Here is a 231,629-nt window from a genome sequence, read left to right as displayed (position 1 = left end):
GGGAGGTGTGGATGCAGGTTTTACACCTGTTTTGGCAGCAATCCAGGCCTTAAGCTACACTATTTCACGATTCCTGATGAAGGGCTTTTGCCCGAAACATCTATTTTCCTGTTACTTGGATACTGCCTGATCTACTGTGCTTTTCCAGCATCACTCTAATCTTGACTCTATCTCCAGCATCTGCAGTACCCACTTCCACCTACACTATTTCAAATGCCTATCCAAGCACATATTTAAATGTAATGAGGCTTTCTATATCTGCCACCTTCTGTAATGTGGTGATCAGAACTTTGTGGACTTCAACTTTGGCTTGCCAAATATTTTCTAATGTTCCAAAGTCACCTCTCTGTTTTTATGCCTTCTCTGAAATAGAAAAGTATCCTAAATACCTTTCCCGCCTTAAAAAAATTATAGAATTATGTTTCTTTTTTTTAAAAGGTTCAAATCTGACATTGTGAGGTTCAAACCAATTCTGTTGATTTCAATATTGTATTTGGTACTTTTGGGGTGCCTCAAATCAAACACAGCCTTACAATATTCATTTCATGTCAAACATAAAGCACAAAGAAATGTACAGCAAACTTTTTATTAACTGGCACCTATGGGACCAGGAGGGTGCAGGTTGAAAAAATATTGCAGCTGATCAAGCAGTCCACACAAATCAATGTAAAAATACACTAAGTAATGCAAAGGGTATACAGAGCACTGTTATACTTTATTTACAGCGTAAATCACTTAATAATGCAACTTTACCTTCAAGAACACTTAATGGCAGAGAGTATCCTTCTACCCTTTCAGCTGACAACTTGGACAATGTGGAGATTGTTAACAAATCACGTAATACCAGGTTATAGTCCATCAAGTTTATTTGGAAGTGCTAGCTTTCACAGCTCTTCATCAGGTAGTTGTGGAGCAGAACCATAAGACACAGAATTTATAGCAAAAGATTACAGTGTCATGCAACTGAAATGATATATTGAACAAGCCTAGATTGTTGTTAAGTCTTTCATCTTTTAGAATGGGTTGCAGGTTTTGATTCATTGTTATGTAAATCCCAGAACTTCTTTTAAGTCGCATTTTTGAGATAATGTAAAGCTTTATTAAAAAAGGGGACATCCCAGCTCAGACAATGCATGAAAGGTATGAATCTGTCTCTCTCCCAATCTTGAGTCAGACTGGTTCTATTTCCAAAGTGGAATGTACAAAATATTACATGGATTGACTGCCTGCAGATTGTGCATTTTTTTGAGCAAAATAGAATGTATCTGCAAATATAATTCAGCAAATACAGATTCACCCCATAGATTTATATGTGTGTGCGCATGTGAGAGAGAGAGAGAGAGAGAGAGTGTGTGTGCGTGCAATCTTGGTAAAGTGTGTGTGTGTGTATGAGAGAGGGTCTGCGTGAGTGTGTGAGTATGTAAGAGTGTGTGTGAGAGTGTATAGTGTGGGTTCATGTCACACTACAGGTGACCCCAAGGTCCTGGTTGAGGCCATCTTCATGGATCCCGAACTTGGCTATCAGCATCTGCTCTGCCACTTTGCATTGTTGTCTATCCTGAAGCCCGCTTTGGAGGCTGGTCACCCGAAGATCCGAGGCCAAATGTCCCTGACTGCTGAAGTGTTCCCTGACTGGGAGGGACCATACCTGTCTGGTGATTGTTGTGCACAGACCCGCACTCATACACATGGTCTCTCTCAGACACACTCCCATCACTCACACCCATGCATGTACCCTCTCACAGGCTTATACTCCATCACATTCACAAATACACACTCTCACATGCACTCACGCACTCACACATGCACAAACTCTTACACACGTAAACCCTCTTCATGCATATGCTCTCATACATACACACATACACCCTCCACACTCAACCATGTGCACACCCTCTCACAGGCTTATACTCCATCACACAGTTTACTAAGCTTGCACTCTTTCATGCGCACTCATGTGCACACACACTCACTTTCTCATGCATATGTAAACACATATAAGTCTATGGGGTGAATTTGTATTTGCAGATACATTCTATTTTGCTCAAAAAAATGCACAATCTGCAGGCAGTCAATCCATGTAATATTTTGTAAATTCCACTTTGGAAATAGAACCAGTCTGATTCAAGACAGGAATAGAGACAGACTCTAACTTCCCACCTTTAATGCATCATCTGAGCTGAGATGTCACCCTCTTTTATAAAACCTTCAGTTATCCAAAGAATGGGACTTAGAAGAAGTTCTGGGATTTACATATTAATGAATTGAAACCTGTAACCCATACTAAAAGATGAAAGACTTAACAACAGTCTAGGTTTGTTCAATATATCATTTCCATTGCATGGCACTGTAATCTTTTGCTATAAATTCTGTGTGTTATGGTCCTGCTGCACAACTACCTGATGAAGGAGCAGTGCTTAGAAGGCCAGTGCTTCCAAATAAACCTATTGGACTATAACCTGGTATTGTGGGATTTTTAACTTTGTCCACCCCTGTCCAACATCAGCTCCTCCACAATGTGGAGATCGTGATAATGCAGTAGATATCAGTTGTTGAGATACATAGTTTCTGCCGATTTATTGAGAGTGCTGGTTCATAAGATGCTACTTAAAACAAAATTTCCCATATTCAGTTACTCTAATTTGAGGGCCCCCTTTCCCATTGAGCCTACACAACCTGCTGCCCAAGCTTTCATATGTACTTCAGCACATCATGTAGGAACTTGTTATGTGCCAGTCTGCAACACTTGGTCATTGACAGCTCCTTGCAATATAATGCCAGCAAATTTTAGTCAGACCAAAGTGCAATTTCCCTAAGTTGATGGTCCCTCAACAGTAGTTGATAATACTTCAGCGACAATCCCTGGAAGCAGCCTATAGAAGAGGGTTTTTTCAAACTGAGTTGTGATCTGATTTTGGTGTCTTAACCTCCAAAGCAGAAATAATTGCCTTGGAGCTCACATTGATTCCTGACAGCTCCAAGGCCTTTTTAAAAAAGCTATTTTTATTTTGTACTGGAGGGAGTTGCCTAATTGACTGTTCCATGAAACCTGACTCCTGATATGAGAGCTTGTGTGAAAAGATTGGTGTTCATTCTGTGCCTTTTTATCAACTGTTGCACAAAGGAGATGGAGTGGGGCAGAGGTGAACTGAAGGAAGGTTGTAGGATGTGGTGAAGTGGAATGTAGTGAAGGAGGGGCAATTAGAGAAAGAGATAAAGGGGGAACCCTCAACTCCTTTCTATTTTTGCTTCTCCAACTGAACTTCTCCCCTACTCTGCTCAACAGTGGAAAATTCCCTCCTGCACTACTCAGTAACTCTTCTACCCTACCCAGGATCAGACCAACTCTGAAGCAATGGAAATGGTTCACACCAGTAAAATGCTCAGGAAGCACTGCCACCTAGAGGGATAATTGCTTGGGATGAAGGCCTACAAACATCATCACTCTCCTGGCTCCCTCTGCAATAGACAATTCCAAAAGGATCTCAATGATATCTTGAGGGTTACATGGGAAAGGGTTGAGCTCTGGAAAAAAACTAAGAATGTGTATTTTTATTGCTGTTTTGAAAGTTCCTGTGGTGTGGCAATGTGGAGAATGACTTTGACAATTTGCTCAGGGAACCATTCAACAGGGTCCACCGTTCCCTCTTCTCATAGGGCCTCATGGATGTTACTTGTATATAGGATGGGCGTGTCAAACAATGTGATTTTCTGCATAAATCTTTCCAAAGAGGACAGGTGGTGTAGCACGGGTCGACTGACTGGAATGTTCTTGTGGAAATGTGACCAAACCCATTATTTGCAACACTGACAACAGACGGAACATAGACATACACTGACATGTGATGTTTATCTAACAGGAATTTATGTGCATAGCCACATGCAAAGATGATCAATGACATATGGGTGACAATGAGTATGTATTTTCTTCTCTTGAAGAGTTGTGTATAGTGATTTATAGGACACTGAACATTGTTGATCTCCAAGTAATCGGGTGATGGCTTATTAATGAGGTGGAAGTGGGTACTGCAGATGCTGGAGATTAGAGTCAAGATTAGAGTGGTTCTGGAAAAGCACAGATCTGGCAGCATTCAAGGCACCAGAAAATTGATGTTTCGGGCAAAAGCCCTTCATCAGGAATGAGGGTTGAAGAGCTTCAGGGCAGAGGAGATGACCTGGGAGTTGCGGTGAGAGAGAGACTCGCTGAGATCCTTGTAGAGAGAGGGGGAGAACTTCTTCAAGGTACAAAGCTAAAAATCACAACACCAGGTTATAGTCTGCAGGACTATAACCTGGTGTTGAGTGATTTTTAACTTTGTACACCCCAGTCCAACACCGGCATCTCCAAATCATTCTTCAAGGGAGGCAGCCTTGGAAGAGGATTTCCAGTAAGGTTAAAATCAACTAGGCGAAAGTGGGTACTGCAGATGCTGGAGAAGCACAGCAGGTCAGGCTGCTTCCGAGGAGCAGATGAAAGGCTTTTGCCTGAAACGTCGATTCCCCTGCTCCTCGGAGGCTGCTCAGATCTACATTGTGTAAAGCAATATCAGGAATTCTTCATGTTTCTTGATCAGGGGTACTTACCCGTAACGCAACGTTTCCAATTGCCCCGTTTTTATTTTACCATATGTGAGCTCCTTCCATTTTTTTAAGTACTTATGGAAAATATCTCGTCTCCTCTGCCCCAGGTTGTCTATCTTTTTACACGAGGAATCCCATTTCATATTTTTTTCCCTCAGTCAAGAAGCCAATGATCAAAATCAGAAAGATTTGGCATTACATTAAACATGTATTCCATAATTGATGTTGAAAAAGGAAACATATTCTCCTGTCTGTTTATAGTTTCAGTGTTTGAGATAACACTTGATGGAGTGCTCCGTGTACCTCCGAAATGAAACCTTTCCTGCCTCTCGTTACAAAGTTGGTTCATGGCTCCCCCGTCTGCCTGAACCGAGTCATAGGCCTGGGGCGGACGGGCGGTGTCCCGAGATGCTTTGCAAGATTTGCATAAACTATTTGGTGTTTTTAAGTGCAAAATTTCTAAATACACGAAAGAACTGGAGAGTTTTCCAGGGGCTCCGTTGCTGTGGAATTTGTACTTCTGCAGTGCAAGGCGTCTTGTAAATGTTGGTGACCGATTGTCACTCTCACTGTGCAGCGTAGTACCGTCGGTCAGGTGTGGACCTGACTATTGTTTTAGTAAAAGGGTTTCTGCTGTGAATAGCACATAGATGAGGTCTTCGGGCTTTATCTGTGCGGAATCGATATCAAGAGATTTCGGAAGCACAATTTTTGTTACTTGGAGCTGCTGGTGATCGTTTGTCCTGGCGCTCCTTCGTTTCGCATTTATGACAGTAGAAGTGATCTTTATTTAGTTTGAGGTTTTGTAATTGTTTATGATTTGGAGATACCGATGTTGGGCTGGGGTGTACAAAATTAAAAATCACACAATCAGATAATGAACGAGCGACGTTCTGAAAGCTAGTGTGCTTCCAATTGAACTTGTTGGACTATAACCTAGTGTTGTGTGATTTATAATTGCTTAGAGCGACTCCTAGAGGTTTTGAGTAGGCATTGGCATTGTCTCTACGCAAGGAGCTTTCTCTCTAAGTATGAATATATTTAGTGCTGTTTGACACCTAACAGATTACTACTGCTATGACGGACTGGAGAGGCGCGTGTTCGCTGACTGAATTGCGTGATTCTGCATTTCGAATGTTAAGGAAAAATATGAATCACGTTAAGCGTACGGAAACCAGCTCTACAAAGGTTGGAACAAAAATAGAAGTTGCTGGAAAAGCTCAGCAGGTCTGGCAGCATCTGTGCAGAGAAATCAGAGTTAACTTCCTAAAAAGACTGGGTCAGGTGCCATACAGTTTTATTCAGTAAGAGTTCATGATGCTCACGAAGATAGACGATTAGTTGAATGCAGTGAGTTGGTATAAATGGGGAATTTTCGGGGTGGTAACTTGTAGGTAGTACGCCAGGGGCAAATTCCTGATGAAGGGCTTTTGCCCGAAACGTCGATTTTCCTGCTCCTCCGATACTGCCTAACCGGCTGTGCTTTTCCAGCACCACTCTAATGCAGACTCTGATTTCCAGCATCTGCAGTCCTCACTTTTGCCAGGGGCAAATGGCCTACTGCTGTTCCTATTTCCTATGTCTAATACGACATAAGATCAGTACTGGGTCCACAATTATTTACAAGATACATGACTTGTATAAGAAAAGTGAATGTGGTATAGTCATGTTTGTGATTGACATAAAAATAAGTGGGAAAGCAATTAGTGAGGATGACACAAATACAATACGAGATATACACAAATTAAACATGAGGGCAAAAAACTTGGCGGCTCATGTACATCAGTACAAAATATAAAGCAACAATCCTCAGCCAGGAGTGGCAAGTAGATAGAGTCATTGAGTCATAAGCCCTTCTTCAGGAATTTGCCCCTGCCGTACTACCTACAAGTTACCACCCTGAAAATTCCCCATTTATACCAACTCACTGCATTCATGCCTGTAACGTCGATTCTCCTGTTCCTTGGATGCTGCCTGACCTGCTGCGCTTTTCCAGCAACACATTTTCAGCTCTGATCTCCAGCATCTGCAGCCCTCACTTTCTCCTCGAAGAGTCATAGAGATGTACAGCATGGAAACAGACCCTTCGGTCCAACCCGTCCATGCCGACCAGATATCCCAACCCAATCGAGTCCCACCTGCCAGCACCCGGCCCATATCCTTCCAAACCCTTCCTATTCATATACCCATCCAAGTGCCTCTTAAATGTTGCAATTGTACCAGTCTCCACCTCTGGCAGCTCGTTCCATACACGTATCACCCTCTGCATGAAAAAGTTGCCCCTTAGGTCTCTTTTATATCTTTCCCCTCTCACCCTAAACCTATGCCCTCTAGTTCTGGACTCTCTGACCCCAAGGAAAAGACTTTGCCTATTTATCCTATCCATGCCCCTCATAATTTTGTAAACCTCTATAAGGTCACCCCTCAGCCTCCGACGCTCCAGGGAAAACAGCCCCAGCCTGTTCAGCCTCTTCCTGTAGCTCATATCCTCCAACCCAGGCAACATCCTTGTAAATCTTTTCTGAACCCTTTCAAGTTTCACAAAATCTTTCTGATAGGAAGGAGACCAGAATTGCACGCAATATTCCAACAGTGGTCTAACCAATGTGCTGTACAGCCGCAACATGATCTCCCAACCCCTGTACTCAATACTCTGACCAATAAAGGAAAGCATACCAAACGCCGCCTTCACTATCCTATCTACCTGCGACTCCATTTTCAAGGAGCTATGAACCTGCACTCCAAGGTCTCTTTGTTCAGCAACACTCCCTAGGATCTTACCATTAAGTATATAAGTCCTGCTAAGATTTGCTTTCTCAAAATGCAGCACCTCGCATTTATCTGAATTAAACTCCAAATGCCACTTCTCAGTCCTTTGGCCCATCTGGTCCAGATCCTGTTGTAATCTGAGGTAACCCTCTTCGTTGTCCACTACACCTCCAATTTTGGTGTCATCTGCAAACTTACTATGCAATAAAAGTCATTTCATATGATACTAAGTAAGTGTAAGCAATACCTTACACTTAGGTTTTGCTGAAAATGTGTTGCTGGAAAAGCGCAGCAGGTCAGGCAGCATCCAAGGAACAGGAGAATCGATGTTTCGGGCATAAGCCCTTCTTCAGGCCCGAAACGTCGATTCTCCTGTTCCTTGGCTGCTGCCTGACCTGCTGCGCTTTTCCAGCAACACATTTTCAGCTCTGATACTCCAGCATCTGCAGTCCTCACTTTTTCCACTTAGGATTTGCCCCTTTACTCCTGTGAACCAGCACTATCTATTTTCCAATGTTCACACAGGCCTAATCCATTCTAGCACTGGGATTGACATATGACAACAGTGTGTGATTGTGCTCTTACTAATTCTGGTGTCATCTGCAAACATACGAACTGTACCTCTTATGCTCGCATCCAAGTCATTTATGTAAATGACAAAAAGTAGAGGATCCAGGACCGATCCTTGTGGCACTCCACTGGTCACAGGCTTCCAGTCTGAAAAACAACTCTCCACCACCCTCTGTCACCACCACCTTTGAGCCAGTTCTGTATCCAAATGGCTAGTTCTCCCTGTATTCCATGAGATCTAACCTTGCTAATCAGTCTCCCATGGGGAACCTTGTCGAATGCCTTACTGAAGTCCATATAGATCACATCTACTGCTCTACCCTCATCAATCCGCTTTGTTACTTCTTCAAAAAACTCAACAAAGTTTGTGAGACATGATTTTCCACGCACAAAGCCATGTTGACTATCCCGAATCAGTCCTTGCCTTTCCAAATACATGTACATCCTGTCCCTCAGGATTCCCTCCATCAACTTGCCCACCACCGACGTCAGGCTCTCTGGTCTATAGTTTCCTGGCTTGTCTTTACCGCCCTTCTTAAACAGTGGCACCACATTTGCCAACCTCCAGTCTTCCGGCACCTCACCTGTGACTATTGATGATACAAATATCTCAGCAAGAGGCCCAGCAATCACTTCTCTAGCTTCCCACAGAGTTCTTGGGTAGATCTGATCAGGTCCTGGGGATTTATCCACTTTTAACCATCTCAAGACATCCAGCACTTCCTCCTCTGTAATCTGGACATTTTGCAAGATGTCACCATCTATTTCCCTACAGTCTATATCTTCCATATCCTTTTCCACAGTAAATACTGATGCAAAATATTCATTTAGTATCTCCCTCATTTTCTGTGTCTCCACAAAAAGGCCGCCCTTGCTGATCTTTGAGGGGCCCTATTCTCTCCCTAGTTACCCTTTTGTCCTTAATATATTTGTAAAAACCCTTGGGATTCTCCTTAATTCTATTTGCCAAAGCTATCTCATGTCCCTGTTTTGCCCTCCTGATTTCCCTCTTAAGTATACTCCTACTTTCTTTTTACTCTTCTCAGGATTCACTCGATCTATCCTGTCTATACCTGACATATGCTTCCTTCTTTTTCTTAACCAAACCCTCAATTTCTTTAGTCATCCAACATTCCCTATAACTACCAGCCTTCCCTTTCACCCTGACAGGAATATATTTTCTCTGGATTCTTGTTATCTCATTTCTGAACATCTGCCTCCAGTCAGCCATCAAAATTAGCCTTTCTCCAATTTAGAACATCAACTTTTAGATCTGGTCTATCCTTTTCCATCACTATTTTAAAAGGAATAGAATTATGGTCGCTGGCCCCAAAGTGCTCCCCCACTGACACCTCAGTCACCTGCCCTGCCGTATTTCCCAAGAGTAGGTCAAGTTTTGCACCTTCTCTAGTAGGTACATGCACATACTGAATCAGAACATTGTCTTGTACACACTTAAGAAATTCCTCTCCATCTAAACCTTTAACACTATGGCAGTCCCAGTCGATGTTTGGAAAGTTAAAATCCCCTACCATAACTACCCTATTATTAGATTAGATTACATTACATTACAGTGTGGAAACAGGCCCTTCGGCCCAACAAGTCCACACCGACCCGCCGAAGCGTAACCCACCCATACCCCTACATTTACCCCTTACCTAACACTATGGGCAATTTAGCATGGCCAATTCACCTGACCTGCACATCTTTGGACTGTGGGAGGAAACCGGAGCACCCGGAGGAAACCCACGCAGACACGGGGAGATAGCTGAGATCTCCTTACAAATTTGTTTCTCAATTTCCCTCTGACTATTGGGGGATCTATAATACAATCCCAATAAGGTGATCATCCCTTTCCTATTTGTCAGTTCCACCCAAATAACATCCCTGGATGTATTTCCAGGAATATCCTCCCTCAGCACAGCTGTGATGCTATCCCTTATCAAAAATACCACTCCCCCTCCTCTCTTGCCTCCCTTTCTATCCTTCCTGTAGCATTTGTATCCTGGAACATTAAGCTGCCAGTCCTGCCCATCCCTGAGCCATGTTTCCGTAATTGCTATGATATCCCAGTCCCATGTTCCTAACCATGCCCTGAGTTCATCTGCCTTCCCTGTTAGGACCCTTGCATTGAAATAAATGCATTTTAATTAATCCCTGGGTCCCACCCTCCCACCTTACTAGTTTAAATCCTCCCAAGCAGTTCTAGCAAATTTCCCTGCCAGTATATTAATCCCCTTCCAATTTAGGTGCAATCCGTCCTTCTTGTACAGGTCACTTCTACCCCAAAAGAGATTCCAATGATCCAAAAATGTGAATCCTTCTCCCATACATCAGCTCCTCAGCCATGTATTCATCTGCTCTATCCTCCTATTCCTGCCCTCACTAGCTCGTAGCACTGGGAGTAATCCAGATATTACTACCCTTGAGGACCTCCTTTTTAAATTTCTGCCAACTCTCTGTAATCTCCCTTCAGAGTCTCAACCTTTTCCCTTCCAGTGTCGTTGGTTCCAATGTGGACAATGACCTCCTGCTGGTCCCTCTCCCCCGTGAGAACATTCTGCACCCTCTCGGAGACATCCTTGATCCTGGCACCAGGGAAACAACACACCATTCTGCTTTTTCTCTGCTGGCCACAGAAACGTCTGTCTGTACCTCTGATGATGCTGATTTTCAGCCAAAACAAATCAGTCTTCCTGATTTCAAGAAACAGCTAGCAGCACTGATACTGCAGAGACTATGGGCTCTGGCAATATTCTGGAAATAATCCTGAAGACTTGTGCTTCAGAACTTGTCACACCGCTAACCAAATTTATCCAGTACAGCTGCAACACTGGCACCTCTCTGACAAAGAGAAATATTGGCCTGTTTTTGAACAGCAGAAGCAGGACAAATCCCACCTAACCAATTACTGCCTCCATCAGTCTATTCTTAATCATCAGTAGAGTGATGAATGGTATCATCAACAGTGCTACTAAGCAGCACTTGCTTAGCAACAATCCTGCTGAGGCTCAGATTGTGTTCTGCCAGTGGTTCTGAGCTGATCTATATTACCACTGACCAGAAAAGATCTGACTAGCTGTATAGAAACTGTTGCTACAGGAGCAGGTCAGACGTTAGTGAACCTGTAATGATCTTGCAATATACCTCCTGACTCCCTAAAGCCTATCCACCATTTACAAGGCACACTTCAGGAGAATGTTAGAATATTCCCCATTTACCTGGATGAGTGCAGCTCCAACAATACTTAAGAATCTTGACACCAAGAAGAAAGTGGCCCACCTAACTGGTACATTTACAAACACTCACTCCTTCCACCACCGGCACTCAGTAGCTGCAGTGTACCAGTTACAAGATGCACTGCAGAAACTCCCCAAGACTTCATAAGATTGCATATTCAAGCCTGTGTGCACTCACATTTAGAAGGCCAAAAAACAGCAAATACATTGGAACAGCACCATTTGCAAGTTTCCCTTCAAGCCACTCACCATCCTGACTTGGAAATGTATCATCACTCATTCACTGTCACTGGGTCAAAATCCTGGACAGGCCCTCAAAATGGCATTGCGAGTGTACCTACACCAAATAGCTTGCAGCTGTTCAAGAAGGCAGTTCACCACCACCTTCTCAATGACAACTAGGAGTGGTCAATAAATGTTAGCCCAGCCAAAATTGCTCACCTTCCTACGAATTTTAAAAAAGAGGAACCCAAGAAATCTAGCAGCATGCTTTGGTCCATATCACTCTGGTGATTTCAACAAAGTCAGCTGGACAAAATCACCTTCCATTTGTAGAATGGTCACTCTATCAACATTTTCAACAATTCCGCAGACATGAGTCTAAAGTGACAACGTTTGCTGGCTAGGCTGTTCACTAATATCGCGTGAAAGAATCCGCAGGTAGACTATGATCAATGGGAGAGCTGCGAAAGCATTCTAACAGATGAAAAGTAAGAAAGCCTGAGGCCCAATGATATTCCAGCCGAGGTGTTCAAAGCAGATGGTATTTGTTCGCATGTGTTTTCCCTGCACATTTGCAAGGAAAAGTAACTCCCTCCTGATTTCAGGAATGCAACAATTGTAACTATACAAATCATTGTTTGATAGTACAGTACTGTTATATTGATTTTTTTTAAAAAAGATATATTTTGTCAAAGCTGTTTACAAGCAAGGTACTGACCATTTCCAACCAGTCTGAACTTCCAAAACTCACAAGTTTTCAACATTTAGATGTGATTGTGCATGCAATTAGCCAACATTTGCAGGATAATTACACTGACACCTAATTTAGGATTGTCAGTTGGGCTCAGTACTTGTGTGCACTAGAAAGTGTATCTTATTACACAAGGCCCTATTTGTTGCAAGAGAAAGTACTCTACCTGGTTCAACTCAACAAGATAGCTGGCAACCATTTGCTGGTTCTTTTCACTTGGTAATACACTGACCAATGAGTCAACTTGCCTAAACAAAGCTTGGTAATACAGAATGTTTTATTCTACACAATTGTAATGAACTAATATAAAATACATTACACGCCAGGTAAATAGCCTGAGGGCAACATAATTCAAATTGGAAACTTCAGAAAGTCCAAGAAATACAACATTTTCTTCTCAACACTAAGTTCACTTTGGTAAAAACAATGATTGCAGATGCTGGAAACCAGATTCTGGATTAATGGTGCTGGAAAATGAGCAGTAAAATCGATGTTTCGGGCAAAAGCCCTTCATCAGGAATACAGGCAGAGTGCCTGAAGGGTGGAGAGATAAATGAGAGGAGGGTGGGGGTGGGGAGAAAGTAGTATAGAGTACGATAGGTGAGTGGGGGAGGGGATAAAAGTGATAGGTCAGGGAGGAGGGTGGAGTGGATAGGTGGAAATGAAGATAGGCAGGTAGGACAAGTCATGGGGACAGTGCTGAGCTGGAAGTTTAGAACTGGGGTGAGGTGGGGGAAGGGGAAATGAGGAAACTGTTGAAGTCCACATTGATGCCCTGAGGTTGAAGTGTTCCGAGGCAGAAGATGAGGCGTTCTTCCTCCAGGCGTCGGGTGGTGAGGGAGCGGCAGTGAAGGAGGCCCAGGACTTCCATGTCCTCGGTAGAGTGGGAGGGGGAGTTGAAATGTTGGGCCACAGAGTGGTGTGGTTGATTGGTGCAGGTGTCCCAGAGATGTTCCCTAAAGCGCTCTGCTAGGAGGCGTCCAGTCTCCCCAATGTAGAGGAGACTGCATCGGGAGCAACGGATACAATAAATGATATTGGTGGATGTGCAGGTAAAACTTTGATGGATGTGGAAGGCTCCTTTAGGGCAGACCCCACCCTTCCAATTGTAACAAGGACAGAGCGCCTCTGGTGCTCACCTTCGCATAAACCAAATCTATTCAGTTTTGAAAACTACTGCCAATCTCTTCAATTCAGCATGGCGTGGCCAGTTCCTGAATATTGCTGAAACAAAAACTTGTGTATCAGCCCAGACCTGTTAAGTCAAATATTTCACTCCTCATACATGTTCAAGACAGACTGAAAAATATGTTGGACACTTTATATATCTTTGCAACATGTTTTCTCAAAGATGTGATGATAAAGAACAAAGAAAATTTATAGCCCAGGAACAGGCCTTACAGCCCTTCAAGCCTGAACCAATCCAAATCCACAGTCTAAACCTATTGTCCAATTCCTAAGCATCTGTATCCCTTTGCTCCCCACCTACTCATGCATCTGTCCAGATGCACCTTAAATGAATCTACCATGCCTGCCTCTACTACCTCTGCTGGCAATGCGTTCCAAGCACCTACCACCCTCTGTGTAAACTACTTGTCACGTATAGTCCCCTTAAACATTTCACCTCTCACCTTGAATACGTGACCTCTCGTTATTGAATCCCTCACCCTGGGAAAAAGCTTATCTCTATCTACCCTGTCTACAACCTTCATGATTTTGTAGACCTCAATCAGGTCCCCCCTCAATTTTCTTTTTTCTAATGAAAATAATCCTAACCTACTCAACCTCTCTGCATAGCTAGCACCTTCCACACCAGGCAACATCCTCATAAACCTTCTCTGCACCCTCTCCAAAGCATCCACATCCTTTTGGTAATGTGGCGACCAGAACTGTACACAGTATTCTAAATGCGGCCAAACCAATGTCTTGTACAATTTTAACATGACCTGTCAGCTCTTATACTCAATATCCCATCAATGATAGGGCTTTAAAAGGTCTATTTTGTCCTGGCTTTTTAAAACAGAGGATTTAAAACAGAAGTGATAATCTGTCTATTTGGTAAACCAATAAAGTAAACAGCTTGTGAGGCCTTAGGGTATTTTTTAAAAGTTGGAACAATAGAAGCAGCCTGAATGGATGTGTTCAAGATCTCACAGAACCAGGATTTTTAGTTTCTATTTTCTCCGTAGTGGTTGTTGCTGGGTCTGCTGCTGCAGTACATCTCTCCCTGCTACACTCTGAGTTCTGATGGTTTTTCTCTTGTATTGCTGGAGCTGCATATGAGTGGATAATGAGTGGAGCTGGAAACAGCACAGCAGGTCAAGCAACATCGGGGAGGAGGGGAGTCGACATTTTAGGTCAGAACCTTCCCTTTCTCCTCTGATGCTGCTTGACTTGCTTTTCCCAGCTCCACTCTTTATCCTCTCTGATCTCCAGCATCTGCAGTTCTCACTATCTTGGAATTACATGTGAGACAATCTGTTTTCTGAATTTGCCCTTTTGGGATGTCACTATATTGGAACAGTTACTGTTTAGTAACTATTATTCTGTTACGTTTTCAAATAATGATCCAAGGTGATGGCAGTCTGAGTGGTCTGCTATGCTGGGCTCTGTGCCATACCCGCAGGCAAGGTGGCCCTTTAACCCCCCTCCCACTTTCAACCACCTTCAGGTGAATAAAAGTACTTACTGATCATTTGGAGCTGCTGAAATCGTGTGTGGCAACTTTAAGGCCATGATGAAATCGAATAAAGTAAACGGGCCTAAAGGAGCACAGCATTCAGGACACTCTCCTACTGCATCGGGGGGTGCCTGCAGCCAGTGCTCAAACTCCCATGGTGCCCCCTTTGGATTTAACAGGACAGTAGCATTTACTCTCGGAATTTGCCAAACTCCGAGAGTGGATCCAAGCAGCAGTAGAACTACTATCTGCCATGCTAAAAGAAGCATGAGCAGGAAATCCAACCTCTGCACTGAAGAATGGAGGCAGTGGAGGAGAGGACCGCGGCATCAGAGACCGTGGTGGAGGTCTTGGGGAGGAAGGATCCGAACGCTGGAAGACCAGGTTCGACGACCTAGAGAACAAAAATAAGAGAAAAAACTTACGGCGCGTGGGTCTTCAGGAATGCAAGGAAGGCGAGGACCTCGTCGGCTTTCTGGAGGGGTGGCTCCCGAAGTTCCTGGGGTTGGAGTTGGAGTTGGGCCTGGTGAGCGTGGAGCAGGCCCACCAGATCGCAATGTGCGCCCCCGCACGGTCCTAGTGCAGCTCCTGTATTATAAAGAAAAACAATTAATAGTTGAAACAGCAAGAAGGCGGGGAAATAAATTCACAGGATTTAATGTACAAAGGCTCAACGATAATGTTTTTTCAGGATTTTTCAGGAGCCCTAATTAAGAAGAGAAGGGCATTTGATGGAGTCAAGAAAGAATTAAGGGACCTGAACAGTCAATACTCCTTGAGGTACCCGGCCATGTTGTGTTTCGTCCATGGAGTTCGGTATATAACTTTGACTCCGCAGAAAAAGTGAAGGACTTTGTGAATTCTTTGAATTGAAGGACGTGAGTCGGGAGGGGAGGGGAGGAGACAGCATTGCGGACAACTGTATGGGTTTATTTTTATTGCCCTTTTTTTTACTTCTTCCCCTTTCTTTTTTGTGGTTATTGGCTTTGTAAGTATAGCCTTGTAAAAATTGAATTATTTTATATATCGGTCGGTTGGGTATTATGTAGGTCACTTTTCCTATTGCTGTCCTTTTGATTTTGTATTGGGGGTGGCTGAATCTGTGGTTAAGATGAATGGCGGGGGTGGGGGGAGGGGGGGGGGGTAGGTGATGGCATCCATTGTTAATTCTCATTTGTGAATTGCCTGGGCTAGGGCACAACCTCAGCTAGAGGGAGTTAAGCTAGTAGTGAAGATTGGAAGGTGTGCCCCCTATGGACAAGAGGGAAGATTTCGAGTGAATTGGTGGTTATTTGGCTGTTTGTTTCAGTTAAATGTAATGATTAGTTTTTTAGTTGTAGTACGTTTTATAGGATTAGGTTTTAGACTTTATAGTGTTAATGTCTTTATGGTTCAACACACCTCAGATAAGCTTCCTCCTCTTGGGAAACTATAGGCTGCCCTGGATGACCATGGTTAATGATTTGCTCAGGTGGTGCATCTGGAATACAAAAGGGTGCCTTCCCCTATAAATGAAAGAAGGTGTTGTCAAGCCTTAGGAAGGAAAGGGTGGACATCACCCTGCTGCAAGAGACACATCTAACTGATAAGGAGCATCTGAAACTGCAGCGGGGAGTTGTGACAGAGTATTCTTCTCCTCCTTCAGCTCTAAGGGTAGAGGAGTGGCTATATTGGTAAAAAGGAATTCCCTTTCCAGGTAATGGAGCAGATTAAGGATGAACATGGACGGTTTATCATTCTTAAAGCCCTAATACATGGAGAAGAGTATGGCGTCTTGAATGTATATTGTCCCCTGGCTCACCCTCTTAAATTTCTAATTAATGCAGTGGCTAAATTAATGAATCATGGGGTACGCTGCATGATCATAGGAGGGAATTTTAATCGCCTAATAGATCCCAAAGTTGACAGAGTAACAAGGGGCCCTGCAGGTATGCCCACACAATCTAAGCAGTTGGTGGACATGTGTGAAGAGTTGGGACTAATGAATGTGTGGAGGCATCTCCACCCTAATGGAAGAGACTTTATGTTCTACTCCAACCCACACAAGTGCCATATGTGAATTGACTTTTTTTTATGCCAACTGATGGTTTGGACAGAGCATTGGCATGCAAAATTGGGAATATAGCTGTCTCAGATCATGTGCCAGTATATTTAAATGTTAAAATCAGGGGTAGTGGAATGGATGCCCGGCACTGGCACATGGACCCATTTCTATTAAGGGATAGCAAATTTGTTGAATATATCAGAAGAGAGTTCAGGGCCTTCTGGGATATCAACTCAGATACGGCCAGCAATCTGGCTTTTTTGGGAGGCCACTAATGCATATTTATGAGGCCTGATCATTTCGTATTCTGCAATTAGAAGGAGGCAGAGGGATGAGCAACAATGGATGCCGGTGGCCCGGCTGCAGTTAGCTGAGGAAACATATTATAATAGGCCCTCTCTGGTCAAGTTGCAGCAGGCCATGGCCCACTGGGCGGCTCTCGATCATTGCACACACAAGTGGCTAAAAAAGAGGTCTCCTTTGCTCAACAAATACTGTTTGAATTTGGAGACAAGCTAGGTAGATATCTGGCATATTTGGCTAGGAAGAAAAAGTCTTCCCAATTTATTAAGTCTGTTAGGGAGAAGGCTGGTATGATTATCCGTGAGTTGAAGAAGATTAATGTTAGATTTAGGGAATACTTTGTAGAGTTCTCTTGGTTGGACGGAGGTAAACATGGTGCAGCAAGAATGCAGTCCTTTTTTGAGAATCTGGATCTCCCCAGTATAAACATGGAACAGGCTTCCCTATTGAATGCACCTATAACAGTACAGGAAGTGCAGGAAGCAATAAGGCATCTCCAGGATGGCAAAACACTTGGGCCAGATGGATTCCCAAGTGAGTTCTATAAGGAATTCATAAATGTGTTGGTGGAGCCACTTCTGGGGATGTATAGCTATTCATATGCACAGGATTGTCTGCCACCTTCTTTTAGGGAGGCTAATATCTCCCTCATTTTAAAGAAGGGGAAAGACCCCGGAGAATGTGCTTCATATAGTCCCATTTCACTGTTGAATGTAGATTTTAAAATTCTTTCCAAGATGCTCGATCTGAGGTTGGAGAAGGTCATATAATAAAAGAAGATCAGACGGGTTTTGTCAAGGGCCATAGCTCCTCCAACAATATCAGGAAGGTACTGGACATAGTGCAGGTATGCCAGCAAAGATTGATCCCAGGTTTGGTAGTCTCCCTAGAAGCAGAAAAGGCATTTGATTGGATATAATGGCTGTACCTGTTTGGGATCCTAGAGCGCTTTGGTATGGAAGGATCCTTTGCCAGATGGGTGGCAGTATTGTATAATGATCATAAGGCAGCAGTCATTACAAACGGTGCTAAGTCAGATAACTTTAACATTGGGAGAGGTAGTCGACAGGGGTGTCCTCTGTCACCACTGTTATTCACCTTGGCAATTGAGCCATTGGCTGAGGCTATCAAGAGGGATCCTGAAATAGTGGCGCCAAGGGTAGGAATGGGGGAGCATAAGATCACCTTAAATGCTAATATCTCCCTTTTGTTCTTGGCCTTTCTGGAGAATTCTGTTCTTCGACTGATTCTAACAATTAACTCAAGTGGTGGTTTTTCAGATTACAGGGTCAACTTTACAAAATCGGAAACCATGCCAGTAGGGGGTTAGTGGAGGTGCCTAATCTGGAGGATGGAATGCAGTTCCCATTTAGATGGTCGTCAAAACGTTTTTTGCATTTGGGAATTTTTACTACCCCTTCCTTCCACCACCTGTATAAAGCTAACTATGTACAACTATTGGAGAGGATAAAACAGGATTTGCTGCGGTGGGAGGGGTTACTGTCATCATGGTTGGACTGAGTGAAATGAATGTTCTCCCCTGCCTGTTGTACCCCATGAGAATGCTCCTGTTGTTGCTACCCAGACGAGTGTTATGGAGGCTCAATGGTTGCCTAGGGTCCTTCATTTGGTGTGACAGGTGATTTGAAGAAATATCAAATAAACGCTTTGTTAGCTGTTGTGGTTCTGTTCGCTGAGCTGGGAATTTGTGTTGCAGATGTTTCGTCCCCTGTCGAGGTGACATCCTCAGTGCTTGGGACCCTCCTGTGAAGCGCTTCTGTGATCTTTCCTCCGGCATTTGTGTGTGTGGCTACTAAGGATAGCTGGTCGTGTTGTTTCGTGGCTACTTGGTGTTTATGGATGCGGATCGTTAGCTGTCTTCCTGTTTGTCTTATGTAGTGTTTTGTACAGTCCTTGCATGGGACTTTGCACACTACATTGGTTTTGCTCATGCTGGGTATCGGGTCCTTCGTTCTGGTGAGTTGTTGTCTGAGAGTGGCTGTTGTATGCTGTTATGAGTCCTAGTGGTTGCAGTAGTCTGGCTGTCAGTTCGGAAATGCTCAGCATGAGCAAAACCAATGTAGTGTACAAAATCCTATGCAAGGACTGCACAAAACACTACATAGGACAAACAGGAAGACCGCTAACGATCCGCATCCATGAACACCAACTAGTCACGAAACGACACAACCAGCTATCCTTAGTAGCCACACACACAGATGACAAGCAACATGAATTCGACTGGGACAACACTACTATTATAGGACAAGCCAAACAGAGAACATCCAGGGAATTCATAGAGGCATGGCAATCATCCACAGATTCAATCAATAAGCACATCGACCTGGACCCAATATACCGACCACTGCAGCGGACAGCTGGAACTGACAACCGGAAGCGGCAGATTCAAACCACTACAAATGCCGGAGGAAAGATCACAGAAGCGCTTCACAGGAGGCTCCCAAGCACTGAGGATGTCACCTAGACAGGGGACGAAACGTCTGCAACACAAATTCCCAGCTCGGCAAACAGAACCACAACAACGAGCACCCGAGCTACAAATCTTCTCACAAACTTTGTTAGCATATGTTGGTGACTGGGTACGGGGGAATTTGGAGTTGATTTAGCTTGACATTGGAGCCTCGCAGTCGAGGTGCCCTCTAGTTAATTTATTATTTATGTATAAGATGAAATCCATGACCGAGCAGTGTAAGAATCCAATCATTTTAAATATGGTGAAAGCCTGGAGGATAATGAGACAAGACCAGGGCAATTGGTCGAAGACCTCGCCGTTTATCCCATTGGTAGGAGCCCAAGGATTTAAACCTGGGGCAATGGACTCCGGCTTTAAGCTATGGGAGAATAAGGGAATCTCATGCCTGGAAGATTTGTTTGAGGGGGAGGTCCTGATGTCATTTAGTCAATTAAGCTAGAAATATGAATTGTCCAATCGGGACCTTTTCTGGTACTTTCAGATAAGGGATTACAAAGGAAGACCACGCTCCTGGCTCAGTGTTACAAATCAGACTGGAGAAAGAGTAGGCTAAAGTGAGGACTGCAGATGATGGAGATCAGAGTCTAGATTTGAGTGGTGCTGGAAAAGCACAGCAAGGCAGGCAGCATCCAAGGAGCAGGAAAAGAGTACTCCAGTGCATGGGTGCTCTTTCAGTCAGTACTTTGTATCATTAATGGAGGATGTGGAAGGAATCTGTAGGATGTGGAATCAAGAGCTAGGAGAGGATATTTTATCAGAGGTATGGGAAAATATATGGGGAAATGTAAGGGCAATTTCAGTATGTAACAGAGCGCAGGCCATGCAATTGAAGATCTTTACACAGGGCGCCAGAGAGGCTAGCTAAGTTCAAGAGAAGAGTGTCATCAGGGTGTCCCAAATGTAAAATTAATGTATGCACTCTTACACACTGCTACTGGTCACGTTGTAAGATCCAGAGATACTGGAGTGCTATAGTAAGGGAGCTAAAGGACATCTTGGGGATTGAAATAACTCTGGATCCGGTATTTCTTCTTCTGGGGTTGTCAAATTTGCCCTCTCTGGGGGAGCATGGGAAGAGATTGTGTAACATTCTTACCCACTGTGCGAGGAAGAACATTCTAGTGAATTGGGTGTCGGAAAAACCACCAGGTCTTAAGGGGTAGTGTAGTCTGGTGATGGAGCATCTCCCCCAAGACTACCTCACAAATACGGTGCACCACAAAGCGGAGCAGTTTTACAAGACATGGGGGCCCTTTTCAAATTATATTGGCGCAGACTTATCAGCAATATTAATTAGGGCCGTGGTATAGCTGTCAGAATCAGGATCGGTGCCCGTTGGGCCCTGGAAGGAGGAGGCTGGGGAAAAAAGAATACAGGTGCTATAACTGGTGCTCCCAGGGATGGGAGCCTCAGTGGGATGAGTGAGATAGAATAATGAGATATAATTTAAGTTACTTGAATTTAGTTTAAGTTAATAGTTATTTAATGGTTTGTAGTTTAGTGTAGGTTAAGTACATACATTCGTTCTGGTAGTATAGTAGGTCATTTATTAATAATAGTATCGTGTTATGACTTTGATGTACTGTGTACTTTTCTGTTTTTTGGTGCTTTTTTTGCTATATAGATGTTTTGTAAAGGATTTTTAAAAGTCTCTAATAAAAAATATTTATTAAAAAAGTTTTTGAATAGATTTATAGGTAGGCCAATTGCCAGTTTTTCTATTTATTCTTTCTTTTGTTGCATTTTAACCATAGTGTATGAATAAATTGTATTTTACTTCAAATCTGGTAGTTTGACCGATCAAGTTACATCTGGAACTCAACACCTTACATTTACTTTTAAAATAAGAAAAACTTACTATCTAGACTACCTTTTTAATGTATGTTGGAAGGAGTCTGGTCTGGTCCATAACAATGATGAGTAGATTCAATGCTGGATCAGGTATGGTGTAATTTGTAGAAAGCTGAGTTGCAGTGAGTACTTGAGAAAAAAACAAGCTCACAAGTCAACAAAAGTCATTGTGTACAGAGTAGTTGTCTTCACCATACTCCTATACTTCAATGAGATGTGAACTGTGCACCGTATCAGTAAACTAATAAGAGTGCTTGAGAAATTCCACCAGCAGTGCTTTGTTGCAGTCTCTGGATTCAATGGCAGGAGCCTGAAACAAATTCTAGTCATGTTCTTGAAGACATCTCCTTAAACGTTCAGGCAAAACACCTGCAAACCCAATTATGGTGAACTGGATGTAATGGCTGGATGACTGAAAAGCGTCTCCCTCACCAGGTCCTCTTTTGTCAACTCTCAAATGGCTAGCATTTCAGCAGTCGGCCAAAAAGATACCACTGGTAAGATTCTCTGAAGCTCTTCTCAAAGTGCAGCAGTATTGACATTAAACATGGAGGACATTGGTACAAATCATTTAAAATTGTGACAACTTGTCCATCAAGTTGTATCAGGCTTTTTGTGTCCCAATATTTAATGATGAGGCATAGTGGCAGCAGAGAAGGAAAGAAAAGGAAGTAAATCCCATAATTCTAAGTCCACCTTCATGGACATCATACCCCATGTGCCCAAAGAGCTGCAGGTCAAGAATTGGTCTGTTCTGTCACAAGAAGACCCATGTCAAAAACTCACAAGTCTGGAGTAGATTTCATCCTTGAACAAAGACAACCCAACAAGGTCTTAGCAATGTCCGAACTCACTTCATAGCCTCATATACTTTTGAAATATATTGATTGCTATAATGAGATGTATACAATAGCAAACATGTGGTGCCATGAAAATCTTTTACAGCTAAGAAGGTAAATGACACTCATGTTCACATCTCATTTGTGAAATAGTACCTCTGACAATGCACCTCTGTATGGCACTGGAAAGGTCAGCTGAGATGTTTGTGTTCAAGCATCTGGTGTGGGATTTAAATCCACAGCCATCTTAATTACAGATGAGACAGGGTGACATTTAAAAAGACATTTGAGGTTTGAAAATCTTTATTGAAATTCTAATTAGAGATAATCACAATGCTATTTTTAACAAACTATACCTTCAGATCTACAACACAAAAAATACATTAAAATGAGGATTAAACATTGTTAAAGTGCTGGTTTAATAAAAAAAACTTCATAATCCAGAACACAAAGAAGGTAGCAGGTGTCACTTTTGTAATAATTGTTGACATCCATTGGGTATAGAACAGTATGGAGGAAACTCAGTCAGTGTCACTCCAGGTAACAGTTGTTAGCACCATAACTATAAGAAGGCACAGGTGAACACCATCATAGTGATTACTTGAAAACAGTGCTAAGGGGTCTCTTGTGACACAGCGGTAACGTCCTTATTTCTAAGCCAGGAGGCCCATGTTTGCATCCCACCTGCTCCAGAGGTGTGTAATAACAAGTCTGAATGGGTTGATTAGAAAACATATTTAAAAAGTCCTGATCACATAATTCCTTTGTGATTGGTACTTTGAAAAATGACTGCACAGCACTGCTTATAACTAATTCTAGGATCTCTTTCCAATTTTGGTTAATGAATGTTTGGGACACTCAGTATCTGAGCCTCAAATACTAAGGTTTTTGAACCATGTAGGTTCTGAGAGATGTTCACTTCTGTTTGACTTCTAACTAAACCAAAGGAGTGATTTTTCATTGCTGGGGAGGATGATGTTGAGAGTCTAGCCTGGGATATTGGGTCATGAGTGAGCGGTCGTCAATTTTGGATTTTTTTTGGGCAGCAGAACTTTAGATAATGGGTTCCAATGTGTAGAAACTTCAGAAACTTACCAATACAGGCAGAAATCTGATACTTCTAGCCCTGTACAAGGTACTTTAAGACTCTCCTTTATGCAGCCCAAACCATGCAAGAGCAGAGTTCAGACTATCTATAATAAACAGTGAAACTTTGAGATATGACAGTATTGGTCATTTACTATCACTTGGGTCAGAACTCAGCTTCAAAAAAAATGTTGCTTGAATTGAAAGTTGTTATTTTGATCCATGGCTTCATTTTATCCGATGATGTATTGATGTCCTGTTTGATGCATTTCACACATTGTCTGAAGTTCCTAACTATAATGAGGTTGGAATGGAGGGGTTTTCATACATAAAAACTCACTTACCGGTAGAATTCTACCTTATCTCATCCTACTGCAACAAATATCAGTAAATATAAGCTAAGACTATTCAAAACTGGAGACTGAGTGTTCCAGTGAACAGCAAAGATTTCATTGAATTACTTGCAAATAATTTAGCTAATGCCAGGCTGAGTTTACTTATCAATAACAAGTTTATAAAGTGAGTCTCAGATTTGGTTTTACGTGATGTAGAAAAGGAGAAACTGGTCCTGTTGTTGGAAGGATTGAGACCCAGAGGACACAAGTTTAAGGTGTTTGCCAAAAGAAGCAATGGGGACACAAGGAGAAAACCATTTTACACAGCAAGTAGTTAGGATCTGGACTACACACCTTAGAGTGTGGTAGAGGCACGTTAAATCGTGGTTTGCAAAGGCAATCGGAAATTGTATAAGTGCATAGCTACAGGAAAACAGCAGAGAGCAGGACTAGGTGAGAAGCTTTTGCAGAGAGTCGGCACTGACACAATGGACTGAATAATTACAACACAGAAGGCTATTCTGTTATTATATGCTATTTATAGCCATTGCAGATAGGAGCCATTATAGAATAATAGAAATGTACAGCATGGAACCAGATCCTTCAATCCAACTTGTTCATGCCGACCAGAAATCAGAAATAAATCTCATCCCATCTGCCAGCATTTGGCCTATATCCCTCTCACCCTTCCTATTGATATACCCATCCAGATGCCTTTTAAATGTTGTAATTGTACTAGTCTCCACTACTTCCTCTGGCAGCTCATTCCATACATACACTACCCTCTGTTTACTAAAGTTGTCCCTTAGGTCTCTTTTATATCTTTCCGTCTCACCTTAAACCTAAACCATTTAATTTTAGACTCCCTTACCCAGGGAAAAGACCCTTGTCAATTTACTCTATCCAGGCCCCTTATGATTTATAAACATCTGCAAGTTCACCCCTCAGCCTCTGATGCTCCAGGGAAAATAGCTTCAGCCTAAACAGCCTCTCCCTATCACTCATACTCTCCAAACCTGGCAACATCCTTGTAAATCCTATATGAACACTTTCAAGTTTCACCATATCTTTCCTATAGTAGGGATACTAGAATTGCACGCAGTATTCCAAAAATGGCCTGACCAATATATAGCTGCATCATGATCTCCTGTCTCCTATACTCAGTGCACTGACCAATAAAGGCAAGCGCTCAAAACGTCTTGTTCACTGTGCTATCTACCTACGGTTCCACTTTCAACAAACTATGAACCTGCACTCCAAGATCTCTTTGTTCAGCTTATAAGTCGTGCCCTGATTTCCCTCACATTTATCTAATCTATTTGGATATTTGATTTATTTGGCTCACTTGGAGGCAAGGTTACAATGTGTCTGTGATCTCTGTTACTGGTAGTAAGAAACAATACTTACACCATGATCATATTAGTGACAAATCTCCACTAGCATCAGGGATATTTACTAGTATCAAATCACTAATACTACTAAGATTAATATGACAAGCACAAAATCTCCACCAGCACTGGACGTATTGTAAATAGCAAGTGACAATCAGGAGATGAATTACCGTATATATCCATGTATATGCCGACCTCACATATAAGTTGACCTCTTATTTTAGCCAAACAAGATCTTGTATTTTCCATACATCTCATGAATAAGTCAACCCTAGTTCTTCACAGTTACAGATCAATATTTATCAGTCAGTGTGCCTGCTCACTGCACTCCGCTCCTGCTTTCCAGTCTGCTGGCCATATTGCTCCATTCCAGATCTTCCAGTCTGCCAGCCGTTCTGCTCCGCTCCAGTTTTTCAGAATAACTGTAATGGTATGACAGTACTGTACCATTCTATCATAGCAGGCAGAATGGAGGTAGTTAGTTAGTAAATAAATTTTCAATAAAGCCATTCTTCTTTATCCTTATGTTGTTTATCACTTAATGTATAGATCTGGCTCTTGTTTGTCCATGTTTGACTCACATCAAGCATGAATTTCATCCCCTCAAAAACAATATCTTGTCTATTAGTTGACCCCCTAATTTCACCTTAAAAAAAGTCTTCAAGATTCGACTTATACACAAGTATATACAGTAATTGCAATGTTGTCATTCACATCTCCTCTAGAACCATCCTTTGCTTCTTTACTAGTCTCTCTATCATCTCTTCTGCTTTGCGTCATCTTCTCTATCATCCCTGAGTTGCTCCTGCCTACCAAACTATCACAAACATTCCTTTTGTTCTTTCTCCTCCTATTATCCAGCCTCTGTACGAGCTTAAAGCCTGTTATAAATCCCTAACTTTTTTGTAGTTCTGATATGAAGCCATCATTTTAATATGTTTACTCTGTCTTTCCCTCCACATATGTTGCCTGACTTGCCAGTAACTCCTACATTTTCTGTTTTTAATTTCACATTTCTAGCTTCTTCAGTATTGTGCTTTTGTTTGTGTCACTATTTGTAATGATCCACAATTTCAGCATGGTTATTACTAAGAACAAACCACAATTAGCACTAGATCAAAATAGTAATAAGCTAGCATAAGGTCACTCATGCTATTGCTGAGGAAGGATGAGGATTCAACCCTGAATTAAGAGGGATCCAGTTTTTACTATAGGAACCTCGATCCCCAGGAAAGAATTAGGAAGTGAAGGTTTTAATGGGCATGTGGGACACCAGGGCAAGGTCACATGATTAATTTTGATGGCCACGTCTGCTTTGATCACTTTATAATTTTTATATTTGTCTTGGAACAAGTTAATTCAGCAAACGGTTGTATCCCCAGTCTGATATATCCACTAACATAACAAAAATAAGGTACTGCACCAGTGGCCAATTTCCAGGACAGTGCAGCATTTCAGTTACCAGTTGGAGAATTGAAGCCCTTGATTCCAGCAGGCTTCTGAACCAACCTAACTCCAGCAGAGTCTGGGCCTCTCAGACTTAGTGTTAATTTTCCTCTAGCTTTTTATTTCTAATGCATCATTCCACCCACCCAGATAGAATTCCCTATGTGTGCAGCTCCTGCACTTGTAAGTTCGAGGTTGAAACAGGAATTTATTTTGATTGGTGCTAATCAGGTCTTTCTTCTGAACCCAGCTGGAAACGAGCAAAGCTGAGGAACACTTGCTCAAGGGAGATCTGGTTGACTGAATAATCCTTGATATTGTATTTCTCCTTGGCCCTTTCTAGTGTGCCAAATATCTGCAAACAAGGGGAGGAAAATTGAAGTAATTTTCCATTTACAAGCAAGCATGACAATTAGAAACCTGAGCTACTAGTAATATTAGTTAACAATGAACAAAAGATTAGTATCAGCAAGCAATAAGAACTATCGATAGGTTAGTATCAGTGGTGAATTATCAAGAGTTTAGTTACATGAATTAAAAGTGAATACTATTGATGGATTAATATCAGCAATGAATACTATCAATAAGTTAGTAATTTCAGTTAATAGTGAAAACTGTTGGTGGATTAATAACTCAGTTAACAATGTACACAATGATGTGATAACAATATTAATTCACCTCTGTGTCTGTTAAAAAAGTAGTTAGCCTTCCAGGATCCTCGTTCCTCCATGCTCTGAACATGGTCCTTTGCTCCCTTTCTCCCAAACTAACCTCTGGTTATGGCAGCATTTTATTTAAATTCAACAGTGCCTTCACATTCTCAGCCTGGCCAACTTCCCCATCTGAATATAGCATGTCCATTAATTTTGGGAACAATTCTATGTTCCATGTACAGATACTTGCTCAGTTTCTTTAAATACTGTCCTCCACAGTACAGGAAATCGGGTAGGTGGGCAGAAAACGTTTGTGACACAGATAGATTAATGACCAAATTTCTGGCAAATGGAGTTCAAAGCAGGGAAATGTGGAATCATTCACTTTGAATATCACAAACACAAATCAGAATAGTTCTTATTGGTGAGGAACTAAATCTTTGAAATAATTTAGGTGTCCATGTACACATCAATAAAATTTAATAACAGAGTGATTCCCAGTGAGGTGCGGAGCCCAGGGTAAATCATATTGTGTGGACTCCCCTCTTCCCCTGGTATAAATCACACTGTGCAGATCCCACATCCCCAGGGTCATTCCCACAGTGTGGACTCCGCCCTCCCCCGGGGTAAATCTCACAGTGTGGACTCCACATTCCCCCAGGTAAATCACATTGTGTGAAATCCCACCTCCCTGGGGTAAATCACATTTTATAGGACCCCCATGCCTCCTCAGTGACTGGCTTACTTCCATTCCATAGGAAAATCTTAAATTGTTTTAAGGAGGTGTTTACCACAAATGATGCACCAGACTGCTTGACACCTCCACAATCATGTGGCAATCCTCATCGGCATTACAGGCTGGAATTCCATGAAGCTCTTTTGAGTTAATGATGCCTTGCCATGATCAAACTAAACCGGAAACTAAATGGAAGGTCACGTGATGCTACTGTCATCCATGCGCATATCGCTCCCATCCTGGGGGTACTAGGTCCTCCTAGGTGCCCATGCAGAGTGCCCCCAAAACAGAGGGTCTAGGGCTGTTGTCCCAATTTATTTTTCCCTGGGGACAGTTCTTCCTGGTGCACATGTGCATAAAGTAATCAAAAAGACTGATTGAAAATTGCATTTATCTCAAGAGAATTAGATTTACAGTGAGGAAATGAAGCTTGTGATACAGAGTCTTTGTTATATCTAATTTGGAGTAAATAGTTTCATTATGGGCAGTGCAAATCAGAAAGGATATTTTGGTCTTGGAATACAGTACAGATTCAACGCAATGATGCTAGACCTGAAAGGGTTTTCTTTAAAGGACAGGTTAGGATATTTTCATAAATATGGAAGATTACGAAATTGTCTCTAAGTTCAGTTAAAACATTGATAGCATAGAAAGAAAGAAAACAAACAATCTCAACTGGCATAACCTCAAAATTAAAACCACACTCTTCAGGGATGGTGTCAGGAAATATATTTTCAAACAAAGGGTTGTAAAAACCTGGGACATTCTCCCCCAAAGAGCTGTGGATGCAGGAACGATTGAGTGAATGCCATCAAAGGCCTGAGAGAAGTATAATTTCCCCTGTTCCTATGTAATGGATGGGGCCTGAATGGTCTCCTCTTGTTCAGAGGGTCAAATGGCTCCCCTCTTGTTTGTGAGTGCAGAATGACCCCTGCTTGTTCAGAGGGGCAGAATGTCCTCTGCTTGTCTTCTCTGTAAACTTCTGGTATAGTGAGTGTCACAAATCCTTCCTCACAGGGTCCTAGTCAAACAAAGAAACCTACCTGAGACCATGACAGGAGTTCGCTGGTTAAGTGGTAATGCACCATTCCATGATGCTCATCCTTTAAAATACTGCCTGTCATACAACAAAACAAGAGTAAGTTAGAGGCATAAATAAAAACAACATAATTTTAGATGGGCAAACATTAACCATCGACATGGATTTCTTGACTATTCCAAGTACATATGGCATACACAACTCTGAGTATGGAGCTCTGATACTTGGAAGGCTACCAGAGGAACCATGTTCAAATATCACCAGAAAAAAAATGTGCATTACATTCAACAAATCTGACCACTTGTGCAGATACCAACAATCTGACTCTGAAGTTCTCATGTTGCAAACAAGTCAAATGGTTACTACTGCCTACCTCAACCATTAGGCCCATACCCACATATGGTGTGGTCAACCCTTAAAGGCCTCAGCATTTCCAGGGATGGGACATATATGTGCCTTCCTGAGAATAAATGAAAAACAGACTTTTTTCACCAAATCACCGGTGATATGTCTCACCTATTATCCACCATCAATAAATCACCTGTGTTTCAATTAATCAAATTATGTGCAATAGCGAACAGGATTAAGGTCTGTGTTAGATCATTGAAATCAGCTGTCAGTGAACAAATGTTTTATGTTACAACATCCTTTCACTGACCGTGCTTTTCTCAGATCTCAACACCCTCCTTTGCATATTAAATATTGATAGACTATCCACCTGTAACGGGCATCGTAGAAAGCCATGAATCCTATTAGCCAATGCCCATGCTCTCAACAGAGATTACTGAAACACAAGCAGTAGAGTTCTTGAAGTATTCTCCCAATCTTTCCCCAATTGCACTGAGGCCAAATTTACCATCCTTTCTACTCCATAACTTTCTGACTTCAGCTGACACAGCACAGACCATCAATGTACAATAGGAAACAATACCATTCTGAGTGACGTCCTTATCCATTGACAAAAAGATTGTGAGAGGAAAAGGGTGAGACAGTGAGGTTGAGGTAATGAGAGGGAGGGACCAAGACAGGGGAAGCAAGAAAGTGAAAGAGGCAAGTAAACAGAGAAGAGAGAGGGAAATAGAGGCAAAGAAAGACACTGAACATGTGAAGTAGGGAGACAGAGGGAATGGGAGAGGGAGACTGTATAAGAGAGACAGAAAGAAACAAGAAGAGATGCAAAAATGAGCAGAGAGAGAGTAACAGAAAGTGTCTTGAGAATGAGGTGAATTGTGAAAGCCATTGTGTGATAGCAAGAGAATGTCATAGAGTCACAGAGATGGTCCAATTTGTCCATACTGACCAGCTGTCCTAAATTAGTCTGGTCCTATTTGTCAGCATTTGGTCTATATCCCTCTAACCCCTTCCTATTCATATACCCAACCAGATGTCTCTTAAATGTTGTAATTGTATCAGTCTTCACCCCTTCCTGTGGCAGCTTATTCCATACACATACCACCCTCTGTGTGAAAAAGTCGCCCCTTAGGTCCCTTTTAAATCTTTCACTTCTCACCTTCAACCTATGCCCTCTAGTTTTCACTCATACCGTGCGGAAAAGGCCTCTCCATGCCCCTTGTGATTTTATAAATTTCAATAAGGTCACCCCTCAGCCTCCGACGCTCCAGAAAAAATAGCCCCAGCCTATTAAGCCTCGCCCTATAGCTCAAACCCTTCAACCCTGGCAACATCCTTCTAAATCTTTTCTAATCCTTTCAAGTTTCATAACACCCTTTCTACAATAGGGAGACCAGAATTAAATGCAGTATTCCAACAGTGGCCTAATCAATGTCCTTGTACAGTCGCAACATGACCTCCCAACTCCTAAACACAATGCCCTGACCAATAAAGGAAAGCATACCAAACACTTTCTTCATGATCCTATCCAACTGCGACTCCACTTTTAAGGAACTATGAACCTGCACTCGAAGGTCTCTTTGTTTGGCAACAATCCCCAGGGCCTTACCGTTAAGTGTATAAGTCCTGCTCTGATTTGCCTTTCCAAAATGCAGCACCTTACATTTTTCTAAATTAAACTCCATCTTTCACTTGTTGGCCCATCTGATCAAACTGAAATGAGACAGTCTGTGAGACAAAGAGACAGAGAAGTAAATAGAGAAGACAGAGAGACTTGGACAGAGAGAAAGACAGACAATAAGTATATGACAAAGAAGGGAGTCATAGAGAGTAGGAGAGTGAGACAGAGTGAAAAATACAGCAAGTTAGATGGAGACATTTTTAGATTGACAGTAATGGGACAAAGAATGAAAAAGAGTGACTGAATATTAATGTATGAGAGGCAGAATGAAATTCCTGTTTAGTATGGGATTCAAGTGGAGGAATCCAGATGAAGTTAGTTCTTTACCTTCAAATGTAGTTTCAATAAAGTTCTTGAAAGGCTTGAGATCAGGTTTATCTCCATGGATTTTGACCAGTAATGTAAATCCGCTGCCAAATTTATTCTTGAGGTGCTGGGGACTCCCTAGGCACTTGAACTGACCATTGACCATCACAGCCAGCCTGGTGCAGAGTGCTTCACACTCTTCCATGCTGAAACATAGCGTACATACTTACTGAAGTCCAGAAATAAAATTTAAAAATACAGAAAATGAACAGAAAACAAATAGAAAATAGAAAACTTCAGCAGGTCTGGCAGCAACTGTGGAGAGAGAATTAGAGTTAATGCTTTGAGTTGAACAATTTTTCTTTGGGACTTCATCTTACAAAGGAATCATTCAATCTGAAACATTTCTTTTTTTCTCTCTTCAGAGATGCTGAAAGGTCTGCTGAGATTTTCCAGCACTTTGTTTTCATTTCAGATTTCCATCATTTGCCACATTTTGCATTTGAAAACCAGTATTAAGACTATAAATTATTATCACAAAATGCAGGAGCAGGAGTAAGCCATTCAGCCCATCAAGTCTAAACTACCATTAAATAAAATTATGGCTGATCTAAAAATCCTCAACTCCACTTGCCTAATTTTACCCCACAACCTTCAATTCCCATTAAAAAATTATCTATCTCAGCCTTGAATATACTGAACAGCCCAGCCTCAATAGCCCTCAGCAGTAAAGGATTTCACAGATTCATAAGCCTCAGTGAAGAAATTCCTCTCCACCTCTGAGTTAAATGTGCAACCCATTATTCTGAGATTATTCTAACCCTCTATTCCTAGACTATTTCCCGAGAGGAAGCAACATCTCTGCATCTACTCTGTCAAGTCCCCTCGGAATCTTTTATATTTCAAAAAGTCACCTCTTATTCATTTAAATTGCAATGAGTACATGCTCCATCCTTAAGGCGGCATGGTGACAAAGTGGTTAGCACTGCTGCCTCACAGCGTCAGAGACCCGGGTTCAATTTCCGCCTCGGGCAACTGTCTGTGTGGAGTTTGCATCTTCTTCCCCTGTCTGCGTGGATTTCCTTTGGGTGCTCCGGTTTCCTCCCACAGTCCAAAGATATGCAGGTTAGGTGAATTGGCCATGCTAAATTGCCTGTAGTGTTAGGTGAAGGGGAATGGGACTGGGTGGGTTGTTCTTCGGAGGGTCGGTGTGGACTTGTTGGGCTGAAGGGCCTGTTTCCACACTCTAAGTAATCTAATCTACTCAATCTCTCCTCAAGTCAGTCCCTTCTTACCTGGTATCATAGTGAACCTTCTCTGAAGTGCCTCCATTGTTGGTGTATTATTCCTTAGCTAAGGGTACCAAAACTATCACAGTATTCCAGCTGTGGACTGACTAGTGCATTGTGCAATTATGGCAAAACCTCCTTCCTTTTATACTCTTTTTGTGGTTCATGGATGAGGACTCTCAAATTCTTCTGTTCTGTAGCTTTCTGCAGTCTTTTCTCACTTAAATAATATTTACCTTCACTGTTCTTCCTGCCAAAGTACATGACCTCATATTTTCCCACAATATATTCCATCCGCCAAGATTTTGCTCACTCACTTAATCCGTCTATAGTTAATAATCACTTGAGGGACATGGCAGCTACTGGCTGGTCAACATTTATTGCCTGTCCCTGGTTGACCTTGAGAAGGTGGTAGTGAGCCTTCTTGAACCACTGCAGTCCCTGAGCTGTAGATGACCCACAATTCCCACAGGAAGGGAATACTCAGATTTTGATACAGTGACAGTGAAGGAATGGCAATAAATTTCCAACTCGGAGTGGTAAGTGGGTTGGAAGGGAACTTGCAGGTGGTGGTGTTCCAAAGTATCTGTTGCCCTTTTCCTTGATGGAAGTGGTCATGGGCTTGTTGTCCAAGGATCTTTGGCAAATTTCTACAGTGCATCTTATAGATAGTGCACCACTGAGCATCAGCTGTGAGGGATTGGCTCATGGATGTGGTGCCAAACAAGTGGGCTGCTTTGTCCTGAGTGTCATGCTTTTTCAGGGTTGTTGGAGCTGCACTCATCCAAGCAAGCGGGGAACATTCCACCACACTCCTGACTTGTGCCTTGTGGACAGGCTATGTGGAGTCAGCATGTGAGTTACACGTTGAAGTATTCCCATTCTCTGACCTGCTGAGGTAGCCACTGTACCTGTATGGCAAGTCCAACTGAGTTTCTCATCAATGGTAACGCCCAGTGGATTCAGTGATGGTAATGTTAAGGAGTGGTGGTTGGACTGTTTTTTTTTTGGAGATGGTCATTGCCTAGCATTTGTATGGTATGAATGTAACTGGCTATTTGTCAGCCCATATTTAGATATTGTCCATGTGTTGTTTCATTTGAACATGGGCTACTTTAGTATCTGAGGAATTGCGAATAGTCCTGGACATTGTGCAATCATAGGCAAACATCCCCACTTCTGACCTTATGATGGAGGAAAGGTCATTGAATAGCTGGAGATGAATTGGCCCAGGACACTACTTGATGAGCTCCTGCAGAGATATCCTGAAGCTGAGATGACTAACTTCTAACAACCACAACCATCTTCCCATCAGCCAGGTATGACTCCAACCAGTGCACAGTTTGCCCCCTGTTTCTCATTGATTCCAGTTTTGTTAGGGATCCTTGATGCCACACTCAGGCAAATGTGCCTTTGATGTCAAGTGCTTTAATTCTCACATTACCTATGGAATGCAACTCTTTTGTCCATGTTTGAACCAGCACTATACAAATGTCAGGAACTGAGTAGCCCTGGCGGAACCCAGTCTGGACATCCCTCCGAAGACTCTTTGTGTCAGCCTCACCATTTGCCTTCCCACCTAATTATATGCGATCTGAAAACTTGACTATAGTCCATTCACTTTCCTCATTCAAGTCACTAATATATACATCCTTGTGGGACACCATCCTGAAAATGGCTCCTTATCCTAGTCTTAGGTCAGTACAGTTGTGGATAGTGCTGAAGGATGTTGTAGGTTACAGAAGGACATAGATAAGCTGCAGAGCTGGTCTGAGAGGTGGCAAATGAAGTTTAATGCAGAAAAGTGTAAGGTGATTCACTTTGGGTGGATTAACAGGAATGCAGAGTACTGGGCGAATACTAAGATTCTTGGTAATGTAGAGGAGCAGAGCGATCTCGGTGTCCATGTACATAGATCCCTCAAAGTTGCCACCCAGGTCGATAGGGCTGTTAAGAAGGCATACGGTGTATTAGCTTTTATTAGTAGAGGGATTGAGTTTCGGAACCATGAGGTCATGTTGCAGGTGCGGCTGCACTTGGGAGTATTGCGTGCAGTTCTGGTCACCGCATTACAGGAAGGACGTGGAAGCTTTGGAAAGGGTTCAGAGGAGATTTAATAGGATGTTGCTTGGTATGGAGGGAAGGTCTTACGAGGAAAGGTTGAGGGAATTGAGCCTGTTTTCGTTAGAGAGAAGGTTGAGAGGTGACTTAATTGAGACATATAAAATAATCAGAGGGTTAGATCAGGTGGACAGCAAGATCCTTTTTCCGAGGATTGTGATGGATAGCACGAGGGGGCATAGCTTCAAATTGAGGGGTGATAGATACAGGACAAATGTCAGAGATAATTTCTTTACTCAGAGTGTAGTAGGGGAGTAGAACACTATCTGCAACAGTTGTAGAAGACTTGCCAAATTTATGGGCATTTAAATAGTCAATGGATAGGCATATGGAGGAGAATGGAATGGTGTAGGTTAGATGGACTTCAGATTGGTTTCACAGGGCAGCACAACATTGAGGGCCGAAGGGCATGTACTATGCTGCAATGTTATATGTTAGTTAGTCAATCCTCTATCCATGCTAATATACAACCTTCAACACCCATGGACTCTTATGAGCTATATAGCACAGAAACAGACCCTTTGGTCCAACCAGTCAATGCCAACCTTAATCCCAAACTAAATTAGTCCCACTTGCCTACACGTGGTCCTTATCACTCCAAACATTTATAGAGTCTTAGAGTTGTAAAGCACGGAAACAAACCTTTTGGTCCATCTGTCTATGCCAACCACACATCCTAAATTAACCTCGTCCCATTTGCCAGCATTTGGTCCATATCCCTCTAAACCCTTCTTATTCACATACCCATCCAGATGTCTTTTAATTGTTGTACCAGCCTCCACACTTCCTCTGGCAGTTCATTCCATACAAGCACCACCCTCTGCATGAAAACTTTGCATCTTTCCCTCTTCACCTTAAACCTATGCCCTCTAGTTTTGGACTCCCCTACCCTGGGAGAAAAGACCTTAGTTATTCACCCTATCCATGCCCCTCATGATTTTATAAACCTCTATAAGGTCACCCCTCAGCCTCTGATGCTCCAGGGAAAATAACCCAGGCTATTCAGTGTTTGTGTACAAGTATAAACAGATTCAAGAGCAGCTTCTTCCCCACTGTTAACAGACTTTTGAATGGACCTCTTTAATGATCATGTTGATCTCACTCCGCACCTTCTCGGCAGCTGTAAAATTGTATCCTATACTCTGTTCAGTTACCCTGATGTATTTGCATTGTACAATCTATCTGTAAAGCAAATAAGACAACACTTTTCACTGTATCTCAGTAAACATGACAGTAATAAATATATCAAATTATTCATTTACTTATCCTAATGTCTTTTAAACATTGCAACTGTACCCACATCCAGCACTTCCTCTGGGAAATTCATTCCACACATGAACCATTCTGTGGAAAAAAAATCCCCGCATGTCTTATTAAAATCTTTCTCCTCTAATCTTAAAAATATGCCCGCTAGACTTGAATTCCCCCACTCTAGGAAAAGACACTTTACATTCACCTTATCTATACACCTCATAATTTTGTACATCTCTATAACGCCACCCTTCAACCTCCTATGCTCCAGTGAAAAAAGTCTCAGCCTCTCCAGCCTCTCATTATAACTCAAACCCTCCATTCCTAGCAACATCCTGATAAGTCTCTTTGGAATGCTCTCCAGCTTAATAATGTCCTTCCTATAAAAGGTCTCACCACCATCCTGTACAACCTCAACATAATACTCCAACTCCAATACGCAAAGTCTGACCAATGAAAGCAACCATGCTAAATGCCTTCTTAACCACCTTATCATTATGTGGTGCAAACTTCAAAGAATTATGTACCTGTTCTACAACACTACCCAAGACCTTGGTTTTAATTGTATAATTATTTTGTACCCTTGCTTCTTTTACCAAAATTCAATATCTTACATTTATCCAAATTAAACTCCATCTGCCACTCTTCAGCCCATTGACCCAACTGATCAAGATGTCTTTGTAATGTTAGTTAACCTTCCTCACTGTATGCTTCCCATTTATCTATCCTGCTTGTTAGCTCCTCAAAGAATTCCAGTAGGTTTGTCAGCATGACTTCCCCTTCATGAAACCATCCTGACTCTGCTTAATTGCATTATGTATTTATAAATGGTATGCTATTATATCTTTTATAACATTTTCCTAATTAGAAAGATTAAGCTAACTGGTCTATAGTTACCTTGATTTTTGTCTCTCTCCCTTTCCAAATGAAGGTGTTACATTGAAAATTTCCCAATCCTCTACAACTTTTCTAGAATTTAAGGAACCTGGAAGATTACTACTGGTGCGTCAACTAACTCTGTAGGTAATTCCTTTAATATCCTAGCATGTATCTCAAGGTCTTATTGGTCTTTAGCCTCATTAGTTTCCTAGTACTTTTTCTTTAGTGATAATTATTGTATTTATTTCCTCTCCTCCTTTTGCCTGTTGAATATTTAATAATATTAGAATGCTATCAGTTTCCTCTACTGTGAAGATTGATGCAAAGTATTTATTCAACTCCTCTGCCATTTCTTGGTTCACCATTATTATCTATGTTCAATGTGCCTATGTTTATTTGGGCTTCTCACTCCCTTTTTTATATATTCAAAGAAGCTTCCTGTTGTCCATCTTGATATTGCTTGCAAATTTACCTTCAAAGTTTATTTTCTCCCTCTTTATATTTTTGGCTGTTTTTTGTTAGTCTTTAAAATTTCCCCAAACCTTCAGTTTACCATCTTTAAAACATAGTAGAGCATTCAATTCTGAGCAATACACCTCAAGAAAAATTTTGGAGGGGCTGCAGCTTAGATTTATCAGAATGGTATTAGGTCTAAAAGAGTTAAATTATAAAGCCATAGTGCGCAAACTGCTAGCTGTATATTAACTACATTGAATTGGATATTGATAGTAAACGTTAACTAGGGATTCACTTCTGTTCTCACAATGCGGTAACAGAATGGTTGCCTCAAAGGTGGGGGCAAGAAAACCAAAAGAAAATTCAGACAGCAAATTAAAATCCTCATGGCCATTGTGGAAAGTGATAGAAAGCAAGGAATAATAACACTTCCTTAAGATTTTATTGTCAAAGATGCTTTCAACCAATGTCAACTCTCATCCTTAACTTCCATGAGATGGGTGACAGTGAACTTCCTTCTTGAGCTGCTGTAGTTCTTGTGGTGTAGGTACCGCCCCCTCCCCCCCCCCCCCCCCCCCGCCCCCTTAAGGCTGTTAAGGTGGAGGTTCTAAAATTTTAATTCTGCAACAATGAAGGAATAGTGATGTAGTCCCATGTCAGGATAATGTATGATTTGGAGGGAAACTTGCAGTTGGTGGCTTTCCCATATATGAACTGCCTTTGTTCTTCAAAGCTGTAGCAGGCATGGGTCTCAAGATACTGTTGAAGGATCCTTAACAAGTTGTTGCAGTAAACTGGAGATGGTGGGGTAGTTATAACACCACAGGATTAATAATACAGAGGCTCAAGCTGATGCCTCGGAAACACAGTATTAAATTCCACAATGGAAGCAGAATTAAATTCAATTAAATGTAAAGTATTTGATAAAAATTATGAGAGCTAAATTCTATGATGGCAATTATAGAGTGTTATGAAAACCCAATGGGATCACTAGAATCTTTAAGGGAAGTAAATCTGTTGCTCCTGCATGGCATTCTGGACATACAGGAACATAGTTTATAGCCTTTAGAATTGGCTCAGCAAGTCACTCAGATGCATCAAATCGTTACGTAAAAATCAAAAAGGAACAAGACTTGGCAGACTATGTGGCATCTGCTGAGGCACAAGAAATGACAACAGCACACCCAGCTTAGTTGACTCCATAAAATCCACTTTGAGACTGAGCTTCTGGCAGGTTGTGAGGGAGCCACAAAGATAATTTTGTTTTTACTTGTCCTGGTCCTCACCAATCTACCAGTCACAGATGCATCTGTTCATGACTGTAGGAGTGGTCACTGCACAGTTCTTGTGAAGATGAAGTTGTGGCATTATCACTGTGCTGGGCAGGAAAGAACTAGCAGCTCAAAGCTGGGTGCCCATCAAGGGCTATGGGCCTTCAGCAGCAGCAGAATTGTATTCAACTACAATCAGTAGTAATCTTATCATCCAATAAATGCTCCACCTTGCCATTATCATCAAGCCAGCAGATCTCCTGGTTCAATAAAGAATGCAGGAGGAACAACACCAAGCACACCTAAAATATAATGTCAAAATGGTGAAGCCAGGTGAACTTACGTGCCAAATAACAAATACAGCAAGTATTAGACAGGGCTAAGCAATTCCACAAATGGAAGATTAAACCAAAGATACTCAGTCCTGCCATATCCAGTGGTGGCCAATGAAACAATTGGTTCTACTAATATCCTTAATGAGCCTACACAGTAGGGCCTCCTCTAACCTAATTAAGAATCCACAGACTCGTAGCAAAAAAAGGGGGTTGAGGGAAGTGTCTGGTGAGTAAAGTGCGAGTCTTTGGCTCAGGAGTCTTCGGCGAAAAGGCTGAGTGAGATTACGCTACAGTTGAAGAGGGTGAAGACATGACTGCCAAGCTGATTCAGTGTGTTGCATGCATGATGTGGGAGGTCAGGGACACTGATGGTGTCTGTGGCTCCTACAGCTGTGGAAAGTGTGTACACATAGAGCTTCTGAAGGAGCATGTTGCAACACTGAAGAAAGGGCAAGATGATCTCAGGCTCATCCGAGATATCAAGAATTTTCTGGACAGGACCTTCAGCGAGGTCATTACACCGAGCATATCAGAAGAGAAAAGGAAGATGATGATGAGGAAGGAAGAGATGATTCAAGTACAAGAGGCCCTGGGGAAGTACCTCTCATGAACAGGTTGAATCTCTTGGAAACTGTCGAGACAGACGACACTGTCAGTCCGAGAGGCGGACAGGTCTGCGAATCGAAAATTTGCGTGGAGACAGAGCCAAGGAGTCAGACATCATGCAGAGCTATGGTAATAAGGGACTCCGTAGTGAGAGGGACTGAAAGGGGTTTCTGCAGCAACAGGCGGGATTTGAGGATGGTGCGTTGCCTTCCTGGTGCCAGGATCCAGGACGTCACCAACAGAATGCAGGGAATCCTCAAGGGTGAAGGTGAAGAGCCAGAGGTGGTGGTGCATGACGGCACAAATGATGTTGGGAAGAAGAGGAGGGACATTCTACAGCCGGACTTCAGAGAACTCAAAAGAAGGCTGAAAAGCAGGACTTCTAGGCTGGTTATCTCCGGTTTGCTTCCAGTTCCTCGGGTTGGAGAGGGCAGGAATAGGGAGATAATGGACTTGAATGTGTGGCTGAGGAACTGGTGCAGGAAGCAAGGACTTAAATTCTTGGATCACTGGGGTATGTTTTGCAGTAAGGATAAATTATACAAGAGGGATAGGTTGCACCTTAATAGGTGGGGGACCAGCATTCTGGCAGACAGGTTTGCCACTGCAGCACAGGTGTGTTTAAATTAAGTAGTTGGAGGGAGGGGACAAACTAAAATTTAAGAAGGAAGTTAAAGGGAAAGTGAGAATAAGAGGAGTTAAGAAAGACAGCAGAATCAATGGAGCAGAAAACTTAAGAAGAGATCATACAGTATGGTCAAGTGAAATACGGATTGATAGGAAGAGTGAGGGGAGTTACAGATTAAAAATATTATATATGAATGCACGAAGCATAAGAAATAAGGTGGATGAGCTTGAGGCTCAGTTGGAAATTGGCAGGTACAATGTTGTGGGGATAACTGAGACGTGGCTTCAAGTGGACAGGGGCTGGGAAATGAATATTCAAGGCTATACATGCTATGGAAAGGACAGACTGATGGGCAGAGGGAGTGGGTAGCCCTGGAGGTGAGGAATGATATTCAGTCCCTTGAGAGGGGGGACAAAGAATCAGGAGATGTACAGTCAGTATGGATAGAGCTGAGAAATTCTCAGGGTAGAAAGACCCTAATGGGAGTCAACTACAGGCCCCTAAACAGTAGTCTGGATGTAGGGTGTAAGTTTAACCAGGAGTTAAAATTGGCCTGTTGCAAAGGTATTACTACAGTTGTTATGGAGGATTTCAACATGCAAATAAACTAAGAGAATCTGGACCCAAAAAGAGGGAGTTTGTGGAGTGCTCTGAGATGGATTCTGAGAACAGCTTGTACTGGAGCCCACCAGGGAGAAGGCAATTCTGGATCTGGTGTTGTGCAACGAACTGGATTTGATCAGGGACCTCGAAGTAAAGAAGCCATTAGGAGGTAGTGACCATAATATGATAAGTTTTAATCTGCAATTTGAGAGGGAGAAGGGAGAATCGGAAGTATTAGTATTGCAGTTGAACAAAGGGAACCATGGAGCTATGAGGAAGGAGCTGGCCAAAGTTCAATGGTTCAATACTATGGCAGGGATGGCAGTGGAACAACAATGACAGGTATTTGTGAATATAATGCAGAAGGTGCAGGATCAGTTCATTCCAAAGAGGAAGAAAGATCCTAAGGAGAGGCAGAGGTGGCCATGGCTGACAAGGGAAGTTAAGGACTGTATAAAAATAAAAGAGAAGTATAACATAGCAAAGATGAGCAGGAAGCCAGAGGACTGGGAATCTTTTAAAGAGCGACAGAGGATAACTAAAAAGCAATACACGGAGAGAAAATGAGATACAAAGGCAAATTGGCCAAAAATATAAAGGAGGACAGTAAAAGTTTTTTTAGGTGTGAAAAGAAAAAAATGTTAAGATTAAAATTGGGCCCTTGAAGACAGAAACGGGTGAATTTATTATGGGGAACAAGGAAATGGCAGAAGAGTTGAATAGGTACTTTGGATCTGTCTTCACTGGGGAAGACACAAGCAATCTCCCAGATGTAATAGTGGCTGAAGGACCTAGGGTAATGGATGAACTGAAAGGAATTTATATTAGGCAGGAAATGGTGTTTGATAGACTGTTAGGTCTGAAGGCTGATAAGTCCCCGGGACCTGATGGCTCTAGAAATCGTGGACACATTGGTAATCATTCTCCAATGTTCTATAGATTCAGGATCAGTTCCTGAGGGTGGCTAATGTTGTCCCACTTTTCAAGAAAGGAAGGAGAGAGAAAACAATGAATTATAGACCGGTAAGCCTGACGTCAGTGGTGGGAAAGATGCTGGAGTCAATTGCAAAAGATGAAATTACGACTCATTTGGATAGCAGTAACAGGATAGGTCAGAGTCAGCATGGATTTATGAAGGGGAAATCGTGCTTAACTAATCTTCTGGAATTTTTTGAGGATGTAACTATGGAGATGGACAAGGGAGAGTCAGTGGATGTCATGTACCTGGACTTTCAGAAAGCCTTTGATAAAGTCCCACATAGGAGATAAGTGAGCAAAATTAGGGCACATGGTATTGGGGGCAAAATACTGACTTGGATTGAAAATTGGCTGGCTGACAGGAAGCAAAGAGTAGTGATAAACGGGTCGCTTTCGAATGGCAGGCGGTGACCAGTGGGGTACCACAAGGTTCGGTGCTAAGACCACAGCTGTTTACAATATACATTAATGACATAGATGAAGACATTAAAAGTAATATTAGCAAATTTGCTGATGACAGAAAGCTGGGTGGCAGGGTGAAATGTGAGGAGGATGTTATGAGAATACAGGGTGACTTGGACAGGCTAGGTGAGTGGACGGATGCATGGCAGATGCAGTTTAATGTGGATAAATGTGTGGTTATCCACTTTGGTGGCAAGAACAGGAAGACAGAATACTATCTAAATGGAGTCAAGTTAGAGAAAGGGGAAGTACAACAAGATCTAGGTGTTCTTGTACATCAGTCAATGAAAACAAGCATGCATGTGAAGAAAGCTAATGGCATGCTGGCCTTCATAACAAGAGGAATTGAGTATAAGAGCAAACAGGTCTTTCTGCAGCTGTACAGGGCCCTGGTGAGACTGCACCTGGAGTATTGTTTGTAGTTTTGGTCTCCAAATTTGATGAAGGACATTCTGGCTATTGAGGGAGTGCAGCGTAGGTTCACGAGGTCGATTCCCAGAATGGCGGGACTATCATATGTTGAAAGATTGGAGCGGGTGGGCTTGTATACACTTGAGTTTAGAAAGATGAGAAGGGATCTGAGATGTATAAGATTATTAAAGGATTGGACGCTCTGGAGGCAGGAAGCATGTTTCCACTGATGGGTGAGTCCAGAACCAGAGGTCAGAGTTTAAAAATAAAAAGTAGGCAATTTAGAACAGAGTTGAGGAGAAACTTCTACACCCAGAGAGTAGTGGACATATGGAATGCTCAGCCCCAGAAGGCAGTGGAGGCTGAGTCTCTGGATACTTTCAAGAAAGAGATGGATAGAGCTCTTCAAGATAGCGGAATCAAGGGTTGTGGGGATAAGGCAGGAAGAGAATACTGATTATGGATGATCAGCCATGAACATAATAAATGGTGATGGTGGCTCGAACGGCCGAACGGCCTACTCCTGCACCAATTATCTATTGACCAGTTAACCTAGCACATTAGAGCAAACAACAAGGCTTAAGAATTTACATCTATCTTCAGCTAAAAGTGTTGAATGGATGATCCATCTCAGTGTCCTCTTGAATTCTCCAGCCAATTAGATACCCTTGCCAATTAGATTCATTCCATGTGATATTGAGAATGACTGAAGGCACTGTGTACTGGAAAGGCAATTGATCCTAACAACATCCCAGCAATAGTACTGAAGACCTGTACTTCAGAACTTACTGTGCCCTTAGACAAGCTATTCTAGTGTAGCTACAATGCTGGCATCTAGTCAACAATGGAGAGAATTGCAAAGATATTTTCATCTACAAGAAGCAGTACAATTCTAGCAATCTACTGAATCATGTGATGTGATAGAACAGTTATAAACAGTGCTACCTTACAATGCTTTCATAGCAATAACATGCTCATGAATACTCAGTTCAAGTTCCACGAGGGTCACGTGTGTCCTGAATTCATTACAAACCTGGCCTAATAATAAAAGATATGAACTCAAGATGTGAGTGAGTGACTGCCTTTGACATTCAGAGTTATAAATCTCAACACCAGGTTATAGTCCAACAGGTTTATCTGGAAGCATTAGCTTTTGGAGTGCTGCTCCTTCATCAGGCTCCAAATATTAATGCTTCCAAATAAATCTGTTGGACTATAATCTGGTGTTGTGAGATTTTTTAACTTTGTACACCCCAGTCCAACACCAGCATCTCCAAATTTTGACATTCAAGTAGCATCAAGGACACATAGAACTTAGAACATTACACGCAGTACAGGCCCTTAAGCCCTCGATGTTGCGCCGCCCTGTCATACTAATCTGAAGCCCAACCCACCTACACTATTCCATGTACGTCCATATGCCTGCCCAATGATGACTTAAATGCACATAAACTTGGCGAATCTACTACCGATGCAGGCAAAGCATTCCATACCTTTACTACTCTCTGAGTAAAGAAACTACCTCTGACATCTGTCTTATACCTATCTCCCCTCACTTTAAAGTCGTGTCCCCTCGTGTTTGCCGTCCCCATACTTGGAAAAAGGCTCTCCCTGTCCACCCTATCTATCCCTCTGATTATCTTGTATGTCTCTATTAAGTCACCTCTCAACCTTCTTCTCTCTAACAAGAACAGCCTCAAGGCCCTCAGCCATTCCTCGTAAGACATTCCTTCCATACCAGGCAATATCCTAGTAAATCTCCTCTGCATCCTTTCCAAAGCTTCCACATCCTTCTTATAATGCGGTGACCAGAACTGTACATAATACTCCAAGTGTGGCCACACCAGAGCTTTATACAGCTGCAGCATAACCTCCTGGTTCTGGAACTCAATCCCTCTATTAATAAAGGCCAAAACACTGTATGCCTTCTTAACAACCCTGTCAATCTGAGTGGCAACTTTCAGGGATCTGTGTACATGGACACCAAGATCTCGCTGCTCATCTGCACTCCCAAGAATCCTACCATTAGCCCAGTACTTTGTATTCCGATTACTCCGGCCAAAGTGAATCACCTCACACTTGTCCACATTAAGCTCCATTTGCCACCTCTCAGCCCAGCTCTGCATCCTATCTATGTCTCTCTGCAACCTACTACATCCTTCGTCACTATCCACAACTCCACAGACCTTAGTGTCGTCCGCAAATTTGCTAACCCACCCTTCTAAGCCCTCATCCAGGTCATTTATAAAAATGATGAACAGCAGTGGACTCAACACCGACCCTTGCGGTACGCTGCTAGTAACTGGACACCAAGATGAACAGGTTCCATCAACTACAACCCTCTGTTTTCTTTCAGCAAGCCAATTACTGATCCAAACTGCTATGTCTCCCACAATCCCTAGCAAAACTGGAGTCAATGGGACTTGGGGAAACTGTCCACTGGCTGGAGTCACACATAACACAAAGGAAGATGGTTTTGGTTGCAACAAGTCAATCATCTCAGTTTCAAACTTTGCTGCAAGAGTTCCTCAGAGTAGTGTCCTGGGCAGAACCATCTTCAGATCTTCAGCCATTTTCAGATCTTCATTGGTCTCCTTCCTTCTTTTATAAGGTCATAAGTGGAGATATTCACTGATGATTTCCAGGCTCCCTTTCCATGCACATCCTCCACTATTCTGACTTGGAATCACCATTCTTTGTTACTGGATCAAATCCTGGAATTTCCTTTCTAACACTACTGTAATTATGTGTATACCACAGACTTCACAGGTTGAAGATGGCTCACCTTTATCAAGGACAGCTAAGGATGGGAGAACAGCAACACCCAAACTCATGAAAGAATATTAGAAAAAAACTTTGCTGCTATTGTATACAGGTGATGGATTTGAATGGTGGAACAGGCTGAAGGGGCTGAATAGCCTCCTCCTGTTATGAACTAAAGTGTAACCTGATTGTAACAGAGAAACACACTGCATACCTGTGAGAAGTGATGACAATGGACTTTCCATCTTGTAGAGATCTGGTCACCGCATCCCATAATAGTCTCCTGGAAACAGGATCCATGCCAGTGGAAGGTTCATCCAGGAAGATGACAGCAGGGTTTCCAATCATCGCCACTGCAGTGCTCAACTTTCGCTTATTTCCACCACTAGGACAGGACAAAACCAGCAGCAACATGATGCTTGGGAAAGGGAGATAAGGACCAGGAATACAGATGTAGAAGGAGAAAGACTGGAATAGGGGCAGAGAGGAAGGATCGGAATTTCATAACAGGCAGTCAGTGACCAGGAATCCTGACAAACGAGATGAGGTGGGAATCTTGGAGTCTCAGTAAAGAGTGAGAAACTGGGAATTGCAGCACAGGCAGAGATTTGAAATCTTATAACAGGGTATTTTGGTGCAGGGAGTAACAGAGTTGGAATGTCAGCACAGCAAAAGAATTACAATCTTGGCAGTTGGTTTCCCAATCCATGGTGTTTCCTACCCTGAGGAATTTCATTGGTGTTGATGTGGTAAATTCCAGATAGCACAGTCTTAAAAGACTGCAGTCCTTCTCGCCTTCTGTATCACTAACCTACTAAACCAAAATATGCACTCTTCAGCCATATTATCACCTTTGCATATTTCACAACCGCTTGAACTATACTGTAAATGGAAGAGCCTTGGGAAAAGTTGATGAGCAGAGAGATCTGGGAGTTCAGGTCCATTGTACCCTGAAGGTGGCTGCACAGGTGGATAGAATGGTCAAGAAGACATATGGTATACTTGACTTCATCGGACAGGGTACTGTGTACAACAGCTGGCAAGTCATGTTAAAATTGTACAAGACTTTGGTTCAGCTGCATTTAGAATATTGTGCACAGTCTGGTCACCACATTACCAAAAGAATGTGGACACTTTAGAGACGGTGCAGAGAAGGTTTACGAAGATGTTGCCTGGTGTTGAAGGTGCTAGCTCTGAAAAGAAGTTGAGTAGGATAGGATTGCTTTCATTAGAAAAAAGGAGATTGAGGGGGAACCTGATTGAGGTCGATAAAATCATGAAGGATACGGACAGGGTGGATAGAGATAAGCTTTTTCCTATGGTGAGGGATTCAATAACGAGAGGTCACATGTTCAAAGTGAGAGGAGGAAAGTTTAAGAGGGATACACACAGAAAGTACTTACACAGAGGGTGGTGGGTGCCTGGAATTTGTTGCCAGCAGAGGTAGCAGAGGCAGGCACAGTAGACTCATTTAAGGTGCGGCTGGACAGATGCATGAGTAGGTGGGTAGCACAGGGATACAGATCCTTAGGAATCGGGTGATAGATTTAGACAGTTGATGTTGATCGACACAGGCTTGGAGGGCTGAAGGGCCTGCTCCTGAGCTGTAAATGTTCTTTGTTATTTGAAATCATGAAGGGCTTTGTTGTCCAGTGCATGATAGATTAAATAGCTTTTGTGTGCTGTGAACTTTATAGCCACTGAGAAGAGTTCTCTAACATCAATCCTTCTACTTAATAGATGAACAAGCAATAAAGAAAAGGCAAGGGGAAGGAGATACAATTAATGATCTGGATTTACTTACCTGTATGTCCGCACAAGCTTCTGGGCATGAGATTCAAGCAGGAAACTCTGCAGCTGATCATCCACACTCTGCTGGATCATGTGCTCGGGGATGCCCCGTAATCTTGCAAACAGATTCAGTGTTTCCCGCCCTGTCATATGACCAAGCAGAGCATCAAACTGGGGACAGTAACCAATCTTCTGGCGCACCTATCCAAGAATAGAAAGAAAATACCTTGGAAATAACAAAAACAGAGAGCTAAAGTTCAGGAACTACAGTGTTCCATCGACCCTACCACCTGTCTGTAAGATGGAAACATCTTTCTCCTGTAGGGTGGGAGCACTCCACTCCTCCTGGAAACAATCTACTCCTCCTACAATGTGGAGAATTCCCCCTTACACACTTCTGTGAGATAGGGAACTCTCCCACCTACTGCGGCATAGAAAACAGTGGAATGGGAATGGGAAACAACCATCTCCTCCTTCAGGATGGGAGATTCTCTCACTCCTCTGGGTTGGGGAATATCCCTTTTCTCTGGCCTACATGTGACTCCACATCCACAGCTATTTGGTTGACTCTTGATTCTCCTCTGAAATGGCTTAGTGAGCCACTCAGTTGTATCAAACTGCTTCAAAGTCTAAAGAAGGGAATGGAACAGGACGGAATATCAGGGATTGACCTAGACAACAGTAAACACAGCCCTGTTGACCATGCAAAGTCCTCCTTATTAATGTTGAGGCTCTGGTGCCAAAATTGGGTGAGCTGTCCCACAGACTAGTTAAGCAACAGCTTGACATTGTCTATGAAGTATAATTCTGCGAGTATGACTGTCCCAGACACCATCATCTGCATCACTGTATATGTTCTGTCTCATTAGTAAGACCCATCAGCAATGTTCCTTCTAAGCTGCACATGCACAGTCCAACTTCACACATGGGAATTGGTATGCAACATGGCTCACAGTACTGACTTGCGGTTCTGGAAACTGCATAGAAGAAAAACAAAACTGCCTGCCAGAGGTGGTGGCAAAGTAATATACAGTTAGGAGGAAGCTACCTTGGGTGTTCTCAACATTGACTTCTGACCCCATGAAGTTCATGGCAGGAAAACTTCCTGCTGATCACCACCACCCTACCTCAGCTAATGAATCAGTGCTCCTTCATGTTAAACATCACATAGAGGCAGCTCAAACCGTGGGAAGGCGCAGAATATACTGTGTGTCCATCACCAGAAGTAGCTTGGTAGCACAATTACTGACTGAGCTGGCTGAGTTCTACAGATGCCAGGCTGTGTCTGCAGTAAATGGTGAGGAAACCAACAAGGAGGCAAAACCTATTTGATTTTGTCCTCACCAATCTACCTGTCCCTGATATGTCTGTCCATGACAATATTGTGAGGAGACCTCACTCACTGCACAGTCTTTCTGAACACAAAGTTCTGTCCCCTGTATTGAGGATACTCTCCATTGTGTTGAGTACCACTTATACCAGGCTAAATCAGACAGACATCAAACAGATATAGCATCACAAAATTGGGAATCCATGTGGTGTAGTGGGCCATTAGCATCAGAACAATATTCAAACAATATCTGTAACCTCACACTTTGGTTTATCTCAACTCTAACATTACCATCAAGAAAGGGGATCAATCCTGATTCAATAAAGAGTACAGGAGGGTATCACAGCAGCAATACCAGGTATACCTAAAAATGAGATGTCAATCTGGTAAAGTAACAACTCGGAACTATGTGCTAAACAGTGGAAGCAGCATGCAATAGAAGGGTTGAACAATCTCACAACCTCAAATATAAGCTCTGCAGTCCTGTCACATGCAATCATGATCCCCATCCTCAACTATGTGGGAATCCAGCATATCAGTACAAGAGATCAAGCTGAATCAATTACATCCATCTTCAGCCAGAAGTATCGTGGTGATCCATTTTGCCTTCCTCCAACATCACTGATGTCAGTCTTTGGCCAATTCAATTCATGTTATGTGATATCAAGAAATGGCTGAAGGCACTGGATCTCAGAAAGACTATGGGTCCTGACAGCATTCCAGCGATAACAGGAAAGACTTGTGCTCCAGAACTATCCATGTTCCCAGTCATGCTGTTCCAGCTACAACCATGGCATTCACAATTTGGAAAAATGTCCAGGTATGTCCTGTCCTCAAAAAAGAGGATAAATCCAATCCAGCCAATTATTGCCCTATTGGTTTACTCTCAGTTATTAAAGTGATGGAAGCAGTTGCTAATAGTGATCAAGCAATGCTTGCAAAGAAATAATCTGCTCACTGATAGTTAGTTTGAGTTCTGCCAGTGCCACTCAGTTCCTGATAATAATCTGAGTTCAAACATGGACAATAGAACTAACTTCAGAGGAGACAGTACCTTTGACATCAAGACAGCATTTGACTGAATATAGCATCAAACTGTCATAACATAACTGGAGTCAATAAGAATTTGGGAGAAAGCTCTCCACTGGTTAGAGTCATACTTAATTCAAAGGAAGATATGGTCGTTGGAGGTCAACTATCTCAGTCAAAATACTTTAGTATAATACCTTCACTATTCCGCAATCTAGTGTCCGAGGCTCCACCATCTTAAGTTGCCTCATCAATGATTTTCGCTCTACCATGAGGTCAGAAGTGGGGATGATCACTGACATATTCAGCATATTCACCACCATTTATGACACCTCAGATGTTAGAGGTGTCTGTGCCAAAATGCAGCAACACTTGGACAATATTAGTTTCTGGTCAATAGTAACCTGCAGGAGATTGATAGTTTGTGATTTATCAATAGCCTGTTAACTATTAATGACTGTCAAAGGGAGATGGTTGAATTCTATTTTGTTAGGGATGGTCATTGCCTGGCATGAATGGTGCTTGCCAATTAATCCAATCTGGACATTGTCGAAATCTTGCTGCATATTAGTGCAGACACCTCTGATATCTGGGGTTTGGAGCTGGGAACCATTTAAACACTGTGGCCACAATTATAAGTGAGGAGCTAGGAATTTTAAGGCAGGTAACTTGCATTCTGTCTCCCCAATGATTGTCCACCATTTACAAGGTACAAGTCAGGACTGTAATAGGATACTCATCACTTGCCTGGTTGAGTGCAGCCCCAACAACACTCAAGAAGTTCAACACCACATAGGACAAAGCAGCCTGCTTGGTTGTCACCCTAACCACCACATTCAATATTCACTCTTTCTTCACAGTAGCAGCAGTTTGTACTGTCCGTGGAATGCACTGCACTAACTCACCAAGGTTCCTTCTACAGCACCTTCCAAGTACGCAGCCTCAACCACCTAGAGGGACAAGACAGCAGGTGCATAGGAAAATCATGTACTGCGATTATCTCTCCAAACCATACACCATCCTGACTTTGAAATATGCTGCAGTTCCTTCAGTGTTACTTGATCAAAATCCTAAAACACCCTTCCTAACAGCTCTATGGGTGTTCCTACATCCTAAGGGTTATAGTCTTTCAAAAAGCTCACTACCATCTACTCCACAGCAATTAGGGATGGTAAATAAATGCTGGTTTAGCGAGTGATGCTAACATTCCATGAACAAATTTTTAAAAACACTATGTACGATGAGTAGTCTGCAAGTGCTCACTTTATTTCTGCTTTTCAGAATGCTGTAACCTGCGATAAAGGCATCCCCTCCGCTCACTTTCTCGTCACCAGTCAACATCTTGAAGGTGGTTGTCTTTCCAGCTCCATTAAACCCAAGTAGTCCAAAGCATTCTCCTTTATTTACAGCTAAAAAAATCCTGTTAACAGCAAGAGTTGATTCATTGCGATAAATCTGAAAGACAAAATGTGAAGTCCAACTTTGAGATCAACGAGCGCTTTAACATAAATGCAATTGGGAGTTAATGTCAAGTAGTGACCACCTTGAACATGAGAAGGCCATTCCCTCACAATCCTCAACACCTCCCAACTCCAAACCCCACCTGAACATCAAAATCTTGAGTCACCCGAAATGAACCTTCTATGTCAAACCTTCTTGTTGCAGGGCAACCAGCAAAACTGTGGCTACAAAAATAGAGCAGAGGTGTTTATTCTATGATGTGTAAAAGAAAGAAATGAATTTCTATTGAGCCTTTTATAAGAACACTAACAAATATGATCAGGAGGAGACCATTTGGCCCTTGAGGCTGGTCCACCAATTAATATGATCACAGGTGACTTTTTGCCTTGACTTTTCTGCCCACTTCTGCCCATTCCCTGAGAGATCAAAAATTTATCTTGCCTTGAATATAATCAATGACAGAGCATCCATAACCTTTTGTGTCACACTTCTAATGCCAAATAACAACCCTCTGAGTGAAGAAATTGTTTACTTCAATCCTAAATGCTCATCCTTATCTTAAGGTCTGTGCTCTATGTTTTAGTTTCCTCAGCATTCCTTGTTAATGTGTCTTGTCGCACATAGAAACTATGCTCAAAGCTTCTTAGCAGCTGCATGGCCATACAGGTTTGAGGGAACAGTAGTGCAACTTTCTTATCCCTGGGACCAATGTACTGAACTTGTCACTGCAATGCTTCCAAGTATATCCTTCCAGAGAAAAGGGGATCAAAACTCATACTGTACCCTAGGTACGGTCTCATTAAAGCCCACTGCAATTGTATCAAGACTTTCTTGTTCTTCCATTTCAATCCACTTGCAAGATAAGAAGATGCCATCTTCCCTCCTAATTGTCTGCTGTGCCCAGGTGCTAACTTTTTGTATTCTATGTCCAAGTGCACAAGTCTCTGAACATCTGCTTTTCTATTCTCATGATGGAAAGCAAATAAATTCACATTTGCCCCCATATTTCTTCTTGTTGCCCAATCAGTTAAACCAACAGTATCCTATGCAGTCTCTTTGTATGCTCTTCATGCGTTATGTTCCCACCAAACATATCATAGAGGAATGGGGGTAGACAGCAGAGAAACAGGCCCTTTGGTCCAACTTATCCATGCCAACCAGGTTTCCTAAATTAAACTTATTCCATTTGCTTGCATTTGACCCATACCCCTCTAAACCTTGCTGATCCATATACCTGTCCAAATGTTTTTTAAATGTTGTAATTGTATTCACTTCTACTACTTCCTCCGGCAGCTCATTCCATACATGCTCCACCTTCTATGTCAAAAAATTCCCCCTCCTGTCCCTTTTAAATCTTACTCTTTCCACTTTAAACCTATACCATCTAGTTCTAAATTCTCCTATCTTGGGGAAAAGATCTTGGCTATTCACTTTACCTATGCCCCATTTGATTTTATAAACCTCTATTAGGTCTCCCCTCACGAAGTCCCAGTCTATTCAGCCTTTCCTTATAATTCAAACCTTCCAGTTTCAGTAACATCCTTGTAAATCTTTTTTGCACTCTTTCCAGTTCAATAACATCATTCTTGTTGCAGGGCAACCAGAATTGTGCATGGTACTCTAAATGTGGCATCTCCAATATCTTGTATGGCTGTAACATGATGTCCTAACTCCTGTACTCAGTATTCCACCTTGATGAAATCCTTCTTCACCATCCTGTCTACCTGTGATGCCACTTTCTAGGTGTACCTGCATCCTTAGATCTTTATGTTCGACAACACTCTTCAGGTTCCTACTATTAAGTGTGTAAGTCCTGCCCTGGTTTGCCTTACCAAAATGCAACACCTCGCTTTTATCTGCATTTAACTCCATCTGGCATTCCTCAGTCTATGACACAGTTGATCAAGATTCCGTTGTACTCTTAGATAAGCTTCTTCACTGCCCACTATAACAATTTTGATGTCATCCACAAATTTACTAACAATGCCTTCTATACTCTCAAACCAAATTGTCTATATAAATGACAAGCAACAGTGGACCCAATACCAATCTTTGCTGGTCATAGGCTGCCTGTCTGAAAAACAGCCCTCTACCACCACCCTCTCTCTCCTACCTTCAAGCCAATTTTGTATCCAATTGACTATATCCCTCTGGATCTCATGTGATCTAATCTTTGTAACCAGTCTAAAATGCAGCATCTTGTCAAAGGCCTTTCTAAAGCCTATGTAGATGTCTACTGCACTACCCTCATTTAGCTTCTTGGTCACCTCTTCAAAAATCCCAATCAAATTTGTAAGACACAATTTCCCATGTGAGAGGATTAAAGTACAGAAATACTGAAATCTTACTTCAATTGAGTAGAAGCTTTGTTAGACCAACATCTGGAGTACTCTGTGCAGTTTTGGTCTCTTTATCTTGAGAAAGATATTATTGTCATAGAGGGAGAGCAACAAATATTCACCAGATTTGTTCCTGGGATGGCAGGCTTGTCCTATCACGAGAGATTTGTAAAACTGGGCCGATAACATCAGAAATTTGGATTCAATACTCTGTCTATTTATCTAGGTCATTAATATTGATCATAAATCATAGAGGCTTCAGCACTGATTCTTCTGGAATTTCACTGGTTTTGGCTGCCAACTTGAAAAAGTTAAAAATTACACAACACCAGGTTATTGTCCAAAAGGTTTATTTGGAAGCACTAGCTTTCGAAGCGCTGCTTCTTCATCAAGTTTCTTCACCACCCGATAAAGAAGCAGCTCTTCGAAAGCTCATGCTTCCAAATAAACCTGTTCAACTATAAGCTGGTGTTGTGTGATGTTGAACTTTGTCCACCCCAGTCCAACAGTGGCACCTCTAAATCATAATTTGAAAAAGCACAATTTATGCCTCCTGTCCTTCCTGTCCATTAACCAATCCTACATCCATGCTTATATGTTACCCCCAAATCCACAAGCCTTTGTCTTCCTTAGTAATATTTTGTGTGCCACCTCTTTCCTGTCTTTTAGAAATCCATGTACACTACATTTCGTGGCCCTTTTATTTACTCTATCCATTACATTCTTAAAATCTCTTAATACATTTTTCATAAAAACTATGTTTACATGTCTGATTACACTATGATTTTCAACATCCATAATAGATTCCAGCATCTTGCCAATGATTGACATCATGCTGCCTGATCTGTAGTTCCCTTGATTTCTTTCTCCCCCTTTCTTCACATCCAATCCACCAGGACCAATCTAGAATGTAGGAACTTTGCAAAGTTAGAATCAGTGCATTTATTATCTCCATTGCTATCCTTTTTAGAATCCTAGAATGCAGGCCTTTGGCTCTGGGATTTGTTGGTTCTGAGTTCCTTAGGTTTTCCAATCATTTTTCTTCCCTCATACTAATTACTTTTAATTCCTCACTTATATTAGTTCCTTGATTGTCTCTATTTCAGGGATGTAATTGAGTCCTCCATAATAGACATAAAATATTTGTTCACTATTTCTGCCATTTCACAGGATTACATAGGATACCACAGAAACCCAATCAGTTCATGCTAGGGTTGGGTTATGAGCAAAGTTTTTGCAGGTTGGCTCCATACTCTTATGCAGAAGGATGTGAAGTGATCTTATTGAAATATACAAGATTCTAATAACCCAGATTTTCCCGACAGTGAACTATTCTGGCTGACTCGAATCACAGAAAAAGGTATCCACTTACCTGAAATTTTAGGCCAAACATCTGACGCTGTTCATTCCCTAGAGTCTCTATCCCAACAAAACACAGGATAGCCTCGATGCAAATAACGCTATGCACCAGCCCCACAGTGACAAAGAAGAATCTGGGAACACCCCTTAGAGACAGCTGCTGATAATGTAGGGATTTTAAACTGCAAGTTAAGGTGAATGAAAGCTCTGCACACTGGTTTAGTAAAATGTAACCTCATTTTCATGCTTATCTCTCTAGAAACAAAACCCAAATGCTTGGTTTACATTTCTTATGGCCTTGCTAAACATATGGCACAACTATTAGCGATTTGTGTATTTATACCTCAAGATCTCTTTGCTCCTCTGCCCATGTAGACCTACACTGTCCAAGTAATAAGTAAGCCTACTCGTTTTTCCATTAAAATGTACCAACTCACACATATCTAATGAATTTACCAAATGATTTCACATTCTACAGATTTGTTAATGTCACCTGTAATTTGTTACAGTTCTCTTCAGTATTGACTAGTTATGATTCCAGCTGATGTTATTACACATCTGCCTTGGCAAATTAAAAATTTTTTTGTTTTGGTTTTTACTGAGGTGGTCTCTTAACTTAGACAGAAGTGCATTTATTATGCAAAAGAAAGTAAGATAAAATAGAATAAACCAATCTGTTTACTTGTAAAACAAATTCACAGTGTTTTAACACAGAGTAAAAGTAGAATCTCATTAACCTTCAAATGAAAGATCAACAGCCCTGTACAGTACCCAATAGCAGTCTCGAATGTACTCACACCATAATCCCTTTCTCAAGTACCTCAACAGATTTAAAATAAGTGTGACTTTAATTCCTAGATGAGGATAGTTTATTCCTGAGTTAAAACAACTCAATTTCAAGTCCTATTCAGAGTTTTATCCCAATTCTTTTGGTCCGGGATGATCACTAACTCCTTCCTCTAAAGTTATCTAGTTTACCACATAATCCTGTTCTCAGGAGCACTGCTCTACATATGCACCTCCATGCAAAGATTTCAGAGAATTGCCCAAAACAAAGTAAAACTGAAACAAAAATGTCTTGAGCTTAAAAGAAAATCTAAGTCTGGAATTTTTAAAAACAGATCTTAAGCGTAAGTTGCAAACTCTTAAAGAAAACACAAACCCATTAGACTGCCAAAGTAGCCTTCGCAAACTGTTTTCAAAGAAATCACAATCACTACAGAAACGCTTACAAGATGATCAACTTCAGACACAGAAAACCTATATGCTACTGACTCAAATTCCAAATCCAAACTTAAAATAAATTATATTGACAATATGTATATATCAGTTTTTATCACAACCATCACCCCTCAATTTTATGTACTCCATAAATTTAACTTTTGATACCAAATGTTAAGATGAATTATAAAGAGTAGCAACCCCAGCACACAACCTTAAGGAACACCACATCCCACCTTCTGTCATTGCGAATAGTTACCCTTTACTCTGATACTCTGCTTTCTTCCTTCATGTTCACTGTATTAAGTTCCACTCTCTTTTTAATCTTCTGGAATTGCAACTTGTGTCTTCTACCATGATGACAAACACAAAGAATTGTTCCGTGTCTCTGCCAGTTTCTCATTCTTGCCCCCCTTTCTTCTCAAGAACAACTAGGTATTAGCAATAAATGCCAGCAATGCCCACATTTCATCAATGAATTTAAAAAATAATAATTTCTCCAGTCTCTGTCTCTGAGGAACCAATACTTGTGAAATCTCTTACAATCTGTTTTTATATTCTTGGCTAGTTTAGCTTCATATTCTATGCTTATGATGGGGGAACATGGAGAATATGGGGAGATGGTAGGTTTTAGGGTGGGGGAGGGAAGGCACAGACAGTGGGGCAAAAGACCAGTAGAATGGATGAAGATCCAGGTGGAGAACGAGGAACATGGGAGGGTGATAGAGGAAACATCCTAGAAGCAGAAGGATCCTTGGAAAAGCAGCGAAGATCCTTGTAGAGAGTGGGGTAGGATTTTGTGACAGCAGAGTGACATGACTAACCCTATTGCAGATCTAGAATGCCATATTTTGATTGACTGAGATGCCCTCATTGTTCAGACTCCTGATTTCAAGTGCATCACTGTTTAATGCAGCAGAACAGGTGGTGGCTGAAGGGATTGAATTGTCAGAGGTGACCTCTCACTGTGGTTAGTGATCAATTAAAAGGAGTTACACTGCAAATCACTGCTCCAGCTACAACTCCAAGCTTCCTAAAGCAGGGTGTTCCAGACAGGTCACTGAGCACATTCTCATAACTGCACACTTGGCTTCCTGCAGCAATTGGAATTACCACTATTGCTGGGAGACAACACACTTACCTTGAGGAGGTCCTTTATCACTAACGGGTAGTCCATTTCGGAAACTGTTGACTCCTCTATCCTCAAACGCTCATCTCTAACATCAGAGTCTTCAACTGGCTGTGATATGCTGCCATTTAAAATTGAAGCCTAATAGAAGGCAGAAATATTAGCATGTTCATACCTACCACACCATTCAAACATAACTAGTACAGAATGTGCTAGAAATTCACAGCAGGTCACTTAATGTGTGTTGGCAGAGGAAATGTATTGATGTTGCACTAGAATTGAGAACAGTAAATTCTCGAAAGGTTAACCTGCTTTCTGTCTCCACAGATGCTGGCTGACCTTTCCATGTTTCCGGAACTTTTGGTTTATGTTTTCTGCCTTAATGATTGCATTAAACTTCACAAACAAACAATCTACACAGACACAGAAACTTATCTCTCTTAATGAAATTTGTTTGATTTATATTTATGTAAGTCTCTGTCCTTGATGATGAGCTACCCCCTGTCCAGGACAAAGCTCACTGACAGTGAAGAACACTCATACAGCTCAGTTCATGTACTCTGCAGCCCCCTTCTAATCCTTCTCCACTCCCCCTTTTACCTTCACCAGGTCCTGACAGCCCAATTCCCCCTCTGAGGCTTCCTCCACTCCCTGGCTTCCCTCCCACTCTGAGGTCGCCTTGCTCCCTGAGAACACCTTCTAGGTCCTCCCCCAGTCTCTCCATCCCCAGCTTCTCCTTCAGTCTCCAAGTACCTCCACTCTCTGAGACCTATCATCCTCTAGATTCTCTATCACTCTCCAGGTTGTCCCTTCTCAAGGTTCTCCCCTTTCCCTGGGGTCACCACACTTGCCCGGGACAGAGACAGACCCAATGCAGATTTGGGTTAATTTCTGCAAAGGTGGGAATGACCTCAGGAATCCTGTCAGGAATGAGAAAAACGTAATTCAGTGAATCCAATCCACTTGTTCCAATCGATTTACATAATCCCTTGAGTAAGGGATTTTGCACTTTGAGGATTCTCTAACCGTGTAAAACAACAAATCAATGACTGTTGGAATTTCTCTATTTGACTTCAGCCAGTAACTTATTCCTGAGTATTTGCTGTTCGATATATAAACCCCCAGAACCCCTCAATTAGATAACAGTCTGTATTTGCTATTGCTATTTGGCATAATTGCTATGCCAACTGTACTCTTTGATCTCAATCTGTAAATTATCCTGGCTATCTGATATTTATTCGACCCTCCAATAAGATTTTTTTGCCTGTATCTCACTGGTCAGAATCAGTTATCCAATGTATGAACCACCCCAAACCGATTCCAGCCTGTATATCACTCATAGAAGGGCTTATGCCCGAAACGTTGATTCTCCTGCTCCTCGGATGCTGCCTGGCCTGCTGTGTTTTCCAGCACCACATTTTTCAACTCTGGTCTCCAGCATCTGCAGTCCTCACTTTCTCCAATCACTCATGGATATCCATTGTTCCATATATAACCACCATCCTCCCACCCTGAACCTCTCAATTAAATTCCAGAATACAACTCAATTGAGTGTTTCCTATTACTATTTGTTCTTATAATTATATTCTGATTAAATTCAAACCAGAAATTCAGTAACAGAGAACACTGGCAGCAAGTAGTCTGGTAATGTTCACTTACGTTTCCTCAAGTTCACTTGGCAGCAATGTCAATGTAGCAAGTCAGAGAAAAGTTGTTCTCAGCCTCACATGGTTAATTAATTAGCTAACTGTTGTGTTCTTTGAACTCACCATTCTCTTTCTCCAAACAATATAATGGAACAAATTGGACAATACTTTGAAGAAACTGAACTCAATAAGGAGGAGGAAAGTCAGAAAGACCAAGCCCTGGACTGCCAGAGCAAAAATGAAGCGGCCAACTCCAGGAGATTCCCAGGAAAAGTAGTCAGTCTGATAGGTGATATCTGCAAAACATCAAAAACGTACAAGGTGAGAACAGGCTTATTAGACATAATATCAAATTTTAACATTGCTGAAAGTTTCTTGCTTTCTTTTCCATTTCTCTGTATCTAGGCAACTCAGACCAGTTGGTAGTAGATAGTTAAGAGACAGAAGATTAGAGATTCACATTCATGTGATGTGAATTATAGATGCACATGCCATGTGAGTATGTTTAATTTAACCACATGATTAATGGAAGCATAAAACACTAATTGTGTACTTACTGATTAGTCAGCTACAAAAGACTGGAACTGGCTGAACACAACGTGAGATAAGACCCACTTCTCTCTGACTGCCTTTTGCTTCCATTATTTCTGTGTCTGACTATATGATATATCATCACAAACACATCATCATCACTCCTCCTGCCAGGTCCTTCCTGATCATAAGTACTGTATGTAAAGGCATTTGAGACTGGAGGCATACTCACTGAATGCTTTGCACAAATACTCGGCAAGTGGGCTTCTTGTGCACACTGCAATCAATTGGTAATTTTGGTAAAAATCATTGATAGCCTGTCCCAAGCAGTAATTGGGTAACACAAGAAACACTGCATCCAGGATCTTTGCTAGGTCTGTCAGATCAAGTTCTGTGGGAAGAAACAATTAAATATAATGAAGCTGGATTAAATATATTTCTCAACTATTTTTCACGAGTCTTGCCAACCAAACCCCACTCCCATAACCTTCACCCGTCCCTAAACAAGTATGGTGGCTCCCACTGGGTGGGACACCTGATTTTATTTACCTCAAATCATAAACATTTCAGCTGCCAAAAAAAATCAAGTTCACAAACTGGCAATAATGGGAAAGAAGTAACAGAACTGAATGGAGGTCCCTAAACTCAGCAGACTAATTTCCTATAGGAACGTACAGTGCTAGAATTGGTGGAAAAAAGTACTGCCTCAGAAACTAGTGCATACTTTTATTAATTGTATTTTTTTTTCTCCTTCCCTAAAAACAAGCTCTCTTCAAGGGCAGTTAGATGAACTTGTCTTTCTCTTATATCACATAATTAAACTGTCAATGTTCTTCTTGAGCTGATTATAATGAGATGCATGTAATGCCTGGTGACTTGGAACTACTTGGATAGGCACCTGGAGTGCCATATCCAACATGGCAATGGCCCAAGAACTGAAAAGCAAGACCAGATCAGAAAGTTCTTTCTCTGTTTTCAACAAATTGCCTCCTTCTGTGTCAAAGTGTTTCTGTGCTTTTCTGGCTCTTCCTTGTCAATCTCTGCAAAATCCTGGGAAACAACTGGATTTTGGTATTTGCACCACAGTGCAAATGAAGAACACCATGATAGCATCTGCACAGAGTGATATACCTTCACCACATGCCACTCCTACTGTGAGTAGACTAAGGCATGGCCTTCTGATGGTACTTTTGTGAAAGCACCAATGAAGCATACCATAATAATATTGATGCAGGACATTGTGATGGCACCAATACATGTTCCAATGACAGCAATAATGCAGGGCCTGGCACAGAAATAAATATGATCTTAATACAGTACATTGTGTCAAAGCTTTCACAGTCGAATTGCAATATTCAAACATCAAGATTCTACAGTGACTTGGAGCAGTAGAGTAGAATTTTCAAACCTTAAACTCCTATTTTGGAGTCTCTTAATTTGAAGTACCTGGAATGTTCATAATTGTAATGGCCAAGAAGGTGGCTGTGCCAGTCAAGATGTTGATTATGGTGATTCTGGTGTAGGCTGTGGCAATTGTAGTGAAGAGGTGGTGGAAGAGGTACATGATGGGGATAATGGACCAGCCATAAAGGAGTAGAAGTATCAATACATCTCCAAGATGCTGCTGCACAGTGAAAGGTTGCAGATCAAAGATCTGGAACATCACCTGAAAACAAATAAAGTAAATATGTTTCTCGGTCCACTTATTGTGTTTTTTTAATATTACGAGGATCACACTGTTTTCACTTCAAGGTCCGGTCTCATAATAAGGGGGAGACAATGACCTAGTGTTATTATCACTAGATTATTAATGTAGAGACCAGGTAATGTTCTGGGTACCTGTATTTGTCCTGCATGGCAGAATCTGGAATTAAGAGTCTAACGGTGACTTTGAAACATTGTTGATTGTTGCAAAAACCTATCTGATTCACTAATGTCCTAGAGCAAAGGAAACTGCCATCATGTGACCTATAGATGATTCCAGACCTACAGCAATGTGGTTAACTCTTAACATTTAGGGATGGGAAATAAATGCTGGCCTATGCCCATTTTCTGTGAATAAATAAAAAAAAAAGGATCGAGAGCCCAAACAGATCCTGTTCATGCTAGGCAATAAAGCGCCTCAGTGTCAGAGCCACAGGTTTTGCAGAGGATTTCGACCAGGGGTGGGGAACCTGCATATGGCCTTCTAGGCCATTGTGGGTGGCCTTTTGAATGAATCCAAATTTTGCAGAACAAATCTTTTATTTTTTATTAATATGTTTTTTTCGTCCTTTATTATTTTTATTTTAATCTTAAAATGAACGTATTTAAAATACCAGAGAGTTAACTTTAGAATTAACATTTTTTTTCTTTTTTTTTTTAGTTAGTTAGTACATAGTAGTTAGACTTTTACAAAATAATGTGAATTTTGAAGAATATATAATGGAAGTTTCTTGGATGCGGCCTTATTAGATTACAACGAACATAATGCGGCCTTCCAACATGATAAGGTTCCCCACCTCTGGTTTATACTAAGGCATTGCTGATTATGATTGTTGGGCAAAGGTAGAATATTATTCAAAAAATAATGATTGATTCTGAACACATTTACAGTGACTCGCAATTATAGAGGACTTTCACTACAGAGAATTATTTCTGGAAAGACAATTTCAATAAAACCCGAGGTGGAATGGGGATATCATCAAATGGCCAAACACGGAGTTAAAGAGATTTTTTATTTTCTTTATTCATTTGTGGGATATGGGCATTGCTGGCTGCCCTTGACCTTCTAAATGGTTGTAGGTTTGGAAGGTGCTGTCTCAAGATCTTTGGTGAATTTCTGCAGTGCATCTGTGGGTAGTACACATTGCTGATACAGAGCATCAGTGGTGGAGGGAGTGGTTGCTTGTAGATGTAGTGCTAATGAAGCAGGTTGCATTATCATGGATGATGTCAAGTTTCTTGAGTGTTGTTGGGGCTGCAGTCATCCAGGTAACTAGGAAGTATTCCATCACACTCCTGATTTGTGCTTTGTAGATGATGGACAGGCTTTGGGCAGTCAGGAGGAGAGTTATTTGCCTAACATCTGACCTGCTTGTTCAGCCACTGTGTTTATGTGGGGAGTCCAGCTGAGTCTGCTTTGTCCTGGATGGTGTCAAGCATCTTGAGTATTATTGGGGCTGCACTCATCCAGGCAAGTGGGGAATATTCCATCACACTCCTGACTTGTGCTTTACAGATGGTAGACAAGCTCTGGGAGTCAGGTGGTGTGTTACTCACCGCAGTATTCCTAGCCTCTGATCATGTAGCTACTGTACTTATGTGTGGAGTCCGATTGGTTTTTTGGTGAATGATAACACCAGGACGTTGATAGTGGGGGATTCAGTGATGGTAACACCGTTGAATGCCAAGGGGTGGTGGTTAGATTGTCTCTTATTCGTGATGGTTATAGCCTGGCATTTGTGTGGTGGGAATGTTACTTGCTACTTGTCAGCCCAAGCCTGGATATTGTCCAGATCTTGTTGCATTTGAACATGGACTACTTCAGTATCTGAGGAGTTGCAAATGGTGCTGAACATTGTGCAATCATTGGCGAACATGCCCACTTCTGACCTTATGATGGAAGGAAGGTCATTGATAAAGCAGCTGATGATGACTGGGCCAAGGACACTACCCTGAGGAACTCCTGCTGAGATGCCATGGAGCTGAAATGACTGACCTCCAACCACCACGACCATCTTCCTATGTGTCAGCTATGATTCCAACCAGTGGAGAGTTTGGCCCCTGATTCCCATTGATTTCAGTTTTCCTAGGGCTCCTTGACGCCACACTCGATCGAATGCAGCCTTGATGTCAAGGACCTTCATTCTCACCTCACCTCTGGAATTCAGCTCTTTTGTCTGTGTTTGGACTGAGGCTGTAATTAAGTCTGAAGCTCAGTGGCCCTGGTGGAACTCAAACTGGGCATCACTGAGCAGGTGATTGCTGAGTAGGTGCTGGTTGATAGCACTGTTGATGACATCTTCCATCGCTTAACTGATGATCACGAGTGGACTGATGGGGTGTTAATTAGCTGGGTTGGATTTGTCCTGTCTTTTTATGTACAGGACATACCTGGGCAATTTTCCACATGGTTGGGTCAATGCTCGTGTTGTAACTGGACTGGAACAACTGCGCAAGGAGAATGGCAAGTTCTGGAGTACAAGTCTTCAGTATTATTGCCAGAATGTTTGTCAGGACCTGTAGCCTTTGCAGTATCCAGTGTCTCTAACCATTTCTTGATACCATGTGGAGTGAATCAAAGTGCTGAAGACCAGTATCTATAATGCTGGGGACCACTGGAGGAGGCCAAGATGGATCATCTACTTGGCATGTCTGGCTGAAGATTGCTGTAAAATCTTCAGCCTAATCTTTTACACTGATGTGTTGGGTTCTTCCAACATTGAGGATGGGGACAATTGTGGAGCCTCCTCCTTCAGTGAGTTGTTTAATTATCTACCACTATTCACAACTGGATGTGGCAGGATTGCAGAGCTTACACCTGATCCATTGGCTGTGAATTGCTTAGCTCTGTCTATCACTTACTGGCTATGCTGTTTGGCATGCAAGTAGCTCTGTTTGGTGGCTTCATCAAGCTGACATCTCATCTTCAGGTATGCTTTGTGCTGCTCCTGGCATGCCCTCCTGCACTCTCCACTAAACCAGGATTGATCCCCTGGCTGGATAGTAATGGTTGAGTGGGGGACATACCAGGCCATGAGATTACAGATTATGCTAGAGTACAATTGTGCTGCTGTTGATGGCCCACAGTGCCTCATGGATGCCCAGTCGAGTTGCTAGATCGCATTGTAATATTTAGCACAGTGATAGTGCCACACAACATGATGCATATTATTCTCAATGTGACTTTGTGATACTGTCACAGACAGATGCATCTGCAGCTGACAGACTGGGAAGGATGAGGTGAAGTATGTTTTTCCCTCTTGGTTCCCTCATCACCAGCCACAGACTCAGTCTAGCAGCTATGTCCTTTAGGACCTGAGCAGCTCGATCTGTAGTGCTGCTGACAAGCCACTCTTGGTGGTGGACAGTGAAATCCCCCACCAAGAGCACATTTTGTGCTCTTGCTATCCTCAGTGCTTCCACTAAGTGTTGTTCAACATGGAGGAGTACTGATTCATTAGCTGAGGAAGGATGGTACATGGTAATCAGCAGGAGGTTTCCTTGCCCATGTTTGACCTGAGGTCATGAGACGTCATGTGGTCCGGAATCAATGTTGACGACTTCCAGAGCAATTCCCTCCCGACTGTATACCACTATGCCGCCCCCTCTGATGGGTCTGTCCTGCCGGTGGGCCAAGACATATCCAGGAATGGTGATGGTGGCGTCTGGGACATTGTCTGTGAGGTATGATTCTGTGAGTATGACAATGTCAGGCTGTTGCTTGACTAGCCTGTGAGAGACCTCTCCCAATTTTGGCACTAGCCCCCAAAGTTAGTGAGGAGGACTTTGCAGGGCTTTTTCTGCCAAGTGATCCATCTGGTTTCATTTCTTTGAGCGTTTATAGCAATTGGCACAACTGAATGGCTTGCTAGGCCATTTCAGAGGGCAATTAGAAGTCAACTACATTACTGTGAGTTTAGAGTCACATGTAGGCCCGACCAGGTGAGGATGGCAGATTTCCCTGAAGGACATTACTGAATGAGATGGCTTTTCCTGACAATCGACAATGATCTCATGGTGATCAGTAGATCCTTAATTCCAGATTTTTAAAAATTGAATTCAAATTCCAGCGTCTGCCATGGCTGGATTCGAACCTAGATCCCCAGATAGGTTTTATGGAGCTTCTAGTTCAAGATACTACTCCTGTCCCACATGTCATTTCTGAATTTAAATCAGCAGCAGGTTCATAGTAACAGAACCTGATAGATCGAGTTCCCATTTAAATGAATTAGAGGAATAGGGAAGAGAAATGGCATGTAAAGGGGTATGACTGGGCACCACTCCTTCTGAAACTGCTCCATGAGCAGACTTTGAGTAGCTTGGACCCATTCATAAAAAAATCCATCATTATCCTTTCCTCCAAAAACATAGAAACACATGCTGGCTGGAGATGTCTACTAATCTAGATACATCTACTAACTGGATTCAGTTTCAAAGATGTTGAGAGCGTATGAATATCATGGCTCAACTCATAATCCCCAAACACTTCCCTGCTTTATCCCTATAGCTCTCAATGCTCTTAAAGATTAATGCCTATCTCAACTATGAATATATTTAACAACACAGAATCGATCGTCTTCGGAGGTTAAAAAAAGTTCACAGATTCACCACTCTCTGAGAGATAAAATTTCTCCTTATCTCCAACTTAAATCTTAAACCCTTTACTCTGAGGGTTATGCCCTCTGGTTCTAGACTCTCCCATATGGGAAATCAACCTCTTTGCACTTATCTTGTTAAGACATCTAAGAATCTTATATATTTCATCTCAATCTTCTGAACCCCAATGAGCTTAAGCCCAACCTAATCAACCACTCTTCATAAGAAAATCCCCCCAAACCTGAGATCAACCTAGTGAATTTTCTCTGGACTGCCTCCAATACCAGCATATCTTTCCTTAGATAAAGGGACCAAACCTGTTCACAATTATGGTCTGACTAGTGCCTTGTGTAATTTAGCAAGACCAGCCTATTTTTGTACTCCATTCCCTTTGAAATAAAGGCTGACAGACCATTTACTTTCCCTATTACTGAGTGAACTTACCAAGTGTATGTTAGTTTTAGTGATTCATGTATTAGGACCCCCAATCACTCTGTATTACAGCTTTCTGAAGTCTCTCCCCATTTAAATAATATTCAGCTCTTCTATATTTCCTGCCAAAGTACATAACCTCACATTTTTTCCATGTTATATTCCATCTGCCAAGTTTTTTTCCACTCACACAGTCTCTCTATCTCAGTAGACTCCTGGTATTATCACAACTACTTGCTTACCCACCGGTTTTTGTATCGTCCACAAGCTTGTACTCTTATTTCCATTATCCAAGTCATTAATCTATATTGTAAATATTATGGCCCTATCACTGACTTTTATGGGACTCCACGAGTTACAGACTGCCATCCTGAAAATATCCCATTTATTCAAATTAAATGTCTTCTATTAGTTAGCCAATCCCACACTCATGCCAATATTCTACACAATCACAGGGTCTTATTACGGAGCCTCATGTGTGGTATTTTATTAAATGTCTTTTGGAAATCCAAATATGTTAAATCCACTAGTTTCCCTTTATCTATTCTGCTTGTTCCCTCCTCAAAGAACTGCAATGAATTTGTCAGGCATGATTTCCTCTTCATAAAGTCATGCTGACTGCTTGATTATACTATGTTTCTAAATGCTCTGCTATTACATCCTTAATAATAATCTCTAACATTTTCCCAATTTTTCGTGTTAAGCTAACTGAACTATAGATCAATTTTCTTTATCTCCCTTTCTTTTTGAATAAACATTGGTAGTTTTCTACTCCTCTTGGACTTTCCAGAATCTAAGGATTCTTGGAAGATTACTATTAGTACATCTACTATTTCTCCAACTATTTCCATTAAAATCCTGTTTGCAATCCATCAAGTTCCTTAGGTTCTTTTCCCTAGTGATAATTATTGTGTTTATTTCCTTCTCCCCCACCCCCATTTTAGCCCCTTGATTATTTAGTATTTTAGAATGCTATTAGTCTCCTCTACTGTGAAGACTGATGCAATGTATGCATTCAGTTCTTCTGCCATTTCCTGGCTCCTTTTCTATCTCTCATATGGAATGAGTCAGCTCAGGAATTGGTTACTTACCAGGATCATCACACAGGGGATCATATAGTTAATCAGATCCCAGAGAAGAGCAGACAGCCAGAAGTTGATGATATGAAGGCCACTGATGACCTGAATGTGCTTGGATTTTATAGTTCTCTCAGACACTAACAACAGGGAAAAGGTGCTAGCCAGAAAGGCCATGCCATACATCACGTTGAAGGCCAAAGCAAACCCTGTCCTATTTCTGTGAACAAATAAAAAGACACCGTGAATTAGTGCACAAAGAAGTGGTGACCTATAAACCTAAACACAAAATGATTAGCCTGTCACTATTCTTTGTGTACCATTATCCTCTTAATTCAATTCTGTAGAAAGTTTTAAACTCATCTCCATTAACCACACGTGATCAAGTGTGCAACAGACATTTTCAGCGAGGAATAACTTTCAGTTTTGGAACAGAGTGATTGGCAAAGCAGCAGGACAGAGGGAGCTGAGTCAAGTTGGATTGGCGTTCATGAATGGGACTGGTGTCCTTCCATTTAAAGGAGAGGTGGGGATCTCACCATTAGAATCTCTCATCTTTTCACCTTCTGGTCTCATTCCCAAACAATGACATTGGTAGCAGACTTGCACTTCGTAGAGAGTGTGGTATCAGCTTCACTCATAGACGATCAGAACATACCACAGGCACAGTGTCAAACGGCAGATGTAAACACATAAATACAGCAACCATCAGCAATGGCAACCCCAAAAAAAGGCAACCCTTCTGGTACATCTGTGCCTGAATCTGGTTTTCCTGTGTTGTCAAACTGCATGATGTACACCAATCATATATATCCATGTCTGATGATGTGCGGGAAGGGGAAATGAGGAAACTGTTGAAATCCACCTTCACCTTCATCTACCTATTGCACCCTCACCTTCATCCACCTATCGCACTCCGACCTATCACCTTCTCCCTCACCTTCAGCTACCTATCGCACCCCGACCTATCACTTTCTCCCTCACCTTCATCAGCTATTGCAGTGGATTTCAACGGTTTCCTCATTTCCCCTTCCCCCACATTATCCCAGTCCGAAGCCTCCAACTTGGCACCAGCCTTCTGACCTGTCCATCACCTTTCCCATCTATCCGCTCCACCGTCCTCTCCGACCTATCACCTTCTCCCTCACCTTCAGCTACCTATCACAATCAATGTGGATTTCAACAGTTTCCTCATTTCCTCTACCCCCGCCCCCAAATATTCCAGTGCCAAGACTCCAACCTGGCACCACCCTCCTGACCTGTCCATCACCCTTCCCATCTATCCACTCCAGCCTCCTCTCTGACCGATCACTTTCTCCCTCACTTTCATCTACCTATCACATTCTCAGCTACCTTCCCCCCCCACCACCTCCTATTTATCTCTCAACCCCTGGCCCACAAGCCTCATTCGTGATGAAGGGCTTATGCCCGAAACGTCGATTCTCCTGCTCCTTGGATTGGACTTATACTCTCTGGAATTTGGAAGAATGAGAAATGGTCTTACATGCAAAATAATATGAGAGGTGTTTCTCCTGGCTGTAGAATCTAGAACACAGGGCAGAGACTACAATTAATGGTCTGACTATGTTGTACACAGGCGCCTAGGGTTTCAGGTACAAAATTCTTTGAAATTTGCATCACAGGTAAACAGAATGGTTAAGAAGGCAGTTAGCATGTTTGCCTTCATTGCTCAGACCTTTGAGTGTAGGAGTTGGGATGTCATGTTGAGGTTGTACAGGACATTGGTGACGGCCCTTCTGGAGTACTGTGTCTAGTTCTGGTTGCCCTGTCATAGGAAGGATATTATTAAATTGGAGATGGTTCAGAAAATATTGACCAAAATGTTGTCAAGAATGGAAGATTTAAGTTATAAAAATTGGCAGGATAAGCTGCCACATTTTTCACTGGTAGCAATTTTTGAGAAGATTTGTAGCTCAGGTTGATGATAAGTTAGCTCACTGAGCTTAAAGGTTTGTTTTCAGACATTTCATCACCACACTAGGTAACATCATCTGTGAGAGTTTCCGGTGAAGCGCTGGTGGTATGTCCTGCCTCTCTATTTATAGGTCTTTGTTTCTTTAGGTGGGTGATGTCATTTCCAGTTCTTTTTTTCAAGGGAAGCTAGGTGGGATCTAAATCAATGTGTTTATTGATGGAGTTCTGGTTAGAATGCCATGCCTCTAAGAATATGGTGACAAAACATCTGAAAACAAATCTTTGAGCTCAGTGAGCTAACTTACTTATTTTTCACTGGAGCATAGGCGGTCAAGGTTTTATAAACCTTACAGAGGTTTATAAAATCATGAAGGGCATAACTAAGGTGAAGAGCAAGGATCTTTTCCTTAGAGTAGGGGAGTGCAAATCTAGGGAGCATATTTTTAATGCAAGAAGAGAAAGCTTTAGATAAGACATGCCGGGCAACGTTTTTACACAGAGTGGTTCGTGTCTGGAATGAACTGCCAGTGCAAGTGGTGGATGCAGGTACAGTTACAACATTTAAAAGACATTTAGATTGGCACATGAATAGGAAAGGTTTGGAGGGATATGGGCCAAATGCAGGCAAGTGCGACTAGTTTAGTTTGGGATGATGGTTGGCATGGCCTAGTTGAACCAAAGGGTCTGTATCCATGCTGCATGACCCTATAACTATGAATGAAAATTTGGGCTAAGATCAGAAAAAAACTTCTTCATTCACTGGATTTTGATTCTTTGGAATTCTTTACCAAAGAAGTTGTGGACGTTCAGTCATCAAATATATTCAACAATAAGGAAATCAAAGGAAATGTGAATTGAGTAGGGAAGTGGAGTTGATTTTGAGCATCAGTCATCTCAATTATATGGTGAAACAGGCTTGAAGAGTGAATGGCACACTACTATTTGTATTTCTTGATTTTTGTTTGGTTCTTGCTGCTGGGTGTGCATATGAATATTTAGCAGTTGAATGCACTTACTGGTGGAATCGGCACCCCCATGCAGTCAGGTAGTAAGTTAGAAACCTGAAACGAGATAGTGTTGACCAGCTAATTATTCCCTTTTGTGACCATGGCACCTCTGGCTGAACGCATGCATCAAACCTAGGGTGTGGCTGTTCTACATGATTGGTACCACACCACATAGTGCACTCACTCCCAATTATTGGTTGCACCAGTTCCATAAGAAGGTTAATGCTGAGTACATACTCATTCAGTTGTTCCAATGCTTGTTCTGTAATGTTGCGGGGTTGTGGATAGTTGGTGGTACTGATTGATGCTGTTGGCCCCACCAGAATCTTGAATAAGGCATTGTCCACTAACATCAAAGAAGTAGCAGAAGTATGATAGCCCAGGTTATTGAATAAAACCCGTATTGTGGTTCCAGCTGTCAGTGTGTCATGGAAATCAGCAGCTACTACACACTGTTCATTAAAGGAACCTCCTTCCTTAATTGAAATATTCAACAGATAATCAATAATATCGTCTGTAAGAAAAAGGCAACAGAAATTGGTCAGAAACTAGATGATAAACACAATTGTCTCACCAAGGGCAGTTCATGCATTACAATCAAAGGCACAAGAGACATTAATTTGACTCATCAACTTTGGAGGGAATTAGGTATAAGGGGGGTTCCTAATGGAAGTGATCGTGTGCAAAACGTTTATCTGCTGGAGGAGATCTTGTAAGAGGAATGCCAAGTGGAGGAAATCTTGTGTAAAAGGCTTTCATCTTGAAGTAGGTCTTGTGTAAAAGATCTACCTATTGGAAGGTGCAGAATTTGGTGCTACCAACATCCTCTTATGTGCTACCAATATTAACATCTTGGGCAAAAATTGAAGCATAGCTCGTGGAAAATATAATGTCACTTGCTCCAGCTCTTCTTGTACTGGTCCTGGAGTAGTGAGAGGCATAACACAAGCCCTGTTCTTTTTAACGGACCGGAGAAGGGATGGAAAGACCAGTTGATCCACCTCTTCTTATAAAGGCCATGAAGCAAGGAGCAGGCACAAAGAGTTTCTGTCCCATCTGGTATAAAATTCTGAGTGAGCTCTAAAATTGCAATAAAGCACAGATATCATTGTTTGTATCCGAAATCAGAAAAGTATTGCCTCAACAAAGCTGAGAAAATGTACTGCTCAGTAATCAGAATCAGTGCTGCAATGTTTGATTGCCTGTCAATTAAAGATTTTTTTGCTATGATCCCACAGAAGTACTTATTTATGACATATCTTTTTAAAATCATTTGAAAGAAAAATCAGTAGAGGGGTTTGGGCAATCATGAGGTGCCTCACCTTCTACCTGTATTGGCGTGCTCAGCTGTGCTTCTACTACCTCTTTGTAAGCCTGGGTCAAATGTTTAGTCAGTTTCTGGTAGACATGTCTCAATGAAAAAGGAACATTGGTAGGCCCATATTTTTCCAGAGTCAGGTTTAATGGAGGTGAATCCTGAGGACCCGGAAATGTCTTGGCAACAATCAATGAAAAGCAGGCAAAAATCAGTGGGACCATAAACTGGGCTGTGAATATCTTCCAGTTCCGCCAGGTGTATGTTGCTCGCTTCATAAGCATGGCATAGAACTGCTGCAAATAGAGGATGATCTGCACAAGACAAGGGAGAATTGTCAAGGATTTACAGAGCAAAATAATTCAACAGAAACATCATCACTCCTCCTCATTACAGGGCTCAGCCAACAAAGTACTTTTTAAAATAGTCACTGTTGTATTGGGGGAAATGCAGTAGCCAATTTGCACACACAAGATCCAACAAAAAGCAATGCGATACGGACCAGCTAATCTGTTTTAGTGATGTCAATTGAAGGATAAATATTGGTCCCAATACCAGGTTTACTTCCCTGCTCTTCTTCAAAATAGCAGTTGTGGGATCTTTTACTAGTGCAGGTGATGCACATTGGAAGATGTAACATGACAAGGGAGTACTCAGTGAATGGCAGGACAATGGGATTTTGGGAGAGCTTGTCCACAGATTCTCAAATATAGTAGTTAAGAGACATATAGGTAGCCTATCTCCAGCCACAGAGTATGACAGCTGGGAGGTTATGTTGGAGCAGTATGGAACTTTGGTTGGAGTACTGTATATAGTCTAGTCACCACACTATAGGAAGGATGTGATTGCTCTGGAGGAGGTGCAGAGGAGATTCACCAGGATTTTGCCTAGGATGGAGAATTTCAGATATGGAGAGAGGCTGGGTAAGCTCAGGTTGCTTTCTTGAGAACAGAAAAAGCTGAGGCGGGGTGGGGGGGGGGGCAGGGGGGTCCTAATAACGATGTATGAGGGGCAAGGACAAGGTGAAAAGAATCAGCTGCTCTCCTTAGTTGAAGGGTCAAGAAGTTTTAAAGTGAAAGGCAGGTGGATTAATATTTTTTACCCACAGGCTGGGGTGGGTCTGGAATGTACTGCCTGGGAGGATAGTTGAGGCAGGTTGCCTTACAATCTTAAAAAAGTGCTTGGGTGTACACTTTAAATGTCACAACATGCAACGCTATGGACCTACTCCAGGAAAATGGGATTCGGTATGCAGCACAGACTCGAGGGGCTGAAGAGCCTTTTCCATACTGTCTGATTTTATACCAGATTGAGAGGGTAGACAATTCTAATAGAATTGTCGTAGGCTATCTATGAATAATGCAGAGCCATAAGTATATTTTAGAATTACGGGAGATGCCTGCCCCTTTAACTCAGAATGCCTTGCAGGTGTTGTGCTTACCCCTGTGTTCAGTTTGATAGAAGAATAGCTGTGGGAAAGATGATGGTCACTGTCATCTGTAGCGTCCATTAAGTCACTCAGGCTGGTTTTCTCTCCAACTGACCAGTCACTCATTCTTCGCTCATGCTGGTATTGTATTGCTGGTAGCTGGATTGCCTGAATGTCCATGCTGGAGTCCACCAGCTTCCCCACCCTGTCAAAGGCCACAGCCATAGACAGAAAAATAATATTACACTAAGAGCTGGGGGCAGTCCTCAACACCAGAATCAGCAGCAGCTCCACTCAAAACAGGAAATATGTGAAGTGGCTAGTCAACTAAAGAGAAACTGGCATTAGAAAGGGGTTAGAAAACAGGGATACATGAACTCAGTCTGTCTGTGGAAGAGGGTCAAGAAGAGACAGGAGGAAGGGGGGGAAAGGTGTGGTAAGAGGCAGAGAGAAGAGAGAAACAAGAAAGAAGAGGGAAGGTGAGAGGGGATGGAAGAAACAAGATGGACGAAAGGAGGGAGAGAGTGAGAAGGGAAGAAGATGAGGAGAGAGAGCTGGAAAAGAGAAAAGCATGACAGGAGAGTGGCAAAGAAGGGGAGAGAGGACGGAGCACAAAACTGAAGGGACGGTGGCTGAGAGTGATGGGAGGGAGGGAAACATCTTGGGAAACAAGGAGCAATATTCATTAATGACTTACATGAAGGGACTAACTATATAGTGTTATGAAGTTGAATGTGTGTACTGGATTTTTAAGAGAGAGTGAATGCTGTTCTGAACTGAGAGCCTACAAAGACCTGTGTATATGACTAGTTGGCAGTCCCAGAGTGTATTGGAAAATTGAAAATATGGAACATTTGGCTGTGAAATGGATACCTGAGTTTTGGTTGCTGTTTTGACAACAATTTAAATTTAACCATAATTTAGTTTAAATTATGCCCCAGGATACTAAAACCCAATCAAGTTTGAACTTATTGTTGTGCCAACATCGACCTAAGGAGATGATCCAATGTTGGGAGTAGAAAAATGTGGCCATTTTGAAAACTGGAGAGAGAGCAACTGCAATTAAGACAGATCCAAGAAAGTAGGAAACATTCTTTATCAAAAGGTAGCTTTTCACATGAAACATACAGTAAAAAGTGAAGACACAATCCAGAGAATACAGCAGCTAGAAGAGTGAAATCATGGAAGACAACAGTGTCTGTGTGGTTTGAAATTAAGTTGATGTAATTTTAATAAATGTCTTATTGGAACAGCATTTTGTTATCGAGTTGGAAGCAGGTAATAAGCAGTTAAAAGAAAGGGGGGCTTAACGTTGTAAACAGTTGGTGTTTAATGTTCAGTTTTAGAGTTAAAAAATAAATTGATTTTTTTCTTTAAATAGTGGGATTTGGAGTTCTGCTACTCATATTTGAACAGATTATGAGGTGAGGTGAGCTTTAATGGGTGTTTGACTTAATTAAAAGAGGGGTTCACTGCAGTGTTGTAATAGTTTGGGGGCTCGTTCGGGATGCTCTCCTCCTTCCAAATAAGATAGACGAGGGCATATAGCTGCACTAGGAGCTCTATGCCTCCATGCTTCAATGCCTCAGCGGGAATTTCATTTCCTCCTACAGCCTTATTCTTAAGCTGGCAGATGGTCTTCTCTATCTTGTCCAAGGCTTGAGGTCGTAGCGTGTCGCATGCTGCGAGATATGTTCAGGAATTTACACGTGCACTGTACATGGCACTGACCTAGCCTTCACAGAACCCGCTCCTCGAGTCAGCAGAACCCCTGACACATCTGTCAGACAGGACCCCCTGATTAGATCAGGTTAACCGCCCCAATGTGGGAAATCATATTCAATGAGGTCCAGCTGGCTGACCTCGTTCCAATCACTACCTTCCTCCCTCTCTCTGTCCTGGGATGTAGGCCCATTCCTTTTCCTGTAGCATCTCCCAAGGTTGCTCGGACTCTGGCTCAGATATTGCCATTGTGTATTGGACTGTGGCCCTACTCTTGTCCCTGGAACATCTCAGCAGGAATTTACCTTCTTCTGCAGGTGGTAATGGCTGTGACATCTGCTGTGTCCATTAAGCCCTCAGAGGTTTCTTCAAAACTGGGAGGACAGGGAGAACCCACAGGTTCTGACAGCCTTGCTGGATGTTCCGAGTGGCTGGGTATGTTTTGCTCCTGATCCACTTGAGAGGTTAAAGCTATCATGTGATCCACATGCTTGTTTAGGATCTCCTCTCCCGTCCTCACTTCGACCATGCCTCTTACCCACGCAGGGCCATTCCCATGGTGTCAACAGCAGTTTTTGTCCCATGAAGTAAATTGCCTTTCTTGTGTAGAAGAGTCTTGTGGCCAGCATTTGTGTTCCTGATGCCATTTCACCCTCCCTACAAGTTCCGGGAAGATCAGATTTAATCTGGTATGGAGTCTTCTCCGCATTAGCAACTCTGCTGGAGTTGTCCCTGCAAATGCATGAGCGCTGGTTCTATAATCAAACAGGAACTGGAACTGTTTGGTATTGAGCAAAGTTGTAGGCTGTTTCTTTAAGCCTGCCTTCAATGTTTGGACTGTTTTTTCCACCAGATTATCCGACAACGGATGCAGTTGTTCTTACATGCCAAATGCCATTCGACTTTAGGAAGTACTCAAAACTACTTGCCGGCAAATGATTGCACGTTATCTGTGATCAACATGTCCAGAGTCTGTGTATTGTAGTGTGTATTGGTAGTGTGGATGAGCAGAGGGATCTTGGTGTTCATGTTCACAGATCTCTGAAAGTTGCCACCCAGGTAAATAGTGCGGTGAAGAAGGCATATGGCGTACTGGCTTTTATTGTTAGAGGAATTGAGTTCCGGAGCCCTGAGGTCATGTTGCAGTTGTATAAGACTCTGGTGCGCCCGCATCTGGAGTATTGTGTGCAGTTCTGGTCGCCATACTATAGGAAGGATGTGGAGGCACTGGAACGGGTGCAGAGGAGGTTTACCAGGATGTTGCCTGGTATGGTAGGAAGATTGTATGAGGAAAGGCTGAGGCACTTGGGGCTGTTTTCATTGGAGAAAAGAAGGTTTAGGGGTGACTTGATAGAGGTGTACAAGATGATTAGGGGTTTAGATAGGGTTGACCATAAGAACCTTTTTCCACGTATGGAGTCAGCTATTACGAGGGGGCATAGCTTTAAATTAAGGGGTGGTAGGTATAGGACAGATGTTAGGGACAGATTCTTTAGTCAGCGAGTCGTGAGTTCATGGAATGTCCTACCAGTAGCAGTGGTGGACTCTCCCTCTTTATGGGCATTAAAACGGGCATTGGATAGGCATATGGAGGATAGTGGGCTAGTGTAGGTTAGGTGGGCTTGGATCAGCGCAACATCGAGGGCCAAAGGGCCTGTACTGCGCTGTATTTTTCTATGTTCTATGTTAAGATGCTCACAACTTTTCAATCATCATCCCCACATTTTACAAATGAAATTTATGCACATCCAACCACTTTGAATGGGCGTCAACAATGATTAAAAGCATAGATCCCGTGAAAGGACTGGCGCAGTCGAGTATAACTGAATCCAGGCTTTACTTGGCCAGTCCCATGAATGTGGTGCAGCTGCTGCTGGCAAGTTTTGTCCTTGTCGGCATTTTGGGTACTACTCCACCAATATGGATGTGTCGGCATCCAATACTGGCCACCGGACATAACTTCTTGCCAACATCTTCATTTTGGAAACCACAGGATGACCCTGGTGGAGTTCAGCCAATGTCTGACGGTGAGCTTTGCTTGGGACAAGCAACTCTTGCTCTCCAAATTAGCATGCTGTCCTCAACGGTGATCTAGTCTTGCGAGGTCCAGAAAGGTTTCAATCCTGGTTGTTATGACCCTTTGTTTCCACCACTACCAGCTGTTCTAGTTTTGCCAGGACGGAATCTTCTTATATACACAGTCTGATACTGTCACAGATGAGCAGAAGGGTGTCCAGAAAGTTTAAAACCAGAATGAACACTTTCAGTGGTGGCACCTGCCATAGTGTATCCACCATTAGCTAGCTTCAGGCATCTGCATTTATCACATGGCCGCCCAGACAGTGTTACAACTTGTCATTGTAAGCACTCAAAGTAAGAGCCCACCACTGCAGGTGGGATAACCCTGTCCTCTTCAGGTAGCCCTAGCTGGGATTGGTGGTCCATTCCCATTACAAATTTATGTTCCTAAAGGTACTGATGGAACTTTCTCACACCAAAGATTACCGCCAAATCTTCCTCTGTGTCAAGGTGTATCTTCATTTGGCATCAGCCAAAGTCTGGGAAGCATATACTATTAGGCATTCCTCTCTGTTGAGCCAGTGAAGCATCGCATGTCAGCATTACATCTCACAATGGGTGATTGACAGTGTCAGTTTCAAGAATACAGTTTGTTCTTGGAAGCGATTTAGCAGGATCCAAGGCAGGAGTGACACCCCTTGTTGTGAAGAAGCAAAAGGAAGACCAGAGAACTGAGGAGTTAAAAGAAAAATACCCTGGAATTTTTCCAGTCTGTGTAGTAACAATGCCTTACTGTTAGAAATCACAGCAAGAAGCAAAAACTAAAGAGAAAGAAGAAAAAGTTGAGGTTCAGTAAGTTGACACCCTGTTTGACGTAATGGTGCAGGAAAAACCTGGACAGGTACAGGGTCAGGCAGAAGTGTTTAGTCCTGAAACGCTAATGGACTTACAACAGAAAGACAAGACAATATGTTCTGATTTCTTTTCTGAATATAGTGCATACTCAGAAAATAAATCAGAACATATTCCTGAGGGTAATTACCTTAAAGATAATCCTACGACAAAAATGGAGACCACGGCAGGTTAGTACAGAGGAGAAGTGGCCAGAAGTGCACCAGACTGGATTGCCGGTAGCATACAGACAGAAATTATTGTGAATAACACATGAATTATCAGTAGGGTCACCTAGGTGTGAGGAAGACTCAGGCTAAGGTACAAAAGCACTTATTGGCCTGGACTGCATAAGTATGTGGTTAAATTTTGTATACATGTCATACGTGCCAAATGGTAGGTAAGCAAGTCACAGGCAGTAATAAAACCAGCACCTTTCTTCCCATTTCTCACATTCGAAGCACCTTTCACGTGAGTTATGCTTGATTGTGTAGGTACCCTCCTGAGAACTAAAAGTGGGAACCAGTACTTGCTAACTACAATGGATGAGTCTACCAGATTTCCAGAGGCGATTCCATTATGGAGCATGAAGACAAAAAGTATGGTGCAGGAGTACGCAGTATGGGCTACCCAGAGAGATTCAGTCAGACCAAGAATCTAATTTTACTGCTAGGCTATTTAAGGAAATCATGGATAGCTTAGGGCATAGAGCACTTTAAATCAAGTGCATATTATCCTGAATCCCAGGGAGCTTTGGAAACGTGGCATCACACCCTGAAGACCATGTTATGAGCGTACTGTCAGGATTACCTGAATGATTGGGATAAAAGTATCCCATTCATATTGTTTACCATTAGAGATGTCCCAAATGAATCTACTCAATTTACTCCCTTTGAGTTAGTATTTGGACATGAAGTGAGAGGGACTTTGAAATTAATTAATGAAAATTGATAGGATTTAAGTCGGAGCTGTCACACCTGGATTACGTATCTGAGGTGAGGGAGAGATCAAAATGGGTAGTTGAGTTAGCTAACAGCACCTTAAGAGGGCATAGCAAAGAATGTACAGGTGACAGATAAAAACTATAAAGTTTGGATGTTTTTCCTTGGGGATGAGGTATTAGTGTTGGTACCAGTGGTAGGAGATCCCTTCAAAGCCAGGTTTAGTGGTCCCCATCAAATTAAGAAAAAGTCAAGTCAGGTAAACTATCTGGTAAAGATGCCGAATAGAAAATAAACTGTATCGGGTATGTCATGTGAATATGTTGAAACTTTACTATAATAGAATCATAGAACCCCAATATAACTCCTACAGCGTGGAAACAGGCCCTTTGGCCCAACAAGTCCACACTGATCCATTCCCCTACCCTATTGTGCTGCATTTCCCCTGACTAATACACCTAACCTACACATCCCTGAACACTATGGGCAATTTAGCATGGCCAACTCACTGAGCCACCATGCCACTCTAGAAAGGGAGACAGGGAACTGGAGAAATAGGTGTTAGTTACTGCCCCACAGACTGAGGAATCAAATCCAGATTTTGTGGAGTTTGATGTGCCTTAAAATACATTAAATAATGAGGAATACCTTGAGGCGTGGGCTAGGTTAGTGAACTATCTGTCTCAGGAGCAAAGAACAGAGTTGGGACCAAGTGGATTCTATTGGAAGTTTGTTCCAAACTTAGGCAGCGTGGTGACACCGTTAAAAGACTTACTAAAGAAGAACACAAAATTTTGGTGGACAGAACAATGCCAGGAGGCATTTGAGAATTTAAAAACAATATTAACCATGACATCCGTTTCAGCTATGCCAAATGTTTTGAAACCTTTCAAAGTTTTAATCGATGCTATCGATTTGGGAATTGGAGCTGTATTGCTACAGGATGATGATGATGGGATTGAACAGCCAATTAGCTACTTTTCAAAGAAACTCAACACCCACTAGAGAAAATACTCTACCATTCGAAAAAGAATGATTGAGTTTAGTACTGGCCTGACAACATTTTAATGTTAATGTGACGAACAATGTGTCAGAGATGGTTGTGTACACGGACTACAATCCTCTTACATTCTTGAAAAAATTTAATGACAAAAATATGAGACTATTTTGTTGAAGTCTTATGTTACCGACTTTTAACTTACAAATTCTACATGCTGTGCATCGTAAAAATATGATAGCAGATGTGTTACTGCGGATTTAAAGGAAAATGTCTGGATAAGATTGAACAGATTCCAATGGTTTATATACATATATGCAGAAATTAAAATGAAAAGAATAACTTTGATTAATTACCTATATATTTCATTAAGAATTTAAAACAAAATGAAGCCATCTTTTCATTATGATGGTTCATTTTTTCTTAAGGGGGGGAGGTGTTATGACGTTGAAGGCGTGTACTGTACCTTTAAGAGAGCTGTTCTGAACTGAGAGCTTACAAGCACCTGTGTATATGTCTAGTGGGCAGTCTCACAGTGTATCTGAAAATTGAAAATATGTAACATTTGGCTGTGAATTAGATGCCTGAGTTTTGGTTGCTGTTTTGACAACAATTCAAAATTAATCAATCAGTTTAAATTATGCATCAGGATACTAAAACCCAATCGCATTTGAATTTATTGTTTTTGCCAACATCATACTAATGAGATGATCCAATGTTGGAAGTATAAAAATGTGGGCACTTAGAAAATTGGAGAGAGAGAAACTACCATTGAAACAGATCCAAGAAATTAGGAAACACTCTCTCTCAAAGGTACCTTTTCACATGAAACATACTCGCAGTAAAAATTGAGAAGACAGCCCAGGGAATTCAGCAGCTGGAAGGGTGAAGTCACAGAAGATGATAACGGCTGTGTGGTTTTGAAATTAAGTTCATGTAATTTTAATAAATGTCTTACTGGAACAGCATTTTGTTAGAGAGTTGGAAGCAGGAAATAAGCATTTAAGAGAAAGGGTGGATTAAAGTTGTGAACAGTTGTTATTTAATGTTCATTTTTAGAGTTAAAAAATAAATTGATGTCATTTTCTTTAAATAGTGGAATTTGGGAGTTCTGTGTCACTCACAAGGTGAGCTTGAGCACAAGGTAAACACCCAGGTGAGCTGGATGTTTGGTTTTATTAACAGAGGGGTTCACCTCAGTGTCATAACTAAAGCCACAAATTTGCAAATAATATGAAGACAAGGAGGAAAGAAAGGTTTGTAAACAAGGAGGAGACAAAGAGTTTGTAAAGAAAACAGCTCGGTTAAGTCAATGGGTAAATATTGGCAGATGGAGCATAATATAGGAATATGTGAAGTTGGGAAATTTGTCAGGAAGAATAGGAAAGTTGAATATTATTTAAACTGAAAGAGACTACGAATACTATGGTACACAGGTATCTACGTACACATGATTCACAAAACGTCCAGCATGCAGGTACAGTAAGTAATTCAGATTGCAAATGAAATATTTGCCTTTATAGCAAAGGAGATGATGTTTATAATTCGGGAAGTTTTGCCATAACCATACAGGTCATTAGTGAGACCACAATTACAATAGTTGATACTTGTTACTTAAGAAGGTTGTCACAGACAAAATGTATTTGCTCTGCTGGACTTGTTCACTGTGGTGTTCCCCATGAGAATCAAAATGAAATGTTGAAACGATGCAATGTTATACACTTTTCTGGGATTTGTAGAAGCAATTTGTCATTGTTTTAAAGGGAGCGACAAACAGTACAACAGTGTCGGGGTGGGGTGAGAGAGGGGAGTGAGGGAGAGACAGAGAGAGAGGGGAAGAGAGAGAGAGAGAGAGAGAGACAGAGAGAAACAGACAGGCACAGAGAGGGAGACAGAAAGGAGAGACACAGAGAGAGAAAGAAAGGCAGGAAGGAGAGAAAGTGACAGGAAGGAAGATCCAAGGGAAGGAAAGAGAAGGGAGCAAATTAGAGACAGGAAAGATGCCTATGTAAACTTGTCATCTTATGGTTGCAGCCTCTTGCCAGTGATGGCACTTCAGCTACTTTTTTGCTACACTTTGTTAGTGCACCACACAATATAGATCGAAGAGCTCCTGCTAGCGAGAATGGCTTCAGAAAGTAGACCGGTAACTGACAATGATCTTCAACATCCACAAACCCCATCAGCTCTATGCCCACATAAAATGTCTCTGGAGAGAGGGGTGAGAGAACAGAAGCAGTCAAATTAACTGCAAAATGGCAGACCTCACACTCACTTTAGAAACACCTCTTCCATGGTAGTGATTGAAGCTCCATAACTGGCAATTCCCAGCTTCTTCTTTTTCATTTCAAGTTGTGAGAAAAGGTCTTCAAACCTACCGACAAGACAGATGTAAGTATTTTGAATCATAGCACTTTCAAGACAAACCTCTAAAGTAAGGGTTGCTGCTGCTGTGAGTGATGTCCTTAAGACCAATCCCACCGCTGCTCCAAGTGTAAAAAACCTTTGCAGCAAAGTGATTGTCATCGGCATAACAAGAGGTGCTTTTACCAAACAAATGCACACAGACCGACACAAATGTTTGTTTTACACTCACTAGTATTCTCACCAGGGCTGACATGCCTGCGTACTCACTCTACTGAGACCAACATCTCTCACGCACTCACTGAAACCGACCCACCTGTGCGCACACTGGGACCATCACAGCTGGAGCATTGGAAGCTGAGGAGGGACGTGAGAGGTTTATAAAATCATGAGGGGCATAGATAGGGTGAATATCCAAAGTCATTTCCCCAGGGTAGGGGAATCCAAAAGTAGAGGGCATATGTTTAAAGTGAGAGGGTAAAGATTTAAAAGGGACTTAAGGGGCAACCTCTTACACATAGTAGTGATGCATGTATGGAATGAGCTGCCAGAGAAGGTGGTGGAGACTGGTGCAATAACAATATTTAAAAAGCATCTGGATTGGTAAATGAATAGGAAAGGCTTAGAAGGATATGGGCCAAAGGCTCACAAATGGGACTAGGATCAGTTTAAGACATTTGGTTGGCATGGGTGTGTTGGACCAAAGGGTCTGTTTCTGTGCTGTACATCTCTATGATTCTATTCCTTTATAACTGCGCACTCACCAAGACAACACACCTGCGCACTCACTCTCACACACTTACTGAAATGGGCACAACTGTGCACTATAGAGCCCAACACATCTGTGCACTCAGTCTCAAACACTTACTGAGAGCCATGCGCCTGTGCACTCACTATCACACACACACACACCAAGACTGACAAAACTCCTCACTTAATCTCACAGAGAAGGACAAGCCTGTGCACTCACTCAAAGACTTACTGAGATCTTCATGCCTGCGCACTCACTCTCTCATACTCACTGAAATTTACACACCTGTGCACTCATCTAGACTGACACACCAATGCACCCAATTGGGGTGGCATGGTGGCTCAGTGGTTAGCACTGTTGCCTCACAGCGCCAGGAACTCTGGTTCGATTCCCACCTTGGGCAACTGTCTATGTGAAGTTTGCACATTCTACGTGGGTTTCCTCCAGATGCTCTGGTTTCCTCCCACAGTCTAAAGATATGCAGGTTAGGTGAATCAGTCAGAGATAAATATAGGGTTGGGAAATGGTTTGGTTTGGTTACTATTCGGAGGGTTGGTGTGGACTTGTTGGGCCAAATGACCTGTTTCCACACTGTAGGTAATCTCACCTATTCTAATCAATATCTCACACAAATCTGCAGACTCACCTAGATTAACACACCTGTTCACTCACTCTCATGTACTCCCTTAGACTGACACACTGAGACGAACACACGCATGCATACACATAGACGGACTCACGTGTGCACTCATTCTCACATACACTGAGACTGACACATCTCAATCAATCTCACACACAGACAGGCACACTCTAGACAGACACACATCTGCACACTCACTCAAACATATTAACAGAGACTAACACACCTGCGTACTCCCAAACACTCATGAAGACCCACATGCCTGTGCACTCACTATCACACATACACTGAGACTGACACACCAGCTCACTCACTCTCACTGAAACCGACACATCTTCCCACTCATCGGGACTGGCACACCTGCACACTGACCGAGACTAACACACCTGTGCACTCACCAAGACCAATACTGACACACCTGTGCACACACCAAGACCGATACTGACACACCTGCGTACTCACCAAGACCAATACTGACACACCTGTGCACTTACCAAGACTGATACTGACACACCTGCGCACTTACCAAGACCAATACTGACACACCTGTGCAATCACCAAGACTGATACTGACACACCTGCGCACTCACCAAGACCAATACTGACACACCTGCGCACTTACCAAGACCAATACTGACACACCTGTGTACTTACCAAGACCAATACTGACACACCTGTGCACTCACCAAGACCAATACTGACACACCTGTGCACTCACCAAGACTGATACTGACACACCTGCGTACTCACCAAGACCAATACTGACACACCTGTGCACTTACCAAGACTGATACTGACACACCTGCGCACTTACCAAGACCAATACTGACACACCTGTGCAATCACCAAGACTGATACTGACACACCTGCGCACTCACCAAGACCAATACTGACACACCTGCGCACTTACCAAGACCAATACTGACACACCTGTGTACTTACCAAGACCAATACTGACACACCTGTGCACTCACCAAGACCAATACTGACACACCTGTGCACTCACCAAGACTGATACTGACACACCTGCGTACTTACCAAGACCAATAATGACACACCTGTGCACTTACCAAGACCAATACTGACACAGCTGTGCACTTACCAAGACCAATACTGACACACCTGTGCACTCACCAAGACTGATACTGACACACCTGCAAACTTACCAAGACCTATACTGACACACCTGTGCACTCACCAAGACTGATACTGACACACTTGCACACTTACCAAGACCAATACTGACACACCTGTGCACTCACTAAGACAGATACTGACACACCTGTGTACTTACCAAGAACGATACTGACACACCTGTGCACTCACCAAGACTGAAACTGACACACCTGCGCACTCACCAAGACCAATACTGACACACCTGTGCACTTACCAAGACTGATACTGACACACCTGTGCACTTACCAAGACCAATACTGATACACCTGTGCACTTACTAAGACTGATACTGACACACTTGCACACTTACCAAGACCAATACTGACACACCTGCGCACTTACCAAGACCAATACTGACACACCTGCGTACTTACCAAGACCAATACTGACACACCTGTGCACTCACCAAGACAAATACTGACACACCTGCGCACTTACCAAGACCAATACTGACACACCTGTGCACTCACCAAGACCAATACTGACACACCTGTGCACTTACCAAGACTGATACTGACACACTTGCACACTTACCAAGATCAATACTGACACACCTGCGTATTTACCAAGACCAATACTGACACACCTGCGTACTTACCAAGACAAATACTGACACACCTGTGCACTCACCAAGACCAATACTGACACACCTGCGCACTTACCAAGACCAATACTGACACACCTGTGCACTCACCAAGACCAATACTGACACACCTGTGCACTTACCAAGACCAATACTGATACACCTGTGCACTTACCAAGACTGATACTGACAGACATGCACACTTAACAAGATCAATACTGACACACCTGCGTACTTACCAAGACCAATACTGACACACCTGCGTACTTACCAAGACAAATACTGACACACCTGCGCACTTACCAAGACCAATACTGTCACACCTGTGCACTCACTAAGACTGATACTGACACACCTGCGTACTTACCAAGACCGATACTGACACACCTGTGCACTCACCAAGACTGATACTGACACACCTGCGCACTTACCAAGACCGATACTGACACACCTGTGCACTCACCAAGACCAATACTGATACACCTGTGCACTTACCAAGACCAATACTGACAAACCTGTGCACTAACCAAGAACAATACTGACACACCTGTGCACACACCAAGACTGATCCTGACACACCTGTGCACTCACCAAGACTGATACTGACACACCTGCGTACTTACCAAGACTGATACTGACACACCTGCGCACTTACCAAGACTGATACTGACACACCTGTGCACTCACCAAGACTGATACTGACACACCTGCACACTCACCAAGACTGATACTGACACACCTGTGCACTCACCAAGACTGATACTGACACACCAGCGCACTTACCAAGACTGATACTGACACACCTGTGCACTCACCAAGACTGATACTGACACACCTGCACACTCACCAAGACCAATACTGACACACCTGCGCACTAACCAAGACCAATACTGACACACCTGCGCACTCACTAAGGCTGATACTGACACACCTGCATACTTACCAAGACCAATACTGACACACCTGCACACTCACCAAGACTGATACTGACACACCTGCGCACTAACCAAGACCAATACTGACACACCTGTGCACTCACCAAGACTGATACTTACACACCTGCATACTTACCAAGACTGATCCTGACACACCTGTGCACTCACAAAGACTGATACTGACACCCTTGCGCACTCACCAAGACTGATACTGACACACCTGCGCACTAACCAAGACCAATACTGACACACCTGTGCACTCACTAAGGCTGATACTGACACACCTGTGTACTTACCTGGACCGATACGGACACACCTGTGCACTTACCAAGACTGATACTGAAACACCTGAGCACTTACCAAGACTGATACTGACACACCTGTGCACTCACTAAAGGTGATACTGACACATCTGCATACTTACCTGGACCGATACAGACACACCTGTGCACTCACCAAGACCAATACTGACACACCTGTGCACTTACCAAGACTGATACTGACACACCTGCGCACTTACCAAGACCAATACTGACACACCTGCGTACTTACCAAGAGCAATACTGACACACCTGTGCACTCACCAAGACTGATACTGACACACCTGCATACTTACCAAGACTGAAACTGACACACCTGTGCACTCACCAAGACTGATACTGACACACTTGCGCACTAACCAAGACTGATACTGACACACTTGCGCACTAACCAAGACTGATACTGACACACCTGTGCACTTACCAACACCAACACCGACACACCTGTGCACTCGCCAAGACTGATACTGACACACCTGCGTACATACCAAGACCAATACTGACACACCTGTACTCTCACCAAGACTGATACTGACACACCTGCGCACTTACCAAGACCAATACTGACACACCTGTGCACTCACCAAGACTGATACTGACACACCTGCTCACTTACCAAGACCAACACTGACACACCTGTGCACTCACCAAGACTGATACTGACACACCTGCGTACTTACCAAGACCAACACTGACACACCTGTGCACTCACCAAGACTGATACAGACACACCTGCGTACTTACCAAGACTGATACTGACACACCTGTGCACTTACCAAGACTGATACTGACACACCTGCGTACTTACCAAGACCACAACTGACACACCTGTGCACTCACCAAGACTGATACTGACACACCTCTGCACTCACCAAGACCAATACTGACACACCTGTGCACTTACCAAGACTGATAATGACACTCCTGCGCACTCACCAAGACCAATACTGACACACCTGTGCACTTACTAAGAGCAATACTGACACACCTGTGCACTCACCAAGACTGATACTGACACACCTGCATACTTACCAAGACTGAAACTGACACACCTGTGCACTCACCAAGACTGATACTGACACACTTGCGCACTAACCAAGAGCAATACTGACACACCTGTGCACATACCAAGACTGATACTGACACACCTGCATACTTATCAAGACCAATACTGACACACCTGTGCACTCACCAAGACTGATACTGACACACATGCGTACTTACCAAGAGCAATACTGACACACCTGTACACTTACCAAGACCAACACTGACACATCTGTCCACTCACCAAGACTGATACTGACACAGCTGCGCACTTACCAAGACCAATACTGACACACCTGTGCACTCACCAAGACTGATACTGACACACCTGTGCACTCACCAAGACCAATACTGACACACCTGTGCACATACCAAGACTGATAATGACACACCTGCGCACTTACCAAGACCAATACTGACACACCTGCGCACTTACCAAGACCAATACTGACACACCTGTGCACTCACCAAGACCAATACTGACACACCTGTGCACTTACCAAGACTGATACTGACACACCTGTGCACTTACCAAGACCAATACTGATACACCTGTGCACTTACTAAGACTGATACTGACACACTTGCACACTTACCAAGACCAATACTGACACACCTGCGCACTTACCAAGACCAATACTGACACACCTGCGTACTTACCAAGACCAATACTGACACACCTGTGCACTCACCAAGACAAATACTGACACACCTGCGCACTTACCAAGACCAATACTGACACACCTGTGCACTCACCAAGACCAATACTGACACACCTGTGCACTTACCAAGACTGATACTGACACACTTGCACACTTACCAAGACCGATACTGACACACCTGCGTATTTACCAAGACCAATACTGACACACCTGCGTACTTACCAAGACAAATACTGACACACCTGTGCACTCACCAAGACCAATACTGACACACCTGCGCACTTACCAAGACCAATACTGACACACCTGTGCACTCACCAAGACCAATACTGACACACCTGTGCACTTACCAAGACCAATACTGATACACCTGTGCACTTACCAAGACTGATACTGACAGACTTGCACACTTAACAAGATCAATACTGACACACCTGCGTACTTACCAAGACCAATACTGACACACCTGCGCACTTACCAAGACCAATACTGTCACACCTGTGCACTCACTAAGACTGATACTGACACACCTGCGTACTTACCAAGAACGATACTGACACACCTGTGCACTCACCAAGACTGATACTGACACACCTGCGCACTTACCAAGACCGATACTGACACACCTGTGCACTCACCAAGACCAATACTGATACACCTGTGCACTTACCAAGACTGATACTGACACACCTGTGCACTTACTAAGAGCAATACTGACACACCTGTGCACTCACCAAGACTGATACTGACACACCTGCATACTTACCAAGACTGAAACTGACACACCTGTGCACTCACCAAGACTGATACTGACACACTTGCGCACTAACCAAGAGCAATACTGACACACCTGTGCACATACCAAGACTGATACTGACACACCTGCATACTTATCAAGACCAATACTGACACACCTGTGCACTCACCAAGACTGATACTGACACACATGCGTACTTACCAAGAGCAATACTGACACACCTGTACACTTACCAAGACCAACACTGACACATCTGTCCACTCACCAAGACTGATACTGACACAGCTGCGCACTTACCAAGACCAATACTGACACACCTGTGCACTCACCAAGACTGATACTGACACACCTGTGCACTCACCAAGACCAATACTGACACACCTGTGCACATACCAAGACTGATAATGACACACCTGCGCACTTACCAAGACCAATACTGACACACCTGCGCACTTACCAAGACCAATACTGACACACCTGTGCACTCACCAAGACCAATACTGACACACCTGTGCACTTACCAAGACTGATACTGACACACCTGTGCACTTACCAAGACCAATACTGATACACCTGTGCACTTACTAAGACTGATACTGACACACTTGCACACTTACCAAGACCAATACTGACACACCTGCGCACTTACCAAGACCAATACTGACACACCTGCGTACTTACCAAGACCAATACTGACACACCTGTGCACTCACCAAGACAAATACTGACACACCTGCGCACTTACCAAGACCAATACTGACACACCTGTGCACTCACCAAGACCAATACTGACACACCTGTGCACTTACCAAGACTGATACTGACACACTTGCACACTTACCAAGACCGATACTGACACACCTGCGTATTTACCAAGACCAATACTGACACACCTGCGTACTTACCAAGACAAATACTGACACACCTGTGCACTCACCAAGACCAATACTGACACACCTGCGCACTTACCAAGACCAATACTGACACACCTGTGCACTCACCAAGACCAATACTGACACACCTGTGCACTTACCAAGACCAATACTGATACACCTGTGCACTTACCAAGACTGATACTGACAGACTTGCACACTTAACAAGATCAATACTGACACACCTGCGTACTTACCAAGACCAATACTGACACACCTGCGCACTTACCAAGACCAATACTGTCACACCTGTGCACTCACTAAGACTGATACTGACACACCTGCGTACTTACCAAGAACGATACTGACACACCTGTGCACTCACCAAGACTGATACTGACACACCTGCGCACTTACCAAGACCGATACTGACACACCTGTGCACTCACCAAGACCAATACTGATACACCTGTGCACTTACCAAGACTGATACTGACACACCTGCGCACTTACCAAGACCAATACTGACACACCTGTGCACTTACCAAGACTGATACTGACACACCTGTGCACTTACCAAGACCAATACTGACACACCTGTGCACTCACCAAGACTGATACTGACACACCTGCGCACGTACCAAGACCAATACTGACAAACCTGTGCACTAACCAAGAACAATACTGACACACCTGTGCACACACCAAGACTGATCCTGACACACCTGTGCACTCACCAAGACTGATACTGACACACCTGCGTACTTACCAAGACTGATACTGACACACCTGCGCACTTACCAAGACTGATACTGACACACCTGTGCACTCACCAAGACTGATACTGACACACCTGCACACTCACCAAGACTGATACTGACACACCTGTGCACTCACCAAGACTGATACTGACACACCAGCGCACTTACCAAGACTGATACTGACACACCTGTGCACTCACCAAGACTGATACTGACACACCTGCACACTCACCAAGACTGATACTGACACACCTGTGCACTCACCAAGACTGATACTGACACACCTGCACACTCACCAAGACCAATACTGACACACCTGCGCACTAACCAAGACCAATACTGACACACCTGCGCACTCACTAAGGCTGATACTGACACACCTGCATACTTACCAAGACCAATACTGACACACCTGCACACTCACCAAGACTGATACTGACACACCTGCGCACTAACCAAGACCAATACTGACACACCTGTGCACTCACCAAGACTGATACTGACACACCTGCATACTTACCAAGACTGATCCTGACACACCTGTGCACTCACAAAGACTGATACTGACACCCTTGCGCACTCACCAAGACTGATACTGACACACCTGCGCACTAACCAAGACCAATACTGACACACCTGTGCACTCACTAAGGCTGATACTGACACACCTGTGTACTTACCTGGACCGATACGGACACACCTGTGCACTTACCAAGACTGATACTGAAACACCTGAGCACTTACCAAGACTGATACTGACACACCTGTGCACTCACTAAAGGTGATACTGACACATCTGCATACTTACCTGGACCGATACAGACACACCTGTGCACTCACCAAGACCAATACTGACACACCTGTGCACTTACCAAGACTGATACTGACACACCTGCGCACTTACCAAGACCAATACTGACACACCTGTGCACTTACTAAGAGCAATACTGACACACCTGTGCACTCACCAAGACTGATACTGACACACCTGCATACTTACCAAGACTGAAACTGACACACCTGTGCACTCACCAAGACTGATACTGACACACTTGCGCACTAACCAAGACTGATACTGACACACCTGCGCACTTACCAAGACCAATACTGACACACCTGTGCACTCACCAAGACGGATACTGACACACCTGCGTACTTACCAACACCAACACCGACACACCTGTGCACTCGCCAAGACTGATACTGACACACCTGCGTACATACCAAGACCAATACTGACACACCTGTACTCTCACCAAGACTGATACTGACACACCTGCGCACTTACCAAGACCAATACTGACACACCTGTGCACTCACCAAGACTGATACTGACACACCTGCGCACTTACCAAGACCAACACTGACACACCTGTGCACTCACCAAGACTGATACTGACACACCTGCGTACTTACCAAGACCAACACTGACACACCTGTGCACTCACCAAGACTGATACAGACACACCTGCGTACTGACCAAGACTGATACTGACACACCTGTGCACTTACCAAGACTGATACTGACAAACCTGCGTACTTACCAAGAGCAATACTGACACACCTGTGCACATACCAAGACTGATACTGACACACCTGCATACTTATCAAGACCAATACTGACACACCTGTACACTTACCAAGACCAACACTGACACATCTGTCCACTCACCAAGACTGATACTGACACAGCTGCGCACTTACCAAGACCAATACTGACACACCTGTGCACTCACCAAGACTGATACTGACACACCTGTGCACTCACCAAGACCAATACTGACACACCTGTGCACATACCAAGACTGATAATGACACACCTGCGCACTTACCAAGACCAATACTGACACACATGTGCACTCACCAAGACTGATACTAACACACCTGCGCACTTACCAAGACCAATACTGACACACCTGCGCACTTACCAAGACCAATACTGACACACCTGTGCACTTACAAAGACCGATACTGACACACCTGCGTACTTACCAAGATCAATACTGACACACCTGTTCACTCACCAAGACTGATACTGACATACCTGCGCACTTACCAAGACCAATACTGACACACCCGCGCACTTATCAAGACCAATACTGATACACCTGCGCACTTACCAAGACTGATACTGACACACCTGCGCACTTACCAAGACCAATACTGACACACCTGTGCACTCACCAAGACTGATACTGACACACCTGCGTACATACCAAGACCAATACTGACACACCTGTACTCTCACCAAGACTGATACTGACACACCTGCGCACTTACCAAGACCAATACTGACACACCTGTGCACTCACCAAGACTGATACTGACACACCTGCGCACTTACCAAGACCAACACTGACACACCTGTGCACTCACCAAGACTGATACTGACACACCTGCGTACTTACCAAGACTGAAACTGACACACCTGTGCACTCACCAAGACTGATACTGACACACTTGCGCACTAACCAAGACTGATACTGACACACCTGCGCACTTACCAAGACCAATACTGACACACCTGTGCACTCACCAAGACTGATACAGACACACCTGCGTACTGACCAAGACTGATACTGACACACCTGTGCACATACCAAGACTGATACTGACACACCTGCATACTTATCAAGACCAATACTGACACACCTGTGCACTCACCAAGACTGATACTGACACACATGCGTACTTACCAAGAGCAATACTGACACACCTGTACACTTACCAAGACCAACATTGACACATCTGTCCACTCACCAAGACTGATACTGACACAGCTGCGCACTTATCAAGACCAATACTGACACACCTGTGCACTCACCAAGACTGATACTGACACACCTGCGCACTTACCAAGACCAATACTGACACACCTGTGCACTCACCAAGACCAATACTGACACACCTGTGCACATACCAAGACTGATAATGACACACCTGCGCACTTACCAAGACCAATACTGACACACATGTGCACTCACCAAGACTGATACTAACACACCTGCGCACTTACCAAGACCAATACTGACACACCTGTGCACTCACCAAGACCAATACTGACACACCTGTGTACTTACCAAGACTGATACTGACACACCTGCGCACTTACCAAGACCAATACTGACACACCTGTGCACTTACAAAGACCGATACTGACACACCTGCGTACTTACCAAGATCAATACTGACACACCTGTTCACTCACCAAGACTGATACTGACATACCTGCGCACTTACCAAGACCAATACTGACACACCCGCGCACTTATCAAGACCAATACTGATACACCTGCGCACTTACCAAGACTGATACTGACACACCTGCGCACTTATCAAGACCAATACTGACACACCTGTGCACTCACCAAGACTGATACTGACACACCTGCGTACATACCAAGACCAATACTGACACACCTGTACTCTCACCAAGACTGATACTGACACACCTGCGCACTTACCAAGACCAATACTGACACACCTGTGCACTCACCAAGACTGATACTGACACACCTGCGCACTTACCAAGACCAACACTGACACACCTGTGCACTCACCAAGACTGATACTGACACACCTGCGTACTTACCAAGACCAACACTGACACACCTGTGCACTCACCAAGACTGATACTGACACACCTGTGCACTCACCAAGACTGATACAGACACACCTGCGTACTTACCAAGACTGATACTGACACACCTGTGCACTTACCAAGACTGATACTGACACACCTGCGTACTTACCAAGACCACTACTGACACACCTGTGCACTCACCAAGACTGATACTGACACACCTGCGTACTTACCAAGACCAATACTGACACACCTGTGCACTTACCAAGACTGATAATGACACTCCTGCGCACTCACCAAGACCAATACTGTCACACCTGTGCACTTACTAAGAGCAATACTGACACACCTGTGCACTCACCAAGACTGATACTGACACACCTGCGTACATACCAAGACCAATACTGACACACCTGTACTCTCACCAAGACTGATACTGACACACCTGCGCACTTACCAAGACCAATACTGACACACCTGTGCACTCACCAAGACTGATACTGACACACCTGCGCACTTACCAAGACCAACACTGACACACCTGTGCACTCACCAAGACTGATACTGACACACCTGCGTACTTACCAAGACCAACACTGACACACCTGTGCACTCACCAAGACTGATACAGACACACCTGCGTACTGACCAAGACTGATACTGACACACCTGTGCACTTACCAAGACTGATACTGACAAACCTGCGTACTTACCAAGAGCAATACTGACACACCTGTGCACATACCAAGACTGATACTGACACACCTGCATACTTATCAAGACCAATACTGACACACCTGTACACTTACCAAGACCAACACTGACACATCTGTCCACTCACCAAGACTGATACTGACACAGCTGCGCACTTACCAAGACCAATACTGACACACCTGTGCACTCACCAAGACTGATACTGACACACCTGTGCACTCACCAAGACCAATACTGACACACCTGTGCACATACCAAGACTGATAATGACACACCTGCGCACTTACCAAGACCAATACTGACACACATGTGCACTCACCAAGACTGATACTAACACACCTGTGCACTTACAAAGACCGATACTGACACACCTGCGTACTTACCAAGATCAATACTGACACACCTGTTCACTCACCAAGACTGATACTGACATACCTGCGCACTTACCAAGACCAATACTGACACACCCGCGCACTTATCAAGACCAATACTGATACACCTGCGCACTTACCAAGACTGATACTGACACACCTGCGCACTTACCAAGACCAATACTGACACACCTGTGCACTCACCAAGACTGATACTGACACACCTGCGTACATACCAAGACCAATACTGACACACCTGTACTCTCACCAAGACTGATACTGACACACCTGCGCACTTACCAAGACCAATACTGACACACCTGTGCACTCACCAAGACTGATACTGACACACCTGCGCACTTACCAAGACCAACACTGACACACCTGTGCACTCACCAAGACTGATACTGACACACCTGCGTACTTACCAAGACTGAAACTGACACACCTGTGCACTCACCAAGACTGATACTGACACACTTGCGCACTAACCAAGACTGATACTGACACACCTGCGCACTTACCAAGACCAATACTGACACACCTGTGCACTCACCAAGACCAATACTGACACACCTGTGTACTTACCAAGACTGATACTGACACACCTGCGCACTTACCAAGACCAATACTGACACACCTGTGCACTTACAAAGACCGATACTGACACACCTGCGTACTTACCAAGATCAATACTGACACACCTGTTCACTCACCAAGACTGATACTGACATACCTGCGCACTTACCAAGACCAATACTGACACACCCGCGCACTTATCAAGACCAATACTGATACACCTGCGCACTTACCAAGACTGATACTGACACACCTGCGCACTTACCAAGACCAATACTGACACACCTGTGCACTCACCAAGACTGATACTGACACACCTGCGTACATACCAAGACCAATACTGACACACCTGTACTCTCACCAAGACTGATACTGACACACCTGCGCACTTACCAAGACCAATACTGACACACCTGTGCACTCACCAAGACTGATACTGACACACCTGCGCACTTACCAAGACCAACACTGACACACCTGTGCACTCACCAAGACTGATACTGACACACCTGCGTACTTACCAAGACCAACACTGACACACCTGTGCACTCACCAAGACTGATACAGACACACCTGCGTACTTACCAAGACTGATACTGACACACCTGTGCACTTACCAAGACTGATACTGACACACCTGCGTACTTACCAAGACCACTACTGACACACCTGTGCACTCACCAAGACTGATACTGACACACCTCTGCACTCACCAAGACCAATACTGACACACCTGTGCACTTACCAAGACTGATAATGACACTCCTGCGCACTCACCAAGACCAATACTGTCACACCTGTGCACTTACTAAGAGCAATACTGACACACCTGTGCACTCACCAAGACTGATACTGACACACCTGCATACTTACCAAGACTGAAACTGACACACCTGTGCACTCACCAAGACTGATACTGACACACCTGCATACTTACCAAGACTGAAACTGACACACCTGTGCACTCACCAAGACTGATACTGACACACTTGCGCACTAACCAAGACTGATACTGACACACCTGCGCACTTACCAAGACCAATACTGACACACCTGTGCACTCACCAAGACTGATACTGACACACCTGCGTACTTACCAACACCAACACCGACACACCTGTGCACTCGCCAAGACTGATACTGACACACCTGCGTACATACCAAGACCAATACTGACACACCTGTGCACTCACCAAGACTGATACTGACACACCTGCGTACTTACCAAGACCAATACTGACACATCTGTACTCTCACCAAGACTGATACTGACACACCTGCGCACTTACCAAGACCAATACTGACACACCTGTGCACTCACCAAGACTGATACTGACACACCTGCGCACTTACCAAGACCAACACTGACACACCTGTGCACTCACCAAGACTGATACTGACACACCTGCGTACTTACCAAGACCAACACTGACACACCTGTGCACTCACCAAGACTGATACAGACACACCTGCGTACTGACCAAGACTGATACTGACACACCTGTGCACTTACCAAGACTGATACTGACACACCTGCGTACATACCAAGACCACTACTGACACACCTGTGCACTCACCAAGACTGATACAGACACACCTGCGTACTTACCGAGACCAATACTGACACACCTGTGCACTCACCAAGACTGATACAGACACACCTGCGTACTTACCAAGACTGATACTGACACACCTGTGCACTTACCAAGAATGATACTGACACACCTGCGTACTTACCAGACCACTACTGACACACCTGTGCACTCACCAAGACTGATACTTACACACCACTGCACTCACCAAGACCAATACTGACACACCTGTGCACTTACCAAGACTGATAATGACACTCCTGCGCACTCACCAAGACCAATACTGTCACACCTGTGCACTTACTAAGACTGATACTGACACACCTGCGCACTCACCAAGACCAATACTGACACACCTGTGCACTCACCAAGACCAATACTGACACACCTGCGCACTTACCAAGACCAATACTGACACACCTGTGCACTCACCAAGGCCAATACTGACACACCTGTGCACTCACCAATACTGATACTGACACACCTGCGCACTCACCAAGACTGATACTGACACACCTGCGCACTTACCAAGACCAATACTGACACACCTGTGCACTCACCAAGGCCAATACTGACACACCTGCGCACTCACCAAGAATGATACTGACACACCTGCGCACTTACCAAGACCAATACTGACACACCTGTGCACTCACCAAGGCCAATACTGACACACCTGTGCACTTACCAAGACTGATACTGACACACCTGCATAGTTACTAAGACCAATACTGACACACCTGTGCACTTACAAAGACCGATACTGACACACCTGCGCACTTACCAAGACCAATACTGACACACCTGTGCACTCACCAAGACTGATACTGACATACCTGTGCACTCACCAACACTGCACTGACACACTTGCGAACTTACCAAGACCAATACTGACACACCTGTGCACTCACCAAGACTGATACTGACACACCTGCGTACTTATCAAGACCAATACTGACACACCTGTGCACTCACCAAGACTGATACTGACACACCTGCGTACTTACCAAGACCAATACTGACACACCTGTGCACTCACCAAGACTGATACTGACACACCTGCGTACTTATCAAGACCAATACTGACACACCTGTGCACTCACCAAGACTGATACTGACACACCTGCGTACTTACCAAGACCAATACTGACACACCTGTGCACTCACCAAGACTGATACTGACACACCTGTGCACTCACCAAGACCAATACTGATACACCTGTGCACTTACCAAGACTGATACAGACACACCTGCGTACTTATCAAGACCAATACTGACACACCTGTGCACTCACCAAGACTGATACTGACACACCTGCATACTTATCAAGACCAATACTGACACACCTGTGCACTCACCAAGACTGATACTGACACACATGCGTACTTACCAAGAGCAATACTGACACACCTGTACACTTACCAAGACCAACACTGACACATCTGTGCACTCACCAAGACTGATACTGACACAGCTGCGCACTTACCAAGACCAATACTGACACATCTGTGCACTCACCAAGACTGATACTGACACACCTGTGCACTCACCAAGACCAATACTGACACACCTGTGCACATACCAAGACTGATACTGACACACCTGCGCACTTACCAAGACCAATACTGACACACCTGTGCACTCACCAAGACCAATACTGACACACCTGCGCACTTACCAAGACCAATACTGACACACGTGTGCACTCATCAAGGCCAATACTGACACACCTGTGCACTCACCAAGACTGATACTGACACACCTGTGCACTCACCAAGACCAATACTGACACACCTGTGCACTTACCAAGACTGATACTGACACACCTGCATAGTTACCAAGACCAATACTAACACACCTGTGCACTTACAAAGACCGATACTGACACACCTGCGCCCTTACCAAGACCAATACTGACACACCTGTGCACTTACAAAGACCGATACTGACACACCTGCGTACTTACCAAGACCAATACTGACACACCTGTGCACTCACCAAGACTGATACTGACACACCTGCGTACTTATCAAGACCAATACTGACACACCTGTGCACTCACCAAGACTGATACTGACACACCTGCGTACTTACCAAGACCAATACTGACACACCTGTGCACTTACCAAGACCAATACAGACACACCTGTGCACTCACCAAGACTGATACTGACACACCTGCGTACTTATCAAGACCAATACTGACACACCTGTGCACTCACCAAGACTGATACTGACACACCTGCATACTTACCAAGACCAATACTGACACACCTGTGCACTCACCAAGACTGATACTGACACACCTGTGCACTCACCAAGACCAATACTGACACAACTGTGCACTCACCAAGACCAATACTGACATGCCTGTGCACTTACGAAGACCAATACTGACACACCTCTGCACTCACCAAGACTGATACTGACACACCTGCATACTTATCAAGACCAATACTGACACACCTGTGCACTCACCAAGACTGATACTGACACACCTGTGCACTCACCAAGACCAATACTGACACAACTGTGCACTCACCAAGACCAATACTGACATGCCTGTGCACTTACGAAGACCAATACTGACACACCTCTGCACTCACCAAGACTGATACTGACACACCTGCATACTTACCAAGACCAATACTGACACACCTGTGCACTCACCAAGACTGATAATGACACACCTGCGCACTTACCAAGACCAATACTGACACACCTGTGCACTCACCAAGACTGATACTGACACACATGTGCACTCACCAAGGCCAATACTGACACACCTGCGCACTTACCAAGACTGATACTGACACACCTGTGCACTTACCAAGACCAATACTGACACAACTGTGCACTCACCAAGACTGATACTAACACACCTGCGCATTTACCAGGACCAATACTGACACACCTGTGCACTCACCAAGACTGATACTAACACACCTGCGCACTTACCAAGACCAATACTGACACACCTGTGCACTTACCAAGACTGATACTGACACACCTGCGTACTTATCAAGACCAATACTGACACACCTGTGCACTCACCAAGACTGATACTGACACACCTGCGTACTTACCAAGACCAATACTGACACACCTGTGCACTTACCAAGACCAATACAGACACACCTGTGCACTCACCAAGACTGATACTGACACACCTGCGTACTTATCAAGACCAATACTGACACACCTGTGCACTCACCAAGACTGATACTGACACACCTGCATACTTACCAAGACCAATACTGACACACCTCTGCACTCACCAAGACTGATACTGACACACCTGCATACTTATCAAGACCAATACTGACACACCTGTGCACTCACCAAGACTGATACTGACACACCTGTGCACTCACCAAGACCAATACTGACACAACTGTGCACTCACCAAGACCAATACTGACATGCCTGTGCACTTACGAAGACCAATACTGACACACCTCTGCACTCACCAAGACTGATACTGACACACCTGCATACTTACCAAGACCAATACTGACACACCTGTGCACTCACCAAGACTGATAATGACACACCTGCGCACTTACCAAGACCAATACTGACACACCTGTGCACTCACCAAGACTGATACTGACACACATGTGCACTCACCAAGGCCAATACTGACACACCTGCGCACTTACCAAGACTGATACTGACACACCTGTGCACTTACCAAGACCAATACTGACACAACTGTGCACTCACCAAGACTGATACTAACACACCTGCGCATTTACCAGGACCAATACTGACACACCTGTGCACTCACCAAGACTGATACTAACACACCTGCGCACTTACCAAGACCAATACTGACACACCTGTGCACTCACCAAGACCAATACTGACACACCTGTGCACTTACCAAGACTGATACTGACACACCTGCGCACTTACCAAGACTGATACTGACATACCTGTGCACTCACCAAGACCAATACTGACACACCTGCGTACTTACCAAGACCAATACTGACACACCCGCGCACTTATCAAGACCAATACTGATACACCTGCGCACTTACCAAGACCAATACTGACACACCCGCGCACTTATCAAGACCAATACTGATACACCTGCGCACTTACCAAGACCAATACTGACACACCTGTGCACCCACCAAGACCAATACTGACACACCTGTGCACTTACCAAGACTGATACTGACACACCTGCATCCTTACCAAGACCAATACTGACACACCTGTGCACTTACAAAGACCGATACTGACACACCTGCGTACTTACCAAGATCAATACTGACACACCTGTTCACTCACCAAGACCAATACTGACACACCTGTGCACTTACAAAGACCGATACTGACACACCTGCGTACTTACCAAGATCAATACTGACACACCTGTTCACTCACCAAGACTGATACTAACACACCTGCGCACTTACCAAGACCAATACTGACACACCTGTGCACTTACCAAGACTGATACTGACACACCTGCGTACTTACCAAGACCAATACTGACACACCTGTGCACTTACCAAGACTGATACTGACACACCTGTGCACTTACCAAGACTGACACTGACACACCTGCGTACTTACCAAGACTGATACTGACACACCTGCATACTTACCAAGACTGATACTGACACACCTGCGCACTTATCAAGACCAATACTGACACACCTGTGCACTTACCAAGACTGATACTGACACACCTGCGCACTTACCAAGACCAATACTGACACACCTGTGCACTCACCAAGACTGATACTGACACACCTGCGTACTTACCAAGACCAACACTGACACACCTGTGCACTTACCAAGACTGATACTGACACACCTGCGTACTTACCAAGACCAATACTGACACACCTGTGCACTCACCAAGACTGATACTGACACACCTGCATACTTACCAAGACTGATACTGACACACCTGCACACTTTCCAAGACTGATACTGACACACCTGCGCACTTATCAAGACTGATACTGACACACCTGTGCACTCACCAAGACCAATACTGACACACCTGCGCACTTACCAAGACTGATACTGACACACCTGTGCACTCACCAAGACTGATACTGACACACCTGCGTACTTACCAAGACCAACACTGACACACCTGTGCACTCACCAAGACTGATACTGAGACACCTGCGCACTTACCAAGACCAATACTGACACACCTGTGCACTCACCAAGACTGATACTGACACACCTGCATACTTACCAAGAATGATACTGACACACCTGTGCACTTATCAAGACTGATACTGACACACCTGTGCACTTATCAAGACTGATACTGACACACCTGCGCACTTATCAAGACCAATACTGACACACCTGTGCACTCACCAAGACCAATACTGACACACCTGTGCACTCACCAAGACTGATACTGACACACCTGCGCACTTACCAAGACTGATACTGACACACCTGCGCACTTACCAAGACTGACACTGACACACCTGTGCACTCACCAAGACTGATACTGACACACCTGCATACTTACGAAGACTGATCCTGACACACCTGTGCACTCACCAAGACTGATACTGACACACCTGCGTACTTACCAAGACTGATACTGACACCCTTGCGCACTCACCAAGACTGATACTGACACACCTGCGCACTAACCAAGACCAATACTGACACACCTGTGCACTCAATAAGGCTGATACTGACACATCTGCGTACTTACCTGGACCGATACTGACACACCTGTGCACTTACCAAGACTGATACTGACACAGCTGCGCACTTACCAAGACCAATACTGACACACCTGCGCACTTACCAAGACCAATACTGACACACCTGGGCACTCACCAAGACTGAAACTGACACACCTGTGCACTCACCAAGACCAATACTGACACACCTGCGTACTTACCAAGACCAATACCGACACACCTGTGCACTCACCAAGACTGATACTGACACACCTGCGTACTTACCAAGACCAATACTGACACACCTGCATACTTACCAAGACAGAAACTGACACACCTGTGCACTCACCAAGACCAATACTGACACACCTGCGTACTTATCAAGACCAATACCGACACACCTGTGCACTCACCAAGACTGATACTGACACACCTGCGTACTTACCAAGACCAATACTGACACACCTGTGCACTCACCAAGACTGATACTGACACACCTGCGCACTTACCAAGACCAATACTGACACACCTGTGCACTCACCAAGACTGATACTGACACACCTGCGCACTTACCAATACCAACACTGACACACCTGTGCACTCACCAAGACTGATACTGACACACCTGCGTACTTACCAAGACCAATACTGACACACCTGTGCACTCACCAAGACTGATACTGACACACCTGTGCACTCACCAATACTGATACTGACACACCTGCGTACTTACCAAGACTGATACTGACACACCTGTGCACTTACCAAGACTGATACTGACACGCCTGCGCACTTACCAAGACCAACACTGACACACCTGTGCACTCACCAAGACTGATACTGACACACCTGCGTACTTACCAAGACCAACACTGACACACCTGTGCACTCACCAAGACTGATACTGACACCCTTGCGCACTCACCAAGACTGATACTGACACACCTGCGCACTAACCAAGACCAATACTGACACACCTGTGCACTCACTAAGGCTGATACTGACACACCTGTGCACTCACCAAGACTGATACTGACACACCTGAGCACTTACCAAGACCAATACTGACACACCTGTGCACTCACCAAGACTGATACTGACACACCTGCATACTTACCAAGAATGATACTGACACACCTGTGCACTCACCAAGACTGATACTGACACACCTGCGTACTTACCAAGACCAACACTGACACACCTGTGCACTCACCAAGACTGATACTGAGACACCTGCGTACTTACCAAGACCAATACTGACACACCTGTGCACTCACCAAGACTGATACTGACACACCTGCATACTTACCAAGAATGATACTGACACACCTGTGCACTTATCAAGACTGATACTGACACACCTGTGCACTTATCAAGACTGATACTGACACACCTGCGCACTTATCAAGACCAATACTGACACACCTGTGCACTCACCAAGACCAATACTGACACACCTGTGCACTCACCAAGACTGATACTGACACACCTGCGCACTTACCAAGACTGATACTGACACACCTGCGCACTTACCAAGACTGATACTGACACACCTGTGCACTCACCAAGACTGATACTGACACACCTGCATACTTACGAAGACTGATCCTGACACACCTGTGCACTCACCAAGACTGATACTGACACACCTGCGTACTTACCAAGACTGATACTGACACCCTTGCGCACTCACCAAGACTGATACTGACACACCTGCGCACTTACCAAGACTGATACTGACACACCTGTGCACTCACCAAGACTGATACTGACACACCTGCATACTTACGAAGACTGATCCTGACACACCTGTGCACTCACCAAGACTGATACTGACACACCTGCGTACTTACCAAGACTGATACTGACACCCTTGCGCACTCACCAAGACTGATACTGACACACCTGCGCACTTACCAAGACTGATACTGACACCCTTGCGCACTCACCAAGACTGATACTGACACACCTGCGCACTTACCAAGACTGATACTGACACACCTGTGCACTCACCAAGACTGATACTGACACACCTGCATACTTACGAAGACTGATACTGACACACCTGCGCACTTACAAAGACCGATACTGACACACCTGTGCACTTACCAAGACCAATACTGACACACCTGTGCACTCACCAACACTGATACTGACACACTTGCGAACTTATCAAGACCAATACTGACACAACTGTGCACGCACCAAGACTGATACTGACACACCTGCGTACTTACCAAGACCAATACTGACACACCTGTGCACGCACCAAGACTGATACTGACACACCTGCGTACTTACCAAGACCAATACTGACACACCTGTGCACTCACCAAGACTGATACTGACACACCTGTGCACTTACCAGAACCAATACAGACACACCTGTGCATTCACCAAGACTGATACTGACACACCTGTGCATTCACCAAGACTGATACTGACACACCTGCGCACTTACCAAGACCAATACTGACACACCTGTGCACTCACCAAGACCAATACTGACACACCTGCGCACTTACCAAGACCAATACTGACACACGTGTGCACTCATCAAGGCCAATACTGACACACCTGTGCACTCACCAAGACTGATACTGACACACCTGTGCACTCACCAAGACCAATACTGACACACCTGTGCACTTACCAAGACTGATACTGACACACCTGCATAGTTACCAAGACCAATACTGACACACCTGTGCACTTACAAAGACCGATACTGACACACCTGCGCCCTTACCAAGACCAATACTGACACACCTGTGCACTTACAAAGACCGATACTGACACACCTGCGTACTTACCAAGACCAATACTGACACACCTGTGCACTCACCAAGACTGATACTGACACACCTGCGTACTTATCAAGACCAATACTGACACACCTGTGCACTCACCAAGACTGATACTGACACACCTGCGTACTTACCAAGACCAATACTGACACACCTGTGCACTTACCAAGACCAATACAGACACACCTGTGCACTCACCAAGACTGATACTGACACACCTGCGTACTTATCAAGACCAATACTGACACACCTGTGCACTCACCAAGACTGATACTGACACACCTGCATACTTACCAAGACCAATACTGACACACCTGTGCACTCACCAAGACTGATACTGACACACCTGTGCACTCACCAAGACCAATACTGACACAACTGTGCACTCACCAAGACCAATACTGACATGCCTGTGCACTTACGAAGACCAATACTGACACACCTCTGCACTCACCAAGACTGATACTGACACACCTGCATACTTATCAAGACCAATACTGACACACCTGTGCACTCACCAAGACTGATACTGACACACCTGTGCACTCACCAAGACCAATACTGACACAACTGTGCACTCACCAAGACCAATACTGACATGCCTGTGCACTTACGAAGACCAATACTGACACACCTCTGCACTCACCAAGACTGATACTGACACACCTGCATACTTACCAAGACCAATACTGACACACCTGTGCACTCACCAAGACTGATAATGACACACCTGCGCACTTACCAAGACCAATACTGACACACCTGTGCACTCACCAAGACTGATACTGACACACATGTGCACTCACCAAGGCCAATACTGACACACCTGCGCACTTACCAAGACTGATACTGACACACCTGTGCACTTACCAAGACCAATACTGACACAACTGTGCACTCACCAAGACTGATACTAACACACCTGCGCATTTACCAGGACCAATACTGACACACCTGTGCACTCACCAAGACTGATACTAACACACCTGCGCACTTACCAAGACCAATACTGACACACCTGTGCACTCACCAAGACCAATACTGACACACCTGTGCACTTACCAAGACTGATACTGACACACCTGCGCACTTACCAAGACTGATACTGACATACCTGTGCACTCACCAAGACCAATACTGACACACCTGCGTACTTACCAAGACCAATACTGACACACCCGCGCACTTATCAAGACCAATACTGATACACCTGCGCACTTACCAAGACCAATACTGACACACCCGCGCACTTATCAAGACCAATACTGATACACCTGCGCACTTACCAAGACCAATACTGACACACCTGTGCACCCACCAAGACCAATACTGACACACCTGTGCACTTACCAAGACTGATACTGACACACCTGCATCCTTACCAAGACCAATACTGACACACCTGTGCACTTACAAAGACCGATACTGACACACCTGCGTACTTACCAAGATCAATACTGACACACCTGTTCACTCACCAAGACCAATACTGACACACCTGTGCACTTACAAAGACCGATACTGACACACCTGCGTACTTACCAAGATCAATACTGACACACCTGTTCACTCACCAAGACTGATACTAACACACCTGCGCACTTACCAAGACCAATACTGACACACCTGTGCACTTACCAAGACTGATACTGACACACCTGCGTACTTACCAAGACCAATACTGACACACCTGTGCACTTACCAAGACTGATACTGACACACCTGTGCACTTACCAAGACTGACACTGACACACCTGCGTACTTACCAAGACTGATACTGACACACCTGCATACTTACCAAGACTGATACTGACACACCTGCGCACTTATCAAGACCAATACTGACACACCTGTGCACTTACCAAGACTGATACTGACACACCTGCGCACTTACCAAGACCAATACTGACACACCTGTGCACTCACCAAGACTGATACTGACACACCTGCGTACTTACCAAGACCAACACTGACACACCTGTGCACTTACCAAGACTGATACTGACACACCTGCGTACTTACCAAGACCAATACTGACACACCTGTGCACTCACCAAGACTGATACTGACACACCTGCATACTTACCAAGACTGATACTGACACACCTGCACACTTTCCAAGACTGATACTGACACACCTGCGCACTTATCAAGACTGATACTGACACACCTGTGCACTCACCAAGACCAATACTGACACACCTGCGCACTTACCAAGACTGATACTGACACACCTGTGCACTCACCAAGACTGATACTGACACACCTGCGTACTTACCAAGACCAACACTGACACACCTGTGCACTCACCAAGACTGATACTGAGACACCTGCGCACTTACCAAGACCAATACTGACACACCTGTGCACTCACCAAGACTGATACTGACACACCTGCATACTTACCAAGAATGATACTGACACACCTGTGCACTTATCAAGACTGATACTGACACACCTGTGCACTTATCAAGACTGATACTGACACACCTGCGCACTTATCAAGACCAATACTGACACACCTGTGCACTCACCAAGACCAATACTGACACACCTGTGCACTCACCAAGACTGATACTGACACACCTGCGCACTTACCAAGACTGATACTGACACACCTGCGCACTTACCAAGACTGACACTGACACACCTGTGCACTCACCAAGACTGATACTGACACACCTGCATACTTACGAAGACTGATCCTGACACACCTGTGCACTCACCAAGACTGATACTGACACACCTGCGTACTTACCAAGACTGATACTGACACCCTTGCGCACTCACCAAGACTGATACTGACACACCTGCGCACTAACCAAGACCAATACTGACACACCTGTGCACTCAATAAGGCTGATACTGACACATCTGCGTACTTACCTGGACCGATACTGACACACCTGTGCACTTACCAAGACTGATACTGACACAGCTGCGCACTTACCAAGACCAATACTGACACACCTGCGCACTTACCAAGACCAATACTGACACACCTGGGCACTCACCAAGACTGAAACTGACACACCTGTGCACTCACCAAGACCAATACTGACACACCTGCGTACTTACCAAGACCAATACCGACACACCTGTGCACTCACCAAGACTGATACTGACACACCTGCGTACTTACCAAGACCAATACTGACACACCTGCGTACTTACCAAGACCAATACTGACACACCTGTGCACTCACCAAGACTGATACTGACACACCTGCGCACTTACCAAGACCAATACTGACACACCTGTGCACTCACCAAGACTGATACTGACACACCTGCGCACTTACCAATACCAACACTGACACACCTGTGCACTCACCAAGACTGATACTGACACACCTGCGTACTTACCAAGACCAATACTGACACACCTGTGCACTCACCAAGACTGATACTGACACACCTGTGCACTCACCAATACTGATACTGACACACCTGCGTACTTACCAAGACTGATACTGACACACCTGTGCACTTACCAAGACTGATACTGACACGCCTGCGCACTTACCAAGACCAACACTGACACACCTGTGCACTCACCAAGACTGATACTGACACACCTGCGTACTTACCAAGACCAACACTGACACACCTGTGCACTCACCAAGACTGATACTGACACACCTGAGCACTTACCAAGACCAATACTGACACACCTGTGCACTCACCAAGACTGATACTGACACACCTGCATACTTACCAAGAATGATACTGACACACCTGTGCACTCACCAAGACTGATACTGACACACCTGCGTACTTACCAAGACCAACACTGACACACCTGTGCACTCACCAAGACTGATACTGAGACACCTGCGTACTTACCAAGACCAATACTGACACACCTGTGCACTCACCAAGACTGATACTGACACACCTGCATACTTACCAAGAATGATACTGACACACCTGTGCACTTATCAAGACTGATACTGACACACCTGTGCACTTATCAAGACTGATACTGACACACCTGCGCACTTATCAAGACCAATACTGACACACCTGTGCACTCACCAAGACCAATACTGACACACCTGTGCACTCACCAAGACTGATACTGACACACCTGCGCACTTACCAAGACTGATACTGACACACCTGCGCACTTACCAAGACTGATACTGACACACCTGTGCACTCACCAAGACTGATACTGACACACCTGCATACTTACGAAGACTGATCCTGACACACCTGTGCACTCACCAAGACTGATACTGACACATCTGCGTACTTACCTGGACCGATACTGACACACCTGTGCACTCACCAAGACTGATACTGACACACCTGCGTACTTACCAAGACCAATACTGACACACCTGCGCACTTACCAAGACCAATACTGACACACCTGGGCACTCACCAAGACTGAAACTGACACACCTGTGCACTCACCAAGACCAATACTGACACACCTGCGTACTTACCAAGACCAATACCGACACACCTGTGCACTCACCAAGACTGATACTGACACACCTGCGTACTTACCAAGACCAATACTGACACACCTGCGCACTTACCAAGACCAATACTGACACACCTGTGCACTCACCAAGACTGATACTGACACGCCTGCGCACTTACCAAGACCAACACTGACACACCTGTGCACTCACCAAGACTGATACTGACACACCTGCGTACTTACCAAGACCAACACTGACACACCTGTGCACTCACCAAGACTGATACTGACACCCTTGCGCACTCACCAAGACTGATACTGACACACCTGCGCACTAACCAAGACCAATACTGACACACCTGTGCACTCACTAAGGCTGATACTGACACACCTGTGCACTCACCAAGACTGATACTGACACACCTGAGCACTTACCAAGACCAATACTGACACACCTGTGCACTTACCAAGACTGATACTGACACACCTGTGCACTCACCAAGACTGATACTGACACACCTGCATACTTACGAAGACTGATCCTGACACACCTGTGCACTCACCAAGACTGATACTGACACACCTGCGTACTTACCAAGACTGATACTGACACCCTTGCGCACTCACCAAGACTGATACTGACACACCTGCGCACTAACCAAGACCAATACTGACACACCTGTGCACTCAATAAGGCTGATACTGACACACCTGCGTACTTACCTGGACCGATACTGACACACCTGTGCACTTACCAAGACTGATACTGACACCCTTGCGCACTTACCAAGACTGATACTGACACGCCTGCGCACTTACCAAGACCAACACTGACACACCTGTGCACTCACCAAGACTGATACTGACACACCTGCGTACTTACCAAGACCAACACTGACACACCTGTGCACTCACCAAGACTGATACTGACACACCTGCGCACTAACCAAGACCAATACTGACACACCTGTGCACTCACTAAGGCTGATACTGACACACCTGTGCACTCACCAAGACTGATACTGACACACCTGAGCACTTACCAAGACCAACACTGACACACCTGTGCACTCACTAAGGCTGATACTGACACACCTGTGCACTCACCAAGACTGATACTGACACACCTGAGCACTTACCAAGACCAATACTGACACACCTGTGCACTCACTAAGGCTGATACTGACACACCTGTGCACTCACCAAGACTGATACTGACACACCTGAGCACTTACCAAGACCAATACTGACACACCTGTGCACTCACTAAGGCTGATACTGACACATCTGCATACTGACCAAGACTGATACTGACACACCTGTGCACTTACCAAGACTGATACTGACACACCTGCGCACTTACCAGGACCAATACTGACACACCTGTGCACTCACCAAGACTGATACTGACACACCTGTGCACTCACCAAGACTGATACTGACACACCTGCGCACTTACCAAGACCAATACTGACATACCTGTGCACTCACCAAGACTGATACTGACACACCTGCGTACTTACCAAGACTGATCCTGACACACCTGTGCACTCACCAAGACTGATACTGACACACTTGCGCACTTACCAAGACCAATACTGACACACTTGCGCACTCACCAAGACTGATACTGACACACCTGTGCACTCACCAAGACCAATACTGACACACCTGTGCACTTACCAAGATTGATACTGACACACCTGCGCACTTACCAAGACCAATACTGACACACCTGTGCACTCACCAAGACCAATACTGACACACCTGCGCACTTACCAAGACTGATACTGACACACCTGCGCACTTACCAAGACCAATACTGACACACCTGTGCACTAACCAAGACTGATACTGACACACCTGCGTACTTACCAAGGCTGATACTGACACACCTGTGCACTCACCAAGACTGATACTGACACACCTGTGCACTCACCAAGACTGATACTGACACACTTGCGCACTTACCAAGACCAATACTGACACACTTGCGCACTCACCAAGACTGATACTGACACACCTGTGCACTCACCAAGACCAATACTGACACACCTGTGCACTTACCAAGATTGATACTGACACACCTGCGCATTTACCAAGACCAATACTGACACACCTGTGCACTCACCAAGACCAATACTGACACACCTGTGCACTTACCAATACTGATACTGACACACCTGCGCACTTACCAAGACCAATACTGACACACCTGTGCACTAACCAAGACTGATACTGACACACCTGCGTACTTACCAAGGCTGATACTGACACACCTGCGAACTTACCAAGACCAATACTGACACACCTGTGCACTCACCAAGACTGATAGTGACACATCTGCGCACTTACCAAGACCAATACTGACACACCTGTGCACTCACCAAGACTGATACTGACACACCTGTGCACTTACCAAGACCAACACTGACACACCTGTGCACTCACCAAGACTGATACTGACACACCTGCGTACTTACCAAGACCAACACTGACACACCTGTGCACTTACCAAGACTGATACTGACACACCTGCGCACTCACCAAGACCAACACTGACACACCTGTGCACTCACCAAGACTGATACTGACACACCTGCATACTCACCAAGACTGATACTGACACACCTGTGCACTCACCAAGACTGATACTGACACACCTGCACACTCACCAAGACTGATACTGACACAACTGTGCACTTACCAAGACCAATACTGACACACCTGCGCACTTACCAAGACCAATACTGACACACCTGCGTACTTACCAAGACTGATACTGACACACCTGTGCACTTACCAAGACTGATACTGACACACCTGCGTACTTACCAAGACCAATACTGACACACCTGTGCACTCACCAAGACTGATACTGACACACCTGCGTACTTACCAAGACCGATACTGACACACCTGTGCACTCACCAAGACTGATACTGACACACCTGCACACTCACCAAGACTGATACTGACACACCTGCGTACTTACCAAGATTGATACTGACACACCTGTGCACTCACCAAGACTGATACTGACACACGTGCGCACTTACCAAGACCAATACTGACACACCTGCACACTCACCAAGACTGATACTGACACACCTGCATACTTACCAAGACTGATACTGACACACCTGTGCACTCACCAAGACTGATACTGACACACCTGCGCACTTACCAAGACCAATACTGACACACCTGTGCACTCACCAAGACTGATACTGACACACCTGCGCACTTACCAAGACCAATACTGACACACCTGCACACTCACCAAGACCAATACTGACACACCTGCGCACTCACCAAGACTGATACTGACACACCTGCACACTCACCAAGACCAATACTGACACACCTGCGCACTCACCAAGACTGATACTGACACACCTGCACACTCACCAAGACTGATACTGACACACCTGCATACTTACCAAGACTGATACTGACACACCTGCACACTCACCAAGACCAATACTGACACACCTGCGCACTTACCAAGACCAATACTGACACACCTGTGCACTCACCAAGACTGATACTGACACACCTGCGCACTTACCAAGACCAATACTGACACACCTGCACACTCACCAAGACCAATACTGACACACCTGCGCACTCACCAAGACTGATACTGACACACCTGTGCACTCACCAAGACCAATATTGACGCACCTGTGCACTCACCAAGACTGATACTGACACACTTGCACATTTGCTCATGGGGACCAACACACTCACAGGGACTGACACTCTCAACCAGTCATGGAATTAACACTCACGCATTCTCTGAGACTGTCAACTGTACTTGAGGCAAAGATACAAAAACAGGAAAATATTGACATTTAAAAATGAGAGTGGAGATTGTCAGGGATTTAAATATATTTGTTTTGATAGTAAATAGTGCATATCAAAACAAAATTAACTTAAAAATCATTAGTAGAGAGTGTTACATGCATCCTGATTAATTTTACGAAATCACAGTAGAAAGCTGATGTTATATCTGAAAAGGAGAGAAATGGTGGATCTTGAATGGTTGTTTGAATTGGTTGGACACTCAGACTAAACAGAAGCTATCTCTGATTTGTTGGAGCTACATGTTATGAAAAAACATCTTAAAGTTTAAAATGTTTTAAGGTAAAATGAAACATTGGAAAAAATTCTAGATAAAAGAATATTTTAAGTTCCACCTTTAGATAGCCCAAAGAATGGAAAGCTGGTTATTTCAAGCAATCATTCAAATGTTAATTTTCCTGATTGGTGTGCTATTGCTGTTAGTTTAATATTTCTTAGCAATAGAAATTGGAAATGCCTTCTTTTGGCTTGAGATAAGAAAATAAAGAAGATTGTTAAACGAATGTTGGCTGCTGAAACTCTGAATTTAGATATAGAATTCAACTTTTTAAATATTGACAGTGAGATTTTATACAAGGATTCTGAAAATAAAATCCTCACCAACTGTATGTTCTATTAATAACAATTTGAGAAATGATGTACACTCTATTAAAATTGTAAATGAGAACAGATTACAGATTGATTTTGTTATCTCAGATAAATGCTGGAGAAAAGGAAGTATCAAACATTAAAGAATGAATGCAAGTCATCCACTGATAGTTTTGTTGCATAACGAAATGCTAAGTGATCCTAGAGAAAAGACGCAGATGAATATGGAGTAATTAAAGGAGCAGATCTGTTGGCTAACGGTACAGATTGGAGGTTAGGAATTTTGCAATTGAATAACGCACCTCCTGACACCTCAAAGCTTGTCTGTCATGTGTACGCCATGAATCAGGAGCGTGATGGCATACTCCTCACTTGCCCAGAAGAGTGCAGCTCTAACAACACTCAGGAAGCTCAACATCATTCAAGACAAAGCAGGCCACTTGGTTCACGCCACAGTCAACAATTTAAACTTTCATTCCCTTCACCGCCACAGTGTGTACTTTCTATTAGATGAACTGGCAACTCTCCAACACTTTGACAGCACTCTTCAAAATCACAGCTTCCAATATATAGAAGCTCAAAGCAGCAGATGCATAATAACATCACCACTTGGAAGTTCCCCTCCAAGCTGCATAGCATCCTGACTTGCAACTATATTGCTGTTCATTCTCTTATCACTGGAAATAAATCCTGGAGCTTTCTAGCAGCTCTGTAACTGTACATATATCACATAGATTGCAGCAGTTTAAGGAGATGGCTCATGACCAAATTCTCAAGGGCAATTAATGGTGATTAATAAAGTTGGCTTGGCCAGTGATTTCAAATTCTATGAAGGAATAGTTTAAAAAAAATGCTCTTGTTCACAGCAGTGCGTCCATGTGCACCTACTTAAACACACTTTCAGAAACTGGCTCTACAGACCATGATTGGTGAGATCCCCTCTGCCATAATATACCTGTCAGTGCTTTCACTTGGGAGTATGTACGACAGCTCAGCACCAGCATTGGTCTGCAAGACTGCATTGGGTACGAGGCTCTTCACAAGTGCGGTAATATTAGCGACTTTACAATGAGGTTGCTTCACGATTACCATGTGGTACCCGGCACCTGAAACAACACACCCAGCACTATAAGCAGAGTAGGTAAAAGAGATTTTTTTTTCAGTTTGAATAAGCTAGCTATGGAATAGAACTTACAAGTGTATAAACTTTATGAAGGTGCATCACAACGTTTAATAATGTAGGAATGTAATACTTTCAGAAATGTCCATCTTATCAGTTGCATGAACCTGGTCTGGGCTTGAATCAGCTTATGCCCGAAACAGCGACTCTCCTGCTCCTCGGATGCTGTCTGACCTGCTGTCTTTTTCCAGCACTACAGTTTTCGACTCTGGGCTTGAATCTAGTCAAACTCTGCTTCAGCTTGTTATTGCACCTTGAGCACTGCATCCAGTTCTGGTCAGACGACACCAGTTCTGATCACTGAGTTACAAGGGATATTGTAAGTAGTGAATGGAGTGTCAAGAGGAACCTTTATGGTGATGCACAATCAGAGATTTGAAGTACAAGGAAAAGTTTGGAAATTTGGGCTTTTCACTATTCTGTTTAGAGGTAGCTAAGATAATAGATAATTTGGAAACAAGCCATTATTTTAAACTACAACAGAATTGGAGTCAAAGGTTCCATCTGAAGGAAATCTGTATCAATATTAGGAGATCTTTCAGATACAGGATAATGAATGCAAGTAGCAGCTGAGCATGAAAACCTTGTATTTATTTAAGAACCAACTGCAGGTTACAATAAGGGGAATATAAAGCCTTTCTGAATGGATTGAGTAAAATGGGTCAATTGGCCTCCCTCACCCGAAAACTTCATGATCACTGGACTTCCATCAATACTGAGACCAGAAATCTGGTGATGTGTCACTATTATACAGTGACTCCTCTCTCAGGAATCTACACTCATTCAAACGAAAATAAATTCAATGCAGAATTTCTGTTTCAAAAAAATACACACACACTTGACCATCTGAATCAAATTAACCTCTGAGGCAGATTGTTTCTAGCAGGTTCATTATTTTCTAAAATGGAAAAAAGCAATTACAAAGGAAAAGCAAGATTATGAGAATTGTAACCAAACCAGCACAGTCTGAGGCTGCAGAGGATGCGTTAGAAGTTCGCAACACCCAGGTCAGAGACATGGGAGCTTGTCTTTATCGTCTTTGGTGGAGTCTCATCTCACTGGAGTGTCTGTGGATGGATTGCAAGTCCCTAACTGAATGGGTCTGATCTTTGCAATTCATTTCTGGGTTCTGTAACAGTATCCTCACACTCCCCACCTAGTGCTCCTCCCTTACTCTGGGTCACCTATCTGCAATAACTCAAAGAAGACACTAAAAAAGTCAACAGGACTGGAATCTAGAGCATGCAGATTGGAAAAAGTCCAAATATTTGAGAGTTATTGGGCAGGGCCAGGGGAGAAAATGAAAAGCTGGAGGTTTGTGTGGCACAGAAAAGCCTAGTGGCCAGAAGCTTCAATAGGACAGTGAGGGAGTCCCTGAGGGTTAAAGCCAGAATGATCTTTCTCATCTTTTGCTATTTTTCTAAATGTTATCCTATTCAATGATCTGCTGTTGGGTCGGCATGGTGGCTTGGTGGTTAGCACTGCTGTCTCACAGCACCAGGGACTTGGGTTTGATTCCTGCCTCGGGTGATTGTCAGCGTGGAGCTCTGGTTTCTTCCCACAATACAAAGATATGCAAGTCAGTTGAATTGGCCATGTTAAATTGCATAGTGCTATGTGCATTAGTCAGGGGGAAATCTAAGATCTGGGTGGGTTACTCTTTGGAGGGTCGGTGTGGACTTGCTGGGCCGAAGGGCCTGTTTCCATACTGTTTGTAATCTAAAATTTGCTGATTGTTTGCAGAAACGTCATTGTGCAGCTAGTGCCTGATAAACATAATTCAATGACTACTGAGATTACTAGTGCTTATAATATGGTGAAACATCTCAAGGAGAGGTCTTTGGGACAGGTTATTAAAACTCTTATTGAAAATAGAGGTTTTAAGGAACTTCTTAAAGGATATGGAAGTAGAGAGGTTTAGGGAGGGAATTCCAGAACTTAAAGTCCAGGAGATTGAAAGCACAACTACTAATAGTTGGGGCAAATTAGATTAGATTACATTACAGCGTGGAAACAGGCCCTTCGGCCCAACAAGTCCACACTGACCCGCCGAAGCGCAACCCACCCATGCCCCTACATTTACCCCTTACCTAACACTACGGGCAATTTAGCATGGCCAATTCACCTGACCTGCACATCTTTGGACTGTGGGAGGAAACCGGAGCACCCGGAGGAAACCCACGCAGACACGGGGAGAACGTGCAAACTCCACACAGTCAGTCGCCTGAGTCGGGAATTGAACCCGGGTCTCAGGCGCTGTGAGGCAGCAGTGCTAACCACTGTGCCACCGTGCCGCCCAAAGAATGGGAATGTAATAGTGGTCAATTTGAAGGCATCAGGGACCTTGGAGGATTATAGTGTTGTAATTTGTACTGTTCCTCTTACTCACCATACTTGTTCTTCAGGAAGAGTGATGTTCCACAGCACTGAAGCTGCCCATTGGCCATGATCAGAATACGATCTCCAAGGAGATCAGCTTCATCCATAAAATGAGTGGTTAGCAGGATAGTGCGGCCATACTTCTGGTTCTGTAGAAGATCCCAAGCAGATCTGCGGGATAGTGGATCCATACCAGATGTTGGTTCATCCAACATGACAACCTGAAGGACAGAAAACAAATAATCAATAATAAGATCCTCTGTGGCAATTTGACCAATCTCTAAAGGGCACCGTTTCTGGGTGATTGAAACAATGAAAAGGTTGTACCCCATTTTCTTGAACTTTTGACTTAGGTCTTGGTTTCCCACACCCTTGGAATTACACCATTTCTTTTTCATGTGCCACTGTTCACTGTCAGATTGAGAAAAGATGGACTGCGAGCTGAAGACATGTTTGATGTGCATGTTACTTCTGTTCTAAAGGAGTGGCAACCCCAGCAGTTGGAGTCATACCTAACTCAAGGAAGAGGTTTTCAGTTTTTAGAGATCAGCCACCTCAGCATTAGAGCATCTTTGCAGGGGCTTCTCAGGCTCATATCCAATGCCCAATCATCTTGATTTGTTTCATTAGCCACCTTTCTTCCATCTTAAAGTCAGAATTGGAAAGTTTGCTGGTGATTACACAATGTTCTAAAGATATTGAAGCAGTCCACACCCAGATGTATAACAATCTGCACAACATCCAAGTTTGGGCTAACAAGTGACAATTAACATTCATGCCACACAAGAGCCAGGCAACAACCATCTCTCACCAGAGAGAATCTAACCATTGCCTCTTGATATTCAATGGCATTACCATCGCAGAATCTCTTAATATCAACATCCAGGGGTTTACCATTGACCAGAAATTGAACTGGACCAACCATGTAAATATGGTGACTACAAGAGTGGGTCAGAAGCTAGGAACAGTGTGGTGGTTAACTCACTTCTGATACCCCAAAGTCTGCCCACTTTCTACAAGGCAAAAGTCTGGAGTGTGATGAAATATTCTCCACTTGCCTCGGTAAATGCAGCTCCAACAACACTTGAAGTTGATACCATCCTAGACAAAGCAGCCTGTTGTCAGCAGCATATCTACAAACATTCACTTACTCAATGACTGATGCACAGGAGCATCTCGACAGAATGCACTACAGAAATTCACCTCTTTAGGTAGCACCCATGACCATTATTGCTTAGAAGGACAAAGGTAGTCGAAACATGAGAATAGCATGACCTGCAAGTTCTCCTCCAAGTCAGTCAACCTCCTGACTTTTAACTGTACCACGCTCTTTCAATGTCACTGGGTGAAAATTCTGGAACTTGCTCCCGAATAGCACTGTGGATCTATCTGCCCCGAATTGACTGTAGCAGTTCAACATCACCTTAAGGGCACTTATGGATGGGCATAAATTAAGGCCTAGCCAATGCAGCCCACTTCCCCTGCATTAATAAAAACATACTGCTACAGCAAATGTCATTGGACCATTAACTTTGCTTCTCTAATCACTGCAACCTGATCTGTTGAATGTTTCTGGCAAAATGATTTTATTTTCAGGCATAAAACACCTTCTGTTGCCCTGAGGTCTTAAAGATGTTATTACCTTAGAGTTGCCGATGAGGGCAATTCCAATGGAGAGCTTCCGTTTCATTCCACCAGACAAAGTCTTGATCTTTGCTTTTCTTTTATCCTTAAATTTCAACAAGCTTAACATCCGGTTTACCTCTTCACGGATTTGACCAGAGCGGCAGCCTTTGAGCTGTGAGATGGAAATGGTTGGGTCAACAAGCTAAGACAATGCGATCCAATTCTAATTGTCAGTTGGAGGATGAGAGCCAACTGTGACTCTTCTGTATTTCCCTCATCAATGGTGCTCTCTCTGCTTCATGCACTTGTCATATGCTCTGCCTCCCTCCCTATTTATGCTTACACTGCCTCCCCTCCTCAACTTGCTTGCTCTGTCCCTTCTTCACCAACACACTCTCTCCCCTCACTCTCATCCCTCCCCCACATGAGCTCTTACTGTCTTTCTCTCACACACACACACACACACACACTCTTTTTCTCCTTCCCTTACGTTCTTTCCCTGTCCTTCCCTCCCCACATCCCTTTTCTGCCTCTCCCTCCCACAGTCTCTGGTTTTCTCTCTCTCCTTTCTTCACCAACACAATAAATCTTTCTCTGCCCCACTCTTACACACTCTCTCTCTCCCTCATACAATCTCTCGCAGTCTTCCTCTCCTTCCCTCACACTCTCTCTGTCTGACTCTCCCCTACACTCCTTCTCCATCTCTCCCTCTTGTACTTTGTCCCTGTCCCATTCCCACACTCTTAATACCTCCCTGTCTCTAACCCACACTCACTTTCTCCCTCCTCCCACTAGTACTCTCAGCCTCACACATTGTGTCCCTTCTTGTCCCCCACACTTTCTTTTCCTTGTCCACACACACACACACTCTTTCTCTCTGCCCACTCCACCTTCACACTTTGTCTCCCTTCCCATTCACTCATTCTCTCTCGCTCCTTCACCCATACTCACTCTCTGTTCACTCTCCCACACTCATTTACTCTCTCCATTCTTGTCCGCAATCTCTCCCTCTCTCCTTCTCCCACATTCCCCCTTTCTTTTTCCTTCCCTCACATTCTCTCTCTCCCTCCCCATTCTGTCTCCCACTACACCCCCCCACACACTCATTCTCTCTCCCTCCTTTACCCACACGCACTCTCTGTGTTCCCCCAACCTACACTCTCATTCTCTCCACCCTCATCCACAATCTCTCTCTCTCTCCCACATTCTCCCTGTCATTCTCTCTGTCCTCCTACCCCACACTCTCTTGTCGAGTCATACAGCATGGAATCAGACCCTAGACCCTTGGGTCTCTCTTAAATCTTTCTCCTCTCATCTTAAAAATATGTCCCCTAGTTTTGAACTCATCTACTTTAGGAAAGAGACCTTTACTACTGACTTCATCTATGCCCCTTGTGATGTTATAAAGCTCTGTGAGGTCATCCGTCAGCTCCTGTGCTGCAGTGGAAAAATGTCCCAGGCTCTCCTTATGACTCAAACCCTCCAGTCCTGGCAACATTCTGGTAAATTCTGGTTTTTGGGTGGCACGGTGGCACAGTGGTTAGCACTGCTGCCTCACAGCGCCAGAGACCCGGGTTCAATTCCCGCCTCAGGCGACTGACTGTGTGGAGTTTGCATGTTCTCCCCGTGTCTGCGTGGGTTTCCTCCGGTTTCCTCCCACAGTCGAAAGATGTGCAGGTCAGGTGAATTGGCCATGCTAAATTGCCCGTAGTGTTAGGTAAGGGGTAAATGTAGGGGTATGGGTGGGTTATGCTTCGGCGGGTCAGTGTGGACTTTTTGGGCCGAAGGGCCTGTTTCCACTCTGTAATCTAAATCTCTTCTGAACCCAGTCCAATTTAATAATATCCAACCTAGAGCAAGAGGACCAGAACTGTACACAGCACTTCAGAAGTGTCCTCACCAACCTCAACATGATGTCCCAACTCCTATACTCAACGGTCTGAGCAATGAAGGTGATTTCCTCTGCTCTACATTCTCTCTCCCTCCCGCACACCATCTCTCTTCTTTTCTTTCTCTCCCTCCTCCACACTATTCCTCTCTCCAACCAAACTCATTCCATCTCTGTTTCCCCCACGCTCACTCTCTCCCCTCTCCCATACTCCGTTTCCCTTCCGACCCCACACACTCTCATTTTCTCCGTTTCCCTTCCTGACACAATTTCTGTCTCCCTGTTTCAACCAGTCTTTTTTGCTCTCCCCTCCTACCCCATACTCTCTCTCTCATCCCCTTCCTACCACACTCCCTCTTCTCCCTATCTTTCTCTCCCTCTGCCACACGCTCGCTACCTCTTTCATCTTCTTCCCAGACTCTTTCTCCCTCTCCTTTCCTCACTCCCCTACCATCTCTCCCCCTCTCTTTCTCTGCTATTAGCAAGATGTTGTTAAACTTGAAAGGATGCAGAAGAGATTTACAAGGACATTGCCAGGGTTGGAGGGTTTGAACTATAGAGATAGGCTAAATAGGCTGGAACATTTTTCCTGGAGCGTCGGAGGCTGAAGGGTGACCTTATCGAAGTTTTTTAAAATCATGAGGAGCATGGATAGGGTGAATAGCCAAGGTCTTTTCCCCAGGGTAGGGGAGTCCAGAACTAGAGGGCATAGGTCTAAGATGAGAGGAGAAACATTTAAAAGGGACCTAAGGGACAACATTTTCCATGCAGAGGGTGATGCTAGTGTGGAATAAGCTGCCAGAGGAAATAGTGGAGACTGGTACAATTACAACACTTAAAAGGCATCTGGATGGATATATGAATAGGAGGCGGTTAGAGAGACATGGGCCAAATGTCTGGTTGGCATCGAGTTGGACCAAAGGGTGTGCTTCCATGCTGTACAACTGTATGACTCTCCCTCCCCTACCTTTCCCTTCCTTCCTCACACTCTCTCCCTCTTTTTCTCCCTCCCCCATAGTCACACTCTCTTACACTCTTCCCTTTCAATCTCTCCCCCTCTTTCTCTCCTTCCTCCTCACACTTGCTTTCCATTTTCTCTCCCTCAAGCATACTTTCTCTCCGTTTCTTTCTTTCCCACACTCGGTCTCACTCTGTCTTCACCACACTTTCTGTCTCTCCCCCTCTGCCATACGGGAGCAAAATGGGGATACATGTGCGCTCTCTCTCTCTCTCACACACACACACACATACACACACACACATACACTCTCTCTCTCTCTCCAAATTGAACAATCTATCACCCCACAGTCTCTTCTGCTGCCCCTTATTAGGCAGCTCTTTACTCTGGGATTGTAGGTCCTGAAGTGACAAAGTAGTCCAGTACTGGATCCACAAATTTCACTCCGGATCGGATAAGTGGTGTTTGCTGAACAGCCAGGTGAGATGTTCAGGTTTTTGCAAGGTATTCCTCATCAGCAAAAATCAAAAAGCCAATGAAGTCAATGCAGCTGGAGCTCAGATGTTTCCACAGAATTATGGATGTCTGGGCTTTCAGCCAGTACTGCATAGTTTTTCACCAAGATAATTTATACACAATTATGAGCTTTCAAGACTTCCTTCTATTGATACTTTAAACAGATTGGACAATTAACACATTTACTGACTTGTCGCAAAAAAATAGTTTTTGTTAAGAAAGTACAAAGTAATTAATGAATGACAATTTAAAAGATATCTGTGTATCCTATTATTGCTGAAGCATTTATTCCTTCTATATAGTGCACGGTGAGTGAATGGGCACAACATGTATCAAATGCCTGTCATTGGGGGTGGGTGGGCAGCATAGGCCTGGTGTTAATGAGAGGCACTGGGGAGGCTGGATAAAGTTGCAAGGGGAGAGGACACAAGAAGGATTTTATTTATTTAGCTTTCATGGTGTTCCCTCATATATACTATGGTACACAACACCATCAAGGTGTCATGAATCACAGCTCCATGAGGTCAAGGAGGACTGGAATTTGCCTATCTTTATAATGGAGCCAGCCATGTTAAACCAGCTTCCCCTTAAAAGTTACTTTTGATAATCAGAAATTGAACTTGCAAGTGGGATTTGGAACCTCAAGGTTAGGATTAGCACATTATCTTTTTCTTATCATATTCATAGGGGACATAGATGGCTAGTCCAGCATTTATTGCCCATCCCTAATTGTTTCTTGAAATAAGTTGTGTTCTAAGCCATTTCAGATGGCAATTATAAGTCAACCACATTATTGTGGGTCTGGAATCCCATGTAAACTAGATTGGGTAAAGACAGCAGAATACTTTCTCTAAAGAACGAAAGAACGTTAATGAACTAGAAGGGTTTCTACAACAATTAATGGTTACATGGCGATCATTAGACTAGCCTTTAATTCCAGGTATTTTTTTATTGAACTCCAATTTCACCACCTGCCATGAAGGGATTTCAACTATGTTCCCAGGACATTAGTCTGAGACGCTGAATTACTAGTTCAGTGCCAAGTTTACTACGCTACATTTCCTTTGGAAAGATTTCTTAATCATCCTGATGACAAAAATCCACGTCATCATCTCAGGCTGTCAGCATTGCCTGAACATATGCTAAATCCCAAATAAGGATTAGAATCTATGACCTCCTGAATCTGAGCAACAGGTGACTACCACTGAATCAAACTGACATTTTGCAATGAACAGATGGAACAATCTATAAGGACAATAGTTGATAAGTAATATATTATGCAGTCAGCAGCATGGAGACAGACTATTTCCTTTAAACTTTTAACTGTGTGTTCTTCCCCTCCAATATAACTTACCCCACTAAAAAATAACAGATGCTCTTCTACAGTAAGGTTATCAAATAGGACATCGTGCTGTGGACAGAGTCCAAGACTTTGGCGAACCAGTGGCATGTCCTGGCAGATATCATACCCATTAATGTTGGCAGTGCCACTTGTAGGAGGGAACAGACCTAACAAACAAGAGAACAGGTTATCTGTTCCGGCAGCAGTTTTGACAGAGCAATACAAATAGGACTAACATGCACTTCAAATACATTCCTTAAATAGGTCAGTACCAGACCAAAAATACGGCTTGCCATCCATTCACACATTCATCCTCCACTCAGTTATCCATTCCTTCTTATGCTCTTCAAATTTCTAACGTGGATTCTCAATGTTGGGACCTCTCCAATTCTTACTCTAAATTATCTCATCACTAACTGTGATAAGCCAACTTGAGGCAAAAGTGGAATTTCTTTAGGTTCAGGTTGAATTCAACATGAAATACGTGACACTAAAAGCCTGGGAGAGAGATTTTGTGAATTCACTAAGATTTTGAGCATCCTCAAATTCATCTTCCGTGCGAAAAACAAGAAGCTGTGGATCGGAGACCCATATAGAAACTACTTGATTCTACTTTGCCAGTTTTAGCTCATAATATGTTGTGTTTTAAGGCTGTAGGATATAACTTCTGTTTTAACAGGATTAACTCAGAAATTAACACTTGCTTAAAAAGGTGCGATGCTAAGGATATTCGTGGCTTTCAAGGCCTTAAAGCTCCACCATTTACACAAAGCCTTACTGATTTAGTGGCTATAGTCAGCTTCAAACAACGAGCTTTCTGTTGACATATTTATTAACTTGGACTATCAAAGCAGTTGTTGTGTTTCAGGCAGAAATAGACAAAATGATTACAAATAAACATTTTGCTTGAGATAAACAATCTTTTTGCAAAATGTGTGCCCGAATTAGAGAACTAATTTGATGCAATGCAATGCAATTTAAAAACAAAGAACTGCGGCCAGAGCAGTTTCAAATTCCCTTTACAACTCCCGAAATTGTATTAACTAAATTGAATCAGTTAAGAATTTTGTATACAAAAATGTTTCTGTTTAAATGAGGTACTCTTTGTGTTAATCTACTCTTTCTTTGTGGTCTAAAACAGAACTTAAACTATATATTTAAACATGTTCAGTGATGTCACAAGGCTTTGTGACTACATGTGCAGTGCATGCATCCCCTGTAGTTGCATTGGCAGAAACACAGCCAAATTCCTGTGGTTCCTTACACCTTGACTCTCTCCAACATGTGCTTAAATATTCAGACAGGAATACCTAACAAGACTGCACTCCATACCATTAAAGATAATATATTGTGGTTGTTGGAAATCTGAAACAAACAGAGAATACTGAAGAAACTTAGCAGGTCTGGCAGCATTTGTGGAGAGAGAAACAGAGTTAATGTTTTGAGTCCAATGTAACTTTCACACCTGTGAACATGGCCAGAGTAGAGGTCTTCCAGCCCCAACAATACTGATATTTGCCCCTTGTATAAGCTTAGTTCTGAAGAAGAGTCAGACTGATCTCAAGACATTAACATTGTTTCTTTCTCTGCTACAGTGACAGACCTGCTGAGTTTCTCCAGAATTCTCTGTTAGTTGCACTCCATGCCAGGCAGAAAGATGCACCACATGCGCAGATAATTCAATAGCCTACTTTGGACACTTCTGTGATTAAATTGGGCTCTTGTATATCAGTCAACGAAATGTCTGCTAACACCAACAATACAGTGCCAAATTCCAACTGTGTCTGTGTAACTTTCTTTCAGACTGTACATGCACAAAATACAGCCTTTTTTATAAACTAAAAGAAAGTCTTTGACAGTTTTTTTTTTCTCTTCACAGATCTACATTTTCTTTAAGTTCATTTTACATTTCTAGGTGTCTGTTAGGCTTAACACTCTTAATTTCAATTTAATTCAAAACCTTTGCTGCTTCTGTGAATACTCCTGCACATCAACAAACACCATGTCAAATAAATCTGGTTTGCCAAAGGAACATACTGAGTATCTATGTCTGACCATTAAAGTTGCCTTCAATAAACAACAGTAGCAATGTGTTGTCCAAAAAGAAAAGTCAGATGGAACAAAATTAAGCCGAGAGAATATTCCGAGAATAGAAGGGTGCACTCTAATGTCCGTGAACACACCTGTGAGCATGGCCAGAGTAGTAGTCTTTCCAGCACCATTGTGCCCCAGCAATACTGAGATTTGTCCCTTGTATAAGTTGATGGTTAGATGGGAAACTACTTCCTTCATCTCGTTTCCAACTTTGAATATCTACAGAAAACAAAAATGTGAACTGGCATCAAGAAACAGTGTCAGGGTTTATCATAGCTCATCTCAAAGCCTGCAATTTGTAAGACTCTAGAATGGTCCCAACAGACTGAAAAACATAGACTTAGAAAATGCAAGCAGGAGTAATCCACTTGGAATTTCAAACTAGCTCCACCATTCAATCTGAAAGTGGCTGATCAGCCAAGTCAGTACGCTATCTCTTTGATCCCTTGACCCCTAAGAACTCTCTCTTACCTTCTTGAAAACATCTGAAGCTGCTTTAACTACTTGTGACTCAGAAGAGTGAGTAAAGAAGTAAAAATCTGTATAATTAAAAATGACTCAAATAAACCAGGAGTTTCAGTCATTTAAATGTGCTTCTGGTCTAGCCACTGAACTACCAAGGTACTACTTTCTGTGCTTTCTGTAGCAGAAAGTTCCACAGGATCTTGATGAAGAAATTTGTCTGACTCTCAGCCCTAAATGTATCCTTAAACTCTGACCTCTGGTTCTGAATTGCCCTGTCATCAGGAACATCCTTCCTCCACTTGCCCTGTCTAGTCCTGTTAGAATTTTACAGATTTTGTAAGATCCCCTCAGTGTTCTGATTGGAAGTTAGCAAAGGTGATATGGCTATTCAAGAAATCAGGAAGGGATGAAACAGAAATCTACGGGGCCAGTTAGCCTGACATCTATCATTTGACTTAACAACTGACCTTGAAAATCATAGCAAGAGGAAAGCTAACATTATTTTATGAAAGGGAAATTGTGTTTGACATTTTTAGAGGCTTTGAAAACATAGTTAATAGAGTAAATAAAGGGGAATGTGTAGATATCATATACTTGGATTATAGAGTCATGGATGATATATTAGCACAGGTTCAAGATTAGTTAATGAACAGGAAACATTGTATAAAATGCATTTATCTCTGACAACCTGCCAAATTTGAAATGTTCCATAAAGACTAGTACTGGGGCCCCACTTATTTACAATCTATATTCATAACAAAGGCTAAGTGATAAAGTATCTAAGTTTGCTAACAATACAAAGCTAGGTGGGGGTGCACATTGTGGACATGAAAAGGCTGAAAAGAGGCATGAATAGATTGAATGAATGGACAACAAAGTGGCAGATGAACTATAACATGGGGAAGTCAGGGGTTATTCATTTTGGTCACAATAGAAAGAAAAACCGAAGTCATGAAACTCCCACAGAAACTTTGATATCCACAGAAACTTTGAGTTTACACATCAAGAGAACACAAATAGGTAACATGCAGGTAATATGCAATAAGAATGGCATGTTGGCCTTTATTGCAAGGGGTTTGTAGTATAAGTGTTTAGATCAGAATGGTGCTGGACAAGCATAGCAGCTCAGGCAGCATCTGAGGAGCAGGAAAATTGACGTTTTGGGCAAAAGCCCTTCATCAGGAATAGGATAATGCAATGCTCAGAGGAAAGAAAGAAAGAGATCCTAAACTGTGCCTTTTTAAAAACTATATGATCTGTTTAAATTCTTCTGTTTTAAAATGGGCCCAGCTGGATTTTAAAATAGCTGCTATTGAACAAGAATGGACAAGTTTCCTGCTTTTAGAAATGTCCAGCAATTACCAAGACAAAAGTAAATGCATCTTTGCACGAGGAATGTCATGTTGTGCAGCTATTCCAGCTGAACGAACACAAAGGAGTTGCAGATGGAATTGCTTGCCATTTTGGAATAAAGGAAACCACTGAAACCAATTAATGCTTACTTTGGTGTTAATGACTCCACAGTTATCTGTTACAAAACACAATTGATGGAAGGACATCGAACCACCTTGGTAGTTCAGTGGCTTGACCAGAAGCATGTTTAAATGACTCATATTCCCTGGTTTATTTGGATCATCTTTAATTATACAGATTTTGACTTCTTTATTCACTCTTCTGTGTTACAAGTAGTTAAAGCAGCTTCAGACTTAACTAAGGTAGACAAGCAGAAGGCTGGAAGAACACAGCAAGCCAGGCAGCATCAGGAGGTGGAGGTCAATGTTTCGGATGTAACCCTTCTTCAGGATCTGGAGAAAGGTTACACCTGAAACATTGACTTCTCCACCTCCTGATGCTGCCTGGCTTGCTGTGTTCTTCCAGCCTTCTGCTTGTCTACCTTGGAATCCAGCATCTGCAGTTTTTTGTCTTAGACTTAACTAATGCCTGCCTCTGTTCTCCATTTCATTCAAATCTTAATTCTGGAACTAATTCCTGTATTTTACCTGCAAAATGAACCAATCTTCAATTTACAACGTCCACACCTTCACCTGCAAATCACCTGCGTCTGAACTCATGCAAAAGAGCACAGCCAACTGAAAGGACTCAATGAGATATTGACTTACTGGACTCATTAATTCATGTCAAATAATGTCAGTATCTTTGATTATTAAGTAATTTGTAACTTCTCTTCTCGCCTGTCATTTTTACTTTCTTGGATAGGGGTGTATGAATGTCTGTTGTGGATCATTCCCCTAGTTTTGAATGACTGAATTACCTTGGCTTACAGTGTCTGAAGATTAAAAGGATGAAAGTTATCTCATTACACATAATGGTTAAAGATGCTCCATGACTGAATATACTTAAGGCAAGGTAGTCAGATTTAGTGTCTCTTCAGGAAGCAAGGGATATAAGAAATAGGTAGGAAAGTTCAGTTAAAGCTGAAGATCAGCCATGGTCATACAGAATGGCGAAGAAGTTTGACAGAGTTCTATTTCCTATGTTGCTACGAATGTGTACCTCAAGATTTTGAGCAAGAAGAAGATCTTTAAGTATGTTTCACCATCCAATTAGCTCATGATTGATCTGTGTCCTAATAGTATCAATTCATCTTGGCTCTGTGACCCTGAATATCCCTCACCCAACAAAAATCTTAATTTCATTTTTACATTTTCAATTGACCTCCCAGCATTAAAAGCTTTTCGAGGGAAGTAATTCAATACAACCAAAACATTGTGAGCAACAATCAAATTCCATTCCCTACCTTGGTCAAGTCTTTGATTTTGATGCCAGCTTCAATATCCAATGGGTCATCTTCCATGTATTCAGTGTTTAGTGGTTTCTCTGCTTCCTCATCTTCTTTGTTTATTTTGATGTATTCAGATCTTGGCTTCCCGAACCAGTATGAAGGCTGCACAGACATCACAAGTTAACACAGAATAACAAGGGTCCTTTAAATAATCCATTCTGCTGTATTAAACAGTGGACACAGACATTCTCACCAGTTGATATAGGAGATGGGAACAAATTCCATTTGTGGGCCACTGCAACACACCCTCAACCCAATCATACCATCGCAGTTATATCCAGGAATACGACCATTATTGGAACTCTACCACATACAATACATGTTGGCTGAAGAGTGAGTCTCTGGCTGCCACTGTTAGGACCCATGGTTCAGATGTTCTGAATGCAGAAACAGCTGGATGATGTGGAATTATAGAGTCATAGAGTTATACAAAACGGAAACAGACCGTTCAGTCCAACAGGCAATGAACATGTCAACCAGATATCCTAAACTGATCTAGTCCCATTTGCCAGTACTTAGTTCATATTCTTCTAAACTCTTCCTATTCATGTATCCATCCAGATGTCTTTTAAATATTGTAATTGTACCCGCCTCCACCACCTCCTCTGGCAGCTTGTTCCATACATGCATCACCCCCTGCATGGAAACATTGCCCCTTATGTCCCTTTTAAATCTTTCCCTTCTCACCTTAAACCTATGTCCTATAATTTTGTAATCCCTACCCTGGGAAAAACACCTTGGCTATTCACACTATCCATGCCCCTCTGTAAGGTCACCCCTCAGCCTCCTACATTCCAGGGAAAAAAGTCCCAGTCTATTCAGCCTCTCCCTAGAGTTCAAACCCTCCAATTCTGGCAACATCCTTGTAAGTCTTTTCTGCATCTTTCCAAGCTTAACAATATCTTTCCTAGCAGGGAGATCAGAATTGAATGCACTATTCCAAAAGAGGCCTAACCAATGTTCTGTGCAGCCACAATATGATGTCCCAACTCCTTTACTCAATGCACTGACCAATGAAGGCATGCGTGCCAAACACCTTCTTCCTGTGATTACATTTTCAAGAAGCTATGCACCCCAAGATCCTTTTGCTCAGCAAACTTCCTAGGGCCCTATAAAATGTATAAAAGTCCTGCCCTGATTTGCCTTTCCAAAATACAATACATCACATTAATCTAAATTAAACTCCATCTGTCACTCCTCGGCCCATTGGCTCAGCTGATCAAAGTCCTGTTGTACTCTGAGATAACCTTCTTCACTATCCATTACATCACTGATTTTGGTGTCATCTGCAAACTTACAAACCATACTTCCTTTATTCATGTCCAAATCATTTATATAAATGACAAAAAGCAATGGACCCAGCACTGATTCTTGTGGCATACTACTGATCACAGACCTCTAGTCAATAAAACAACCCTCCGCCACCACCTTCTGTCTCCAACCTTCAAGCCAATTTTGTATCCAATTGGCTCACCATTGGTTATTATTATTACCACTACTACTACTACTAGTTCTGGAATCTGGACGGCGCAAAGCTTGTTTTTGTGAACTTGGACTTAGATTGGAGCTATCACTTCACTTAATGCCTGAACAGAATTACCAAAATTATCCACCCCATATCTGGCTTGAAAGGGAACTTGAAGATGGTGGTGTTCCCACCCAGCTGCTGCCCTTATTCTTCTAGGTTGCAGATTTTGCAGGTCTGAAAGATACTATCTGAGGACCCTTAGCACATTGCTGCACTGCAGTTGTTACTCTTGATTTGTGCCTCGAAGGTGTTGGACAGGTTTTGGGGGACCAGGAAGTGAGTTACTTGCCACAAACTTCCTAGCCTCTGATCTGCATTTGTAGCCGCTATATGTTTATACCTGGTTCAGATATGTTTCTGGTAAATTATAACACTGAAGATATTGAATATAAAGGGAAGACAGTTAAAATTCTCTCTTGTTGAAGTTGGGAATTGACTTGTATTTGTGTAGCATAAATGATTTGCAGCAGAAATCAGGCTAATATTTAGGAACAAGCTGGGTAGATGGTTGAAGGAAAGGAGGAAGCTAGGAATAGATTCAGATGGAGACTGCTTCCTGAATTGATTGAATCACAGAGGAACCTTGATTATCCAAATGACAGGGGTGGGGAGTATTTTGTTTGGATAATCGAGTGTTCGGATAATCAAATGCCAGATAATACAGTTTAGCCAAGCATTGGGACCTTGCGATCTTGTTCGGATAATCTGAAATTTGGATAATCGAGGTTCCTCTGTACATACTAATTACAGAAATGTTTACAGCAACTTACCAAGATGAAAAAGTACCAGACCTGTGGTATTCCATACTCCCCAGGGAACACAGTTTCCACATACCAAGTGACCAAAATGTAAACAACTGAATCAAGTATCAGCATTGCCATTGATTGAGCAAGAGTAAAACTGTCATCCACACTGACGGGCAGGAATATGTTTGACCACTGTACACCCACACCTTCAAGTAAACACAAGGAAATCAGAAAATAAATGTTCAAAAGAAAGTACTTGAATTATCAGCATTAGCACTGAGTGCAGATGAATTATGTGGCTTTTCACAATCACAGTCTGTGAAGGTCACAAGAATCATTATTATAGTTATCTGTAATTCTCATTTTGTGCATGTCTTCCCTCCTCCCCTTTTGATGATGGCCTTTGCAAAAAATCATGCTGAACCCACTGTTATTTAAAACACACTGGTTATCAAACAATATGAGAGTCCTGGGTTGCATCAGAGCTCATGCTGGGCTGCATTTGCCATAGCCTTTGAGTAGAAACAGTGTGTGTCAATGTATAATCAGAGAAAATTAAGCATATTTCCTGTTGGGGGAGGCTTTGTATTGTTTCACTGTCTCCAAAGATATAATTTCTCAACGTTTATTCTGCATGGGCTAATGAAAAACCAAATGCTAGAAAATATTCAACACACAGCTGTGAGGTTAAACAACTGCTGAATGTGGCTGACCATGCAGGAGCATGAAGCAGCACAAGAAGGAAATGAGAGAGGCTTGAGAAAGAGTCAAGGAATCTGAGGGAGAGATGGCAGTTTGAGGGAGGGTCAGGCAGTGTGAGACAGTGAAGCAACTTGAGAGAGGGTGTGCAGTGAGAGAGAAGTTGAAGCAATGCGAAGGGTGAAGAGAAGGCGAGGAAGTGTGAGGGCAGGATAATGTACTGTAAAAAGGAGGCAGAGTGAATGAGGGTGAGCTAGTGTAACAAAAGAAGAAATTGTGAAAATGAGAGAGAGAGCAAGTCAATGAGAGAGAGGGTTAAGAGTATGAGAGGGATGAGCCCCTGAGGAAAAGTAAGAAAGGATGAGGAAGCACGTGTAGAGGCAAGGAAACAGCTGTGGGCAATGATAGAAATCCAGTTTATGACCTGGTTAAATTATATGTTAATACATTTCATAACCAGTGTAGTGGCTCAATGCTACATAGTTGCTAATTGGTCTTGCCAGGAAGTCACAATCCTTTTTTACTTTATCACTTTTGTGCACAGCTATTTCCCACAGCATAATACATCAATTTATTCACTGGCAATACACAATAGATTATGTCCTTAAAATAATTAGGAAAGGCTGGAGTGCAAGTTATGATACATTTATGTATGACATTCGTATCTGGAAAAGTTCAGTTTACTAATACCTGCTTAGAACAACCAATCTCAAGGAAAAAGGGTAATCTTTCATCAGTGCTTCATGATTGGACAGCTCAGTGCCGAAGTTAAATTATACTGAATGGCCAGAAAACCAAATATGGTCCAAATACAGGTAATTCCTCTTGAGGGAAGGCCAATCACAGGCACTGCTGCAAGAAGATACAGCTAATCCCAATAATGAATGGAGAAAAGAAACAGCCAAGTGCCTGGAAGGCAAAGGCTGTGTGAAAATGGCATTCAGAGATAATCAGTTACACAATATTGCCAACTGCCCAAACTGATTCAGATCCACATGGCATGGACTATCAAAAGAAAACAATTGCAATTATAAAGTGCCTTTTGTGACTTCAAGATGTCCCAAAATGCTTTACAGCCAATCGAGCACTTCTGAAATAAGTAATTGACAACAATCAACATAGCAAGATTGCACAAACAGTAATGAGATTTCTAATTAATGAATCTGTTTTTGATAATGATTGCGTGATAAATGCTGGCCAGGGCACTAGGAAGATCTCCCTGCTATTTATTAAAATTGTGCTGTGAGAACTTTCATATCACATTGTTATGTGACAGCTTAGATCATGCGCTCCTCCAGGACTCAAATTTGGGGACAAGAGCTACCAGAAACCTGAGCTCATATTTCATATATTACCAATAGTAGCATAATAAGCAAGTACTGGCACAGAATCTCATTGCTCTTACCTTTCCCTTCAAACATGCCAATTAGCTGGCATCCCAGTGCCATGCCAACATTCGAGATCAAGCATGATGCCACTTTCTGGGGATGTGTCATTCTGTGGTAACGAGGTGTGATGAAGAAGTAAGGGATATATGAAAAGAAGTACAGGAATCCACTAACTGCAGCGGCTATATTAGCTGTAAACAGAGAAGAAGCCAGGTAAAATACTGATACACATCTCATTCTGCCATCGGCAGATGCTTTTGTAAAACTACTATCTGCACTGATTCTAGTGAAGTACCTGCAGAGATGACTGGTGTAGCATACATGTGTAACTGTACTACAAATCATCTAATTCAATACATATTCCTAGTTCCTTTTGTTTCCAGTTTCTCCTATTGAAAGCAGTTACTTAAAATATGCCAGTCCTATTCTGGAACACTTCACCCAAGTGGCTGAAAATGCATTTGTCCAACCTGCACCAGGGTATGGCAAAGGCAACAGGATGCTCTGGTTACGAAACTTACGACAAGGGCTTCTCACAGTTGCTCAGGTGCCCAACCTAAATGTTATGTTGAACTGTAACTAATACAGAATCATAGAATGGTTACATCATCAAAGAAGGGTATTCGAACTCTTAGGTTTGTGTCAACTTTCTGTCAGAGCTACTCACCTCACCCTAATCCCTTTAAATCTTTTAATTTCAAGTGCCGATCCAATTCGCAAGCAATGTATTCCAGATCCCAACCATTCGGTACATAATTTCACAATTGGTTCTTTGTCAAATACCTAAACTTAGTGCCGTCTGGTTCACATAGAATTATTTAATATATATACAGCACAGAAACAGGATTTGCTCAGTCCATCCTCCATTTGAACCTCCTCACATCTTTCTCATCGAAATTCATCAACACAACCCTCTATTCCCTTTCCCCTGATACAGTTGTCTTGCTTCACTTAAAAGTATCTATACTATTCAATTCAATCATCCCTGTCATATAGAATTCCACATTTGTGACCCTTCCACCATAGAACAGTCTGTCCCGATCTACTCTGTTGCAAGTGAGTTTGAACAGCTTTATCAAATCTCCTCTCCACCTTACCTTGAGAAAATAACTCCAACTTCCCTAATCTACCTATGTAATTGCAGTTCTTAATCCTCAGAATGACTTCTTCCTTAACTACTGTAACCTGGGAATGGATAAAGCACACCTTTCCTTTGCTCCTTACTGCTGTATTCAAAGCTCCTAATAAATCCAAACTGATATTCATATGATAGCTTGAATGGCCACCTTCTGCATTGAAACTCTTCATTTATTCTGCTAAATAAATCACTACAATATTACTGGCACTGTGTAGTGAATTTTATTTTGTAACAACAAACAAAATTAAATGTAATCTAATAAATACAGCTGTCATTGTCTCTGAGACAGACCCAGGGCACATACCTTTGGAGAAGAAGACACTGATCATGAAGCTGAATGAAATCGTGGAAATTGAAAACAGCAGGAGAAATGCAAATACTAGGGTGGGATCACTGTTGCTCAACACAGCTCCATGTTTGGACATCTGCTGAGCAAAAACAAGTTGTAAGAACAAGCAGTCATGGTGCACCCATCACTGGAACACCAGAAGACCCATTAGATAGCTCAAAAGATTTATTTTTTTCATCAACCAGTTTAGAGATATTACTAACACACTTTGGAGCAGGTGGGACTTGAACCTGAGCCTCTTGGCTCAACAGTAAGGACACGATCACTGTGCCACAAGGGTGCCTTATCCCAATGGAGAAAGCAGGGAGGTAAGCAGGTGATGGGGAGAATTGATTAGTTAGTTGGCCGGGTAGAGATATTTTCTAATTAACCTGTACGGAGATGTTATAAATACACCACTGGCACAGGTGAAACTTGAAACTCCTGGCTCAGAGGTAGGGACACTACTGCTGTGCCTTAACAGCCTTAATTGACAGGGTAGATATAAACAGGAATCACTCTTTTGGCCACACTTCAGCCCCACACTCCTTATCTTTGGATACTGTAGAGGCTGCTCCTTGGGCTTGGCCAAAGAGGTCATTAACAGGTCCAGGCATCAGGCTGTGAAGTAGTTCATAGTTCTCAACTGACTTAATTTTTCCTGCAGCTACGTTCAAGCCTGGGTGTCCTTGGAAAGGAAGCACAAAATATCCACTAATACACTCAGGGAGAAGTAGATACTGCAGGAGGTGGAATGTCTTATCTCCCTCTCCAACTCCATTTGATTTTGTCCTCTCCCTTTTTCCTTGCCTTTTCCATCACCTTCAGTGCTAATACACTGCCACTGATGGGCTATGCAGGTAAATTAATTGGAAACTCAGGTGATTTAATCGATAAATGTGCAAAGTAATATGGATGATGTGGTGGTGGGGGAAAACAATATGTTCAGTTGTGTTTGAAAGCAATTCTGGATAAAAAAAAGGGATCAAGTGAGACAGGTGGAAAAGAAACTGTAAGACTTAGTATTTAATAACACAGGCAGTCCCTGGGTTGCAAATGTATTCCAGTCCTGAATCCATTTGCAAGTTGATTTGTACACAAGTCAGAACACAATGCAGGACAATACAAAGCAGCTGTTTGTAAGTACAGGAAATGTTTGTATCTCAGATATTTAAAATTATATCCCTGTGTGGGATCACATTCTTGAGTATGAGCATTTGTAAGTTGGGACATTCATAAATTGGCGACTGCCCTGTATCCACAAATTTACGTTTGTTGGGAGAGTGTTTGGTTGTTGTGGTAATAGTGTGTTTAGAAGATTCAGTCTCATCTTGGAGTATGATATCCACAAAGGCATTTCATAACATATCATAACAGGTTGATATCAAAAGTGCATCTTGGTTTCTGTCTCACTGACTGGCTTGAATCTGAAATGACATTGGTAGCAGGGGATGTTTGCCTGAAAGTGAAGTTTGGAAAATTAGAATCCTTTTCTAAGCAAAGCAAATGCAAAATGTTGGGACATGACATTCCACCAAATATTGATGAAGAAAATTTATAATAAAGAAAGATGACCTAAAAATGCAAATGAGGCATTGTCAGATTTTGATGAACTGTAAACAGGATCAATGTTCTGTAAAAGAATATATGTTAGAATTTATAAGACTATATGCGAGACTGAAAATAATCTATTTAGAGATTCTTAACTTAGTGTTTGCCTTTAAGTTATGGGACTTTACTGAGGTGTTAAGCACGGATAGATTCCTAGTATCAACGTGAGTTACATTTTCAAAAAGAAACATACTTTTGAAACAGATGAGGAGTGGCAGATGGAGTTTAATTTAGATAAATGTGAGGTGCTGCAGTTTGGAAAGGCAAATTAGGGCAGGACTTATATACTTAATGGTAAGGTCCTGGGGAGTGTTGCTGAACAAAGAGACTTCGGACTGCAGGTTCACAGTCCTTTGAAGTGGAGTTGCAGGTAAATAGAATAGTGAAGGCGGCATTTGGTACACTTTCCTTTATTGGTCAGAGCACCGAATATAGGAGTTGGAAGGTCATGTTATGTCTGTACAGGATATTGGTTAGACCACTTTTGGAATATTGTGTGCAATTCTGTCTCCCTCCTGTTGGAAACATGTTGTGAAACTTGAAAGGGTTCACAAAGGATTTAGAAGGATGTTGCCAGGGTTGGAGGGTTTGAGCTATAGGGAGAAGCTGTTTTCTCTGGAGCGTCGGAGGCTGACTAGTGACCTTATATAGGTTTATAAAATCATGAGGGGCATGGATAGGGTAAATAGGGAAAGTCTTTTCCCTGGGATGGGGGAGTCCAGTATGGAATAAGCTGCCAGAGGAAGTGGTGGAGACTGGTACAATTACAACATTTAAAAGGCATCTGGATGGGTATATGAATAGGAAGGGTTCACATAGGCCAAGTGCTGGCAAATGGGACTAGATTAATTTAGGATATTTGGGTGGCATGTACGAGTTGGACCAAAGGGTCTGTTTCCATGCTGTACATCTCTATGACTCTATGCCTGAAATCTGAAAAACAATTCCAGGAAAATCATTAATTCCCAGCAACCTTTATGGCTGAAATGAAACATTCAGCAGTAACATTAATAATGGAGGATTCAATTGTAGCAGTGATGCAAGATTGGCAATTACAAGCCAAAAGCATTAAGCCAAAAGGAGAGTCATAACAAGAGCAGTGAAGACAGAGTTACTGCCCAGATATTTGGAACAGCAGAGTGCAGCACCAGGAATGTTTGTATTTGGTCAATGTGTGCTTTAGGTGTGACTTGAAATATGATTATACAATGTTTATCTAAAATGGAATAACGATCTTTTCAAAATTACACATAATACTGAAGGTTTGACATTAGAGATAATGGTGATACTGATCTGACGGAGGGAATTACAGAGGAACCTTGATTATCCAAATATCATTTATCCGAAGAAGATCTCAAGGTCATAGAGTCATAGAGATGTACAGCATGGAAACAGACCCTTCGGTCCAACTCGCCCATGCCGACCAGATATCCCAACTCAATCTAGTCCCACCTGCCAGCACATGGCCCATATCCCTCTAAACCCTTCCTATTCATATACCCATCCAAATGCCTCTTAAATGTTGCAATTGTACTAGCATCCACCACTTCCTCTGGCAGCTCATTCCATACACGTACCACCCTCTGCGTGAAAAAGTTGCCCTGTAGGTCTCTTTTATATCTTTCCCCTCTCACCCTAAACCTATGCCCTCTAGTTCTGGACTCCCCGACCCCAGGGAAAAGACTTTGTCTATTTATCCTATCCATGCCCCTCATGACTTTATGAACTCTATCAGGTCATCCCTCAACCTCTGATGCTCCAGGGGAAACAGCCCCAGGCTATTCAACCTCTCCCTGTAGCTCAAATCGTCTAACCTTGGCAACACCCTTATAAATCTTTCCTGAACCCTTTCATGTTTCACAACATCTTTCCAATAGAAAGGAGACCAGAATTGCACACAATAATCCAACAGTGGCCTAACCAATGTCCAGTACAGCCTTAACATGACCTCCCAACTCCTGTACTCAATACTCTGACTAATAAACGAAAGCATACCAACGACTTCTTCACTATCGTATCTACCTGCAACTCCACTTTCAAGGAGCAATGAACCTGCACTCCAAAGTCTCTTTGTTCAGCAACACTCCCGAGGATCTTACCATTAAGTGTATGTATCCTGCTAAGATTTGCTTTCCTAAAATGCGGCACCTCGCATTTATGTAAAGTAAAACTCCATCTGCCACTTCTCAGCCCATTGACCCATCTCGTCAAGATCCCTTTGTAATCTGAGGTAACCTTCTTTGCTGTCCACTACGCCTCCAATTTTGGTGTAATCTACAAACTTACTAACTATACCTCCTATGCTCACATCCAAATCATTTATATAAATGATGAAAAGTAGTGGACCCAGCATCGATCCTTGTGGCACTATACTGATCATAGGCCTCCAGTCTGAAAAACAATCTTCCACCACCACCCCTCTGTCTTCTACCTTTGAGCTAGTTCAGCATCAAAATGGCTAGTTCTCCCAGTATTCCATAAGATCTAACCTTGCTAACCAGTCTCCCATTGGGTGTCAAACGCCTTACTGAAGTCCATATAGATCACATCTACCGCTCTGCCCTCATCAATCCTCTTTGTTACTTCTTCAAAAAACTCAATCAAGTTTGTGAGATATGATTTCCCATGCACAAAGCCATGTTTACTATCTCTAATCAGTCCTTGCCTTTCCAAGTACATGTACATCCTGTCCCTCAGGATTCCCTCCAATAACTTGCTCACCACCGATGTCAGGCTCACTGGTCTATAGTTCCCTGGCTTGTCATTACCACCTTTCTTAAACAGTGGCACCACGTTTGCCAACCTCCAGTCTTCCAGCACCTCACCTGTGACTATCGATAATACAAATATTTCAGCAAGAGGCCCAGCAATCACTTCCTTAGCTTCCCACAGATAGAAACGTTACATCAAAAAGGTGTTTCTAACACTGTTCACGTCTTTTGTTTACAATAATTAAAAGTTAACTTGGCTTACTGAAATGCTGCTGAGAACAATCCTCGACATTGGTGGGAGTCTAGGCATCATCTCCAAATGACAGGCTGCCTGCATGCTCTCTCTCTCACCCCATACTTTCCCTGGAGTTCTACACAGCGGTGTACCCTAAGCCCCCTTCCCCAGATAATCTCTCCGAGATTGTCCTGGACAGGGCAAAGGTGGAACCTGTCATAAATTTGCAGTAAAAGTTGTGTGTGCGTGTGCGCGCGCATGCGTGTGCTATTTTGAGACTCTCTCCCAAACACAGGAGCAGTCTTACTATTCTTGTCCAGTCCAGCTGCACAGGAGAGGGAGTGAGAGGTGGGCAGGTGTTGGCAGGGTGGCCAGGTTGGATGGGGGCACAGTCAGTGGGTGGGGGCAGTTGGGATTGTGGGACAGATGGGGGGGTGGACAGGGTTGGAGGGGACAGGGTTGGGGGATGGACGGGGGCGGGGCTCGACAGGGTTGGGGTGGAGTTTCATGCGCAGTGTGTTGCTGCCTAGTCTCCTGAACGGGGACCAGACTTAGCAAGTGCTTGCTGTGTCAATCCCATTGAACTGATGAGGGTTTGGTGGGGGGGAACGCCAGTTGCGTGACGCAAAAGGCTTCAGCAGGTCCCTTACACACAGGTGTGTCTCAGCTCAGAAACAAACCCAGAGACAGAGAGTGGGAGCAAGGTAGGCAGAGCAAGGAAAAATGAAACTTCAGAAAACTCCGAGCCCCAGAGGAGGCGCATTGAATCAATTAACCGAATAATCAATTATCTGAATAGAATAGTGCCTGTCCATCTCGTTCAGACAATCGAGGTCCCTCTGTATACTAGTTACAAGAAACTTCAGTCCAGTATTGCCGGTTGTGGTTGCAGTTTCACTTAGTTTTGCATGTTGCTCAGTGGATGCACATGCACAGTGTGTGAAGTGGATTGGTTAAAATGTTACCCAAATCCATAAACAATAAGGACTGAAAAAAGATTAAGGAATTTGAGAGTTATAACTCCTTCAGATTTGGGGATGTCAAGATGTTTCCCTGTAAAACAGCTGGAGTAAATCATTTTGTCAGCACACATGCAGTGTCAAGAAAAATATCCTTACTGTTGCACAGAAAATCTTTGAAAAAAGTTTAAATAAAACTGGGTATAGGACATGGCAAGGCAATTAGTTTTGGGAAGTCAGTGGATTTACAGTTTACAAAATGTGGATATTTGTATTCCTTTAAAGAGACCTAACAACGTTAATCAAAATAATATGCATGTGTTGTTGGTATTGGGACATCGGAATTTAACAAAACGAAGGCTAATTAAAATCACATCAGTTTACCCATCCACCTTGTTACAAGTTAAAAATTCTACTACAGGATGCAGGAGTAAGGGACAATGAGTACACTAAACCTATAGAGGGAATCAGCAATAAATGTCATAATATCGGATAATATTAGATTAGATTTGATTCCCTACAATGTGGAAACAGGCCTTTCGGCCCAACAAGTCCACACTGACCCTCCGAAGAGTAACCCACACAGAACCATTTCCCTCTGACTAATGCACTTAACTCTATGGGCAATTTAGAATGGCCAATTCACCTAACCTGCACATCTTTGGACTGTGGGAGGAAACCCACGCAGACACGGGGAGAATGTGTAAACTCCACACAGACAGTCGCCTGAGGCTAGAATCGAACCTGGGACCCTGGTGCTGTGAGGTAGCAGTGCTAACCACCGAGCCACCGTGCCGCCCCGATTATGTCATAAATGTTAGAGAATACCATCACAGACCAAATTCAGACTCCCAATAGCAAGAAACTTCAATATTGTAGCAATGGACATGCATTTATATTATGTCTTTAGTAAATGGGGAGGTGATTGATTCACTGTTAATCCAGAGACACAGCTAATGGTCTGGGAACCAGGTTTAAATCTTGCCATGGCAGATAGTGGAATTTGAGTTCAATAAGAATCTTGAATTAACATGCTAGTGATGACCATGAAATCATTGTCGATTGTCAGGAAAAACACATCTGGTTTACTAATGTCCTTCAGGGAAGGAAACTGTCATCCTTAACTGTAATGTAACTCTGGTCCCACAGTAATGTGGTTGACTCTAACTGCCCTCTGATGCAATTAGGAATGGGCAATAAATGCTGGCCTAGCCAGTGAATGATAAAAAAAAAACCCAGAACGTCCTTTATGCACTTTACAGTTAGTCAGGTGCTTTTGAAATGTAGTCACAATTTAATGCAGGTCAAGTGACACCCAGTTATACACAACAAACACCTACAAACAGAAATGCGATCAACAAACAAACCTCTGGATAGTTATGAGATATATATTTGCCTCGACACTGGGGAAAACTTTCTGTTCGTCACTGAACTCGTAACAGCACTTTTTACTTCCACCTGATGCAAAAAACACCACCTCTAAACAGCACTTCAGCACCAAAGCAGAGTGTCAGCCTATAATTTATACCCAAGTCTCTGCACTGGGATTTGAACCCATACCTTTCTGACTCAAAAGGCATGAATGCAACCCACTAAGCCATGACTGGAAGCTGTAAATATCAACTGGAGCATGAAGGAAATGGTAAAAGTCTTGAACAAAAAAAATGCTTGAAACGAACACATACCTTTGCACAAAACAGCACAGTCATGAGAAATATTGAAATGATTAGAAAGAGGAGGAATTTGAAGAACCAGGCCAACCAGTGCAACCAGTTATTAAGTCCCATCATCTTCATATATTCCTGGAAAAACAGTGGCATAGGACATCAGAACCCACCCATTTCTCATCTCACATCTTCAATCAATACCTTCATTTCACTTGGGAAAAAAAAACAATGAACCATCACAGATCAAAACATCACAACATATTTAAGTAGTGATTAGTTAATAAGCACGTCAAGACTCAACAAAGAAAAGGTTCTGATCAATCCAAACACACCCACCCACACCCACACACCATTTACCTTTTGCTTGGTTTCCTTTTCCAATACAATTGCTTTGGTAACATTGAGGGCTGTGTAGGTGAAACTCAGCATGACCAGTAGTGAAAGCTGTGTTTGGATTGCCAAAATGAAGACGTCATCAATATAGGGGGGGAAGGGGAATCGCAGCATTTCTACTCGAAATATTGGAAGCAGTTTGGCTGCTTCTTTACTAGCATGATACTTGATAATGGCTCTATCTGTTGCGAGTTGTGTTGCTAGAAAACCCTCACGGTAATATCCTTAGAAAAACCAGAGCACAAAAAAAGTACATAAATTACATTACAAAATTAAATAATGATCTTGAACACAATGTCCTTCTGAAAATATTACAACTTTATCAGAATACAGTAATGAATCATTACATTCATACTATGGTAACAACAATCATAGATGATTTATCATTTTAATACAATTCTATAGTTAAATCATAACAATGTTGTCCTAAATGTTAGCTACATGCAGCAAATTCGGAATTCAGATGAGGGCGATTGTATTTCTGAATATAAAAATAAATATTGAAACATGTGATCTTAATATTTATATTCTCACAGCACGTACCCATGAACTTTAGCCTGTGTGTTTGTTGATAAAATGGTAAGATAAAAGCAGATTCTCAGTGTTTTTGATCACTGAAATTTCTAATCTGTAAGAGTTAATGAGTTTCTATGGTGTTTACTTTCCTGGTTACTGAACAGTGATAAATATTAAGCATATAACAACAGGTAAGTATTATAAGTAAAAGTATTGTACAAGTGTGTGCATGGTATTTTGAAATAGTTACACTTAGTGGGTTACACTTTTATATCCAAGAAGGTTGTGAATTCAAGTCCAACTTGAACCTGTAATTCAGGGTGATACTCCAATACAGTACTGACAAGGCTGCATTTTTGGTGATGCCATCCTTTAGCTGAGATACTAAACCAAGTCTTCCATTTCAGCAAACATAAAAAAATCTTTAAAAATTGAGAAAGAACGGCAGGGTACATTCTGGTGTCCGCAATAAACAAATTATACAAAAATCATGGCTTTTTTTTCCCCACATTATAAAATTAAGACTTCACTGACCATAAATCAGCCTACAACAACCTGAGTTTGTGAGAAGCACTTAGAAATGCAAGTTATTTTACTTGGCTAAAATGGAAGTGGAGGAACATTGCAGGAGACAGATTTCAAAAACTGAAATAAAACAAACAAGTGTGAACAGAAATCTGAAGCAAAAACAGAAATTGCTGGTAATACTCAGTAGGTCTGGCAGTACCTGTGCAAAGAAAGTTAATATTTCAAATCCAGTGACTCTTCATCTATTAGCAGCAAGGAAAAAGTGGTATTTATGCTGAAGGTGAATTTGGATGGGGTCAGGTGGTAGGAGCTGGGGAGAATGAGCTGATAGCTGAAGATGGAGCCTAGAGAGGGAGGAATATGAAAAGCATAGGTAAGCAAGGAGGTGATGCATAGCAGGCTCGGACAGAAAAGCTGAATATGAGATAATCAGAGCTAAGAGTGGGAGAGAATGAAAGCAATCCATATAATATGTTAATCGGTCTCGAAGTGAGAATGTTTGACTGTGCTAAAAGCAAACCATGCCACAACAAGGTTGGGTGTGAGGTGGGTAAAAAACATGGAAAGATGGTATCAGGCTGTAAAGTTATTGAACTCAATATTGAGTCCAAGCGTGAAATGAGATGTTGTTCTTCTGGCTTGCGCTCACTAGAACACTCCAGCAGGTCTGCGAAAGAAATGTTGGCATGGGATCATGGTGATGTGTTGAAGTGACAGGCAACTGGTCATTTTTGCAGACAGAACATAAGTGTTCTGTAATGTGGTCACACAATCTGCATTTCGCCTGCCCAATGTAGAGGAGACCACACTGTGAACAGTGAACATAATACACGATAGTGAATGAAGTGCAGGTAAATTGCTGCTTCACCTGGAACGTTTGTCTGGAGCTTTGAATGGATGAGGAGGAAGGAGCATAAATACCAGCAAATATATTACTTTTTAACTGCTGACAGGGCTTAAAACGTTAACTCTGTTTTCTTTCTACAGATACTGCTAGACCTGCTGAGTTTTGCCAGCAATTTCTATTTTTGTTTCAAATTCTTAAGTTTGTTCTGTCAATCTCAGCCTGAAACGTCAAGGCGAATTTGATGGCACGGAAACAGCAAGTGTGATCATCAGTGACTGTGACTGTCCTGGAGTACTTAACACAAAAGCTAAATCCGAAGAGAACTAAGTATCTTCCCCGTGGCATATTAACTCTTGCCAAAGAGAGAATTATATAAAACATTGGACAAACATCAGAAATAGAAAAACACAAGTTAGTGCAAGCCAGAACTTGCTTAATAACAGATAACTGAAGCTCCACACCCACTCTGGCTAAGGGTGCAGAATCTGTGTGGCCCATTGCTCACATCAAAAAAATTTAACTCTCACTTTGCCTTTCTCTTCGTAGAATGAAACTTTAAAAAATTTTCTCTCCCATCCTATACCAATGGATGTTATTAGAACACAGGACAGGGGTGTCCAGATTTTAACTTCTCTGTCCACCTGGCCTGCTCACCTGTACGAATGAAGCTGTAGAAGGGCCAGTGCTGTTAGCTCACCTGGACTGCCTCCATCCTTGAAGTACTGCTCACGAGGCCCAGGTACCTGGAAAAGTGGGAAAAGGAACCGAGTGTGCCAGTCTTTATCTTGGTTTGGATTGAAGGAGCTTAGTTCTCCTATGGGTGCGTTCAGAGGACTGTACTTAAACCTTAGGTGGTAGTTTACCTAAAAAAGACAAGAATCAACAATCACCAATTACATAAGAATTCTAGCTGACCTTTCTTTCTCACCAACATGATAAAACAGATTAACCACCCTGTCCACATGCAAGGTTGCCATTATTTTGTATTGATCAGATGCTGATTTAACATTAAGCAATACTCAAAATAGGGCACTCCATATCTCCTGTCTCAGAACGAACCAGCAAGTCAGAAAGGTGAGTACAAGGAAATCCTGCAGCCTGTACTGCACAGTTCAAACACCCTGATTTAAAGCACCACACATTATGGTAGAGAAACAATGTGAGTTTTCTTTTTAGTCATTTATGGGATGTGGGTGTCACTAGTTAGGCCAACATTTATTGACCATCTCTAATTGCCCATAGGGCACTTTGCTGTTGGTCTGGAGTCACATGTAGGACAGATCAGGTAAGGATTGCAGATTTCCTTCTCTAGAGGACATTAATGAACAAGCATACAGTTGGTTCTGATATAACACGTGTTTCTTCAATGCAAATTAGCTTTAAGGGGATTGAAGAATTTAGACCATTATTTGTAGAACATGAACTTTCCTTACCTGTATTGGCTATAACATGATTCCAGCCCCATTAGTTTAAATGGCGTGGCTATTGCGCTATTTTCTTATAACACAAAATTGCATGAGAACGGAACTAGCGCACTATATCAGAACTGACTTGTGTCATTTTCTGACAAATTGAAAATGGTTCAATGGTTATCGCAAGATTCTTATTTCCAGATTATTATTGAATTCAAATTCCAATATCTGACATGGCAGTATTTGAAGACAAATCCCCAGGACAATACCTGGGCCTCTGAATTAATAGTTAGCAATATCACTAGGCCATTGTCTACCCCTTGAGAAGAAATGAGTGGAGTGCATCTAAGTTTATGGTATGGTTTGCTGTTACTGAATCCAATTATACTAGTCACATTCCAAAACAATGGATTACCATTGTTAACCATGTAGGTGAGTGTAGGATTCCAATTGGGTATACGTATCAACCTCCATCTGTTTCTGCAGATAAGTTACATTGTCCATATGTCCACCAATCCACCCAACGTCAGCACAAATTGACATTGCTGCATACATCTGAACTATATGGAATATAAGCTCATGGTTTCAGTTAAGTACACTGTGATCCTCTCAGAGTAAACCTGACTTTCAGAAACAGAGACTCTAGCTAATAGAGGTTTCTTTTTATTCTTGCATGGGATATGAGCATTGGAAAATGCCATGATTTATTGACTAACCTTGAGGTGGTGGTGACGAATGCTGCTGTCTAACACCCACAGTGCTATTAAGGAGGAGGACACAGATTTTAAGTCAACAACTATGAAAGAACAGTGCTGTAGCACCAAATTAGTAGAGATATTGCATGACTAGAAGGGAACTTGCAGGTAGTGGTGTGCCCATGCATCAAATGTCCATCACCGAGAGCATTTTCGTTCTACATCAAGATTCCAGACAACCTGTTAACCTGGTGAAAGTGAGGACTGCAGATGCAGGAGATCAGAGTTTAGAGTAGAGTGGTGCTGGAAAAACATAGCAGTTCAGGCAGCATCCGAGGTTCAGGAAAATCAACGTTTCGAGCATTCCAATAATAGTACTGAAGATAAAAAAACAGAAATTGCGAGAGAAACTCAGCTGGTCTGGCAGCATTTGTGGTCAAAAAGCACAGTTAACATTTCAAGTACCTGTTATGATTGTAATGAGGTCATTCAGATGGAGCTATAGAACATGAGTTCCCGAACTGGCCCAGATTAATAACCCTAGTCAGGGAGCGCTGGCTGACAAGATAAAAACAGGAGTGTTAGACATCCTGACACTCTGGGAGTTGATTCTGATGAGGCTATACCAGAGTCAAGGACTTTCCATGTGTTAATATAGGGTGACGTGATCCCGGCCTCTATGGAGTTATTTCAGTACTTTTCTTCAGAACCGGTAGTAGCTAGTAAAAGCTGGTATTTATGCTGATGACAAAGAGTGGGGGGTAGGAAGAAGAGTAAGTATATAGGTGGACACAGGGCCCAGAGACAGCAAAAGAAAGGCAAACAAAGGGATGGCTGACTGTAAGCCAGAGAAGGAGAAAAGCCAATAATAGAGAAAATGAGTAGGTGGAAATGGGTTGGCTGCGAAAGTTGACCTTGTCATGGCTGGGCCTCTGGTGTGGGGGTAGGACATAGAAGGAGATGTTCATGGTTTAATGTTATTGAACTCAATATGGAATTCTGTAGGCTGCAGGGTCCCCAAGTAAAAGGTGAAATGTTGTACTTCCAGTTTATGCTGAGTCTTGATAAACTGCAGTAGGCCTGAGACAGAAATGTTGGCATGGGAACATGATGGTGTGTTGAAGTGGCAGGCAACTGGAAAGTCGGGGTCATTTTTTTGCAGACAGAACATAGGTGTTCTGCAAATCAGTTACTCAGTATGCATTTCTTCCCCCAGTGTAGAGGAGACCACATTGTGAGCAGTGAATACAGTAGGGTAGGTTGAGTGAAGTGTAGGTGATTCACTTCATCTGAAAGTGTGTCTGAAGCCTTGATAATGAGGAGGGAGAAGGAAATAGGCAAATGTTGCACCTTATGCAATTGCATGGTGAGGTGACGTGGGAAGAGATGAGAATGGAGGAGAAGTGGACCAGGATGTCCCAGATAGAACGGTCCCTGTGAAATGCTGACAAGGCAGGAGAGTGAGTTGTGTGTCTATTAGTTGCATCCCGGTGGTGGTGGCTTATGATCCTTTGGATGCGGATGCTGGTGGGATGGAAAGTGAGGACCAGGGGGACCCTACTGGTATTGTGGGAGGATGCAGAAATGCAAAACAAAAACAGGGTTTGACACAGCTAAGGGCGTTGTCAATGACTGAATGTTCTTCCTGCATGATGTTTGAAGTGAGGAATGCCATTAGTGTCCCATCAAAGTACACCTGCATGAGGTGCACCCAACTCTCGCTCCTCCAAGACCGCGTTAGGAAACTGGAACTGGAGCAGGAGTTGGTGAACTTCGGATCATTCGGGAGGCAGAGTCTGTGACAGATAAGAGTTACAGGGAAGTAGTTACTCCTAGGCACGAAGAAAGCTGGATAACTGTTAGAAGGGGGAGAAAACGGTCAGTGCAGGGATCCTCTGTGGTCGTTCCCCTGAAAAACAAGTATGCCATTTTGGATACTGTTGGGAAAGATGACTTACCAGGGGCATGCATTGGGGTGCAGGTCTCTGGCACAGAGTCTGTCCCTGTTGCACAGAAAGGGGGAAAGGAGGAGAGTGTTCGTCACTGGGGACTCAATAGTTAGAGGCTCAGATAGAAGGTTTGTTGGGAATGAAAGAGACACACGGCTGGTGTGTTGCCTCCCAGGTGCCAGGGTCCGTGATGTCTCGGATCATGTCTTTGGGGTCCTGAAGGGAGAAGGTGACCAGCCCAAAATTGTGGTCCTCATAGGTACCAACAACATAAGTAGAAAGTGAGATAGGGATGTAAAGCAGGATTTCAGGGAGCTAGGGTGGAAGCTGAGAGTTGGAACAATGAGCTGTTAGCTCTGATTTGTTACCTGTGCCACGTGATAGTGAGGTGAAGAACAGGGAGAGATATCAGCTGAACACATGGCTGCAGGGATGGTGCAATGAGCCTTATGTCTGTCGTAGGAAAAAGTTTGGAAATGATTATAAGAGAAAGGAGTTATAATCATCTAGCAAGCAACAATTTGATTGGAGATAGTGAAAATGGTTTTGTTAAGGGCAGGCCATGTCTCACAAATCTCATTGAGTTTTTTGAAAAGGTGACCAAGCATGTGGATGATGATAGGGCAGTTGCTGTGGTGTACATGGATTTCAGTAAAGCCTTTGATAAGGTTCTACATGGTAGGCTACTGGAGAAAATACAGAGGCATGGGATTGAGGGTGATTTAGCAGTTTGGATTAGAAACTGGCTTTCTGTAAGAAGGCAGCAAGTGGTGGTTGATGGAAAATATTCAGCCTGGAGTCCGATTACGAGTGGTGTGCCACAAGGATCTGTTTTGGCACCACTGCTGTTTGTCATTTTTATTAATGACTTGGACGCAGGCACAGGTGGATGGGCCAGTAAGTTTGCAGATGACACTAAAGTCGGTGGAGTGTGGACAGTGTGGAACAATGTTGCAAGTTGCAGGGGGACTTGGATAAACTGCAGGATTGGGCTGAGAGGTGAGAAATGGAGTTTAATACAGATAAATGTAAGGTGATTCACTTTGGAAAGAATAACAGGAAGACAGAATACTAACAATGAAAAGATTCTTGGTAGTGTGGATGTGCAGAGGGATCTTGGTGTCCATGTACATAGATCTCTGAAAGTTGCCACCCAGGTTGATAGTGTTGCTAAGAAGGCATACGGTGTGTTAGGTTTTATTGGTAGAGGGATTGAGTTCCGGAGCCATGATATCATGCTGCAACTGTACAAAACGCTAGTGCGGCCTCACTTGGAATACTGTGTACAGTTCTGGTCGCTCCATTACAGGAAGGATGTGGAAGCATTGGAAAAGGTGCAGAAGAGATTTACCAGGATGCTGCCTGGTCTGGAGCGAAGGTCTTATGAGGAAAGGCTGAGAAACTTGGGCCTCAAAATGATCAGATGATTAGGTAGAGTGGACAGTGAGAATCTTTTTTCCTAGAATGATGACGTCAGCTTGTACGAGGGGGCACAGCTGCAAATGGCGGAGGAAAGATCACAGAAGCGCTTCACAGGAGGCTCCCAAGCACTGAGGATGTAATCTAGACAGGGGACGAAACATCTGCAACACAAATTCCCAGCTCGGCGAACAGAACCACAACAAGATCACTTGGCTCCATATTTCTTTACAGCCTAAACCAACTCACCAAACCACCTTCAACATATTAATCTAAATCTGCAAACTCTATCACTTAGAATAATAAGGGTGGCATATATAAAAGGACACCACTATTGTCAAGTTCCTCTCTAAGTCCTATCTAGATTGGAATTATATTACAGTTCTTTCACTGTGGCAAAGTCAAAATCCTGAAACTCTTCAATGATAGCATTGTGGGTGTATTTACTACAGAGGTTTAAGAAGGCAACTAAAGATCTTCTCAAGATCAATGAAAAACGAGCCTTGTTTACGACACCCAAACTCATGAATGAATTTATTTTTAAAAAGTACTAAACTCATCACACCAAAATAAGCTTGTTCTGTAAACCAGCTTCATGCCTAATAGTTTCAGGGACTGAAAATATCAACATGAACTCCCATCTGCAATAAATCTGACTTCTATCAAAACAGAATACAGAAAATATACTAAAGCATCAGCAATTAAATTCAATTTGTATGGAGCATTAAAACACAGATGCAAAATGTTACCTTTGCATCTTTGGCCAGGAAAGAAAGAATTTACATAATTGTCACTAAATCATGTACATACAATGTTGAAGACTCAGTAAACAGCACATATGTAGATTGATAAGGATCCACTATACAGCATGTGCCCTTGGTAATGATTCACTACATAGCACGTACCTGCAGCGGTAAACGCTCATCTTGATGCTTAAAGTCATGGTCGATTACAAGGGCTACCAGAATTTTCTCTGCCGACTTATTTTCCGATCTTATAAAATCATTAAATTGAGCTTCTGTTTGGAAACCTACAACTGCCAATTAAAGAAAATGTCTGTAATCAATGAGCTAAACACCACAGATGATGGAAATCTGTAATGAAAATGCAAAATATTGGAAACACTCAGCAGTTTTGGCAGCAGCTGTGCAGAGAGAAACAGGTTTAATGTTTATGGTTAACTAAGTTTTAATGAAATGTCAGCATCTGAAACATGAACTGTTTCTCTCATCACAGCCAAGCATTTTCAACTTTTCTGTCTTCATTTCTGAATTCATAACGCAAGTTACATAGAGTTAACCTTTTGGGGGTTTGGGTTAGATTGGGTGTCATGCCCAGATGTTAATGAGTGTTGTAACCTGTGTTTTTTAAAAATATTGTTTAATGGTATGCAAGCAGCGCTGGCAAGGCTAGTGTTCATTTACCATTCCCACCTGTCCTTGAGAAGGTTGTAGTGAGTTGCTGTCTTGATCTCAGTGTTAATGAATATCGTGGATTAATACAGTGGCTTGATACTAATCAATAAGCAAGTGATCAATAACACAAATCCCAAATAGTAAATTGTAAAGGAATTCGCAAATTGTCATGAAAGCACAAAACAAACCCCTTAAACCAGCTAGATGGACAACCATAACCTTTTACTCAGAATAAAAGCTGAATTGCATCCCCGATTGCTCCCAGCAAAAGGACAGTGAACTAGAATGTTGGAAGCTTACTTTTAACGATCCTCCGCAGACTGTCTTTCACCAGCTTTGCAATGGTCTCCACTGCAGTCACATTGGAGGGAATGTAAACCAAACTCCATTTGGCTGTCGGGTGTTGGGGGAAATATGGAATATCATAAATATAAAATGGAGGATATGTGGTTGCATTTGGATATTGCACAGAGTTCACTCGCTGTCTGAGAATTATAAGAATTGCAGCAAATAAAAGTGGCAGGCTTATCTCAACGATGGTTACCAATATTTGGCGTTTCTGCAGTAAAACAAAAGTAAGATTGGTAAATCTAACAATTACAAAATTCTTTTAGCAGTACATTGTCAGCATAGATATATGCATTAAACATTACCCACCATGAAGCACATCAAAAGATCAAAATTCACATCAGGTCAGGGTGCAATCTCAGCCTTCCTGTCAGGTCTAATAGGAGTTTGTCCCAAACTGATGTGGTTAACTTCATGGATTCACACGTGGACAAGTCAGCTTGTCTGACTCTCAGCACCGCATCCAGACAAATCTCAGCTAGTATCTGTGACAGCTTAAACCCAGCTAGATCCAGCTACAGCTACTTACAGAAGTAGATAGAGCAGTGCTTGAGGGTTTAGCTATTAGAATGAAAGTTCAAGCATCCATACATCCACACACAGATTCTTCTCTGTACCATTGGTTGTAAAATTTTACTTACTTGCAACACATAATTCTTCCAAAGAAGTAGGCCAAATTGCCGAAGTCGGGTCATCCTGAATTTAAGACCAACTCCAAAATATGACAAGAATATGCTTCCTAACAGGGGGATGGAGCACAATGGATGCAGTTAGTTCCAATATGCAGCTTTCAAAGCATTATCACGGACTGCAGCCAACGGAGATGTCGTGTGTCAGTTTGAATGAGTTGTTTTGGCTCCTCCATCAGGCCAGTCAGTGCCCCTCTAAAAAGAGAGGAAGGAAGCACTTATATAGCATACATCCCAAACAAAAGTCAATGATGTACTGTACTTTTGAAGTGTTGCCAGGTTTTATAATAAAGGCAACTTTCAAAATTCACAGACATTTTTATAGCTCGTGTCAATAGTTGTGAACAGAATCACTATAGCTCAAATTCCAGGTAAGCAACATTATTCAAAGCCTTTGGTGACTAATTGAATTGTTAGAGCTGTGAAAACCACCTGCCCTCCCCAGTCCCAGAACTGTGTGTCTACTGAAAATATTTAAGGTATATACATTAGGGGGGTGTTGTTGATGATTACAAGCTACTTCCAATTGGTCACAGCAATTTGAGTTATGTGTCCTCAAACTTGGTTTGCATCTCCACTCCCAAATCCCACCCCAAAGTTACAATTCAAATTGTATCTAATCCTTGCTGCACCTATCTTGGAAATGTTTATTAGGTCAGTGTGCGGGGGGTTTTACTCTCTTTCTGATCCATGCTTTATTACCCTGCGTGTTTTTCTTGGGACAGCGTAGAATGAGCTTTACTCTTGTTATATTGTGTTGTAATTGTCCAGAGCATTTGATGTGATCTTGTTCAAAAGCAACACTATTCAAAAATACAAATCTGAGCTTTTTCAAACTAATCCTTGCAAGAATAATTCTAAATACCTTAACAATGCTCTTGTATCAGCACCATGAATAGAGGCAGAATGCTAATGAAACATAGAGTCAAAGAGATGTACAGCATGGAAACAGACCCTTCGGCCTAACCCGTCCATGCCGACCAGATATCCCAACCCAATCTAGTCCCACCTGCCCGCACCCGGCTCATATCCCTCCAAACCCTTCCTATTCATCTACATCAAAATGCCTCTTAAATGGTGCAATTGTACCAGCCTCCACCACATCCTCTGGCAGCTCATTCCATACGCGTATCACCCTCTGCGTGAAAAGGTTGCCCCTTAGGTCTCTTTTATATCTTTCCCCTCTCACCCTAAACCTATGCCTTCTAGTTCTGGACTCCGCGAACCCAGGGAAAAGACTTAGGTCTATTTATCCTATCCATGCCCCTCACAATTTTGTAAACCTCTTTAAGGTCACCCCTCAGCCTCTGACACTCCAGGGAAAACAGCCCCAGCCTGTTCAGCCTCTCTCTATAGCTCAAATCCTCTAACCATGACTACATCCTTGTAAATCTTTTCTGAACCCTTTCAAGTTTCACAACATCTTTCCGATAGGAAGGAGACCAGAATTGTACGCAATATTCCAACAGTGGCCTAACTAATGTCCTGTACAGCTGCAACATGATCTCCCAACTCCTGTACTCAATACTCTGACCAATAAAGGAAAGCATACCAAACACCTTCTTCACTATCCTATCTACCTGAGACTCCACTTTCAAGAAATATAAACCTGCACTCCAAAGTTTCTGTTCAGCAGCACTCCCTAGGACCTTACCATTAAGTATATAAGTCCTGCTAATATTTGCTTTCCCAAAATGCAGCACCTCGTATTTATCTGAATTAAACTCCATCTGCCACTTCTCAGCCCATTGGCCCATTTGGTCCAGATCCTGTTGTAATCTCAGGTAACCCTCTTTGCTGTCCACTACACCTCCAATTTTGGTGTCATCTGCAAACTTACGAACTGTACCTCTTATGCTCACATGCAAATCATTTATGTAAATGACAAAAAGTAGAGGGTCCAGGACCGATCCTTGTGGCACTCCACTGGTCACAGGCCTCCAGTCTGAAAAACAACCCTCCACCACCACCCTCTGTCTTCTATCTTTGAGCCAGTTCTGTATCCAAATGGCTAGTTCTCCCTGTATTCCATGAGATCTAACCTTGCTAATCAGTCTCCCATGGGGAACCTTGTCGGACGCCTTACTGAAGTCCATATAGATCACATCTACTGCTCTGCCCTCATCAATCCTCTTTGTTACTTCTTCAAAAAACTCAAACAAGTTTGTGAGACATGATTTCCCACGCACAAAGCCATGTTGATTATCCCTAGTCAGTCCTTGCCTTTCCAAATACATGTACATCCTGTCCCTCAGGATTCCCTCAAAAAACTTGCCCACCACAGTGTTCAGGCTCACTGGTCTATAGTTCCCTGTCTTTACCGCCCTTCTTAAACAGTAGTGCTACGTTTGCCAACCTCCAGTCTTCTGGCACCTCACCTGTGTCTATCGATGATACAAATATCTCAGCAAGAGGCCCAGCAATCACTTCTCTGGCTTTCCACAGAGTTCTCGGGTACACCTGATCAGGTCCTGGCGATTTATCCACCTTTACCCGTTTCAAAACATCTAGCACTTCCTCCTCTGTAATCTGGACATTTTGCAAGATGTCACCATCTATTTCCCTACAGTCTCTATCTTCCATATCCTTTTCCACAGTAAATACTGATGCAAAATATTCATTTAGTATCTCCCCCATTTTCTGTGGCTCCACACAAAGGCCACCTTGCTGATCTATGAGGGGCCCTATTCTCTCCCTAGTTACCCTTTTGTCCTTAATACATTTGTAAAAACCCTTTGGATTCTCCTTAATTCTATTTGCCAAAGCTATCTCATGTCCCCCTTTTGCCCTCCTGATTTCCCTCGTATGTATACTCCTACTTCCTTTATATTCTTAGATTAGATTAGATTACCTTACAGTGTGGAAACAGGCCCTTCAGCCCAACAAGTCCACACCGACCCACCGAAGCGCAAACCACCCATACCCCTACATTTACCCCTTACCTAACACTACGGACAATTTAGCATGGCCAATTCACCTGGCCTGCACATCTTTGGACTGTGGGAGGAAACCGGAGCACCCGGAGGAAACCCACGCAGACACGAGGAGAGTGTGCAAACTCCACATAGTCAGTCGCCTGAGGCGGGAATGGAACCCGGGTCTCTGGCGCTGTGAGGAAGCAGTGCTAACCACTGTGCCACCGAGTACTAAGGATTCACTTGATCTGTCCTCTCTATACCTGACATATGCTTCCTCCTTTTTCTTAACCAAACCCTCAATTTCTTTAGTCATCCAGCATTCCCTATACCTACCAGCCTTTCCTTTCACCCTGACAGGAATATACTTTCTCTGGATTCTTGTTATCTCAATTCTGAAGGCTTCCCATTTTCCAGCTGTCCCTTTACCTGCGAACATCTGCCTCCAATCAGCTTTCAAAGGTTCTTGCCTAATACCGTCAAAATTGGCCTTTCTCTAATTTTGAACTTCAACTTTTAGATCTGGTCTATCCTTTTCCATCACTATTTTAAAACAAATAGAATTATGGTCGCTGGCCCCAAAGTGCTCCCCCACTGTCACCTCAGTCACCTGCCCTGCCTTATTTCCCAAGATTAGGTCAAGTTTTGCACCTTTTCTAATAGGTACATCCACATACTGAATCAGAAAATTGTCTTGTACGCACTTAAGAAATTCCTCTCCATCTAAACTTTTAACACTATGGCAGTCCTAGTCGATGTTTGGAAAGTTAAAATCCCCTACCATAACTACTCTATTATTTTTACAGATAGCTGAGATCTCCTTACAAGTTTGTTTCTCAATTTCCCTCTGACTATAATACAATCCCAATAAGGTGATCATCCCTTTCTTATTTCTCAGTTCCACCCAAATAACTTTCCTGGATGTATTTCCGGGAACATCCTCCCTCAGCACAGCTGTAATGCTATCCCTTATCAAAAATGCCACTCCCCCTCCTCTATTTCCCCCCTTTCTATCCTTCCTGTAGCACTTGTATCCTGGAACATTAAGCTGCCAGTCCTGTCCATCCCTGAGCCATGTTTCTGTAATTGCTATGATATCCCAGTCCCATGTTCCTAACCATGCCCTGAGTTCATTTGCCTTCCCTGTTAGGCCCCTTGCATTGAAATAAATACAGTTTAATTTATTAGTCCTACCTTGTCCCTGCCTGCCCTGACTGTTTGACTTGCCTTTGTTCTCAACTGTACCAGTCTCAGATTGATCTCTTTACTCACTATCTCCCTGGGCCCCTCCCATACCACCCCCCCCCCCCCCCCCCAAACCACCCTCCTCCCCCCCACATACACACACCTCCCCAACCTTACTGGTTTAAATCCTCCCGCGCAATTCTCGCAAATTTCCCTGCCAGTATATTAGTCCCCTTCCAATTTAGGTGCAATCCATCCTTCTTGTACAGGTCACTTCTACCCCAAAAGAAATTCCAATGTTCCAAAAATGGGAATCCTTCTCCCATACACCAGCTCCTCAGCCATGCATTCATCTGCTCTATCCTCCTATTCCTGCCCTCACTAGCTCGTAGCACTGGGAGTAATCCAGATATTACTACCCTTGAGGACCTCCTTTTTAAATTTCTGCCTAACTCTCTGTAATCTCCCTTCAGAGTCTCAACCTTTTCCCTTCCTATATCGTTGGTTCCAATGTGGACAATGACCTCTTGCTGGCCCTTTTCTCCCGTGAGAACATTTAGCACCTTCTCTGAGATATCGTTGATCCTGGCACCAGGGAAACAACACACCATTCTGCTTTTTCTCTGCTGGCCACAGAAACGTCTGTCTGCTCCTCGGACTACAGAATCCCCTAACACAATTGATCTCTTGGAAGCCGACGTACCACTCGTTGCATTAGAGCCAGTCTCAATACCAGAAACTTAGCTGTTCGTGCTACGTTCCCCTGAGAATCTATCACCCCCTACATTTTCCAAAACAGCATACCTGTTTGAAATGGGTATATCCACAAAAGACTCCTGCCCTCGGTGCCTACCTCTCTTACCTTTCCTGGAGTTAACCCATCTATGTGACTGTATCTGAGACTTTCTCCCATTCCTATAACTGCCATCCATCACATACTGCTGCTGTTGCAAATTCCTCATTGCTTCTAACTGTCTCTCCAACCAATCCATTCGATCTGATAAGATTCGCGAGACAACCAAAGAGTGATACAGTGGAGCAGAGTGAGAAGCAAATAGTGAGAGACAGAGGCAAGTGAAGAGATACTGAATCAGACAGAAAGAGTGTGAGGAAAGCAGAGATGAGAGGGAGACAAAGACAGTGAGGGGCAAATAACGAAGAGAGGCAGAGAAATATATATCAAGGGAGAAAGACAAACAGCAAGAGAGTAAAGAGAGAGAGAGAAAGATGGAGCAAATGAAAGAGAGACAGAAAACAAGAGAGGGAGACTAAACAAGACAGAAAGGCAAACAGTGATGAGGTGAGATGGGCAACGAGAGAAGCAAACATACAGCAAGATAAAGCAAGATAGAAAGCAAGAGAAGGAGACAAAGCAAGAAACATAGACAGTGAAGAGAGAGAGGGGGAGAGACACAGACAGCAAGAACAGGGTGGCAGAAAGCAATAGACAGGCCAGTTGAGAGAGAAAAGGACTGAAAACAGCCAGCAAGAGAAAGGCAGACAGCATGATAGAGAGAGCTAAAAGAATGAATGAGGAAGAGACAGATAAGGAGAAAGTGGAAAAGAGAAACAGACAGAGATAAAAAGAGACAGAGAGAAAAACAACCAATGGATCAATTCAAACTTCAGCAGAACCAAGAATGCCTCGTAATCTCATCTTTCCACAAAATTGAAAGTTTTTGTTAGAATTTTCTTTATACGTAAATACAGAAATATTTAACAAATTTTGTAGAAGTAATTAAAGTTCAGAGTCCACTTTTTAAAACAGTATCTTACGAATTGAAATATATTAAGCAATGAGTGAACAATCCACCAGTATGTAAAAGTCTCTCTGTTCTGAAGAAGGGTGACTGGACCTGAAATGTTAAGTCTGATTTCTCTCAACAGATTCTGCCAGACCTGCTGAGCTTTTCCAGCAATTTTTGTTTTTGTTCTTGATTCGATTATTTGAAGGATCTCATCTGTATTTTCCATGAATTGTGTTAGGATATGAGTAAGATTGTAGAGTTTAATAAATGATCATCACGGTGAAACATTAACTGACATCCTCTCTCCAAGGTGGGACCTGACTTGTTCAGTGTTTCCAGCATTTTCATTTGTGCCTAATTTCTAGCATCTGGAGTATTTTCCTTTTGGTTTAAAATGTGAACAATTCCAAATGATAGTGAGTTTAATAATCATCAATACTATTGCATGACCTGATTTTCATTCCTGTTCTCACCTTTACCTAGACAATTTCATGAACATCTGGGAATGGAGGGCTTATAAGGAGAGGCAGAATAGGCTGGGACTTTTCTTCATGGGAGTGTAGGAGGTTGAGGGGCGACCTTGTAGAGGTTTTTAGAATCATTAAGGGTACAGATAAGGTGAATGGCAAGTGCCTTTTTCCTAAGATGGGGGGATTTCAAGACTTGGGGGCATATTTTTCAAGTGAGAGGAGAAAGATTTTAAAAATTCATGGGGGCAATATTTTTTACATGTGTGTGGAATGAACTTCCAGAGGAAGTGGCGGATGCAGGTACAGTCATAACATTTAAAAGACATTTAGATAAGCACATGAATAGGAACAGTTTGAGGGGATATGGGCCAAATGCAGGCAGGTGGGACTAGTTTTGTTTGGGACTATGGTTAGAGTGGACTAGTTGAACCGAAAGATCTGTTTCCATGCTGTATGACTCTATAACAACGTTTTTCATTTCCCACCCCTTCTGTGCCATTATCTCCGCTTCTCCCTCTCGTGTTCAGACTTCTATCAATGCACACACTATGTGGATCATATTTCTCCTAATCCCAGTTTCGATAATAACTCCATTTCCTTCTGTTTCTCTATTTCATCAATCTGACAACATCATGTTCCACGCCAGAGATTCTAAAGTATCATTAAAATTAGCCATACTCACCAAGAGGTACAGTGTGCACTATTTACTGCATAATGGAGGATTATTTGCTGCATTATTTCCTGAAGTCTTCAAATTTTCAACTTCCTTCGCTCTCACTTTACTTGTTAATCAACACAATGACAGCACTGTGACATCTGAGCCGAGGTGCTCTTGTTTGTGAAATGTATTATGTGAACGAATGTTCTAGAAGATGCTTGTGTTTCCCTTGGGGCGGGTTATATCATTCTCGTTAGAATTTAAATTTGGGATAGGCTGCTTTGTTTAAAATCAACAAATTGCATTTACAAGACGTCTTTTACTCAGTCTGACTCCAGAGGACCCTTTAATCACGAGATCCTTTAAGTCATTTGACTGCAGGGAACCCTTCAATAATGCTCATTACAGCAAACTATTGTATGACCTGCATATACAAAACTTGAAAAATATTTTAAAGATTGGCTCCCATCTGTCCCTTAACAGCCACGGGAGCAATTAAGAGCAGTTTTCACTTTCCTACAGGGAGAATATTCCCCTTGGAAAGGAAACAACGATGTTGATTCAAATGGCATTTCCCTAGCAACACCCAATTGTGTAGCACAAGCTGGAGATTCTGGTTTAACAACAAATGCAACACGAAGCAGGTGTTGATCATTGTAGCTTCTAGCTTACATATGTTTCTAGTGGTGTAGTGGTTGTATCTCTATCTGTGGGCCAGGAGGCCTGGGTTAAAGTCCCACCTGCTCCAGAGGTGTGCAATAATATGTCTGAATAGGTTGATTAAAAAATACATACATGCTCTAAGGGGAATCCTGTGGTGCTGTGGTACTGTCCCCACCTCTGAACCAGGAAGTCTGGGTTCAAATCCCACTTGCTCCAGAGATGTACATTGATATTGCTGAACACGTTGATTAAAAATGTGTGTTTTTAAGCTGCAATTTGCATAACTTGTGAAGTTCAGTTCTAAAAATAGATTTTTTTTTCAATAATAGAAAATTTATGTGCCACTTCAGTGTTCAGAAATCATCTACCATCTTTCAATTACCAGGTTCAAACCATTAACCCCCACCTTAGACACAGGATAAATTAATCATCCAAACGGTCCTTCCAGGCAGGCATTTCTCCACCTGTGAATGCTAGAACAGCTGAATGGTCTCCTAGTAGTCATTGCTTCCCTTACACACAAACATACACAATATACATTTCAGAAGATAGACCATCTAGCCCAATCAATGCTTCGTCTAATATTCCTCTCACAGTGGCCTGTGACCAGCAGTGTTCCATAATCGTTGCTGGGTCCACTTTTGTTTGTCACTTATATAAATGAATTAGATGAGAATACAGAAAACATTGTTAGTAGGTTTGCAGATGACACCAAGATGGGTAGCATATTGGACAATAAAGAAGGTTATCAAAGATTACAAAGAGATCTTGATCAATTGAATCAATGGGCTGAAGAGTGGCAGATGGGGTTTAATTTGGATAAATGCATTTCGATAAAATAAACTAAGGCAGGACTTACTTACAAGTCGGGCCTTGGGTAGTGTTGTAGAACAGAGAGATCTAGGGGTTCAATTACATAATTCTTTGAAGTTTGCATCATATACAGATAGAGTGGTTAAGATGACATTTAGCATGCTTGCCTTCATTGCTCAGATCTTTGTATATAAGAGTTGGGGGCATTTTGTTGAGATTGCACAGGATTTTGGTGAGTGTCCACTGCTGGTCTCCCTGTTGCAGGAAAGATATTATTAAGCTGGAGAGGGTTTAGAAGAAATTTACCAGGATTTTGCTGGGAATGAAGAGTTCGAGTTATAGGGAAAGGCTGGATAAGCTAGGACTTTTTCTCATTGGAGCATAGACTGTTGAGAGGTGACCTTGTACAGATTTATGTAATAATGAGGGGTATAGCTAAGATGAATGACAGGTGCCTTTCCGCTAGGGTGCGAGATTTCAAGACCAGGGACATATTTTTCAGATGAGAGGAGAAATATTTAAAAAAGACATGAGGGGCATTTTGTGTTTTACACAGACAGTGGTTTTTGTGTGGAATGAACTTCCAGAGAAAGTAGTGGATATAGGTAGTTACAATGTTTAAAAGACATTTAGATAAGTACATGAATAAGAAATATTTGGAGCGATATAAGCCAAGTGCAGGCAGGTAGGAGTAGATTTTGGGATTATGGTTGGCCGAACAGTCTGTTTCCATGCTGTATGAGTCAATGACTGCATAAGATGCTGCCATAGTCAAAATGAAAGAAGTAGTTATGAGATGATTGGGTTAAAAATCAATAATGAGGCTCTACTGAAAATTGAGAACTCACCAGGAGCAGATGGGATGCATCTGGGGATGGTGTAAGAAGCAAAGGTAGAAATTAAAGGGAGGTACTGACTGTGATCTTTCAATATACATTCTGTATTGGGGTAGTGCCAGAGTTTTACAGAATTGTAAATGTTACAGTCTAGTTTAAACAAAAATGGATAAGGATCAGCCTACAATTATAGGTCGGTGATTGGAAAGCTTTTAGATACAATAATCTGTAACAAAATTAGAAGTCATTTGGACAAGTAAAAATTAATTGGAGAAAGTCAGTCCTGTACTTACATTTTATTTCAAAAATATATTCATAAAAATTATCTTTATGTACATTCAGGTACTAAAGCAGTTCTGTACAGTCTTTACATATCAAACAAAACAAACATTGGATGTTTTTAGATCACTGTACTGTCCAATAAAAATGTAAAACAGGTCCTGTTGCTGGTCAAGCTCCTTGTGGTATGGGCAAACTATTGCATCTTCACAAGGTTGAGGCAGCTGTCCTGTTCCTCTCTGAGAACATTGTCTCAATCAGGGCCATAGGGCTGGATTCCAAGCCAGAAAGCTCCAGTTTCACGTCATGCTCCAAGTACAATGGGGGTCCGTTCAGTTGTCAGATCCTTTTGATGCCTCAAATGTATGTAAATATAGTCTGGTATATGTAAGAAATGCCTTGGATTTTTCTGCAACTGCAGGGAATGACAAATACCAATGTTCGCTTGCTATTCATGTGCAAAGACTGTTCAGAAATGCTTCAGTAACTGCATGTTCTTAAAGATTTTTCATCTTTGCATTAAAAAATGATCAATCAGAAAAATTAGGTGAGGGGGTCTCCTCTCTGACCTATCTATGGAACCATTGTTTGACCTCTCTGTGCAGGGGAGCTGGGTTGTTACAATCCATACATACAACCCCTACATGCCAGCAGATGCCCTCACCTTCCTGGGAAGTACATTTAGCTTGAAGCAGGCAACACTGATGTAGTTGACCCCTTTGGAATCTAGATCAGCAAGCAACAGGTCAAGATGATCCTAAAGATGGATGCCAGTGGGAACATCCTCCATCTGCATTTCAGCTTTGTGATTGAAGGGAGCTGAGGCTATTTGACATTTGTGTGGCAGCCTTGAGTGTGCTGAACCTATGGGAGGTGAGGGCACACAGCAACAGACTGCAAAACGGCCCTCTGCAGGAACTGCCAACAGGAGGGCACCTGACCAAGAACTGCAAAGAATCCAAGAGCTGCAACCTGCTTAGGGAAGCAGGCCATCTGCACAAGGGCTGTTCAAGACGGGGGACGGCAAATGGACAAATGGCCAGAAGTTGCAACTCAAGCTGTGGACCCCAAAAGGACAGTAAGGAGCCACCTTCAGTGGGAATGTTGGGATTCCCTGATTCATAATCCAGGGAAATAATTCACATGTAACTGGCAACTTCAATGACGTTCTTTTGGGCTGCTCATTCCCTCAATTCTGTGCCCATCCTTATTTTAGGATTGAAGTTCTGATAGTTTTTTTAATGGTAGAATCACTTGTCAACATTTATCTTGACTTGCAGACACCCAATCAACCCAGACATTAAACAAAAATGTATCTGTATTCATTTCCCTTGTTCTAAGAAACTGGATTAAAGGCCAATTAAGAGCAAAATTGTCACTTGAATAAATTTAATCTGCAATAGTTCTACAGCAGCGAACTTCTCTATTTATTTCCCGCTAACCATAATTGCTTGGTTATGATAAGATCACATCAGTTCCCTGCAATAAATGCACCTTTATATCAGCTACATCATGAACAAATTTGGGATTTGATGATAGTGCATCATAAAGCTTTTAGGTTTACAGTTTAATAATATATTAAATTGCTAAGTCAATCCCTTCACATGTATTCAAACAGAAGAATTTAAACTAAATCAAACATGTCAAAGCTATAGAGCCGACATCAATCTTGTCTGAATCAGCTGGGACAATAATACGAAATCTTTCAAAACCCTTGTTGTTATGTGACAATTAACTATCAAAAAAGATAGCTGACGGAATGCAAATCCTGTGATCAGCAGTGTGCTGCACAGATGAGTGCTGGGTCCATTGTTTTTGGTCATTAATCTAAATGATTTTGATGTGAATATAGGAGATATGGTGAGTAAGTTTGCAGATGACACCAAAATTGGTGGTGTGGTGGACAGCAAAGAAGACTACTTTGGAGTACAACAGATGGGCAAGTGAGCCAAGGAGTGGCAGATGGAGTTTAATTTAGATAAAGGTGAGGTACTGCATTTTGGTAGGGCAAATCAGGGCAGGACTTATACACTTAATGGTAAGGTCCTGGAGAGTGTTGCCAAACAGACCTTGGGACACAGATTCATTGTTCTTTGAAAATGGAGTCGCAGCTGGACAGGGTAGTGAAGGTGGTACTTGGTACACTTGCATTTATTGGAGAGTGCATTGACTAGAGGAGTTAGGAGGTCATGTTGCACCTGTACAGGACATTGGTTAGGCCACTTTTGCAATACCGCATTCAATTCTAGACTCGCTGTTACAGGAAAGATGTTGTGAAACTGGAGATGGTTCAGAAAATACTTACAAGGATGTTGCCAGGGTTGGAGGGTTTGAGCTCGAGGGAAAGGCTGAATAGGCTGGTGCTCTTTTTTACCCCTGGACTGTCACAGGCTGAGGGGTGACCCTATAAAGGCTTATAAAATCATGAGGAACATAGATAGGGTGAATATTCAAGGTCAGGAGTGTCCAAAACTAGAGGGCATAGGTTTAAGGTGAAAGGAGTAAGATTTAAAAGCAGCCAAAGGGACAGCATTTTCATGCAGAGGGTAGTGCATATATGGAATGAATTGCCAGAGTTATTGGTGGATTACAACATTTAAAAGGCATCTGGGTGGGTATACGAATAGGAAGGGTTTAAGGGGATATGGACCAAATGCTGCTAAATAGAACTAGATTAATGCAAGTTGGACCAATGGGTTTGTTTCCGTGCTGTACACCTACAGAGAGACTGTGATCTCGTAAAATCTGTCTCATTGAAAAAGCGAGTTGAGAAAGAAAATTGAAATATACTGTTCCATTCGTTGTAGGTGATCACGGAGAGGTACAAAACACGGAACAACACGAGGCATTAAAAAAAATCAATCCCCATATTGGCCAATACACTCATACAGTAATTGGTGCCCAATTCATTCCCCCACCAAGAATGATGCCCACAAATACTACAACCCAGCTTCGCCCCCCGCTGGATGTGAATGCATTCGATTCCTCCAGTTGAAGTCCCCACTATTCCATGCCTGCTAACAGCTTCTACGAATAACTCATACGCAGATCCCTCCAGCAACCCCTTCCAGCCCCGTCTCCGGATCTTCCTAAGTCTATTATCCTATCCCCTCACTCACCTCATTTTCAGCCGCCGCAACGCCTAACGCCAGCCTAACCATGGAGAACCTGCCCCGCCCACACGCACCAATCAGCGCTTCAGTCACCCACTGACCCCCCCACCTTTCACCTGCTATTGGTCAATCCCAACAGTCACTCAAATGGCCATGACGCCACAAAGTGAAATCGGAATGATCTCTACCATCAGTCACAGTGACACCCAATTACTGCCTGGCTCGGTGTCCGTCCCCATAAATCACCCGTCCCCCCGCCAAATCAGAGTTCGTCTCTTCATTCCTAAAAACAAACCTCACTCTGTGCCTCTGGTGTTTGTATATCACCGCCGCTCCCCTGGCCGCAGTTAACATGCAGACTTTTGAGTAGCTAGGACCTATGCTAAACTAAACTGCGTCCTTTCCCGTCTTCTCACATTCTTATGAGGAAATATAGCCAGTAAAATGCATTTTGTGATGGCTAACCTTCCTCTGTTAGAACTCAGTAATTTAACAAAACTGCGAAGGTTATCTCAGAGTACAACAGGAAATCGATCAAACAGACTGATGAGTGGCAGAAGGAGCTTAATTTAGATAAATGTTAGGTTTTGAAATTTGGTAAGGCAAATCAGGGCAGGATACACTTAATGGGGAGTATTAGATTAGGCAAAAGTGAGGATTGGAGATGCTGGAAACCAGAGTTTAGATTAGAATGGTGCTGCAAAAGCCCTGCAGGTCAGGCAGCATCCGAGGAGCAGGAAAATCGACGTTACGGGCAAAAGCCCTTCATCGGGAATTGAGACATGGAGCCTCCAGGGTGGAGTATTGCGAAACAGAAACATCGTAGGTTCGAGATTAATTGAAGGTGGAGTCACAGGTAGACAGTTTAGTGAAGGCAGCATTAGTACACTTGCCTTTATTGGTCAGTGGGGGTGAGTATGAGAGTTGCGATGTCATGTTGCAGCTGTATAGTACATTGGTTAGGCCACTTTTGGATTACTGAATTCAACTCTGGTCTCACTGCTATAGGAAAAATGTTAAACTTGAAAGAGGGCAAAAAAAGATTAGCAGGGTTGGAGCATTTGACCCAGAGGGGTAAGCTAAATTAGGCTGGGGCTATTTTTCCTGGAGCACCAAAGACTGTTGGGTGACCTTATAGAGGTTTATAAAAGCATGAGGCACATGGATAAGGTGAATAGCTAAGGTCTTTTTCCCCAAGGTAGGGAAATTCAAAACTAGAGGGCATAGGTTTAAGATTGCATTAGATGCCAGACAGTGTGCAAACAGGCCCTTCGGGCCAACAAGTCCGCACCGACCCTCTGAAGAGCAACCCGTCCAGACCCTTTCCCCCACATTTAGCCCTGCAACTAACACTACGGGCAATTTAGCATAGCTAATTCACCTAACCTGTGCATCTTTGGACTGTAGGAGGAAACGGGAGCACCTGGGAGGAAACCCACGCAGACATGGGGAGAATGTGCAAACGCCACACAGATGGTTGCCCGAGATACGAATTGAACCCAGGTCCCTGGCACTGTGAGGCAGCAATGCTAACCACTGAGCCACTGTACCACCCATGAAGATGAAACAGCAAACTTATTTTTGATACAGAAAGCTGACACCACTAGGATTTGAACGCAGGATCTCCTGTTTACAGTGAGATTGGAATGATTACTGGTATAATTATGAATATTTAAAATGCATGTGGATGGGTACATGAATTGGAAGGGTTGAGATGGATACAGGGCAAATGCTAGCAGGAGGAACTAGATTAATTTAGGATATCTGGTCAGTATGGTTTCATGCTAAAGCTCTGTGACTCCATAATCACCATTTTGTCCTGAAAAAGAATGTCACCATTTGAAGAAATAAAACATTCTCAACTTTAGATGGACTTCTGAACCCTGCAGTAGTGTTATTAAGTTATTCCTCATTGGCACAAATACAATTGTAGGCACAGCCTTCCAATATGGGCAGCTTTTAACTTGTATAGTTGAAGCTATACTGTGAACTTTGTGGGCAGTTGAGCAATTCAGTTTAATTTAGATAAAACTTATACAATTGCACCTGCTCCAGTCACATCAAAAGAATGCAGCTGTAGATTCTGCATGTGCTAAAATCAGACAGACAAATTTAAAATTACATTTTTGTATTCAATGAGTCCAAAAGCTTTGCTCTCATCTTGAACATACTTTGGAGTAGAGAATTTCAAAAATGTTTCCTAGTTCCAGTCACTGCAGCCATGGGAAACTGCTTCACAACATTGACTTCTTCAATCACCTCAATCATTTTCGTTGCAATGAGATCATACTTCATTCTACTAAAATCCAGAGTTACAGACACACAAAGGGAGGGTAAAGAGAATGTTTTAGGGCAAAGTAAAATCATTAGATCCTGGTCTGCCATCAATTCCATAAGTACACAACCCAGTTCACACTGAATGTCTAAAATGTTGATGATTTACACAGATATAAATATCTTTTTTCCCATATTAGAAAGGTGACTTGAGGGGCAGTAGGAATACTCAAAATATTGCCAACTCAAACCTTCTGTCATGATTGTTCAGTTTTCTCTCAATTTTATTTTGCCTGATTTTGTCTTTTTTAAAATTGCACTCCTGAAATTCTATCAAACACATTCAAGCAAAAGTTTGAAGAACACCTGGAAATGAAAGATTAAGCACTGGAGTGAAACTGGAAAGAAAAGTACATTGCTCAACTCACTGACTACATATAGTAGGTCAGTGAGTATCAAGAAACTCCACTTTTATTTTAACTATCAGTTAGACTTCAATACATTTGTAACCAATACCTCTGATATTTTTAGATTAGGTCACAAAATACATGTGGCTTTGAAGGCTGTTTTGCACAGGAATGATGCAAAATATGTTTGTTATCCAGTGATATCCCCAGTTCACAAATATCCAAACTGACAACACATTAATAGCTGTAATTTTAAACTAAAATGTTCAACACTAAAAGATTCCATCCCAACATGTCAGGCTTAATTCCAGAACCTGTAGGGAAACCGCTTTATGAAAGATGACATTTAAATCAAACTATACAATGTAAAATATGTGCACCAAAACATCAATTAACTACTTTAACCAATTTACCTTGATTACAATGACACTGCATATAGGTAAAAACTGTACATTTAATTGACAGTTAAATACAGATGTACGTTTTCCAAAGTTACATGCTGCAAACATTTAAATATTCACAGAGATACTCAAAGAAACAGAGTAAGGCAATTATGATTGTACAAATGTTCATAGAATGTAAGTAATACTTGTCATTTTCAATTAGTTTCCTGAACATCAGAACACTTCCAAATGTATAGCTCTTAAAGGATCAAAGCAGACTTTTTTTGGGTCTGAGAACAGAGTTCATAACTGGCATGCATGCCGATATTCTTAAGATGCAATAGTCTCAAGAGTTGAGACAAGTAGGAAACATTAAATCTGAAGTGATGCATAGTTGTCTGGATGGTAGGAAACAGAATACATTTAACATTCACGACACTGCAATCAGTTTTACTGAACAAAATCTCAAGATTGTAGATTTGATAACTTGAAACTCTGAGCACCCATACATATTTTTCACATCCAGTCATTTTAAAATATTTGGATCACAAAGCAGTCATTTCTTTTTACAAAAAAATATAACTGAATTCCATTTACAATTAAAATGTAAACCAAAATGAAATTCATTTCAATAAAAATGCACTCAAGTCAACATAATCACAAGTTTTAAAATACTTTTAGTTTATGTACCTGCTAGTTTTCAGGGCCTAAAGCCCATCAAGACTTAATTTTAAGTTGAAAATTACAAGATCCCTATTTTTTCCAAATATTCCCTGAAAGATTTTCCTGCAAATTACCTGGTTTCACCATAGTTCATTTTCATAGCTTGCCTATATATTAATTTTAGCAGTGATTAATTCTTTTGTTACTTAACTGCCAAATCAATAGCTTCAGCATATAAAAATGCACAGGAGGTTTCCATTTAATCATGCAGGAATCATTTAGTGAAGTAAAATTTCCAGTCTGTAACTGAGCAGTTTGTTAACCAGGTCTTCAGATTCTCCCAGTCCAAATAAAAAATCATACTAACAAAAAAAACTAAGCATTTCAAAATGAAATTGGACACAATGAATAGAGATCTGTTTCCTCTCCATCTATCGCTGGATACAATATTGTGGAGTATTTAATTCATTCCAGTTAGAAGTGTAATCATAAAAGGTCAAGTGGCTTTGTCAATCTGTAAACACGGTCTAATATTCAAGACAATGATTTTTTACCTTAGTGTTGAAACTCCAAGTGGTAACAAAAAGCCTCATCAATTTCTGTAAAAGGCAGTGGTTTTTAAACCAAAAGTGCTATGATAGAATTTCAGTGCCTTGAGGAAAAAAAGGCAGTATTAGCAGGCAGATATCAACACTGGGCTTTGGTCAGTGCAGATTTTAGCTGTTTTCAAGGTGTCAAGGAAAGCAGCTAATTTATATGTCCACTGAAAATTAAAGCACAGACATCTGGAAACCAGATCACTGTCCAAACTATTTTGTCCTACAATGTGGTACAGATTAGATATTGCTTTATTAACCAAATCAAATGCATTCTAATTTAACAGCACTTGTTCACAAACTTGAAGATATTTTTCTTTCAAACACTCACAAAACCTGAATTCCAGTCATCTTTGTCATGTTCGGCTCTATTCTTGCGTTTGACAGGTCTCCTATGAGGCCTATGCTCCGACCCAAAAGGCTCAACTTTATGAGTCAGAAGTAAGTTTTCTGTACTACAAGATGAAGGCACTGGCTTTATGAACTCTATTGTGGGAGATAGTCTTGAGGTAGAAGGTAATGATTGTCTAGTATTTGTTAGTGTGGGGCTATCACTGTTAACAGATGAGTATCCTGAGCTGAGCTCCCCCTGAGGCATTCTTAAGACACAAAATTCTGCAGATTCACTGGTGTTAAAATAAGCTTCATTTTTTGCTGTAGGTCTCCATGACGCTGGCAAGAACTGACCATTCATTAATTGGTCATCTTCACTGTCTTCACTTGTAGCTTCACAACAGTGTTCATACCTCCCAATGACAGCAGCTACATTCTCAACTTCATTGATACCACTGACTGCAACACACACAAAAAATGGTTTTGTTAAGCTTCTTGAAATTAGCCTAAATTACTTACTTTAAACAAAATGCTCAACTGGTAGTCCTCATCTCTACCTGAACACAGGTAGGTTTATTTACCAATTATGTTACTTTAACCTGTTTCTCTTGCTTCTCCCCCACAAGGAAGAAAATTTGTGGAGGGGTAGACTTCATTGCAGAGGTCTGTGAATTTTCTACACAGAATTCAGAAGAAAACTTCCTCTGGATTCCTCCAAATTTAATTATGCTTGAATGTATACAGATAAGACAATGCTGAATTTAAAACTACGTTCAAAAGTTCCAGGACAGTTCTATATGACACCATTAAATAAAACTCAGGCACAATACAGCATCTAGTTTTTTCCATTAAACGCTTGAGTAGAATATTAGTATCCATAGTTCCATTGACCTACTGCTGGTCTAGATCAACATCTAGGTTCTGAACAGCAGGCCAAAGCATTCTGGATTGATAATGTCTCACAGAATTATGTACCACCCTCAACATTTTACATTTGAAACTATGGATGTAATTTTCCAAGTATTGTCACACAAAACACATTGGGTGGTGAACATCAAGAGTTAAAAAGTAACTGGCAAAATTATTAGAAGAGAACTAGAGAAATCTTTCCCACTTCTGGCGGGAAGTTTGGAACACACTTCCTGCAAATTGACAGGGGTTGTGGAAACCATTTTATAAAATATTTGAATGAGTATTAAACATTGTAAAACTAAAAGGATTACAGGCCACGACCCAAATGCAAAATTAGGTTGAATAGATAGCAGTTTCTCATCTGGCACAGAGATGATGGACCAAAATTGTATGCTGTAATTTTCACAATTATTCAATTGTGAACTATTCATTCAAAGATGGACATTATTGAAGGTGATAATGGATAAAAGAGACAATGGGGTGCGGGGAGGATAAGAAAGCAAAAAGGAAAAAGGAACATTTTACAGAATCCAACTCAATTACTTCCTTCGGATTAACTGAAATGAATAGATCAGAATGGAAAAAAAAGACAAGCATTTATGTAACACCTTTAAACATCTTGGGACATTTTACTAGATTATTAATCTAAAGTTGAATACAAATTACTGTGTTGCCTTGGAAAAATAGAAACTCAATTAAATGGCACAAGAATAGCTGTGGTCCAGTGGTAAGGTCTTTCTCTTCCCCACCAACTATTTGTTTTCTCAATAGCGTTCTAACTCTTCTCTAGCAACTACTTATTTTTAAATAGTGTGATTTATGGGGAGGTAATTCTCCAGTATCTTATTGAGGTAAAAGCACTAGGTAATTAATTTGCTGAAAATTTCTGTTGTTAAGGCCAATTTACCCTCTACAAACATTAAATAACTATTTGAGAATATGGAATACATTCCGAGCTCTAAATGTTTGCATGAAGCATAAAAACCATAATACCTTCAGAATTCACCAAACAAATCATTAACAAAACTAATTAGAGATTGGAATTTAGTTTCCAATATCCCAAAGAACACTAGATTTTATGCAAAGCCTGTAGTTTCTTACTAAGTTTGCAGATTTAATATCAACAATTGGTTCAGTGAACAGCAGCTGTGATAGCTTCACAATCACATTTCAATGGACAAATGTAGTGAGTGCACAAATATGTCTGTATCAAATCACTGGATAAGAATAACTACACTGTGACCACAATAAAGAGCAGAGATTTAGGAACAGATCAGCATTGTTTAGGTTTCAGGAAACAAATTCATAACCTTCACAACAAACAAAAGTCACATTCTTCCCATTAATACTTTGAAATAAACAACAAATAAAACACTTACCATCAGCACTTTTCTCACCCTCACTTTCCTCGTCTCCTTCATACCCAGCACAGGACAAGTCTAAACTCCAATCGAGGAATTCTCCCAGAAGTGTATCCTCATGGTTAGATAATTCAACAATTGGAGTTGCCACAAAGTTGCCTCTATCTTCTCGAAAACTATCCTCTCTTCGTCTAAACATGAAAGATGAAAATGCTCAGACTAACTGGCAATAAACAAACATTCACCTATTTCAGCTACTGCAAAATGTTCAAGTCAAACTTAACAAGATTCTTTCCAGGGTTACAGGACAAAGGATCTTGATGAGATGGGCCAATAGACTGAGAAGTGGCAGATGGAGTTTAATTTAGATAAATGTGAGGTGCTGCATTTTGGGAAAGCAAATTTTAGCAGGACTTATACACTTAATGGTAAGGTTCTAGGGAGTGTTGCTGAACAAAGAGACCTATGCAGATTCATAGCTCCTTGAAAGTGGAGTCGCAGGTAGATAGGATAGTGAAGGCGGCGTTTGGTATGATTTCCTTTACTGGTCAGAGTATTGAGTACAGGAGTTGGGAGGTCATATTGCGGCTGTTTAGGACATCGGTTAGGCTATTGTTGGAATATTGCGTGCAATTCTGGTCTCCTTACTATGGGGAGTCCAGAACTAGAGGGTATAGGTTTAGGGTGAGAGGGGAAAGTTATAAGAGACCTAAGGGCAACTTTTTGAGCTGTCAGAGAAGTGGTGGAGGCTGGTACAACTGTAACATTTAAAAGGCATCTGGATGGGTATATGTATAGGAAGGGTTTGGAGGGAAATGGGCCAGGTGCTGGCAGGTGGGACTAGATTGGGCTGGGATATCTGGTCGGCATGGGCGAGTTGGACCGAAGGGTCTGTTTCCGTGCTGTACATCTCTATCACCTCAATCACCAGTGCAGGTCTGGTCAACCCCAGCCTCCTTACAGATTTAAGCAATTAAAATAATTGGACATTTCGGATTGACTAGAAAGGGCAGTCAGTTCCTGTCGTCATCACTACTGAATTCACAATGCAACACTTTAAAAGGAAATACAGAGTTCAACTTTAAAATGACAAAGCAGTAAAGAATATAATTTTTCTTAATATAAAAGGTATACATGTATCAGATTTAAAAATCACTCAAGTGCATTAGGAACATTTTTGCCCAACGAAAGGCAATTCATGCATCGATGGCCGAAGACACTAGTCCAGCACCAGAACTAGTTAATGCTCCAAGTCAAGTTGTTTCCAGTAGAGCACTAATAGTAACATCTACTTGGCAGTGTGGAAAATTAACAAGCCACATTCCACAAAAAGCAGGATAAATCCTACATGTTAAATTATTGCTCCAGCCTACACATGATCAGCAAAGAGATGGAAGGCAATGACACGCATTTTAAGACGTACTTACTCATCAATAACGATGGTCAGTTTGGAAGCTGCCAAGTACACCTAGCTCCCGACCACAATACAGCCTTGGTCCAAACAGGGACAAGGTCATTGATGGAGTGTGACGTTGGGAGGAATGACTATCCTCAACATCAAAGCAGTATTTGACTGTGTGATATTAAAAATCCCTTTAGAAATTGAAGTCAATGGGAATTGGGGAAAACTATCCACTAGTTGCACAAAGAAAAATGGCTGTGGTTGCTGAAAGCCATTCATGCAGCCTCAGGATAAAAGAGTTCCTCAGGTGGTGTCCTAGCCCCAGTGACATTTAGCTGTTTTAATTACCTTCCCAAGTAAGGATGTTTGCTGAAGATTGCATAGTATTTAGCTCCATTTGTGACTGCACAGATACATTCGTAGCCTGTGTTCACATTCAGCAAGAAAGTAATATTCAAGTTGCCAGAGGATGATAACTAGCATGTTATATTCATCCTATTCAAATATTTAGCAGTATCCATCTTCCAACAAACATTGAACAGCATCACTGCTAAATCCCTGAACATCACCATCCGGGGGCTACCAATGATAGAAACCAAATGGACAAGCCATATAATACGGAGACTAATAATAGGTCAGAGGGTAGAGATTCTGCAGTAAGTGACAACTTGCAATTTCCCCAAAATAACTGTGCATCTACGAGGCACAAATCAGAGATAACATGACGGAATATTGCCCACTTGCCTGAATATGTTCATCTTCAAAAATTCTAAAGCAACTCAGTAGATTGAACAAAGCAGCCCATCTTACACATTCATTCCCTCCATCAACAGAAGCAGTGGCTATACACTTTACATAAGAACACTAGCATCCCGAGAAGGTTCCTTTGGCAAAATCTTAAAAAAAACCCGACATCTACAATAAAGATGATTAAAGGACAGACACACACAGGATCACCCCCAACAGCTTTCTAAACTGTGATTGCAGAAACACGGTCCTTCACTAATTACAACATGCAAGTGATACAAAGAAATCAAAACATCTGCTTTGCGCTGAATCAGGATCCAAACAAAATGACACCCGACTCTACCCTACCCTCAAAGCATAGAGAGGCCCTCAGCATTACTCTTGTTCAGTCAACCATGCCCTAAACTGTGTAATAAAGGTACATTGGCTCCATCCTAGAGTCTTTAAATGCTACATTAAAAATGTAAACCATTTATTTAAAAATGCACAGATCCTGCTCCTGGGAAATCTCCCCAAATGGCTGTTTAAGTGTCTGTAAATAGTCATTACAACACTCAAAAATAATTAAAAGAACATTTCTGCTTCAAAATCTTACTTGAAAAAAATTTGTTTTAAAAGTCCAGCAGTTAACCAACTATCTGTTAAAATGGATTGGTTCAAAGCCAATTAAATTGCATCCTCAGTATTAAATCACGAGGGGAGATATTTAGAATTATATTCAACCTTTATCAACACAATGGGTGCTTCTCGAGACATAAAAATTCAAAGATTTTAGGACAAAGAGACAGAAAAAGACTTCAAAGTAATTAGTTTCCTTTCCTGGTGGAACAATGGCTCATTTGAAATTAACATAACAGCAATTTTTCTTTGCTCATGATAAAGAAAAGTTTCAAAAATCAATTTTGTGCAGAACCCTCACAAATGACTCAGCCATCAGGGGAGCCAGAAGAATCACAAAGAGTAATGATACATAAATCAACTGTTATGCTTAAAGAGCATCCAAGCAATAATTGCAGAACTACCAAGGAACAATGAAGTTTTCTTTCTCTCTCAAATCCTGCAAACCTGAATTCATTCGTACACCCACAATCAATTTGACTACAGAAGTCATAATAGCTGATGAATAGGACTTAAGATTTCAATTCTTTTACTTTCTTACTTTCAACAAAAGGATAAGGATATGCATTTTCAACTGTAAATTGACATAGCTTTTACGTGGACAACAGTAGTTTTGCAATAAATTAACCTTCATCTTGTTTTAGACTAAGCTTTGCTACTGATTATTGTTAAATTAAGAAAAAGAAGGAAGCATATGTCAGGTATAGACAGGATAGATCAAGTGAATCTTTAGAAGAGTATAAAGGAAGTAGGAGTATACTTAAAAGGGAAATCAGGAGGGCAAAAAGGGGACATGAGATAGTTTTAACAAACATGGTGAAGGAGAACCCAAAGAGTTTTTACAAATACATTAAGGACAAAAAGGAAACTAGGAGCGAATAGGGCTCCTCAAAGATCAGCAAGGCGGCCTTTGTGTGGAGCCACAGAAAATGGGGGAGACACTAAATGAGTATTTTGCATCAGTATTCACTGTGGAAAAGGATATGGAAGATATAGACTGTAGGGAAATAGATGGTGACATCTTGCAAAATGTCCAGATTACAGAGGAGGAAGTGCTGGATGTCTTGAAACGAGTAAAGGTGGATAAATCCCCAGGACCTAATCAGGTGTACCCGAGAACTCATCGATAGTCACAGGTGAGGTGCCGGAAGACTGGAGGTTAGCAAACGTGGTGCCACTGTTTAAGAAGGGCAGTAAAGACAAGCAAGGGAACTATAGACCAGTGAGCCTGACCTCGGTGGTGGGCAAGTTGTTTGAGGGAATCCTTAGGGACAGAATGTACATGTAATTGGAAAGGCAAGGACTGATTAGGGATAGTCAACATGGCTTTTTGCGTGGGAAATCGTGTCTCACAAACTTGATTGTGTTTTTTGAAGAAGTAAAAAAGAGGATTGATGAGGGCAGAGCAGTAGATGTGATCTATATGGACTTCAGTAAGGCGTTTGACAAGGTTCCCCATGGGAGACTGGTTAGCAAGGTTAGATCTCATGAAATACAGGGAGAACTAGCCATTTGGATACAGAACTAGCTCAAAGGTAGAAGACAGTGTGGTGATGGAAGGTTGTTTTTCAGACTGGAAGTCTGTGACCAGTGGAGTGCCACAATGATCGGTGTTGGGTCCTCTACTTTTTGTCATTTACATAAATTATTTGGATGCGAGCATAAGAAATACAGTCGTAAGTTTGCAGATGACACCAAAATTGGAGGTATAGTGGACAGTGAAGAGGGTTACCTCAGATTACAACAGGATCTGGACCAGATGGGCCAGTGGTCTGAGAAGTGGCAGATGGAGTTTAATTTAGATAAATGCGATGTGTTGCATTTTGGGAAAGCAAATCTTAGCAGGACTTATACACTTAATGGTAGGGAGTGTTGCTGAATAACGAGACCTTGGAGTGCAGGTTCATATCTCCTTGAAAGTGGAGTCTCAGGTAGATAGGATAGTGAAGGCGGCTTTGGTATGCTTTCCTTTATCGGTCAGAGTATTGAGTACAGGAGTTGGGAGGTCATGTTGCAGCTGTACAGGACATTGGTTAGGCCACTGTTGGAATATTGTGTGCAATTCTGGTCTCCTTCCTATCAGAAAGATGTTGTGAAACTTGAATGGGTTTAGAAAAAAATTACAAGGATGTTGTCAGGGTTGGAAGATTTGAGCTGTAGGGAGAGGCTAAACAGGCTGGGGCTGCTTTCCCTGGAGTGTCAGAGGCTGAGGGATGACCTCTATAGAGGTTTACAAAATTATGAGGGGTAAGGATAGGATAAATAGGCAAAGTCTTTTCTCTGGGGTCGGGGAGTCCAGAACGAGAGGGCATAAGTTTAGGGTGAGAGGGGAAAGATATAAAAGAGACCTAAGGGGCAACATTTTCACGCAGAGGGTAGTACGTGTATGGAATGAGCTGCCAGAAGAAGTGGTGGAGGCTGGTACAATTGCAACATTTAAGAGGCATTTTGATGGGTATATGAATAGGAAGGATTTGGAGGGATATGGGCCAGGTGCTGGCAGGTGGGACTAGATTGGGTTGGGATATCTGGTCAGCATGGACGGGTTGGGCCGAAGGGTCTGTTTGCATGCTGTACGTCTCTATGACTCTATAAATTGAAACATTTTTTAAAAATGGCACAAAAGTGGGGCGTTTAAGTTCACAGATCAGAGGCCACACCTAGTGTGTCTGTGACAATGCCAACAGTTTGTGGCCACAATATCTGGACATTAATAAAATGCTTTTAAGTACAACTTCTCTGAATAACCAACTTCTCCAAAGAAAACCCCTTTAAAAAAAAATCAAAGTTGACAGCAATGGCAGTCCATGTTAACAAATTGGGGTGCATAGATTATTTGACAGACAAGGTCAAGCTGCAGTATCAATCCACTTCTGAGAAAAATTAGTTCTGAAGACGGGTCACTGGACCAGAAACATTAACTCTGCTTTCTCTCCATAGATGCTGCCAGACCTGCTGAGTTTTGTCCATCAATTTCTATTCATGTTTCCACTTAGGAGAAATGTGATTGTCTTGAATAAATTCTGTCAGTCATGTAAAAATTTCAAATGGTATGAATAGTTCTGTCATGCAAGAGAAGTCACATTTATTAGTTAGATAGTTCTTTAGCACTATAAAAACTTATTCCAAGGAATACAATCAGAAAGTGAAGCATCAAATGCATATTTTTCTATCTGTGTTGGAAAGACAGAAGAAATCATCTTCAGCCACGGTTTACCAAAGAAAGGAATTGGAGTGGAGAAGCAGAGATTTCTGGAGTTTAAAAAAGTGCCTCAATTGTTGGACAAGTGTACAAGAGGTCAGATCTTAAGGAGTTATGGTATTAGTAATGGTTAGAAATGGTGAGAGGTCACACCTTAAAGCAATGTAGACATGAGGAATTTAGATTTTCAGTGATGTTGGGCGCTAACATATCAGCAAGGATTGGACTTGACAGGCAATTACACTTAAATACACAAACACAACAGCCCAATGCACACAAACCTGTGCCACTTGACCTGAGATCTACTAATAATACAATCAGGGCACAAATTAACTGAAGAATTGAGAGCAGTCTATGGAGTCTGAATGAGTCAAGGATGACAAAGGCAAAAAAAAAAGTGGAAACACTCAACTACATATTGTAGCTAAAAACTGCTGACAGCAATAATGCAAATTTCCCCATGTCTGTGAATTGGGGATTGAAAGAGTTGGTTGGCTGATAGGAAACAAAGAGTAGTGATAAACAGCTCCATTTCAGAATGGCAGGCAGTGACCAGTGTGGTACCGCAGGGATCAGTACTGGGACTGCAGCATTTTACAATATATGTTAATGATATAGAAGATGGTATTAGCAATAACATTAGCAAATTTGCTGATGATACTAAGCTGGGTGGCAGGGTGAAATGTGATGAGGATGTTAGGAGATTACAGGGTGACCTGGACAAGTGAGGTGAGTGGTCAGATGCATGGCAGATGCAGTTTAATGTGGATAAATGTATGGTTATCCACTTTAGTGGCAAGAACAGGAAGGCAGATTACTACCTCAATGGAATCAATTTAGGTAAAGGGGTAGTACAGAGAGATCTGGCTATTCTTGTACACCAGTCAATGAAGGCAAGCATGCAGGTACAGCAGGTAGGGAAGAAGGCTAATAGCATGCTGGCCTTCATAACAAGAGGAATTGAGTATAGAAGCAAAGAGGTTCTTCTGCAGCTTTACAGGGCCCTGGTGAGACCACACCTGGAGTACTGTGTGCAGTTCTGGTCTCCAAATTTGAGGAAAGACATTCTGGCTATTGAGGGAGTGCCGCGTAGGTTCACGAGGTCAATTCCTGGAATGGCAGGATTATTTTACACTGAAAGACTGGAGCGAGTGGGCTTGTATACCCTTGAGTTTAGAAGACTGAGAGGGGATCTGATTGAGACATATAAGATCATTAAAGGATTGGACAATCTGGAGGCAGGAAATATGTTTCCGCTGATGGGCGAGTGCGGAACCAGAGGACACAACTTAAAAATACGGGGTAGACCATTTAGGACAGAGATGAGGAGAAACTTCTTCACCCAGAGAGTGTGGCTGTGTGGAATGCTCTGCCCAAGAGGGCAGTGGAGGCCCAGTCTCTGGATTCATTTAAGATTGAGCTCTCAAGGATTGTGGAATCAAAGGTTATGGAGATAAGACAGGAACAGGATACTGGTTAAGGATGATCAGTCATGATCATATTGAATGGTGGTGCAGGCTCGAAGGGCAGAATGGCCTATCCCTGCACTTATTGTCTATTGTCTAATTAGAACATTTTAACACCCAAGATTTAGATTGGAAAATTCAGTTTGAGAAATTTAATTGTTGAGTGTTCAGAGTAATTTTAACATCACTCTGAATTCCCTCAATTTTTCTTTCTGTCAGGCAGGTTGTAGATTCCAAAGCAACTTAGTTCTTAAAAGACAAGGAACATTCACAAGGTGCAAGCACCCCACTTACTTCAATGCAGATAAAAATTCTAAAATCACTGTGAAGCTGTGTACCTTAGGAGAAGACATTGGCCCCAGAGGGAAAACATTTAGCTTAGGCTTACAAGTGGATTTAGTCCTTACCGTTTTGTTTTGTTGCCTGAAGGAGATGTCAAAAAAGTCTGAATCTCAGAATTATTGTTAGCAGAAAGTAGTGGTGAAGATTCCTTCTCCTCCTTAATTCCTAGTAGAGTACATAGTTCACTGTAATCCATCACCTACATCAATTACAAAGCAGGTTAAAAGAAAAGCAATTCAAGATCCATATTTCAAATTCAACAAATTGAGAACTTCAACCTTTAATCGGAATTCAGTTACATATATCTTAAAATGTTTCTAAAAGGATATTTAAAATGTTTCCTGTCTCACAAGAAAGTCGGTCTTGTTGGAGCAATTCCTAATAAATGGATTTGGCTAAATGGAGAACGTCAGTTGTTAAATATCTCATAAAGTGGTCATAATATTGCAAAACAATTCCTCCAGTAGGAAGCACTGATGCACCTCCATCATAGCAACATAAGAACAGGAGTTGGCCACTCAATGATTAGCATTGCTGCCTCACAGAGCCAGGGTCCTTGCTTAGATTCCAGTCTTGGGAAACTGTCTATGTGGAGTTTGCACATTCTCCCTATGCCTGTGTGGCTTTCCTCCAGGTGCTCCGGTGTCCTCCCACAATCCAAAGACATGCAGGTTAGGTGAACTGGTCATGCTAAATTGCCCAGTGTTCAGGGATGTCTTGGTTAGGTGCATTAGTCAGGGGTAAAAGTAGAGTAGGTAGGGGAATAGGTCTGGGTGGGTTACAATTCAGAGTGTTGGTGTGGATTTGTTGGGCCAAATCGCCTGTTTTCACACTGTATGTATTCTATGACTCTGATTTCACCCCTTAAGCCTTTTCCACCATTCATTGAGATCATGGCCGATTTGTGGCCTAATTCCACATGGTCTTTGCCACATACACTTTAAAATTTTCGATAAACAAAGATATTATCTCAGAAATAAAATTAACAACTGAACCAGCATTTCATATAACTGCACTCTTCTACTTCAGTCCTCCAGATAGAAAATGGCAAGCAATATGTTAGCTTTCTTGATTATTTTCTGCACCTGTTTGTAGTACTTAAAGATCTATACACCTAAACTCCAAAGTCTCTTTGGACATCCACTGTATTTAAATTTATACAGTTTATTCAGTTCAAAATGGATAGCTTCACATTTGCTGAATAGAATTCTATCTGCCTCAGTTTTGCCTATTCACCTAGTCCATCAATATTACTTTGTAATTTTATGCTATCATCTACATATTTAAAATGCCATTGAACTTTGGTATTAGCAACAAATCTGGATATGACTTTCTGTGCTATTATCCAAGATGTAAATAATTTGAATAATTATACCTTTGATATTCAAGGTTCCACTGCCTTGACAACTGAAACCTTTGGATTGTCTCTTTATATTGCCTGCCAATTAATGACAATTACAACCTGACAATGAATAGGGAAGTGATTAGGATATTTGATGAGACAGAGATGGTACTAAGAAGCTCTAAGTAGTATAAGAAGGCAAAGTAAAATCCTGCCTGTTTTGGATATTGTGCTGAAAGCTCCAATAGCAAAGATACTTTCATTTATATAGTTCACATTAAATAGAGCTACTTATATAGGTAACCATATTGCAATAATTGTACCTATAGAATATTCCAGTGAGCTGAGCAATTAAGTAAAGTGCTTTTGTTGGTGTTGGTCAGTAAGGTTTCTCAAATGTAACAAGAAAACTTCCTACATTCCTAACAGGAACCTTTAGCATCCATTCCAATCACTTGAACAGATGGACAGATGTCAATTTAATACCTAAATTTTTAGCACAATGCATGGGAATATTGTGTTGACGCAGATGTTCAGGGTTATACAGAATGAAAGAGCAAGCTCAAGAAGCTGAATGTTTGCTCCTGTCCCTATGCACTACTGAGGTGAACAATACTGAAGAATCAGCCTAGCTAAAGACTATTTAATTTTAGGATTGAAAGCTTTACTGTTATTTACTTGAGTTACCCACTGACTCTTTTCTTCCATTTTAAAGACTATTCTACTAATGAGGGTCAATATCTGTTGTTGTTCTTCCCCCTTGAACAACAGCATGACATGAAAAGATATTATACGAACTTGAAAAAGCTTGGCAGATAACTGTCTGTCATTATCTAACTGCTGCAGTCTCGACAGTAATACCTTTACAGAATCCATCTGCCAATCAAGCAGCAACCTCTCTTACTCCAAGAAGAGGACATTTTCTCTTTACATTGATATTTTGTGCAAATTATTAATGACAAGTACAAGATGAGATACTTTAACAAAATAGGTCTTTTGTCAGCAATACTCAAGCTCTATGTACCAAACAACTACTGTACAAATGTTACCTAAACCTCAGCATCAAAGATATCCCACCTATTTGATATTATTATCTGGAAGGGTCTGGCAGGAATGCCAAATGGAAATACAAAAAAAGGTAGTGATTTTAAGTAAATCAGGAGAAATTGAAAGAATTGGTGTGTGTTTATGGGAAACAAGTAAAATGTGCGGGGTAGTTCTATGATATGCAGTTTGAAATAAAGCTGACTAGGGAAGTATATTCCTGGACCGTCTGGCCAACTTTTATGTCTGGTGTTAACAATGATAACAGAGGATAATTGAAAGCTTAGCATTATTCTAACCAGTACGATTTTTAAAAAGAGATTTTGTTTAAGCCACCCCCTGGAAGTTCTAAAACATTTTCCTGAATGGGAACCCATAATCTGGTGAAAGAATTAAAACAACCATGTGGATATATACTACTCCTTTACCGAATAGAAAACGAAGTATGGCATTAGCTCTTTATCACAGAGAAGACAGGATAAGCAGCCACATTTTCTCAGAATTGGAAACTGAGGATATGGACATGAAGAAAGTTTGGACACATTCTTAATTCGTACAGATAAAATTTATCAGAAAGGTGATTTACTAATTGCTGGAAATGCAGTCAATTTTGACAAATTTTAAAAAGCAAAAGATAATTCCATGCGAAGATTCAGAACAGAATTCAGCAGATTAATGCAAAACTGCAGAAATTCTATTTGGAAATTTCATAACTTGCAATGGCATTTTCCGTTCCAGACGATGTCAAAATACCAAATTTAAATAGACTTCTACTGTTGACAAGAGTTAAACTTGCAGATGAGCATCTGCTACAAAGAAGTCATAAACAAAGTTATTTGGAAAACACTTTGCTTTGGTAGTGCGCTGCTTGAAAATAAGGCAATTGGTCATGTTTGAAAATGGAGGACACTTAATGGGCTGGCGCAACCACCTAGGTCACAGTAAGAAGGTAGAATCTTAACTAGGAGAAAGTAGAATAAATTACTTTTGACAACTGAGAAACAAAGAGACTTCAGATTTTACAAGACGACAACAAACCCCAGAAATATAGAGGATGCAGCCATTTGGTGTTTCAGATGAGATTCAAAACAACAATGTGCCATTAACTATCTCAAACAGAATAAAAGAAACAAATGTTCAGAAGAAAATGCAGGTAAGGATTAAAGAGGGCATTATATCAGCCACAAAAAAAGCTTCAGCCAAGCTTGATTAGACAGCAGATGAAGATCTACAGTGTGTGGAATATAATGATTGAAATGCTACCTATAAAGGGGATCAGAAGAAAGTTAAGGAATTTGACAGTTCTACCAGCTTCAATGTTTGGGACGATGGTACTAAAATTTCATCCTCTCCTTCTAATGTCACTCCTTGCAGAATAGATCAAAATCAATCATTTTATTAGCATGTAGGAAATATTGTATTTCAGCAAGTCATCGAAGAAAAAAGAAAGTACAAATGAAACTGGATGTGGAGAAAGACAAAGTTATTGAACTTAGAAAATCCGAATATGTAATCTACAGTCAAAACATTTGTGCTCCTTTAATGGAACATTACCTCTTCACAAAAAGTGCTATTACATTGAGGGCAAAAACTTAAAAAAAAACTGGTGTTGAAACTAAGAAGGCAACTTGCCCATTCATCCTCAAAAAGTTTAAATGTTTTAATTAAGTATTAGGAATAATGGATGAAGCATGCAATACTCTTATAGAAGAGATAAGTGATAAGATTGGAGATCTGGGAAGTAATGTACATTTTACATCTTATAGATTTGCCAACCAGATTTAGTCAGTCAACAATAACACACAGCAATGATTAAAAACAATTGTTCACATGATGGTAATGAAGAAATGGACAAACATGAGACTACACAATTTTTTGTCTTGTGGGGGCAGGGGAAATAGGATGGTTTGCCAACTGTGAATTTACAGGAGTCAGTCAAGATGAACATAATTGTTATGTGAGATGTGACAACAGAAAGTTCTTTTAGCAAGGAACCATGTAGTAATAGACAAAACCATTCATAACATTTGTCAGATAACCTAAACTGACAATTATCAGCTGTAGTAGCGCCAGTAGTTAATATGTGCCAAGAATTCAGTGCAGGTGGCATATAGTCCATGTCAGTTTTTTGTAGAAATCGTAAAGTACCTTCAATAAGAAGTGATCACACCTCCAGTTTGGGAAGGAAACTATGTAAAAGTCAGCTTTCAAATTAACAGACATGACTCAATTCAATGTGCCAGAGTGATTTCATTTAAAGCAGCATAGAAAGTAATAAGCTACGGGTTATCCAGAAAAGTGAAAGGAGACCAGGATGTCGCAATTAGTATGTAATGTGGCATCAAACTTTGTGCGTCATTTCTTTTATTGGCAATCCAAAACAAGAGCAATAATTATTTGCAAGATTTACAGGTAAGTAACAATTCAAAGTTGTCAAAGCATCACATAACGGGAATGTTTAAGACATCACTGCAGTCATGTTCTAAGTGCAACAAACCTTTTCCTTGCTAATTTGCTGATAACGCTCCTCTTCAAATCGTTGCTTTACAGCTGTGAGAGACACATGCCTATAATCCCTGGGTGCTTCATTATGGAAACTAGTAGAAAATAAAAAAGAAGTTTTAGAATAAATTAAAATGCAAGAGTTTGTTATACAACACTTAGTACTAACTTCTTGTCAAACAATTAATTAAAATGGGTGAATTTAAAGAACCACAAAGGTCTTACAATGCTATATCAAACAAATTTGTAAATTAGCTTGGGAAAGGTTTTCATGCAAGATTTAAGTGTTAATCTGACACAGTCTTTAGTAATGGGAAAGCATGAAGGAGAACTTAGGTATTAAACAAAGATAAACTTCTTTTGAATTGCTACGTACAGTTTCTTAAATGCAAGCTGCAGAATGCATATTACACAGAACATTAAAGTTTATCTAGAAATTCAGTTATACGAAACACTGCAATATAAACCATACTGCACAAATCGTCCCTTAATATTAAATGGACAAATATGAATGTTATTACTTCCATGAAAAACAGAACCACAACGGTCTTATAACACTATATCAAACAAAGCAACAGCTACTTCCCAAAGAGTGAAAACAGGTTTATGCATTAAGTTTGCTCAGAGGAGAACGGACATAAAATTAGAGAATCGAGAAATCTTCAGAATTTATGCTTATGGTATCAAGCAATTCTCAACACATATATATGTGAATTTCATGTTATTAAAATGTCACATTACAAACATCTATTAAAACAAAACTATAAAAATCACATTATTTGATAGATCTTACCATTTCTTATGTAGATCCACTACACATGGAATTAGATTTTCCAATGTAAAACCAGTGGACTCAGTCAGCTGACTTGACCATGGGAGGACTAGGTAAAAAGAAAAATTTCTTTTAAATCTCCATCACAAAAGAAGTGGCAGATTATGAGTTGCTGTGAAACAATACAGATCATGCTTTTATTGCTTTGAGCATTGGGAAGTATAGTCAAGTGCTGCCAGTGTGTTGCTTTCCCTATCACTGCCATACCACAAATAAAAATTGCATATTATACACAACCCGCTTTTTTTGGAGATTGGAAAAAGTTAATCTCTGGATTATAAGAGATTGGTAGGGGCTTCAATCTTCAAATGATATTCATTTTTCACAGAAAACAGTGAACTTAAAGAAAACAGGTTGACTCTGGAGAAATTATTTGATTTTGGAACATGCAATACACAAAAAAAAAAGAGGTTGACATTACCATTTGGTTCTCTGCTCCCTTATACTATAAATAGTCTTTAAATTTATTTATAGCATTTATTCATTTTGATAAAAAGCTAAACTAAAACCAGCCAAAACCACCAGGCTTATTTCACAGGGCTAAACAATGCATTAAACAAGATATTTGCAATACGAGCAGCAGCTACTTAGTTCAAGTTACTGTTTCAGTAATCTACACTAAATATCACTGCCTTGTATCTGCCTTTTTATTTAAAATATTTATCCATTTCCCTTAGGAAATGAAATGGTTTCATCCAAAGTGTAGATAAGCGGGTGATCTTGGAGGATGACAAGCTTCAAATACAAGCTTGATATGGTACATTCTAACAAAGACACAAGATACTGAAACCAAAGCCACACTGCCTTGGATAAGGGATATGGAGAATAAGCAGAAACAACAACAACAACAACAACACCACCACAAAAAAGTATATGATATACAAAGGCAGAGAAGATAAAAGGGAACCCAAAAATCATTTTGAAAATAAGGGACAGTTTGGGTCTTGTAAGCATAAAGACTATATGCTTGTGAAGTGCAGGGAAAGGCCAGAATAATTAATGAAAGCTAACAAAGGTGTCAGTAAAAAAGTGACAGCAGAGGTATGGATGGGATAAAAGATCAAAATGCAGTAAGCACTGGAGAAAATGACTGTTTCCATTAGATAAAGTTAAAAATCACAACACCAGGTTATAGTCCAACAGGTTTAGTTGGAAGCACACTAGCTTTCGGAGCGTCGCTCCTTCAGCAGGTGATAGTTATCACCTGATGAAGGAGCGACGCTCCGAAAGCTAGTGAGCTTCCAATTAAACCTGTTGGATTATAACCTGGTGTTGTGAGATTTTTAACTTTGTACGCCCCAGTCCAACACCGGCATCTCCAAATCATGATATCCATTAGATAAGTAACCTAGCCCACACAGCATTTACAGCAGGTTGCTAAACAAAGTGGTATTGAAAAATAGAAAGGATCAGTTCCTGCAGATTGGAGGGTGGCTAATGTCCCACTTTTCAAGAAGGGAAGGAGAGAGAAAAAACAGGGAATTATAGACTGGTTAGCCTGACATCAGTGGTGGGTAAGATGCTGGAGTCAATTATAAAAGATGAAATTATGATTCATTTGGATAGCAGTAACAGGATAGGTCAGAGTCAGCATGGATTTACGAAGGTGAAATCGTGCTTGACTAATCTTCTGGAATTTTTTGAAAATGTAACTATGAAGATGGACATGGGAGAGCTAGTGGATGTAGTGTACCTGGACTTTCAGAAAGTCTTTGATAAAGTCCCACATAGGAGATTAGTGAGCAAAATTAGGGCACATGGTATAGGGGGCAAAATACTGACTTGGATTGAAAATTGGCTGACTGACAGGAAACAAAGTGATAAACGGGTCGCTTTTGGAATGGCAGGCGGTGACCAGTGGGGTACCACAAAGTTCGGTGCTGGGACTGCAGCTGTTTACAATATACATTAATGACATAGATGAAAGTATTAAAAGTAATATTAGCAAATTTGCAGATGACAAAGCTGAGTGGCAGGGTAAAATATGAGGAGGATGTCATGAGAATACAGGGTGACTTGGACAGGCTAGGTGAGTGGACGGATGCATGGCAGATGCAATTTAATGTGGATAAATGTGTAGTTATCCACTTTGGTGGCAAGACCAGGAAGACAGATTACTATCCAAATGGAGTCAAGTTAGGTAAAGGGGAAGTACAATGAGATCGAGGTGTTCTTGTACATCAGTCAATGAAAACAAGCATGCATGTGCAGCAGGCAGTGAAGAAAGCTAATGGCATGCTGGCCCTCATATTAAGGGGAATTGAGGTCCTTCTGCAGCTGTTCAGAGCCCTGGTGAGACCGCACCTGGAGTATTGTGTGCAGCTTTGGTCTCCAAATTTGAGGGAGGACGTTCTGGCTGTTGAGGGAGTGCAGCGTAGGTTCACGAGGTCAATTCTTCGAATAGTGGGACTATCATATGTTGAAAGATCGGAGCGACTGGGTTTGTATACACTTGAGTTTATAAGGATAAGTGGGAATCTGATTGAGATGTCCAAGATTATTAAAGGATTGCATACTCTGGAGGCACGAAGCATGTTTCTGCTGACGGGTGAGTCCAGAAACAAAGGTCACAGTTTAAAAATAAGGGGTAGGCCATTTAGAACAAAGTTGAGGAGAAACTTCTTCACCCAGAGAGTGGTGGATATATGGAATGCTCTGCCCAGAAAGAGATAGATAAAGCTCTTAAGGATAGTGGAATCAAGGGTTATGGGGATAAGGCAGGAACAGGATACTGATTGTGGATGATCAGCCATGATCATAATGAATGGTGGTGTTGGCTCGAAGGGCTGAATGGCCCACTCCTGCACCTATTGTCTATTGGCTCTACTATAATCTTTTTGTGTTACGAGAAATATGCCATTAGACTGAAGTGTGGCAAAAGGTGGCTTATTTAATATTTGATGGGAAGGATAGTCCAAGTTACACATGCCAAGTTACAAGAGTGAGTTTTACAAGAATGAAAAAAACTTAACAGTTGGGCAGGGTTTACATTAGTTGAGAATTGACACAGACTTATGAAAAACAGACTGTTTTGGCTAATCAACACTACTGTGTTTACTACAGCAAGATCTACATACTTCCACAGCATCCGGTTCTGCCTACCTACTGTATAGCCATATCTTTTTCATCTCTAGACAATTACTGCATGTTCTCCCAGCTCAATCAGACTTCCGTATACCTGCCACATTTATTTATTACATTCCAATCACATTTTTAAATTCTTGTTAAAGAAATTAAGTAGGTAGACCATATACCAATTAACCAAAAATATCTGTATGGATCACTATTTTCAGTGAATTTTGTTGGTAACAGATTAATTGTGCAATTTCTGCATAGAGTAGAGTCATAGAGATGTACAGCATGGAAACAGACCCTTCGGTCCAACCTGTCCACGCCGACCAGATATCCCAACCCAATCGAGTCCCACCTGCCAGCACCCGGCCCATATCCCTCCAAACCCTTCCTATTCATTTACCCATCCAAATACCTCTTAAATATTGCAATTGTACTAGCCTCCACCACATCCTCTGGCAGCTCATTCCATACACGTACCACCCTCTGTGTGGAAAAGTTGCCCCTTAGGTCTCTTTTATATCTTTCCCCTCTCACCCTAAACCTATGCCCTCTAGTTCTGGACTCCCCGACCCCAGGGAAAAGACTTTGTCTATTTATCCTATCCATGCCCCTCACAATTTTGTAAACCTCTCTAGAGGTCACCCCTCAGCCTCCGACACTCCAGGGAAAACAGCCCCAGCCTGTTCAGCCTCTCCCTGTAGCTCAGATCCTCCAACCCTGGCAACATACTTGTAAATCTTTTCTAAACCCTTTCAAGTTTCACAACATCTTTCTGATAGAAGGAGACCAGAATTGCGCGCAATATTCCAACAGTGGCCTAACCAATGTCCTGTACAGCTGTAACATGACCTCCCATACCTCTACATACTAGCATACAAACCTTGTTTGTGAAGTATTCGTGCTAATAGTAAGGCAGCTGCTGCTGTCATTGCAGGGGAATAAACAGAGAGGTCTATATACAGTAACGAAAGTTCACAGATGTAGTTAAAGAGGTGCTTGGTACGTCTTTCTAGTGGAGCTACTGCCAGTAGTACTTCTGCATAGTCTAAAATGGTGGGTATCTGCAAAACCAAAAAAAAACATCAACAATGCCTTACAGTTTAACACAAGAATTAACATTTTTTGCAAACATAAGTCAAACAAGGAAAATAGAGTTTATAAACTTTCAATGACTACACACAACTTGCCAGCTCCTGTGAGTTGGAGAGAGAAAATTGGTTGTTTACTTCTTGGCAACTCTATTTTTAAGAGGACTATGTCTGGCACCCGCTTCCTCTCTTTTTGCATCAAAGCTGTCCAAATAATGCAACAGCAAGAAAAGAAAACTGACATTGGATGTCATTTTCACTCAACAGCAGGTTTAACCATTTAACCACTATCAAACTTGAACTCCTACAAGTCACACAATATCCTGATACAAATCAAAAATTCAGGTATGTGAGAAAATTAAAAAATGCTAGAACTATTCTCAAAGAAGACTCAAGGACTTGAAATGTCAAGCTTCTTTCTCTAGAAGTGCTGCAATATTTACACAAACAAGATAGCTAATATGCTGACTTAGACACAAGGTTAGTGCTCCTTCATCAGTTGAATTAACATTCTGCTATCCTCCAATGTACTCGTGGACAGTTCATAACATTAAGTTTAAAAGTAGCTCACCACAACTTGAGATATAGGAATTTATTGCTGATCTCTAAAACAAATATAAAGTTTGGTGGAAGTTAAAGTAAAGCAGCTTAATTTCAAGACTGGCACCTTTTCTTGGTGACTCTAATCTTGCTACTACATTACTTTTGTTTTTAAAAACATTCCACTCCCCGCTCCCACAAGAAAGCAATTGTGTAGCATGTCTACCTCAGTTGTGTCACAGCATTTCTCTGATATCACTTATATAGTGGAGATTAAAGATGTGCTGTTATTCCTTTGGGAGACTAGGTCCTTTGGAAGTCAGTGACAAATAGACTAGTATTTAGTGTAAGCTTGGAAACTGTGATACTTAATGAAGATTATTCAGTTTTAATTAATTGCAATGCCCAAGCTTGCTTTATTGAATCATTATTGAGCTGAAGGAAACAGATCCTTCAGTCCAACTTATCCATGCCAACCAGATATCCTAAATTAATCTAGTCCCACGTGCCAGCATTTGATTCATATCCCTCTAAATCCTTCCTATTCATATACCCATCCAGGTGCCTTTTAAAATGTTGTAATTGTACAGGCTCCACTACTTCTTCTGGCAAATACATTTTTCCATTGCAAGAAAATGCCACTGGACCATTCTAATAACTTACTTTAATTTTTCCTCGAAGTGCAGAAATTATCTCTCCCATCATTCGTACTAGATCCTCATATTTGTATGTGTTATCTGTAAGCCAAACAGCTTCACGAATTGTCAGGATCTCTTTACTAATAAACCTACAGAAATTACCCAAATAAAGATGATAATCAGTAAGACTTCAAATCAAATAGTCCAAAATGCACTGGCTTTAGAAAGAAGAACAGAAGTATAAAGTTTTTTTGTTTCAAACTCACCTTGTGCAAATAACCATACAAGCAATCCCTAATAGCTGTAGTTGGCCTCTGGGTACACAGCGCAGCATCAGATACCGGTCCACATTTGCCACTGTGACATGCAGGCACAAGCTGGAAAAATCCTTCATGCTGGTCACCTCTACTAACCAATCAATTAGAATATATCTGCAGATATGGAATGCAATCAGTTAGACCACAGCCATTTCAGTAGAATTTTAAAATCATTTGTTCCTGAATGCTTCCACTAAATAGTACAACAGCTATTGAGAGACAGACAGGGAGAGAGAGAGACAGAGAGAGAGACAGAGAGAGAGACAGAGAGAGAGAGACAGAGAGAGAGAGACAGAGAGAGAGAGACAGAGAGAGAGAGACAGAGACACACACAGAGATTCACACCCCATATGTGGACCTCCCATCAGCCACCCAATGAATCATAACAGCTTATATCCAGAGTAAATCAATCTTAAATCAGGGGTTAATTTTTTCCATATGCAGAAGACATTTCAAAAGTGCATTTAGAAGTTATAAATTCTCTAGTTAGTTTCTCTATCAATGTAAACTCTTTTGGTCAATTCATATCAACCACCTTTATTAACTACCAGTTGACAATGTTGAAAAAGCCACAGTGCCTTGAAAGTTCAAGTTGGACAGCTTGCTTTAGGTTTGCCAGAAAAACTTCACAAACACGATGCATATCAACCATTTTAGGTGGAAGATTGCTTCTTTGGCTTCACTCCTGACTGGTCTAGTTCTAATTTCAAGATCATGCCCCAAAACAAACTCATGTTCTGAATTCCAGAGGGTATACCCTCTCTTTCACTACTCTATTGAATTCACTTAAACAGTTCAGGGACATGCAAATTCACGAATATCACAAATTCATTCCTCGCTCTCATTGCAACATAAACACCTCAGTGTCCAGGTTTGGTTGAAGGACCTTTCCTATTATGAATATTTCACGTAGTTCTGCATTTAACCTTCCAAACTCAAAAGAACACAATCCAAGCTAGTGCAACTTATCCTCAATTTAACCCCTTTATCCCTGGCATAAATTCTGTCCAGTAACCCCTTCAAAACTAGTAGATCCTTTAAGATTCAGTGCTCAGAACTGATGGAATTATCTAGATAGGGTAAAGTACTGAGCTACTCAGAGCAGGTTTCAGGGTTCATTCTTCACACAAGTTCCCATCAATAAATTTCAATGGATTTAAAAAATTTACACATTTACCTCATTGTGTCATTCATGCCCTTTTGTACTTTGAACATTTTCTGTTTGTAAGAAGGCTGGGAAGACTGAAAAACTTGAACAACAAACTCTTTCGTAGCTACAGATGTCATACCCAACAGATTGGCACTTCCGCAGGCTTTTGCTAATGACATCTGAAACAACAATTTTTATTTTGTTAAAATCAAATATATGTTTGAGTTTAGGTTTTGCAAGCATAAGATATACACTTCAATTTATTTTAAATGCAGCTGCTCGGACAAGAAGCCAGAGGCAGGCCAAACTCTACCAGATGTTTGATAAATTAACACAAATAAGTCACTTGACCCCACCAGGGAAAGAATTGAGTGTTCCACAGCAGGAGTCGACCTAATTTAACATTCTACTGTTTATACAACCCTCCCAGTTAGCATCCAACTGATGTTTAGACATCAACATCAAAAATCAATACGGGCATTAAGTTCTACCTACCCTTTTGGATCAGCTGCATTTAACCAGACACCTGTTCATACCAGAGGGGCAAGTCCTTTACCTAATGAACTCAAAGATTATGTTTCTCCCAATCTAGAGAGATTCAGGTCACTCAAGGTTATTGCAGTATATGTCTAATGCCCCATTTGTTTCTCCTCTGTCATATAGTGTAATTGTATGGAGATCTATAATCTACTCCCACACAAGTGAATGTTTATAAATATATGATTTCTCTCTACTCAACCATGATCTTTCAAGTTCGATCAAAGATCACTACTATACTCATGACATCCTTAATTAATTGAACACCACAATAATTTCTTACTTCCCATCATCCTTCTGTTGAGTGAATTTTGCAGCTAAAGACTCATGCTGTCCCAAGAAGGTTATCAACTCCACTCAAATACTAACAAAATGAATGGGGCGTTGTCACTTCTGTATCCACCTAAGAATCTGAATTTCATTGACTGAAAACCACTTTCAGAGGTTCGCCTAGATGCAGCTTGCAGCATTAAACAAAAGTACAGGTGGTTAAAGCAATGGTGCTTTTGTGGTCGAACTTGCCAGTCTTGCGCTCAGACCCCAATTTGTTATTGCTCCAGTTGGTAAGCTCCCAAGTGAGGATGGATGAACTGGCTTAACTTCTTTACTCAGCCGTCCCTTGGCTAATCACAACCAGGCTAATTTAAAAGCAGATCATTTCCCTGTGGATACCTTTCTCCCAGAGCCAAATGAGCAATTTTTAGATGGAGCCAATTTACCAGGTTTGGAGTTAAGTTTATTAATTACCACACAAGAAGAATTAGTAACAAGATAGACAATTTTGAAGAGGGAAATTCAAAAAAGGTATTGAAATTTATAAAAAGTGAATTATGGATCAGTCTGAATTGCTTACGAATGGACAGTTGAATGTTGTAGTGGAGGTTACCAGTAGTGTTGACATTGGCAGTTGAGCTGTCAATTTCAAGATTCTTAGTTTTGTATCTTGTTTGCAATTCCTTTTGACAGTGACAGAATTCAAGCTTTCAGGGAGAGTAGTCTTTGTTTTGTTGTCCTGTTTCGCTATCCTTTTTTATTCATGAGATGGGGTCTCACTCTTGAGCTATCACTCAGAGGTTAGCATTGCTGCCTCACGCTGCCAGGGACCAGTGTTTGATTCCAGCTCTGGGCGACTGTCTTTTTGGAGTTTGCACATCCTCACAGTGGCTGTGGGCTTCCTCCCGTGATCCAAAGATGTGCAAGTTAGGTGAACTGGCCATGCTAAATTGCCCATTGTGTTCAGGGATGTGTAAATTAGTCTGGGGTAAATGTAGAGTAATAGGGTAGGGGAATGGGTCTGGGCGAGTTACTCTTCGGAGGGTCGGTGTGGACTTGTTGGACCAAACGGTCTATTTCCACACTGTAGGGGTTCTATGATTCTAAACCATGGAGGCAGACCTAGAATGCGGTTCAGGGGATATTTCAGGATTTTGGGCAATGGTACAGAAGGAGCAGTGGCGATATATTTCCAAATCGAAATGATGAGCGGTGTAGGTGGAAGAACTGGATGCCTGTGAAAGTGGTACCAGTCAAAGCTTTTGCTTTCTCCCGGATGGTATCAAGACAGTCGTGCTGCTAGGGCTGCACTTAACCATATGGGGAATTAAGGATGTAGATATTCACTGTGAGATGCTTGACTTGGTCTTGTAGCCACAGTATTTATACAGCTTGGCCAGTTCAATTTCTGGTCAAAGGCAATGGGGGATTCGGTGATGGTGATATCATTGAATGTCAAATTGTTAGATTCTGTAGCAGTCTCCTGGCTTCTAAAACACTTATAGACTGCTAACTTGGCCAAACAGCAAAGGATCTGGGTACGTTGGCCAAGTAAAACTCAACTCACAAAACCCACAACACCAGCCATAGTGTAAACAGAGCAGCCAGGTGCTAATGACATTAGCATAATGCAAATAGGCAACAGTTTTTCTGGACAGACATACCTCAACAACTTATCCACTAAACAAAGGCGAGGCCAGAAAAGCCACTGGGTCCTAGCATGTCATCTAAATGATTGACTTGGTTTCAAACTATTAAGTGTATCTCCCTGGTGTGGCAAAACTATAGGAAGCACCAGAAAACAAGCTAAAACGTATAAAGATAGGGTTCACCTGCAGACCTCTTTCGGAACTGCTCTTTATCTCTGGAATCATTGGAGGCCCTCCAAGGAGGCCAGCGTGACAAGAATGAGAGCAAGAAAGCAGCTTTGTAGACCCAAAGAGAGCCACAGAGAGCGTAGTTCAATACATTGCATCAGTTGAATGACAATTCGATCTTTTACTATGAATTCTGTGTCCTATGATGCAGCTCCACTAGCTATGGGCGGCACGGTGGCACAGTGGTTAGCACTGCTGCCTCGCAGCGCCAGAGACCCGGGTTCAATTCCCGCCTCAGGAGACTGACTGTGTGGAGTTTGCACATTCTCCCCGTATCTGCGTGGGTTTCCTCCGGGTGCTCCGGTTTCCTCCCACAGTCCAAAGATGTGCAGGTCAGGTGAATTGGCCATGCTAAATTGCCCGTAGTGTTAGGTAAGGGGTAAATGTAGGGGTATGGGTGGGTTGCGCTTTGGCGGGGCGGTGTGGACTTGTTGGGCCGAAGGGCCTGTTTCCACACTGTAAGTAATCTAATCTAAAGTTTACAAAAGACTCAGAAGTATTGTAACCTTAAGGAACCAATTAGGGATAGTATGCATAGTATTAAAGATTATTGTAATTTTGTTCTTAATAAAGTGGGATTGTTTTGCTTCAGTACGGATGTGTGTACACATTCATTTGACTGCTTTGGTAACGTGGAACACCTGGGCAAATTCATTCATAACATTCTGGTCGGAGTTGTCTGAACTGTACCAGACAGCAATTTTGTTTTTGGGAGATGGTCATTGCCTGGCATTTTGTGGCAACACATTACCTCCACTTTTCAGCCAAAGCCTGAATCCTGTCAAGGTTCTGCTGTATTTGGATGTGAACTGCATTGGTATGAGTGATGTTGTGAATGGTGAACATTGTCATGGATGGTTTATGGCACATCACCATTTCTGAACTGATGGAGGGAAGGTCATTGATGATCAACAATGAAGCAGCTGAAGATGATTGGGCCTACTACACTGCTGCAGAGATGCCCAAGAATGGAAATGGCTGATCTCTAATCACCACACCACCTTGAGTACAAAAGAATGGGATTCTTGCTATAACTTTACTAAAGACTTTGATAAGGTTCCACATAGAAGACTAATTAGAAAAATTAAATCATGTGTGATTCAGGGTGAGATTGCCAATTGTATACTAAATTCAGGACGCAGGTTTGCTCATTGAGCTGGAAGGTTCGTTTTCAGATGTTTTGTTACCATAGTAGGTAACGTCATCAGGGAGCCTCCGGATGAAGCACTGGTGGCATGGCCCTCTTTTTATTTATGTGTTTAGGTTTTCTTGGGTTGGTGATATCATTTCCTGTGGTTGGTGATGTCATTTCCTGTGGTGACACCATTCCCTGTCTCCCCCGTCCTGCTCAGGGGTGGGAAATGGGATCCAAGTCAATGTGTTTGTTGATGAAGTTCCGGGTGAATACCATGCTTTTAGGAATTCTTGCGAGGTCTGTCTAGCTTAACCTGTGTTGTCCCAGTCGAAGTGCTGCCCTTCCTCATGTGTATGCAAGGATACTAGTGAGATTGGGTCATGTCATTTTGTGGCTGGTTGACATCAATGGTTGGAGAGGCCTCTTCTAGAGTACTGTGTACACTTCTGGTCATCCTGCTATATGAAGATTATTATTGAACTGGAGAGGGTTCAGAAAGGATTCACCAGGATCTTGTGAGGAATGGAGGGTTTTGCATTATAAGGAGGGGATGGATGGGCTGTGACTTTTTCAATGGACCACAGGAGGTTGAGGGGTGACCTTACAAGTTTATGAAATTATGATGGGTATAGATAAGATCAATAGCAAAGATCCTTTCAAAACTAGGGGGCACATTTTTAAGGTGACAGGAAAAAGATTTAAAAAGACATTGGGGGTAAAACAAAAGTTGTCCCCCAAACAGAGTAGTTAGTGTATGGAATGAACCATCAGAAGATATGGTGATGCATATACAGTAACAATGTTTAACAGAGGTTTGGATAATTTCTTCAATACGAAAGATTTGGAGGAATATAGGACAAATGCAGACAGGTGGGGCTAGCTTAATTTGGGAATATGACCTGTGTGGACTAGTTGGACCAAAGGGTCTGTTTCCACGCTATATGGTTCTATGCCTATAATTGTAACAGGGCATTGGTGAGATCTTAAGTACTGCTTACAGTTTTGGACACCTTTATTTAAACGAAAAACTTGCATTGGAAATAGTTCAAAAAAGGTTCTTTCCATCGATTCCTTGGATGAAGAGGTTGCCTTGAGGAATGCCTACTCTAATTGGAGTTTGGACCGACTCTCATTGGAGTTCAGAACTGAATTTGATGAATAATTTGTCATCACACTATTGTTAATCTTTAAAATTATTTTCCAGAGATAGCACTGGAGGCGAGGTCATAAATATATTCAAGAGTGAGTTATACATATTTTGATTGATGAGGGACATTTCTTTTGGGGGTGCTAGCAGAGAAGTGAAGCCAAGACTACAATCAGAGCAATCATAATCTGGCAGAGCAGACTCGAAGGATCAATCAGAATATTGCTGCTCCTATTTCTTATGAATAAATTGTTCTATTAGTTTGCCCTCCACAGGCAATTTATGTCAAGTGCTCCAAAATATTTGGTCACGTAAATACCCGCTGTCAAGGAAAGGTCACCAGCATTCTCAAAGATCCATCCCACCCTGGCAATGTTTTTCTACAAACTCTACCATCGGGGAGAAGGGACTGAAGCCTGAGCACATGCACCAGCCGGTTTTGAAAGAGTTTCTACCCTACTGTTGTTAGAATACTGAGTGGACTCAAACTCTTAACATTCGCCTGTGCCTTTGTTTTTGCCGCTGTTTACTTATCTATGCTACTTAACTCTGTGATCTGCCCGTATTGCTCGCAAGACTAAGCTCTTCACTGTGCCTCGGTACACGTGACAATAAGTTGAATTCAATTAAATGCAAGTGTTTTGTTGGGCCCTGTCTTTTGGAGTTTATAAAATATGGTATACCTCATGAGCCTATTGTGTTTGCTGATTTATATTACATTGTAGCATTGGTAGAGACAGATGTCCAAGCTGAATTTAATTAGTCTTCAAAAAGGTGCTTGACTGTCACTTTAGAACCTTTGAATTGACATTGACATGGGAAAAAAACATTATGTTCTACTTCATTGAGGATATACTTTAAATACCTAGTTATTTGATTCATGAGGAAAAGATTTTAGAGGCATTCTGAAGTGCTGAGTAGATAATGGAAATGTCTATTTTACGGTTTCACAATGATCAGAAATAAACACAGAATTCACTGAAAAAAGTGCCAAGAACATGAAGGGAAACGCTGTCTGGTCAAAGGTCTGGAATAATGTATTTGGTTGTTATTCTGGGTGGACTATATTTTTTGATATAGAAAACCTATAGGATAGGATAAATAACTTCTAGAAAGTAGAAACCAAAGAAAGTAGCCAAAGTCCTTGCAAGTATTTACTGAGGAAAATAAAAGACTCTCAAATCATTATTGTGTCTAAAGTGGCTTCAATCTTGTTTTAACAAAATACAATATTCTAGAATAGCAATTACAATTTTCATTTCATTCTTGTATTAATTGCAAAGCTGGTATAATAGTTTAACATTTCAGCAAGCTTTGAGAAGATTTGTAGCTCAGGTTGAGGTTCTGGATGTAGGTTTGCTCACTGAGCTGGAAGGTTCATTTCCAGACGTTTCATCACCCTACTAGGTAACATCTTCAGTGGGCCTCCGGCCAAAGCACTGTGCATGATTCCTACTTTCTATTTATTTGTTTGGGCTTTTTTGGGGTGGTGATGCCATTTCCTGTTCTTTTCCTCAGGGGGTGGTAGTCAGGGTTTAACTCGATGCGTTTGTTGGTGGAGTTCCAGTTGGAATGCCATACTTCTAGGAATTCTCGTGCGTCTCTGTTTGGCTTGTCCTAGGATGGATATCTTGTCCCAGTTGAACTGGTGTCCTTCCTTATCTGGATGTAAGGATACTAGTGAAAGAGAGTCATGTCGTTTTGTGGCTAGTTGATGCTAATGAACAGCAGCTAATGAATTTGAAAGACCCTATACAGGCAACAAGCAAAACTAATGTCATTTACAAAATACCGTGCAAGACTGTAACAAACACTATACTGGAAAAACAGGCAGAAAACTAGCCACCAGGATACATGAACACCAATTAGCCACAAAACGACATGACCCTTTCTCATTCGTATCCTTACATACAGATAAGGAAGATCAGGCGCAAACTTACATCCAGTTTAACATTTTATTTTGAAAAAGGAAGACCTGTATAGAGTTTTTGAAGAACTGGACTTCTCAACATATTTTATGCCAATGGGGTACTTTTAATATGGAGTCACTATCAAAATGTAAATTCCCAATACCTTTGTCTCAAGAACAAGAGTGGATCTCTTGAAAAAGAGGGAACTTATTTAGTTAAGAGAGAACTTAATGAACCATATTTTGTTGTAGAAATGGTGAAGCTGTAAATGCTTACTGCTATTTACAAACTGAACAAAAATCTTGGTAGTACATTCACAATTGAAGAAATTCTTGAAATTGCTTGAGATACACAGATCTTCCATATGCTATGTGAAAATAGCATATTATTGCTTGCTTCCCTATTTAAATGTATTGAATACCTGTCCTGGTTACATTGATGCAAGCTAAGAACACCAATAAAAAGTTAGGCTTCATCCCTTCCACTGACAGTACCTGGTTAGTTGCATGATATCACAAAAATATAAGGAGGGATAGGTCGTATTGAGGAGGCAGAGAGGCTGGAGAAGGCCTTCGGCTGGGAGTGTGAGAGCAAAGAGGTGGCAATGGAATACTTTGGTTGTGAAATCATTTAGCTCAGTCTGTCATTTGCTGCTTGGCACACAAGTAGTCCTGTTTTGTTGCTTCACCAGGTTGACACCTTAATTTTAGGCATGCTTGATACTGCCAATGGCAAGACCTCCTGCACTTTTCATTGAAACTGCTAGTACTCAGAATGACAGTCACTTTACCCACAGGTGTGACTGATTTTGTTTTGAGTTGTTAGGAGAGCTTTTCTTGACCTTAATGTTTTTAGACAATTAACGTTGTCTAGTGCACATTGTCTAGGTACCATGGCCTTCTGGCACACATGAAAACCTCAGTCCCACTAACACTCTGGTCGAGTCGAAATTAGTTTTTTAAACCATTCTTGAATATTCTTCAAAAAAAAAACGCAGATAAAAGAAAATTTTTTTTCAGTTTGGCTCAATCCACAGGCATTGGCTTGTTGTTGTGTAAAGGTGGTCAGCAATCAGCATCGTCACAAGAAATCACAATCCAGTCTGCTTTGATGTGTTTCTTTCCACTAAGATATTTGTAGGTCCCTCCACACTTTTTGTTGTGATTTTCTGTCAGTCAACTCTTGCTCTCTTTCTCTCTAAACAACCACTTAATTTATTCCAGGGCTATTTTTGGCTCTATTAGCCCTCTTGAAATATATATTTATGGAAATACAAATTAAAAATATCTATATTACTTCCAGATTCTAATCTTTGGTCATGACACTAGCTGTGGTTTACATTTCAAATGGAAGTTTCTAGAATTATACTATTCTAGTGTTTAAAGTTTTCCAGCATTGCCTAACTTGCTAAGTGAACATCCTCTTTGAGTGGGAATTATATCTGGCATGAAGTAAGCTAAAAACTTTGAAATTCCATACACCACATTACAATTCGGCCATCCATATATTCTGTATCCTTTGAGAAGTCATACCAGAATACCAAAAAGGTTTTCAAACCCATTTGACTTACACTAAAAAGACTACCAAAAAGATAGGAGGCTCATCACCACTTGGAGATATGGACAAAAAGCCAAGCACATAGGTCTTAAAACTGTCCTTATTTCCTACACAGCTGAACAAAATGTAATGAGCCAATAGAGTTTCATATTTATTTGTCACAGATTGTGAACTGTAAACAATAATGCTGCAACCAAAACAATATCTGCAATGTTCATCAAAACAATATCTGCAATGAAGGCCTTAGACTTCAGAGGTATAATTTGAAATTTGACTTGCCAATTGAAGAGCCTGGCCAGTTTTGGTAAAAGAAATTAAGTTATTGCACCTATTGCCCATACCTGTGCTTCCCAGCATCCTTTAGTTGCGAAATCCCTGAGTTTCCTAAGGTTCTGAAGATGCCTACCAGGATCAGCCACCTAAAACGTAAAAGGCAAGAAAATTTCATACAATTTATGGACCAGAACAGACCTCTTTAAAATATATTAAGATAGTAACCTAGACCCTAACGTATTATTTTAAAAGATGAATGTGAGATGCTCTGTCTAAACAAAAAATCCTGCATCTGTGAGAACTTGACCACAGCCTCTCTGGCTGCTCCTCTTGTTCCAACTTTTAAAAATCCCAAAGTCTCAAGTTGTTTGTCTTCTCATAGGCTGCTCAGCACTATACCCCAATCTTTCTCTAAAAGAAGCTAGGACAAAAGACACCACTTAATATCACAGTATCGCCACAATGAAAATGCCATTCCTTTACCACATCAGAGTTAAAAATCCTGGAATTCCCTTCCTGATAGCAGTGTAGATGTAACTACATCCCAAAGTCTACAGTGGTTGAAGAAGGCAGCTCACTAACACCATCTCACTACAACCACCTCAAGGGTAATCAGGGTTAGGCTAGAATTGTTGGACTGAACCAGCAATGCCACATCAATGAACTTTAATAAAAAGCAAAGATTCTCTGAAATCTGTTTATTCAAATACATCAGGATTGTTACCAAACCAAAGCCTACAAGTGGTATAAAGTAGAGATGAAAATTGCAGGGCAATGAGTTGGGAGATTCCAAGACAAAGAATCTATAAAAGCTCACTGATCAAATGAAGACCCTTATTCATGAGCCTATGCCTCGCATTCAGTGATACACTAAACATATACACAAATTCTCAGTTTATTAATGCCTACACTTTAACACAAAGTCATCAAGTAGGCAGGGAGTGAGCCCTCAGAGGAAGCATGCAGCGGTATCTTGGTGCATAGAGAATAAGGATCAACATTAGCCATATGAAGAGACTGGTTGATGCTGAATGCACCCGATGAATGCCTGTCCTGCTGGCAGACTTGACTGGCACCAGCGCAAACATCAGCTTCTTCAGGAATTGCTCAATAACGATGAATCTAGAGCTCAAACAGCACAAGTGAGCAATCTACTCATGGTTGGGTGTTCACCAAAGACCATGAATATACACCATCTCCTTTTACAATCAATATTTTCTGCATCATTTCTAGATATTAACACCTTACTGGAGGCCTCAAGCAAGACTCATCACCTGGACCATAATAAGATTTTTCAGAAGTTGGTCACTTTAAAAATTTTTCTAGGATTTCTGACAAATCAATGTTATATCCTGAATGCTGTAATAACATTGCTGAAATTTCAAACAGTACATCTGAAAACTTACTGTTTCTTTCCGGTTTGTCTCCCATAAGTGGTAAGAACTTGATAAGCATCCATAATTGGAAGACTCTTCAAACATTATTACAGCCTGTTTCTGTTTCTCTTCATCCTAAATTGTAACAAAAACTCAGTTTGTTAACAGGTCAAATTTTAAAAGCATAGTATATAACAATTTAGTTACAAGATCTTCTAAAGCATTTCATGGATGTAAACTTAAAAATGAAACCAAGCCCACGAAGAGATATGACAGGTGATCAAAACCCTGGTCACAATGAAAGGTTTTAAGGAAATCTTTAAAGGAGGAGACACAAGTTTAAAGAAGTAGTCCCAGAATTTCAGGATTAAGCAGCTGAAGACATAGCTGTCATTAATGGAGCAAAGAAAACTGGGGACGTGCACAGGATACAATTGCAGAAATATCAACATGTTAAAAGAGGATTATAGGACTGGAAGTGGGGTTTAGTGTGGTCCCAAGCTTATTTACAATGATACAAACCTCAAAGAGACTGAGAACTTTGGCCAAACAGTAAGTTAGTGACGCCTTCTTTGCCTAAGAAGAATGAAAAACAAGTAGAGTTGGGGAAAAAAACAACTTTGTTACAAAGACTTCAGTGCATGGATTCAAAACGTTCTATGAAGAGAAGCAAAGCTGTTCTAAGCCAAGGAATTATTTCAATTGTATGTAGCTTTTGCAAATTGGGTTCTTTCTACCAAATTTAATTTGCTACTTAAATAGGTGTGAAGAAACTTATAGCTGTACTCCCCTACACTACATAAAATTTCAACAATATAGAAGCTCAAAATCCCACAAATTTCAAAAAGTAACTTAATGGCTATATAGCACTTCAGGACATCTTGGAAAAGATTAAAACGTATCTAAGCATTAATGTTATATTCTTGGGATGAAATACACTGATAAGGTAGTCAATTAATATGCATTCTTACTTGCCCTGAGTGAATCAAAAATCATTGTGGTATTGGATAACATGTACAAACCATGTCTAGGTTGAAATCACTGGTTATAGACCCATGATCATAACTATTGAAGTGGGTGCAAAAACCTCTTATTCTTGTGACAAAATTAAATCTAACAAATTCACATGTTGCAAGAAGAGGTATATAGAAGGATTTTACAAAAATGAAAGTCAGTTTCTTTAAAACTGAGAACAGAGTTTGCAGATTTTGAAGAAGAAAACAAACAATTGGTGCAATGTCCACTCATAAATCCCATAGACCAACTAAAATACCAATTATTACACCATGTTATAAAAAATTCTGATGGACAAGATAACATAAAACTACAAACATAATATGTAAACATACTTACTGATTGCAACTGGCATTTGCTCTTTAAACTATCATAGACAACTGCCTTACAGCAACTCCCAGTCAGAGACCAGGGTGGTCTGATGAACAACCAAATAAAGGGGTTAGCATCAACATTCAGACTTTCAGCCAGACTAAAGAAGTGGGAGGCCTTCAGTCCATTCACTTCTGCACGACCTTCATCCGAAACAGAAACTGAAAAAAAAAAGCACTTGTAATTATTATATTTTAAAATTGGCACTTTCATTATTACATTATGCCAGCCTTCAAGGAGTTGGATATTGCATTTCAAATCCCTCTACAGAAAGCATCCAACCCAACTAAACATTTTAACAAGCTTAAAATACTTTAAAACAAAAAGCCAAGTTACTGTGTTAAAACAAATTTAAATTAATTCCCAGAAAGGTGAGCATTTATACCCAGTTGCTGTTTCCTGTCCAGAAGCTGCTTAGCTGCAGACTACATATCAGCAGTATGGGTGTATTTGTACTAAGAAAGGAATCCCAGAAGTAAAAATAATAATAAAATGTTTACAATACAGTTATTTGACCCATTATGTCTGTACCAGTTCCTGAAAGAGCTGCCCAGCTAGTCAGATTCTTGAGCCTCATTTCTTTCAAATATAATGTAGCTCTCATTTGAAACTTCCAACAGAATCTGTCACCACAATTCTCCTAGGCAGCACATTCCAAATCCTAAAGTAGTTAAAAAAATATTGTCTCCTTATCCTAGTTCGCCTGCTGACAATCTTAAATTTGTGACCACTAGTTGCTGACATCCTAACCAGTGGAAGCAGAATAAGCTTCTTTATCCTGTCAAAATTGTTCATTATTTTCAACACCTCAATAAATTCACTTTAATCTTCTCTACTCCAAGGACAATAAACCCAATTTCTCTAATATTTCCTTTGCATCTAAAATCTCATTCCCAGTATCATTCTCATAAGTTTGCTTTGCGGTCTCTCCATGGCCTTAACATCCTTCCTTAAATAAAGCATCCAGAACTGAAGCCAATACTCGAAATGTGGTCTGAAGAGGTGTATCATCACTTCCTTGCTTTTATACTCTTACGTTTCTTATAAATAAACCCAAGGATCTCATAAGCTTTCTTACCAACTGTTTGAACTAACCAGGCCACCTTCAGAAAATTGTGCAATTTAGCCCAGAGGTCTCTCTGCTCCTGCAAACCCCTCAAAGTTGTAACATTGAGCTCATATTGTTTCTACATGTTTCTTCAATCAAAATGCATTACCTCACATAATGGCAGCATGGTGGCTCAACGGTTAGCACTGCTGACTCACAGCGCCAGGGACCCGGGTTTGATTCCAGCCTTGGACGATTGTCTGTGTGGAGTTTGCATGGCTTTCCTAGGGTGCTCCAGTTTCCTCCCACAGTCCAACAATGTGTAGGTTAGGTGAATTGGCCATGCTAAATTGCCCATAGTGTTAAGGGATGTGTAGGTTTGGTGCATTAGGCAGGGTAAATGCACAGTAATAGGGTAGAGGAATGGGTCTGGATGGGTTACTCTTTGGAGGGTCAATGTGGACTTGTTGGGCTAAATGACCTGTTTCTACACTGTAGGGATTCTACGATTTCTCTGCATGGATATTCATCTGCCAGGTGGCTGCCCATTTGGCCAATTTATCAGTGTCCCTCTGAAGTTGCTCAGTATCATCCTCATTATTCTCCCTAGCTTAGTATCATCTTCAAATTCAGAAATTTTGCCCTGAACATCTATTTTCAAACCATTTATACGAATCAGAAACATCGATCCCCAGGGAACACTACTCTCAACTTGTCGCTAGCCTGAGAACTGCTTTTTTTTTGTACCCACCCTCTGTTCCCTACCTTTTAGCCAACTTCTAACCAATGCTGCCAAGGACCCATCATGCCAAAACATTCTTAACTTGTTAACCAACATTCCATGCGGCATTGAATCAAATGGTTTCTGAAATTCCAAATACCCACAGCATTATGTCTCCTTGTTAAAGAATTCAATCGAATCCATCAGACCTGCCCTTGACAAAGCAATGCTGACTCTATAGTATTAACTTAATTTCTCTAAATGTATATTTATCATTTTCCATATTATAGCCTTCAGTAGTTTTCACATTAATGATATCAAGTTGACAGTGTTATGATTTGCTGCTTTCTTAAACATTCGGATACAGTGACATTGGGTCCAAGTTGATAAATGTCCAAGTCAAGATAGTGCATGATTTATAGGTGAATGCTGTTGCCATGTACCTGGAACTAGGGTAAGAGATAACAAGCAATTGGGCAGCACCACTATAGTAGTACATTTCACGAAGTATTCGCGAAGATTTGTACATACAATACCTAGTGCACAAGGATACTGAAGCAGCTACATTGAAAATATTATTTGAAATGACAGCGCATACCATTAAACCGCATAGCACATTTACTAACAGTAGCTGATCTGAAAACCCAAAGTTAAGTTTCTGCTTAAAATTTTTAAAAAAGTATTAGAGGCTGCAAGAAGAAAACAAAAAACTGAGCAGATGCACACCTTGAAAAGGGGTGGGATTAGGGTGTGGGGATGTAGAGCATCTAAGCAATATCATGCACTTGAACAATGACTTAAATTGTAATTTGCCTTATTTCTTTCTCATGCTTGCAAGTAAGACCATAATTACATTTCACAATTTCAATTTGTAAAAATCCAGTTTGCACATCTCGGGAATTGGCAAAACCTGTTAACTTTGTTTTCAAAATGAATCTTGACACTATCCAAATCTTTAAATCCATTGACAGGGAATCCAAGGCAAATTTAAAACCTGTTAATATTTCTTGCACAGAATTTGATTTTGTCATTAGGAAACATTTCATACATATCAAAAATACACAAGATTTGCCTGCCTTAGTAAAACAAATATTTAGCTATCCTAAAGGGTACAAATCCCATGTATTTTTTTCCTAATAATCATGTAAATCTGTAAATTCTGTTAGTAATATTGAATAATTGTCTATGAATTGAACTGAAGAACTGACAAGAATCAAACTGACCATGTGAATTTTTAATTATCAAGATCACAATTACAATTGTCAAATTTTCTAAAATAATCCTAAAAATGCTATTATAAAGCCAAACAAATTATTAATAGACTCAATAAGACAGACTAGTTTGCTGTCTAGCTTATGTGCAAAGTTGACTTTTTTGGCATTTTTCAACAATGTCATACAATTGGAAAGTGAAGGGTGCAAGAAATCACTTGTTCAAAGATAGCTGCAAAGCTATAGATTGCTAAACTATCTTCTAGAACATTACATGTTGCAATGCTTCTGTCAAAGTAGAAGCATTTAAGAACTGACTGCCCCCCAACTGTCATCCAGAGCCTCCCTTTTAATTAAAGAATGCAAATGCAGAATATCGAGACAAGATTTCAGAACACATTCGGCTCCAAGTGAAGGCTGAAGCAGAGAAAAGCCTACTTTTGCTTCAGTAGTACATGCAACTATTTAAGATAAAGTTTTTCTGCCTTGAAATAAAAAAAGTGTTAAGCAAATCCAATTGTCAATACACTACTGCCTCAGAGGAATAAAGCACTTAGCATTTAGTAAAAAAAAAATCCTTCAAGGAAAGAAAACAGGAAATGAAAAAATTAAATGGGGACTTAACTACCTCATTCAACAAGTCATTAGCAACAACCTACAAACCTATATTGCACTTACATTTCAGACTAGAAGTTCAACAATAGGTTGCAACAAATAGAACCCCCCCTCACCACAGGGGCAATATAGTGCTGTTGCACACTACATGAAATACCTAGTCTAAGCACACTTTCCTACTAGCTCACCAAATAACTTGTTAGTTTGATTCGCCTGCCCCCCCCCCGACCCACTAACTTATTCAATTCCCTTTAACGTTATACCTGCATGATGTGGAACTGGTGGACCCCATGATAGTTCATTGTGATCACATCCGTAGCAAGTGCTGGTTGCTTGAGAAACTCCAGTTCAGGAGCTAGAGTCTGAGCTTTGAACACTACAATACATTAGGGAGGGGGAAGAGTTACCTGGATGCTGTATTTCAAGATTTAGTCACACCTTAGATTAACTAAATCAGATTTGGTCAGTGATCAAAGACACGAGGGAGAGATAATGAGTGAAATAGGAGATAGTGCTGAAGGAGTCTCAGCCCTTGATCTTGTCTAACAGGCTTGAAATTCTTCCTGCCTTTGTGGAGGAGTTGTGGGGGACTGTTGGAAGAATGAGCAAGGTCACCATAGCTCCATGGTACAGAGAGCAATTTGGGAGGGGAAGTGATTGGGCAAAAAAAAAGGAAATGGATTTCGAAATCAGGGACCGTCACAATCTGTGGTTTCAGGATCTCTCATCTGGGATGCAGAGGTACTGGGACTGAGACAGGAAAGATCCTGTTGTTGTGATGCCCACAGGCACCAATGATTATCAGCAGAAAGAGGAAAGACATTCTGTGAGGGAATATGAGCAGCTAAGGGTTAAAATTAGAAAGCAGAATCAAAAAAGTAATAATCACCAGATTAACACCGAGCCATGAGCTAAATGGCACATTAGTGCCAATAACAAACAAGTGGCTCAAAGAGTGGTGTAGATGAAACAGGTTCAAATTCATGGGATATTGACATCAGTATTTGGGAAGGAGGATGTTCTGACTGAGCTCCATCTGAATCATGCTGGGACTGCAGTCTTAGTGAATTCCATAACTAGGCCTGTAGAAATGGCTTTAAACTAAGTAGTGGGGAGACTGGTTCAGTTGCATGAAGAATTAAAAAGATCAAAAGACAAAGAGAAGGTAGGTTTGCTATTTAGTGATGGGGTGGATTGTTACCGGAAAACAAAAAGGAAGGGACAGAATGTGACAGAATGTAGGGAAACTTGATAATAGAACAAAATTGAAAACTTAAATGCTTTGCATCTTAATACATGAAGCATTCTAAATAAGACAGACGAACTGATTAAATGAACTGAGGTAAACCAAAAGGTGCTTAAGATTTTAAACTAGTTTTTTTTGAGGTGGGGTGCTCAGTTGGGGGAGATTACTGAAGTTTTCAGAACAAGCAGTAGGACAGAGTGCAGAATGGTCAGGAATCTAACCTCAGGAACAGGTCAGAGGACAACGATAAGAACGAGCACAGTCACCACAGAAATGGCCATGTTGTACTCAAATGCACACAAATATGAAACAATGCAAATCAGCTTTTATTGCAGGTTGAAATTGGTAGATACAATGTCATAGCTGTAAGGGGATCAGCGCTGGGAATTAAATATCCAAGGACACGTATCCTATTGAAAAGGACTGGCAGATGGGGAAGGGTTGTCTTGTTAGGAATGAAATGAAGTTTTTTTAATTTCATCACTCAGTAGTCAAGTTCCTGCACGACCATGCGCTTTACAGGAATTGCACAATACAAATAACACTTCCAGTGCTGGTAATGCAATCGTGCTACAGCCAACACACGTTTAAAAAGTTCATGCTTTAGAAATAGCGTCCCCTATTCGTCAATCACTTTACAGCAAATTTGCATGGTTGAAACGCACATTATAGCAGAACAACCTGTAGACAGCAAGAAGCGATATAGGATCAGAAGACCTACACTGTGTGGAGAAAGTTGAGGAACCGCAAAAGGAAAAAAGATCCTGTTATGAGTAGTGCACAGACCACCAAGCAATAGTCAGAATATGGGACAGAAAATGAATCAGGGAATAGGAGAACCACCTAAGAAAGACAACTACAATAATCACGGCTGATTCAACATGCAGATGGACTGGGAAAAATCAGGTTGGTAGCAGATCCCAAAAGGACGAATTTGTGGAGTGTCTAGGACATAGCTTTTTGGAGCAGCATGTGATAGAGCCCACTAGGGGCAATTATGGATTTGGTGATGTGAAATGAGGCAGGCTTGACCAGAGAGCTTAATGTGAAGGAATCCTGAGGGGGCAGTGACTGTGATATGATAGCATCACCTTGCAGTTTGAGAGGAAGAAGCTGGAATCAAATGCAAAGGTATTACAATTGAATGAAGATAGCTACAAAGACACAAGGGATGAGCTGGCCAGATTTGATTGGCAGGGAAGGTGGTGGAGCAGCAATGGTAGGAATTTCTGGAGGTACTGCAGGAATTCTTTCCAAGAAGGAAAAACATACTATGGGGAGGATAAGGCATGGCTGATAAGGGAAGTCAGGTTCAGCAATAAGCAAAGGAAAAAGCATACAATATGGTGAAGATCAGTGGGAAGCCAGAGGGATTGAGAAATGAGGGTAAGCTAACTGTTGTGGTTCTGTTCGCCGAGTTGGAAGTTTTTGTTGCAAACGTTTCGTCCCCTGGCTAGGCGACATCATCAGTGCTTGGGAGCCTCCTGCAAAGCGCTTCTTTGATGTTTCCTCCGGTGTTTATTGTGGTCTGTCCCTGCCGCTTCCGGTTGTCAGTTTCAGCTGTCCGCTGTAGTGGTTGGTATATTGGGTCCAGGTCGATGTGTTTGTTGATGGAGTTTGTGGATGAATGCCATGCCTCTAACAAGTGGTTAAATTATACAGATCAGATGGAATACAACCCACGATTCTGAAGGAGATAGCTGAGGAGAGAGTAGAGGCATTGCTTTTGATCTTTCGGGTAGATGCCAGGAGACTGGAAAATAGCGAATGTAACATCTCTATTTAAGAAGGGAGGAAGGCACAGAATGGGAAATTACAGGCTGGTTAGCCTGACCTTGGGTTATTGTAAGATGTTAGAGTACATTACGACTGATGAGATTAGAGTATTTAAAACAGCATGGTAAAACAAGGCTGAGTCAGTAAGGCTTTGTCAAAGGGCGGTCATCCCATATAATTCTATTAGAATTCTTTGAGGCGGCAACGAGCGAGTTCAACAAAGCAGAGCCAGTGGATGTGATGCATTTAGATTTCCAGGAGGCATCTGACAAGATTTCACACAGAACGCTACTAAATAAGAGCCCATGTGTGTTAGGGGAAGGTACAGGCATGGATAGAGGATTGGCTAACTGGCAGAATGCAGAGACGGAGAATAAAACGGTCTTTCTTAGGATGGCAATTGGTGATTGCTGGAGCTCCACAGGGGTCAGTTTTCAGATCACACCCATTGACATTATACATTAACAGTCAGAACAAAGGAACTGAGGGCATTGTTGCTAAATTTGCAGATGACAAAGATAGGTGGAACGACAGGTAGTGGTGAGGAGGCAGAAAGACTGGACAGGTTAGGAAAGTGGGCAAAGAAGTGGCAGATGTAGCACAATGTGGTAAAGCGTGAGGTTATGTATTTTGGTAGAAATAGAGAAGCAGACAATTTGCTAAATGGGGAAAAGCTTTGGAAATCTGAAGCACAAAAGAGACTTGGGAGTCCTAGTTCAGGATTCTCTTAAACATAACACACAGGTTCAGTTGGCAATTAGGAAAGTGAATGCTAACATTGCTTTTGTCTCAAGATGACAAGATGCTGAGGCTGTATAAGACTCTGGTCACACCATATCTGGAACAGTGAGCAGTTTTGGCCTCCCACACCCCGTATCTAAGGAAGGATGTGCTGACCTTGGAGGGGGTTCAGGAGGGATTTACAAGAATGATCCAGAAATGAAAGGTTTGCCACATAAAGTAGTATTTGAGGACTGAGTCTGTCCTTGATGGACTTTAGAAGTTTGGGGTGGGCGTACTACAGAATACTGAAAGGCCTGTATACAGTGGACATAGAGATGTTTCCCTTGGAGAGACAAGGAACCAAGGGCACAGCCTCAGTGCAGGGCTTACTCTTTAGAACTGAGACGAGGGATTTCTTCAGCCAGAGGGTAATGAATCTGTAGAACTTTGTTTCAGAAGGCTGTGGGGGCCAAGTCACTGAGTGTATTTAAAACTGAGATCAATAGGTTCTTGACTAGCAAAGGGATCATAGGTTAGAGGGAGAAGCCAGGAGAAGAGTGGAGAAACAAATCTGCTACTCCCAGTCAGCACCTATTTCAATTCCCCCAACCACTCCCTTTCCTTGGCCTCCTCCATTGCCAAAACAAACCACAGCTCCTACTGAATGAACCACACCTTATCTTCAGTCATGACAACCTACAGCCCGGAGGTAACAACCTAACTCCCTTGCTCACACCCCCTCCCCTCACTCCCTTCCCAGCCCCTCCCCCTTACTGCCACTACCACTGTTCCTTGCCAACAATCAGTTGCATTCCTCCCATTGAGGTTATATCTTCCACCTGTCTTCATCTATCTCCACTTCACCACCCATGCTCCCTTTATTGCAGCTCCCCTACACCAACTCAGTCCTGAAGAAGGGTTACACCTGAAACATCAACTTCTATACCTCCTGATGCTGCCTGGCTTGCTGCATTCTTCCAGCAGCCTGCCTGTCTATTATGGTCAGATGGCAGAGCAGACATGATGAGCTGAATGGCCTAATTCTGTTCCTCCTCTTTTTAAATTTAATGGAATGCTTTCACAAGTCTGTGGTAAATTTAAGTTTAAAAATCATCTAAGACATTTGACTTGCTCCTTGGATTCAGTGACTGTTATTTTTTTTTTTAAAAAGAGTTATAAGGCAAGTGGACTTGTACTCACGTCCTTCGTTATAGAGGTAGGCTATTCCTAGTTTTACAGCAGCCTCAAAATTTCCACTTTCTGCAGCCCTGGAAGAGAAGGACTCATTAGAATCACTGGAAAGCTTTACTTCTCCCCTCCCTCAGAAGAAAGTGAAGTTAAAAAAAAGTGCATTTAGGTAGTCAGCAAATTAAATCACACTTCTAAACATTTGCAAGTTACCAGTATAAAGGACGCCGCTTCCAAATACTGGAGCAATCTGGCCCATGAATAAGAATGGTTACTTGAATATGGACAAAAGTAAGGAATTACAAATGCACTATCTTTTAAGAATTCATACTTAGAAACACTACGTTTGATCACATATATGCCAACTTAGCAAATTAATCTGAAGGGAAACAAATTCTCTCATTAGGAAGACATGGCAGAAGTCATATTGCCAGGAAGATTTTTATTTCAGAGATGGGCCAAATGAAACAGTTAGACATACTAGAGAAAATGCAGAATTGCATCTAAATGAGATGCAAAAATCAGAAGCTGAACAAGTACATATATTTTTAATGAAATGTTAGGAGAATGAGTGCTATAAATTGCCAAGATGTAAAATAAATCACAGATGCTTTTGATGAAGTTCTAAAAGCCTCTCACAATACTTAAATCTCAAGAAATAAGTCTTATTCTTTCAAGAATTTTAACAGAAGAGTTCAGCATCACGAGATATTTCATTAATAATATCTATAGATTAGTCAAAAAATGCAATGATGGCAATTTAAAGCAAGAATTCATAAGTGACTACTATTGAAATTGCTGATGAGTCTTCTTCAGATTCATTTGTCAGAAGCAATAACTTAAGGGAAAGCCATTCAGCTGATCAGTTAAGCAGGAGTCCAAAAGTATCATAGATCAATAATTAAAGGAGAGAATCAAAAAAAAAATCAATGAACTGTGGATACTGGTAATCATTCAAAAAAAAAATTGCTGGAAAGACACAGGTCTGGCAGTAGCTGTGGTGACAAAGCAGAGTTAACATTTCAGGTCCGGTAGCCCTTCCTCAGAATCAAGTGTAGCCAGGAAAACTCTGATATCTATGCTAAAGAAAGTGTGAGGGGAGGGAAAAGGAGTAAATGATAGCTGGAGATGGAGCCCAGAGAGGGGTGAGATAGAGCACGTGCAACAGTGAATAAGAGAGAGAGAGAGAAACAGTTGAGCAGACAAAGGAACAGGTAAAGGTCAGCCTGAGAGAAAGAATAGTTGCTAATGGGAATCATTAGTAACTGACAGTGGGTTGTTTGTGATAGCAGCCCATGTGATGGCAAGCTCTGGGTCATTTCTGTGGACAGATGGAGAGGATCAACTTTATTGAAAATGGAGAGTTTTCTTGAGAGTCAAATCAAGGAAAGTGACCAGTCTGGACTGAGTCCCCAGCTGCGCGCTTAGATCCTGTGCGGACCAGCTGTTGGAGGTATTTACTGACATCTTCAACCTCTTCCTCTGACAAGCTGAAGTTCTACCTACTTAAAGAAGACCACCATCATTCTAGTACCAAAGAAAGCATATGCAACATACCTTAATAACTACCAACCAGTGGCTCCGACCTCTAAAATCATGAAGTACTTAGAGAGTCTTGTCATGGCTCACCTTAACTCTAATCTCCCAGCCTGCCCAGATTCCCTGCAATTTGCCCCAAAGTAAAAAGTCCACAGCGGATACCATTTCCCTTGCCCTGTACTCATCTTTGAAACATTTGGACAACAAGGTCACCTACGCCAGACTCATTGACTACAGCTTCGTCTTCACCACCATCATCCCCTCCAAACTGATCTCAAAACTCCAAGACCTAGGTCTCTGCTCTGCCCTGCCCTCTTCAACTGGATCCTCAGCTTCCTGACCCATAGTTCTCAATCAATGAAGATAGACAACTGCAACTCCTCCAAGGATGCGTTCTCAGCCTCCTACTCTCAACTGTTAGCAAAGTTTTGAACGAATGCCATCTACAAGTTTGCTGATGACACCACTGTGGTAGGACGGATATCAAACAACGATGAGTCAGAATACAGAAAGGAGAGAGGGGGGCTTGGTATCGTAGTGCAATAATAACAACCTCTATCTCAATGGAAGAGAACACGCCCTCACCTACACTAATGGAGCGGAGATTGAGAGGGTTGACAGTGTCAAGTTCCTGGAAGTGATGATAACCAACAACCTGTCCTGGACTTCTGTGTAGGTGGAACAGTCAAGAAGGCACAACAACATATCTTCTTCCTCAGACCGCTTAGGAAATTCAGTATGCCTCGAAGGACCATCATCAACTTTAACAGATGCACTATAGAAATATACTATCCAAGTGCATCATGGTCTGGTACAGCAACTGCTCTGCCCAGGACCATAAGAAATTACAGAAGGTAGTGTGCACAGCCCAGACCATCACAGAAGCCAATCTTCCAATCATGGACTCCACTTACACTTCTCACTTCTGCGGAAATGGATGCCAACATCAAAGCTCCCTCCCGCCCAAGGATGCTCTCCCAAAACCCCTTCCACCAGGCAGAGGATACAGAAGCTTCTTCCCTGCTGTTATTAGACTGATGAATGGACTCTCCATCTTCAAATAATGCTGATCTTGTTAATATTGATCTTGCTTTGCACACCTCCTGAGCAGTGTAACCTGTATGCATCTGTCTAAACACCTTATAATCTGTACGCCCATGCTTATGATGATCTGCCTGTACTGTTCACAAATAAAGCTTTTCAAACATGACTACAATTAGTCAAATCAAAGTCTCTCAACCTTCAAAAATTTCTCATCTATTCCAAAAAGGAGACGCCCAAGTTTTAAAAATGCCCCCTAGTTCTGGACTTGCCTACGAGAGAAAATATCCTTTCCACATCTACCTTGTACAAGATGTGAGTGGCCTTGACATTCAAACAAATTAATCCTTACTCTAATTTCCAGTGGAACTAAATCCATGCTATCTAACCTATCATCATAAGACAACACACTCATTCCAGGTATAATCCAGTAAACATCTGAACCGCCTCCAATGCATTCACATCCTTCCTTAAATAAGGACCAAAACAGCATATAGTACTTACGATATGGTCTCACCAATGCCCTGAACTAAAGCATAACTTCCTTACATTTACGCTCAATTCCTCTTATAATAAAAAGAGAATAGCGTCTTATTGGTCTCATTACATATCTGAACCCACATATCAACATGCGGTGACTCATGCACCAGTACATCCAAACCATTCTGCACCGTGGCATTTCAATTATTTTCTATTTAATGATGTTCTTCTTTCATTCTTCCTGCCAAAGTGATTAACATGGCAACTTCTCACATTGTACATCAACTGCCAGGATTTTGTCCCCTCTCAATATTTGATTTAATTAGGAGAGCAGCCAAATATCCACCACCAAAAACAGTTGTGGTGGAAGCCTATGGAGGACAGCAGTCTAAAGCTACCAACACAAAAGTGGTCCATGTTGAAAGGCCTATCAGAGAATGACCCCAGAAATTGCCACTGCAAATAAAAAGAAGTAGCTGTGCAATCATTTTTGTTAAATGAGACATGGACAAATTACTTTTTTTCTGAGGTGAAATGTAAGCCCACATGCCAAATTTCTGGAGGAGCAGTTTCCATTATTAAAAATGCCATAGCTCAAAGCATTTCAAATAAATAAGAGGACTTATCATAAAACCTTTGGTCTTATATAGAGGAAAGCTTTGCAAAGAGCAGTGCTGGGTCCACTACTTTTCATCATTTATATAAATGATTTGGATGTGAGCATAAAAAGGTATAGTTAGTAAGTTTGCAGATGACACCGAAATTGGAGGTGTTGTGGACAGTGAAGATCGATGCCTCGGACTACAACAGGATCTTGATCAGATGGGCCAGTAGGCTGCGGGATGGCAGATGGAGTTTTAATTTAGATAAAAGCAAGGTGCTGCATTTTGGGAAAGCAAATCTTAGCAGGACCTATATACTTAATGGCAAGTTCCAAGGGAGTGTTGCTGAACAAAGAGACCTTGGAATGCAGGTTCAAAACTCCTTGAAAGTAGTCACAGGTGGATAGGATAGTGAATGCGGTGCTTGGTATGCTTTCCTTTATTGATCAGAGGACTGAGCAAAGGGGTTGGAAGGTCATGTTGCGGCTGTACAGGACATTGGTTACGCCACTATTGGAATACTGTGTGTAATTCTGGTCTCCTTCCTATCAGAAGGATGTTGTGAAACCTGAAAGGGTTCAGAAAAGACTTGCAAGCATGTTGCCAGGGTTGGAGGATTTGAGCTATAGGGAGAGGTTGAATAGGCTAGGGCTGTTTTCCCTGGAGCATCGGAGGTTGAGGAGTGATCTTATAAAGGTTTATAAAATCATGAGGGGCATGGATAGGGTAAATAGACAAGGTCTTTTCCCTGGGGTGGGGGAGTCCATAACTAGAGGGACTCGGTCTAGGGTGAGAGGGGAAAGATATAAGAGAGACCTAAGGGGCAACTTTTTCACGCAAAGGATGGTACATGTATGGAATGAGCTTCCAGAGGAAGTGGTGGAGGCTAATACAATTGCAACATTTAAAAGGCATCTGGATGGGTTAGGAGCGATATGGGCTGAGTGCTGGCAGGTGGGACTAGAATGGATTGGGATATCTGGTTGGCATTGAGGAGTTGGACCAAAGGGTCTGTTTCCATACTGCACATCTCTATAGCTCCAAGTATGTCATTAGGACCACAGACTTTTCTGATTTCAGTAAAACAAAAGCTTACATTATTTTGGAGTAAGAGCTCATCTCTCAGACTGCATCAGATTAATGATAATGGTTCAGGACAGTGAAAAGTCTGAAAGATTTGCAGCGAGTTTTGAATTTTACTCTAACTGTTGTCAAGTCAGAGACAAATACAGGCGATCTGCATGCATTGAATCGCAACAAATTGAGGTTACAGAGAATTTGTTTTCTTGAGCGGCAATGCATGGTGAAAATATTTTGGGGCTGATTAAGTCAACAATTCTCAGACTTCTGCTATAATTTGAAATATTACGTTGTCTTACTATGATGGTGCTCCATCCACAGTAGATCTCAGAATGGTTTAGTCGATCTAGTTAAGAAAGAAATGGACCACCTCAAATTTGTTCTGAATGAGCTGATGTATGTCTTTGCCTCATGCATGGAGAATCAGTGCGTAAAGTCACCATGGCTGAACTATGTAACGTCAAAAGTAGTATCAAGAATTAACTTCACTGAAATGCAAATCTTTAAACAACCACTAGTTTAAAGGGTTTAAGACCTTGAATCAGTATAATGATTCAGCTTGCTGTTGTGAAGTGAAATAGCTTAACCAGGGGAGTATGCTAATGCAGTTTTACAAGGAATGAAGCAAAAAAAGAGAAATTTTATGGAGAGAAAAGAGAAAATCTGTTGCTAAGTTGGATGAGTCCAAGTGGTTCTAAGACTTGGCATTCACGGTCAATATTATACAGAACATACTAGTGCTCATTATTACTGTCAAATTGTAAGGGCAGCTTCTTTCTTTTCTTGCAAATTTGGCATCATTTGAAGCCAAATTAAACCTGTGACAATTGCAGCTGGTAAGGGCAACAGTGCATTTTCCTACACTTCAGGGCAAAACCTACAGAGAAGCAGGACAGGAAGAGTGCAAATTTACTTCAATAATTGAGTTGCATCACTGTTCAGAACTACATTCTGCTGAACAATCCTTTTCAAAACTTTCTCTGGCAAAGGGCCATGTGTGTTCTGGAGTGACAGAACATGTACACATCCTTCAATTCATTTTGACAATGTGTCACTGACCTAATAAGAAGATTCTCTATCCCTGCTCTATAGTGAATTCAGAGCAGAATATTTGTTCACATCATCCACCATTTCCTTACCATCTATTAACTTCACCTACTCATTTCATATTTTTAAGGCCTGCAGAAATTCTTGGTTTTTTTTTAAAAAAAGATAATTTCTAACATGCTTCCTTTCAAAATAATTTCTTCCTCTTGATTAACATTTCAGTAATTCTCTGTGTAAATAGAGTCACAGAGACCATCTTACCTGCCATTTGTCTGTACAGTCATGCACTTCTTTCCTAAGTTAGATGCTTCCTCAACTTTTTTACTTAACCATGATGAGCCCTCACTTTAGATTTATAATAGAATGTACTTATTCTGAAATGTACCTAAAATGCCTATCACCACATCTGTGTTGATCTATCCATCAGCCTAGCTCACCAGTTCACCTCAGCTTTCAAGCTCACATAGCTAACATTGAATTAAAAGATTAATATTTCAAATTTAAATAATCATCTCCCTTGCAAACAGGATGTAAGATTCAGCTTTTTATGGTCACTACTACATATGGTTGCCTTTACTCTAGTCAATAATTAGCCTAGTCACATTAGATAATACCAAACTAACTTAACCGGTTCAGATTGGTTCTAAAACGTGCTATTCTAAGAAACTCTCAAGCATTCTGTGAAATACCCTATCCAATCCGACTTTCCAGTTTGTGTGTAAAAATGAATTCACTCATGGTCACCATCCCAATTTCACAGTCACCAAATATTTAAGTAAAAACAGAAAGTAAGAGAGCACGTGCACGCACAGAGTGGGTGTGCACACAAAGGGAGTGAGAGAAGAGAGGGGAGAGAGAAAACAAGAATTAAACGTTTCAAGTTGGTCTGATAAACAATTATACTGAAGTCAAATAGCATTGTATTTTTGTTTCAGGACTCCAGAATCTATCAAGAAGCCACGTATGGAAAAAAAGAAATTTTTTCCCAACTTTCCAGAGAATCCCTACAATGTGGGAGGTGGTCATTTGGCCCATCAAGTCCACACCTACCCTCCAAAGAACATCGCACCCAGGATCCCTCCCCTCAATCCCTGTAGCCCCGCATTTTCCCTGGTTAACCCACCTAGCCCCTGGACTATGGCCAATCCAGCTAACCCAAACATTTTGGACTGTGGGAGGAAACCCACATGGGAGAATGTGCAAACTCGACACAGACAGTCACCCAACGGTGGAATCAAACCTGGGTCCCTGGCACTGTGAGGAAGCAATGCTAACCACTGGCCACCATGCCACCCTATGATTTATGAATTTTTAAATAATTTATTAATTTTAAATGGCACCAGCTTGTGGTGATGTATACTGGATTTTCATAAAATACATCTAACAATAAATTACTATTGCCATTTTATCCAATATTTAAGTATTCTTTGTCCAACATTGTCATTATTGTTAGGGGACCTGTAGACGGTTCACGAGTGAATTCTTTCCCCCACCTCCACCTAAATCAATTCTACGTTCTGATCTCCTGAACCAAAATCAACTCCAACTATTCCCATTTTTGATTAACAATGCTATCTTGCCATCTTTAGCTAGCTTATTCACAAGAATGTAATATAAATCAATATTCAGGATCCAAACCTGATCATCCTGCAGCCATGTCTCTAAAACTGCCATCAGATCATATTTATTTACTTCAATATATGCTATCAATTTGTTTACTTTGTTAAAAATGTTACACACAGATACATTCTAATGACGGTCACTGGACTCAAAGCGTTAACTATTTTCTCTCTATAGATGCCACCTGCTATGTTTTCCAGTATGTTTTTTGTTTGACATTTAGTTTTGTCTTGTTATTTTTGTAACATCTTGTCTTGATTGTTATCGTGTGTTCCTTTCTGTCTCTTCCTGACATTCCGTGACTCTCACTTCCCACCTTAGTTAACTTATGTTGTCTATTCTTTGACAAACCACCTTATTCCATGTTTCCTTGCCCCAGTATTTCTTTTAAAACCCTTTCTACTTCCTGAATTATCCAGCTCACTTGAACACTGGCCCCCACATGGTCCAGCTGTAGACTTTTCCATCAATACTGATGTCAGTGCCCAACAAACTGGGGCCCACACTTTCATCTCTTTATTTTTATGTACCCTATGCCAATTTGCATGCAGCTCAGGTCATAATCCAAAGATTATTACTGGAGTTTCTTTTCAATTTAATGCCTAGCTCCTCAAACTGTCAATGCGGAACCACTTTCCTGAATTTTCAACGCTGTTGATACCTACATGGGCTGCAACTGGGTCCAACTGCAAGCTGTTTTCCAGCCCTGAGCTGATGTAGTGTATACAATAGTGTAAAAGCCACAACGGAGATGGGATGCCCAATGTTCACAGAGACAAGACAATGTCAAGGAGATATTGCCTATTTTGAGGGGCAATATCATGTAAAGAACAGAAACTTGCAGAAGTTGTAGATCCAGGACATAGTTTAAAGAATGTTCAATTCAAAAGGGCAGCGATTTTATTGAAATAAATTCATGAATTAAAAAACATATTATAATTGCCCATTCGTGCAGCCTGATTGTTCTTGCTGAGCGGAAATCCAAGAAATACATGGTTTTCCCATTTACAAGCAATTTCAGTTCTTAAACTGTCAGGAGCTAATAGTCTTCAACCCAAAGACCTACCAATCTTCCAAGCCCAAAGAGGCCAGTTTGAGGGAGAACAGTGAAACACCAAACTGCCAGAATTTATGAAGTCTGAAAGTTAGGGAGAGATGAGATAGAGCTAAACATAACTTGATACACAATGTGGAAAATTCTTAAAGGGAAATACAAGCTTTTTGGGGCGGGGGATGGGTGGTGTGATGCTGTACAAGAGCCTGAAAGATTTAATGCCTTATGCACCACACACCATGACGATATCATGTGGATTTGGAGAAAGTGAGGACTGCACATGCTGGAGATCAGAGTCAAAAAGTGTAGTGCTGGAAAAGCTGTGTGGAGTTTGCACATTTTCCCCATGTCCATGTGGGTTTCCTCCAGGTGCTCCAGTTTCCTCCCACAGACCAAAGATGAGCAGGTTAGGTGAATTGGCCATGCTAAATTGCCCATAGTGTTCAGGGACGTTTAGGTTTGGTGTATTAGTCAGGGGTAAATGCGGGGTAAGGGGAATGGGTCTGGATGGATGACTCTTCAGATGGTCAGTGTGGACTTGTTGGGCCAAAGGGCCTGTTTCCATGCTGTAGGGATTCAATGATTCTCACAGCCAGTCAGGCAGCATCAGAGGAGCAGACAAGTCGACGTTTTGAGCAGAAGCTCTTCATCAGGAACGTCATTCCTAATGAAGAGCTAATGCTCAAAACATAGACTCCCCTGTTTTCATATGGACTTGTTGAGAGGACTAAACCATAAAATCTGGGTCTTTCTTCAAGACATTATTACAGAGACAGAGACAATCATGTTAATGCAGCTTGCAAATAGTTGCTATCATGCAATAAGCTACATATTGTTTAAGACATGAATCGCTTTTCTGTGGAATACCGAAATGGTTTTCTTTTACCACTGTAGACATCGCAAGCCCTGTACATTCTTAACAGGAAAGGGGATGATTGCACAAATACGCTAGATAGCATTGGTGACAATTAATTTTTACAACAAAATGAAAAGAACAAATGAAATAATTACATTGGTGGCAACTACATCCCTACAGGACACTAAAAAGCATACAAATTAAGGTTAGCTGATGCTCTAAAAATTAGACTACAAAAAACAGCAATGCATCTTACCGTACCTTTCAAACAGCCACCGATTTAATGGGGATGGCCAGATCTCCTGAAAGTTCGCATGGGCCCAAACACTAGAGTGACTATCTACAAGGGCTCGGAAATGAGAGTGCACCTGAAAGATAAGAGTACAAGATTTCAACACCGAACAAAAGGAAAAAAAATCTGCAACCCACTTTGCACACATGCAGCCCCTGCAGCTCACTTTATTTCAAATAGAGGTTCCTTTTCTCTGAACATAGTATTCAGAACCATTCCTGACAGTTAAACAGTTTAGAACTCAAGTCAAAAGAATAAATATGCAACTACTTTGAGGCCATGCCACCAATTAGGAGATAGCGAGGACTGCAGATGTTGGACAGTCAGTTGATGCAGTGTGGTGCTGGAAAAGACAAAGCAGGTTAGTTAGCACCTGAGGAACAAGAGAGGTGACTTTTCAGGATGAATTGTGCCATACCACCAATGCTTTGCAGTAAGTTGACTCTGCAGTACTTATTTGACCAATTTGTATCAACTTTAAAATTTAAACCAGGCTATTCAGTGTTAGAAGCATACCAAGGAAGGAATTCAGCCAAACTTCTCAGTCAACTAGTCAATAATGACAAGATAGGAATACTGCTGATCTAAAATAACACCAGCTGCATGGAACAAGTTGCAGTAAAATAATTTAATTAGATGGGCAGTACAAATAATACAATTACAGTAGCGCCTCGACATACAAACAACCCCGTTCACGAACAAATCGGTTTCGAACAGGATTGTACGTAAAATTTTGCTTCAACGTACGTACAAAATTCAAGGTACGAACAAAGGTATGAATGCAAGAAGCCTGTGTGCAACCACTTGGTTTCATTGTTCTGCTTTGCTATGCGCTTGTTGAGTGCAAAAGCTCTCGGGCTCCACGTTATCTCATTCAGTTCGTCTTTGGCGCATGCGCTGTGAACAGCGTTGTTGCTACGTCCAAGCATTCTTACGCTATCCGAACAGTGAGGAAAATTGATTCAGTTCGCGAACATTTCGATTCGCAAACTGGGTCCCCGAACGGATTAAGTTCGCAAGTCGAGGCGCTACTGTATAGCATTGTGAAATTTATTACTTTAATTATTAAGTTATTTCCAATCTTGCCCCAGTACATATACAATGACAACTCACTCACCGCTCTGAAATGCAGAATATCTTGAGCAGGAAGGCATTCCAATACATAAAGCAGAACATCATCAGGAAGATTGAGTAGCGTCAAGACAGGTGAACGTTTCTTAATTTTGTGTTTCGTGAGCAGTGAGAAACATTTTGTGCATTTACAATGCAACACTGAAAGTAAAAAAAGTTAAAATAATTTGATCTAGACTTTGCTAAAGCAATTATTGTTCCTTACCAATTATGTTTAAAAAAGGTACAACCAATCTGGATGAGCAAAAACGCAAAGTGTTTTGCTGCCTTTTTTCCTACCAGGATTTTCCAGAATTCTTCAAATTGTGTTTTACATTTCAGGAATGGTCTAACTATAGGCATTGGGAAAATTACATGCTCAGCCAAACAAACAAAAAGTTAGCAGAGAGGTAAAACTTCATTCTCAAAAAATGCCTATCTGCAGACTCCTGGACACATTTAATTCGACATCTATGCTTCCAGAGTTCCTTCTGCAAGTTTAGCTTCTGATACAGCAATCCAAGATTTAAAAAAAAAATCAGGCATAAAATTTAACATTGTTTATCTGCCACACAAATTTGTGCAACTACAGTACAAAAGGCACCCAATATCAATTTGGCTATCCATTGTTCTGTCATAGGATTGCCTTGGGTCATTAGTACCTGACATGTGGAAACACATTGCTTCCAAATCAAATTTACAAAATATTATCCAGATTTGCTTGGGGAAACATTTCCTTCTCTCAAAAGACTATTTGACGACTTGAGTGTTTTCCCCTAATGAAGACCATATGGGGCTCAGGGAGACCTTGTCAATTGGATTAAAAAAAATTGGCTTGACGATAAGAGACAGAGGGTGATAGTGGAGGGTTTCTTTTGGGATTGGAGACCTGTGACGTTCCACGGGGATCAATGCTGTTGTTTGTCATTTACATAAACAAATTTGGGAAACATCAAAATTAATGGGGACAGTGAAGGTTATCTAAACTTATAAAGGGAACTTGATCAATTGGACCAGTGGGCCAAGGAGTAGCAGATGAAACTTAATTTGGATAAATACAAGGTGTTGCATTTTGGTATGACAAACAACAGCAGGGTTTATACAGTTAATGGTAAGGCCCTGGGTAGTATTGTTGAACAGAGACACCTAGGGGTTCCGGTACATAGTTCTTTTAAATTTGTATCACAGACAGACAGGATGGCAAAGCTCGTGTTTGGCACATTTGCCTTCATTGTTTAGACCACTGAGTACAAGAGGTCATGTTGCGGTTGTACAGTGAGGCCACATTTGGAGTACTACACACAGCTCTGGTCCCACTGCTATGGGAAAGATGTTATGAAATTGTAGAGGGCGCAGAAAAGATTTACACAATTGTTACCAGTAATAGAGGGTTTGAAATGTAAAAGGGACAGCTGAACTTTTTTTTCCCCGGAGCACAGGAGGTTAAGGAGTGACCTAATCAAGGTTTATACAATCATGAGGGTATAGATAAGGTGAATAGCAAAGGATGGGGGAGTTGAAAACTAGAGAGCATATTTTTATGGTGAGAGGGGAAAAATTTAAAAAGAGACCCAAGGGGCAACTTTTTCCACACAGCGAGTGGATCTTATGTGGAATGAACTGCTAGACAAAGTGGTAGATGCAGGCACAGTTAGAACATTTAAAAGACATTTGGATAAGAACACGAATAAGAACGTTTTTGAGGAATATGGGCCAAACGCAAGTAAAATCAGACTAGATTAGCTTGGGAAACTTGGTCAGGATGGACGAGTTGGACAAAAGGATCTGTTTCCATGCTGTAAAACTCTGACTAAGAGGAACTAGCACCATGCTTTATGATCCTTTCCTTGGTCAGTAGACCATATGAAATACACATCGTGCAAGGACCCCACAACCAGCATTGAACACACTCTGCAAAGGACAGGACATGAAGACATGTGTCAGACTCCAACCAGATATAATCATGTTTACCATCATCCAAGTGAGACAGTTATGCTCCAAGCTTTGACACACCTCACCAGTACTGTCTCAAACAAAAAAAGCAGATTGAGAAGTTCACCCCCCATCCCTCTCAACAGCTACAAATGACAATACAATGGTGTATTTGCATCCACATCCATAGTATTCACCAATGATCTCAGATCATCTGAATTCTGACAATGCAAAAACCATACAGAACGCACCAATTCCATTTTCTACTTTGCTAAATGATACATAGTAGCCAAGACAGTGTGCATCAAATACAGGCTGGAGGAATGAACATAAACTCCCTGCGTCTTATGACGTACTGCAATAAATCTATCCACTTCAAGCTGATAATTTTAATTCATTCATGGCATGAATGAATTAGGCGAAAGTGAGTACTGCAGATGCTGGAGATTAGAATCAAGAATGTGGTGCTGGAAAAGTACAGCAGGTCAGGCAGCATCAGAGGAGCAGGAAACTCAACATTTCAGGCAAAAACCCTTCAACAGGAATCACGAGCACGAGTACTATTCCCCATCTTCAACAGTCCTTAAAGTAATAAACCCATCATCCTGTACCACTGTTGCTCCTATGGCTTGGGTCAAATCAGAGAAATGCAAGAAACATTTACCATCATAACAATAAGGTTCTTTGCCAACTATCCAATTATTCAGACCATCTTTATACTGAGCTTTACTCTTTCATCCTAACGCTGGAGGAACATCAAATCCACATTTGTTAGATTAAAAAATGCAAGCCCTCAATTCATTTAAAATACAATGCAAAAAATTATAGACTTGAAGAATTTTGTTCTTTCACATGATACAGGCCTGATGTGAACACAAAAAAGCATTATTCCAAAACTCACTATTCTGTACTAAAGGAATCAGTTTCCCACCAGTATATATTCCAACTCACTCAGAAAGAACATTTGGATAGTAAACATTTGCAATTCAACTATTGTTCAAGTGCATGTTAGAAAAGTACAAGCCAGGTGATTTGCAGTTGCTGAAACATCTCACGCACCCCCAACCCAAGAAAAAACAAACAACTTTTCCAAACGTCAGACACTATTGCTCATTTGATCAGAGTGAGTGTTTTTTTGGCAACAGTCCGTCTAAAACTGATTTTTTTTAGACGCTCACTCAACATAACAATCCACAACGAACCACAGAAACCACCAAATCCTACTAAATCCATATTCAATTCCAGTCAACTCAAGGTAAACTCAACCTTGCTCTTCAGGCACCCTGATTTAGGTGGCCGATTCTTTTCCTTAATAGACATTTTAAGTACTGTAACCAAGAACATGATTAGGCCATCAAACCTGCTCTGTCATTCAACGAGATCATGACCTCGACATCAATTTCCCACGCTCTCGTTATATCCGTTGACATCTTCAACATCTAAAAACGTATCAATGCATTCAATGACTGGACCTCTCAGCCGTCTCAAATGGAGAACTCCAAACACAACAGCCGAGTGACAAACATTTCCCAGCTCAGCACTAAATGGCCTACTATCTCCCCCTTCCTCCCCTCCCCCCCGAGAAAATCATAGGCTCGAAAGTGTTTCTTTCCATCCTCTACCTCTAGCTTGAGTCAAAGTGTTTCTTCCACTATCCTCGGACTTACAGGCCCTTTCTTCCACATCCTCAGAACAGAACTTCTAAATGTGGGAGAAGGGCATTCATCGGGGGCAGAACATCCTGCACCTCCTCAAAAAAAGGAAGCCAAATCCTCCTGCTCGTTACCAATCTTCTCCCTGTATGTAGATCTATAATCTGGTGTTGTGTGATTTTTAACTTTGTCCAGCCCAGTACAACACCAGCACCTCCACATCATGGCTGCCGGTACAGACCATCCATTACACGCAGCCATGGTCAAATTTCAACTGATGATGAAACTCACCTCCCGGTCGCATTTTCAGCCAATCTGCGTCCCCTTCCCCCACCTTTCAAACGGAGAATCCTTTCGATCAGCCACTGGTTCTGAACGACGGAGTCCAAGAAGTTTTGGTACGAACTCAAACAGGGTATTGGGTGAAAAACAAAAAAAAAATTGAGTCCGAGAGTCTCTGTACCGAACTGTGCGAAACCAGAAATGTTTCTGTGCCGAGCTGGGTTGTGGGGTTGGGGTATCTCTGCACCGACTGTGAGGAAGAACGGAATGTGATTTGGATCAAGCTATCCCTCTACTAGAGTGTGAGAGATCGGAGTCTTCTTCTGCCGCTCTGTTTTTGGCGACACAGTACAGCGAAAACGCTATCCGCGCGCCCAACCGTTTCAAACCAACCTCACGTGAACTATTTCAAAATATCCTTCGCTGATTGGATACCAGAAACCTGTGCCCGTCTATTGGTGTGTCTACCAGTCAATCATCAGCCTCGCCTCCCAATGTCACATCGCAATTGGTCTGTTCCGCATCTTTGCCGCGTCGCCGGCCGTTCTAATTGGTTCCAAAGAATGCACTTTTCACTTGAACTGCAAACGCAGCGCCTCAGTTGGACCGGAGAAAGATGTACAGCAGCGCGGTGTTTGGAACCCACTTTGCCTTGGAGTGGTGGTGTTTGGTGTTTGGTGTTTGGTGTTGATAGTTCTCTGTACTTTGAGCAAAATCTCACATTTTCAATCAATGCATGTCTCTAACTAGGAGATGGATTTCAGTTGTTGACATTTTTAGTCGTTCTTGGGATGTGCCAGCGTTTTGTGACCATTCCTAACTGCCATGACCATGTCCTGGTGGTTAGAAAGTGAGGACTGCAGGTGCTGGAGATCAGAGTAGAGAGTGGTGCTCGAAAAGCAGTCGGTCAGGCTGTTTCCGAGGGGCAGGAGAATCGACGTTTGGAGCATAAGCTAATGAAGATGCTTAAACTCTAAACGTCGATTCCCCTAATCGGACGCTGCCTGACTGGCTGTGCCTTTCCAGCACCACACTCTGGACTGTGCCCTGGTGGTTGGTGAGCTGTCTTATCGAACTACTACAATCAGTTGGACCGGAGAAAGAAATACAACAACGTCGTGTTTGGGAGTGAGACCTAGTACTGAAGGAACAGTTGATATCAAATCAGGATGATGTGAGACTTGGGGGAGAACATACAGTGTTCATAGTGTCAGATGTCCTTGTTCTTCTAGGTGGTAAAAGTTGTTGAGAAGTGGTATTGATGGACCTTCAACAAATTATTGAAGTCCACCTTGTATGCGGTAGACATTACAGCTACTTGATGCTCGTGTTAGAGGAAATGAATGTTTAAGGTGATAGATTGAGTGCTGATCACATGGGCTGCGTTGCCCTGGATGGCATTGAGTTTGTTGGACCTCTACTTCTCCAAGCAAGCAAAAAAAATAGAATATAGAAGCAGAGGTATTCAGCCCATCACGTCTGCTGTGCTATTCAGTGCGATCAAGACAGATACTTTTCGTCAACACCATTCATCCACTCTCTCCATAACTTTTGGTGCCTTCAGTATCTAGAAACTGATAGATTTCTTTCTTAAACTCATCAACTTGGCATCCACAGCTTTTTGTAGTAGATAATTTCACAGATTCACCATCTTTTGAGTGAAGGAGTTTCTCCTCATCTCAGATCTAAATGGTCTGCTCCAGGGACCTTGACCATTGTAGACCTCCTAGATAAGTAAATCATACCTACGTCCAGTCTGTTTAGCCATGTCAGCACATTGTACACTTCAATGAGGTTCCCTCATTTATTTAAACTCCAGTGAATACAGGTTTAGTTGACTCAATCTCTCCTCAACAATGTTGGCATTGTAGGAATAATCCTGGTGAATCTTAACTGCACTCATCCTATGACAAACACGTCCAAAATTAGGGACCAAAGTTGCACATAATAACATGATCAAAAATGATTTCACCAAAACTCTATATATAGACCTGCAGTAAGACATTCCTGCTCCTGTACTCAAATCCTGTTGCAATAAAGACCACATACCTTTGCCTTCCTATCTGCTTGTTGTAATTGGAACACCACAAAGTCCCTTGCATTTTATTTGAACTGGCACTTGCTTACCCAAAAAAAGCTGCCAAAGTGCCTGGCAGTGAAATAACTTCAGCAACTGGGTGATGAAACCTGAATTAGCCAGTAATATATGTCACTATCTCCCACATTCAAGTGGAAATTATTCCATCACACTCCTGATTTGTGCCTTGCAGATACTAGACAGACTTACAAAAGCCAGAAGGTGAGTTACTTGTCTCAAAAATACCAGCATGCTCTTATATTTATATGGTTAGTCTAATTTATGGTACACATTAGGATGTTGATTATAGGCATGCAGCAATGGAGCTAAACTCAGTAGTGTAGGCAAGTGGGGGTTATTCCAATCATCCAAGCCTGAATATAGTCCAGATTTTGCAGAATTTGGACATAGATTGTATCAGGATGTAGGTTTGCTCACTGAGCTGGAAGGTTAATTTTCAGATGTTTTGTCACCATACTAAGTAACATCTTCAGTGAGCCTCCGGATAAAGGACTGCTGATGATTCCTGCTTTCTATTTATTTGTTTGGGTTTCTTTGGGTTGGTGATGTCATTTCCTGTGGTGACATCATTTCCTATAGTGACGTCATCTCCTGTTATTTTTCTCAGGTGGTTGTAAACCGGGTCCAAGTCAACATGCTTGTTGATAGAATTCTGTTTGGAATGCCATGCTTCTAGCAATTCTTGTATGTGTTTGTGTTTGACTTGTCCGAGGATGGATGTGTTGTCCCAGTTGAAGTGGTGTCCTTCCTCATCTGTATGGAAGGATACTAGGGAGAGAGGGTCATGTCGTTTTGTGGCTAGTTGATGTTCATGTATCCTGGTGGCTAGTTTTCTGCCTGTTTGTCCAATGTAGTGTTTGTTACAGTCCTTGCATGATATTTTGTAAATTACATTAGTTTTGCTTCTTGTCTATATAGGGTCTTCCAAGTTCATTAGCTGCTGTTTTAGTGTGTTGGTGGGTTTGTGGGCTACCATGATGCCAAGGGATCTGAGTAGTCTGGCAGTCATTTCCGAAATGACATGTAAATTGCTGTTTCCCCTTGAATGTAACTCTGAGCCTTGGGTCATGAGGAAGGCAGAGGTGAATGGGCAGTGTTAAACCGTCTGAGATTGCATGTCTTGGGGGTGTGAAGAGGAGTGGACCAGAATGTCCCAGAGGGACTGGTCCCTGTGGAATGGTGATAAGGGAGGAGAGGAATATGTGTTTGGTTATGGCATTCCATTGGAGGTTTTGGAAATGGTGGCTAACAATCTTTTGGATATGGAGGCTAGTGGAATATCTCCCACTTCCTCAACTCAACAACTTCTCCTTCCAATCCTCCCACTTCCTCCAAACCAAAGGGCTAGCCATGGGCACCCACATGGATCCCAGCTATGCCTGCCTGTTTGTCAGATATATGGAACAGTCCACCTTCTGCAATTACACCCGCACCACCTCCCACGTGTTCCTCCACTACATCGATGACTGTATCGGCACTGCCTCATGCTCCCACAAGGAGGTTGAACAGTTCATCAACTTTACCGACACCTTCCACCCCGACCTCAAATTCACCAGGACCATCTTGGAAACCTCCCCCCCCCCTTCCTGGATCTCTCTATCACTGTCTCTGGCGACCAACTAACCACAGCCATATACTACAAGCCCACCAACTCCGACACTTACCTCGACTACACCTCCTCCCACCCCAACACCTGTAAAAACACCATCCTTTATTCCCAATTCCTCTGCATTTGCCGTATCTGTTCCCAGGATGACCAATTCCACCTCAGAAAGTCCCAAATGGCCCCCTTCTTCTATGATTGCAACTTCCCTTCCCACATGGTTGACAATGCCCTCCAGTGCATCTCCTCCACTTCACGCACCATCACCATTAAACCCCACCCCTCCCAATGCAACAAGGACAGACACCCCCTGGTCCTTACCTTCTACCCCACCAACCTCCGCATACAGCGCATCATCCTCCGCCACTTATACCAGCTCCAAACGGACCCTACCACCAGAGATTTATTTTCCTCCCCACTCCCATCAGTGTTTTGAAAAGACAAATACCTCTATGACTCCCTCGGCAGGTCCACACCCTGCACCAGCACACACCCCACTCCTGGCACCTTTCCCTGCTACTGCAGAAAGTGAAAAACCTGCATCCACACCACT

General features: G+C 42.1%; 3 protein-coding genes and 1 non-coding gene across 5 annotated transcripts; 2 read left to right on the top strand and 2 right to left on the bottom strand.

The window, feature by feature from the left end:
• Positions 1-5,200: 5,200 nt before the first annotated feature.
• Positions 5,201-5,335, top strand: LOC122560937 (U11 spliceosomal RNA). Its single transcript, XR_006314853.1, has one exon. It is a non-coding gene; the product is annotated as a U11 spliceosomal RNA (small nuclear RNA).
• A 17,295-nt stretch (positions 5,336-22,630) lies between these two features.
• Positions 22,631-160,268, bottom strand: abca3b (ATP binding cassette subfamily A member 3b). 2 transcript variants are annotated; one of them, XM_087997845.1, is made up of 32 exons: positions 159,876-160,268; positions 152,828-153,070; positions 152,139-152,397; positions 151,329-151,459; positions 145,646-145,811; positions 143,022-143,281; positions 142,683-142,799; positions 135,458-135,578; positions 134,033-134,206; positions 131,953-132,134; positions 129,610-129,756; positions 126,476-126,605; positions 124,305-124,459; positions 119,605-119,760; positions 117,973-118,183; positions 115,359-115,509; positions 81,596-81,694; positions 72,763-72,955; positions 71,329-71,635; positions 70,244-70,520; positions 70,016-70,060; positions 67,080-67,284; positions 60,703-60,922; positions 59,489-59,647; positions 58,849-59,021; positions 57,092-57,220; positions 50,834-51,025; positions 47,225-47,412; positions 45,635-45,805; positions 31,389-31,573; positions 29,034-29,107; positions 22,631-26,956 (listed from the first exon to the last, which is right to left on the bottom strand). In XM_087997845.1, exons 2-32 carry the CDS (start codon positions 152,879-152,881, stop codon positions 26,825-26,827), a joined length of 5,163 nt encoding a protein of 1,720 aa, XP_087853971.1. In that variant the 5' UTR covers positions 152,882-153,070; positions 159,876-160,268; the 3' UTR covers positions 22,631-26,824. The 2 variants fall into 2 exon arrangements, with proteins under 2 accessions (XP_087853971.1, XP_043567484.1); XM_043711549.2 differs by lacking the exon at positions 70,016-70,060 and having other exon boundaries at positions 159,876-160,267.
• LOC148146603 (uncharacterized) lies at positions 39,280-45,431 on the top strand. The gene is given in 3 exon segments (XM_087998050.1): positions 39,280-39,553; positions 39,556-40,089; positions 45,418-45,431. Coding segments are annotated over 3 exon segments (822 nt in total).
• A 7,903-nt stretch (positions 160,269-168,171) lies between the features above and the next one.
• ccnf (cyclin F) lies at positions 168,172-227,749 on the bottom strand. Its single transcript, XM_043711551.2, has 17 exons — positions 227,385-227,749; positions 223,517-223,671; positions 222,369-222,475; positions 212,801-212,868; positions 204,228-204,421; positions 203,397-203,450; positions 202,905-203,009; positions 201,567-201,644; positions 192,817-192,968; positions 191,589-191,753; positions 191,348-191,471; positions 189,937-190,117; positions 185,943-186,030; positions 185,145-185,244; positions 180,327-180,460; positions 172,503-172,675; positions 168,172-170,670 (listed from the first exon to the last, which is right to left on the bottom strand). The coding sequence occupies exons 1-17, from the start codon at positions 227,395-227,397 to the stop codon at positions 170,198-170,200; spliced, it is 2,364 nt and encodes a 787-aa protein (XP_043567486.1). The 5' UTR covers positions 227,398-227,749; the 3' UTR covers positions 168,172-170,197.
• Between the last annotated feature and the right edge of the window lie 3,880 nt (positions 227,750-231,629).

The sequence above is a fragment of the Chiloscyllium plagiosum genome, unplaced genomic scaffold (genome assembly GCF_037043375.1).
Source record: "Chiloscyllium plagiosum isolate Xiang-an unplaced genomic scaffold, Cpla_swu_hap1 HiC_scaffold_20, whole genome shotgun sequence".
Lineage (NCBI taxonomy): Eukaryota > Metazoa > Chordata > Chondrichthyes > Orectolobiformes > Hemiscylliidae > Chiloscyllium > Chiloscyllium plagiosum.
This window is presented reverse-complemented; position numbering and strand designations above follow the sequence as displayed.

Bases quoted from the DNA above. Each gene is read 5' to 3' on its own strand.
- abca3b (XM_087997845.1), bottom strand. From the start codon at position 152,881: ATGACCCGACTTCGGCAATTTGGCCTACTTCTTTGGAAGAATTATGTG. The intron at 152,398-152,827 runs GTAAGTAAAATT...GTTTTACTGCAG, and splicing joins GGAAGAATTATGTGTTGCAA to AAACGCCAAATATTGGTAAC. The intron at 51,026-57,091 runs GTAAGTGTGTTG...TTTGTCTTTCAG, and splicing joins TGATAAAGGACCTCCTCAAG to ATTTATCGCAATGAATCAAC.
- ccnf (XM_043711551.2), bottom strand. The intron at 222,476-223,516 runs GTGAGTGAGTTG...CTTATCTTTCAG, and splicing joins ATATTCTGCATTTCAGAGCG to GTGCACTCTCATTTCCGAGC. The intron at 191,472-191,588 runs GTGAGTTTGAAA...TAATTTCTGTAG, and splicing joins TGTATGGTTATTTGCACAAG to GTTTATTAGTAAAGAGATCC.